Source organism: Melospiza melodia, chromosome 2, assembly GCF_035770615.1.
Source record: "Melospiza melodia melodia isolate bMelMel2 chromosome 2, bMelMel2.pri, whole genome shotgun sequence".
Classification (NCBI taxonomy): domain Eukaryota; kingdom Metazoa; phylum Chordata; class Aves; order Passeriformes; family Passerellidae; genus Melospiza; species Melospiza melodia.
Genome location: NC_086195.1, coordinates 110,867,303 through 111,155,660, shown reverse-complemented (window position 1 = coordinate 111,155,660; position 288,358 = coordinate 110,867,303). Strand labels below are relative to the sequence as shown.

General features: G+C 40.3%; 3 protein-coding genes across 10 annotated transcripts in view; 2 read left to right on the top strand and 1 right to left on the bottom strand.

Moving 5' to 3' along the window:
• DZIP1 (DAZ interacting zinc finger protein 1) overlaps positions 1-32,021 on the top strand; it is a 40,998-nt gene extending 8,977 nt beyond the window's left edge. For 2 of the 6 annotated variants that reach the window (XM_063149544.1, XM_063149545.1), the window contains 16 exons: positions 1,104-1,228; positions 3,364-3,525; positions 4,204-4,341; positions 5,349-5,411; positions 6,653-6,793; positions 9,106-9,154; positions 10,444-10,503; positions 16,341-16,400; positions 19,403-19,548; positions 19,836-20,031; positions 22,511-22,640; positions 22,819-22,869; positions 23,672-23,874; positions 24,216-24,346; positions 28,054-28,225; positions 28,968-30,717. In XM_063149544.1, coding sequence (XP_063005614.1) covers positions 1,104-1,228; positions 3,364-3,525; positions 4,204-4,341; positions 5,349-5,411; positions 6,653-6,793; positions 9,106-9,154; positions 10,444-10,503; positions 16,341-16,400; positions 19,403-19,548; positions 19,836-20,031; positions 22,511-22,640; positions 22,819-22,869; positions 23,672-23,874; positions 24,216-24,346; positions 28,054-28,225; positions 28,968-29,050 — 1,910 coding nt within the window. In that variant the 3' untranslated portion in view covers positions 29,051-30,717. Of the gene's footprint in view, positions 1-1,103; positions 1,229-3,363; positions 3,526-4,203; positions 4,342-5,348; positions 5,412-6,652; positions 6,794-9,105; positions 9,155-10,443; positions 10,504-16,340; positions 16,401-19,402; positions 19,549-19,835; positions 20,032-22,510; positions 22,641-22,818; positions 22,870-23,671; positions 23,875-24,215; positions 24,347-28,053; positions 28,226-28,967; positions 30,718-31,888 lie in introns of those variants that run through there. The other 4 variants (XR_010026809.1, XM_063149547.1, XM_063149548.1 and 1 more) reach the window with 4 other exon arrangements.
• CLDN10 (claudin 10) lies at positions 30,782-87,996 on the bottom strand. Of its 2 annotated transcripts, none has more exons than XM_063149551.1 (5): positions 87,712-87,996; positions 36,725-36,886; positions 36,479-36,560; positions 31,882-31,989; positions 30,782-31,154 (listed from the first exon to the last, which is right to left on the bottom strand). In XM_063149551.1, the coding sequence occupies exons 1-5, from the start codon at positions 87,923-87,925 to the stop codon at positions 31,040-31,042; spliced, it is 681 nt and encodes a 226-aa protein (XP_063005621.1). In that variant the 5' UTR covers positions 87,926-87,996; the 3' UTR covers positions 30,782-31,039. The 2 variants fall into 2 exon arrangements, with proteins under 2 accessions (XP_063005621.1, XP_063005620.1); XM_063149550.1 differs by lacking the exon at positions 87,712-87,996 and adding an exon at positions 43,575-43,827.
• Positions 87,997-118,936: 30,940 nt separating this feature from the next.
• ABCC4 (ATP binding cassette subfamily C member 4 (PEL blood group)) lies at positions 118,937-262,380 on the top strand. Of its 2 annotated transcripts, XM_063149543.1 has the most exons (31): positions 118,937-119,028; positions 132,577-132,687; positions 134,864-134,984; positions 135,638-135,874; positions 139,784-139,873; positions 140,206-140,369; positions 144,414-144,539; positions 147,316-147,565; positions 149,707-149,811; positions 154,005-154,094; positions 154,451-154,642; positions 156,151-156,245; positions 156,352-156,438; positions 163,744-163,840; positions 164,960-165,178; positions 167,083-167,223; positions 168,586-168,623; positions 168,935-169,032; positions 171,991-172,137; positions 197,063-197,142; positions 214,942-215,092; positions 215,740-215,859; positions 219,199-219,309; positions 220,816-220,916; positions 223,058-223,249; positions 227,357-227,512; positions 231,528-231,617; positions 232,095-232,267; positions 238,479-238,584; positions 253,022-253,156; positions 257,956-262,380. In XM_063149543.1, exons 1-31 carry the CDS (start codon positions 118,943-118,945, stop codon positions 258,061-258,063), a joined length of 4,017 nt encoding a protein of 1,338 aa, XP_063005613.1. In that variant the 5' UTR covers positions 118,937-118,942; the 3' UTR covers positions 258,064-262,380. The 2 variants fall into 2 exon arrangements, with proteins under 2 accessions (XP_063005613.1, XP_063005612.1); XM_063149542.1 differs by lacking the exon at positions 257,956-262,380 and having other exon boundaries at positions 253,022-253,552.
• The last annotated feature ends 25,978 nt before the right edge of the window (positions 262,381-288,358 follow it).

Sequence of the window (288,358 nt, the reverse complement as noted above, 5' to 3'; positions counted from 1 at the left end):
GATCAAGGTCTCCTGAGCTAAAGTGACTGTAAAATGTAGTGAGAAAGAGAAACTGTTCAGAACAGTCTGCCTTCATCTATCTATGATACTTAAGGTTGCTTTACCACTAACTTGAATACTTTTTTTCTCTCTTCGCTAAAAGATGTTCAGTTTGAAAAACAATGATGTCAAAGTTTCTTTCATTCATATCTAATTTATCTTCTTCCTGGTAGGCTGCATGCTTATGATTTATTGCTAAGGACAAACAAGTATTGGCAAGTAACAGTGGTTAGAATAAGAACAAGTTAGGAAAAAAGGAACATTTGGGAGGAGAAAAAGTGGGAAGAATCTAATGAGGTCTGAGGTGTAGCTTGTCAGGCAAATGAAACAGCAGCAAGAGTGAGAGGGGTGTGATTAAGCAGCTGAGGAAGTTTGAATATATTTTAAAAAGAAAGAAGCTCTTGTGCACCTTGCACTTGATAAAAATGGTAGTGTAAGATGCTGCAGAAACAGTTGAAATAATTGTTCTATAAAAGCCTGAAATGGCTCTCTGGGAAAACTATCCCATTCAGTTATTTCTGAAATAATATTCAGATTCCCAGATGATGGGCAAGTAAATACTTGGTAAATTGATGAAATGTTTCACAGTTGAAGATTGCTGTGATTTTTGTGCATTTTAACGTATTTTGTTTGATATTCCCCCAATTCTTTCCATGTAAATAATTCGTTGTATTCCAACTGTACTCCTTACAAAAGTTATTTAGAATAAACTTAACCTAAGAGATTGAATAACTGAGGTTCACTTTGTCCTTTGTACATCCTTTTTATGAGCCTGTGTTGCTTAGATTCCTATAAAATTAGGTTATAGAATGCTTTTTCATGTAAATATTTCATAAACTATTTCTCATGTCAGTGGTAGAAGTATTTGAGGGTAAGTTAGCAGTCCAGAGAACATATGTATTTGAAAGCATCTGTGGAGAATCGTGGTAGTGGGAAGGGAAATGGTCTAAGAAAGTCACACTCTGTGAATATGTTACTGAAACACTAGAAATGTATTAACAGTAAGTATTGCAGTTCCAGAAATTGCAACAAACCTTCTTAAAATCTGTGTTTCTTTCAAACAGAACAGAAGAAGAAAGGAAATATAGAAAAATTGCAGGATGAGATTGAAAAACTGAAGGAGCAGTTGCAGCTCACCAAGTCCCAGTTAGAGTTTGAGCAGCAGGCTAACTTGGCCAGGTTGTCTAAGGTAATACTTACTAAGTAATGTGAATGTCTCAAAAGAATTAGCACTTTGAACTGTGTTCACTCAAGCCACAGAAGTACTGGATTTCCCAAAGTTGAACACTTTCAAGATTCAGCTGGCCAGGGTCCTGGGCCGCCTTGTCTAGTTTGTGCTGTTGTCAAGGTCTGGACCAGATTATCCTGGAGGATAATCCAATCTGATCCTTCCAACCTGATAGTCTGTGATGGATAATTATTTTTTCCTTGTTTTCAGAGGAAACCCTGATCTTCTGTAAAACATGCAGTGTTGTTTTCCATTAACTCAGCTTCAGACTTCTCTTTCTTCAGTCCTTTTGTTCCCCCTGTCTTGGAAGTGTTCAGCTTCCATTTTCAAAAGTCCTGAATGACTAAATCAAAAGCTGCTAGAGTTTCACTTAGGAGTGCAGGCACTGTCAGAATAATGGGTCTTGGCCCTATGTGGACATGTGGAAGGTATTCTACTCATTCATTCTGTGCCTAGCTTTTGAGAAGTACATCTCTAACATATTTCTCCTGCCCCCCAAAGCATCGTTTTGCTTATGAGGTGGAACTTGGAGTATTCATAACACATTCATTCAGAACAATGTACATTTTTTGGTGCCTTAGGGGCCGCTTTTGAAGTCACTTGTCTTAACTGAGACTCCTAACTGCAAGGGGACTACCTGAAATGTCCTGAAGCTACAGTCTGCAGTGTTACACAACAAGAAACTTTCAAAACTTCTCTGTCTTTCTGGGATGTCAGGGAAGATAGAAATGTGTGGTGTGACTGGTTACAGTTTATCTGCTATGACTGACATCCACTGTCGATTCAGGTGGCACAATGTTGCTCTCTTTTGATTGAAAGAGCTGAAGATCTTATCCTTGCTTGAAGGATACAGATGATCCCATTCTTCCTAGTTGTACAATGATTGCATATTATAGAGAACAAATTCAGAGTGAATGCTGTGATGGAAAAATATTGGTGTTTCCTAAAAGATACATATGTCCTGGGCAGTGAAATGCAGGACTTTAAACAATTTGAGAACTATATAAAAATTCCTCACTGTGTAGTGGAATGGTTGAAGTAATCTAATAGATGAAGTGGGGTAAAGGCATATAGGGAAAAAATAGTTCTAATTTCATTTATGAAACAATGGGTTCTGAGCTGAGTGCTGTTACTGAAGGGCAAGATCTTAAGCTTGTGATACATAGCCCTGGGGAAATGTTAGTAGTAGCTAGCAAAGAAGATCAAATAGTACCAATTATTCTGAAAAATCTCTGTGCACAGTCTAAATGTGTTGTGTGAGTCTAGTCCATCTCAAAAAGGAGAGGATAGAGCTATAAAAGTTACGGAGATGGGCTACAAAGATGATCAGTCAGTATTTAGAATGACTGAGCATGCTGAGAGTTGTCACTCTGAAAAAGAAACAAACACTTGATGAAGATGGAGGGTGAGATAATGATGCCTATGAAGTCATGAGTAGCACAGAGTGAATAGTGATTCTCTCTGTTCTCCAGTTCCGGGCTCAGAATCCATCAAATGTACCTAGCAGGAGCCAGATTCAAACAACAAAAACAAGAAAAGTGCTTGGCTCTTTATGCAGCTTGTGGAGCTCATTGGCAAAAGGTGTTGCAGTTGCTAAAGCTTATGCAGCCACAGGAGATAACTGCAAAGTGTATGAGGAGAAATGTATTGAAGTTTATGCAGTTAATGAAGTTCACAGGAGTGTATCAGGCTCCAGAAGTCCTCTGAGCTGAAAACAGCTGGCAGCTTAGAGACTGAAGGAGAACATGCATGTTTGCTTGCCCCAATATTAGCCTTTCTTACTTACACGCTTAAGGACTTTGTGAGAACAGGATACTGAAGTAAGTGAATCTTTGATATGACTAAGGTCATTTGTGTGTTTTTCAGTGAAAAATAATAAACTGCCTGAACTGTTTTGAAGCATACTTGTTTAGCTTGTTCAGCAAAATGGGTAGTTTGCTACCCTAGAATTCTTAAAAAAATCTGGTGTTATGTTTTTTGATGTCACAATATTTGCCAAAAGTTGAAAGTGACTGCATTCCACATGTTGTTTGGGAGCTTGAATTTGTATTAAACATGATGAAAAATCACCAATAATTTTTTTTTTTTTATTTCAGGAATGCGAGCAGCAAAAATCAAAAGAGGAAGAGTTTCTACAATCATTTCATAGATGGAAAGACGAGGAAAGAGAGAAATTTGCTGATCAAATAGAAAAAGTGAAAGATATGTTTACAAAAGAGCTTAAGGACTTACATTCAAGAAATTCAACCTTAGAAAATGTAAGCAATTTGAATTTTCAAACATTTTAAAACATGAATCCCAGATGGCAGTCAATTTCACATATTTGAAATGTGATATAGTCATTGTAAACCTCTTCCTACAGAACTCTTAAAAACAATGATTGAATGGTAGCTATAGTTGTATCTTTGTATACAGGTATTTTATTAAAATAATTTCACGTTGCAGGTCTTTTTATTTAAAGGATTGCTTTGTATGAATGAATGATCCCTTCATCAGTTATGTCAGTTTTTTTCTGTACTCCTCAGCCTTTGAATGCCTGTTTATAGGTTAATAGATATTGTTGTGGTTGCTGCATGTTAAGTATCCTTATGTTAATATTTTCATAAGTGGTGTGGAGGACACTAACCTCTGCATTACAGTCCTGACAGAGTTAATTTGTTTTCAGCACATGCTTTGGAAATGCTCACTAGCAAGAGAATCATGAAAGTATGTCTGGGTCAGAAATCAAATCTGCATGGCATTTCCAGAGCAGCTTACATTTTGCAGCTGCTAGGTCCTGTGTACTTTTACAAGTCATATTTATTTTAGATGTAGATATTATTCATGACGTGAAATTTGATAAATGCTGACCTCACATGAAATGGGAGAAATATCTGATGCAATCTCTGCATAACTGTGTTTAAAGAAAATTTTGTATTCCTCCTCCCTCCTATTAGCAACTGTTAGAATTACAAAAGTCCAATATGCAACAAAAATCCAATTTAGGAACACTGAAAGACAGCCATGAGTTTACAGAGGAGAAACCTCATCATCTTCGGGATCATCCATATGTGGTTAAACTTCTGGAAAAACAGGTAACACTGTAATTTAATGTATTGCTTTTGACAGATTACTTGCTTTCTTTTTATTTCTCTTCATCTCTGAGTAGGATATGACATCCCTAAGTAAAATTTTAATTATTTTTAATGCCAAAAATAGCTAGTTTTAAAGATTTAATACTATTTAATACAATCCATATAATGGCAAACAAGGATTTATTTTCTTTATCTATTATAAATTAAGTAATTGATGCTTATTTATTCATATTCTCTTATTCTTTATGATTAAGTATATCTGTCTTTGCCAAGGGTGGTGGCAATTCAATTCCAGAAGGCTCTATTAAAGCATTTATGTTTACCCATCCGTGAGGCCACTTACAAAAAAATTGGAATATTCCATTTCCCAAAATGAAAAAGAAAATTAGGAAGCTTTCTGACAGGATTTTCCAACCTGTGCCTTTTGTTTTCTTTCATGGTTTTTGAGATGTGAAGACCTTTGTTTACTGCTGGTGTTATACAGAAGTTTGATCACTTCTGTGCAAAGATGTGCAAAATTTAGTTTTGCTTTATGTTATTTATTTATTTCATCAAAGAAAATTGGCTTCACTCTAAAACTCATATGTTAATTCTGGGGTTTTGTCATTATTATGCAAAATACATTGTTAATGAGTGCTCAAAATTACATTCTTTAGAGTGAAAACCCCTTACACTTACTACTCTTTTTGTTAATACACAGAGATGTATCAAAATGCTTGTGTATTTCTCACTCACAGTGTCTGCATATACAAATCAAAGAGAAAATACAGTTTCTAGAGTGATTGGTAAGAAAACTACACTCAGATATATAAATCAACTGTTCTAGGCATTAAATACTGGGTTACTCAAATTTCATCAAATCTGTCATCTTTTTGGTATTTATGCTTTATTTAGAAAAATAAAGCTGCATATATCAAACAAAATGCTCATGTTCTATTAACAAGAAACAAAGCTGCATATATCAAACTAAATGTTTGCAAGAATTAACATGGATTTCCTCTATGCAGGAAAAAAAGTGGGTGTCTTGTATGCAAGCCAAGTGTCATGATCATGAGACAGAAACGTCCCTGGTAAGTGGCACAGCAAACCACTTACACCAAAAGGAGACTTTTTTTCTTTTAATTTTCACTTTCAGTAGTTCTTGATATGCTCTAGTACATGTGCCAGATATCAAGATTTTATAAGAGTATGTTCTCTTAGCTGTATTTATCATCTCCGTGTTTCTGTTGTGGTAGGATCTTGGTGTTTCAGTTAAGGCCAGGGTTGAAAATTAATTTAGCATTTCAGAATCTGACAGAAAACTGAAACTGTATCTGTATTTTGAAAAGCTTACAGCTTACAGCTGTTTCTGTGAGCACTGTATTATACAGTATATTCTATGTTATGTAGCTGAATAGTTGAGATCTGACTTGCCAGCATGTAGCTTTCATCCACCCTGTACCTGCTGCCACCATGGACCTATGGCATATGTCTCAGTCATTTTTTTTTCTCCTTCTTATCACTTCTCTATTGCTTTTTCTGTTGTAGCTTTCTAAAGCAGAATCTGTTCAACTTTTCCAGGAGAAAACACCATGGGATTTTATTTTGCATCAGTTTATATATTTTACTATACAAAGCTTTATTCCTCAGATTTCTTTTTACATCTGCATTTCTTTTTAATCTCTTTGCTGCTTTGTTTCTCTTGCTTCTTTTCCTTTCATTTTCCTTTCATCTGCGTGACCATGTAAGAACTGAGCAGATCATAGTGGTCTGACCAATGCTTCTCCTCCTCTGGCAAGAAAACATTGGGGATGAACCATGGAACAGTCCCCAAAAAGGATGTAGTTAAAGATACACCCACATACAGTGCAAGAATAGAATAAGGGAGAAGTAATGTAAGTATTACTTTTGGGATGGTACACCTAAATAATGTTCCCTTTCTTCCACCTTTGGAGGTAATATACTAGGTTTATTATACAAATTCACATATCACCTCCATAAAGTATCATTGTTGGACACTATTTACAATTAAAACATTTTTATAGATCTACACAATTTTTCCTGTAATCTCATTTTTAGGCAATCTCAGCAATGTGTGTGTATGTCCTTTTCTTTATATTGAGATTTAAGTAGTCTTCCTTGTGTAATTCAAAAGTGATCCAGACAACTGTTCTATGATATATACAAGTCCTAGTGAAGTCACAGAAAACATCAGGTTTTTCTGAGAAAAAAATGTTAGAAGTATGTAAGCATGACACTTGCTTGTTTAGACTTTGTAAAATATTTTTTATAGTGTTAACATGATGTTACTTTTCTTCTGATTGCTTTCTAGCTACGGTCAGAGGTGGAGAGCACCAAAACAGCAGCGAGGGAAGACCTGAACAGAAATAACATCTTTTACAGGAAGAGGATAGAAGAATTGGAGAAGAGGCTTCAGGAGCAGAATGATCTGATTATTAGTCAGAGGAAGCAGGTCTGTTTTGTGAAACACTCTGTTTTAGAGAGCACAGGACACAGAGAAACACTATACTAGCACTTGGGTTTTATATTTCCCTGATATTCTAATATTTGCAATTTGTAATAGTATTGCTGGAGTGCTTTGGTTAGGCTTTGGAAATTATGTTGATAAATAAGAATAGATCTGGAAAAGAGACACAGGAATGTACCAGGAATTAAAACACATTTGTTAAAGAAAGGCTTAATAAACCAAAATTTTTTGATAGTGAAAAGGATGTAATCATAATGGGATCTAGTGTTTGAAATCTGAAAATACGTTACTTCTCACACTAAAAATAAAGTATCATATTCATAACTGTGAGAATAATTCTTTGAAATATTGTCATGGGAAATGTAACAAGACCAAGTGGCAGATTCTCCACCTGAGATGGAGTAACCTTGCTTATATCCATGTATTGGGGAGCAAGAGGCTGGAGAGAAGTCCTGCAGAAATGAGATCTGGGGGTTTGAGGTGATGTCAAGTTGAATGTGAGTCAGCAGTGCCCTGGCAGCCACAAGGGCCAGCCCTGTCCTGGGGTGCATCAGGCACAGCATCTCCAGCTGATTGAGGTGGGGGATTGTCCCACTCTGCTTTGTGCTGGTGCTGCCTCACCTTGACTGCTGTGTGCAGTTTGGGCGCCTCAGTGTAAGAAGGGCACCAGACTTTTTCAGCACATCCAGAGGAGGGCAAACAAGGTGAACAAAGGTCTTGAGGGCATTTTAGGGATAGCAACTGTTGTTACTTGGCTTGTTCAGCTTGGAGAAGAGAAGGCTGGGAGGTGATCTCATCACAGCCTCAAGGGAGGCAGTGGAGGAGGAGGTTCTGATCTCTCTGGTGATCAGTGATAGGACACAAGGAAATGGAATGAAGCAGGGGAGATTCAGATTGGACATTAGGAAAGGGTTCTTTACCCTGAGGGTGGTTGGGCACTGGAACAGGCTCCCCAGGAAACTGATTGTGGCACTAAGCCTGTCACAGCTCTTGGCACGTCTGGGCAATGCTCTTAGGTTTAAGTTTTAGGTAGTCCAATGAGGGAATTGGACCTGATCCTTGTAGGTCCCATTCAGTGTGAGATAGCCTGTGATTCTATGTTTGGAAATTAATTGTTTTTGCCTAAAATAAGGTTTTGTTGAAACATAACTATAGAATTTTAGAAATGATTGGTGGGGGAAGATCTGAGTAGTCTGGAGTTTAGACTATGGCATGATTGTGGCCTATTTCTCTATAAGATGGTGCATTCTTTGTAAATCTAATTTTACACATTTTGCTTGAGATTAATGTTAAACTTATACTTAAGTTATGGAAAGAAACTTATAAAATATATAAACTTATACTTAAAGAAGGGAAAGACAAATAATAGCTTTTACATCTCCACCTTCACAAATTTTATAGCTGGAGAAATGGAGGACAATCATAGATGAATTTCCTTCAATCAAGTGACCTTTGGAAAGATAACAGTATGACCACAGATGTATAATAGGTTCAGAGGAGTCCAAGTTTGGTGTTTGTGAAATACAGTTGTGCAGATCTACATTCTCAATCCCTGCAAAATAGAAGGGCTTGAGAAATAGCCAACACTTTTGCAGATTTCATACTTAATGGACAATGAATAGAGGCACTACTGGCTATAACCAAACTAATAAATAAAAGAGGATCAGGGTCCAATATCTTGTGCCAGCTCCATCTGACAGTGGCTATGTATTTGAATGAATTGTGTTCTTCTCTTTGGGGAATTGGAGTGCAGAACATTGTTTTAGTGATATAGGATTCACAAGTTTCCTGTTTTCTTTAGATCACATTACAGACAGTGTGTTTCCTTTACTCTGTTAGTTCAGTGCTTGTCAATTACTCTTGTTAGTTCAGTTCAGGGGTGTCAAATAGGTAAACCTGTAAAGCAGAGAGGAGAACTGTTCATGCATTTAAAATTAATGTGCAATTAAACACTCCAGTGTTTCCCTGTACTGGAAGCCAGGCTTGCAAAATGGGGTATGAATTGCTGAGGAGGAAAGTATTGAAACTCTTAAGTGCTGAAGTGGCCCCTGTGTCTGCTCTCATTTGACTTAATAACAAGAAGTACAAAGAGTGGTGATTAAGACAACACAAAAACATTTATTAAGCATGAACAAAATATATATTGGACACAGAAGTAGTATTTTTCTCCCCAAATCCTAACCCATAATTTCTCTTATGGAATAGTACTGAAACTAGGTATTTCATGCTAAATGCTCATTCTAGATATTGATCATTTACATTTGTATCTATTAATGTATCTGTGTTTTCTCCATTAGATAAGAGAATTGTCTGTGAAACCACCTCCAAGTGTTAAAACATATGATGGTGAGTACAAACTGTAAGAAAAAACAGACTTAGTTTCTGATTTCTGCAGCCCAGCTGAAACAAGTATAGATATCAACTTGACTAACAAAATACTGAAATAAAATCAGTACTGGAAATGTATTTGTTTTTCACAGGGTACCTATCTGTTTCGATGCCACAATTTACAAAGAGCATGCTTGGTAGCTGTAAAGACTTCTAATGTACAAAGTTGATTGCTTGAGTAGTGAAGAGATGTAAAATAGAACAACTTTATTTTGTATTATGTAAAAAACTTCCAGATTTGCTTTATGAAGTATAATTTTAATTGATTTTCTTTTCATACTTGACTGTCCTTAGGCTGCAGAACTCACAAAAGGGAAAATACTGAAAGAATAGACAAAACTGATTAACTTGTCAATTAAGACACAGATGTTCAAAGAATGTTAAGAACTCTTATATTTTTGTCTGTGCAATACTTTAACATCTGAAGTCTATTACAAATAGCTAAACCTGATAATAGTGTTTCAGGATATTGTCCTGCACTGCAAACACCCATATGGGTTAATGCTGCATTTGCACTTACTTGAAGTAAGTTTTTTGCAATAGGTGATGACCGCTGAATTAATTCTGATCCCAGTTTGGAAACCATTTTTCTGTATTAACAAGACACTGGCTTGAACTGAGTCAAAGAGCAGGGAGTAGGTTCAGATTGAGGAAGGCTATGGCTTTTCAGCTCTAGCTGGTCATATTCATTCACACTGAAGCACAGACAAGTAAAAGTCCATGGCACATTTGCTCCTAGCCCCAAGCTGATCTGAGCAATGTAGGATTGAAGCTTAATTCACTCCGAGGCTACACCCTATAGGCAATCTATAGATGTATGAGTGTTTGCACTCATTGATGTCACTTGTGGATGCTGCAGATCCTCTCTGGGGAATACAAGCCCTGGGCAGGCTGGTCTTGACTAAGTAGCTTTGGACCAAGACTTCTTCCCTGTGACAAAAAGGCAGCATGCACTCATGACCAAAAAAATGATCATATTCTAGTCCAGTGATGATTTAGTTAGAAAAGTAGTTTCTTTTCCTGATTCTGGAAGTGTTAAAAATGCTAAGCATACATAGAGATGTACTTTTATGTTGTGAAGGAACAGTTTTTACTTTGTAAATGTTTTGTTTATTTTTTGCCCATTAATGTAAAAAAATAACTGATTTATAAATATGATTAAATATTGCTGTATTTAAGAATCTGTATTTGTCTGCTATTGTTTACAATAATACAATTTTTTTTTTTTTACTATTATGTTATTTTAGTGAACACTCCTGTAGAGCGTCTTCAAGAACCTAAACCAACTCCATCAATTCCTCCTCCTGGTAAGTTTTTTTGATAGGACCTTACTTTCCAATCTAGCCCTTGCTTTTCTCAGATCATAGGTTTGTCAAATCATTTGTCAAATGGTTTCTCAGATGATTTGCTTTTGTCAAATCATAGATCTAAGAGTAGTTGTATAGAAAGAACCTAATTTCTATGTCAGAGTTGAGAATTTCTATGAAAAAATTATAAGGATATACTACTGAGAAGAATAAATGAAAAACAAATTAAAATAATCTCAGAATATTTCCTAGAATAGTTATATTATTGAAACAGTTAGATGAAATATATTGAGGAAGAAATTTGTGTTTTCTAATGGAAGATATGCTTATACTGGATAGGTACATTATATGCATATACTGGATAGGTACATGCATCTACTGGGGTTTTTATAGGGAAACATGTGGAGATATTTGTTTGCAAGTCTTGAAATACTGTATTTTCCATGTGACTTCAAATGGCAAGGAGTAAAAATACAGAAGAAATAATCAAAGTAGGCACTTATCCCGTCCGAGTTCTTCCACAGTATACCTGAGGTTACATATAGATCATTATTTAGGTATTTTAACTTGTGGCACTTTAGAAGGGGAGGGGGGGCAAGGGAGCTATATTTACATTGTTTTGTGCCTTGTTTTGTGAAAATAGTTTTGTTTTTTAATCAGTTTGCAAATTAATGGAGAGTTTTGTTACTATACCAATATTCTGTGATCAACTAATTCTTTATTTTCCTTTTCAGTAATGAAAAACAAGCAAGCAAAATGTTTAAAAACAGTTTACTGATTTGAATTGTAGTTGAATTTTTTTTTTCTAATTATTTCTCTTAGTTTTTAAGCCTGTCACAGGGAGACTAAATGGAATTTGTCTGTGAAAAATGTAGATAATTTTTCTTTTTCACCAAATACAAAAAGTTTTGAAAATGTCTCTGTGGAGAAAGGGCATTATGTACCAAGCTTTCAATGACTTGATGAGGAATGAAAAACTCATGTAGTGCTCCTTTTCAACTATGTGTTATGACAAGAATTAGTTTAAAAGGGAAAAGTGATTGTTTTATTGCTAATTATTCTATGGCAACATTATTTGAAAAATACAGAGTTTTTTTCTAAACTATGCAAGGTTTAGTAGTTCATTGCTTGTAGCTTCCTAAGTTCAACTATATGGATGAATATTTGTAGACAAAAGTAATAGTGTATGAAGTATAGAGAATTAGGGATAGCATTTTGAACAATTAATTCTTTTTCATTTAAGCCAGCCTCATTACACCAGAACAGCAGTTCTGGTTCTGGCTAAGAAGTCTCACAGCACATATTTTAGCAATTGCCCTGAATTTAAGATTTAATTTTTATGAAGATTATTGCTGCTAAAGACTTACCCACCAAGCTCGTCAAGCATTAGTTCCTTTGTGCATTTGCTTTCATTTGTACTGAGCACAGTTCCTGAGGAACAGTCCTGTGAACATTAGTATTTTTTGTACTCTGACAATTTAATGATTTAGCTCATTCAGATCTTTCATAGTTTCTTGCTGCTTCAAATATGAATTTTGTGACATCTTGTGAAACTTCTCAAGATAGAAAAGGCTATTCCTGCCATTGATACACAAAAGATTCACCATCAGTTTATTATGAAACCTCAAAGAAGGTGTTCCCTTCAGATTCCTTTGCTGATTACTATTTTATTTATCTCTGCAGGTCTCTCTGTCTGTCCCCTTTCTTCCCTTCTGGATTGTTTTTTAAACTTGCCTTACCTAATTTTCTGGAGGTTAGCAGAAGTTATGGTGTCTTTCCCGAAGTTTTCAGGACTCCTCAAGGGATTGACTTTCTGAATTAAGACATCATGACTGCATCTCATGCCCTTATGAAAAGGAAAGCACTTCCTGGTAACTTCTGTAGACAAATTTATTTAGCACAGATCATCTTATAATTGCCTGCATATAAAATATCTTCTTTTTTTTTTTTTTTTAATTAATTCTAGAAAAGGCTCTCTAAGGTGAACTTAAGTACACTTTTCAAAGCCACTCAGATGCTTTTGCATCCTAGTATTCATTCTGCACATCTTAAATCTGTGTTATGAAAAGATACCCAAGTTGCAAATGTGAGTTATCCTAGGTGTAAAGTAGGAGAATGACTATGTTAGTCTGATGTTTTTGTGTTAATATTCCTGACTTCTTGTGAGAGCTAGTAGAGCTCCTTGAATGCCATTCTGGCTCAACATTCTTCTGTCCATTTCTGAGCTACCTGTAGGGTTTTGTGCAGATATAACTTAGGTCTTGCTTTCAGATATTACTTCAGTCTCACAAAAAGGCAACAGATTAATTACAATTTATTTTTAAGCAATATTTTAAAATTAGGCTTTGGCTTCTCTATTACTCTTGAAATGTTGATACTTGTTCAATATTTAGTCTTTGTTAGGTCAATAATATTAGGTGGAATTGAAGACAGTAGTTAAAAGGCAAAGCTACCAATTAGATTGTTCATTAAAACCTGTGTCTCGGTCTGCAGACATGGTGTGGACACCAAGGCTCAGCTATCACTAGGGACATAGCTGAAGCATCTGAGGAAAATTAGGTTAAAGTACTTACTCTTTCTAGACAGTAAACAGAGAAAAGGGGCACCTTCAGAGTTTGGTTCAGCTGAACTAAGATCTGAATGCTCTTTGAAGTTGCCTGTGTCCCTTCGATGACAGTAGGAGGAGTCTGAGGTGACTGTGTTCCTAACTTAGGGGCCTCAGGTAAGTGTCAAAAAAATCACACTTAGGAATACTGGTTTAAAATTAATATTTCTGCTGCTTATGTACAGTATGTGGCTTTCTATTGATCAGTTAGGAGAAAAAATATATTAAGTGCATTAATTGAAAAACAATTACAGGTGTCACAGATTAGGTCTGGCAGCTCTTTGTATGTGTAATTTGAGTATAAATTTAAGGAGCATGAAATAAGTGTAGCCATGGCCTACATTTTACATTTTTTCCTAGGTTGTTACATTGCAAGTGCAAAGTGCTTACTGTAGATGACACTACACCATAGATAATTTTATTGCTTCTGTTCAGGCTAAAAGTTTTTTAGCATTTCATATTTCAACATAAATAGATCAGATTTCATCTTTAAATGTTGGCCAGAAGACTTCTTTTCCAATAGTACTGTCAGAATATTTTTAACTTGTACATAAGAAGAGACAAAAATACATTATATGCATGAAACATACACAGCCTGAATCCTTCATTATTGTTGAATATATTTTCCTGTTCCACCTGTGTAGAAGTTGTCTTCAAATACTCTTTAAAACAGGTATTTAATTATTCCTTAAAGTATGCTGGGCACATAATTTTTCAGTTATCCACTGAAAAATTAAGGTAACCTGTACTTTTGATACATGTCATCTGTGTCTCCACACATATTAGCTGTCAGAAGAGATACTCTGGAAGATATGGGATGATAGACACACCTCTGCTGGCCTTAATGATGGCTAGAATATTTGCTGATATTTAGTATGTAATGATAGATGGCCAGAAGAAGCACATCTCTGATAAACATAAGGAGAGGACTCCTTAAGGGGAGTCATCTCCACACCTGTCTGTAAACCAGAGTAATGGCTTTTCTTAAATGTGATTCCATTGTGATGTTTAATAGGTATCTCTTAGAATATGTGTACAGTGAAGAGAAAGAAAAGGCTTGTTTACATAAGGGAAGTTAATGTTTCCAGGTGTTGCACTCCCTCCTGCCTTAGCATTTGATCTCTTCTGTTACCACATTATTTCACATGACAGTAATGCATCTTAGGTCTGCTCATGCAACTGTTCTTAGTAATTCCTGGTTTTTCATTTCCTCTATTTCTGGTACACTGTGGAAGAGAAGCATGTACCTTTATGCCTGATCAGCAGACCATTTTCAGGTCTGAGTTCTGGGGACTGAGATTTTCCTGTTACATTAAATCACTTGGCAAGGGCTTGTGCAGAGATGAGTCAGCCCCTTTAAGCAGAGAGCATTTGAGTAAAGTACAGGTAAAACAAGCATAGATTAAATCCAACTACACAACAACTGCCTTACTGATTGAAAAGTCCAGCCAAGAAACTCAGAAGCCTCAGTGCCCATGCAGCTTAATTAAATCTTCCTAGAACATTTAATCTGTGCTTTAGGCTCTGTCCTTCTAAACAGACACATTTCAGGCTTTTGGGAATGATTCCAAACTGTGTCTGAACACTGTTTTGGAGGATCTTAATTGGTGAAGGGCAGCAGTGTGCCAGGAGCAGTAGTGTGGAGGGTCATGTTCCAGTGCCCAGGAATGCTCTGGCCATGGTAAATTTTACAGCCTTAGAGATTAAAAGACCAGAAGCCCATTTGTCTCTCAGAGTTTTGCTTTTAAATAAGTTGTCCTAAGATACTTGATATTTGCATCTTGTTAATGATTTGTGATGGTATAAGAAGCAATTTTTTAAAACTTCTTATTTAGTGCAAGTTCTGTGGGAGCAAATATTAAGTCTGCTAATTGGCTTGGCAAAGCAGGTGAGAAGCTGAATATCACCACAGGCATGGAAAGCATGGAGAGACCAGCTCTCATACCCAAGCATTTATGCCACCAGATTTAATCCCCTTAACTTGGGGAATACTGGAGATGTGGCAGTGTCACTTAGCCCCAAATGCTCGTTTCACTGTGATTACCTGTCACAGACATCCATGTTTGTACCTGGTGTACAAGAAATGCCAAAGAACATCTTCATGCAGCATCACTCCTCCCCTTCTACCCATAGAGCATAACAACCATTTATAGTGCAAGAGGTTTTTTTTGTGAAGGATGGGGAAAATGCACGTAGGCCCAAAATACTGACCCATAAATTGTTTTCTCTTATAATGCCTGTAGTTGGATGCTGAAAGTACAGTTTGCATACCTGTTTTTATTGTAAACCCTACAGGACACTCAAGTTCTAGTTTTCATTGATAGCAATTAATGTGTAGAAGGTGAATATTAACATTTTAAAAACCTGAATTGGTCTACGTATAATCATTTTCAAGCATGTCTTATAAGTTATTAAAGTAAATAAACTGTAGTCTGACTTCATTTTTTGTGAAGCAAATTGTACCTGACAGCCTATAAAATGATAAATTCATTGTGTTTAGGAAGCTGTTTGCAGCACAGACATTTCCAGAATTCTTAAAAACACATGATAATACTGACTCTACTCCCTTAGAGTGATTGAAGATTTTTGAAATTGGTTTATTGGGAATTATCTCATATATATATATATATATATATATATATATGTTAAATCACTTGCATGTATGGACTCAGTACTTAACTCTCTGGAATAGTGAGTTAATATCTTTTTCTATATATTTTTGAGGTTAACTTTGTCCATTTCACTTGTCTTTTTTAAACTTATAGTATAAAATTGGACATAAACAGTATTTTTAAATGCATCTTTAAAAAATTATTCTTATGAGAAATGAACATCAGTATTGATTTATGTAATCCTGGGTGGCCCTGTCATTGTAGATATCTAAAACTACCCTACCTGGCCTACCTGGTGCCATTCCAGAAGTTGTGTGATGTATCAGTCAGCCTTGCACTGACAGCTTAAAACTCTGATGTATCTGGGATGACACCATACACCTGTGTTTGGACAGCAGAATCACTCCTGAAGTGACTATTGTATTAGGGTCTCCTCTACAAAAATGTACCCCTGAGGCACTGAAGGGTCGTGTTGCAGTGGGTTTGTGATGGTTAAGCAGGTTGTCAGCAATCAAGAAAGTTGACATCGGTGTGGTGGGTTTTTTTTCTGACTTTCCCTCTCTGGACCTTGACCTTTTTCTGTCCTTTTTTCTGGTGTTCCTCTTCTTCCTCATTATTAGAGCAGGCACCCTTGGTGCATATGCTGGAGCCCATAGAGGAGCTTTCAGAAGAGGAAAAAGGTAATGACTGATTCAGCTCAAAATATGCTGGCATGTGTTTCTTGAAAACAAAAAATATTATTTGATACCTACAGTATTTTTCATTGTATTTCATTATATTTGTGTGATTTGGCTGGGAATATTGTTTGTGTCAGTCTCCTGTTTGCTATTGCTTATAAATATTATGATTTTCTTATCCAAGTTCAATGTTTTTATGAAAATCTGGCTAATTTCTTTAAAGCAGTCACATGTCCAAAGGGATTTGAACTAGGCAGAGCAAAAATGATGGGGAAAAGCCCCTGACTAGGAAATTTTTGGTGCTGACACTATTGCAATATGAGCTCACTCCCTTTTTAAACTCTGCATAAGAGGATAAAGAGTTCAAGTGGAAGGAAGTTGATGGTGGAGGTTGGAGCTGCCAGCTTTCATGAATGCATCACAGATACTTTTACAAGCAATCTGACTTGCACCTACCCATAAGGAGCCACAGCTCCAGCCAGGGCTGTGCAATTCAGAATAAAGTTACATAGCCCAGCATTGGCAGCTGTTGTGCCTCTTCTGAGGAGACCTTGGAGAAGGCCACATTTACGCTGACAGAACAGAAAGCACTGGCTCATCCTGCATTTTGTTCTCCTGAAGGCAGCTAATAGTGAAACACCAAATAAAAATCTCTTCTGTGTGTGAAAATCAAAATCAGTCTTGAACCCTACAGCCAGTGGGTTTAAATTTCAAAGGAATGATGCTGTTTTGAAAACAAAATCATTGTTTGAATATGTCTGTGTGTTGGGAGGTTTCCCCAGGGAAAATCCAGTGCCTCTGAACAATCTGAAATAAAGACTGTTTGCATTTTTGCCGTTCCTTCTGCTGTTTCTCTTGCTTGCCATCTTCTCTCTTGATGGATTGTCTTTGTTTCTTCTGCTGTGCCTAAAGGCATTGCCTGAAGTGCATAAGAGAAAAGAAAGAATGCAGTCTGAAAAGATAGACCAAGATTTTTTTTGTTTTGATGACAGTCGTTTGTAAGGGAGAGTGTGAAAATTCTTGACTCAGAACATCATTTTCTAGGATTATGTAGGAGCTGAGACAGTGGACCAGATGTAAAGTCCCTTGTCTCAAAAGTTGAATCTAGTATTTGGGGATGAATAAGAAAACAGTTCCTTAAATAATTGCTCTGGCAAAGAGGATTTGGCTTGAGTTAATTAGCAAGAATTAATATTGTCATTAATTAGGATAATGCTGGGTAGTCTTGTTACCCTTGTTAGTATTTAGTAATTAGGAATTTAAAAATGAGTTTAAATGTATCTATTTTTTTGTAAGGATTAACCTTGGAAAGATATAGGATTTTCAGAAGGCTCCTGGGAGCCTTCCCCTTTAAAATGTCTAATTTGTGGGGTTTTGGGAAGATTTGGTACTGCATAACGCCATCTTGTCCTGAATGGGGATAGTCAGATAGCTCTGTGTTTCCTCAAGACCAATTGTTTGACTCTTCTAGGACTCAGTTCCCCAGATAAATCAGTTTTAATGTCATCTCTGTCAGGGACTGAGTTGTCCACACAGTTCCTGAACTAGATGAGATTTCAGCCTGATTATATCCTCTTCAACACAGATCTAATAGTATGGCAGATGGACTCTCAGTTTTCATTGCCTATAGTTCTTTCCAGGACCCCATGGGAAGCCAGTTTCTCAAAACTGCCTAATATGTCATTTGTGCATCTTGAGACTTTTTTGTCTCCTCTTTAGGGTGCTTGTCTTTCCCTTAAAGAAAAACGAAAAGCAAATGGAACTGCTTTTTATTAAGCTGACATTGTTTCCAAATAAAAAAGAGGCACATTTTTTAAAAAAATATAATATTTGAAAGTTACAATATGGAATTATGCTTTCATTCCTGTCCTTGTCTCTTGGGTGGCAGATGACTTTGCTGCCCTGTAAGCCATTATGGGAAGAGACAAACTCCTGCCCAGGATTTTCCTGTTATTTCAGGGGAGTTGGGATGTGTGGTTTACAGCTTTCCTGGGATGTTTTATACCCTTAGCCAGCTCTGCTGACCACTGCCAGACAGAAGCAGCCATCATGGTTCCACAGATTATTGCTTCATTTACTTTAAGTGACATTCAGTAAAATTTTGTCTTGCCAGTGACAGTTTACAGACAGGTTCTAAATGAGTGTGTTTTGCTTCTTTACTTTCCTTTATGACCCAATAATACTTTGGCCTAACTTAAATGTCAGTCTTCATTTTAGATGGAAGAATCTGTCTAGGTGATTCTTTATTGCTTGCATAAGAGTTTTTTATTGACATAAGTGTCATTGTTGACAATGCAAGGGAAAGAGATAGGAACTTCTTGGTCTCCTTTTAAGTATGTATGATGTCACAGACTTGCATAGAAGAAAACACAACACTGAACTTTGTCCTTGAAAGATTTTTGAAGATGGCTGTTATCCATCATGTACTTTCTGTGAAACAGTCTGCCCCAGACAAAGTTTTGTCTTTACTAAGACTTTTGAAAGTCAACCTTATTGAAATTAAACCTTTACAACTTTGTAAAGGTTTAATTTCAGTAGATTTAATTTCAGAGAACATTGTATTGTTCAAAGCTTTTCTAAAGAAAAAGTTTGTAGTATTCTTGTTCTGATTCCTGCTGGAATTCAGCTTTTCTTTGAAATACCAGATTTAGAGAACTTAAGTATCAGAAGATAGTCTCTCTTTATCAGAAGTTTTCGAGTACAATGCTAAAAGTAAAGATCTTTGTTCCCAAATATTCAGTGCTGTATCTTTACAGTGATTCTGTAATGAGCAATAAGATACTTGTGATGGTGAGTATAATGTGCAGAGGTACAAATTCCAAGTGAGCTGGCTTTTGTAAGCTAGCCCAATATTTTGAAAATTACACAATTCCAGGTAGATAAAAATGGCACATATAGGTCTATGCTGGTTCTAAAGAATGCATGCTTAAGTGCAGTTTTTAATTGTCTCATGTAATGTGGATTTAAAAAATGTCTCTTAACAGCATTTTTCCTTCTTATTTCAGAAATTGAGAAAATTGATCTAAAACCAGACAGAAGTAAGCACTATTTAATAAATGCTCTGAAGTCTGATCCTTCTTTAACTAAAGAATTGCGAGTTGTTTTGGAGCAAGCTCTGGAGGAGAAGCTGGAATCCTTGGGAATTAAAGCAGTAAGATATTGAGTTATTTAAAAGGAGGGTAATCTTTGTACCATTTTTCTTCTGTTCTCTTTCACTTGTGTACTACAGTTCTCAACCTATAAAATCCAAAGCTTAATTTCCATGTTTTAAATAACTGTTATTCCTTAACCAGGAACCTGAGGGGATGGCCATCAAATTACAGCTGTGGAGGATATGGCTACACTTGTGGGCAATGTTACCGACTTCTGTGATTTTTCTGCAAGCTTTCTGATATCTGAAGTCTAAAAGAGTGTTTACAATACAGTTTGTTTCCTTAGGGTGTTCGTGGAATATCAAGTGATCGCTTAAATAAAATTTTGCGAGCTATTGAATATGCCAGAGAACGCAAAGGGAGGCATGAGCCTGCCATTCAAGGAATTCGAGAGCGCCTTGAACGTCAAGTTGGCCTTCGGATTGAAGAGAGATCATTATCTTCTAGCAGATCTGATGCCTGTGTTCATCTTCCTGGTGAAGGTTACAGTGCATTTTGGGCCTTATTTCATTGTCTTACATTTTATAACTGCTGTTTAAAGTTTTATTTGACAACATTTCTGTATAGCTGCTTTCCTGCTTTTCCATATCAACATTCTATGCAGTTATGGACAACTAAACTGTTTTCTTTAAAGAGTTCTTGACATGGTGTTTAACAGCAAATTTCTTAACTCCGGCAAGATACATAGTGTTGTCTTGGGAGTGTGGCACTTTGGCAGCAAATAAACCCCCTTGCTTCCCAACTGGTCCTCACAGATCTGAAGGGCTGAATATGGCTGTGCTTAATTTCTGATTTTAACCAATTCAGCATTTGAAGTCTCATCATGTTCCCAGGTGCACCAGGAATGTGGGTCACAGTCTGAGTCTGGTCTTGTTTTGTGAACCCAGATTCACCAACAGTGACGCCTTAGCCTCAATCCCTCTTTCCTGGCTGACTGCAGTGATGAGGGTCATCCAGCCTTTGCCTGATAACCTACCACCCCCTCAGCATGCCATCATGGCCACATAATCCCTTAGCTACACATCTCTTGGCATATCTCATGGAAGTCCCTTCATCATATATCTCATTGCTGTAGGCCTCGTTCCTACATTATCCACCCCGTGACTACAGAAACACCTTCAATTTGGTGCCCCTATCACACCTGTTTAATGGATTTTTGGAGGGTCTCTGTAGAACAATTGCTCATACCTCTTCCCCACACCTTTCATTATACCACACCCAGACTGTATATGTTTCTGACAGATCATTATCCACATTTTTATGTGCATGTCTATGATAAAACATATTAGAGTCAGGATTAACATAGCAACAATAGGATGAAGTAGTTTATTGAAAATTCTTCTAGCTATGAGTGACCACCTGAAGAGGGAGTCCGACCATTGATGCTGTCCATCGTCCTTCTTACTGTATTCTTAATGAAGTCCTAAGTCAAATTGATTAGATGCTACCAGGACAGAAATTCTCTGTCAAATTCAGTGGCATTGAGGTTGCATTTCTAATTTCAGTGGGCAAAGTGCCCTCATCTCCTTCCCCTATATTTGCTACCACAGTAAATTTCCCAAGTGAGAAGTGTGGAAGAATTAATGTTGCACTCTAGTTATTGTAGTTATTAGCTTCCATAGATAGAAGTGAGGGCCTCCACCCTGCAGGTCAAGCTTGTTGATGTGTGAACCTAATTTGGTTCATGATGGCAATAGTTGCTTCCACAACAAGGGTAAGGAGTCCTCAGATTATTAACTTGATCTTCAGTGAAGAGGTGCTGGCATCATTCTCAGTATCATTACTGGAAAAAGAAAGCAATACAGCTTTCATTGGGGTTTGTCCAGACAGGTTATCCCTTAGTGGCTCAACTTCTTTAATGGCTTGGACTAATGATTAAAGTCCCTTTTCCAGCTCAGAATATCTCTGTTCTGTCTCTTTCAGTGAGTTGGGCTGAATCTCTCTGGTCCATCAGGGCCAGTGTGAAACAAGCTGCAGTGCCATGTTCTCAGCAGAATCCCATTCTGCTGTAATAGGGTCCCTGGGGGGGTTGTGGGACCAAGCTCCAGAACTGCTTCATGTGTTGCTCAGTCCACTGCCATGACTTTCCCTTTTGGAGCAAACTGTACAAGGGATGGGCAATAATAGAGAAACCAGGGATGTTTGCACCAATATCCTAAATTTCCCATTAACTGTTGCAATTCTTCTAATCTAGACAGATTCTACCTATGCTCTATTTTTCCAAGGTATCAGAAGCAGCTTCATTAATCTATCGGGCTCTGAGAAACTTAACCTCCTTTGTGCCCTTGACACTTGGATATAGGAATGTCTAAACCTAAGGCTGTTAACCCATTCTTCCCCTTTTCTGCTGCACACACAACCTCCATGGGGCCTTCTCCACCGGGCACTGTATCCCTGTGTTGCAAAAGTGTAACTACAGCTCCCACACCGGGTGCATGAAGAGTCTGTTAACCCTAGGTCTGGTCGCATTCCAAAGAGCCAGTCTATCAAAATATGTGGTTTTTTGGATTGCCAGAAGTATATATACACACATATTACACATACATATGTGTATACATACACACATGTATATATACATATATCTGTACATATATATATATATATATTTGTATATATGTTTATAAACATTAACTTTTGGTAATTGTTTATAGCACTAACAATACTATTGCAATCACAAGCTTAATTTCCTGGATCAAAATGTTTGGCGTAGCCAAGGATTAAATTCTGAAATGTGTCTGATCTCTGAGGACCTGCTGTAAAGCAAGGGGGTTTATTTTTTTTCCAAATTGCTGCACTTTTAAACCCAAATCATGGTAACTCTGAACTGCTTGGAAGAAAATAATTGCATTTTTTCTTCTTTTTTGGTGAAACTATAATCTGCAGCATCTTTAGTTGTAGAAATTAAATGTGAAAGATGTTAAATGTTGATTGTACGAATGACATAGATAACTTTTCTTGTAGAAAAACACAGGTGCCACCCATTGGGAATTTCCTCGCTTGCCACACCTCCAAAACCATCCAAGTGGTCTCCATCAGCTGCCCGCCCACCTGGACAAAGACCAATCATCCCTGACTATAGTTCTACACCAAAGTAAGAGATGCCATTCTAAAAACACTCATCCCTCACATAACAGTACCATGGGTTTGGGGTTTTGTGGCTGATGTGAACATTTCCTCAATTGTAAGAATTGAGGAAAGAATTCACAAAACTTCTATATAAGCTTTATGCTTTCTATCAGTCTTGAAATAGCTTCTCTCATTATTTTTAGCCCCAAGAAAATTCTTGGAAGTGGAGCTTCCAGAAAGACATCTAGCATCACGTATGTTTTGTTTCCTTGCCTTTTTGAAGACAACATTTTTGTTGACATGTTTGCCACACAAAAACTATTATTAAGCTAAATTCATAAATATTGTCTGGGCTGCATACAATCATTTTTTGTTTTAAAGTGTTACTCTATTTGAGTGTGTTATTATAATCCCTGAATGATAGCATGTTGTTCTTTTGGCATATGTATTCTTTGTTGTGGTTCAGAAAAAGATATTCAATAAGATCAATAACTTCGTTTAGTTTTTCTCTTAGATGCTTTTTCTGACTGTGTTAATAGCATTTAGAGACTTTGGGGACCTAATTTTTTTTTATATTTTCATAGTGCAGCCAAAATGAAATACAATATTCCATGTTCCATTCACAACAGGTGCATTGCTTTGACACTTCCTGCACTGAAAAATTCCCACATCTAACTGTTGTCACAAGAGACTTTCTGTGGCACAGATTCCTTGACCCTGAAATTTGCTGTACCTGCTGATCCATGAAAGCCCATCTGTGTTTGCCTGGCAAGACTTGTTTTATATTGGTCTCTTGTTTTGTTAAGATGGTTGCGTAAATGGAAAGAGCCGTGTGTGTAAGAGAGCATTTGGGATAACTTTCTGAATTTAATTAGCAGCGTGATTTCTTTTATTTTTTTCTTTTAAATAGTTAAAATTTAGGGGAGATTCTGTCATTTTGCACTAGGAAAAATGCACATTATTGGAAAGGAAAATGCAAGGAAGCTTAAACATGTATGCATTGATGCATGCACTGAAAACCCAGTAAGTGCTCATGTTGCATGTGGTTTTCCTTAGAACACCACCATTCAGTTCAGAGGAAGAAGCTGATGAAGATGATATGAAACAGTCTTATGTAGCACCAGAGGCATTGCAAAAGCAGTCAAAACCATCAAGCAGCATCGTCCATGCTTTTCAGAAGCCTTTTGGCAAAAGCAATGGGGGTGGAAGGGAGGAAAATGGACCTCAAGAAACTGGAACACCTACCAAAACTTCTAAAGGTTTTTCACTGCATTTGTATATGGGTATTGTAACAGCTGTGCATGATTTTGTATATCATGGTAATATTTTTGTGTTAGAAAACATAGTGAAGGCAGACTACCTAGTCTTGAGTGTATATATCTATAGGTAAACATCATGTTTTTGCTAGTGTATTTCTGTTAATGTATTACTTAAAGATGTGTATCATGCTCTTCTGTATAAATGCAGGAAGAGACACAATCTTTGTCTCAGAGAGACATCTTTTATTTATTTTTACTTTGTGGAAAATTTCTAGAGGGTTTACAGTAAAGTCCCTCCTTGCGAATGGAAACTGTCAATTTAATTTTTTTCTGAATTTTAGCAACAGTTATTCAAAAACTGACTAAACAAGTTGGAGAGAGTCTTTCTAACCATGGAAGTAAGAACAAACCAGCTGGAGGAATTAATGTTGCACAGGCATTTACTAAGAAAGAAGGAGTGAAAGAACAAAAGGTATCACTTTTAATATGCAGCATTATTACATTCAGTAATTGAACTATATGTATGTTGAATTTTTTTTCACGCTGAAATCATCTTGATGCAACAAAGAACTTAATTTTCCAAGATAGCTTTTGAATAACAGCTAAGTAGTCTTTTTGGGTACACCTGCACTGGTGTATAGAAAAGTGCTAGCAAGGGACCAGTGGCAAGTTATTTCATCCACAGTGCTTTTTTACCTTATACCTTGATTGGTTTGGATTAGTACAGCTCAAAGTTTGGGCATGGCATCATTCTTGTCTTCTATTCCAGCAGCATAGAGAGTCCTCCTTCACTTGTTTTCCTAGTGTCTTGTTTTGATGGAGGAAAAAAGGAATTTGCTTATCTAATATTTAAAAACATTATGTCTAGAGCTTTATCTAATATGGGTTTCTTAAATACATTTTAATGAGAGGACAAATGCCATTGGTCTTTGTTCTGCATCAATCCACAATCACTAACTGCTTTCAGACTGCGTCAGATCTGTTGCTGCCCATTGAGCATAGCCTGTGTTCACCAGCAGAACACTAACAATGGATTTTTTACCCCTCAGGCTCCTAACATCCTGGTCTTCTCCTCAGTTTAGAGTTCTATAATTGGTAAACCATTCTGCTGCAATTTGGGGTCTTTGTCTGAACAGTTTTTAAAAGGAACAAAAGTTACTCCAAATGAGAAGTCAACAGCAGATAGTGATTTTATTTCAGTTTGAGTAGTTGTTACTAGATTGAAGTAGACAGGGAGGTACTAGTTCTAGCACTCAGTACAATATTTTTTCACTGAATTAGCAAATAATAATTACTGAGAATCCTGTTATCCATGAAAAAACTGATACCCTAGGGCTTCCTGATTGTGAGTTAAGTCTGAAACTCATCACTTCCCCAGAAACGGTGACACTTCTATTTCATTTTCCAGAAAGGAGTGATTGTCCTAATCAACTTTGGCCATGAGGATGGCATAATCACATTTAGCCTGTGCCCTTGTAATTGCCATTGATGACACCTAAGTTGTCCATTGACTGTGTGGGTGCTGCAAATTGCACCAGACTCAAGATTATCAACGCAGACATGACTATTACAGTGCAATTTTTTATCTAGCATTATTTCCAAATTCTTTGTAGTGTCAGATTTTTCAAGAACACAAAGTGCTCACAGTTAAACTGGCAGGATGATTTTGTAGGGATCTTTAGATGGTGAGCCATTGTGTTCAGGAATCTAGGCTTCAAGGGCAAAGACCTGTAGCAAAATAAATCTCAAAACCTATCTTTTAAAAATGCCATGGTTTTCATTGATAATCTCCCTTCCCACATCTCTCAAGCCCCTGAACCTTAAGGCAAGTATTGAGGGAATGAAATCCCTCCTATTGTGGTAGAAGGTTGAGTTTGAGACCCCCAGAGTAGCCTGAACTTATATAAATCCATGGGACCCAGTGAGATTCTTCCCAGGGTCCTGAGGAAATTGGTTGTTATAGTTGCCAAGCCATTCTTCCATAATAATTGAAAAGTCATCGCAGCTGAGTGTAGTCTCTGATTGAAAAGAGGAAAATAAATCCATTTAAAAAAAAAAAAGTAAGAAGAAGAACCGTGGAATTACCTACTGGCCTGTTAATCTTACTTTTGTGCCCAGAGAGATCATGGAACAGACAGAAAATTAGACTATAATGAGAAGCCAGTAGGTTTTGATTAGATATTGGGAATAAACTCATTACTGTGAGGGTGGGTAGGCACTTGTTGGCATTTATAAAGTTAGAGGGTTTTTAGGAAATGGTTAAAAAAGTATAGGCCTCAGACTGAAGTTTTGTTAGCATTGTAAATACAGCAGAAAAGTTTCCCAAGCAGTAGAGCATACGTGACAAATAACAATAGGCCTCTGTAGAATTGGCTTATGGATGGCAACAAGGTTGCTCAAAACCCTCTCCAACCTGACCTTGAACACTTCCAGGGATGGGGCATCCACAGTTTCTTTGGGTAACCTGTGTTCAAGGTCAGGTTGGAGGGGGTGTTGAGCAACCTGGTCTAGTGGAAGGTTTTCCTGGCTATCATGGGGGAGTTCAACTGCATGATCTTTGAAATCTCTTCCAACCCACATCTTTCCATCACTTTATGAAAAATATTGTTGCTATGATTTATTTAGAATACATTGTGTCCCTGATGTATCCTGTATGGACACCATGAGTTCAGAATACCATACTTATGAAACCAGGGCAGGCAGTGCTGCTTTTTTTCTGCAGTCTTTACAGAAGAACCATCTTGTATACTTTGGTAATTATATGCATATATTTATGCCCATATTTATATATTTAATGTAGATGTCTTTATATAAGTCTTTGAGTTAATAAAACTGTTCAGCAGTTTTGATTGGTGCCATGTATTTACACTTGATCAAAACTGAATTCTGTTGGAAGTTGACATGTTTATCTCCATTTTTTACTTTAACAATCGTTTGGGACTTCTTGAATGTTCGAGGAAACTCTTCCTCCAGCATTTCTCAATATTTGTGACTGACTTTCCCATTACCACACCCTCCAAATGCAGATCATTTGAAACAGCGCAATAGTGAATTCTGGTATGTTAATAATACATCACACTGAGCAGATCTGTCAGTTTTTGAAAAACAGTTTGCAAAGTTGAACTGGAGTTATGTTGCAAGATAAGCAGTACTGGAGTCTCTTACCCACTGTTGAGACACACGACATGTTCATATTTGTTGATTTTTCTCTAGCATATACATACCTTACATTGCTTTCTAATAGCATCTGAACCTTCCTTCTGTGCAATGGAAGCACCATCTAGATCCTTACTGTCATACTGGAGACTCCAGTGAAATAAGGTTTTAGCTTTGGGAGAAAACATTGTTTGTTTTCCACAGTTAAGCTCTAAAAACAGCTCAAATCCATCGAACCACATTTGACTGAAAAATAGGGAAATTCTGTATCTCTTCTCGCTAAAGCTGAATGAAAACACTCAGTTTTCAGGCAGATGAGGTAAGGGGGACCATGGACTCATTGCCTTCAGGTTCATCTGTCTGAATTGACTCTCATTTTTGTATACTAAGTTCTTAGTATACAAATCCACCACTTAATTATAATATGCTTGTACATGCTGACACTGAGCCTTGAGGGGAATGTGTATTTAAAGTTTGAGCACCATGCAGTTTTTAAAATGTTCATTATTTAATTTTATCTTTAAATAAATTAGGTTTAAATTGAAAAGGCCTTTACTGCAATATTTTTTCCCTAGTTTGACTGTAGAATGCTTGTAAACTGCCACCTTGCATGCCATGTCTTTGTTTTCATGTAAGTAGTCTACATTCTAATGCTTAAATGACTTTCATCTCACTGGAATATCCCAGAAAAAAATAATCCTATTTTAAGGCTGGCATATAATACCTGAAAACAGAGGTTTATGCCAAATACAGAACTGGCAGAACTTAAAATGTTTGCAGTTTCTGACTTAAAAAAAAACCCGAAACACCCAAGCCTCTTTTAGTTTCAGAATGATAACAGTGAATTAATATCATTTAGGTAATTGAATTAATGTAGATTTTAAAACTCTGATGATAGATTTCATAAAGGCCACATGCCAGTGCATTCTCCTTGAGCAGTTTCACATTGTTGAGTTTAGGAAAGAACTCAGCACAGCTTGAACAGACAAAGGAAAAATGCCTGTTTTTTCTTGTCCCTGTTAGCTCGCAGAAGCTGATGAAGATGATTGGGATATTTCATCAGTAGAAGAAGACATTTTATTGATGAAAGAGAACAGAGCTCAGAAGGCAATGACAGTTCAGAAAAACGAGCCCAGTGCTGCATCTGTGGTTCATGCATGGGGCCTTCCCAAGAAGAGTGCACCAAAGGAGGAAGGTAAGGTGTTCATAAGGGACTGACCCACCTAGAGGAGGATTGAGTACAGTGTATGACACATTGTAATTCAATAGATGGTGTTTTGTAAGAAAAGAACAAGAGAACCTTTGTGTTTGGTTTCTTGCTATATAATGTTTTTATGATACTTAGTGGTACATAAACCACACACACACATAAATACACAGAAATACCAACTTAAATTTGAGATTTTAAACCATAATATTATCAGACTTCAACGTCATCTTAAAAATTAATCATCTGTGGTTTTTTTTCTTCCCAAATTTAAGAGAGAAGGGAACTCACTTTGTCTTGAGAATAATAACATTTCAAGTTTGTTCAAACCATCTAACTGACTAACCAGGCTGAGATAAATATTTGAACTAGTGCTAAAGCAAAAGCCTCAATCTTATATATAATTTATATAGTAATTTTTAACCCTTACATTTCAATGTATGTAAAGGTTAAAGCTGTGTCAGTTACATAAGGATACTTCTGGTTATTTTTGAAGGGAAGGTAAGGTTGGCACTGACTGCTTGTACGGTGCCTTGTCTTCTGTGAGAGAAACAATCTACATATTATCAACTCTTGTCATTTGCTTACTGGTTGCAATTTGGGGCTTCCTGAAGCCCAAAGGTATTTGCTCACCTAGCATGTCATTTTATTTTATAGACAAATGCAAAGTAAAAATATCCCCAAAAGAGTATTAATAACTATTAATTGTTCTGTCTGTTTGTTTTAAAAGGCCTTCATGAAGCTGATAATACAAGCACGCTAAAAAGCAGCTTAGTCACTGTAACAGACTGGAGTGATTCTTCAGACATATAATTGTTCCATTCCTGATTGATTGGAGGTCCTGCTTTTGGGTTCTGCTGGGGTTCAAAATGCAGGTGAAAACATCAAATGTTTCCCAGTAACTTCTCTAATTGGTCCTGTAATAACAAGGAATACTGTTTACAGAGCTCTTGTGTCTTTCAGTCTGACTCTGAAAAAGAATGTTGAAATATGCATTAGTGGCCATGTCTATTTGGAAACAAAGTAATTCTTTCTTTTTGTGGCAGTTTAACGCCAGCCAAGCCCCACGCAGCCACTCACTCACTCCCTCACCTGTGGAACTGGGGAGAGACTTGAAAGTAAAAGTGAGAAAACTCGTGGGTTGAGATCAAGGCAGTTTGATAGGAGAAGCAAAAGCCACACACACAAGCAAAGCAAAACAAGGAATTAATTCACTGCTCCCATGGGCAGACAGGTGTTCAGCCATCCCAGGAGAACAGGGCCCCATCAAATGTAATGGTGGCTTGGGAAGACAAAAGACAATACAAATTCTTCCTCTTCCTCCTTTTCCCCCCACTGTATATACTGTGCATGATGTCACATGGTCTGGAATATCCCTTTGGTCAGTTCGAGTCACCTGTCCCACCTGTGTCCCCTCCAAACCTCCTGTGCACCCCCAGTCCTCACTGATGTGGTGGTATGAAAAACAGAAAAGGCTCTGTGCAAGCCCTGCTCAGCAATACCAAAAACATCTCTGTTACCAACTCTGTGTCCAGCACAAATCCAAGACACAGCCCCATACCAGCCACGGTGAAGAAAATTACCTCTACCCCAGCCAAAACCAGCACACTCATGAGTTCAGTGGTGAAAGTCTCTTACATTTCTCTGAGGTGAAGATTTTGCCTCTAATGTTTACATTAAAGATTGAAACTGGTCTTGCAAGAAACCAATGAACAGAATATACTGCAGAGTATTTCTTTATACAATCTTTAATGCATATTTTTTATATTTTATCATGAACTTTATATAAAATTGTCAACATTTTAAAGAAAATATGTCCATGTATTAAACTATTACGTTTCTACCATGGTTTACAATAAACACTAAATGAAAAGAAAAAAGCCTCAGCTCTAAAACTAATCATCATTAAATGCCTCCTATATGGGGAAGTTGGTTTGTTGTGGGTTTTTTTTGTATTGGAATTCAGTCTTTGTTAGCATGAAAGGACGACAACTGGAAAAAAAATCACAATGTCAAGCCACAGTAATGAAAGCACTAACCTGCCATGGCAGAAGTACTTGACATTTCTGCTTTGTCCATATTAGCTGCCTTCTTTAAAAAAACACAGTAGTGTTTCTACTTAAATGAAGTACAAAAATAACATAAAACAAAAAGAACCTTGACTTTGTAGTTTGAATGTAATTTAGATAATATCAGATACAAAACTTTTTCTATACTGTGCCATTATTAAATAGGACTGTTCATTTTTTATATTTACACTGTTGTCCCAAAATAACCAACTTTTATTGAAATTCCACCGGTCCATCAGTTTAAACTTCACAAAAAACCTGAGTTTGTGTCTGATTTTAGGGACTCAATCTAGAAAGCATTTTGTGATCATTTGTAATCTCTGTTCTCATTTATTGACTTGTACAAATACTCCCTCAAAAGTCATCACATTCCATGACAGACAAAGAAAAAACACTAGCTGTATTTTTGAACCGCAGTATGCCAATACAGTGTGTATGATGCCATTCCCATAAGCAGCTGACATGACAAACTGAATTAGTAAATACCTCGTTTATTTTTTTTCAAGAATGCAACATCAGCTCATGATTTCCAGGTATAAACTTTACAATACCAACATCAATCTTCAAATATTATATAATAAAATTTACATCAGTATGTAAAAAGCTGCAAGTTAATATTTTTAAAAGTCATTGTCTTAGTGGTAAGTACATAGGGCTTGGGGTAGGGGGAATCACTCTGAATGAAACGTACAAAATCACATTTAAAAACGCTTTGAGTCTTCCAACAGTGCAACTAAACATAGGCGTTCTTGTCAAAGTGCTTGGGTGGGCTTTTGTCAGGGACGCTGTTGTGCACCTTTGTACGAGAAGACATCACAGATGTGGCTCCATTATAGGCATACCCCCTCCTGAAGAGAAAAAAAAACAACCATTTACAGCGCTTCCCACAGACAGGTGGCATCTCTGCATCCAGGCATTCTAGTAATAAAGCCAGAAGAAATGTATTTGTAGGCAATGTACCTACAAATTTCAGGGAAGGTGGCACATTCCTACTCTGTGTGGTCCCATTCTAGTTAAACATTGCACTCCAGCTATCTCTTTGCCTCTGTCTTTACACTTTCCTGTAACACATATCTCTCCTTCACAGCTAAGTAAATTAGGGCCTAATGATGAAATAATTTAAATTGTGGCAGACCCTAGGTGAATAGTTATTATCTACAGCTGTTCCTCTTTGTTATCACCCCTCTTCAGCTGCTGGAGGTCCCATTGCCACCACCACTAGCTCTGATGATTTGACATCAAAGAAACTTGTCTATTCATGCCTGTAAAGCCACCTGACCACTTTTCCTACATCAGTGAATGTACTGTTTTGCAGCTGTAGTAAATTAATGAAACATATATATATATATATATATATATATATATATGTATCACAAGTATTTGTTCTGAGCCAATAGCTTTTCTTTAATGGTGGACAAAGCATTAGCCTTACATCCCCTTACTTTCTTTTATCCACACAATCTTTATCAGAATCTCATTACAAAGTGTTTTGAAACAGTAATCAAACTGCATACATATAGCAGGTAAAAATGCAGAGGTATTGATTTCTTTCACTAAGTAAAGTTTGTGTTTTACCTTGCAGCATTACTGTTTTCAGCTATTGAGAAGCAGAATATAATGCCACCAATTATGCAGAGTGATGCTCCAGCCCATCCAATGAACAAAGCTGCTCCTAATTCATACCTACAAGAAGCCAATAAATGTATTTAACAAAAGAGAGCATGGGTTTAAGAGGGTTATTTCCAGAATAAAATAACTAAATACTGTATTTTTCTTGAATAACTGTCCATTGACACATAAATTATTCACCACAAAATCAGCAGCTCTGCCATTCACCAACGTTCTTTTCATTATTTCCTTCTGACTCAGAAGGCAAACTCTCTCCCTGTAGTACAGCTGGGCAGTGCTTCTCTCCCTGCTCAACTGGGGTTAAGGTTAGGGTTAGGTCTGGCCTTTGTGCATCTCCTGGATTGCTTTGCTCTGGGGTTATGTCATTCTGTGGCCTGTTTACAGCTCCATCTCCTCCATTTCAGTTTTGTTCCTGTTGGCTCCCAAACCAACCTGGACTGGGGCTTTTGCTGGGCCAGAGACTACAAATTCTGCCTACAACTCTCCTTAAGTTTCCCCTCTGGCTCTCAGGATCTGTCTGCCTCCATCCCTCATCATCCACACACGAGCCTGCTTAAAACATGAGGGTTTGTACATATGCATAATATACATATGGAAACACATGCAATGTAAATGTATGCAACATATGCATATACATACACAGGTGTGTCTGGTGTAAGCACTTGCACACACAGGTGCATGTTCCAGCATCTTTCTCCTTCTCTAGTCCCTGTGGCTGGATTCTATCTGGAAGGAACTGCTCCCAGCACCTCCATGGGCAGAGTTCTCAGTCACCAGCAATGGTTCCCTCTGCTGCCTCAGCCAGCTGCAAACTGTTTGCTGCCAGGAACTGCTCCCTTTGTCTCTGAGAGGAGACAGGGGTGCTTCAGGAGCATTTTCCCACTAAGTCCACATTTCTAAATCAACAGTAGTAAATGAAGGGAAGGAAGGGCATTGGGAAGAGATTCTTTTCTTTCCCCTCAGTGCTGAAGCTTCAAGACAAGCAGCAAAACCATGGATGCTCCTTGTCTGCTCCACACCCCAGCTCTCTGCCTGAGTACCACTCTTAAAGCATGTTAAGGATGGCCTGCATTAGGTTGCAGGCCAACAGTCTCCAGAGTCTCCTATTCCTCACCTTTAGAAAACACTTGTGTGTCTCTTGCTCTTTCTCTGCTGCAGTTTCTCCTTAAGGAGACATTTATCTTCTCCAGACTTCTGGGATCCTGCACGGAAACACAGGCCCTGCTCCAGCCACAGTTACCAACCAGGAGTCTGCGCGTTCAAGCCGATGCTACTAAATTGATTTGTTGTAAACTGTGGTGAGGCAGCCAAATAAAAGCCCCTGCTTGACAGCCTGCCTGTGCAACTGCAACACTGTGTAGCTGCACTTCTCAGCTAGTTGTGAACATTTCCATGTGCACAGGCCCTAATTCCACATTACCAAAATACCTAACTGAAAATACTTGTCAGCTGTTCTGAAAAACTTGTATCTTTACAAAAGGGCACTGGAGAAACACACAAAAACAATCCAGTAAGGTGTTAGAAGATTCCAGACCATAAATCATCACCGGACCAGGAGGCACATGCAAGATCCGTGAAGAGCCCATGAGGATCAGATCCCCTCAGACTGTGAGGGGATAAAGACCCAGGGATTTCTTTGTTCAGGCTCCCTCTCTGGAGACACCAAGCTCAAGCTGAAATAAACTGACTCTGCCTCAGAACCATTCCTCAACACCAGCATGGAGCTTACAGACCTAACCCGCAATTTAAACTGCTGGGAACCATAGCTCCTTCCACCCTGGAAAACTCCTGTTTCACTTAAATATCTGTCAAACCTGTAAAGTTTTAATTCTACTTATGCTCACATTTCCAACAACCTTGCTAGAGTTTTCACATGACTCAAGGAGATTTGTGTCTCTCCGAGGATGGGGGTTTCTCTGATTAGAAACAGAGATCTACATCGGAGCTCATCACCTAAGATCCCATTATATTCAACATGCAAGAAATACACACAAAGTGCACCTGTAAAACACTCTTAAGGCATTTCATTGACCTGTAAAAGCAGATCAGAGGGACTAGCTCAGATGTGAGGTAAGGCCCCCTCATGGGGACCCCTCCATCCCTCCAGGACTGCCAGAGCACACCTAAGGTACAAGGACCAGGACTAGGCTCCCCACAGAAGTTGATGCAGATCACCACACTGCTGGAGAACAGAGCTGGACCAAGATCCAGGATGGCTGTTGCAGTAACAACTTATTTGCCAAGACCATTTGCCCAGAAAGTGGGAAACACAAGCTTCCATGTTTTTATCTAACCACACAAAATTGTTGACCAGAGGCTGAGGGATTTAAGGAGACCAGGCACTATCTTCCCTTCCTGAAACTCTTCAATTCTACAGAAAAGAAATCCTGACTATATTTGATATAACTGGGTAGAAAAGGGGTACCCGAGTGTTACCTACTAGCTGGGACAGAAGACATGGCCTTTGTAGTTGGCATTATTTGACCTTTTGAAGCAACACTTGTTACTATACCATGATTAAACAGTATGGCCCTGCTTGGGGGACTGCCACACTGCCAGGTTAATGAGTTGCAGAGCTGTCCTGATAGGTCTTTCTTCCACATCTTCAAACAGAGAGAACAACCTTTCTGATTTATATTAGTACTTAGGAGGAAAACTCAAGATTTTCAATTGCATATCAATGCCTATATGAGAAGTTAGATAATTTAAATTAAAGATAGTAAAGAAGGCTGGAGGGAAATCCTGATGGTTGTCACAAGGTGCTGAATATCTTGTGCCATTTGTTTCCCACTAACAGTATCTCAAGCCTGTCTTTGGCACTGCCAGAATAACTTCAGGAGGGAAATGTGTAGTAAAAGGTTGGAACCCTCTCTCAGTGAAGAGACAATTCCAAATTTCCACAATATACTAGCAAACATTTTAAATGTTTTTATGCCTGCAATGCATAAAAAAGTAAGGGTTCGAAGATGGCAACAAAATGGAAATTTTGCATCAATTGAGAGAGGAAGGAGCTGAATGCCACCATTAGCTCAGTCTGATGCAAGGTCAATGCATGAGCTACGTGCATTGTGCACAACTCAAATTAAAATGTCAGTATTTCCTCCCTGTCTTTATCTTTGCAATCATGATTATGTCTGCCTGCAGCTGAGCTATGCTGGTTGTCCCACAAAAAAAAGGTAATTTCTGGAGAGGATATTTTACTACTGTTATTTCAATATTTAAACTGGATTTCTCATTCCTTCACAGTAAAATTCCACCCTATGGTCTGCCTGCTCTTTTGTAGCAGACAAGGGTAGGAATACAGTGTAGGAAAAGGACTTCTGGCAGCAATCATGGTATTTTTCACTAAGAACAGTAAGCCTGATGTCTATATAGCCAGGCTCCATTTTCTTCCAAGAACCTCACATCCTCCTTTCTTTTGGTGGCCTTTCAAGCCTGTCTTCTCTACATCAAATAAACAGAAACTATAGGGGAATTATGGAGAAAACTAATACAAGACTACTAATACAAAACTAATACTGTTTCAGGAAAAGCAGTGTCAACCCTACTTCAAATGTAGATTCCCTTTAATGTTATTTATTCAGACTATTTTCTTTCTGTCAAAGTGAAACATAAAGGGTCAGGGCTCCTTACTGATCCCTTACTGATCCTTACTGATACTGGGTCCCAGGGAAATGTACACCCAATGTTTGGCATATTCTGGAATCACTGCCAAGAAAACTTTAAAATCCTTGTCTTTGAAAAAAGAGTTTACATCATGTATTAAGGCAAAACATGAAAGTCTCTGATGGTATAGTTTACAGCCAACATTTTCAGACCTGGTAGTTAAGAATGTCATTTCAAAATCCAAGCGTTGGTTTGTGGATTGTTGCTTTTGCAGATCCTGAGAATTTGCACAGCTTTAAAGGAAGTCTTCAGGGATGCTCATTATCTCTGGTGTGGATCCCAAAATTCTATAAATACTCACTCTCTTAAATTTAATTACAGGTATAGGCAAAGTATTTATGTTAATGCTTAAAAGATCGTGGGTTTTGATGAGGTTCATGATCCAAATTTCAGTCACCTGGATTTGAAAATCTTCCAGCAAAATTCCACCAAGCCTGCAGAAACCTCTCCTCAAGAGGAATCAGGATTGCGTGGTGCTCAACACATTTATCAAAGCCACCTTCTGTCGAAGGCTCCAGGAAATACTTTCCTCCTTTCCCTATCAAATGATGCACCTAATGAGCCCCTGTGTCTTGTGCAATCCTTTTGCTGCACCTCTGGCATCCAGGCAGGCTCCCTTCCCAATTAACCCCAGCAGCCCTGCCAGCTGTGGGCACGCGGATTGCAGAGCCATCTCTGTGCAGCAAAGTGTTCGTTCATTGAATTTCAGCACCTGGTTGCTCCAGTTAGAAATTGTGGTTAAATAAAACTGCAACCCACTGTCCTCCTCTGCCCACTGGGAGAAGCAGCTGCTCTCTGTCTAAACAGGCTGTGGTGAGCAGTAGGAAACCTAAGGAATACTTGTTTGAAAGATTTATGGGTATAGGAAAGTACTTACTTTTGTGCAACAAAAGAAGGGTCAAAGAACTCAGACGTAATCCTGTTTGCATACAGGGAACAACTAGTCATAGAGCACAACCCTGAAAAGCATAAGACAAACCATTCAGTGGAGCTGGCAGCAGAGCTTTGGGCCTGGCCCTGAAGTCAACGAAGTCATGCAGGATTGTGCACGGGTTTCTGCGGAAAAGAAGCGGCTCTGGTATGACTTCAAATATGCAAACTGATAAAAATAAAGTATATTTACCAGAGAGTATGAAAATCAGTCCAGCTAGACAAGCTATTTTTGCTTTAGTCTGATCAGAGCCTCCGACTTTTGTACATTTCATCCCAACCAGTCCAAAAACGGCACCGAAGAAGCCCAGACAGACAGCGGAGATCATCAATCCTCTGCAGGCCTGGATGTAACCTGTGAGAGAAAGAGCAAGGCTAATATGAGAACTGGGACCATGACAGGTTTTGCTGCACCTTCCCTCCCTCTGTGCAGCATCAGGCACTCACTATTGCAAGTGGACTCAGGCTTTGGCTGGAACAGTATCACTTTACCACTGAGTGGGTTCCTCCAGATGATGTGTGCCCTTCACAAGGCATCATCACCTGTGCCCAGCTCATAAGAGTCATACTATGGCACTCAGGGCTCCAAAACATTATCCCATGGCACTGAGTATAGCATCTGCAGAGGTTATACCCACGAGGTTTAGAAGAGCAACTCCACGTGGTCTGATCAGGTCATAAGTTGCAGAGCCACCCTTTAAGTGCAGTGCACTCAAAGCAAGTCTTACATCAGTGCAGTTGTGTCTCAGGTGCAATATGGCTGGCAGTGAGGCTGGCAGCAGAGACCCTGGCTGGGGTCCTGAGCCTTCCTAGACCTGTCTGGATGTGCCACTGATTTGATTTGGATCTGCCCAGCAGGGCCTCATTCTGCAAGGAAGTCAGCCACGCACTCAGCTCCATGGACAGCAGTAGTCCCTTGGCATAAAGCAAATCACTGACATAAACCTGGACAAAACAGCTTGCACCTGGCTTCAGCCACAAACAATTTGGCTGAGACTGCTCCCAGAGGGACATCCCAGGGCAGGACCCTTCAAGGGGACAATGGGCTGCTTGGCCTCTTCTCCCTTCCGAGAATATCTTGTAATTGAAGGACTGTGATAATCTCATATCGCTGCTTACGGGGTGGAACGCTGCAATCTTACACAGCTGAATAACCATCACAAGATGTTTTTCTTCATAACCTGTTGTTACATCTCATTTAAAATGAAAATGAACTCCCACTATTAGGGCATTCATTCTTTTTGCTTTGATCTCCAGTGGGTGGAAATGTTGAGAGCTAAACCACATTGTCATTGCCTATTACACCAAATTTTATGTAATAATAAATAAACAAAAAACCCCCACCAAACCCTGCATAAAAGTTTTAATATGTAAGAAAACAATATACTAAAGCAGGAACTAGAGGGCATCTGATGAAAACAGAAGACAGCAGATTCAAAACAAAAGGTATGCTTGTTTGTAAAATGAAGCGGTGGAATTCCTTTCTACAGGATGTGTGGACACTAAGGGTTTTCTGAGACTCAGAGACTGGATACGTTCCTGATGGAGAAGTCTGTGTCTGGCTGGCAGGGCTTTGGATGCAGATGGCTACCACAGACACCTGGCCTGCTACCCTTAGTGCCGCCTCTTTTAGCCACTGCCGAAGGTACATCAGCTCTAGGACGACCGCCCCCTGCTTGAACAATGTTTTAAATCCTGCACTGATTCACAGCTTTGAGCAACAAAGAACTTTGTAGCACATAACACCCCGTTTTAGCAGGCCTGCTGATCTGGGATCTGTGAACACAACCTACTGGTATTTATCGACCTCTGCTGGCACCACGGACAGACTTCTTTCATTTACAGCTGTAAGGCTTCTGTAGCCCACCTGCTCAAGAAAGACACAGTCAGTGACATAAGTGTGACTGTCACACGGCTCACATGTTGGAATGTGAGAGAGAATGATTTGTGCAAGACTTGGGTTTGAAGACAGCAGCCTTGCTTTGTTAATTTTTGCTATAGGCATGGAAAACTTGGCTTATTCTGCTTTAGGTGGTGTGTAATGTATTTCTTGTAGCAGACAGGTACAGCACGAGATGAAGAGTGGAAAGGAAGCTATTATTTCTGACAGGTCCAATTTATTGACAGTGTTAGTTAGCTAATTGACACATTAAAGTGCTGAACCATGAACATGTTTACCCGGAGGTCCTCTAAACTTTTATTTATGTCTGAACCTCCTAGGAAAACCAGTAAATATTCACCCCAACTAAAATATCCAACATTTGCTAGTAACCACAGGGCTGAAATTCAGTTTTTCCTGAAGGTCAATACACAGTTTTAAAATAGGTAGAGGGTAGTGAGACAGCAAGAAATAATTAACTCACTCACTCAGAAATCATTTTCAATTATAAACAGCATGAGCTGGAGGACTGCTCAGTTCTGCTGAATGAATAACCTTTCTCACTAAATAATTCACCAAATTGGGCAGGCCAGCTATAGTAGGACTTGTTTCAGTTCACCAGAGCAGTCAGCCAACTGGCACACATTTTTAAACCAAAATACAGGGGAAAAAAAAAAAAACAATTTACACCAGTACTGTGGAAAAGCAGAAGTCTAGTAGTCCCACGAGGTTGACTGGAGCATTAGGAAGCATGAAGGGTTGAAATCAATCTTTTCACCAAATCAAACCTCCTAGTGCTTAGATCCTAGATTCAAACTCTGTATAACATTTGGCTGTAAGAGGAACTAAACCTCTTTTTTGCTTTCAAGAAAGCAAGATTATATTGGGCACCAAGACTTATAGGGCTTGTTCTGCTCGAAGAAGAAAAGGATCTGGGGAGACCTTACAGCAGCCTTCCAGAACCTAAGGACTTTTTACAAGAGTATGTAGTGACAGGACAAGGGAAAATGCCTTTAAACTGAAAAAGGGCAGATTTAGTTTAGATATTAGGAAGATATTAGGAAGAAATTCTTTACTGTGAGGGTGCTGAGACACTGGAACAGGTTACCCAGAGAAGCTGTGGATGCCCCCTCCCTGGAAGTGCTGAAGTTTGAATGCAGCTTTGGATCATCTTTGAGCAACCTTTACTAGCAGGAGGTGTCCCTACCCATGGTAGGTAGGTTGGAACTAGATGGTCTCTAATGTCCCTTCTAACCCAAAACATTCTGTGATTCTATAATGATGAAGAGGCATGAAAAAGGGAGCTGTCTATTTTTTCACAGTCCTTCACTCAAGACTAAGACCTGTCCTTTTCTAAATATTTATTGTCTATATTTGCACCAGCTCCTGCAGGAAAGTTGTCATGTACATACCAACCACCCCAATGAAGCTCCCAAGCAGCAAAAAGCCATGTGTTTTAAACAGACAAACATGCATTGCTCATAAAGTCATGTTTAGCAGCATTCCAAGAGAAACCTATTTCAAGGTGGGTTGTTTTTTTTGTTTGGGTTTGGTTTTTTTTTTTTCGTTTCAAACAAATGTGTTTTGTCTTGCATTGAAATTAATCTTGTTAGAGCTTTATCTTTCTTGCCTCACTGCTCTCACACTTGCTTCATGCTTACAAAGACTTAGAAGGCATTCATGTACTCATATCATATGACACTATGGAAAAAAATTATATATGCAGAGTTCTGGGGATTGCCACTTTCACAATAAATGCCTCTGGTGGCATTTTGCAGTCTACATCACGTGAAGAGGTAGCCTTACAGATACAGCACAGATTCCTTCCAAAAGTACACACCCATTGCTTTTGTATGTCTTTCTAAGCTCTAATACCCTCTTTTAGCTCATAATTGAATTTTTGTTCAGCTCTGTTCTTGCAAAAGGTCATCAGATCCACTGTAGGAAACATGGAAACTGATATGTCCTCTTTTGGGGGAGGTGGTTTCATCAGTAAATTTCCACCTATGACCAATGGCACAAAAAGTAAACCCAAAATGACTTTAAGCCCCACAGACAGGAAGAGCATTTTTGCTTGTGTAAAGAATGTAGGGCTCAGCACTTAATGAGGGCTGGCCAAATTGGCTTCTTCTATAGGAATGCATAAAGGTGGAAGGGGACCACAAGCAATTTTCTCTGGAAGCCACTCGTGTGGAGTGATGGCCTAAAAGCCATGATAGTCTGCTGTGCCATCCCACAGCAAGCTGGGCAGGACAGTCAGGCCCACTCCATGACAGAAACCAAAACAAGGGTGAAGAGGAACAACCTCCTGAGCACCCCTGACCTGAACTATGACACTGCTTCTGAAGAAGGAAGGACTTCTCCTGCACTCCACAGGAGAACTCCAGCCTTTGGCATAGAATCACAGAGTCATCGAGGTTTGGGTAGGGAGGGAGCTCAGAGGTGATGTGGTTCCTACCCCCTGCCATGGGCAGGGACACCTCACATAGACCAGGTTCCTCAAAGCACGGTCACACTGATTTCTCTCCCCCTCACTTTGCCTCTGATCCCCTGGAAACCTGAGCAGTCTCTCAAGATAAGAAGTCCAGCTTACTTAGAGGTTTCCAATTTGACCAAAAAAAATATTTCTGTAGAAGAGGAACTGCTCTGAGAGGCAGATGCTCTCCATCTCTGTGAGGAAGGAGTGGAGCTGAGCCATATTTCCCTAGGACAGCAGAAATATTTTTAGGAATTTTCCAGTCATGCTCGACCATTTTGAGGAGACCAACATATTGTCACTACATATATCTTTACAGGGTTATTGTTTCAGCTCACAAACACGTCCCTGAGAACAGCAATGAGATCTGCCCTGTTTGTGTACTCTGAGTCCCCCGCCTGAGGATGGAGTGAGGAAGTTCCCATATTCCCAGTCACAGGGAATGGGATCCACCTTGGGCATGTAAGTCTGGGCAAAGGGGAAGAGGAGGGAAGGAAGAGGCTAGACAAGGGCTGAGGCAGACTTGTCTACTTGTTGAGACACAAATTCTTTAAGCCACAAGTGACACACCGCAGCCCTGAATGCACTCCCCTCGGGGGAAGGGTTAGGGTGAAGAGGGGACATACCCACAGTCAGCTGCTGACAGGCTCCCTGCAGAGCCTGAAACCACAAGGAAGGGAGTCTGAGCAACACTAGCTCCTGAGAGCACCCCTGACTGCAGTGGCTGCCCCTCTGACCCCACCCAGCTTGCCTGGTCTGTGCTGGGGCAGGGAGGGCGGTGGTACATCACTCTCCCTCCAGCCTGCCTTTCATTCACGTTGTGCCTGGGTACCAGAATCTGCCCCCACAGCATTTAAAGATGCTGTTGAGAAACACTGAAGCCAAGAACTTTCTACTACTGAAAAACAACCTGACCAGAAGGACTGGGACAGGACCCTTCCAGACGTGCATTTCAGATTCACTTCTGTCTGAAATGAGCTGGTGGCTCCCTCACTATGCACAATGCACCTCAGAAACTCATTCTTTGGCCAAGTGGAACACTCTACCCAACACACAAAGTTTCAGTGCACAAGCATTTGGGGGAAAGGAGGGAAAGGATCTTGCTGTCAAGTGTTGTATTCTTTTTGAAAATTTCAATGTTCCAAATTCTTCATACTTTGTAACTATGCTTTTCTTACTTTAAAATCAGATTCGCCCAGACCTAAAAGAATGGCTAAACAATAGGTTCAAGAGATCCAAAAGGTTTCGCACCACCGATCACTCCGTGCCTGCCTGCAGAGACCCCTGCTCCTTGCCCAGTCCTGGAAATTACACAGGCCACAGAGTGACTCATGTCAGTGGAGGCCAGCCAGCTCTCCTGTCCCTTCAGAGGAACTGGCAAATTCCTCTGCTGCCACAGGGCTGGGTCAAAATAAAGTCTGGGAACGGCCCTTCTGCCCCCGAGGGAAGCATCCTGCAGTGGTGGTGCTTGAGGGCTGCCTGTGTTACTCCTTTTGGTATCTCGGCCTCTTTCAGCCTTTTCTACGTACAGAGGTTAAAGGGTTTCTGATATTGGTACTAACGTCATGTTCATATTAATCCCTGTTACAATTAGTATCAATCTCTGTCAGTGATTAGATTAACAGACCTTCCTTTCCTCTTAAACAGAGCTTTTACACCAAAATACCTGCTCAGACTCCAGTGCAAAGGGAATGTCTTGCCAGACTGTGGACAATAGGCATGATCTTTTGTCACTATCAAAGCCACTGAAACACTGCATTTTGCATCCATTTATAACTATAAAAACTTAGGAAAGGTGCCATATTTTTGGAAGCCTTTCCTGCCTTTCTTTACAGCCACTTCTGAAACCACAAACTGATGTCAGACACACTTCTCCTGTTTCTACCAGCCACGGTCAGTGTGGATTTATCAACTAAAAGTTTAGTTCTGAAGATTTCCTGTAGTGAACCAGTTTCCCAGTACAGCTTCCTGAAAGGGCAAAAATGTTTCCCCTTAATGAGGGAAGAAATGCAACACCAACTCAATCTTTGGTTTCAAGCCCTATAGCAAAACTCTTAGCTTTGCTTCAAAATAGCACTGCCCTAAAGCTGAGCAAAGCTATGCATCCCTTCTGCATACCTTTGCATCCCTGACTGCCCCGAGCTTTCACACTGTCATTTATCAATGAAGCAATTACACCTGAGTTAATAACCACTTAGCAAAACCAGCAGAGGAACATTAATTAAAACAAAACGACGCCAAGGCTTGTTCTTCTCCACCGACCGTTGCACGGCTGGCAAAACCATAAAAAAGAGGAATGTCACGACAGTCGGGAAATAAATCGGCAAGAAAAATCTGCCTGCATTCTTGTGTCAAATCCACACACACACTTTTCTGATGGGGAAAAAAGGCAGGTAGTGACAGTACGAGAGGCCAAACCGGACACTCGGGCACCAAATATAATCTCAGCTAATGGGTTTTTGGGGCAAAAAACCCCACTTGCACAGGTGTGCACAGGCAGCCCGCTGCCACCTGCCTGGGGACACGGGGGCACCTGCCCACGAACCGCGGGGGAGCCGCCTGGTCCGGGTCCCCGCCGCCCCCGCCCGCCCGCCCCGCCGAGCCCGGCCCCGGAGCGGCCCCGGAGCTCCGGCCGAGGGTACAGGGACACCGGAGGTGGCATCGGGGTGGGGGCAGCGGGAGCCTGACCGTCCAGCGCCAGCATGGATGGAAAGTCCTTGCAGTTGGAGACGCCGGTGGAGTCGGTCACGCAGGTCTTCCAGAGGTTGGCCCAAAAGGTGGCGGTGGTGATGACCGTGCCATCGATGGTGGACACCTTCCAGTAGTCGGTGGGCAGCGTGGAGGACACCAGCACCCATCCCGAGATGGTCAGCAGGAAGGCGATGATCTCCGCCGACGTGCTCGCCATGGGCCCGGCAGCAGCGGCGGGAGCCGCGGCGGATCCCGGCGGCGGCGGGCGGAGCGGAGCCGAGCCGAGCCGGGCCGGGCCGAGCCGGGCGGGGCGGGGCGGGGGCGGCCGCGCAGCCCAATGAGCACCGGCGGCTCCCGGCATCGCCCCGGACCGGCCCCGCCCCGCCCGGGCCCGGCGTCGCCCCGGGGTGCGCGGAACGGAGCCCGCACGGCCGGCGGGGCGCTCCCCGGGCTGGCCCAGTGAGCCAGACCCGAAAGCAAACAGCGGGTCTGTAATGCGGGGTTGGATCCCCCTTCCTCCGCAGGTGCCCGTGCGGGGTCGCGAGGGGATGGCAGCAGCGGGACAGGGGCGTCCTCAGCATCTCCTTCACAGCTGCGGGTTTGCGCCTCTCTCCCTGTGACCCCGCGCCATCCTCCCCACAAAGCGCCTCGCCAGAAAGGTGGCTTCGAGGAATACTTGGACAATCCGGGTGTGCCGACCGTGAGCACTCCATATTCCTACGGGGCAAAAGCTTTTGAAACGCATAATAGGGTTTTTTAATCCTCTGAATTTCAGCTGGCCCCTGATATTATCCAGCCACAGGTGATACAGCGTTTGATACGTGTAATAGCAATGTGAGGGGATGAACTTGGGATTTTCTACCTCCGTTTTCATGCAGTGGCATTCGAGCCTGCGGCTCACAGGTGGAGCATTATCCTCAGTGGTTTCTCCTCGTTTGAAGCTGTTTACTTTCCACATCAGTAGTGTATTTGCCATTGATGTGGAAAGTACACTGCCGGTCTTTACTTTCCTCCTATTTATGTCAAAACTATTGTTACATTTTCTAAACCTTTTTGCCAGATGGGCAATCACTGGAGGATAAGAAGCCATATTTGCATCATTATTCTTCTGATGAATGCTCTTTGGTTTTGCCGTGTGGACACAAACCCGGATGTAATCACCTTACAGACATATATTAAAAAAAAAAAAAAAAAAGGAAAAGGAGAAAAATCTCATAGTTGGGTGTACCTTTGGATGTGTGTCAGAGCTCAGTGGGAACAGGGTGTTTGTTGATCTGTCAATGCTCCAGCAGGATAAAAGGGGGTCCACAGACGCATTTAGTGACGCAGTAGCTCTCTGCCTGCTCTCTGCCTCCTTGGTACCCTCTGACTTTCAGGTGACTCACTTCCCTCCATTGGCAGGGAAGAAGGACTGGGAAAAGCAGGCAGGAGGCTTGTTTGCACAGCAGCATTGGGCATGGGGCATGCTGCAGCTCCATTCACCCTCTGTGCCAAGATGCCTTCCTCTCTCCCCGGGAGGGAAAAGAAACAGGGTCCTGAAGAAGGCCTGAAGAAGCCTTCTCTGTGATGTCAGGCTGTAGCCAGAGCTCACTTTGGAACACTGAGATGACTGCAGATCCAAGTCCCATCTCCATGATATTATGATCTAGTTATTGTAGGGCATGGCAGCAGAAAGGAAAAAGGAAAAAAAGATTTTTTCAATATTTCCCCCAGTATTAGTGCTTTGAGATCTTGCAGTCTGGAATTATGTTGGTCCTGGTAACGTAGATCAATCCAAGCAATCAACTAGGATCTAATCAAGTCTGAGGTAGGAGACTCGAGTCCAAACTTGGGTCACTGTGTTTCTTGACATGGGAAGCTCACCTATAGTTTTGTTGATAACACTGCTTTGCTTGGTGAATCCAGGGAGCAACATTTGGGCAAATTTTGGCCAGGGCACATCAGAATTTTTGGGTGTGCTGTCATGCAATAACCAGAAGGCTGGAGTGAGTATTGAAGGACAGGACATGAACACAGCCAGAACAGCTCTAGGCCTAAGTCTGAGCTGCCGAGTCTGGGAAGGAGAGGAGGAGGGTTTTCCTGAAGAGCAGAGGCACTGCTCCCCAGAGGGCCAGCAGGAGTGGAGGCTGGTGAGTGTCCCTGCTGAGGGTGGGCAGTCCTGCTGAAGCTGCCGTGGCCTCTGGCTGTGATGTCCAACAACCATCTGTGCTGTCCCAGACCACGCTGCTTTCAACAGAGCCAGACTTGGCTGCCATGTGCAGCGTGGATCCACATCTCCCTGAGGGCCACCTGCCTGCTGCCAGGGACTTCAGGCTGAGCCCATGCAGGTGGCTTAGGACAAATGAAAATATTTCAGCTTCAAACCCACTCTCTGCCTGCCCATAAGGACCCTTCAAGCAGGGCTAATTTATACGTTCATTCCCTTGTAAGCCCCGTTTTATCCAGAATGTTGTAAAGTGGCCTGAGTGTACAGGAGAACCAAACTTGTTTTGGCTTCAAGGAAAGGCTCCTCCTTTCATCTCCTGATACTGTTGCTTCTGAGGATGTTTTATGTTACTAGTCCGGTTGTTACCATCTTTCTCATCTAAAATCAGAGCAAGACGTTGCACTTCTGATCTCAGCTTTGGTGATATAAACCCAAAATGACATAGTGCACAGCTGAGGGTTCCCCAGGCTGAAGAGTGAGGGAAGTTGCAAGAAGTTACTCTTCCATGGTGACATTTTCTTCATGCTGGCTGGAATCTGTAAGGATAAGACATTGGAAAACATTCATCTGGGAGGCTGTCTTTCTCCCCTTTTTCTTCAGCTTCGTTCTCTTGTGCAACTGCAAGTCCCTTTACCGTCAGCTTAACTCATGCATCTTCCAGTTTTCCAGGATACTGTGGCCTGTTGATGTGGTAGGAGCTTTAACATCCATATGAAGACATTTCTGTATCTCTCTTCTACCTCTGTCTTCCTGCTACCATAACTCTGGCATTGGATTTGCTTACTTGGCTTTCTTAGCTATTTATACTTTATGTAGTAGAGAAAAGACTTGGCCTTTGTTTTGGTTTTTCTTTTGTTGGATTGCTTTTTTGAGTTTTTTTTTTTTTTTTGTTCCTGTGTTTTGGGACAAGTTATGACTTGGGAAGTTTTTGAAAATTCCTCAGGCTGCTGTGGGACTGATTTCTGTTTTCTTCTCTTCATAAGCTGATCATGTCAATACAACAGCACATTTTTTTGCTGGGTCATTTGAGGAGTATGGGGTTTATTCCCTTGGACTGGGGACTGGGTTTACTCCCCTGGACTTAAGAAAGGTGCTCATGTCTTCTTTTAAGAAAAACAACCCTTGTGGTTCATTTTTTGTGGCAAGTTTCTTTGACTCTTGGGTGTAAAAGTGGCATTTAGGGGGAAAATAGTAGTGTTTAGAATAGGCTATTTCATTTGGAAGGGACCTGTGATGATCATCTAGTCCAGCTGCCTGACACTTCAGAACTGACCCAAAGTTAAAGCGTGTTACTAAAGGTTTGTCCAAATACCTCGTAAACACTGACAGGTTTGGGGCATCAACCACCTCTCTAGGGAGCCTCTTCCAGGGTTTGACCATGCTCTCAGTAAAGAAATGTTTTTCCTAATGTCCAGTCTGAACCTTCCATGGCACAGCTTTGAACCATTCCTACGCATCCTATTGCTGGATTCCAGAGAAGAGATCATCTTCAACTTCCCCCCCTCAGGAAGCTGCAAAGAGCAATGAGATCACCCCTCAGCCTCCTTTTCTCCAAAGAAGACAAGCCCAGAGCACTCAGCCACTCCTCACAGGACATGATTTCCAGCCTCTCACCAGCTGCTGTCCTCCTATTGATGCATTCAAAGATCTCAACATCCATCTTAAGTTGTGGACCTAGCACTGCACACAGCACTCAGGGTGAAGCTGCACCAGTGTTGAAGAGGAAGGGATGATCCCCTCCCTTGACAGGCTGGTGATGCTCTGTTTTATGCACCCCAGGAAGGGGTTTGCCCTCCTGGCTGCCAGGACACTTGGCTGACTCACACTGATCCTGCTGCTGACCAGCACCCCCAGATCCCTCTCCAGCTGCTCCTCTCCCAGTTTATACTTATTCCCACCCTGTCCTAGGTACAGAAACCAGCATATGGACTTGTTACATTTAACCCCATCAATCATTGCCCAATGCTCCAATGTATTGAGATCACTCTGCAAAACCTTTTGTCCCCCAAGAGTGTCAACAGCACCTCCTGGGCTGGTGTCATCAGCTAATGGTGTGTTCAAGTCCTGCATCCAGATTGCTGATATTGGACAGATCTGGCCCCCAGGAATGAGGTGTGAGCAACACCACTGGTGACCATTGACCATCCAGATGTAACCCCACTACAACCCTTTGGACTTTGTTCTTCAGCCAGCACACCATGAATCCATTCATCCCACAGCTGGACAACTTGTACAGAAGGATGCTGTAAGGGACAGTATGAAATCCCTGACTTAAATCCAGAAAAACTCCATGCCCCATCTTCCCTTCATCCACCAGGTGGGTGACCTTATAATAGAAGGATATGAAATTGGTTAAACAGGATTTTCCCTTTGTGAGCCTGTGTTGACTGTGCCTGGGGGTTGCATTGTTCTTTAAATGCCTTCTGACAGTACCCAGTGTGATCTTCTCTGCAACTTTTCCAGGAACTGAAGTTAGACTAACAGGTCTGTAGTTCCCTGGGCCTTCCCTCACATCCTTCTTGTAGATTGGAATAACATTGGCTGAGTTCCAGTCAGCAGAGACCAACCCCAGGCTACTGAGGTTTTTGAACTACATACATTTTACAAATCAGGCTGGGATATAAGGAAATAGTTGAATTTTCATAATGTACAAACTTTTTATTATATTGCCATCTACAGAAAAACCCTTCAGAGACAGTTGTGCTCTCAAGTCTGAAATACAGGATATTATTTTAGCTCTTGCAGGCTCAAAATTACAAGCAATCATTATTGCCTCATAAGTTAAACACTGGACGACAACAGCATTTGTTCTGCAGCCAGGATAAGCAGGCTAGGGTCGTCATGCCTTTGTCCCAGAGTAATTTTTCTTGTAATTTTACCATGCATAGGTTGGGCAATTTGAGACTCTTTCCTGGCTTTGCCATGTTATGATTTCCAGGGTGCCTAGAGCACTTGTGCAAAAGCAAAAAGTCCCAACTTTATTTTCTTCAGCTGAAGGACAGCTTCCTTGTCTGCTAGGGTTTTCCTGAGAGTCTAAATATTGAAAAAGTAAGGCAGACATGAGAATAAGAGTGTCATCACCTGGGTCTGTTGACAGTGCTAGATCTGGGGAGAGCACCCCAAACTGCCATGTACATTAGAGGAGATTAACACAACAGTAAGTGAGGAGCTTGCATGGTGCTCTGTATTGTGCAGCACAAAGTGCTGCCTAAAAAATGAGCAGCCAGATCCTTTTCCTCAGAAGAGAGCAAACAAAAGAATGTTTGCAAAAAAAAAAAAAAAATCCATCAGATTGGGAACATCAGTTAATAATCTCCAGTCCTCACTGGGGGTGCTATCGTTGTTTTTCTTAAGTGGTGGAAAAAGGAATTAAATTAAATTACTGCATGTCTTTTGTAAACTGCCAGAACAAGAATGATTTTTAGCTATGCAGTTCATATATTACATAACAAAAAGTAAAAAATTAATAGGAACTGACAATCCAGAGCATTTTAAAGGAGTGAAAAATTGCATTCCGCAAGCCATAAACTTTCCCCTCTCTGTTCAGTGCCTTCGGACATTACTAACTTTGTTTCTTGACACTGTGATTAAGGCTTTGTTTCTTTCTTTCTTTCTTTCTTTTTTTTTCAGCTTGCCTTAATTTTCTTGAGAAAAGCCTGTGCTGTTCCCTGAAAGTTTGTAATACAATCTTTTAAAAATAGATATAACCTGTTTAACAAACTCAGCAGGAAATGTGAAGAAGTGCATCTCCTACTTTCCTGGAGGTGCATTCCTCCTGGCCAACAGCACAGGTGCAGCTCTTGTCTGTCAGAAGTGGCCGCCACATCAAATTAAGTTTTGCTAAGCACAGGCAGGTTGCTGTAGAAAGGCAGGAAACCTCCAGATAGATTTTAAGAACATGCGGCCCTATGTAATGCAATTTAGAAAGTTTGCAAAATTTTAGAAAGTTTTTAAAACAAAAGAATATTGTAACTAATGGAATTTAAAAGGATTTAACTGAGATGGCAGGCAGAGAGGCAAATGGTTTTCCAGAGCAGTTGGGGTTCAGAAGTGATCCTTGCCAGTGAGCCATAAAGACCAAGAAGTTGAATCCTGACCGTGTCTGAGCATCAGGACAGTGTTTGGATATCAGTGTCCCTGCAGTGGGAACACAGGACACTGAGCATGTGCTCTGCCCTCGTGTGCCACAGCTGGTTTCTGCTGTTTCCTGAGCACCTGGTAGTTCTGGGCATGAGGAGTTTGTAATTTTTTACAGGCACCAGGATAGCTCCCAGCCAGAGGACCTGCAGAAGCAGGAGCTGACCTTCTGTGGGGAGCACAGCAACAGGACAAGGGGCACAAGTTGGAAGGTGGGAAATACCCTTTAGGTATTAGGAATAAATCAGTTTCCAGGAGGATGGTCAAGCACTGTGAGTGGGCTGCCCAGAGGGCCATCTCCCTCCTTGGAGGTGCTCAAGACTTAACTGGTCATGGCCCTGAACAAGCCCATCTGATCAGATGTGTTTTGGACTAGATGACCCCTGCAGGTCCCTCCTAACCTGACTTTATTACCCTGTGATTTTGTTACCTTGCTGGAGCAGATGGAGGAGCACTGGGCTGCATTTGAATTATTATAGCTGTAAGTGGCACCCAGGTGCACTAATGATCACAGATTATATGTTATGCCCAGAACATGATTCCATGGGGTTCCTGCTACCCTGTTATTTAGCACACATGCTGGAATCTTCTTTTCACAGATAGGTGCATTTCAGTTCATAACAGCAGTGCATTTAACTACTTTTTCAGCTGTTTACACATAGGGAAATTTTCCATGGTCATCCTCTTTTTTATTTATTTTTGTAGGATGCCTCAGGACATGCTAGAGAAAACCCCAAGAGAAACATGTGACACAGAGACCTTTAGCTCTGGCAGTGTAATACCCTTCCTGAGACAGCAGAGCAGGGATGAAAAGAAGAGATGAGCTCATGGAAAAGGGGGGCTCATTTCCCACGTGGATGCAGGAGCAAAGATGTTCAGTGTGTGCTTCAGCTGACAGGGGGTGGCAGCAACTGGAGAGAGTGGTTGAGGAGATGTGAGGTGACTGGCAAGGGCCCTGGAGGAGCAGAAATAAGCTGCAGCAGAGCATGAGCGAGGTGATAACTTACACTGAGCACTTACAGGCTAACCCTGCTTATGTGTAGCCTGGCCCTCACCATGCATTTGTCCCAGTTTCCAATTTGAAGGAAGGGGAGAGAGGAGAAGGTGAGTTTCTGCCTTAAACCTCCCCACCAGCATCCCTCTCTCCAAGGAAGGTCTTTCACATGCCTTCCTCTGGTTCATCACCTCAGCTCCCACAGGGGCTCCTTTTTTACTCAGGGAATGGTTGTGCCATGAAGAGGGTGGGTGCTGTGGTTTGCTGTCCCTGGCCCCACTGTTTGCCAAGCACCAATTGTCCCAGCTTGTGGCATAGAAAGATTTAATTTAACTGAGAACCTGAAAACCACAACCTGGAGCAAAGCAGCTTCTGCAGTGTAATTAATTTCAGAGCAAACGGACTGGGATCAAAAAAGGTCACGGTGACAAAACAGAGTTAAAAGCTGTCTTAGATCAACATGCTCAAGCAATTCAGAAACAAAGGGAATAAGGAAATAATATGTGATAGATTCAAAAATCAATAAACCGGTTGTGATTAGTGTGCATTTGATCCATCACCAATACTGCTCCTTTTGATCCTTCTGGATTGATTTGGTTTCTGACGTGGTGTGTGCATTTCAAAGAGAAGTGGGTAAAACCCTCCAGTGAAAGGTGGGGGTTGCCTCCAGGTGTAGAGGCTCTTGAATAAAGAGGACAGATTTAAAATCTAATCTAAATTTTCTGAGCTTAAGAAATCACAAATAAAAGTGGCAGTAATGAGATATGAGGAGAAAAAAAAGATCTTAAAACACAGGTGTCAATGTCAATGTGTTTGTGCTGGGGGACATGATCAAGTTCCCTCATCTTCCCATCTACTGAAAGCACTGCCTACTCAAAAATTGGCTGGATCAAATGAAATTGGAAGTTTTTTAGTGTACCAAGCAACACTTCAGCTCATTTTTGTGTGCAATCTGTGTGCAGCACCATGTTTTTCCCATTTCTTCAGTGCAGCGTTTGGCCAGCCTCCATGCTGACTCTTGAGGAAACAGTCCACTACTGCTTGTAGTAAATGAAGCAGTATATTACCTAGGAGAAAATTCATTTGGACTGCTTATTTTTGCTGGGTCACAGTCCAGAGTAGCCAGCAAGACATTTGCCAAGGGCAGGACATAATGTGCTTTGCCTGTTATGTTAATGCTTTCATGGTCCCATACGGAAAGTATTTTTCTTCCATTACATGGCAGTAGCTCTACCTTGCCATTGCCCTTGCAAAGAAATAAAGCCTCTTCCACTGGTAATAGAGATCCAGGTATGCACTGTGAGTTTTTCTTCTGTTTTCCTCTTTGTTTTCCTCTTTGTTCAAGTGTCTTTTCTCAGATGATTGTTTATTTCAGTGACTCATTAATGTCCTCATTGCAGCTTTTTAATTCACTTTAGCTGCAAGCCAGGTGAAGTAGGGCAGAATCACTTTTGAACACTCATTATTAAAACTATGTCAAATGTCTTTTTTTCATATCAGAAATGCATTTTGTCTTTTAGAAAAGGAGAAATTCTTAAACAGTTTTGACTAAAGTTGCAGTTTTAAGGTGGGAAACTGACCATGTTTCTGATTTTGGTGGTATTATATGGATTTAAATATTGCACGGCACTTTTTATTTTCGAAAAAGTTGTATAGTGGGAGACAATGGGATAATGCAGAAATCTCTTTACTTGGTTCTAGCTCTGGCAAAGTTCAGTTTCCTTTTCTCGTGTTTGCTGTAGTTATTTTATGTGGACAGGAATCAGAAAATCTTTCAACAGCAAATTCATGTTTCAGAAGTCTCCGGATGACAAAACAGTGGATTTTGATTGTAAATTGCTTGACAAATAACAGCAAAATCAAAATGCCAGTGGATGCCAAACATTGAGATTGGAGACACCGGTGTGTTTGATTTTCTTTAATGACTGCTCTTTGTTTTTCTACTGGATTGCGCACTATTGACAAAAATTACTTTCAGTGATGTCTGAGGATTAAGGATTTATTTGGAAAGATGGCCCAGAGCATTTTGTTCATGTGGTATTCTGGGAACTGTTAACTTTTCTAAATACATACAAGAAAAACCTGATTTTGTAAGAGAGAGTTAGGACATGGCATGCAAAAGCTACAGGCTTACTGCATCCACTAGAGAACTGGACACAAACATTATAATTTAGCTGGAGGAAGTGTTTGTGCAATCTCTGAATATACTGCTAGTGTGAAGTTCTGTGCTTTAGAATGAGATGCAAACATAAAAATGCATGAAATTCTATTGCCAGCCAGAAATCCCACCCTATCCCCTCCAGTCCCATTAAATCCAGGACATCTCTGGAAAGTGTGAGGTTTTATGTGAGGAATTTTCCTGCCTGTAAAGGAAATTTGGGGGCACGGGCTGTAGGCAGCAGCTCACAGATGCCTGTGTGCAGGCTGCTCGGTGACTGGAGCCGTGTGGAGCTGCAGCTCTGTGCCAGCCATTGTCCTCACCAGGCACCTTCCAGTGACACGTCACATGCCCTGAGCTGTGAAAATATTGATTTTGGGATCACATGCCTGAACAATTCTCAATTTTCCTCCCATCCCAAACAGGATCTAAGCTCAGGCTGGGATCCTCGTTGAGCAGGTGTATGCCCTGGAGGTTGCTCCCAGCCCTTTGCCTGCTCATTCTTTGCAGAAGGTTTTACCCACCTCCGAAACAACTGTTCTCCAGCTCTGGCAGCACAAGCCCCAGTGCTGCACATTTCTGCAGACTGAGGATGGCTTAAGCATGACCAAAAGCACAAGTGCCTTTCTTCTGCCTGCAGGCTCCCTCCATGTCAATCCACCACTTCTGTGGGAATGACGGCTGCAGGTTACCAGCCTAAGGCACGGGTAACTCCCCTGCTCTGTGCAGGGTGACCAGAGAAATGGAAGACATGATGGGTTTTGAGGACTGAGTTTAAGGTACAGAAATGACAAAACACATTAAAATCAAAGGGAAAGCAATCCTCCCCTGTGTTCAACAGAAGTTAATTCTTGTGTTTTTCCAGCAAATCTCATGCCTAGAGAGCTGACTGAGCAGCCTCTGCTCACCCACTCCAGCAGCCCAATATTGTCCTGGGTTCTTCAAGGCCTTCCACCTAACTTGTGCACATTGGCTGTCTGTTCTCATCCCAGTGAATCACAGCATGAGTGCCTCAGCAGATAGGCGTCTTCCCTCATCTCTCTGCCCCTCTCACATCTCCAGCAGTGGCTCCCACAGTGAGTGTCTTGTGCAGGCAGAAGCTGCCCAGTTGTCCCAAGAACCTCACAAGTGCCAATGTGTTTCCTGGCTTTTGGCAGGGAGCAGCAGCATCCTTGGATGCATGCCTGTCAGCTGAGAGGCTCCTTGCCCAGCTGCATTTCAGTGATTAACCTGCTGCCTCTGTGTGTCAGCTTAGAGGTTTCCATGCCACACAAGAAAAGACAGGAAGGTTAGATTTGCTTGAACTCCCTGGGACTGGTGTGGTGTCCCAAGGGTGGGCATCCTTCTGGATATTCAGATCAGTATCTACCATGTGGTTGGAGGATGCAGAGCACTGTAAATAAGGCATGTAACAGCTTGTGTTGCAGGCTTGCTCTCCAAACAAGGCTTAGAGAAGACAAGGGGGTCAGTTGTTCCAAGGCAGGACCGTAATAGCCAGTCTCCTGTCGGTGCTGCCCCTGAACTCAGCCTCTCTTCTGTGAGACATTTCTCGGCACGCTGGTGGTCTGTTGGCTTGTGGGAATGGCTCCTGCCAAGTTCTTCAGGCGTGGAATAGGTCATTCCCTTCTCATTTGGAAAGTGTTAGGTTAATTTCTAATCAGAAGTGCCTTTGAACTTCTGAACTTTGAACTCAGTGAAAGAAGCCTTCTCTTGAGTACATCAAAGCTTGTCACTGTGCCTAGGGGAATGATTTATGCCACAAACTCATCATGCCAAGAAATTATCGCAAGTCTTTTATGTGGCACAGGCATCATTGAATATATTAATATGGACAAGTAAATAAAATAAAGCCATTAGTCTAGGATGCACACCCCTGGGAGCAGAATTTGCTCTGCAGGTTTTCAAGAAGGCTGAAATACCAACCACTGATCTTTCACAAAGAAGCTCTCTCTCTCTATGAGTGTTAGAACACTCATATACATATTTATTAATTTATATTGAAAGGATGTGATACAAATAATTTTATATATCCCTGCCTTATACTATGTCTCAGTAGAGATCAGGGTCTTATCAAAACAATTATTTCCTAGATATTGGAGAAAAATTATTTGGCAACAACCCCACCAACCACATGTTTTCTTAATGACATTAAACACATACACATCTCCATAAGTAAGCATTACCATTACAAACTGATGAAACCAATTCATAAAACAATAAGAGAGAACTAATGGTTTAGGATAAATAGAGGAGACTGAAACAACCCAGCACACATACCATCCCTCCCCTTAGCAGATGAAAATGTTCTTCTCCCTTTCCTTACAGAAATCTATTATAGGGCACTACAAATGGTGTCTATGTCAGGGCCTCTCTTTACCCACAGAATTTCTTCTGCAATTGATATTCTTACATACTACTGCACACTACCCATGTATCCCTAGGATAATTCATTACTAGAAGTGGGATGGGCATGTAATAATTACAGCTGTTCATTAGCCTTATCAGGAATTATCTAGATTTAGTTACAAAACAGAGGGGTACTTCCTTTGTAATTCCTTTGTAGCTTTGCTTTGCAGGACTAAAAATGCCCACCAGGACAATAGTTTCCTTAGGATTTTGCTTTTCATTCCTTTTTCTTTTTCTTTTATACTGTCTGGGTTTAGAACTTGCTTTAGTGTATAATCCATGACAGAAGAGTTCCCAAATGAGCTGGTTGTGAATCTCAGGTCACTATTGTTCCTCAGCTCCATTCAAACAGCAGTTTACAACAAAGGATGACATTCTGTGATTGTTTGCTTGTGCAACTGCTGAGCTTTTTTGCAATAGGGAAGTAAAGTACTTGAGTCATGTCCATTTGTTTTTGACAGAGCAGCAGTAACACTGAACTGAGAGGTGTTTCTGAGGTTTTTTCCCTGATAACTTCCAGCATTTGATGCTGATTTCAGTTTTTTTCTTGTATGGCTGCAGTCATGCCTGGTGAGATAAGCCATCTTAAGCTGTTCCCGATCCTCAGATGAGCACTGAGAATACTGTTTGGCACTTCTGTGGGCATGCTCTGTACTGTTGCAACACAATACTTTTCACTTTAGTGTTCCACCACCTTCAGTGACTTGGGTCTATTGTCCCAAAATGTTTGCAAGCTTGGGAATACCCAGAGTTATGATGGTGGCCCTGTATAATCACCGTCTCATGCAATTAATTTTGGAGTAATTTGCACTCATCAGTAGAGCTTGCCAGATTTTCTATTAGAAGGATGAAATTGCCAGGTCATGTCAATGAGCTCTGCCTTGTGTCTCCCTTCAGAACAGCCAGGCATTGGTTCACACCATTATTTCCACACTGCGCATCCAGAGACTTGCAGTCTTATTTAAATTATGTCTGCTCATGACCAGCTCCCTAAATGGTTCACATAAAAAACTAACTGCCAGTAGTACTTTCTTCACAAGGGGAAGTGGAGGGGCAGGTAATGATCTCTTCTCTCTCATGACCAGAGACAGGACCCAAGGGAATGGCATGAAGCAGAGTCAGGGGAGGTTGAGGCTGGATATCAGGAAATGTTCTTCACCCAGAGGGTGTTTGGGCACTGGAACAGGCTCCCCAGGGCAGTGGTCTCAGCACCAGCCTGATAGAGCTCAAGAAGTATTTGGACAATGCTCTCAGGCACAAGTGTGACTCTTGGGGATGGTGCTGTGCAGGGTCAGGAGTTGGAATTGATGATCCTGATGGGTCCCTTCCAACTCAGAATAGTCTCTGATTCTTTGATTCTATGATTATGAGCTCATCCTGGCAGTTTTTATTACTATTATTATTATTATTATTATTATTGCTGTTGTTGTTATAGCAGTGAAGGATCAACACGACAAGAGGTAAATCAGAGAGGGATTTACTTCCTTAATATTGGAGTATTTTATTGAAGGTGTGAAGCATCTGTGAGTGCTGTTTCTCCAGCTCCTAAACCACTTTCTGATGCCCATGTCAGAAAGGATCTGTAAATGGTGGTGGTAAGGGTTGACCTTGCCTTTTGTATTAGTATGCTAATGCATTTTTTTAGACCCTTGTTGCTTCTTAAATTAAGACAATATTACTACAGTAGCTATCCCTGCCTGCTCGGAGTGAGGGTGAGATGCCTTTGTGTCTAGGAAGCAATTTTCAGACCAGAGACTGCAGAGAAATGCAAAATTTTGCCCACTTTTGTCTTCTGAGACCACAGGGGGCACACTGTGTTCCCTCCCCATTTGCCTGAACTATGCCTAGAAATGTGACGATGGCTTTGCACCCGAGCATGCAGAGACACCTTAACTGAAGAGTTTTTGTGTCATGACTGTTTCATGTATGCTTAAGGGTCAGGGTTATGTCTTTGAGCTTCTTTGAAAGAAACTCCTTGGGAGTGCAGAAATCACAGAAGAACTATGTTTGAAGATTGTATCATATCCAGTGGAGGTGATACAATCTCCACAGCATTCGTATCTTTGAAATGAGTCATTATTTGGAATAATGATCCATGCTTGCTCATTTTCATGTGAACAGTGATGAGGAAAACTTAGCATGAAGGATTTACTTCAGGCTTTCAAACCCTTCCTCAAGATCCACTGGTCTGTGAAGTTTAAAGATCACTGGCTAAGGCCATGTGAAGTGGTAACAGGGATTGATGACACTTGAATAAAGAGAGTTATTGATCTGTGTGACAGCTGCCATCATTAACAATGTGGTCTAACCACAGTGACAACTCTCTTCCTCTCCCTTTCCTTGCCAGCCAAGACTCTCTGCAAATGAGCCTTCATTCTGCTCTGTATTGCAGCACTGATGGTAGCCCCACAAAGTAACCAGAGGTTTCCACAAGTTCATTTACATTTGAAGTGAATATGAGGCAATATGACAAGTGGTGTTTGGCAATAAACACGTTATAAGTAGCCTTGTTCCACGCTGTCATTGTAGAGCATTTCCTGGCAAATGCAAGAGGTGGGATTCTGTTTAACTCAGATGGCCAAAGCACAGATGTCCACATCTGGGCTAGTGACCAGAACTCCATGCACCATAGTCAAAGGAGTCTGCCGAGCTACTCAGATGATAAATATAGGGTGAAATGGGAGAACTGTGTCCCTGAGTGCCTAATACATTTTATTAACTGTAAAAGGAAGCAAAATGTGCAGATTCTTATGGAGTCATCTATATTCCAAATGTCATGGGATGAGATTTTTTACTGTCAGATACTTTAATATCAAATCCCATATTTACAAATGGAGATATTTACAGCCTGAAAAGGTTTTGTCATTCACAAATACAGGCTGGCAGGAACGTAGTGCTTTTGTATTGCTGGAGATTAATTTTGCACCCTCTACTGGAAGATATGTTTGGTGCATATAAAACATAGAAATGGGACATAGTTACAGTGAAGTTCTCTCCTCATTGTCCTACAATAGAGTTGTAATATGCTGACTAATCCTTAATTTCTGATCACTTACAAGTACTGGCACACATGGCTCTTGGTTTGTGAATTTACCTGCTGCCAAAGTTAATAAATCAGACTGTGGCCTCTTCTGAAATATAATTTCCAAGTGAATACACTAAAGCTCAAGGGAAATAAAGTTTTTTATTATTTTTAAAATTTCCATTGGGATGTATTCACCTGGAAAATCCAGAGTACGAAACATGGAAAGCCTGAATATAAGCTCCACCATGGCAGTTTTGTGGTGACATTGCTCGATTAATGTTAAGATCTATGCAGCTCTGAGTTCACAATCAGATCCTCTACCCAGTCACAGGAAAGCAAACAGCAATTATTATTTCACTTGTGAGAAGAAAAAGCTCTTTTCAGGGTTACATCAAATGCCTTATCTCTCTGAACAAGCAAATGTGACAGGTGGATAATGCAAGTGAAAGAAATGGTTGGTCCTAGAGAGTCTGACTTTGGAAGAAGGGTAATTTTGGCTATCAAAAAAGAAAGAGCTGATAGTTTATCCTCTAAATGAGAAATAAACTTCTGAAATTTGAATTGTGTGAAAATAGGCATGAAAGGAGTGTGGACAGCTTTCCAGGTGGGATGTGGACATTCCTGTCTCTGAGTTGTCTCACCAATTCATCTAAATGACACTTCTTCCAATCTTCAGATTTAAGCAGGATATAGTAAAATGGAGCATGTAGTTACCAGAGTCTGATATAATGAGTCTGTACACTCTCAGCAGAAGTGTTTGCAGGGAATCTGCTTTCCACTGATCTGACATGGTCACACACTGGAGATGTGTGGTCACTTAAAATCTCACTGGATCCTCGCTGGGTATCAGTAAGCACACAGCAAATAAAGCACATCATCAGATGGATTTACTGTGTTAAATTTGCAAATATCACAAACTATTCTTTGCACTGCTGACAGACCCTGGTCACAACATCTTTGGCAGTCTTAGCCATGGGTGTGAAAAGGATCAGCAAAATAATCAGTTCCCTCCAGGCATTCTGAAAAAGAAAAGGCGCTTTGCCAGGAATAAGAAATGAGATCTGTTTTGTGAAATGAGCTGTTCTTCAGGCCAGTTCTTCTCCCCAGCTTGGATAAGGCAGGATCAAGTCAGCCATGGTACTGACAGCCAGCCTTGCTCTGCTGAGCTGTCAGGTATTACCTTTGATTACTGTCCTTGAAAAGAGAGGAGCAATGGGGCAGCACATAGATACGAAAAGATGTAGACCCACTTCTTCTGGGGAAAAGAACTAACACTGGAACATATAGAAACATTTAGTGTCCAAGCCCTTTGCCATTCCACAAAAAGCAGGCTGGGTCTCAGTGGCTCTTACCCTCCAGTACACAAAAATGGCTATAGATATGCCCAAAGTTTTTGCATCAGTAAAAACCTGGGTCCTATATGCAGCTCCTGCTCTGTATTGGGTAGTACAGCAACAACTAGCATTCCATGTGTGATGGACTGAGTCCAGTACAGAGCTCCAGTAGCCCCCAACTATCCCCAGAAGCATCATTTGTTCCCCTGAAATGGAGAGCTTGCAGATCTGGCCATGCTCCACACCCAGGGAGCCTTGACTGCTCCCCACTCCCAGCCATGCCTGTGTGAATTAGTGGTGGGTCCCATCTCCTGCCAGCTTGAAAGGCAGCGTGGCTTCCTGCACTACAGCTGATCTTGGAACTGAGCACATTTTGTTACCAGGATCTCACAGCAGCAGAGCCCATAGGCTTTCTAAGGAAAAAAAATCTGTTCTTTGGCGACTGAATTTCCCATGAGCTCCCAAACCCTGCAGAGTGACAGAGGAATAGTTCTGTTGACACTTTGATACTCCATGGAAGCAACAGGAAAGCATGGGGATGCACAGCCTGCAACAGAAGTGGACAGTGAAAAAAGTGAGAAAGGAGAAGAGAGAAATAAACCTGCCTCGGACAAACCTGGAGGAATTAAATCTGTCTCCTGTGGACCTGAGAGACATGGAAATGTCTGGCACTTCAGAATATGCTGCCTGTGGGCAGGGAAAACAGGTGTGAGGAGAAGTAGCAAGCCCTGAGGAAGAGCCTCTCAGCTCTTAGGAGTGTTCTGGCATGAAGGTAGGAAGGCACAGCAAAATAAGAGATATGGTCATTTTATAAGAAAGACTTACTCTTCAATAACACAAGTATGGATAGGGAGGAATCCGTGAGGAATTTGTATTGCAAACGTGGATCTCACCTATGAACCACAAGCCTGAGCCATTTACTGATTTTCAATGGGATCTGTCTGTCTTAACACAGTTGTCTCAAGTTTAGGATTTAGCGTAAGCCTAAGCCACTGACTCTAAACTCCATGTCTGGTAGATGGACACTTCCAGTGGGTGATCCTGTTCATTGACCTCATACATGTTTCTCTGAGGATTCCTGTGTCCTTTCACTTACTGCAGAAGAGCTTTGAGATGATTACCTTAGACAACCTCCTTAGACTGCTAAAATTAGTGATGTGAGCCCAACCTTCTAAACATTGCTCAACACAAGAGGTAGTGCTGTTGAATTGAGTGACTGGCTGTGCACCTCTGGAAAAGCAACTTTCTGGACCAGTGATGAACTGCACACAGTACCCACAATTTGCTAAATGTCTGTGTCATTTCCTGTCTGTGAACAGCCCCAGTGGTCACACTTGGGAAGGATTTCTCTCTTCTTAGATGATGCCTGTTTTATCCATGGATGGTTGAACCTGATTGTTGATAAATAAGGTACAGACACAAACAAAAAATTCTGCGTTTGTCATACCGAGTGGGTTGGCTTTCATGCACGTGGGAGGGTATGGCCTCAAATTGTGGTGAAATCAAGTTATCACACTGTGGACAGCTAGAACACAGTGAAAAGGTCACATCAGGAAAGAGGAAGACATACAACTTTGTTCATTGTCTTCCCAGGTATTTATGTACTATGTGTGCCCTGAGAGCCAGAGTGCAAGGCTTTGAAGCATCCTTCCTAACCCCAGAGGCAGGAGGTGGGATGAGTGGATAACGTTGTCATCCTTGCTGCAAGAATCCATCTGATCTGCCTTTCAGGGCTAAGGAGCAGCAGTGATACATTTCCTTCATGTCTGCTCTTCAGGGAAAAGGTTGTGTCTTACCAGTACCTTGGGAAATGCAACATTCACATTTACTGTGTTATTTATGATGGGGTGAAATTTCACACGATGTTGCAAGTCACCTGGAATGTGTTTGCCTTGGCATGTCCTCTTACTGCCCTCAACTGAATTACAGGCATCTCTTCAAGTATCTATTCAGGCAGATCTTGTTCACTGAATCATTTACTACCCCTGGGAGGGAGAGCTGTTGGGATGCTGCTGCTCTGCTCGGTGCTACTGGGCACCTTGTATTTAAAGGACCAGTGTTTTCTTCTTTGTGGATTCACATGTCTCCACTGTCCCACAATTACAAATTACTGCAGGAAATTTTTGGATGTGGAGATCCATTCCTACTTTGACAAGAGGGAGGGACACAGGAGCAAATGTGCTGGCAACAGGATAAATGGCCATCTGCTTCCCTCTCACAATGTCCCATAAAGCTGTCCTTCCTCGGGCAAGTTCCATTCCCAGTGACATTCAGTAGAGCATTTTCTCCCGGGCAGGAGCTACATCTTCACTTTGCAGGTAAGAGGCCTGAGTATGTGGGAGATGTCCTCCCACTTTTCCCCTGCCTTTATTAAAAAAGAATGAACCAACATGGTATTGATTTGTTACACAAGCTCAGTTTTCCCTGTAGATTTGCCCAATCCCCTCAATGGGACACTACAACCTCCTCTGGTATAATTTGGAACTGCAGAATGAGTTTATTTGACTTTCCAAGCTTCAGTTCTCCAGATACTATTAAATTTTCAGCCTTTCAGGAGAACTAAATGTGAATCACAGTAAGTGACCGGGTTGGTAGTGCTTTTGAGTACATGAAAGCATTTGTTTTCCACATACCATTTCATTTTGTTTTTCACACCTGAGCCTTGCAATGGCAACTGCATAAGCTTTATAGTTTGGGGCTGACCTTGGAAAGAGTGAGGAGTGTGGCAGTACTCTTGTTTACAGCAGGCACTGAGCAGAATATTGCAGGACAGGCTGCATTGTTACATAACAGAGAGGTGAGCAGTCTTAAGAAACACTAAAACTGTATTTAGGATCAGGCTGAAGATTAAAAGAAAGTGCTGTCTATTGACAAAGCTGATATGTGGAGCACAGAAACACATGCCACTTTATGTTTTGGTCAACAGAATTAATTGCCACCAAAATAAGTGCTGTAAGTGAAATAAATTACATAGAGTAGACAATGATGGTGGGGATGATGAAGGGCCTGGTGAAGACCCAGTCAGTGTGGGCAAATGCACCTGGAGCCTTCAGTATCTAAAAACCAACCCCAGGTATCTGGGAGCCACCTGGATTCATTTTACACCTGGAGGGGTCTAAAACATTAATTAAACATTGCAACTTTATATCTTGATATCAGAGCAGGATGATAAAGATACATCTTTATATCAGAACAGGATGCAGCTTAGCCAGCTTTAGCTAAAAGATTTGCCTCAAATTTGTTGTGCAGAGTCTTATAGTTTGCAGAGAGAAGAGGCAGTCCCAAAGGACAATTTCTTCTCTGGTTAGGACACTTAGAGTAGACTAAAAAAAGAGCTAAGGAACAACTCAAGTACATAACCATATAAGGCTAATGCCATTTTAAGTGTCCTAAAGCACCTTCCTGTAGGGGGATACAACATAAGAAAATAAAGGCAGTATGGAAAGTAATCTTACCCCTTAAGGAGTTGCAGCTGGGCTAATTATTAGAGATTGGGAACAGGCCTGACTTTAACAGGCCACAGCTGTAACCAGTAAGAAGAGTGTCATAAAAGAGTGGATTGGTTGGTTAAGGGGAGCTGGAGTCAATTGGCTGCTGTGAGGATAAGGAAGAGTCAGTACATAGAGGAGCTGCCTATGAGACACGTGAGGGAGGTATGAAACTCTACCAATATGGGACCTTTGCAATATAATGACAGTAGAACCCTTGCAATATAATAACAACACCTTCCAGTGCCCTAACTGGGGGATGTGTGTCTTCTTTGCCATATTTTCTAGGCCTGCAGAAAGCTTCAGGTATTTTAAGGACTTTTAGGACGTCCTGTGTTTCCATATCTCAATTATTCCCTTCTAAGTTGTATGAACCTTCCTTTCAGGCCCTGATTAATTCAATTTAATTCAGGAGTGTAACTTCCTGTGCTCCTCCTACAGAGAGGTCTGCAGAGATGTACCCCATTTACCTAAAACTTGATCCCCTCCCCTCCAGAGATGCCTATACAGTGCTGAAGCTGTGCAAAAATGCTGGTTGACAATGATTATTACTCAGATGATTAGTATACTTTGGGATTATCCTATTTCCCACTGCCTGCCCAAATAACAAAGAGGTATCCTTTAAATGTCTCTTTTTTTTTTTTTCCTTAACCAAGCAGGCAAAGTGACCAATTTCTTATCATGCCACTCCAGCTTGTGATTCTCTTTATCCACTGAGTTCAATGAAAGTCCAACACCTCAATTAAAGGTCTCAGTTTCATGGCACATCTGAGCATCTCAGCTTAAGGAGCAATTCACCTTTTGGTATAAGAAGCAGTCTGCCCAAGCCCTACAGCACCACATAACTCCTTACCTGGGATCACATGCAACTGCAGCAATACTGCAGCTATGCCTGAGAGGTGAAATGCCTCAGCCCATCTGGAAAGAACCTCTTACTCCTCTGAGCATGGGATGGGGAGAAAGGATGATCCCAATTTCTTCTTGGGACAAACCAGTTCACTTTTCTGGCTCACTTTTCTATGCGATAAGGAACTACAAAAGCATGTATGCTTGACACTCATTTTTAGATAGAATTCTATCGTGAAAACCTCTGCTTGCTGATACAAATCTCTGCCTTTACTGCTACATTATTTCTTTTAAGATGTCTTACAACAAGAAATAACCCTGAAAGCATTTATTTCTCTCCTTCATCGAGCTCAAACACCTCTCCAGATAAGGAATACATCTGAGAATTGATTTCACGTTAAGACTTGATTGACATTCAGGACAATGCAATAATTCACTGAATGGCCTTTAGAGGGAAGCAGATCCAAAGAATCCATGGCAAGATCAAGAGCAAGTTTTTTGCAAAAACAGGCTGCCAGATCTTGTTAAGCAAAACCTGAAGCTGAGACACTTGGCTCATTCTCTGTCTCTGTGTAGTATTGGGTGAGATCTGAACACCCCTCACGTTATTCCAGTCTGAAACCTCTCATACAGTGAAGGACATTAGGGCTATTTTGTCTTAATCTGCACATGTCAGGAGACCTTGCTGCTTTGTTTCCTGGGCATTCTTCCTTTAGCTTTCAAAAGCTACCTTGAAAGTTGAAGATGGGCATAGAGAACCACAGGAGCATCTGGGACACTATGCAAGGGGTACTCAGCAAGTCTGGAAAGAGATACCTTCCTGTCTGATCTTATAAGCTATGAGTTGAAGTAAATATGTGACCTGATGCTTCCTGACTTCTGTCTGCTCTCTTGTTGAGGGATCAGACAAAAATGTTGACTGAGAAAAGCCTACATATGGGCACAGAGCCAAAGTCTCAGAGGGTGATTTCTAAACACTACATATTTGAAGGGCTGTGGTATGTGTGACCTTGTAATTCCACCTGTTTGAAGCTTTTTTTCTTTTATGCTAAAGAGTGTTTTAACGGCAGAAAAGTATTTTGAAGATCTTTGCAGATCAGAAATGACAGCAAATTCTCAATGGGTAAAGTTCTCCGTCCTTGCCATGTTCTCTTTATATCTTGGGGATATGCTGAAGGGGCAGGAATTACTCGGTGGGCAACTTGCCAAGGCAGCTGGCCTGTGTGCTGCACTTCTGGCTGTTGTTTTATGAGGACAAGGCAGATGTGCTATATATAGCCTGGAATGAGATAATGAGTCTGAAGCAGCCTGAAAGAATTTAATGCAATTTTCAGTGCGTGCATACTTCTCTTTACAGAAGCTCAGAAACTCAGACATTGGACCTTGGTTGCCAGTTGTAAAATTTCATGATCAGTTGGAGACCTCAGTTTGCTCTCCACAGCAAATATCTGCTCTGGAGTGTGCAATGAGTCTGCTCTGAGCAATCCTGATCACCAGCCTGCCCTGCTCTGTTTTGTGCCACAGATGGAGCTTCCATAGATTTGTGGAGGATTTTGAAATGATAGAAGCCTAGAAGAGACAAACAAGGCCAAACTTTTAAAAATACCCCCAAACCAGCAAGCATCAATTATTCATTAATTATTGGACTTTCTTTTAACAGGTAGTGAAATTAACTACTTGTAAGTACCTTTAAAGAAATGAAGAGACATGTAACAGTACAGATTAGCTATATCAAATCAATCTAATGTCTTTCCTAAAAGGTTAGAAGCACAGTTAGGTAGAAAGGTATACTTTAATGTTGTATAACTTGAGTTTTCACACAATACAAGCAATATGAGGTTTACTGAAAACATTCTAAGGCAGGATGCCAAATACTCACTGAATCACCAGTACCTTCCTGGCCATGATGCCCTCAGAGGGGTCTGCAGGGATGTGCTGAACCTGCTGCTTTTCATCCTGCCTTAGCACAGCAAGCAAATGGGAACCCTGTTACTGCTGGCAGAGCTACAGCACATGATATTGAAAGAATGTACATGTAAATTAAACTATTCCCAATTCTGTCACATTATTTGAAAGATGATTTTTAGAGTTTTACCTAGCTCCCTGGCAGCCCCTGCATGCCCCTTCTGAGAGCAGGTGCTGCCCCAGACATGAGGGGTCACAGTGCTCCAAGGAAGGCTCCTCTGGACTTCCCAGGCCTATAAAAGGAGGTGCATCCCCCCCTTTAAATGAGATGTTGTACTCCAAACTTACATAAACAGGTTAATTCTATCAGGTTTGGTGCATACCTTTTCACTGATACTGCTGAAGGAAGCTCTAAGCAGATTAATGAGTTCTGGGTGTAAGTTTAAACTTTAATCACATACATTCTTAGCATCCAAGGGTTGTGCAAGAGAGCACTTAAAATGAAACATGTAAAGAAACGTTCATAATGTTTTACACATTGTGGAAACCTTAATAGGTCTGTATACTCTTACATGTCTTAGTCATAATTGGACAGAATATCCTAACAATATGATTTTAGGCTTTTACCAGTGAACTTTTGAATCTGTAGAAATAGGAATAAATCCATAGGAAAAAAACCCCACAGATAAACAACAAGATTCTTATGCTTTTCAAGGACAAAAAGGATTATCCACTGTAAAACCTCTCCTCTTTCCAAATTAAGTCCAATTGATCATGCCAGCATAAACAGCAAGGAGAACAGGAGAAAGAAGAAACACCGGTGCCTGAGTAAAGCGACACTTCCCTCTCCTTTTTCCTTGTATTGTCCTGGGTGGGAAAAGTTTTATTTTCTGTGGACAGTACTTTGTGGATCCCCAAATCAAATTTTTCAGGAATGTTTACCCTAGAGGGCCACATCAAACTTATTACTCCTGCCAGCAGGCCAATTCTTGATGTATTTATATAAAAGTTCTCCCCCTAACAGTTTTTTCTTGAACCTTAGTTTCTGCTGTAACTGGCTATATAGAGCTTCTGTCATATATGTGTAATGGATGATGGTAGAAGTTGAAGATTGCATTTGATGATCATGGAGTACTTTTCCAATCCAAATAATTCTATGACTCTATAAATTAATTATCAGTAAAAAGGCAACATACAAACTCAGAGAAATAATCTGCTTTTTCCTAGGTATATCACAGAAGCTTGGATAAATGGTGAACTCATCTCATTACTAGTCAGATCATTAGGACCAGACTTGTGTCTACATCAAAACATGCTTTCCAAAAGAGAGAAGAACAGTGTGAGATGAATGAACTATACCAAAGGGGAAAATCCATATTGGTTTATGGTATAGAGGTCTTGAAATATGCAATTAAGAGCACATTATTGATGAGGATGACTATCTTTATTACTTCCTCAGTTGTATCAACTGACAACCTCCTGAAATATTTTAGAATGGACAGCATGAGGAATCTCCTCCACTGGGACTTTTTGCCTTTGTGGTGGTTACTGAGAATCTGTATGATCAAGACAGTTTTTATACAGTTACAAAAATATTCCCTACACAAATTCTTCTCAACCTTAGATTTGTTGTTTGACTAGAATAAAATGTAAAGACATCTTTCTCCTAGAAAATCTCTGTTGCCTAATGTCCTTTCCTCAAGAAACTCCCAGTAAAGAATTTCTTCTTTAGATCTGTCTAAACCTGCCCTCCATCAGCTTAAAGCCATTCCTCTTCTTACTATCACTGCATGCTCTTGTGAAAAGTCCCTCTCCAGCTTTCCTGTAAGCCTCCTTGAGGTACTGGAAAGCTCCGCTAAGGCCTCCCTGGAGCCTTCCCTTCTCCAGGCTGAACAACTCCAGCTGTTTCATCCAGTCTTCATAGAAGTGTTTCAGCCTTCTGACCGACTTAGTCTCCCTGCTCTGGACTCATTCCAGTAGGTCCACAATTCCCATTGGGCACTGGAGAGAAGTGGCTTCACCAGGCCCCCATCTTCTGCTATCAGATGTGGTTTCCTATTCTGTGGTCCAGCTGTGACAAAGGGTTCTGGCTTCTGCCTCATCTCTGAGTGCAGTCTGACTGGACATTTTTCATCCTTTTCTTCAAGATGACAAAGAGATATAAGCTATAAAGCATTTCAAGTAGAGAGGAGGCGTGCTGTACCTTCTTGATTTTGACAGAAATTATGCCAAGCTAAGAAATGCAGTGGTGACTGGTGGAGTAACTCCCAGTGCCCTGGAGGAACAGACTTGCCAAGAACCTGCAAACCCCACCAATCCAAAAGAATTTTTTTTCTTTTTTTTTTTTTTTCTTTTTCTTTTTTTTTTTTTTTTTGTTAAGTAGGGTGATCTAGCAAGCTTGGCTGTCTTCTACCTCCTCCTCCATTTTGCCATAAACCTACACACTCCTTTTGAAGTTTTCTCCCTAGATTATAAATACTGTGGGACAGAGCTGCTTTGTGTTTGCACAGTGGCAATTACAGACTAGAAGCCAATAATAGGCAATCAGCTTTTGTTCAGGTTTCACCGGTTCCTGATAAGTGCAAATAGAGCACAATGCCTCTGGTTGGTTCCTTTTGTGGAGCACTGAATAAGAGAGATGTATTGCCCCAAATATGTGAATATAGATGGCAGCTGAGCTGTAAAAATATCTCAGGAAGCAGAATCAGATTCATAAATGTCCTAAGCACTCTACAGAGCTATACTTTTGTTCCAGTCCTTGTCATTTCTAAAATCTCTGTCGTTTATAGTAAAAATGAAAGTGGCAGAGATTTTCCAATTTTATCCTTCAAGAGAAAGAATGTAACTTTATTGCTGGAATTAAAACCTAGATATGAAATTCAATACTATATGAACTACTCTAAAAAAGAAGCCAAACTTCAAAACATTGCCAGATTTCAGTGCAGATATCTGAAGCCCATGAGAATTGAATCCTCTATGCAACAAGGCCACTTAATCTGCTTACTTATCTGACATTAAGCGCACCCAAAGTGTAGGATTTTAGGCTGAAATAGCAGCTATTGGGAAACAAACAATAAGTAGATAAGAAAAGCTTTCTCACAACATTTTTAACTTCCTCAATCCAATTAAAAGCAGTGCTTCTCCTCTCCCACTATCTGCTGCCCAGTTGCACTGCTTGTTTTTCACATGCTCTGCTTCTTCCCTTCCAGGACTCATGTTCTTTGCCAGACAGACAGACATTCAGAGGAGTGGTGTAAGGTAAAAGAAGTAGCTTTAAAAAAATATTTCATATTACAATAATGATTAATATATGAGCTAATCACAAGGATAAGTGGACCAATAAGAACATCACTGTTATTATTTTGTCTGTATTTTAGGACAAGAAAAATTTAAAAGAGTTCAGACTGTTTGTGTATTTTAGGCTAGTAAGGAAGATTACTTAAGGCAGCATGTTTGGGATAAAGCACTTGTGTTACCTTATCCCATATGTTGCACATCCCCCAAATTTTGTTCTTGAACCAGTAGAATGTAATTTCCATAAACTTTTTCTGACATTTTCTTTTTCAAGTATTTGACAATCTGTTTCTAAAAGGAGGAAGTTCTGTTGGCCTCATGAAGTCTGAGTCTGATGTAATTCCACCAAATCTGTGGAGTTTCCCTGGCATTGAAACTACAGTAATTTAGGAATTACTCAGGCTTTGCATTTCTTGGATTTTGCCAGTAGGAACTTGGAACTAGCAACTCAAAAATTACTTTTAATTGCATCCGGAGATCCCCATTTACTTTCAAAGATACAATCTTCATCGTCACACACTCTGGATCAGCACACTTGCATTCATGTTTAGAAGCTTAATTATGCATCAATTACATGGGGGAATTTCAAGTAAGATTTGCTGTTCCTTTTGTTTTGTGGATTTGACTAAAACATTCTGTTTATTTTGGTGTCACTCTCATAGCTGGCATGACTGATTTATCTGATGACTAATTTATTTGACTCCAGCCAGCCATGTACTGCCAACATCTCAACAAAGGGCTCCTTTGGAAAGGGTTTCTAGAGTTTCAGTTCACTCTAACTATTAAGCACCTTATGAAAATGTCCATTGATTCCTAAGAGCTGCCTGGTAATGACATAGCCTTCAAAACTGAGCTTAACCAGCCCTTCCTCTTGATTAGCCTTTTTGGCCATTGTAATTACTTCTCTACCAGTCTGGGATTCTTGGACGAACTTTCAAGAAGTGAAGCATCTCTATTCATTTCTTCCATCTTTAACAAGAGAAGCAAGGGACAACTTGAATTTGTGTGCACACAGGAGCACAAGGAGTATGTTTTATGTAAAATCTTGCTCAGAGGAGTACATGGCAGGCTGGTTTTGAAACAGCTGGCACTACCTCTTGCATGGCTCTCAGCAAATGCCTATCAGGGACTTGTTTTCCATACTCACACTCATCAACACATCATAGCTAAAGAAGAACATGGATTTCAGTGGGGCACCTGGGCTGTGTGGAAAGAGGGGATGACAAGGCTTTTCACATCAGGGTCTTCAGTCTGAGTCCTGTGAGATAAAGGTCTACTCAGTGAAGACTGAATGACGTGGGGTAAAGAGGGGCTCCTTGATCTGAGGTGACAAATTAAAGACTGCAGTGCTTTGCCCCTGCAGCAGCTTTTGGTAAAAGTGTTGCTCCCTTCAGGCAAAGACTAGGAGAGAGGAGATATGTGAAATATGGGAAAATCAGCTGCAGAAGGAAATTGCTTTCCCTGTGCTCTCATGTTTGGATTGAAATTTCTAGGAATCAATTACATCCAATGGTTCTGAGGTATGGGTATCCACCTGTAGGTATCTTCTGAGTCAGGATAGGATTGAGTTGAATCCTGCACAGTATGCCCATACCTTCACTAATCATCCATCTGCTTTACTGACTAAACTGCTCCTCTGACCTGCTGTAGGCATGTCCCAGGGATAAGACAGAAGCTGTCCCAGAAGGTTCCCTTTTCCTGTTGTCTATAAAGTGATCACAGGGTGATTAGCTAACTCACATTTTATAGCTCTGATGTCTAAAGTGGTCTGGGATAAATCCTAAACCTCTGCTTAAGATCTAGTGCTGTAATTTTAGCACCTCATCTATATCCAGCTTCGGGTACCTGATGAACCAGGATACATCTCCCAGGCAGGAAAAAATGAGAACTGTAGGACCCACACCATCAAGATTCTTACATGTGATAGAGGAAGGATAATATATAGGTTGAGTACTTCAAGGAGTTTGACCTATATTGTCTTTCCCTGCTCCCTGGGCCCCCCTTCTGTTTTGGACTCTTTCAGATATGTTAGGAGAATAGAATAAAATGTTTGGCAGTAAAAATAGCATGGAGAAGTGAAAAAGAATGAATGTGAGTTTGCTGCCTTTGTTTAGGACTTTGTTTAGGATCTCTCAGAAACATCTAGGCCAAATCATGGGCATCAAATGTGTTGCACAGAGCTCAGTGCTCTGTAATCACAGAGCAAAATGCCCTCTTCAAATTCAGAAAAAAAGTAGGAAATACTTCTAAAAAAAGTGCAAGAAGATTTAATACCATCTTGCCTTTTCAGATCAAAAATTCACTAAAAGATCTTTGTGGGCCAAAGGCTACTGGCAAGCGGACACTAGCTGCTATATAAATTATATTTTCTGAATTATGGCTTTCCACCTTAACAGGCTGCAAGGGGGAGTACCACAGAGAGAAGAGGACATCAAGAGGCACATTTCACTTCTGCCAGCTGGAACTGAACATGGGGTATGAGGCTGAGCTGATTCAGGTATTTTAGATATCATAGATATCACAGATATTGGAGGTTATCACAGAGTGAAACAACTGCAGAGTAACAAAAGTAAGCTAAAGGTTAGAGGCAGGCTGTCCATAAAAACGGGCAGTTGCCTTTAGGCTGGAATGATAAAACTGCTAATTTTTAATTCTGTGTAGTAATCCACTCTCACCATTTCCTGTGGTATTACCACTGGACATCGGGAACTGATTATACTCTCTTCCTGTTTTCAGCCACTTATTATGTACTTGAAGACTATCTCTGTGCCTACAGCTAGTCTCCTCTTAGACTAAACAGTCTCAACTCCCCCAGTATTTCCCCACAGAGCGCGTTTCATAAACTTGAGGAATTCTAGTTGCTTTTATCTCTGTGCCCTTTCCAAGTCTTCCACATCCTGCTTCAAGTGTAGTACCCAAAGTGGACACACAACAGCAGCAGAGGCTTTGTTTGGGCCAAACAGAAGCCATCTCACATCTTACAGACAAACGAATTTTTAAAAGGCTCATTGTTTGTTTTTTCTTTTGCAAAACAGTGCAATCTATATGCATTAACTGATTTCAACTGAGAGGATCCTGGATATTGGATTGATCCCTGCTTGTCCATCTACAAAGCCCCCACTGCTTTGACCAGAAGCTTGAGGGAATTCTTGTTCTGCTGAGTTTCCAGTAAGTTATTTAAAAAGGAGAAGGTAGATGTTTTGAGGCAAAGGAGAGGACAGATTATAAAAATTTAAGATTACCAGGTCAGACATATCACTGACCTAATTTATGGTCCTGTCTCTGCTAGCAGCATGAGGGAGACAGTAAGGCTGCAGGGATGTTGAGAGAAAAGGAAAATAAAAAGAAATAAATCAATTTCAAAAATATTGCTGTTGGTAGAAATGAGTGAAAGCAGATATAACCCAGTGAACTTCAGATCCTGAAGTAATGTTATTTCTTTCACTTAGTGAGAAAAGTGAGCAAGCCAGCAAAAAAAAGTCTCTGGCTTCAAATCCACTTTGAATGACTCATGCATAATAGAAATAAATCTTGGTTGGGAACAGACTTTTCCTCATCATTCTTTTTTCTTTTAAAAATCTTCTCAGGAGTCTTGTAGGTCTCAAATACATTTCTTTGCTTCCTAGTTCCTGTCCCTTATTCAGCATTAAGTCCTTCAGTATTAAGGACTATAACCATGTGCTGTGAGTGTGTATGAGCAAGGGGATATAACATGGATTTCTGTTGCTAGATACAGATTAATGATATTATCCAAGGTTCAAAACTGTAAAGAACAGGCAGCTGAAAGCACTCAGAGTCTTTAGATAAGAGCTCTCACTCATTGTGTTGCTTAAAATTCTAGAAATTTTTGGAAATCATTGAATTTCTCCCAGTTGAGTGTGTAGATTTTGCTGAAATGGAGAACTTGGGTCCAGTCCCCCTTGTGCTAAAAGTGATGGCTAAATTGTCACTATTAAGTCAAGGCAGAGCCTGACATCTTCCAAGCTCACTTTCTGCTTTCCTAATGATCTGATGTGTTTTGGATGGCTGTATTTTTTCAGGAGTTCTCTTCCTGCCCCATGACCCAGCTGTTCTACACCAGACTCGCTTTCCCTGTCTGCAGGTGTTTTATCTCCTTGCAAACTGTTCCCAGGAGAAAGCCATTCCTATCTCCCAGACTCTCCTTTCACCAGGTTGTGTCTGAGTCCTGCACACACAGACCTTGCTGATAGGTGAAAATCTTATCAGCTGGTCCTGACAACCTGAGGTGTCCTAGGCTGCCTTGGGCTTGCCCTCAGGCTCTGCAGTAACCAGAGCAATCACCTCACTGCAGCACAAGCAATGGGTGACCTTAGGAAGCACTCAAACATTTGCATATTATTGCATACATAAAAATAATAATAAATGTTGGTGGGATGTGGAGTGGTGCAGAGTACCTCTTATCATCAGGCTCCACAAAAGCTCCTTCATTTGTTTATAAGGAACTGCAGACCAGAGATGCCTGAACTTGCAGACAGGAAGGGTGAGGGGGGAAAACACCTCCACTTGTTTTCTGCTTTGAACAACAACATTTCTCTTAACCTTAACCATAGAAGGTAGTGAAGCCACTTGGCACAGAGACTAAGTACCTTGGCTGGAAATGTTGGCTTGTTTCTGTTAGCACACAGAGAGTTCTGTTCCATGCATGCCGAGGGGGGAAGGACTCCCCACACTGCAGCCCTCTGCACCCCTCAGACACAAGTTTGGGGAACAGCTTGCCTGCAGACACACACTGCTGGCTTCAGCTGCCATCTCTCCTCCTGCCTCCCTCCCTGGTGTCCCAAGCGTATCCCCTCAAGAGGGGCCACCACCAGCAGTCAGGGCAGGGGAGCTTTACTGCTCTGAAGGATTAGCTGAGCCCTGGGCTGGGGGTGCTGCATCCTCAGTGAAACCCAGACTAAGGTATGGCTATGGCAGTGCAGGATGTCATGGCCCTGGAGAGAATTGGAGCCCTTGAGGCACAAGAGGCACTGACAGCTGAAAATGCTGCATTTCTGCAAAGAACTGAGTTTCTAGGGACAACATTAAAAAAGCACAATATTGGAGGTTTTGTAATAGCCACTGAGTAAAACAAAATTATGTGTGGTTTGAGGATGTTGAAAGGTGGTGTAGATTAAAGTTGTCCATTGCATTAATTTTGCTGGAATATAGTTTATCATCTGCTTTATTAGGTGGAGCATTTCCATAAAAAATGTGCTATGGAAAAGCCAGATGCCATTAATGATTAGTTAATTAGTTAATTAAATTACCTCTTTTCCCCACTTTGTGAGATAACTATTTCTGTTATTACCAAAAGGTGACTGACTCAGAGCCCAGTATGTGGTGTGATGTTTGCTGGGATGAGATGGCAGCCTGGGGCAGCAGCTTGGGCATGTGGTGAGCTTGCAATGGAGAAGTTGTTTATATATCCCAAGAGTCCTGTTTTCCTGGTGGCCCAATAAATACCACACAGAGATATGGACAAGGAGTCACTTTCACTGTTTCTTACTGGCTGCAGTTTGGTTTCTGCTTTTGCTGCTTACAGGATGAAGTATCAATAGAAACGCTTTTATGTGACATTCTGTGTTATTGTTTAGAAATTCATTAGTGAAGAAGGAAAAGGCAGTCTCCAAAAAAAACATAAGATTTTGGCAGATTTCCATCTACAGAGGAAATTTAGAACTTCAGAGCTCTGGTTTCCTTTGGAAATATGATTCAGTGAGCGTTTCCCTGAATATGAGCCCTAGACACATCTTTGTTTCTGACTGATATCTGCAGAAGAGTAGCCTCACATCTTAGCTGGACACAAAAGTAATAACATCTATATAAATTGTTAGAGTGGACCTAGTAGAAAACCAGTATATATTATTCTGAAAGCACAGGAATGAGAAACTTCAAGTATTTAGTTTTGCTTCTCATTTTGACTGTCAGGTTATGCAATTATACTCTTTCAAACACCAGTAGAGTCTGTATGATTAACTTCTGGTGGGGGCTAGAAGTAAAAATTTGGAGTCTAACCTAAAATAATCTTATAAAATAATATTAATGACACATCCAGTTGATGGTGTACAGTTTAAAAATCTACATGGAAGCCTTGATTATGGAAACCTGTTCAATAGTACAACATAGCTCAGGATGTGCAGTTTAAAACTCTGCCTTTACACAGATTAATCCTCAGGAGGTGTTTTACTAGAGCTTGGTCAATTGCCTCCAGATTAACACACATTTTCTTTAGAAAAGTTAACAATAAAAAAGAAACGTAACTTGAATGTTCAAATAAATGTGTCAGTGGACTTGGGCATGGTCCTCAGAAGGGTTTGGTACCTCTGCTTTTTTAACTGTTTCAGGTAATTTTTTAGAAAAGTAAGTGGCAAATGTCTGGGTGACCAGCACAAGCTATTTAAGGAGAGATATGGATGAAACGTTCTCAGGGGACTTTGCATGTACCTGAATTTCAGCATGTGCTTTGCCAAATTGAAAATATAAATGTTTTCCATTCAGCAATTGAGAAGTGCTCTTACACTTAAGAATGTCCTACATTAAAGCACAGAAATCTGAGGTGATGTGCTCTCTCCTGTTTTAGGAAATCCATCCCCGAAGAGGAAGGTCATACAGAACACCCAGGCTTCAATGTCATCTGTGAAGAGAAGATTTGGGTGGTGTCCTAGGTTGACTATATGATGCTTTTATCCCCAGTCATCTTGTTTTGTTTATGCTGAATAATAAGTTTTGCACCTTTAAGACTTGTTCCAGAGAGTGAAGGGGGGAGAAGAGAAGCACGCAGTTTGTTTTCAGACACTGCACTCACTCCTCCACATTCCTGCTCCTGGACTGTGTTGTCCAGGATGGACAGACAGCGGGACAGAGTTCTCCTTTTGTTTTAGTTACTTTTAGCTAGCTGAGGCAAAGTAGTTCCCTGACTGTGGGGTTATTTTTTCCCCTTTACTTTGGACCTGTTCAAACCTGCTCTGGACTGAACACCAGTAGAGCACCGGCAGCTGCACCTGTGGCCCACCAGGCCAGGCCTGGCCTGTGACATTTCCAGCACCGGAGGGACTGATCAGAGACTGAGTGAGCTGAGCTGCAACCCATGAAAAGGACTTTCTGTGTGTGGCTCAAGAAAGTGGAAAAAACTTTTATTGATGCATGTTGGTTGTGCTTGCTGTGTAGTGGGTTAAAGCATTCAGTAGCCATGTTGCTTGAAATCGTAATGTCTCTTGGAGTGGAGGCCTTCATGTGGTTCTGGTCTCTAGACTTTTTTGAGGTTTCAATACCTTTCTGGTCTCTAGGATTATTGTCCCTAACACACAGCTTTTACAGTAGAGGGGCACAGATTGGAATAGCTACTGTGCTGAGCTTGGTGATAATGATTTATAAAGTGTTTACAAAGACACGGGAGTCTGTTTACGATATGTATGGTTTATGGTTTCTTCATCCTACCCTGCATCCCAGTTCCAGTAGTATGTTTTGGGAATTTATTAGTAATTGCACCCAGTTTGTTAGAGGAGGAGCAGGGAATGAGGCTTTCCAGCCTTTCCTTTCCTTCTTCTCCTTTGAATCTGCTATGTCACTTTTTGAGAGTATTCAGTTTCCCCTAGATGTTAAAGAGACCATCTTTCTGGTATTTAATCTCGTAAGCTTCCTCTATATGGTCTGCAGCTTCTCTAGAATGAGGGCTGAGATGTCCAGAAGAGCTGATGAAACTCCTGACCTAGAAATAGACCCAGGCATGGAAAATCCTGAGTGGTGTGGAGAATGGGAAAATATAGGCCAAACCCTGAATGAATTTTCTGATCCTGTAGACTGGGATTTTCCACATGAACAAATTCAGAACCCAGCTGAGGTGGGGAAATACCTGAAAGAGAAGTGCCATGATGACTCTGAAGAGAAAAGCCTCACTGCAATGAGCTGGGCCCTGGCCTGTGCTTATCGCACTCTGTTAGATACTGTCAGGCAGCAGACAGGGACAGGGGGGCAGGGAGAATAATCAGCAGCTACCACAGTCACTCAGGCTGCAGCCAACACCCCAGCTACTCAGGCTGGAGCTAAACCAGATAGTGAGCCTAAGCCACTGCCAGTTGCTGCAGGAAAGAAGCACACAAGCAAAACCAATCGGCCAGGGACTGATGATGATGATCCTGGGGAAGGACCCTCAACGCCAATTACTGATACAAAAGCCAAAGTTAATGCAACTGACACAGCATCAGAAGCCACTATTGAGTCCTTTTCCCTGAAGGACCTTGTTGGCCTAAGAAAGGATTATACCCGACGACCTGATGAATCCATAATTAGTTGGTTAGTCCGTCTCTGGGATGCTGCAGACGGAGCTACAGTTTTGGACGGTAGTGAAGAGAGGCATTTGGGATCCCTGTCACATGATCCTGTCATTGACCAAGGTATGATGAGGGGGATAACCCTCACAGCCTCTGGGCACGGGTCCTGGGAAGTACAGCACAAAGATACCTGTGTGCAGATGATCTCTATATGCAGCAAACCCAGTGGAAAGACATTGCTACCAGGGTAGGGAGGCTACCTGTGAAAGTCCGCCATGTAGATGCCCATGTACCCAAGAGTAGAGCCAATGAGGAGCACCAAAACAATGAGCAGGTAGACCAGGCTGCAAAGATAGAGGTGTCAAAGACAGACTTAGATTGGCAACACAAGAGAGAGTTATTCCTAGCTCGATGGGCCCATGATGCCTCAGGCCATCAGGGTAGAGATGCCACCTATAAGGAGGCACGAGACCAAGGGGTGGATCTAACCATGGACAGTATTTCTCAGGTCATCCATGACTGTGAGACGTGTGCTGCCATCAAGCAGGCCGAAGCCCCTGTGGTACGGTGGTCGGTGGTCCAAGTACAAGTATGGGGAGGCCTGGCAGATTGACTACATCACACTGCCCCAGACACGCCAGGGCAAGTGCTACGTGCTGACCATGGTGGAAGCCACCATTGGATGGTTGGAAACCTACCCTGTGTCTCATGCTACAGCCCGGAACACCATCCTGGGCCTTGAAAAGCAAGTTCTGTGGAGACATGGCACCCCTGAGAGGATTGAGTCAGACAATGGGACTCATTTCAAGGACAACCTTATCAACACCTGGGCTCGGGAACATGGCATTGAGTGGGTGTACCATATCTCCTACCATGCACCAGCTACAGGCAAAGTGAAGAGGTACAATGGAGTGTTAAAAACCACCTTGAAAGCATTAGGTGGGAGGTCCTTCAAAAATTGGGAGAAGCATCTGGCAAAAGCCACCTGGTTAGTTAACACCCAAGGCTCTACTAAGCGAGTGGGCCGGCACAATCTGAACCTTTGCTCAGAGTAGATGGAGACAAAGTCCCAGTGGTATGTGTCAGATGTTTGTTAGGGAAGACAGTTTGGATCAATTCTGCCTCGAGTACAAACAAACCCATTAGTGGGGTTGTTTTTGCTCAGGGACCAGGTTGCACGTGGTGGATAATACAAAAACATGGAAGAACACAATGTGTACCTCAGATCTGATTGTTGAGTGAAAACTATGTGTAAATATCACTGTTTGCTGAATGTCCTACTACTGTCTGTGCATAGCTGTATATTGGATGTATAACATATGTGTTTGTAGAGTTAGAATATATATTAGTTTTAGTAGTAAGCTGACGATACGGGGATAAGAGGTGGAATGTCCTGGGTTGACTATATGGTGCTTTTATCCCCAATTATCTTGTTCTGTTTATGCTGAATAAGTTTTGCACCTTTAAGACTTGTTCCAGAGAGTGAAGGGGGGAGAGAAGAAGCAGTAGTTTGTTTTCAGACCCTGCACTCACTCCTCCACATTCCTGCTCCTGGACTGGGTTGTCTGCGGGTGGACAGACAACGGGACAGAGTTCTCCTTTTGTTTTAGTTACTTTTAGCTAGCTGAGGCAAAGTAGCTCCCTGACTGTGGTTTTTTCCTTTTTCTTTGGACCTGTTTAAACCTGCTCTGGACTGAACACCAGTAGAGCACCGGCAGCTGCACCTGTGGCCCACCAGGCCAGACCTGGCCTGTGACATTTCCAGCACCAGAGGGACTGATCAGAGACTGAGTGAGCTGAACTGCAACCTGGAGAGGGGACTTTCTGAGTTTGTCATCTCTTTTGGAGCAGCAAGGAGTTTTATTGATTAGTATTGTTTAGGTTTTATTGTTTAATAACAGGTTTTTTCCACCTTTCTCTAAGGAGGTATTTTCTCCCGGACTGGTTGGGGGTCAATTCAATCTGCTTTTCTAGAGGAGCCTCTTTGGAGATTCTCTCCCAAATTTGCCCTGAACCAGGACAGGTGGATTATGGGAATCCTGGGCACAGCCAGAGGTCCCTCAAGTACCGGCACCAGTACCTAGTCAAGTACTCTGAAAAAGTGGGATTCTGAAGCCTTGAGTTGCCCCTGACAACACCTCAGCTCCAAGTATTTGATTTAATTGGAGTCAATGAAAAACCGAAGGGAATACATTGACCAGCCTCTAAACCAGCAGAGTGTCCCATGGCACCCACTCCAGGAAAAGCTCATAAGGATAACTGGACACTATAGGACTTGGTGCATGTGGGATATGGGGAGGAATCCCATGTGCAGATCTCTAATAAAATGGCTGTGCTCATCTGGTATTTTGCTTTGCATTGCAAAACTACGTGGAAATACTGTGAGAGATAGGGTAACACATGCATTAGGGGATTTAATATCCCTACTGACTGTGGAGGGATTTATTTTCTCTACCAATGCGACTCTTACTTGACTAGCCAACTCCATGTAATAACTGTAAGAGAGATTTTTATGTACATATATTTCCCCCTACATTTCCCCATATTCATTCTCAAGGTATTTGCTTAGCTTCTCTCCTCTACCTTGCACTACTCCATGATGGAAAAATAAATATTCAAGAGCTTAAATCTCAGCAGTGAGAATTTTAAAATCATCAGCTTTAATGATTTACAAATTCAGCACTTCAGTCTCCTTCTCTTACCCTCTGCCTATCACAGCTGGTTTTGCCAGGCCTCCTTTTCTCTCCTGCTGCAGGGACTTGTGAAAATGAAATGGATTGTATCTCTGAACTTTGAATGAAGCTCTGGTTGTAGCATGACTGCTAAAAAGATAAGAAGAGGTACATTGGCCTTCAGCTCCTCAACATATGCCAGAGGGAAGCTCCCCTCAACCACCTTAGTGCTCACAAGGCAGACCAAGGTACAAAACCTGTTTGAACAGAGATATTTTAAGACATTGGCTGCATACCAATTACTGCTGAGTCCTATTCATTTTGCAGTATGCTCTCTGCTGCTATGCAGCAGTAATCAAAGAAAGCTAAAAGCAAAGTGGAGATAACAATCTATCCTGATGTGAGTATTAGAAGATGAAAGAGCTTTGTTATTAATGTCCCAATAACAAGCTTTGCATTCCTGTCCTTGCACCAGCTGCACCACACTAACAAATAGCAGCACTTTCTACTTTTCATGTTTCCTGAATGATTTTCTTCAAACGAGGACCACTCTGAGTGGCAAAAATCTGTAAAATTGAGTGAAGAGAAGAAAAAGCAACATTACTCTTGTCTAGGTAGCAGATTTAGACAAAAGTGAAAAAAAATCTCAGCACTGTAACCTCTGTCCTTGTCCAGTGAGAAGACAGAAGGAAGACTCAGAGCACAAAAAAGACAATTGCAGAGGTGCTGTCAAATTGCCAGGTGTAAATGAGCTAAAAAGGAGGACTGGTCTGCCAAGTCTTATATTTTCCTGTAACTCTGAAGATTTTAAAGCAATGTCAGAACCTGTCTTTTGTAACCTGCCACCACCTTCCCCAAAACTGGCAGCAGTCTCTGAAGGCTCCATCCTCAGTGTTTTCCATCTGGCTCCATGCAGTCTAGTCCTGCAGTTCTTGGACTCCCTTTCTATATCTTCCTGGCTGCAGATTCCCCAGTAGGCACATCTCTTTCCAGTCTGCCTACAACTCTGGACTACTCTAGTACAAGTAATTGGCCAGAGCCAGACAGCCTGCATAGCAAACAGCAGTAAATAGTGATTCATTGCAGTTTAGATTCATGGATTTTCAGAGCATGTAGATTAAAACCGTGGAATCAAAGAGCTCAAACAGAAGACAATATTCAGCAGCAGGAATCCTTGAAAACCACTTCAAAATCTTTCACCTATATGTCATCTCTGAGATCCACAAATCCAGGTTTCACAGGGTTGTTCTGCCTCTGGGGGGTTTCCTCTGGAACATACTATCCTATTGAAAACCCTGGATTTTGCTCTGTATCTGCTGCAAAGCTGCTGCTGGAGCTCCCTGTGGGAAAAATGTCTTGGATTCATGGGAGCTAGCCACCTCCTTCAGTTCATATCTGTTCTGCCAGAGGCTACTTCATGAATGGCTCTGCTGCATATGATTCAATTCATTTTCTAACTTGAAACCAGCCTAATAATAAGGCATGGCATGGCTCTGACTAACTGCTACCTGGGCTGAACTGTTTAATTTATTTTATTCATTATTTTTTGGTGTGGGGGCAATGATAAGCAATATAAGAGATGCCAAAAGTATTTGCTGTATAGAGTAATGATGTTTCATGACCTCTAGTGCATTACCAGACTTCTCTAGAAACCAAATGTGTTTCGGGCTATATTGTTTGAGTGGAGAGCAGACTCAGTCATCTAATGTCAGAAGAGAGGCCATAAGCTTGGAAATAACCTTGCTACAATGGAGATGCAAACTGTGAGAGCATAGAACCTTTGATTATCAAGATTTGACATCCTATTCCTATGCATATACAAAAGACCCCATGCTGAAATCAGCATTTCAGTCAGTCCAAATGGTGATCCTTCTGCCTGCAGAAAAATTGACAGTACTTTAAGAAACTAAGCCACAGGAATTAAGCCGTTAATAAAAGTCTGAGAGGAATTCTGTCTGTGTTTCATGACCATCTTTCCCAAATTTGAGCTTTGATCCTACTGTATATTTCCTTCCATATTGACACAACTTTGCCAATGCTGTTTTGACTTGGGTTTTCTAAGTCACCAAATGGATGCTGTACTCATTGAACAGAAAAGCTCAACAGAGGGGTGGCTCAGCCTAATGAACATGGATCAATCATACCTCCCTTCAATTTGCACTTTTCCTAGAAGGATTTGCTTGCTATAGGGAAGTTCTTTGGCACAGTTATCCTCTAACCTTAATATTGGATCCTGTGTTCTGTTTCTAGCTGTGGTAGAGTTACTTATTTCCCCCTAGTAGCTGGTACTGTGCTGTGTTCTGTATTCAGAATGAAAATAATGTTGATAACCCCCTGATGTTCTAGTTTGTGGCTAAGTAGTGCTTATCAAGGACTTTTCTGTTTCCCATGCTTAGCCAGTGAGGAAGTGCACACGAAGCCGGGAGAAAACAGAGATGAACGAAAATAGCCAAAGGGACATTCCATACCACAGACATGTTCAGCATATAAACTGGGAGGGACATTGTCTGTGAGGGGCTGATTGCTGCTTGGAGATGAGCTGGGCAGTGGTCAGTGGGTAACGAGTATTTATACTGTCCATCACTTCTTTGTCTTGGGTTTTACTCTTCTCTCTTTTTACTATTGCTATTATTGTTACTGCTATTGTTATTGTTTTGCTATGTTACTATTGTTTGCTATTGTTACTGCTATGTTTTGTTTTATTTCAATTATTAAATTGTTCCTACCTCAGCCTATGGGTATTACCTTTTCCTGATTTTCCTCCCCATCCCACCGAGCGTGTTTGGAGAGTGAGTGACCAGCTGCATGCTTACCAGCTGGGGTTAATCAGGACCCTGGTGACTCTGTCCCTTTGACTACCAGGAGGATCCTCCAGCCGAGTCCCCTGTGGCTGACCATCGGCCAGAAGAAAGCCGTGCCGGTGGATTTCTCCCGTTCTGATGATAGCTGAAGCCAATCACCCCGGGCTGACAGCCCGGCCCCTTCCCTTGCGATGCCCCAAAAGCGCACACAGCTGCTGCTCGCCCGGGCTCTGGGCACAGTTCAACCTCTCCTCTCCCGTGGCTGCTCCCCCGGGGGCAGCCGGGGCGAGGCTCGCCGTCTTTCCAGGGAGCCGGGCAGGAGACACCACCCCGGGCACGGCCGGCGCTTCCCCGGGGCCGCTCCTGCAGCACCATGGAGAGAGGAGGGCGCCCGCCTCCCCCGGCCCCGCGGGACGGCAGCGGGCACGGCGGGGCTGGGCAGGGCTGGGCAGGGCACGGGAGGACACGGGGATCTGCCAAGCAGCAGGGAGCAGGAGGGCAGTCTCCATCCTCAACACTCATGCAGCCTGACCCCCTGCAAACCCACTCAGGATGGGAGTAAAGCCGTGGTGTTGGCTCCTGGGGGGTTTAGCACTAAGTGCCCTCCTCTGAGGCTGAGGAGAAGCCTGGCCTTGGCTGCCGTGCGTATATCTGGCTGGCTTGTTGACTCGCACCAAACATGCATAGCGTGCTTTCCCTGGCAGTAAGTTTCTGTCAAGTAAGGGACACTCATGTCAGTCCTTTCCAGCTCTAGAGGCTGGATTCTCTGGCAAAATTGCTAATGTCACCCTGAAGCCCAGCTAGAATTGCCCCCCACACCCTGATGAACCCAAGCGGTGTTTGACCATGCAAGGCTGCTCTGGGTACAGGTGCTGCAATAGCAGTTTTCTTGTATCAACTTCCTTCTGCTGCTTATCTGCATTGCAGTGGCGGTATCATGAAAAGGCAGGCCTGATGTGACCCAGAACAGCTGGGCATTGCCTGCTCCATATTGGCTACCATCAGGATAGCACTATTTGCCTCATCAGGCGCTGACAAGATGCCAGCAGGAGATCTGAGGCTCAAAGAAGCAAAGGTTCAAGGAAGCAGATTTCTCCTAGTTTCTTGCACACCTCCCTGAACTCATGGTATGGAAAACCAGAATATATAGGAGTCATTAAGCAGTGCCATAAGCAAGGCATGCAAAATGCCAAACTAATTGTTTGAAGAAGCCTAGTATAGCTGTTCTGACAGACTGAGGAAGGGTCATAGAAAATGGATGTAGACACAGCTCAGTTGGTTAGTTATAATTCTTTACTTTATGTGAATGAAACAGCTCTGTGTAACATTACCCAAGTCAAAATACCTAAATAAAGTGTCTAAGCCATGCTTGATAGCTAAAATATGGTTCTTGTCAAATCTGGGTAATTCTGTCATTGTAAGAATTCTGAATTATATACATGAGAAGAATGACAAAAGAGGTTGACTATGACTTGAGGAGCACTGGGGAGTTAGCAGGAGGCAGGCTGGATCCTAACTCTGCCATAAAAATCAGTACCTTTCTGGAATTCATGACTCCAGAGTTTCGATTCTCCAGCTCATGCTTTGAAGGCTCTTTGTATATCTTTCTTGCTGATAAGGACTGAGTGGTTAATCAAAGGTTACTCTTTTTGAAAAAATGTTGTCTCACTGCTAGTTTTAATTTCTGGCATTTATTGGCTGTATGAGTTTATGCTTGTGAGTAATGGTCTCTTGATCTTAGTCGTACCATTTCCATGGGTGTATCTGACACTCTGATAATCATAATCAAGTTAACTGAAGAGACAATGTTCCCAGATAATATTTAGCTTGAAGCTTGTTGTATTTGTGTCAGATCTGATGAATGACTTTGTTGCATACTTCTCCCAAAGCAGCTGATTTAATAAAAGATATTGCTTCTTTCCACAAACATTGCCTTAAATGACTGTAGCTACAATGCTATTACTATTCAGGATCTCCTTTTAAGATCTTTCATATGAATGTTTCAGTCACTGCAGCAGAGCACATCGTGGCTGGACATGTGAATGCACATGTACATTTGGCAACAGCCCAGCTAGCTTTGGGTACTGCTAGCAGTGTGGCCCTGCTAAACCAGACTTCCAGAAATGTGAACCCCTCAACATCTGTACCTGGGGAGGGTTGCAGAAGCAGAGCTCTCACTGCCTTTCCTATGCTCCTATCAGCACAACTAGTCCTCAAGCTGAAAGTCAGTTCTGGTAAATATCTGCATGCTGCCTACAACTGCAGAGTAATCCTGCTCAGACCAAGGCCCCTGGAATATGTTTGTTTCATTTTTTTTTCTGTGAAAAACAGAAAAAAAACCCCTTAAAAATTCATAGACCCCCTTTAGAAGCCTCCCCTGCAAAATCCTCACAAAAAATGCAATTAAACATGCAACAATCAAATGAATCTGCTTTGGAGTAGGAGTGACTTACTACACTAACATAATACTGTTGCTGCTGCTGTTGCTGTTACTGCTAATACTTCTGTAGGGTAACCTGAAAATGGCAGGATAGGAATGGAATGAGGAACTTGTGCAATTTGTCTATGGCTATAGGAAAATTTCCAAATTGGTTCCATAAAAAGATGAACGTGCAGAAGGAAAGGTATACTGCCAGCCTTCCATGGCCTTAGTATGTAAATTATAACAATATCTTGAAGCTCTGAGGGCACAGAGCTCATTACTTTAATCTGAGCATATTATTGTTTTACAATCCATGATAGAGTGACAGTGCAAAGCCCTTTCCCTGCTGAACTCTTGTTTTCCTTGGATTATCAGGAGTTTATGTTTAGCAGGTTTTCCAAACTGAATACCTTGCTCTTTCCCAGTAGTGTTTGTGCTACGTGTAACATTATCTTTTGCTGGTGCATGCACTGGCAAGTTAAAATTAGACTTCCTAAATGTCATTACATCAGCTTGTTACTCTCTTACTTGAACAAGACTGTGCTACTTTCATTAATGAATTTATACTCTATATTCCTCTAAAAAACAAACCAGCAAAATTTTACTCAGACACTTAAGTATGTATTTATACAATGCATGCATAACATGCATTTTCTGTTTATTCAAATTTCAATCTGCCAGTGATGAAAATAATAGTAACAATACAAAGTCGCAAATAGATTACATCTGATTATCCTGAAAGCAGATTTTGTGCTACTAACACTAGCAGTAATGGTACTTTCTAGTTACTTTACATTGCTTTAAACAATGCCTGAGAAAAAGAGCTGATTTTCTTCCTTTAAATCTTGGCAAAAATAATGCATAAATGGTTATCTACAAAATATAATATTCACTTTTCAAAAATATGTGTGAGTTTCTGTGCCTTTTAAGTAATTTTTGATGAACTGCATTCTTTAAAAGAAATAAAACACTTCTTATCCATTCACATTTCTCATGGGTGGTGTGTGATGATTTGAAACAGGGCATCACAAAATATGTAGAGAAATTATGTTGAGTTTTATCTCAAAATCATCTGTATGTGTAAGAGTTTATCTGAATGTCACAGCATGTAGTCTGATGTGTCAGGGGCATGAAAGGCAAAAAAAGGCAAGGATCTGGAACATCCCCAAGCTTCCATGCTTCCACATATGTGTGAGTCTACTCTATCTGAGTAATATACCGTATGGTAACAACCATGCAATGTTACATTTTCTATTTCATTCAGCCACTGGCTGTTATTATCTCAACATTCTCCTACTGTAGTCTGACTCCATTTTGTTTGTGTGCTGTTCACCCCAGGGAGTGCAATCCTTCTGCCAAGGCCCTCATGAGTGCTTACACACAGCTTCACTGAAAACACTATTTGGCCTACTATCACAAGGCTTAACAGCAAACAAAACCAAACCTCTTCATTTACTGCTTTACACATAGGGAGAAACACAAAACACATTGCACGGTACACTTACAGCCAGCCCCTATCTCTGAGAAAAGCTGTTTCTGACATAAGGCAAGAAGTCTTCATTTGTTTCTACGTTCTGATATATGGCTTACAAATCTAGCACTTTCCATTAAAATGGACATTCTGACACAGCACACCTTTTATCTTTAAAGTTAAAATGTTAGCCTGTTATACAAGCAAGTATATACACCAGCACTTAATTCCTGCTATATGAGTATTTGCACAGGATGCACATATTCATGCATGTGGTTATTTGCTCTCTGATTTTTTCAGATACTAAAAAGACCACTGACAACTGTCACAGACCTGGCTATCTTTCCCCCTCCCACCATCCAGCAAGAACACAGCTCATTTTGCCACGGAAATTAGAGCTGTAAGACAATTTGGTCCATTTCTCTGCTCACAGTGGTTTGATACTGACAGTTTATTGCTGGCACTATGTCCAGTATACTTATCACATATTACCAACCACAGAGTAGAGCTTACTGTCTTTCTTGGAATACATGTCATTCCTACAAAGTTGTTTCTGTTATTTTGCCTACAAAACCATTTACCTATATTCATCACAATGCTTTAAACAAAATCTCTTGCACAAGCCAAAATAATCTCTTACTCCTCATGCTCACATCTTGCAATACATGGTTTTCCATAAGTTCCAGTTAAATTATGCTTCCTTACCTTCTACTTTGAAGATGGTAAGGTGAGGTCTGCAGTGAAAAGCCCCCAGGGCGTTGCCAGCACAGTTCATCCAAAGACCCTGGAAGACCCAGGTTGCAGTGATAACAGATGATGCTCGACTAGTGACCTTCCACTCATTTGATGCAGTAGCAGCAATAGCAGCTCCCAGCCCACAGAAACAAAATATGAAAGCTATAATCTGTATTGCCAGCATGTTTCTCTGTAAACCAGGGACTTACTAATGCCAGTGTGTGGAGAGAAAAGCACTTCAGTCACGTGTGTAAGCAAAAAGGCATAACATAAGCAAAATATACTTGAACAAGTTCAGTACCACTTGCTACAGAAAGTTAATGTGGCTGAAAGAAATTTTCATGGTTGAGTGATTTAAGAAAGGCCCTAGGCATTACAAATATTTAGAAAGAAAGTCAAGGTAGAACTTTATAGGAAATAATTACTAGTATTTACTTACTAATTTCTAATTGCAAAAATTAATTGTTTTCATTTTTTTCCCAATAAAGTATTCCAGTTAATGCTTAATTTTTAGTTAATTGGAAACTTACAACCATTCCATCTAGCAAAATAGGTTCAGAGTCCAAATTGTACAGCGCTATTTAACGGATTACCACAACATTTTAGGAGGATCACACAACACTTGAAAAATAACTCATTGAAAGGCTGTGAAATGAATTCAGGCATAACCAGCCACCATGCAAGCAGCTCTAAAACTGGAGGAGGTAGTGTCTGCAGGTATATTTATAGAATAGCAGATCTAGAACAACAAGAGAAAGAGCGAGTGGTCCCTGAGCAGTAATGCAGCTGCGGCAGTCAGCAGAACGAGCCTCATGCAGCCCCACTGAGACTTTTCACTTGGTCATTGTAGAAAAGGTACTGCTTCTAACTCTCTGCATGAAATATGCAGTGCAGGAACATCTGTCCTACCACTGACTGAGCTCCTGCAACCTCATGCCGTGAAGAAACCTCAAGTATGCAACTGACTTGACAAAAGCCGCGGGTACTGACAGCACCACGCAGCAACAGTATTCCTGAGTATACAATCATTACTGGTGTGGGACATACACACAATTTTGCAGACATGTGCGGCCTTCACTCTTTTAAAATTCCAACTTCCAGATGTATTTATACCTTTCCTGGTACTTTTGGCCTCCTCCCTAAAGAAGGAGAAAACTCTTTCTCTTTGGTGCTAGTGTTTGCCAATTGGTGACATGAAATTACCCTGAATATTGTAAATACTTTTGACAATAAAAAAGGTCCATATTTTTCCCTTTGGATACTTCTTGTGTTGATTGTCCCAGTTACTTCTGTGGTAAAATCCCACACTGAACATTGGCACTGGAATTTTTCTGTAGAATTTTCACAGGTCATAGAAGGGTTAAACAAGGGTGCTAAAACATCACTAACATTCCATGTAAAGAGCAAGAGGAGTTTCACTGAGACTTCCTCTTGAACCACCATCTGGTACTCTCACTTTAACCAGCCTTTGACTCAGCACTGAGAAGGAGGACCCAAAAGGTGAATTGTACAGACCTGAAAATTACACCACAAGAAGGAATTTCTTTTCAGACTAATTAGTAGGCTCACATCCCACACATCTAGAGTGAACTGAAATTTTTTTGTAAACATAGACAAATTGAAAGACATGAAAAGTGGGTTTGCTACGGAGCATCATTATAATATAGCAGGTTGTTTTAATGTTGAGGACAATATCACACAGGAAGGAAGCAATTTTGCATTGCTGTTAAATAATATAGTAACATTTTTATTATTTTAGGTGTCAAACTTCATGTAAACTTTCATATATATTTTCATTAAATTTGAAAGGGCATAGAGGAGAAATGGGTCCAGCTTTGAAGCAGATTCCTGAGAGATGAGATAATTTTTTGTTCTATATCTACCATACAAAAAGTTGGTTTTGGGTTTGCTCTTTTGTTTGTCAAAGACTATGTAAATTCACACAGAATACTGAGAAGACATTTCATTAGGTATCTTTTTTCTTTTTTAAACCCTCTGAGTGACACTAATGCTGGCTGAGCACTCACAGTAGCTCAAAGACATGTTTTACATCTGATGCTATATTTAAGCCTAGTTTTGGACTTTCTCTGAGTGTTGTCACTGACAGAAAAACCTCCAAAATCAAAAAATCTAGCCAACCAAACAGAACAACTGAAAAGCCCCCCAAACTCAGAAGCTGCTCATTTGGACTGGAAAAGCAAGGATGGCTGCATCTCTCATTCCTCCCCACTCCTCTTTTTTGCTATTCACAGCAGTGTGCATTATCAATACAGCCTGTGAGGAGCTACCCACGCTCAGGCTCAGCAGGACAGGGTCTGTTTCTAAGTGACCTGGATCTAAGGCAGAGGTACCTTCTCAGTAAGACCTTGGTCTTTTAAACCAATGTCATGCTATTGTTATAAAAAGGGTTTTCACATTTCTCTTTCTAGATAAACTGCAATACATACTCCTAAGTCTCTTCCCCTTCTCACTCTTAGATCATTTTCTACCAACATCCCATCCAATACAAACTCATTATCTTATGCTGGTGCCTGTCTACAGGCACTTTCCACTAAAGGCTGCTTACTTTAGTGGAAAGTGCCTGTAGACACCACTTGAACTGTAGACTACTCTTTCATGGCTTGAGGAGGACTTAGTGGTTTCTTGGCCTTTATCTTCCTTGTTTTCTAGTGCATGACTGTGGAATTCATGGTCACAAGCACTTCACCCTGCATTGCTTCTAGAGAGTTAGTGTGTGAGTGATGAATAAATTAAACAGATACTTAAGTGATAAGAAAGAAGTAAGCAGTCCTGTTTACAACCCTCATTTCTTCTATAAACTGTAAGAAGTAAGTTAATCAGTCATTTAAGAAGTTCAAGGCGAAGTTGAAAGTTAACCTGTTAGTGTTGTTTTCCATTATATCAAAACATTTTTCTCTGTTACTGAACAGACAAAAAGTTGGAAAACAGCCACGAGTTTAAGGACTGTTTAAATATGAAGTTGGAAAGGGAAAACATTTTGCTATGGGCCTTGGTTGAAGCATTTTCCCCAAACTCCACAGACACAGTAATTGATTATGTGACATATTGCTGTCTCTGTTAAACTGGACACTGTGCCAGTAACACACAATATTTCTTTTACTACTGATATTATCTTTTTAAATGTCCAGTGCCAGTTCTTAAATGCAGGTGACGCCTCTGCAGCAAGACAAGAATGTTTACACAGGTAAGCTGTAGCTTTCAGTCTGTGAATTCTACTTAAGCCTATGTCAATTGTTGTAAACTTTTAATTGGATGAGTTCCCAATACTGATACAGATCTGGCTGCTGACAACATATATTTTGCTCATGAAGACAAACACAGCTAGAGCAAACACTTTGCTAACTGAATCAGTTGTGGAGAAAATTATGGTAAAAAAAAAGAACCAAGTGCAAATCAATCCTGATGTTATCTAGATGAGAGAAAGAGAGCTCTACAAAGGCGGTACCTAAGGTAACATGGACACAAAAACGTATGAGATAAATAATTATGCCAAAGAAATTCTGTGCAGAGTGGGTGGACCATGCAAATTATCGTGAGCACTGCCAGGAAGTTATGGGACGCCTAAATAACCAGGAGAATTGGACAAGCAATAAAACTAGAAGTTACAAAGACAGAATCTGTGACTCAGGACTTCTGCAGAAGTCAAAGAAGTGAAAACAGTGCGTAAAGAAATCAAATGCTTGGAGACATCTCTACTAAATTCAGTCAGGCACCAGCTGTATGGTAATATGACTGGTCCTATTACACAAACAAAAAAATTCCTGAGAACTGGCAGTGAAGTATGAGATGGTGTTGAAAGAAGAAAAAATACATTCCAGATGAGCACCAAGTTCTGCTGTCTCTGCCAGATGCATGCAACTTAGAAATCAAGCAAGAAGGGTAGCAGGCTGAAAGTGTACCACCTAGAGAGGAATTTCAAGGAGCAATGAAATCGCTGGAAGTGGGAAAGTTGAGGAAAAATACAGTTTCATAGTTTACTATAACAGAAAGAGAACATTACATTTCAACATTATAGTGGTATGCAGCAATTGCAGTTTGAGATGTTTGCTGTTCAACTTGTTAATCACGAAGTGCTGGGTGACATAAACAGAGAAGGAAAACTCAGTTCAATGTTCATCCCAAATGTATTGCTTTTTATTGAGCAGTCACAATACTGTAGTCACAATACTAATATGATTATATTATGTATTATGTATTATAGTATAATCCCATTATTAATAGTACAATTTTTATATTCCCTTTCCTGTAAATATTTCAGGTCAGAGTCAATCGGGTTCTTAGTGTTCTGCTCTAAGTGAATATGTCCCAGCTCATTGCAGAGAATTTGGACTTAGGTAGTCTTTAAAAGGACCCTTCAAAGTCAAACTATTGCATGATTCTATAATATTGCTGTGGAAGAGAAAGAAAAACTTCATATCCTTATCACTAGGAGAATTGCTTTGCAAATATATGGATACAGCAGGTAACCCAATTCAGGGTTTACACTAAATTTATACAATCTAGGTATACACGTGTTTAGGAAAATACATAACTATATATGTAGTCATGTAGGTACAAGCTATGCTTGTACCAACATAATGTAGTATGTTACATGTAGTACTATGTAGTAGTTGTAGTACTATGTAGTAGTATATGTAGTACATGTATGTAGTACTATGTTATGTACTTATGTAGGTACAAGATATGCTTTATTACATTTTAAAGCATTTTGTTAGTTGTTTAAAGGGCAAACTGCTCACTTGTGCATTATTAAAATAAGTACTTCTTGAATATTTGTCTAAGAATGTGTGGGATTTTGAACAACTGATTCAAATCAGTGTTTGGTATGAAGATTATTTCCTCATCGTGTTCCTTAATTGGGCATTAAAGACAAGAGATGAATTTGAAAATTTAGGATGACAGAGCATTATGTTCCTTATTTTATGCTGTTGACACTAGGCACTAGCAAACTTATTTGGATAAAAGACATTTGCTGTCACTAAGTGCATTGTTGCTGCTGGCACTCAACCTAGACTTTCAGTAAGTGGAAAAAAGCCAAAATGGCTTTGTCTACATAAAAATATGAAATGTGAAGAGCTAAAATGCAGTGAAGTTAGAATGATAGGAGAAATCATGTGTTTGATCAGTGCTGAAAGCTGGGGTGAAGTTCAAAGTTATCGTGCTTTGCTGAGAGCTTCCAAATGGTTATAGATGAAGTGATAGGCTGAATGAAGAGATCATGGTTTTTATACAATGAACTGATCAAACCCAGCCTGTATTAAAATAAGCCTGTGCTACAGTATACTGACAGCATTACTGGAAGCTGCAATGCTAGACGTGAACAAGCTCCAGGGTGGATAGAAAAGTTCAGTAGATAGAACAGTTCAGTGCTTTGAATGATGATAGATGCCAAGTGAAAGATTGTAACACAGATAAAGAAGCAAGGAGGCTGGGAAAGAGGGAAGTAACAGAAATATTGTGATATAAGTGCTACAGACACATGCAAACACTGAGGAAAAACAACACAATGCTGAAAAAATCACTGGTTTGTCATACAAGTGAACTCAGCCCTGTGTAAGTGCCCTGAGTGCATCCACATCCACCCTTCCCAGAGGTTTGGCTGCCAGGGCTTAAGGCAAGCTTACTAAGGGTGCATCTGATGGTGCGCATCTCCCATCCTGCTGGAGATGTGGGAAGAGACTCCCAGCCAGCATGGCGCTGGGGAAAAGTCATGGCAGGTGTCCCTCTCTGCCCTGTGGGATCTGCTTTTAAGCTTGGTCCTTGATGGAGCTACAGTGCCTGGTGCCTGGCAGCCCAGGCTGTCCTGGGCCATGGGTCACTGATCCAGAGCTGGACCCTGTCCCTGACCTGCAGTCGTGACTTGCCAGCTTGACCTTGGACCCTAGCAATCACTGGGCTGTGTCCGATACTGGGCTTTGTCACTCCTGGGGCTGTCCCATTCCCTGGACAAGGGCCCACCCTGCCACCCCCGTGGGGAGCCCCCTCTGCTCTGTGGCCAGCTCAGGGCACCATGAGCTCCAGTGCTGTGGGGCCTGGGCCCTGCTGACCCTTCCTGTCTGAGCGCAGCACACCTGCCCCGAGGCTCTCCACAGTGTTTGCTCTCTGCACAGCCCTGAGTTCCAGCTCAGCCCCAGGTCTTGACTTCCTCAGGGGCATCTGAACACCTCCACCCAGCCCAGACACTAACCTGGGGCAGCTCCAGCTCCTCCCACGCCCCTGGAGCTCTTTAGGGATGGTCTGATGCCCTTGCCCCACTGCCGTATATTGACACTCCAGCAATATCATTCCAGGCTCGCTGGCCACTGGGGATGGATATGTATCACCCACCCCACTCCAAGCCAGGGAGATGCATGGACCCTGGAAGTAGTTCCATGGGGACCCCCAGCATGGCCTGACCCATCGGACATTGCCCAGGATCCCCTACCCTAGCCTTATGGCCAAGGCACCTCACACCCAGTGTGTATGACCTCAGGTCTGTGCAAAGTCTGTGAGAACACTTTTGAGCCAGCAGTGAGCCCAGGTGGCCAAGAAGGCCAAAATAATACTGGCTTGCATCAAAACTAGTGTGGCCAGCAGGACTAGGGAAGTGATCATCCCTCTGTACTCAGCACTGGTGAGTCCCCACCTCAGATTCTGGGCTCCTCAACTGAGGTGCTGGAGCAGGCCCAGAGAAGGGCAATGAAGCTGGTGAAGGCTCTAGAAAGTCATAAGAAGAGCATCTGAGGAACCTGGGGTCGTTTAGCCTGAAGAAAAGAGGTGACCTTACACTCTCTATAGCTACCTGAAAGGAGATTGTAGCCAGGTGGGGATTGGCTTCTTCTTCCAGGCCGCTAGGGGCAACATGAGAGGAAATGGGCCAGGGAAGGTCCAGGCTGGACATCAGAAAGAACTTATCTGAAAAGGTAGTCAACATGGGCTGTCCAGGAAGATGACTGAGTCACTATCCCTGCAGCTGTTCAAGAAATACCTGGACATGGCTCTGAGTGTCATGATCTAGTTGACAAACATGGCAGTCAGTCAAGCCTTGACTTGATGATCTTGGAGGTCTTTTCCAACCTTACTGATTCTATGAGTCTACAGCATCCCTGATTGAGGAGTCCATAGCCAGGGCTCATCCCTTCCCATGGGAGCTGCTCTGAAGACAAATCTTTAGTGCTGTATCTCTAGAAGAGTCACAGATTCCACCGTGGTGCAGCCCAGCCTGCACCTGCCTGTGGGCCCTACTGACCCTGACACAGATCTGCACCCATGGGCCAATGCCCGAGCCCAGCCACAGCCTGTCCCCATCCCTAGGGAGATGACCAATGCCCAGAAATGGAGCTGTCCTGGTGACCCTGGCTCTCCTGGTGACCCTGGCTGCCCTGCTCCTAGACAGGGTGGTTGGATGGGCCCTGGAAGCTAGGTCCCACCCTGACACAAGGGAGCCATGCCCTGGGGAGCCTTTACCCAAATGTCAGGGCATTAAGGACAGAAACCATGGTAGAACCCAGGAATAACAAATCCTGTCTGTACATAGGATTGTTATCTGATTGTATTAGTAGTTTTGAATGAGTGTATTTAAAACAACATGCAAATAACCTTTCTGTGTACTGTGCCATGTTATTGAGTACAGACAAGAGAAAACAGCTTGAAGAAAAGACCTGAAAGGATGTTATAAATTTTGAGGATAAGGTCCAGCTGTGACAAAGTAACCCAAATTGCCTAGAATATTGTGATATAAAGTAATAATATTATGAAAATTAATAATTAAAAGGAGCTGCTGAATTGCTTTCCTAATGCTATGCTTTGCATGCCAGAAAAGGTTTGGTACCTTCCCAGTATTTCATCTGATAATACAGCTCTTTAAAATTGCAACATACAATCACATTGCAAAACTCTTTACCTGTCAGAAGGACTGTGGGAGATGCAGCTCTCTTTGCCTCTACCAGCCTACCATGGTACCAGCCTTCTGGGAGGTTATCACTTCACGTGAGATCTGGGCAAGAAGGAAAAATGTTGTTGCCCTCCTGCAGCAGATTCATCTCCCCTCCTGCTTCAAGAAGGTGCTCCCATCCATGTCCCATACTGGTGTGGTGGGGAAGAGACCCCTCTGCTTAATTACTACAATTTTTTGGGTATCTGCCAGTGTGCAGTTCTCATGACTTTTGCTATGCTGCTAGTCATTCTTTCCATAAAGGCAGCAGAAATGCATCTGCTTGTAAACACACATATGTACACCTCCTTCTGTCTTAAACAACTGAGGTACTGAACATACTGTGCAAGTTCCTGTGAGCACTGCCAACCTGTCCTGCTCACATAGGCACTTCAGGACCAACAAAGACTGGGTGATATCCCTTAAAGCTGATGCACAAAATACAGAACTATGCCTATGCGTCCACGCAGCAATTCCTGTGACCTCCTCATATTTTGAAAATGGAATTTAGTAGAGTTCAGCAGTTTCATGTCACAGAAAAATTATCTTCAATAAGGCCATTAACACATTTGCTTGTCACCAGTGACATCCCAAATCCATGACATGTCAGACATACCTCTTCCAAGGCCTAACACTAGGATTGGTATGGGTTCTTCCTGGAAGTTCTTAGTATTGCTTCGGGGAGCAGTGCAAAGTGCTTCATTCTTGCTCTAGCTGTGTTTGCCTCAGACCACTTCCTCTAGAGCAGAAAAGGATTCTCTCTTATTTTTCCTTCTTGACTCCTAACAATTCTGCTTACCCTGTCAGAAAGCCCAAACCTGGTGTTCCCTACAGCACAAATGGATTAGCTTTCAGATCTGGCAGGTCTCAGCCTTCCCTTCAATGGGAAACTTCCTGAAATATTCAAGAAATCCTTTACCTCTTCTGTTTTCAGGTAGGAATGCGTGTTAGATTAAGGTGGGATTGAGTGCAGATTACACTGTTCTCAGTGTTGTGTCAAACTGAAAGACAGCCCAAGTTTGCAAAACTGGAGAAGGACAGTGTTGTTCTGACAGTGTTTCTGAATGTTTCAGCCAATTAAGACAACACCATCATGTTTTTCAAAAGCAATGAGGTGATTACAGAAATCTGTCTCACACTTCCAAGGTGTGAAGCACATGTGAGGAGCTAAAGGTGGGGCACAGCTCTGTTTGCTAGTGTTTTCCTAGCTTACCACCCAGCTAGACTTAGGCCCAGCAGCTACAGCCCTTTCTTAAATCCAACCCTTACTGCTAATTAAAAGCACGTCCAGGCAATCCATTAGCCATGACACACACCTGACTGAGAATTGCTAACCACCTTAATGTCATCCAGAGTTATCAGGAGCTGATAAAGCATGATTACAGCCTGCCACAGGCTAAGGCCAGTTTCATCTGTCTTGTAAAAGCCAGCAGATGAAGGCAGCTCCAGGGTAGGCAGGAAGCTGTTCAGTAGCATCTAAGCCCTTCTCAGCTCTCTGTTCATGGCAGGGCAAGCACTGAAGAGGAGGGGGATGAATCACAAGGCTGCATCTTGCTCATCACTTACTATCTGCCTCTCATATAGATCACTAGCTCTTGATATTGCAGTGCCTTAAGGGAAGAAGGAACCTTTAACACATTTCCATCTTTCTGTATGTCACAACATGGGTTAGATTTCAACAATTTCACCTTTTTAGTGTGACTAAAGTCTATCTTTGGAGAAGGCATTTGCTTCTGATTTAATGGATGAAGATGAAGCCAGAAATGTGTTTCTGAGTTTGCTCCAAGGGCAAAATTTGCTCAATATCTTATATGTGTCCTCTTCTTTTGTTTTATTAAACAATCTTTTAATAATGGCTACTCTGGAAATGAACCAGGTTGGATGAGATGATCTTTTGAGATCCCTTCCACCCTGGGGTGTTACACAAAATAATTTTATACTGGGGTCAGTGTATGACTTCGATTATGGTTTTCATAATCTAAATGCATTAAGTTCTTTCAGTCTCTTGCATTAAATATTTTCATGAAATATTTTCTTGAACTTTCAGATACTTTCTGGGGCTTTTTTTTCAGCATGTTTCAACATTCTTGTCAAATTATGGGGATCAAAAAGGATAGTAATAGTCTGGTATTGCCTGTTCCAAATTTTTATTTAAAATAATCTATTAATTTTATTTTCCAGAGTAAATTGGAAAGCAATGTGTTTCACAGTGCTTTGGAAACTCATATGCAGTTAAGACTCTTGAGAACTTTCTGAAAGCATTATTTTCCAGAACTGGGAATCGAGTAATCTCCATATGTTACTTTTTTACAGTTTAATCTATCAAAAGAAAGTAACATTTTATGCCCCCTATGTCAAAGTAAGGCTTGCTCATTTACTGTCTTCAATGAAAAATAATAAAATATTTAAAAACAATACAGAAGTCTTGATAAAAAAGATTTCTTGGAAATTAAGAAATGAAGTAATTTTATACAAATAGCTCTTTCACATGAACAACTGCTTTGGCAGAGTAAAATTAGTCCATCTGGAAAACAAGTAGTTCAATGACCTTCCAACATATTCTTCCTAAAGATTTGAAATCCTGGCATTATGCCAGAGATACTTTTTTTGATTTACTGACCAACCTTTCCCATTTACTGCTCTGCTTAATTCCACACAAGCAGCCAAATGTCTTGCACGGTGCTTGAAAAGCAAACCATTGGTTTGTTCTTAGAGATTATGATTGAGAATACACAATTGACCTACTTAATTTGGTGGTGCTATCTACTTTGGCAACCAGGGCAAAATAAGTGCTCTCTTGTAAACAGTGGCTTTCATGCTTCTCTATCTCTACTTAATCATGTCCCAGCAATGTTTGCATATTTGCCTGAGAAGTTCTCAGGCTGAAAAGCCAAACTCCAGAATACTTGAAGACAATTTCATTGCAGAAGTGGTGATGTCTGAGGAAAAACTTTGTTGTTTCTTATAGCAGTGTGGGTTCTGCAGGTTCAGAGAGTAAAAGAATTTCATTAGCAGGGTGATGGTATTTACACGTGATTACACATTGTGCTAAAGTTTGTAATTTGTTGTTATTATTTCATTTGGCTTGGGAACGGAAGGATGGGAGTAGGAGTGGAAAAAAAACATCACTGGGAAGATTTAGCTGGTGTAGTTGAGTACTGATAGTTATATTGCTCAGAGGCTGGATTTTGGCAGGAATGAACATTGTACTCCCGTGTGAAGCTGGCTTCTCAGGGGCCCACAAGCAGAGTGCGATTGAGGAGGTTGTGCCTTCTCCCATTTGGTCCTTGGCCCTGAGCTGAGGGAATTCTCTTTTTCCTCTCCCTCTCCCCAGCTCTTTCCTCCTGAAACACAAGCTGATGGCAGGACAAGAAAGGGAAGGGAGGGAAGGAGAAGGGAAGACAGGAAAACGATTATTACAATCAGTCATGGTTAGTGGATAGCATCAATCCATTTCTCAATATGGATGTGCTCAGTGGGACAAAGTTTAGGGCTGAAACCTATGCTAAACACAGAGTAGGAATAACAGCTTCTCATGTTCCAAAAGCATATTACCTGATTTTGCTGTTCCTGGACATCCTGAAATAAGCCTTGAACCTCACCCTGGGTGACTGAGCTGACCAGTGCTACAGTTGTGAGTCTGATGGAGCAGCATCATGGGGAAGAGTTTTGTAAGCATTCACATTGTCTGAGTCAACATCACCTCCTTGTCTGAACCACCTTTGATTCATCCTGCATGCATAAATTGTCTTTTGTCTCTGTTTAATACTGAGTTCCTTATTCACAGCCAAGTGATAATTCAATCTGGAAGCTTTTTCATTTTTCAGGAAGTACTATTAAACAGTATCTAAAAGCAATTATATACAGATGTAAGGCAAAATAAGACTGTTGACATCACTTCAGTGAGCACAGAAAAAATACATTTTTCATTTGGTCTGCCAACTACAATCTTTCTGAAAGCTCTGTATCTCTTTGGCCCTGCCAAACTTATTGGCTATCACTTACTTTTTGGAATTTGGAAGGGACTGTGGGGCCCTCTGCAGCAGGTATTTTACAGCTCTCTGAATGATGTTGTATCAAAGCCTCTGCCATGTCACACATATATTGAAGATGTTTCAGTGTTTAACCCTGTGGTTTTCAACAGATTTGCATTGGGCTCAGAAAGTAGGGGAATTTGTTTAGACAACCAGATATTAGTAAAATCTCCTGTTTCCTATAAATAGCATGTACAGTGCAGTAGTGGTGAATAACATCACCTTTGAAAAAAAATATTTGAATTACCATTCTGTCCTGGTATTCTTTCTTGTTGCAGTCTGAAAGAATCCATCAAGCTGATTCTTACAAGAAAATATATTTCTTGACAGGTATATACCCATTGTCTGACTCCTGGCTGATGATTTATAATCTCCTTAAATCAGTGGTTTATTTGGGATTTGATGGAAGCAAGGGTGTTATGTTTACTGAGAAGGGCAGTCACGAGAGGAGAATAACTACTGAAATGCCACCTCCTCACTTGTGGAAACTTACAGAATCTCATTCAGAGAAGAGAGAAAAAAACCACATCTTGAAGTGCCAAATTCTTTGTCTACCCACCATTAACAGCTGCACATACTTCACAAATCTCCACCCCAAAGCCCAGCTCCAAGAGCAAAGCCTCATTTGGCCAGAGCTGCACTGAGGCGTGTGGAATTGCCCCTGGTGTTAACCCCTTACACAAAGCTGATGTTACTCACCTGCTTTATTTCCCTTTCATATTTTCTACCCACTTCAGGTGATTGAATACTATCACTGCTTCCCAAACACAGGAAAACTGAAAGTCATGCTTAAAAATATATATCTTTTATCTCTTTTAAATGAAAGCATGGAATTTGCATCTTTGCCATTGAGTAGTTCTCTGTGATGAAGTTAAGGTAAGGATGTGACTGGACATACAAGCAATGAAACAGAAAGTAAAAGGGAAAAATTTATTTAAGGGGATATATACTGCTCTAGAAAAAGGAAATATGAAAGTAGTTCCTATCACTAATATGATAATCATATCATTACTGTGATTCATGTACCATTAATGTGATTATCATATCACTAATATGATAAGATTTTAAGAAATGAGGAAGGAAAACGTGCCTAGACAAGAAATCATCTAGGTCTAAGTGCCTCAAAAGATGACCTGCTTGGGTTACATGGGTAAACACCACCTAACTTGATTTTGCAGAGGAACAAAAAGCTTGGCAATTGTATTTAAATAGAAATAGTTCTCATAATTTGGAATCACTTTGGAATCCAAAAAGAACATGATTATTTGGCAACAAATTCCTTTGTCGTTCCTGACTGGTCTTGAAGAGCCTCCTTTCTTCCCTCTCTCTCTTCTTTGTTGATCATGTTGTGCCAGCTGTTCCTGTTTCTTGATCACTCCTTTACTACATGTCCATTCTGTAATATAAAACCTTGGCAGACATACATGGCTGTAATTGCAAAATGTTAGATACCTGAGCTGCTTTACTTCTTCTTTTGCTTATAAACTTTCCAGATATATATTGAAAACTTCCTTCTTCTGTTTCCTTAGTTGTAATAGAGCATATAATTGCTGACTGTGAGAGATGACAGGCTCTTCTCCAAACAGTAATTTAAGCATCAGGAACTAATGTCATTTTAAACTTGGTTTTGAAATGTTTGCTTTATGGTACTCTTGTTCTGGAGTAAAACTTCAAAATAAGTGGTCACATGATTATTCAATTTAATAGAGAGGGACAAATTCAGGTAGTTTTGAAACTAAGCTCCCTGATTTTTAAAGAAGTGGTTATAAATTCATAGCACTTATCCATAACTGCATAAAATTCAAGAACTTGAATGCAGAAGAAGTCTGTAACCTGCAGATATACAACATGGAAGAAACAGCTGCAAACCTACCACATGAATAGGAAAAGGTGAGTAACACAGACTATTTTAGCCTGCTAAACCACTTCTCTGTAGTTCAGAACACAGTGGGACAACATTAGGAATGCCTGAATTCAAAATTACCCAAAGGTCACAGAGGACTTCAAAGTAAACGATAAAAGGCATTGAGATGGACAAAGAGAGGACAGAGAAAGAAAGTGTGGATCCACTTGTATGGAAAGAAGGAGGTACATGCAAAATGCTAGGCTGGTATGAACCTACAATGAGGGGTTGGATGCAATAAAGGACATGGGTTGTGCAAGAGCCAGCAGCCAGTCAGGAATGCCCCTGCAGTTGTTTGTTATGCATTGACTGAGGAGATACAAGCACTCCAATTGGGATGTGTAAGCACTGGAAGAGTTAAGGCATCTCTGAGACTTAACAGAGAGTACCAAAGGATGGTCTCAAATGCTGTTTTTTTCTGGGTTTAAGCACTCTGTTAAGGGCTACAGGAAGTGCCCCTGTGAGACTTGGGTCCATTCTGTGCTTTGTACATACATCACATACTGGGATGCAGATGACAGACTCGTGGCTTCCTTAGTAAAGAAATGGAGGAGGAATACCTGGAAAAAGGCAACAATCAGTTCAAAAAAATTGCATGTTAACTAAAACAGTTGACAAAGAAGTAGAAGACATATTCCTCAATTTATGTAAATCCAAACCTCCAGCTGCTAGGCAAATCCTGCAGACTGTGTGATCAGTGGATTTTGGAGCAAGTGGAATGAAGAAACAACTCAGCCTCTGCCTTAGACAGCCACAGGGCTGCTAATGCAAAATTCATGATTTCCGGAAAGACATCAGACCTGACCCCGGGGCCCAGTAAGTAAAGGACACAGATGGACTTAACATCATCTCATCTTTCAGTTCTTGTGTATTTTATGCTATCCGCTGTAACAGGATAAAAAAGCTGAAATCATTTTGGTGTCAGGAAACATCTAAATACAGGCTAATAGAGAGATTCTGCGCTTGTATTATCTTTATCCCTCAAAATCAGTAAAGCAGATAAGCTTCCATCTGGTTTCTTCTTCCCTCATTATTGATATCAGCACTTGCTAGGACACTCCTTCTGCAGTTTGCAAAGTCTTTTGAGATTCTTCAGGGCAATATTAAAGCAAAGATGACACAACATCTTTATAATTTCCACATGAGTGAGGAAATTAATACCTCCTGCTATACACTTCAGAAGCAATCTGTGCAGGGTACATTTTCTGGATGCAGATTTGGGCTCTTTCTCTTCTGGCAATGCTTCAGTTCCTCTGTAACCTTCAGCTTCCAAAAGGTGCCTGCAGTGTGACCATGATGCTTGAACAACTTCTTTCTACCAAGGTCTTGAGGGACTCATTGTCACTGGGCCAGTTTTACAAATTAAAAATTCCTGCATTTCTAATGACTGGTTCATCTGCAAAATCTTTTAATCTAATTTACAAATGTTCAAAGTAACAGAAGTCCCATTCTTTGAGGCAAAAATAGGAACAGAAGGTCTACCAGCCATCTGTTTCCTGGATAGTTTGAATGGGAGCAGAGCATTTACCTTCCTCAGTCTTGAATCTTTTCACTACCTCAGGATTCAGATGGAGAAAACCCAACACCTTTTCTAAGACATCTGACTTGTCATGTCTTTATAAATTCAGGCTTGGGGTTCAAGAACATGACATCTACTTAAAAATCTCCATCTCCTGCTTTCCACGCAGCTTCAAATTGATGGACTACTTTAAACTGATGGGCAGTAGTGCCACTTCCTATTGAAAAAGCAAACAAAATAATGTATTTTAAAAGCCCAATTATTCTTTAAAACTATGTAATGATGATTTTGTTGAAAAATCTCTAATGGACTCAGTTCAGATATGCCACAGATTGAGCCCATGGAGGATAGCATAATAGTACTTAAGATGTTTATTGCATCTCACAAAATGTCCTGCTGTCACTCATGAGGATACACACTAAGATGCCAATCCTAAAATCCAAACTGATTTTTTTGGCAATAATTTTTGCTGTGATATCAAGTGGCTTGGCTTAATGTGCAAGTAACATCACTCAGCAGTCATTGCTCATGTTTTCAAAGCCCACAGACTTAGTCATGCAGACATTTATATTATATCATCTAAATTAATGTAGGGCCTAGGCACCTACATATCCTTGCCAAATCCTCAAATGCGGGGGTCACTGTGCTATTACAGCACTTCTGGCAATGCCTTCAAGCCCAAGGCTCCATAGAAACAAATACAACAGGAAGAATTGACCTTATTATAAACATATTAATGTCACAAGCTTTAGCAGACAAAATGAAACACAAAATTATGGAGCTCATGAAGCAGAGCTGAGCAATGACATGCAGCTCACCAGCTTGTTGGTATGTGTTAGCTGCTGCTGGTCGGCTGATGTCATTTCTAATGCAACAACTAAAACCACATTCCTGGGTATGTGTTTGCTTAGACATTGTCCCTCTTCCCCTATTTCTTATACAGCAGCAGGAGGCTCAGCACAGGCAGCACAGTAAGCACCAGAACTGTCTAAGGCTGTTACACAGGAACACATGAGAGAGAAAAGCCAAAATTATCCATCCTTCATGGGTCTTTCTCTCTCTTCCCACTCACCCCATCACCCAGCCTGCAGCTCAGAGGTCTCAAAGCTTGGCTCTGCACTCATCTGCTCCAAAACCTGCAGTGATAACAGGCTTCAGAGGGACAAGGTGGCATAATATGGCACATTTGCTAGCTGTCTTCCTCCTATGTAGTTTCTGGCTAGACTAGACACATGAGAAGGAAACACCATTCAGCGTATTCTGTGTCACCAAGTGTAGGGGAATAGAATATAGGTAAATAAAGGTAGTAGAGAAAGTAATCTTATCCCCTAAAGAGTTGCAGCTGAGCCAATTATTAAAGCTTAGGAGCAGGCCTGATGTTAACAAGCTGCAGCTGTAGCCAATCAGAAGAGTGTTATAAAAGAGGAGATTGGTTGATTGAGGGGGCTGGCATCAGTTGGCTGCTGTGAGGACAAAGGAGAGTCGGTGTCTAGGGGAGCTGCTTACAAGAAACATCAAGGAGGTATGAAACTCCAGCAGTGTAGAACCTTTGCAATGTACTGATAATAGAGCTTCTGCACTATGATGACAACAACTAAGAGATCCTCAAATTGTGTCCCTGTCACTGCTTAGCTTGCTAGTAAAGAAGTGGTGTTGTCCTATTACAGACATCCCCAGAAGAACAGCATTAGCAAACAAAACTTTCAGTGTTGGCTGGATATCCTGCTTCTCCTCTGCAGAGATGCAGCCACCTCCACAGTCCTGCCTGCTTGCTCTGGAGGAGGGAAAAATACTTTCCATGATACTTAGAAATGCATGCAGCCTGCCAGAGCTGGCGATGCGGAACAGCACCATCTCTGACCGAAAACAAAACTTGCTCTCCTATGTCTGAGAAAAAAGTCTTCATGGGTTTCCCCTGGAAGAATACCAGAGGATGGTTTTGGCAGGGAGCTGTGCCTGCAAACAGATTGTGAGCTCCTTCTGCAGTGAGGGTGAAAACCAGAAACAGGCCTTGAGGTGCTGCAGGGAGCCTAGAGAGCTTGTTCTGTCCTTAGGGCTTTCTCATCAGATAGCTGTGAGTTGTTCCAACCACATTAACTGGCTGAGCTGCCTGGACTGAATGGCTAAAAGGCAAGATACACATTTATTTCGGGAGTTTTCTGAGAAAAGTACACCCAGGAAAGTTTCATCTGATGTTGTGAAACTTTTCAGACCTGTGGCAGTCAAGGCCAACCATCCAATCCCAAATTTCTGAGTTTTCTATGGTGGTCTGAGAGCAGCAGTCCCAATGTTAAGCTGCTTAGGGAAGACTACAGGGAGTGCAGAATTGACATTCTTTGGGTGCTGGTTGCAAGGGTCTGAATTTGCTCAAGGTCTTTGTGAGGAAAATGAATATTATTTGTCCTGGGTATGAGCAATGGTAGCTGCTCATGGCTTTTGTTGGGTAGCAAACATGTTGTTTCAGATTGGTTGTACTGCCCAAAGTATTCCCTTCTCCTGACTTCACATATGTCAGCCAAAGAGATGCACCCTATATTCTCCTACAGCTCTTCTGAATCTGGAGCAACCAAAAAGAGGAGGGCATGCAGGCATTCTGACAAAAGCCAGAGACTGAGGGAAGCACATGGCTCACTGTGAGATGAGGTGGGATGGAAGAAAGGTCCTATCCCATGGCATGTTTGCATGGATGTGGTGGTACCCATTAAAATTGGGCAGTCGGTAATAAAGTTCTGCATAAAAAGAGGTAATAAAAAGGGCAGGAATAAGTTGTTTATTATTTCTTTGCAATTTTCAAAAAATACATTCACATTGAAATATTTTAGGGCTTTTGTGGCATTTTTTTGTTTTTTCCTGTGATATTTCATATGTCAGATCTATTTCTGGGCAGGAGAAGAGCCCAACTGCATGGAAACAGTTCTATGTGTCTTTAGGAAAGTGTCTGTCTGTGTAAGAATATGACCAATGCATGCTTTTGATTGCATTCTGTGGCTAACATAGAAATGCATCTTTGTAATCAGAAAAATCTGCTTATAATAAAAATGAAAAGGTTAATTATTCTAGTGCCTGTGCAGATGTTATTGATAATGCCTTTTATGTGAAAGAACATGAACAAAGCAGACCTCTGACCTTCAAAGAGACAAAAGAAAGGAAAAAGCCTAATGCTGTGCCAAATTTTAAAAGGAGAAATGCTTCAGGGAAAGAAAAGTAAAAAGTTTGAGAATGCAAAGTAAAAAAAGCAAATATTAAAAACTATGAAAGCAGTCTTGTCATTACCACATTCATTAGAAAAAAAGTATATTCTGAGTATCCTTTGCAAAATATCAAATCTTCAAACCCCAGCAAAAACCAGGGCACTTAAATTACATCAGGAGGGTTGACTTAGATTATATATTGCTTCAGTTAAGTGTTCAGATACTTGCATCCTCAGCCTATAGACACAGGGACTCTAGGAGACAATGCTCTTTTACAGGATCAGAGGAGTAGAAACATTTAAACCAGACTGCAGCAAAACCCAGTAATAAATACCCTGGGTTTGAAAAGTTATTATCCTGTTTGACATTTTACCTTCTGATCCCTCCATGGTTATTCTGGTTTGCTTGTGGCGCTGCTTGGGGCAGCAACTTGAAGAAAGTTTTGTGTGAGGAGTGAAGAAGGAAGGAAGGCATATTGTTTTTTTCTTGACATATGAGGCAAAATGTTCAGAAATCTTTTGTGGAAAAAAAGAATTCTGGCAAGACAATTCATTCTAGGTTCACAGAATTCTATAAAAAAAATCCAAATTGAGAATAACAGCAAAATTCAAGAAAAATGTTAAATTTTACTGTAAAAAAAAAAGTTTTGATTCTTCAATTTGAAATCACTTGTTCAGTCTAGAATTTCTTTTAAGTTTAAAAATGTAAAGTGTTCAGATTTACAGGACTAATATAAAGCTTTCTTCAACCTGAAGTTACCTCTTCTATGAAATTACCACCAAATAATAATAAAAAAAGTATCATTCACATAGCTTCATCCATCCAGCTGCCAAAAGATCATCCTTTTTTCCACTTCCCTTACTGCTTTGACTCTCTATCATCTGATATTTATTATTATTTAATTGTGCTGCCATTCATCCAAGCCAGGGCTGAACTGTGCTAGTTGCTGCATGATTAGGTAGCAAAACCTTTAAATTAAGAGTTTCACTAAAGAAACCTTTTAGATTAGAGACATAAATAAAAAGGTTTTAATCGAATATTTATCCAGTGCAGTCAACCAGAAATAAATGGTTGCCATGGCAGCCAGAATTTCCCTGTATAAATGTTAGGAGCTGTGATAATTCACTGGTCAAACAACAAAGTTAGGAACCCCTGCTTCTTCCTTGGCTGTAAAAATGTATCATCGGCCTCTCACTCTGACTTCTTTATTTGATCAGCTGCCAACAAATTTAGGTGTGAGTTTTTTAATGTAGCTAAAGTCTGCTATGGAATATAAACTTTTTGTCCCTCTGTACGGATCCCTTGTTGTCATTCATACAAATTATATCCACCCTAAATGTATTTTTCACATGATGCTTTTAGCATCATGTCCCATTAGGGAGCTGAGGATGTGCTTAGCCTAAACATTTTGCTTTCTGGCTGTCATAGGTCTCAGCTAGAAGTAAAACTTTAAGCTTCTCTACTGGTTACTATAAGGAAACAGAGACCAAAATGCAGATTTGTCTCACTTTGGCATTTGACTGTTTTATATCACCACTGCATTACTGTGTGATTATTTTTCCCTTGTGGCAAAGACAATGAGAATTACAGTTCCATGTTTCTTTTGTAAGGTTGCCACACCTTTGGAGAGAAGTGTGTTATCTCAAATGGTGCCTAATTCACATAGGATGTCACCTATTTCACACAGAAGGGACAACATCACTTTATATCTCTGGACTCCCAGCAGCTTAGATATTTCTGAATAATTAAGGGCTGCAGGGATTTATCTCATATCTGGACTTACCTGAGGGGTTGTACAATGAATGGGAACAGGCTCTGGAGCCCACTTGGGGGTCAGTAGGATGCTAGATGCATTTTGATTTCCAAAAGTCCTATTTACTCCTATTTAAGTGTTTGGATGCTGTCAGTCTAATTTATGTGCAGATATGTCCAAGGAAATAGCCAGGTTTACTGAGTCACTCCTGCTGAACAGAAACTCTGCAGGAGGACGTGCAGAGCACTTACCCAGTTCACCTACACACAAATGCTCCAAAGCAGAACTTACTAAGGCCATGGCTGTCTTACACTGGGTGGGCCTTCTTCCTTCAAATAATGACGTTCCTATAAGGAAATATCATTCTTACAAAACTACTTAAGGAAAATATTTTTAAAATTTGGCAGGCTAAATGACTCATTCAAAAAGGTCATTATTTAAAGCATAGAACAAAAGCTGGCAAAATTACTCTTATTCTTTTTCTGTGATAATGTAACTCCTGGGAATACAGGTCCTGAAGCACAAGCTCTATGCCAGTACTGGACAATTAAAGAATGAAAGTGATTGTCAATCCACAAAGGAGTTCAGTTCTAATATATGAAAACAGTGGTTCATCCAATCCTCTCAAAACTCTGTATTATAAAGGTTACCAGGTAGGAAAATGACAGAGTTCACTGAGGTTTCTTTACTCTCCATTTTCCTCTGTTGAGAAGAGCAGGCAGGAAAAGCCATCAGCACAGGTGACATTGTTAGCAGCATGGCAGGATTGGGGAAAACTGGTTCTCATTGTGAAAGGATAATCATGGTGCTGCCTGCACTTAGGAGGTGAAAAGCTTTTGAACATCCAGAGAGAGGGATGATGCTTTTATGCAACCCTTGCATGGCTGGTCATCACCCTTGAAGATGATCTGGAGAAGAAAGGAGCACAAACAGTGGCACCAACGTTCTCTGGCAGGAGGGATGATGGTGTAATTTTGTTGCTGTGAAGGGTATTTTGAAGGGTAAGAAATGCATTTACTTACAGAAACAGAATTACAGCTATGATTTCTGATACATCCCAAAGCCATTCTGTGCATAGAGATATCAGTTCATATACACACAAATTTGTTCCACCTATTCCTACCTGCCTCTGGTCACAACTGAGGAGATTTGTAAAGAAGTTTTCTCTCACTTTGGTCTGTTGTCAGGTGTGATGAATACATTTGGCTCGTTGGACAAAGCAGCCATTCCACCATTATCCATATGCTGGTCATTTTAGTACTTGGCACAATCATCCTTCCTTCCTGTCCCCCTTTCATGGTTAACTTCACCTCTGTCTTTTTTCTATTATGCTCAGTTTTCCATCCTTCTACCTAATTTTCCTTCCTTCTTGCTTTGGCCCCGTTTTGGATCCACCTTCTCCCCAAGCCTTGGATAATACCTCCCTCAAGCCCTTCTTCTCAATCTCTGTGGTTCATGTAGCAGTCCTTACTGCCACAGCACTTGTTCTTACACTGACTTTTCTAACTTCGTGGTTGTTTCTCCTCCTTGCGCTATTGTCTGGAACCACCCTCTTCTGAAAACCTCTGCAGCCTTTTTATAACTCTCTGACACAGAGTGTAAAGGTTGAAAGGCCATCAGAGTGAATTTGCAGGCCAAAGATTCGATCAGGAAGCAGGTAGATGCTAACAAAGAAAAAGATTAAAATGAAACAAATGCAAATATGGCCACAGGATTTCCAGGAATGCTTAGCAGCTTCAAAGCAAGAGGAAGAAGTGGGTATGTATAGGTTTACATCTGTCCAGTTCAAGTCATGGCATAGGAGTGCTCCTGAATTTTTCACCAATGCTCAAAGTCTTTCGTATTTTGTGCAAATGTAAGTAGCTCTCTTATCTCCCACAGAACAGGCAACTGTGTCTGAAGCCACGATATTCTTCTTTCTTTTTTACACTTACACACCTGCCTGTTCCCTCAGGACTACACACACTCTTTGCACTTGGACATGAAGCCTTCAGCCCACAGGAAGTACAATGAGGTGCAGAATACAGAATGCACATCCCTGAGGTAACATGGAATACTGTAAACACATCTGGTTTTTATTCTCTTCCATGTCTTCCATAAACTATTGTTGAATGCAAGATCTCGGTTCTTGCCCTCCAAGTGCACTGTTGCTTCTTCTCAGAGATCTAAATAAATGCCACAGCAACCAAGGTAAACATCTTCCCACGACAGAGGAAGTAGAATGTCCCCTCTGTAAGAGTAAGCCTCCCTCTGTGAGAGACAATTTTCAACCTTGGTTTGTCTGAGGCTGGGAAACAAATAGTCATGGAATGGGAGCACTAAGACTTCACTGCCTCCTCCCCCAACAGCAATATACATTACACCAACCTTTTTTCTCTAACATAAACACAGCTGTGAGCATATTAGCTTGAAGCCGCACAAACCGAAACAGATCAAGAGCAAGAATAAACATGACATTTAACCTGTTGCTAGAAGATACCTAGATGCAACAGTGATTAAGGTGGCGTAAGACTCTGCACGCAGGAAAACATATACTTGGTGCCTGTGAGTCAGTATTTACAAGCATTTGAGTCACAGAAGCTTTGAATCATTTAGGTTGGCAAAGACAATTAGGATCACTGAGTCCAGCTATTACCTAAGGCTGCCAAGGCCACCACCAAACCATGTCCCCAAGTGCCACGTCTACATGTCTTTTAAATACCTCCAGGCATGATGATTCAACCACTCCCCTGGGCAGCCTCTTCCAGTGTTTGACAATTCTTTCAGTAAAGAAATTTTTCTTAATATCCAAAATAAACCTCTCCTGGTGCAACCTGGGGTCATTTCCTCTTGTCCTATCACCTGGGAGGAGAGACTGACCTCCACCTCACTGCAGCCTTCTGTCAGGTAGTTATGGAGAGCTATAAGGTCTCCTCTAAGCTTTTTCTTCAGAGAAAACACTTCATAGTGTTTGGGCTTAAATGTACCATTTTAAAGTAAACCAGATAAAGGAAGATTTTAGCACCAATTATTATATTAGAAATCTCGTAAAACTCTGACTCACAAAATGCATTTCTGGTATCTAGCCCACCTGTGCTTGAAATACCAGAGAAGTGTCAGGCTGCCAAGAAATAATTAAGGAATAAGGGCCACGCCCAGTGGTGTGGGGATAGGATTGAGGAGGCCAAGGATATGTAGACAAAAAAAATTGCCTTTTGGGAGTTCTGTGTTGGCAGGTAATTGGTGTTCTGCTGACAGCTGTGCCCAAAAGTGTCAGAGCAACTTTTGTTACTTCTCAAACTGTGGGTGCCCCAGGAAAAGTGGAACTCTGAGTGACCCAGCCAAAAAGTCAGGCCTTGGACCTACATGTGCTAGACCCTGGTGAAACAGCCAAGAGCTAAGGAAGTGATAACAGTGTTGACAGACTGTGTTGGTCAGAGCTGAGTGTAACTATGTTTGCAGTCATTTTACATGCTTTGTGCTCTGATTTGACGGTCTATAGTTGCTGGTAAGCACCTCACACACCAGGTCATCATGTGTGTCCCCTCACACACATGGTCAGATGTGACTTGACATACATTGAAGATGTCTCTGCTGGCCTTAGATTTTTTCTTTTAGAACAGAATTGCCTTTTCCTCTTTCCATGTGTCACTAGCTTTCCAGGAAAGTATTGAAAATTGAGTAAACTATCCTCTCCTTTCTCAGCAGAAAAAGAAATAACTGCAAATTTTTGAAATTATAATTAGAATTTTTTTCCTTTTGTTTTTTTTTTTTTTTTTTTTACTTTTATGTCCTTAGCATCTTGATAGAATGTCTGGTCACTTTCTATGCCTTCTGTTTCCAAAGCTAATGATGTACACACATACAGACTTGCATTTCACTTTGCCTTGTAAGGTTCCTATTAAAGCTAGAAATCAAGTGTGTAGTGTGTTTCATTTCCTATTGAAACTGATATGATTTTATGATCTCTAAATATTATTCACTTAGCAGTATTCTAGCTTTTTTCCATCTTCATCTAGAACACTGGATGACATCAGGCTTTCGCTTAGTCCATTGGTGGCAGCAAATACTCCCAAGGCATCTCAGAAAAGGTGAAAAAACAGTTATATCTTTTAGATTCATTCATATTTGAAGAAAGTGTATAGACTGAGGATCTCTACTGACAACATATGCAGTTTCTATTGTGAGGTCAGAAGTCTTGCCTTACAACAAGAGAAGTTAGTTTAATCATGCCCAAAATCCCATTATAGTTGGTAACCCCCAATAGGGAAAAATCCACTCAATTTAATAAGGAAAATTGCCACTCAATAGGGAAAATTGCCATTCAATTTAAGTAAGGTTTTCTGTGACTCTGTGTTACAGAAAGAAAAAAAATCTATGTAGTAATTTATGATGCTTTTCTGTGTTGTCTTCTGTCCCCTTGCTATTGCCAAAAATAATTTTATTAAACTTCAGTCTGGCAGTGACAAATGAAATACAATCAGGATCCAGATGATCTTGACAGTGATGTTTCATTCTGAAAAGTGACTTACATGTCTCTCCCTCTGGAGCTTGTTGCTTACTCATGCTATTGCTAGGAGGGGAAAGAATTATTCTGTAAAGACACTTTTCTTTTGTTTTGTTTGACCATCTGTATAATGTCTTTTTTCTGATTTTAGCATGTAAGTAGTGTGGCTTCAAGAAAAACCAGAAATATCTGGACTGTAATGGTGGAGCTGCAGACTGATTTGCTCTGTGGCTTATAAATTTGTGAGTGCTCACCATTTGCCTTTTCCTTCTTAAGATAAAGGAGAATGCCCATGCTTCCACTTCTGACATCTCTCCTTTCTCTTTTGCCCATTCAGGTTAACAACAAATAAAAGAGAACATGCAGTGGAAAATGCATTTGTATAAATAAACACGGAAAATGCAAAACAATGCTGTAATCAAGAAAAGCTTTGAAAGAAGGACAAACGTTACTCACTCAAGTCAAAGAATGTTCTTTGCTGGTAGTTTGTTACATGTCTTCATAGTCACTTTTGAAAACAGAGCTTTCTTATCAAAGCCATTTGAATTCTATGTTTTACAAGTGTTCTGTGTCCCAAATTTTGCTTAGAAAATCAAGACAAAACTCTTAGGCATAAGATCCTCACCCATATCGCAAGAGCACAGTATTTGCTGGAATCAGACCTACATGAACTGAAATGAACCATTCACCTCCAGGCTGAGATGAGGTTTTAAAAAGGACTTTTCCCCTCCATTTTCTGGACATCATGGTAACACCCTGGCAATCTTGCCCAGTCAAGTGAGTCCACAGACACTGGCATTCACAGGAAGCACAGAAGTCAGAAGGTCAGCCAATCCACTCCCTACCTCAGACCAGGTTGCCTATGCTGAGCAAACATCATGACAGAGATTACAGAATCATTGAATCATAGAATATCTCAAGCTGGAAGGAACCCACAAGATAACTGAGTACAACTCCCTGCTCCTTGCAGGAGCAATCTCATTTTTAAAAGTCAGGGATGGAAGTCTTCATTTCCCTAGGCCATGAGTCACAGTCTGCACAATAACTGCAGTAGGTTGGGTTTTGTTTGCTGGCTCACCTTTGCCCTGGAACTGCTTGAATTTAATTTTTTTGTTACTGTAATTCACTGTTGCTTGGGGATTATCCCTGGCTGTGTGCTTTAGTATTAACCGAGAGATCAGAATAGGAAGGAGGCAAATAAAGGGCAAGATTTGCTGTAACATGTAATGTTATAAACAATGTAAAGAAAGACTTTGGTCTTCAGAAACTGTATTATCAATATTATAAATGTGGTTCAAAAATAGAAGACTTGAAAATGTAATGAATAGAAGCAGGAAGATTCATGTCTGTTACCTGGTGAGAGTAGAACAGTGAAATGAGCTCTTAGATGCTAATGGAGAAGAGGGGACTATGTAGCTCAGGACAGCAATATTGTAAATATGCAAGTCTGTGTTTTCACTAATAGCACAGGGAGCTGCTGCTGAAGGCCTGCTGCAACCACATCCAAATTATCCTACAAAAATATCAGTCTCTAAGTGCATGAAGTGCAAGAGATGAAATTGTTAGGGGCAACTGAACAGCTGGTAGGTGAGTGAAGTCTAACTTTAGTACAACCTTTTCTGATACTTTTCTGCTACATCACATGTTCAAATTAATAGAAAGTAACTGGTTTGAATCTTAGCAGATAATCAATAGAAACTATTTGCTATAGAGAAATTATTTCAACTCAGTTTTGTGTAAAGCAAATAAGGATATCTGTGACTACAGTAATCTATAAGGCATCAGAGACATCACCATGGGATTGGCAGGTAAGGACCATTAAAGGAAGCTGAAATCTTGTGGAGTTATCTTGTGGAGTAACTTGTGGCTGCATGGAATATCCTACCGTGTCTAAAATGTAAATGGGCACCTGTGTGTAGGCACCCGATTTGCACCACAATTTAAGGAGAATTAATTAGCACAATTAGCACAAATAAGAAACTATGGCATGTAGAAGATTGATATGGGGATGTAGAAGAAGACATAGGGAAAATAGAAATGGCTAGTGGGTAACAAGAAGAAACAAGAAAGGCATCCAAGGAAGACTGCTGACATTACATGCTGATGATCAGGCTGAAATAGCAGAATTGCAGCCTTGTTCTGCAGCACTGCCATTTCCACTCTGCAGCTGGAAGAGAACGGGCCAATGTCTGTACTGCAGAAGCGCAAGCACCATTCCCCAGTGGATACATCAGCCAGATAATGAGTCAGGCCACTGGGTAGTGACAAGCTGGGCTGCCAGCCAGTGGGACAGGCTGCTCTCCTGCCAGCAGCGTGGTGGGACACAGCACTGCCTGTTTGGGCTGTCAGGCAGGCATATGGTCTGCCCTGGTGCCTGGCTTCAGTCAAAAACATTAAACTCAAACAATGCACCGCTGCAAAGCCCTCTCATTCTGCTATCATAGCTTGCCTTTGGAACACTAATCCCTCCAACATCTTTCAAACAGCTTTGAATTTGATTCTGTCCCTAATACTGACTCAGAAATATCACGTAGTGCTCAGCAAATCTTTTATACAGACTTCAAACACACTCATCCACAACTTCTTGGTTTTCTAGGTGCTCATCTCAAGGCCCTGGGGTAGGATAAGGAAAAACTCTTCAGTCCTGAAATCAATGGCTGCTTGCTTGAAAGAGAAAGGTTATAGTGCTACATCCTCCAAAAGACTAAGCTTTAGGCTCCTTTTGCATAACAGGCATGAGTGCCTACATTCCACCTCAAGATCCACGTTTTACTTGTCATCTGGATATCAGTGGAAACTGCCCATAATCTTCTAAGGGTTTTGAGAGAAGTGGATGTCTATGAACTCCCTAATGATAAGTGCCCTAAAAATGTAGATACTTACTAGTCTGACTGTATTCAAAGTGAAAAGAAAGTAAAGAAGGCATAAGGCCAAATGCTTACTTAGTGACTAGTGTCTTTCTTGTGCACTGAATAAGTGAATCTCATGTGTTTTCACATTTGTGACATCCCCTGTGACCTGAATTTATTTCCCCAGAACAATGTATATACATAACAAGTTTAACTAAGTTGTCACTGCCTTAATTTGGCTATTGCTCTATTTGAATAGTTGGCTTTGCTAGATCATTATCCATATTACTATGATAATTTAAATTTACTAAGTCACACTTTGATTAGTTTGTTACATATCTTGTTCTCTCCATGTGAAAATAGTGTTGCCATAGCAAAATGTTCAATGCATAAATTGGTAGTTGCTTTTCCTGACTCCTAAAATAGAAAGAGGATCATTAAATGCAATACCTTCCCTTTCCTCTCCATGGGCAGTCTCAAGTTTTTGTAAGCACTTCTTTGCCCAATGATTTCACACTCTTTTATTACTGCATTAGCTTCTAATTGCACACTCAGCAGATAGAATTACAGGTTAATCTGGCTTCCAGGATTTATTTTATTAAATGTTATTTTCCCTTTCCATTTCAGTTTTTTCTTCTCCAAAACTTTTTGCAAGGGTTTTGTTTTAGATTTAGGAGCAAACACTAATATGTATTTCAAAATTAAGTGGTGTCAGCATTCATCAATTATAATGATGGCAACTGAAAAATTTATTTCTTGACTATTGCTTTTTGTCCTTTTCCCATCATCAATATTAATCAAAATATTAAAAAAGTTATTTTAATATTTTGCTTTAATACTTTTACCTGCATTTTGAAAATTAATTACTTGTTCATGAATAATCTACTACTTCCTTCTCCAAACTAAGAAATGTTTGGGTAATCTTTCATTGCATAACTACTTCACAAAGCTGAAGTCAGCCTTAAGATTTATATTTTCCTTTCTCCCTCTCCATGACCCAATCTTTTTGACATTTGGGGGCTTGCACTATGCTTTCATATCTTTTAATTCACTCATGAGTATCTAGTTAGACAAATTTGTCTCACAGAAATCTAAACCTGTCAAATTTTGCTAATGGGCAGAGCTTTTCTTCACAAATTTTGGGAGGTTCTTCAAATTTATTATTCAGATTCTGGAATATATAGGGACTATTTTGTTAAAGTCTGCCCTTTCAAACCACTGCATCATTTCCACAAGTTTTTTTCCCTTGTTTTTATCTGGGAGGATCTAGAGAAAGCTGTTGACAGGTGTACTACTTACTGTTCATGAAATTCTGTGGCACACCATCTATGCATGAGCAGCACAGGCTGTTTCCAGCCCCATCAGCGCCCATTGACAGCAAGCTCAAGCTGGATTTGTCTGACATATGGTTATGACATTCCTTCAAGCACGGACTGATGCTATTTATTCAATAATGTAGTGTAGCCCCAACCCTCTTTCACCTCAACAACACGTTAACTCTGATGTGTGTAATTGAAGTCAGATGCCACCCCTGTCAATAGTTTCACTGTCAGTATGTTTAAGCAGGAAGAGATAGGGCTGGTTGCTCCTGGGGACATGAAATGAATACACAGAACAGAAGAAAGGTGTTTGTTTTGTGGCTGGCTCACAGTTGGAAGGAGTCTAGGAGATCAGGGTTGTGATTAGTTGCTCAAAATCTAGTTGGAAGTCAGTAACTAGTGGTGTACATCAGGTGTTAACATTAGGTCCAAAACTATCTGACACCTTCATAAGTGATCTGTAGGAAACAGAGGACTGCCTCAGCAAGTTTACTGATGATCACAGAATCACAGATCTATAAAGCTGGAAAAGACCTCCAAGATCATCGAGTCCAACCTATGGCCTAACACTACTTTGTCAACCAGGAGTGGCATCAAGTGCCACATCCAGTCTTTCCTTAAAGACCACCAGGGATGGTGACACACAACTGGGAGGTGTGGCTAATCAGTGACTGATAACACTCCACAGACTTGTGCTGCCATCCAGAGGGACCTCAACAGGCTGGAGAAATGGGCTTGACAGGAGCCTCATGAAGTTCAAAAAGGGGAAGAACAAAGTCCTGCACCCAGGGAGAAACAATCCCAGGCATCAGTATGGGCTGGGGACCACCAGCTTGGGGTCCAGGTGGACACCAAGTTGAACATAAGCCAACAATGTGTCCTTGTGGCAAAGAAGGCTAATGATATGCTAGGCTGCATTAGAATGAGTATTTACCAGCAGGTTTAGGGAGGCGATCTTTCCTCTCTACTCAGAAGTGAGGCCACCCCTGGAGTCCTGCATTTAGTTCTGGGCCCCCCAGTCCAAGAGGAACATGGGGAACATGGACATACTGGAGAGACTGCAGTGAAAGGTCACAAGCATGATGAAGGAACTCTAGTTACCATTCCTGTGAGGAAAGGCTGAGAGAGCTGCTCAGGCTGAGAGGGACTGGAGAAGACCAGGCTGTTCAGCCTGGAGAAGAGAAGGCTCAGAGGGGTCTTATTAGTGTGTACACTGATGAAAAGAGGACAGAGCCAGGTTCTGCTCTGTAGTGTGCAGCGACAGGACCAGAAGCAATGGGCACAGGCTGAAACATAGCAACTTCCACCTGAACACCAGGAAACACTTCTTCATTGTGGGGGTGACTGAGCATTAGCAGAGGTTGCCCAGAGAGGCTGTGGAGTCTCCATCCTTGGAGATACTCTGAGGCTGCCTGGCATGGCACTTAAGCAGCAGGGGTTGGACCAGCTGACCTCCAGAGGTCTCTTGCAACCTCTGCTATCCTGGATTTTAGAGACTGCAGAGAAATAACAGCATGGCAGGGAATCATTCTGCCATAGAGATTAGCAGTTCTTTGATTACTTCAGGTACATGTGCCATATTTTCTGTTTTCCTTGCAGTTTTCACTACTCCTTCTCATCACGGTCCCTTTAGCAGGCCACGACTGGAGGGGAGTTTGCTGATCACTTGCTGAACCTTTGAGAACTGCCAATTTCAGCGATGCACCACGCCCTGAAATTAATTAGCTCCTTTATAATGTATCGCCAACCTCTCCTAAACTTTGTTCTTTTTGTTTGGTTTTCGATTTCTAATAGAAGAATATGCAACATCTGGGAAGGAGCGCTGACAGCGTTTCTGACGGCGTTTGGTCCCGATAAGCCTGACTTGGCCCTGACTCGCGGCGGATTTTTCTGTCCAAAAAAGCCGGGTGGGCACCTCGCTTGGCGCTGCGTGCACCGAGGAGATGCTTTCCATCAGCACGGGGCACACACAGGCGCGAAACAGGGCGAGCGGAGCAGAGCCCCCCGGCGCTGCCCGGCACCTCTCGGGCTCCGCGGGGAGGCCGGGCCGGCAGAAGGAGGAGGAGGAGGAAGAGGAGGAGGAGGAGGGCCGAGGCGGGGGTGCCGGTTCTCCCGGAAACAGCGCCGGCCGGCGGCGGAGCGGCGGTGTCTGCCAGCCGCGGGAGTCGCTCGTGGTCCTGCGCCCTCGCCGCACGCCGGGCGGGTCGGGGCGGCATGGCGGGCGGCATGGAGCCGGTGCCCCGCGAGGAGAAGCCTAACCCGCTGCAGGATGCCAACCTCTGCTCCCGGCTCTTTTTCTGGTGAGCGGCCGGGCGAGGGCAGGGGGAAGGGCAGCGCCGGAGGCGCGGCGCCGGCTGCCCGCCGCCGGGGAAGGCGCCGGGCACAGCGCCGCGGGCTTCACCTCTGCCGGCCGCTCAGCAGTGTCGAGCCCCGGCTCAAGGTGCCCGGCTCGCACTCGAGCGCGGCTCCCGGAGCGTCCGGGCGCGCCGGCGGCGGGCGGGAGGCAGGAGCGGCGAAGGGAAGCGGCGGCCGGCGCTGCCCCGCTGCGCCGTCGGCTGCCGGCAGTGACTGTGCAGGCGCGACCTGCCGCCCGCCCCCGCGGGCCCGGCTGTCAGCGCTGCCGGCCGGGGCGGCCCCGGCTCGCAGGTGGGCTGGGGTCTCCTGGGGTGAACCCGGCGGCCGCGATAATCCCCGCCCGTCTCGGGCGCGGCAGCGCTCAGCCGGGCCCCTCGCTCCCCCGAGCACGTGTTGGGTTCCCTCGGTAGCTGCGGGGAGGACGCAGCGTGTTCTGCTTCCTGGCCGGGTAGCCCTGCTGCCGGTGCAGGGCTGCTCCCAGGCTTTGTTCTGTTTCCCCGTTTGAATAACGGGTCGCGGGCAGGGATTGCTCATCCCGCCGAGGCGTGAGGCTGTGCCCTGCAGCAGCGAGGCGCTTTCTGCCCCGCATGGCTGCCTAAGGGATGGCTGGGCAGCATCCTGGCTGCTCTCCCCGCACATCTGCTCCGCAGGGGCTTGGGGGCTCACGGAGCGAAGGCTGGCCGTGTTGCCGCAAACTTTACGGCTACCAGCCCCGAGTAGAGCTTGATCTTTTACTAGGGGACCTCGGCGTGGGTGTATAGCTGTAGTCAAAGAAGTGAGGAATTGCAGCTCAACATTGTAGTTGCTTTGAACTGTAGTAGGAAAACATGTGCGAAGTAAAACGGGAGAGCACCAAGCTTGTTTGTCCTAGCAGATCCCGTTTGGAAGAGCACTTCCAGAGAAAGCTCTTATCCTGCTTCACCTGCTGCAGCCTGAACCAGAGTGCACATGTGTGGTGGAGGAGTGGGAAGGAAGGGAGGGCACGGCAGGTGAAACTCTTTTTTTGGAAGCCTCTGAAACACAAATAAAAACTCTTTGATTCTATAAGCAACTCTGAGCAGGTGCAGAAGTCCTCTTTTTAAGGTAGGGGGATTTTAAAAACCGTGATAAATTTTAACGAAACGTGTTTTTTAGTCAAGGCTATGTCCTCAGAGGCACTATGGGCAAAAAGAAAGAAATTAAATAAGTAATAATGAAAAAGCAGCTTTTACGCTTGTGTGAACTCCCTGTGTTCAGCATTTTGACTTTTACTTTAATGCCGGGGATGCCTGTGTTGGAAACATCTTTGTTGTGAAATCCAAGCAGAATGGGATGAACCTAAGTTGGCCATGTAGCATTCCTGGACTGCTTTTGGTCTGTTCCCTTTCCCTTGCTGGAATCTTGTGGTGTTACTGGTAGTTCTGCCAAAACCAACCCAGCTAGATGTGAAAAAGGATCATGCAGTGCTCAGAGCCAGCTTTCTGACTGCTTGTACCATTCTTTTTTTTAGGCCTTCTGCATCACTCTGCATGTATTGCAGAGAAGTGTTCAACAGCAACATTGAAGTACCTTAAATTTCCCTAGTTTTAGACAAGCACTTGGAAGGCTGCTTTTACCCCAGAGGTGTTTTTAGGTTCTTCCTTTGCAAAGGGAAAAAGGTGGAAGACTGTGTTTGGGGGATGACAGGTCTGCTCAGAGTCCAGAGATCGACTGGGACTTGAGACTTCACAGTCAGATGCTGGTGTACAGCCACAGGGCTTCTGCTTTGGAAAAGGGTTGGAAAAGGGTTTAGTGGAGCATGTAAAGCTTTACAATATGCCCAATGTGCTGTTTCTCAGGCTTTTATAGCAGTGTAATTCACAGCAGTGAAAATAGCCTTCTAAAGTGTCTTCTCTTACCTGTGGTGCATGTGATCACATCTAACATCGGTATATTAGTCAACAAGCATTAGTGTTTTCTGGGTGTAAATTTCAGCTGAAATGATACCTTCACTGTTCTCCACTGTTCAGCCTGCAGAAGACAAGTGGGTGAAATTGAATAAGCAGGAGCTGTCAGTTTTCTGCAAGTTAATACAGTTTTGCATAAAATCCAGGAAATGTTAAAACACCCTCTCATTTAGCTATAAAACTAACTTTAAGGGTAACTCTAAGAATTACTCACCCTTTCTACAATGAGTGTAGCATCTCTTATCTGTGTGAGTACTGCTTCATTTTAGCTGATGTCTCACACAGGACATTGTGAGATTTTTTCACCTGGAGAACACTGCCTCGGAGGGCCATCCTGTGAGTAGTAGCAGCCCCCACCCTGTGGTTGTGTGCCTGCTCTGCTCTCCACTCTCCAGGTATTGGCTGCTTGTTGTCAATGAGGGTAAAAAACAGCATTGCAAGGAGCTGGGCAAAGGTCCTTCTTATTTTTATTTTGTTTATATTTTTCTCCAAAAGTGCAGTTTTGCCATTGTGAGGAACCACCCTCCCATTTGTTGCCAGTGGTACAAAATAAAAGCTTATATTATTGCCTGGTGCAAACAGGATCAAACTCATGGGAGAAAAAAAAAAGTCATGTTTTCATTGAGTTATAAATCTCAGGTAATGAGTGTGTAGGCTGCAGAAACATTCTTCTTCCATTGTTTGAAGCTTGTCTTCTTGATTTTGGGTTGTGACTTTAACAAGTATGAGCTTGATGAACATTAAATGCTCCAGCAGTACATTCATGGGAAAGAGGAGCATCTGGAGTCTGTGCTAATATTGTTACTTTTCTAATGCGTCCCTTGTGCAATGTTACAAGAATGAAAACTATTCATGACAGAAGTGTGAAGATCAGGGAAGTTGCAAAATATTCTTGTTTTCTGTGTCTTTCACTGTATTAGCTATATTATCAGAGGTTTATCAAAGCCCACATTGGCATTCTGGATGTTTCAGGTATTATTGTAACTCCTGACTTTCAAGAATCACAATTTCCATGCCTACCAAACTTTTTTTAAGCCCTGGCTGGTATTTAATTTATAGCTTGGAGTGCTTGTATTTCTGATTTACTTCATTTATGTTGTTAGGTTGTTGGTTTTTTTCTTGCTGCCTTGGTTTGTTGGTGAGAGTGAGGACTCTGAAGGATGGATATGAGGGTTTGCTTTCTTTTTAAGGTTTGCCCAAGGAAGAGAGAATTCAGCTGTGTTTTTCATGTTTAAACAACTATTCAGTTGTAGAAAGCTAAGGAATTGAAAAAGCCTTATTGACCCCCATGCAGTTGAGAATAGCACTTTTTGCATCTTTTTTTCTGATGTGGGTGGTGGGGATTATTAAATTAATAACTTAAGAGAGTAAGAATATTTCTCCTTTCTGGGTGTTAAGTCATCTTTGATCTTGCATGTTCATGAAGTAGGAAGTATATCTTTATTTGCTCAGAGCACTTGTTCCCTTGAGTTACTAAATATGTTTTTTCTATACAGCAGTTGAATTTTTATGCATTCTGCTGTTTGGACATCAAGTCCACTTCAGTGGAAAGTTGCTAAACATAGGGTATGATTAAATTTTTGAAAGACTCAATAACCTTTGTGCTGTCAACAATATGAGAAGGAAGGCAAGCTGGAACACCCTGGAGAGAGTATCTAGCATTTTTTGTGCAGAGAAATAAAAGAAGTTAAAATTCTTCTAGATTTCATACAAATTTTTAACTTCATTTTAATAATAACAGTAATTACTTATCTGTCACGGACTCACCGTGACTGTGAGAAGTCTTTGGGTGTTTTGGAGCACTGAGCACTGTCATCATCCTCAGGCTAGATGCCTTTTCACATCATGACTTGACATGTGGCAATTGCCATTACAATAAGAGCATTAAAATGTAATCTGAAAGCTTACAGCAAGGCATCTACAGAGTTGTTACTCCGAGGAATAAGTCAGTGACTGGTTTTAGACCTGTTAGTGTCTGGCAGCATTGTTTTTACTTACTACATGTTTACTTTGGGGAGAATGACAAAACCTCTAAGTCTTCTTCATGGATCTGATGTGAAGTGCAGTGGGAGAGAAGAGTAAAAAGCAATCTTAATTTTTTGGTTTTAAGTGTGAATTGAATGGGGTAAGACATGTAAGTCCCAGGATTTTGAGTGAGGACTCTGCAGTATGTAGCTGCTTGCCTGACCAAATGTACTCATGTCATAGATTTCTCTTGTAGAAGTGTAAATAGCAACACACCTTATTTAACTTCCTCCTCCTCTCTCACCCTGTGGTTTAGAATTGGAAAAGCCACTGACTGATTTCACTAGATTTCTCAGGCAGTCTAAGTATTGCCTACTTATCTGTCTTCAAGTGTTTCTTGCCTTGCATTGAAAGAAGTTATGGAAAGAATTCATCATTGTTCTTGGATATTTCAACTGGACTCCAGCAGTGCCACCAATAAAATTGGTTTGTGTTCTTTACTGTGTCAGTGAACAGTGTGAGGATTTTACATTTACTTACCATGAAAATATCAGACTTTGTGACTTGCCTGGGATCTTTCCTGATATTTGGTGAATTCCCATGGTCAATGCCTGAAATTGTGTGGTAATGCTACTTTATAAAGAACTTTGAGGTAGCTAAGTTCATTTATTCACCTGCTGGTGCAGGACAGTTGTGGTACTGTAAGAAACTCTGAAGAAATATGTAAGCAGTTTCAGTATAGATAAACAGAAAACACATTTTCTGTACCCTGAGATGGAAATCACGCTTGCTTCTCTTTTTCTCCTGGATGAAGAAAGACTGAGGGTCATACATACAATTTTTTTGAAAGATAATGTCTTGTTTGTTCATTTATGAGTTAATGTTCTGCTGTCAAATTTGAATCATTTGTTCTCCTGAACTGCTGCATTAATTTTTAAGTTTTGCCTGTTTATTTGCGAGATGTCTGTATTATGCAAAAGAAAATACTTGAAAATTATTGTTTATGAGCTAGTAAAGTTAAAATATGTGGATAAAGAGTGCTAAATAGATTATATGGATTACAACAAGTGTGTATAAACTGTTGAAGTGTTAGCATTTGCTATCTCCTGTAAATATCTGTGCTTAGATATGCTGTTAGATGAACTGTTAAGAGTATAATGAAACAGGGACTATTGCCTTTGGAATGCTTATGTAAGGCCTGCTGTATAATTTATGAGAGAAAATGTCTTCTAATTCCTGCAAAACTTCAAAATTAAGATTATGTCATGGTGCTGTTTTTGCCTTCTTTTGCAAAAATAATTTCCCTATCCTGCTTCTAGAAAACTAGGCCATATATAGAGTGGAGGAGGGAGATAACCCAGTTACATTTTGGGAGTGGAAGGTTTTCCACTCCCAAAAAAAGGCCAGTCATCTATTTTATGTTATTTGTATCCCTGGCACTGTACCACTTGTAATAACAGTGGGAAGTCACAGGGCATTTTAATTCTCCCTATTTCCCTTGCTTGTCAGAAAGGATTTTAATACAGAAATTCCCACCATTAGGTCCTTCTTTAATGAGTAACTACTGAAGTTTATTTTTATAAGTCACAATCTTCAGACCTTTACATAAAATCTTTGGTACTTTGGTATTTTTCCTGGCCTGTGGTTGCTGGGTTTGGAACTGATATTTTAATGATAGTCTTTGAAATGCTCAGGTACAGGTGATGCCACTCCTCTCTTCCCTGCTTCTAGGCCTGCAGAAAATGTTAGTTTGCAATTTTGCTCCCCCCTTCTTCTTGCCATGTCTGTTCTTCTTCTTGCTGTCTGAAATACTGGGAAGTATGCTAGATTAATAAGGTAATTCTGTACCTGGCTGATAAACAGTATGAAAACAGCCTGCAATAAATGTAGTCAAATACCAGTTGTGTTACTGTCAGCATCAGAAAGTGGATGTTCAGCAGCTTAGCTGCTCCCACTGTGCTGTGGAAAAAGCAGCAGCTTGGAAGATGAGATGGAGCTGGGTATCAAAGGTTAATACAGTTGGTATTGAAACTGGAAGCCTGAAGGGCTTTTTTGAGTTAATATGACTTTGAAGTAATTTCATTGTATTCCTATTTTTTCCTTCTGTAAGCAATGAGAAAAGCTGCTCTTTAATCCACATTAACCTGGGGAGGGAAGTTGCAACCAAAACAGAGTTGAAAAGCATCTGAAGAAATACCAGACTTACTCTGTTTACTTTATTACTTGTGGACAGCTGCCTTCATAAGGGGAGGTGGGAGAACGCAGCTTACTAATGAGAATGGATGAACATATGGAATGGAGAGGTTAAAAACAATAAAAATCACATGATGGCTACAAACTGTTGCTAGGGTATCTATGAATTCTTTCAGAATAACTCTGGGGACTCTCAGTGTCTGTGTGTCCTTTCTGTACATCCAGAAAGCCAGCAGAGATGCTCTGGACTGAGAGCAAGCACAGAGCAGTGCTGAATTGCACTGCTGGTGTAGTGTCAGATCACAAATGTGGGTAATGAACAGGACCATGAGGAGGGAGACTCCTGGGGTGAGCCAGGGAGAATAAGCAATGTGCATTATTATCCAAATGGCCTGTGGGAAAACTCCATTTATTTTATCAGAAAAGCCATCTCCAAAGTAGGTGATTAAAGAGAAAAAAAATGTGTTACTTTGCAGCTTAGTTGTTGAAGTAGTGCTTCCAAGCTGCTCAAGGGAGACAAAATCCCAGTGTTATGGAAGAATTTGAGTAAACAAAGACTCTCCTGTGCAACTGTTGAAAAATAACTGGACATTGAGTGTAAACAGGTGATGCTTGTAATGTAATGCACAAATAAGCTTAAGAGGAATGGGGAAAATGCAGTTTGTAAACCACCTCTTTAAGGAATTAGTTGATGAGAGCATACTGGATGTGGCTTTGACTGGGTGCTGTAAAATTATCCAGAAATTAAACTTCTTCTTATTATTACAAATAAAATATTTTCCTAATCAGGCAAGCAGTTTGTGTAGTCTGATTTTTCTCACTTGTCCTGTGGTGTAAAGCAGGAGCTCTTGTGAAACTGCTGAGAGAAATGTTGCACTTGTGCAGAGGAAGGTTCTGTACTATGCAGGTGACTGTGGGGTGATTGCTGTGGGGCTGGTCAAGGCAATTGAGGCTTGTGGGTTCACCCAGGGCCCTTACAGACACATCTTTTGATCTTGGGACATTTTTTATTTGTCTCAGCTTTGTAATGTAATTGCAAATGCTTCTTGGCTGATGTTTTTTTGACAGACTTTATCAGTTAATGAAGAACTTTTAATGTATGCTTGGGTTTCTAAAAAGCTCTGCAAGCCTGCTCTGCAGTGTGAGAATGGTACTTTTTTGAGTATTTACAAGCAGGACATGATACAAACCCAGAGGTACAGCAGGTCCCATCCCTGCGTTAATGAACCATTTGAGCTGAACACTGCTATTAGTTTCATATACCTGTCTGTAATGTATTTCTTCCTTGCCTGAGAGGAAATTATTTTGGGATGATAAGAAATCTACTTTACAAGCTTTCTTTTTTAGGAAATTTTATTTCATGTATGAAGCAGAATAGCATGACTAGCCTTAATGATGCTGCCTTTTGGATAGCAGGGCCTGTTTCTCTTTCATGCTGTCTTTGAAGAAGGGAATGACTTCTCTTAAGAGGGTAAGCAAACACTGTCTTAGCTTTTTCTGCAGTCTTAGAGGCTTTCCAATGTCTCTTTCTCGGCTGTTTTTATGGTCTGGAAAGGCTCGGGATGGCCTTGGGCAGCCTGCGCTCCAAAGGACGAAGAGTCTTCAGGTTTTTTCTTGGTCTTCAGTGTTTATTAGTTTTTTATCTACAATATTTTCTCCCGGCCCGACAGAGGTCTGCACAGCAAGCCAGCCATGAGCACACTGAGAGCCCCCAGGGCAGTCACTTATCTTTATACCCAAAACTGCGTATAAGATATTTACCTATTTTCCCCAATACCTTTCACCCTTATTGACCTGTGCACTTTTAGTGAGAACCAATCCCAAAGTGCCACCACCACCACAGAAGATGGAGGCCAAGAAGAAGAAGAAGGAGTACAGGACACGCCCCAATTCCTCCATCTTACTTCTCTAGACCCCCCCTGTACCGAAATTCTAAAACCTGTGTTTCACACTCTAATTAACCTATCCCTTCACCATTTACCCAGTGAAATCCTCCCATCCTCATACAGGTGTCGTCTCCTGTGCAGGATCAAAGTCCAGCCACCAGACACTTCTGGCAGCATTCCAGGACCTCCGAGCCCCCCAAGGGTGCTGGTCTCGGTGACTCGGCACATCAGTCCTGAGGTGCTGAGATCCCACATTCCAATATCTTGGTGGAGTTGCTCTCTTAACAATTGCTAAAAATTGGACTTTTCCCAAGCAACGAAGTAAATTGTGACTGGTTGACTGTGTTGTAATCTTAAAGGGTGTGTAATGTCAGGGCCCAGGAGTAGGGAAATGCAGGAAGTGAATGTTTATATTGTGGTCTTTGTGTATCTGCTGGTTCAGAAATGAATCACTTTCTTTTTTTATCAGTGCCCAAGATACTGCTGCAGAGGTGAAAAGCCTTTTGGGGTCAGAACAGTGATTTACTCTTTCGCAGCTGGCTGTCTCTGGGTTTGCACCAGGTTATCGAGTGCTTTTTAATTTATTCTTTTTTAATCTTTATTCCAAGTGACATCAGTATTCTGGCAGTACCAGGGACTCATTCTGGGCATGTTTCCAGACTGATGTCTTTGATCAGCTAATCGTTTTGATAGAACAGAGGCATTCCCAGCAGAACACAAGGTACTCAGGATTCTTACAGATTCTCACATTTTTTTGTGTAGGTCATGCTAGGAAGAATTTGGGCTAAGCTCTTTGAAAGGCATCATGTGAACCCTGTGTTCTGAAAGAGTAACTAAAATGAAGGAATGTGTAGGAAAAAAAAATAAATTCAAAATTCCTAGCGAACAGGAGGGTACCTGGGAAAAGTAAAGACAGTTACTGAGGAGTCCTGGTTTTATTTAAGTTGAACAGCTTCTTCAGAAAGAAATACAGAAAGGCAGTGTGAGTCTCACCTCCCCAGCGTGTTGTTCTTCTTCTTCTTCCAATAAAACAGATTGGTATTGAGCCCATTATTGGGCTGAGAGGAGGGGTTTGCATGACTGTCTATATATTTACTCAATTTCTTTAATTTAGATTATTATTTTAGCTTTCTTATTAAAGAATAATGCAATTTGCACAGGTTCTGTTTTCATAACAAATGCTGGTTTTTTTTGTAAGCTGGTTTTAATACTCTTTGAAGAGATCTGTGTTAGCTGATCTCTGTTCTGACAAAAGACATACCAGTCTATTGAGTAGTCTTCCTTTATGGCTATGTTGGGGTTTCAGGGACGTTCTTTATGTAGGCCTTTGCTTTATTTGTCAGCCTCCTCTAGCTGTCCTCTGACACCACTCTAATTTAACTGAGCCTTCAGGAAAGAGAAGGGCTTGGTTGGTTTTTGTGGGTTACAAAGGTGTGACTTGAGTAACAGCGGGCTGTGTGAAACAGGTTGGTCTCAGTTCTGCTGTGATTGCAGAGAATTCCACAGGGCATAATCTGCATGTGGCATTCAGGTGGAAACTTTTACATTAATGACTAAATAGGAGCATGTGCTAAGCCTTCTGTCTGGAAGTAAACCTTCCAGCATAAAGTTCAGGATGCATCAGTGAAATGGTGATGCTCAAACTCTTCTTGCTGTACTTAGAGTTTGCAGAAGAGCTCATGCTTGGGATAAAAGCCCTTCAAGGACTAACCATCATTGAAAAGAAAAATGTTTAACCTTCTTCTAAAGGTCTTAAACTATATTCTGTTAATGCAGCATACTGTTAAAAGCTTTTTTACTCCTGAGATCTTCATAGCAGTAGCTCTTGAAGATGGGTGTTTTGGGGAACACTAGTTAGAAAGGTCAACAATGGGTAATTTTTAAATTGTTGGAGTTTTTTGTACATTTTTTTCCCTAACCTTACAGGAATGTGGGCTTGTGCTCTTTACCATGTTGTCCATTATAACAAATGAGTCACAAAATGAATTACTACAGTTTTCTGCTTACTCTGGGTTGGTTTTCCTTGCATTCTTTCACGTTAACATAGGTTGTAGTGCAATATATTACTCTTTTCAGTGTTATGGTTTTAACTGATGGAAAAAGGGAGAAGCCCTGAAGTTGCATTAGGTCTCACTAGAACTAATAGCCTTGAGACTTCTGGCAGTTTTTACACTTCACTGTCATCTCTCTGCTCCTTAAATCTTTTTCAAATTCACTCACACTGGAGGTACAGTGTGGAGATGGGATAAGGGATTTACTGCAAGCTGTAAGAACTCCTCAGTGGACATGGGCATATCATCAGTGAGTTGTTTTGGGTGTTTAAGGACGAAGGATAAACTGGATGGCTCTTGCAGTCCTGTGCACTTGAGAGTGTTGTCTTCCAGCGCATTACTTTGCAGTGGACTGCACATCTGTGGTCAGCACGTGCTGCTCTTGGCTGTAGTATGGAATCAAATGCTATCAGGATCGAGCAATTGCCTTCAGCAGAAGGCATTATTCTTCCTGTTGCCTGCCTGTGGTTTTTTGAACAGTGTAAGAAGAGGAATGGTGTTCTACTGAGTAAAATTAAAAGCATTGTTTTTATTTTTTAAGACAGTATATTTAAGTCTGTTTCTAAAGTGTCTTTTGTTTCCCTCTATGTGCTCTGCTGCCTGCAGAAAGTACCTGTCTTCAGCCCTGCTGAGGCCACAGCTGGGGCCCTGAATCCAGTTCTGGGGTCCCCAGTACAAGAGAGACATGGACACACTGGAAAGAGCACAGCAAAGGGTCACAGCAATGATTAAGGGTTTGGAACATCTCTTCTGGGAGGAAGGCTGAGGGAGCTGGAAGTGTTCATCCTGGAGAGGAGAAGATATGGGGGGGTATCATCAGTGTAGATAAATACTTGAGGGGAGGGTAGAAGGTGGGCAGAGCCAAGCTCTTCTCAGTGGTGTCCAGGAGTGGGATCAGAGGCGGTGGGGCCACAAACTGAGTGCCAGAGGTTCCCTCTGAACATCAGGAAACACTTTGCTGTGAGGGTGATTGAGCACTGTTGTAGGCTGCTTGGAGAGGTTACGAAGTCTTCCTGGAGATCTTCAAAAGCTGTCAGGGCATTGTCCTGGACAACCAGCTCTAGGTGGCCCTGCTTGAGCAGAAGGGTTTGGACCATCTGACCTCCAGATGTCCCTTCTGACACAACCCCAGCCTTTCTGTGATTCTGTAATAAATATCCTATTTGTGTTCCGTGTTAAATGTCAGAACCAGTTTTCTTTTCACCGCCTTGGCAGCGGTAGCTGGTGAAATCTCACAACCTTCTCCCGTAGGTGGGAGAAGGATTTAGCCTTTGTATTTTCCTGAAAGGCCTGCCTCATCCTGATTCTTGTGCTAGGAGGAAGATAACTTTAGCCTGTGTCTGAAACGAGACCTGTGACTTGTTTATGGATGCATTCTAGGCTAATACTGATGTTTCAAGAGGAGGAACACTGGGTATTGACCTCAGCTGAAGTCTGCAGTTCTTTCCCTGCTTGTCCTGGAGCAAACAGAGGCTATCTCATCCAGCAGGCAGCAATTATTTGAATGGCTTTGAGGTTATTTGCCTCATAGCTGCTTTTCACCTGTGGTCTGCAAGAACTGAGCCCAAAGAAGACATGTTTCAATGGAGCAGATTCCTTGTGTCAAACCAGGCAGAAGTTCTGCCCCTGGTTGGAGCAGCTGGTATTTGAGACCTTTTGTCAGGACCTTTTGTGGGGATGCTGTGGTAGTGATTTGGGCCCTGATGCTATTTAACCATAAAGTCCCAGCAACAGACTTGTCTGACAAGTCCTTTCTGTTTCTAGTTGTACCTGTAAGATGCATTTAGGAGTTAACAGCTCACATAAACAAATCTTCAGTACTTGCTCCAAGAGTTTAAAAAGGGCTGTTAGGCATCAAAGGGGCTACTCTAAGGATAGAGACTTAATTTTTAGAATGAGTCATGAAAGCACTGTGCTAACATGCTAAGTAGTGAAGGAACAACACTACATAATCCCATTTGTTACTTGCAGTTGTGCCATGGAACCTGGGAAAAAGGTTTTTACAACAGTGCTATCTTTGAAGAAACTCTCTGAGCCTCCTCTCTAGGGTTTTGCCTGCCCATCCACCATCTCTAAAACTAGCCAACAACCTTCTTGTAAGCCAGTGTATACAAAGTTTAGTTAGAACATGCCTGAGCAAGAAATGTAGAGCAAGTTGATGAGTATTCATAACCACTGTTGTGGTATGAATAAATAAATACCTTCACTGTAAACCACCCCAGTTTTGAAATCTCACATGTAGGTCTTACAGAAAATAACATGCTTCACCCAGCACATCACACTTCTTTTAAGAGCTGTGTTGGTGAAGTTGGGGAGTAAATAAGTATCAGAAACTGAGATCAGACAGACAGCTTGCCTTGAGTGCAAGAGTATTTTTTCCAAAACAGATCCCTGACTTCTTGATTTTGATGGTGTTAACCAGTTGAGAAAGTACTTGTAGGAAAAGCCTTAGAGCCAAAATCCATGTCTCCTGGAAACAAAATATCACCAATTCAGCAGAGAGACAAACTAAGTGGAAAACTGCAAGTTCCCTAACTCCATTGTTCCTGCTAAGCCATTCCTGTTTTGCACGTCACTCCTTTTCTCTCTATCTCATGGACAACTTGGTCACTTTTGTGCTTTATGCCATACAACCCTTGCTCTGTGGGGCACAACTGAAACTGTTTGGAGTTCCCTGATGTATTTCAGGCTGAAGGATCCAGGTGCATAAAAATCTACTCTTGCTGTTCCCTGACAGTTGACCTATTTGATCTAACAAAATACAGTGTTTTTCAGCAAATCTACAGTACTGCTATTATAATTTATCTTCAGTGTTCTCGTAAAATACTGAGCTTTTAAGAATCTTTCCACTGAGGAAACTGAGCTGTTAAGCATTATTTTTTTTTTCTTGAATCTACACACTGTGTCAGTGTGCTTCTGTTTATGTTTCCAAACATGAGTAAGGTACGATAATAACCCATTGTTTTCCCATTTTTACATTTCAGTGATTGTCTTTAAATTACTGACCTTTAATACTTGTCAAGATGTCAGTTGAATTGCAGCTACTTTTCTCCTCAAGTAAATGTTACAAAAAAATGTCTTTTAGTGTGCATTACAATTTAATTTACAGCTTTCAGTATTTTAATAGTTGGGTTAAGTTAGTTTTTTCCCCTTCATATTTAAAGGAATGCTATTTTTCCATGAGTGTAAGGAAACACTGTGAGAAAACAATTCCCTTAGGGCCAAGAGGGGTTGTGCTGGCTGTCTGGATGCCTGGGAGTAAGGTGTTATGGGCATAAAGAGATTTAGGAAGTGGGAAGTACTTTCCCATTTGTAAGATAGGAGTTGACTTAATTCTTAGATAAAAGTGCAGTGAAATGTGTGGATGTTGAATGATTCAGGAGGGGAAAAGAAAGGGATAAAAGAATTATTATGTAAAGAAGTTACTCCTTTTGGTCTGCTGGTCAGTTTACTAATAATTTGTATTTAACTAGGTGGTTGAATCCCTTATTTATTACTGGCCATAAACGGAAGCTTGAAGAAGATGACATGTATAAAGTGATGCCAGAAGATTCCTCAGAGAAGCTTGGAGAGGAGTTGCAGTGGTAAGGAGAAAAATTGTAGAACACTTTGGGTTGGAATGCATAATTGTTCTCTTTTATTGTATTAATGCTGGAGGAGGTAAAAATTTTATTTCTATTCTAAAATTAAAAGGTGTTATTGTAAAGTTTAACAAGGTTAAAAATGCTGACAAATTTAGAGCAACAAGAACTAAGAAAACTTGTTTATCATAGAGGGTTTTTATATTTTTTCAAGTTATACATAATGGAACTGCATTAGAGTAATTCCATTATGTCATTTATAATTAATTTGACACTTTGCAGAATGCTTGCAAAAGACAACTTTTCATCAACTCTAATGGTAGTAATCCTTAATAAATGTGTGAGTCTTCTGTCCTGTGGTAAAACAGCTGTGGAAACTTCAAATTGCTCTGTATAAAAGTGGAGAAAAAAGTTGTCTCTTTTATTTCTTTTTGTTTGTTTGTTTCTTTGTTTGTTTAGAGTGCAAACTGAATTAAGTGACCCTTTAAATATATGTGTATCTATAAATATATGTATGTTGAAAATCTGCCGCTCAGTGGTAGAGTGGGCAAGATGCCTTGGACAGCTAAAAACATGTATCTAGGAAGTGTTTTTATTTGGGTTTATATACTTTTTCATGGACTTTTTGCTGGTGTGTAGTGCTACGGACTCAGGGGATCTATATTTTAGCAGGAAAATATCTTCAGATAATTACTATTTATATAAATTGTCATGAACCTTCCAGCAGAGAGGATTTTTGTCTTCAAATAATCTTCTGCTAAATGTAGTTAGGGGAGAAGATGCCTCCTAGTGAAAGGTGGCTTCTGTATTAAGAAGGTGTGGCCTTGCTGTTTCTTGGTGTTACACCGAAGGCAGAGCAGATGGACTTTCCTGTAGTTTGCTTGGGATGAGAGACTCCTCAAGAAGCAAAAAGAATCCAGAAACTAAAGGTTGTGGCCAGGTCTGACATCATCCTGCTCTGGATAAGTTAACTTAGGAAAGAGGGCTGGTGATAAGCTCATAGGAGTTGCTGCTTTTAATGTCTTTATAGCTGGAGAGGTTTATCAGATTCCATGGCTGTGTCTTCAAGCAGTTCAGGGACTTGGCTGTAGGGAAGATGGATTTTTTCCAATGATTTTTTATAGTAAAAGACCATACTTGCATGAGTCAGGAAATGGTGGAAGAAAAAAAAAAGAGTGGTTTTTAATTCTTCAGTGTACTTGACCAAGAAGCAGAGAATATAATTCATGACTAGCTGCCTACGGAAGTCGTCTTTTCTCTTGAGCCAAGAAACCCCACAGAACCTACATAGTTTCTGTTTTCAAAGCATGCAGACAATAACTCTGTAATTCTTGTAACAAAAAAGAGGGTAAAAATAAAAAAAAAATGTGTTCTTATCTGAATGCTTTGAACTTTTGTGCTTTGTTGCAAAATAATTGCCTTGCATGCCTTAGACTTATTTCACCCCTCAAACTATCAAGGTCAGAGGTATGGCAGAAAACATTTAGCCTTCAGAAGAAAGGGGGAGGTTTCTCTGTGACAGCAGTGTGTTTTAAGAAGTCTGCAGAAGTTGTGATGCTTTCTTGTTAAAACTGTGCTTGTTATTGCTGTCTTTGGTTTTTATGTGAACAGATTGTGTCCTGCTCAGTGGTGATGGAAAGGTCTTTGCCACTCTGCTGATGAATCCTTGCCTTCAGAGAGATGTGTGAAGTGCTGGGTGACAAAATCCTCAGCAAAGCATGTGGTAGAAAAAAGACAGGGCCAGACATGAGAAAGGGTTGGACATCACAACCCCTCTGGGCAAGCACAGGGCATATGGATAGATAAAGACACTGTGCTGCCTCAGTTTAGTCCATGGTCAGGACATCGTAGGATAGGATGCTCCTAATTAGGTGAGTGGTGACTGTCTGAACTGAGAGGAGAAGAGATACAGGAGGAGTTCCTCATCAGCAAATACAATGGTATGGTGATAATAGTCAACAGTGGTGAATTGTTTGTGATTAACCAAGAGCAAATAGGCCTGTAATATTAAGTACCAATGTTTATATGACTGAGAAGACATGATTAATTCCTTTTGTTTGATTTGATTTTATTAAGGTGATCAGGGCAATCTAGCTGTTAGTCTGAAAGTGTTTTATTCTAGGTAACTGCCTTGTGATTTTATTTCTGTCCCCCAACATATTTGCACTTTGTTTGTCAGGTACTGGGATAAAGAGGTGCAAAAAGCAAAAAAGAGAGGAAAAACACCACATTTAACAAAAGCCATTATTCTGTGTTACTGGAAATCCTACTTAGTTTTTGGAATTTTCACAATGATTGAGGTAAGTGGTGTAAAATGTCACAGGACCTCCTTCTTGGCTAACAGCAGTGTGAAGCTTGTCCACTTAGACTGCGTGACATGTACTGGTGACTTCATCCTGGACTGCTCAGAGAGCCTGGTAATGTTCTCAGAAGGGTGAAACAGAGCTATAGCCCTGCAGAGACTGAAAAATGGAGTCATGACTGCAGGATTACGGAAGTGGAACAGAGAGCTCATTTCAGTGCATTATTTTTGAGACATTGCAAACCTCTGACTTGCTTTGTAAGGCTTATCTGTATTTTATGTATCTGAGTGGGGTGCCTAATAGAAAGAGGATTTTTTGCTCTTTGTAAGTGGCTCTAAAGGACACATGGCATTTAAAAAAATGAAAGTGTAATACATACTCATGCAATTTTTATAACATCAAAGCGGTTTTTTTTTGGTAATTGAGAGAGTTCTCCTTGAAGTTCCTGCTAAATTTTAATGTGGAACATGTTTCTTTTGGATTATGTGTTGATAAAAATTGGCTTGACATTTTAGAGCACAATAAAGACAAAATAATAAGGGATATGGCTTGCAGCAGTACTTGGCTCTTGTTTGCCTGTGTTGTACAGACTTGGTTAGCACAGGGTGATAGGAAATGACTAATACTTTCCCCCCTTCTTTCTCTTTCAGGAAACCCTCAAAATAATTCAACCAATTTTTTTGGGGAAAATTATTAATTATTTTGAAAACTACGATGCCTCAGATGAGGCATCATCTTTTCAGAGGAGGAATTCTGCATATTGGTACGCAGGTGCTCTGTCTGTGTGCACGCTTATTCTGGCTATCATGCACCACTTGTACTTCTACCACGTGCAGAGGGCTGGCATGAAGCTCAGGGTGGCCATGTGTCACATGATTTATCGGAAGGTAAGCAGACCTGTTCACTGCTGTGTTTTGTATTTGACTGCTGTTCTCTCAGGGTAGTTTAAAAATGCAGCATGGAGGGGCTTGACAGCTGGCCTGCAAGCAAAGCTGAGTTAATAGAAGAAATAACAGTTGATGATTTTTGAGTGCATAGCAAAGAGGCCATCAGCATGGAAACAGATTAGGAAAGATACATTAAAATTTTTGTAAGCTAGACTATGTGCGTAAGTAGGTGTGTATATGTACCTTATTAAGTTTCTGTAAAACTTTTGCAAATTATATTAATATTGCTTATTATATTGCTTTGCACCGATGAATATAATAAGGTATTGTGATGTAGTTAATGACTTAAGATCATGCTTTATTAAGAGTATATAAGCTAGAAAACATGCAAAATAAAACCTTTTTTCTTCTTAGACCCTAATCGCGTGTATGTGTCACGTCCAGCCTAACAGAGACAATGCAGTTATTTGTTATGCCCATGATTGCAATTCCATTGAAGTTACTCATTAATAGAGACCTAATGCATGTGGAATGTGTCAGGCCTTAGATGTGTGCATGTGGCTTTGCTTTCTCTTTGGTGCTGAGGTGTCTGAATGACAGCTTCAGGCCTGCTTAGTGAAGGTGGTGAGTTAAATAGCCCTAAAGAGCTAGGAAGCTCTTGGAAGAGCTCCTTTTATTGCCTCCTGCTGGTGTTGGAGAGGAGGCCCCCCTGAATAGAGCAGGAGAGGTCCAGGGAATGCTGGCAGCTGCTCAGCCCTGCAGCTTTACCCCAGGGGGAGGATGTGGTGCTTGGATGTCACCATCTGCTGCAGCACTCTCAGTCTCCTGGGAATTGCTTTGCTGCCTAGATTTCCCCCCACCCCTGTTGTAGTTAATGGTGGGATTTATTAATATTTTATCCCATCGGTGGTGTATAACTAGTAGGTTGTCTTCTTTGCAGATCAGAGGCTGATCCCCTCCCTTGGGGCATCCATCAGGTTCCCTTGGGGAGTGGCAGCAGTTCTTTGGAACTGCTCCTTCCCCCTCCAGGCAGGCAGGGATGCTTGGCATCTTCACCTTTATCCCTCCTATATGAGGAGGAAGAGAGAGAGGAGCAGGCGGAGGAGACACAGTTCAGAATCAAGTGGAATCCTAAAGGCAGGGAGTTCGTTTTTTATTACCATTTGCTGGTTTTATTGTGGGAGTACTGCAGCCCTCCACTGAAACCAGTGAAATGTGAGAAGGGATGTTCAGGGAGCTGTGGTTTCTTTGCTGTCTCTGCGTCCTGATCAAGAAATAGCTGTCCTGAACTACAGATGGAGTTGAAGCTGCTGTCAGAGGGAAAGTGGAGCAAGAGAATTTGAGTTTTACCTATGGGAAGGAGCTGAGCACCATTCAGGATGAAATGTTCTCCTTGATGTGCTCTGGGCAGCAAGCAGCTCAGTTGTAAATAATTGGTTCACTCTTCTGAAGCTGTTGGCAATACCCAAACTGTGAGCCTGTCTTCTTCCAAGCAGGAAATCTCTGCTGAGAATGCTGGAAGGGAAAATGCCCCATCTTTCTATTTTCAGTGCTGCTGGAATAGTGACCTACAATTTCAGACCTCAGCAAAGAAGTTTAATTGAAGAATCAGGATTGCACAGTTGCTTTGGAATGTAAAAAAATCCACATTATTTTAACCATTAAACATGGGTACCATCAATTTAACAGGAACATTCAGACTACTGGTGTAGGTCATGTGAAGTTTTTGGACAAAGCAGTAAAGTGAGGAGAGTAAAAATGTCCCCATTTTAAGTAGTGGTTACTTTTCATACACACATTTGTTCTCTTTTGATACCTTGAAAAGGATCCTCTGGGAACGTGCCTCTAGCATGGCACAATGCTTTCTTGTACATAAACATCTCTCTAAGGTATTAATTTACCAAACTGATTATCAAAACAGAATTAATGGAAAATGGATATAGTCAATGGTGTTTGTTGCTGAGTTGATACTGGCTTAGAAGCTTGGAAAAGAACTGTTTCTAATATGCACCCTTGTTTCAAGAGATGTGATTAAATGGAAAATTAATCAGCCATCATTTTTACTTCTGAGGGTGAGGGTTGAGGTAACAGCAGAACACTGACAAACCTTTCTAATAATTTGTCTTCATTATGTGCTGCTTATTTTCTCTTTAGCCTCATATAGGCTTTTGAAAGAAACTTGGGTGTTTATTTACCAGCACTTTAGCAGAGTTTGTTAATTGCTGTAGAAAATAAAATCTTGGATTTGTAAGGATAAATAGATTGGATGAGAGAGAGCATTCTTAATAGAGAACTTCAAATGTTTATAATTCTTAAGTTTTAGACTCTTTTTCATTTCCTGGAAAGTTCAGATCTAATTTGCAAAATCCCTGTATTCAAACACTTAAGAAGTTTTGTACCAGTAAGAAGTATTAGTGATGCACATAGAAAACTCCTAACAAAAATGAAAGTGAAATCTGGCACATGATGACTCAGAATCTTACGTTTTGAAATCAAAGGCTACTTTTGGGAAACTGGTTTTTGTTGGTTTTATTTTATTAAGACTTAGCTTTTAGAAGTTCTTTGAGGTCAGTGTACTGACTTTAGCTGGGTTGGAATTAGTTTTCCTCAGCTCATATGGGGCTATGTATCAGATGTAGTAAAAAAGAGGAAGGTACCAAAAAGGACTTTTTGGTAAAAAATTGGTTATGGAAGTAAAACTGCTACTTTGCAGTCAAGACAGATCCATTCTGTCAGGAAAATGCAAAGCTTATTTCCCTTAAAAAAAAAAAAGAAAATAATCAAAACCAAGAGGGAATCAAGGAAATACTAAAACTGCATTGCCACTGGTGATGGGAATGGCTGCCTCTTCCCTGAGAAGACAAATCATGAAATGTAAGGAGCCTTGTTTGAAATTATGCCTTGAATAGTACTTTGATGGCTGATGTTCTTCTACTTGTTTCAAAAGACTGGAACAGTATTTTTGAAACAATCAGCCCTTTTCAGGTTTGATTATTGGCCAAAAAGCAACTCTAGCAATGTTTGGAGAGGGAGAAGTAGATATGAACTGCCTAAAAATGTGAAGTGTTTTTGAGGAGTGAGCTATTTCTGTACAGAAAAACATGTAATGTGCTTTGTATATTTTTTTAAACTTGTGCTGCAAACTTGTGTTTTCTCTTTAGCAGGTGTAGGAGGAAGCAGGGTGTGTTATTGGTGTTTTTGAGCAATTTCAGTTTGGACCTTTGCAGTAAGGTTCAGACTGCATATTTCCAGATGGGACCTTTTGGAATGGGGGGGTATTTTATAAACACATTTTATTTTCTATTGACCAACTTTTTTACTATTGTGCAAAAATACTTGATATTTACTCCTGTTGATTTTCATAGCGTGTGCTAAACTTCATTTTACATAATTCAGGAAAATTACAATTTTTCTAGAGTTAGTGATTTGTAAAGGGACACTCTGATTTGCAGAGATAGTCTGAAATTAATAACATGTTCAAAACAAATTGTTTCAATTGGCCAAACACTGTTTGATTTTAATCTGGCCTTCAGGTGGAGTTTTCTGTTCCTGTTTTGTACAGACGCTCATAGTGAGGGGGAGAACAATGCACAGGGAAAGTTACAGTTCTTTTGCTTAGTGGCTTGCTGTGTTGGTATTTTCCTATTTTTAATCACTTCAGACATGAAGATAGGGCATTTTTATTCTCACAGTCCTTCCCTTGACCTTTTTTTTAATATACTTTTTTCTTTGGGACTTAATTTAGGATATTTAGTCTAATTTTAATTTTATTTAAGGCTCCAGTGCTTTCAGGCAAAAGGTGATACGTGGCTTCAGCTTTAGCCCTGGTACTGTATTTGTGTATCTTGTGTGTATAGGTGTGCTGTGGTCTATAAGCTGTGATAATTTGAACTGTTCTGACTTTTTTAGGCACTTCGTCTCAGTAATGTGGCTATGGCGAAAACTACCACTGGTCAGATAGTAAACCTGCTGTCAAATGATGTCAACAAATTTGATCAAGTAAGGAGTGTTTTACAGGTCTTTCCAAGGGGCTGAAGAAATTGTGGGGGTGGAGTTAAGAAAATTTTGTTTAAAATTGGTGATTAAATGTTTCTAATGAACATTTCTTCTGGTTGTTTCTTAAACATGGAATGTTTTGTGTGGAAGGGACCTTAAAGATTGTCTTGCTCCAGCTCCCTGCCATGGGCAGGGGCACTTTCCACTAGCAACTTGTTCATAGCCCCATCCAACCTGGCCTTGCCACAGGCAGAGGTACTTCCTAAATGTTACTAGGGGTTTAATTTGTTAGCTAAGATTAAAAGTTAATTTTTGATTCTTAACTATTTGTTTAGGTAACAATTTTCTTGCACTTCTTGTGGGCTGGACCACTTCAAGCTATAGCAGTAACAGTACTTCTCTGGATGGAAATAGGCCCATCATGTCTTGCAGGAATGGCAGTTCTGATTATTCTTCTTCCTGTGCAGACCTGCATTGGGAGGCTTTTCTCTTCCCTCAGGTAAGGCTGCATGTTTTGGGTTGTAGCCATTTTCTGTGCTGGGTTTTAAAATGTGCATATTGGGTGGAGGCAGAGTATCAGCATGTGTCTGGTGATATTTTTTGCAGTGTCTCTTATCTTTGCCCATGTTTTTTAGAGCTGCTAATGTGAGACATCTGAATTCCAGATTATGGACTTGAAGTGGTCTGTCATCCAAACATGTTGAAAATATCTGCTATTTATTATCAAGTGCATTAAAAGAGACTGGCTATTTCTGTAGCTGCCTTGCTGTAGGTCATGGCATAGAATTGTGGAACCTGAGCTTTGCCTTCGTGCAGGAATTCTTGGGGAGTTACTCCACGGGGGATGTAGTCAGCCCTTCTCTGTGTGACTTACTGGGGTGACACAGGTGTTGCAGCAGAAGGCTCTGAAAGTTTCTTGTTCAAAGATCTTGCTCTCTCTCCTCCGTGACAAAGATGCAGAGAGAAAAAAAGAGGAAGGAACTGAGAGAGAAGGGAAGAAAAATTTATCATGGTGGTTTTGATGCCAGCTATGAGGTTTCCAGCTGCAAGGTTCTAGGCTGTGGAGATAAGAGTTTGAAGTAATTTTCCACTGTCAGGCAAATTTAATTTCTTTTTCTGTAACTTTATCCTAAAAAGCCCAGCAAGATTTGCCTCTGTTGAGATTGTTGAGGCAAGTTCTTGCATCCAGGTTTTGTGTTTCTTGTGTAATTAGTCATGCTTGACTTACATTATGACTTTATAAAAGGCTTTTGCACCTAATTGGAAATATTTTTGTGTTCTTTAATCTGTACACATATGCTTAGGAGTGTCAGGCATCTTTCTTTGCATCTTTTTGTTGAATGGGTTCCTTTTAGTTCTTTGGGTAAGTAAAATGTCTGTGAGTGAGTTACTGTTTTTTTTTTTTTTTAAAGTTGTATTTCAAGACAAATTTTCTAGATATACTGAGCCTGGCATTGCCATTGCATGCCAGGTATGACGAGAGAGATGAGAATTAAAAAATGAATACAACTTGTACACCTCTTCATTTATAACCAGTGTGGTAGTCTTCAGTTGTTGCATTCATGTGCTGTTTCTCAAATAATGCTCAAGGGCTATTTCTCAAATAATGATCCATTCAGAGTTCTCTGTCAAATTCTAAGGGCTTTTCTTTTTATGATAAAGCCTGGTTGTAGAACACTTACAATATGTTCTTAGGTGTGTATTTTCACTGCATGTGCAATATGCGTGCAGAAGCATCAAACTGCTTCATTGCTGTTTTTCATTAGTTCTAAGTTTTTGAGGTTTCAGTCAATAATTAAAATACTTAGTGCTTAGCTAGTGCTTTATCTGTGGTGGCAGGCTTTAGTAACCCCATTTTACAGATGGAAAACTGAGGCACAAAGTGATTAATGGATTTTTCCAGGGTCAGACAATAGGGTGACAAAAATCTCTTTCCTGAAGGGATGTCTTTTAAAAATTAATCAGTGGCAGTGTAACAGTGTTTGGGGTTTTTTACCCATTCAGTAACAACCACTTGTTTGGATGCAGTGCAAAGGAAATAATTTGTTAACCAGAAAAGCTTCTGCTTGTCTCCATGTGCACAGATCTTTTTCTTTGTGAACAGAAATGTGCAATTAACAGAAGGAGTTAATGGTAAAACTGGAATAGATTTTAGCTCAGAGTGAGCTGATGAGTGTGTTCACATGCCATTTGCTGGGAATCTGCATGGATTTAAGGAAGGCAGCCTATGAAGAAGTAATTTAAGGATTAAAGCTTTTGCTAAAATCCGAGCATGCTTGGTGTGGCAGTTAATTTGTGCTGTTATTCAGCATTGTTCTGTGACTCAGTCGTGTCAACATGCATGAACACCAGTTCATGGTGCAGCCTCTGGCCTCAGTGCTCTGGGAGTTTGCAGACATGGATTTGGTATCCTGTGGAATGGTATTCCCTGCACTCTGCAGGATTGCTTTTACTTGCACAAGTATGAGAAGTTGTGCAAAACACACATGACCCAATGTATTATTTGAGAAGCAATTCGGTTATTGGACTGAAGACCATTTTATGCGTATTTTATTCACAAGAGCTGGATGCTTTTATTGCTTAGTCATGCAACTGTAGTATTTTTATTTAAAGTCCTTTTTCTTGAAGATAGAAACTGTGTCTAACTGCTGTGTCAGACATAATTAAAACACGCCAAATATGCCTTGTGAAAGCAAAAAGGAATTTTGTAGCTAGATTAATTTAGAATGGTTTTTAGTATCATAGAGGGGTCTTCTCAGACAAAAATTTTCAGGTCCTTTCTTACTGCACTTTCTTATTGACATGCTATGTGAGCATGTATTGGACTGATCTGTTTGTACTCTGAACTAAATATTTTTGGAGCCAGGGACATGTCTTTCTCTGCAGTAATTTACCATCAATGCACTGGATGTCTCTATACTTCAAGCCATTATACAACATCACTAAGCCTGTGGCTTCTAGTATGTATGTACAAAATATGCTTATTGCAAAGTAGGGGAGTGGAACTTGAAAAAAATTTTAAGAAGACCACTCCCCCAACCTCCTGAGCATTTTAAAGCAATTTGAAACAGGATGGTTACTGTGATGACATTTCAGCAGGAAAACTGAAAAATTGGTTTAAAGAAACCTCTGTTTACTTTATTATTTAATCTATCTTCTTCAACTTTCTATTATGTGGAGACAAAGCCTGGAAGTTAGGTGACTTTTCAGGATTGTAGGTGAGAGTTGTTTGCTGCTGCAGAGCCATGAGCAACACATGCTAATTTTGTCTTTTCCAGTGGTGGTGTGTGTATGGGGAAGAAATAATGAGCTATTACATTATTGAAGCAATTGTTTTTCTGTGACTAAGGGGAAGGATGAAATAGCAAAGATAAACTCATTCCATGTTGATGTGATTGTTTTAGTCTAGGTTATTTTCCTCAGTGTTATTAAGAATCCATGATTACACTAGGGCTAAGTTTCTAAATGCCTTTTTTTAGTTCCCTTGTATAAATATTTTTTAATACCCTGCTTCAGCCATCCTAACATTTATGGAATGCTGGTGCTGAGAAGTTTTTTGAAATGACAAGTAGGTGCTTGAAATTCTTTCAACTTACGTTCTTTAATTATGGTGATTCCTTCCAGTGTATCAGAGAGATCTTCCAGGGGACAGGTTAAACTGAGAAAGCCTTCTAAAAATTCATGTCTTCTAAAAAGATTTGAATTTTTTTAATGATCTCTGAATCTTAACTTTCATTGTTATATGCAAAAATAAGTAATTTAGAAGGTCAAGGTATGTTTTATCAAAATAAGATCTACCATAGTTCTCCATGTGCAAAGTGTTTGTCTACATGAATGAATTCAGAATTTTAATGGGGTCTAATAGCATGATTTATGCATTTATTATGTGGCTTCTAACTTTCAATGCTTTTTTCCTAATTAAAACGGTGACTTTATTATTTAATTATATATATTTTTCAATTTTTTCCATCAGTACAAACATAGTGTGGGACTAAAATAGATATATTTAAATTAGTGTTAGTTACAATTAATGATTAAATAATTTTTTTTTAAAGAAACCATATCTAGATTATCTAATGAATTATTGCTCATGAACTAAGTAATCTCTGCTTCAACTATAGTTAATCCTAAAAAGTCAGAAATGAGGTCAATTTCTTTACCAACATCAGGAGAACTTTATAACAAGTGTGGTTGTTTAGGTATTTTGAAATCTTTATAAAGTAATTTTCTGATTTTTGTTTTGTTCTAAATGCAACAAACAGCGGATATGTTGTTTGAGGAATACTGCATGTTTGCACAAACTGACATATAGTCCTGAACATTGAATCAGCTCTCAGTTCCCTGAGAAGCAGGAATCAAACATACCAAGTGTGTCTGCTGTGTGGCAGCTTTAGGATACTGGTCTTCAGAAAAACCCTTTAATGCAATTACAGTTTGGTGAATAGTCTTTAGAAATAAAAGCAAAAACTTCATACATATGTTATGTGTTCATAAATAGTCTTCTTTAGGGAATCTGAGGATTTTTCCTTTGTCCTATTTTCAGAAGCAAGACAGCTGCCTTAACAGATGTCAGGATTAGGACCATGAATGAAGTGATAAGCGGTATGAAGATAATAAAGATGTACGCTTGGGAAAAATCATTTGCGGAACTTGTGAATGGTTTAAGAAGGTAATCCTGGAAAGATACAGCTTGATGTATGATCAGTGTCATTTTCCATTCTATGCATGTGAATAAGTGCTTTATTTTGTGCTTTAAAATGCAGTTTGCATGCAGTTTTTGAACTTTTAAAAAAAATTTTTATATAGCAACAGTGGAGGAATGAAGATACATTCTAAGGGAATAAAAAATTTTAAAATCCCCAAAACTTCAATAATTCAGGCTTTTTTTGTGGTTCTTTTAACAGTTGTGTTCAAAATGAGCAACTAATAAGCTGTAGCAGTTGTAATGCAGCAATTTTACCCTCCTTTTATGCATTTTATTACTCAAGCCACCTGGGAAAGGAAGAAGGAGGAAAGACAGCAGATCAGAAATTCAATTGTTATTCAACTGGCAAGGCCAGCTGAGTTTGGTATCCTAAGACATTTAATTTCAGAGGTTCTTTGACATCAGATTAAAACATCCTAATACGTTTGATTTTCAGTCAGTATTTGCCCTTTTACTTAACACTGTAACAGCATTCAGTACTAAAGGTTAACTGTAGGAGTTTGGGTGCATATTTCTTATAAACTGATTTTCATGTCATGTACCCCTCCAGCATATGAATAGAAGGTTGGTATCCTGCTGCAGATTATCTGACTTTTTTCATTTTAAATGTTTAATTTTGGAAATCCTTGTCTTGAAAGGAATTTTTTCCCTTTACATCCATGTGCAGGCTTGCAAACTTGCAAATGTTCCCTGAGATGTTCCTTCCCATGCACATAATTGCTTTCCTCTGTTGGATTGTAGGATCCTGTGCTGATTGAATGTTCATGACTGATGGGAAGCTTTTGTGTCTTGGATGGAGCCAGAAAGAATATTTCTTTATTGAAAGCTTCCTCAGTGGGTTGTATTCACACCAAATTTTAGATTTCCAAGTTCAACACCTCATTAGGATTAGAGGCTTCCTTTTTAGTGTTGGAAAGAAATGAGATCTTCTAGAACACACCTTGAGCCGCCTTTCCTTTCTTGAGCTGTGTTGTGGAAAACTATAATTAAAACTCTTAAATTTAACCAGATGCTTTATTGTCCAGTATTTCCACATTGACCCTTGAGAGTGGCTGAAATGCCATCTGAACTCCTCTATTTCTCTTTTTTTCTTGTGTCTGTCTGCATCAGTTTCCTTTTATGCAAGTTTGTGCTTCAAGACAGTGTAAAATTTATTATATGCAGCCTGCAGGTAGGCTGTAATTTATCTGGTATTTATGGAGAGTAGTGCAAAAAACTTGTTGATTATCCACAGATAATGAGAGGATTATTAAGGATTATTAAAGGGTGGGAAAAGAGTTTCATCCAGGGTTGTAGAAGTAATTGAATTAGATCCAATTCAAATAGTTTACATACAAATGTTCCTTCTCTGTACTCGGAAGGAGATTAGAGATGGTGAACCCTTAAGCTGAAAAAAGAAGTCTTTGAAACTCTTTAAAAGTCTGTCAGTTCAGCCAATTTGGCAAATACAGTGGGAAAGTTGCTTAACTAGTTTTCCAGTAGTGCATCTTGCATCCTTTTCTTCTTTAAGTGGTTACTTAATTTACTTCAAATTGTATAATCACAACTTGAGTTTCTAATCTTAATGTATAGTTCCAGGTGGAAGGTGATCAAAATTATTAAAAACTTCCCAAAGAATTGCCAGAATATGTGGAAAGAGAAATTAGGAATTCCTTTGGAATTTTATATTTGATAGTACTAAGTAGACAAAAAGTAGAATACATGGGGAAGGAGTAAGTTGTTTTGGCTGTCTTGATAAAGAAAAATGATTATATTAATAAGGAGGTAAGCCTGCTAGCATCCACATTGTAGTGGATGAGAGTGCAGTAACATTTTGAGCATTGGACTTGTTGAGTCATTTAGAAGTGGAAACTGCAATTAAATGAAATGGAAATTGAGAACAAATGCATGAGCAGCTTTTGGGTTGCTGGAGGGAGACTTTTGTGTCTGTGCAATACTTCAGTCACTATTTAGCTTGGGCAATGACTGGCAGAACAGTTGGCCTCACAGATAAGTGTTTTCCTAATTTATGAACCAGAATTCCTAGAGCAAAAGAAGGCAGGAGCAGGGTCCAAACTGGGAAGGATTTAGACTGAGATGAAAGGAAATACTCTAATTCCTGTGGTATGGCTTGAGGAGCAGCAGCTGAATAATGGCAGATACTTGGGCCATGGGCAAACTCTTGATCTTCTGGAGATCACCCTGGTTTTTTTGACTGCAGAGTATGTGTTGGTCTTGTCATGAGTTCTGTGACTGAACTCCAGTGGATTTTGATATTGGAAGGATAAGGAGTTTGTGGGTGCTTGGCCTTTATACAGATTTTTGTTTTCCTCTTTGCTGTTGCATGCAGGCCAAAAATATTTGCAGCAGATTATAATCTGAATTAAAATACTAGTTTGACTAGGGAAGAAAAACATAGTACGTTAGTTTTCTGACTCTGAAAAATAATTGTTTTCTATAGCTATTAAGATATTAAATATATAATGAATTTCTCCTTTGAATTTCCAAGCCTCTTAAATTCTGATTGATTTTTGGGTTTTTGTGGGTTTTTTTAGGTTTGTTTGTTTGGTTTTGGTTTTGTTTTGTTATTTACCATATAACATGTTTTCTTCACTGTTGTTTGCATAGGAGTTGGGGTGGTGCAAGGGGAGGAGGAAGGATGTGAAAGTAGAATCCTGATGGGGGGTTTCCCTCATCCTGTTGTTGAGGGTGGCAGTAATGGGAGAGATTAATGTGATTTGTTTATGTTCTGCATTTTTAGGAAGGAGATTGCCATGGTTATGAAAAGCTCTTACCTTCGAGGACTGAACTTAGCCTCGTTCTTTGTGGCAAGCAAAATTACAGTGTTCATGACTTTCATGGCATATGTCCTACTTGGGAATGTCATCTCTGCGAGCAGGGTGTTTGTGGCAGTGTCCCTGTACGGAGCAGTGAGACTCACAGTGACCCTGTTCTTCCCTTCGGCCGTGGAGAGAGTGTCTGAGTCGGTGATCAGCATCCGGCGGATCAAGGTAGGCTTACTGGCTGGGAGGGGTCTGCATTCCTTCTCTTACTCTACCTTGTTCCTTCTCTTACTCTGCCTTTGTCTCTTACTCTACATTTGTCACTGACAAATGCAGCCTTATTATGGTTTTGCAGTATGGGATCTGTAATGAAATAACCTGTTTGGAAAATGGAAGGTCTCTGCATAGGAAGGACATTGAGATGCTTGAGTGTGTCCAGAGGAGGCCAGTTAGGTTGGTGAGGGGCTTGGAACACAAGTCCTGTGAGGAATGGCTGAGGGAGCTGGGTGTATTCAGCCTGGAGAAAAGGATACTCAGAGGTGACCTTATCACTGTCTACAACTCCCTGAAAGGTGATTGTAATCAGCTGGGGTTGGTCTCTGTCACCAGGCAGCAGCTGACAGAACCAGAGGACACAGTCTCAGGCTGCATCAAGGGAAATATAGGTTGGATATTAGGAAAAAGTTTTTTACAGAAATGGTGATAAAGTTCTGGAATGATCTGCCAGGGGAGGTGGTGGAGTCACCATCCCTGGATGTGTTTAAAAAAAGACTGGATGTGGCACTCAGTGCCATGGTTTAGTTGAGGTGTTGGGGCGTGGGTTGGACTCGATGATCTTGAAGGTCTCTTCCAACCTAGTGATTCTGTGAATTCTGCTTGCAGGTACAAAAAATGTGACATGTGCTGTAGGGTGAGCCGAGATGTAGGAGCAAAGTGTGCATGGCAAAGAGGTGTTGTAGGCATTTCTGAAGTGAGAGGAACGTGTGTACAGATATGCAGGGATTGGGGTTTGAAGAACAAAGCAGGCCGACGGGAACTCTAGGATTCATGTTTCACACTGCAGTACCCTGTCATCTGTGGAGGACAGGTGTGAGCCCCAGCTTCTCTCTTGTGGCTGCTTTCAGTGCTGGAGTGAAGACTCAAATTCAGTAAGAACGAGCATTGGTAGTGCTGAGGCTGGTCTAACAGAACCAGCACCATGTTCTGATGCTCTTTGGTGTTAACAGGAGTGTGTTGTACACCATGGACTGCTGTGTTAAAATGCTTGGCTTCTCACTGCACTCCATAGCAATGCCCACCAGCCGGAGTCTGAGCAGTACCTCTGTGCCTGGAAAGCCTAGCAGTAATCTCCCTGCCCTCCCATGGCTCCTGACATCCTCCTCCTGCTCCCTCTTAGTTACTGCTTTCTGTGAGTCTTCAGCAGCTGTCTCACGTCAGCAAACTCTTAGCTGAGCACTTGTTAACTACTCTTGGCTTCTACAATCAAGACGTTCCTCCTCTTCCCAAAAAACTGTGTGCTGCTGCCTATTTAAGGTCCTTAGACTCCATGAGTCAAAGGATAAAAGAAATTTTTTTTTTGGTTTTGTCATAAAACTGTGGCGCTGTTAACCTTAAAAGTTTTCTGTGGAAATAGCGCCTTTCCTTTCTAAATGTGTTTGGGCTATTGAAAATCCAACATCAGGCAAGGTGTGGCAGAAGTGTGGCTGTGGTACAAAGTGCATGCTTATGCAAATTGAAGGAAGAGTTTGCTGACTGGGATGTAATGTAGAATAGGAGTGCAGTAGTGAAAGTGAAGTGAGCCAGCTTTGCAGATGTAAGCAAGTTTCTTTTTTTGTTCATGTCCTGGACTTTAAAATGAGGAAGTGTTCAGAGAGTGTTCTGTCTCCTACTGGCCACTTGAAGAATGCTTAACAGAGACAATGGACAGCTGCTTACTGCATCCTCATTATTCTTCCAATGAAATAACAGAAGCCTTTGCCAGCAGTGGAATGAGAAGGTGTTGCAGTGAGGGTTTCACCTCTTCTGCATGGAAAGAAGGACTTAAACAATTTAAAAAGTCGTTAGTGATTCAAGGAAAAGACAGGACTGGTTCTTAAGATCTGTTTCTTTCTGGAATTCATTATTGAGCAGGCGGTTGTTAGAGTCCTCTCAAGTCTGCACTTCTGGAGGTTTTTAGGGAGGGAGAGCTGTCTAGTTACACGTCCACTGTTGAAGTTGTGCATTGCCTTGGAAATGCAATTTTTTGATCAGTTTGTGGTTGTTTTTTCCAGCCCATAATTAATGTTGTGTATGCTGCCTTCAAAAAATGTGTTCCTTTCCCATTCTCAGTCTCACTTTAGGCAATATCCTCTTCTTTTCTTTTATTGCAGAACTTTCTGATGCTTGATGAGGTCTCACACTTCAAGCCACAACTGCATGGCAGTAATGAAAATATCATTCTTGATGTTCAGGATTTGACTTGCTCTTGGGATAAGGTAAATTTACTTGCATATTAAGTATATTGGTGCTGTCAGCATTTGAAATCTAAAATGCAGTGTATGTATGTATGGTGTGCTGATAGTTTGTATTCCATCATTTGTGTTTGAGAATCCTTTCATTATGTTGAGCTAACTGTTGAATAGTACTGAAGACGCTATCAAGTGCATCTTAAAAGCAGCTATTTCTCAATACTATACTAAATGAAAAACTTGGTGTTTCTCAGGGAAAATACCTCTTTTTATTAAGCAGCACTGCATTGTGGCTGAGGTACTTAAATTGGAATTAAGGACAGACAGCACAGCAAGGTCAGCCTTATTGTGTGGGGGTTTTTTCTGTAACTGAATGCTTGATCAGTCCATTAGTCTAGAACCAGTACAATATTATACTTATCACAACAGGTTTGAAAGCTTTAGAGACGAGTCAGCACGTATTTGTTGCTCTGTACTTTGAGACTGTTCAGCTGCACATTTTTTCTACTTAAAATGCACCAAACTCACCAAAATGGCTAGAAAAAGGGACAATAAATGTGATAAATTTATTGTATATCTCTTTTATGTAATAAAGGCAAGGGTTGACTGTTTCTGTTTTAAAACTTTAGTTGCTATGGTAAGCAGCAATTTGTGAGGAGCTGTTGGTGCTATTGCAGCCTGGCAGTAGCCTCACACAGGAGAGACTTCAGTCTTCATGACAAGTGCTGGAAGCTCTAAAAATTATGAATGGATCAGGATACTGGCATTACTTTTGCATATAAGTGTAATGCAAATAAGACATCACATATTTCACTTTCTAAGCCCTGTTCCCCAACCTGTGCTGTGTCCCAAGGAAGATCAGGTGTGAAAACATATGAGATAAGGATCTATGTACTTGTAGCTACGTAGCTGCCAAAGAAAACTGCTATTTTATTCTGCTTTACTTTCTCAGACTTCTCTGTGTCATCAATATTTCTGAGGCATTGACCAAGCTTTTAAATTTTAATAGATATGAAAGAGTTGATTGTGAATACGTTATAATGCAAAATGCAGTGTATTGCTTAATCTTTGTTTTCTTCTCAAACTGACTTTGGTACCACCATTAACAATTTACAGGAAATGGTTGCATAAAGTTCCCATAAAATACTTTTTTTTTTTTTTATTAGTTGTTTATATTGCATAAAGCAGGGTAGCATGACTGGAATTACTGGTTTCCTTTCAGTTAAAACCAAAACCCAAACCAAGCCATTCACAAAACTGTTAATGTAACTTCCATTTTGATATTGAATTGCAGTGTGCATGGGAGAAGAGCATTTCTCTCAGAACTGTTAGGATCTGCTTAGAAAGTTTCTACTATATACTCTTAAAATGATGCAAAATAATTTTATAGACTTGCTCACTGAAAAAAGTGGTAAGTTCTGATAGACACAAGTTATGAAAGGAGTAATATAAATATGTGTCCTTTGTCAAGCAGTAGGCTTAGCTTGCTACCCTGACTGGGTTTCTCAAGACATTTGGATGTCTGTACAGACACTCTACAACAGGATGATAATTTTTTTTTATTTTTTAGTGATTGTGTGCCAAAAGCGATACTAAAACCACCACAAGAAGCAACCTATGAATCCAAAATCACTTTATGTGAAAAAGGAATTATTAGCTACACTTTTAGGAAAACAGGCTGACATGGTGTATTACAGTTTCTCAAAAGATAAATAAAACCGATTGTTTTCCTGGTCACACTCTTGCTTTACTTAGGCATGTATTATCTGAGTACCACAGGCTAGTCTGATACCAGCATGGAACTAGGGATTCTTCAGTACAGCTTTTTATTGATGTTCCTTGAATTTACAGAACAGTCTGTCTGCTCAACTGAGCAACTTGAGATTTAAAACCTCAGCATTTGAGCAGAGGCCAAATTTATCCTTTGTGATTTTAGTCCTTACATGAGAAGCCTAAGTAGTATAGTACTTTCATGCAATATATGATCTCTGTGTCCCTTAGGTGGGCAGAACTGTTTCATTTTCTTGTGTGTAGGATGTGTAAGGTCTGCCCAAGCTCAGCTAAGGAGTTGCTCCCCTGCAAGGATCATTCTTGTGTCCTCTTGTCCTTGCATTCTCTGTCTGTTGCCTCCCTTGTGCTGGTTGTTAATGCTGGTTTGTATGACCTTGTGGTGAAGCAGCTTGGAGGGATAAAGCAATAGAAAATGAATCACTTGTAATGAGATCAGTTTTCTGATAGCTGAGTCCCATAAACAACACATGCAAGGTTAGGCAGAAGGAGGGAAGTTGGAGACACAGCAAGCTGACAGGGCACAGGGAGCTGCCAGGTGTACTTAGCTGCAATGTTAGTCTGTGCTCTCATTTAAGTGCCTCAGTTTAGTGCCTAAAAATGGGTGTGGTGAATTCAGGACAAATTGTCTTTAATTATAAGGAATGCTATTTTGGAAAAATATCATGTTTCTTAGGTGTGTGTGGCTGTGCTGTTTGCTTGAATTACTACTTTTGTGTAGGCTCTATGATAAATTCCAACTGCTATAATGTATAGTATGGCAGTAATAGTTTAAAAACTTTAAGAAAATCTTTCTGTAATGTTTTTTGGCTCTTAGGTTATATTTTTTCAAGTTTTTGATGTGGGTGGAAATGTCTTTGCACTTCTGTGAATACAGAAGCACATCCTCAAGATGCCTGAAGAAGGGCCTGTGTGTCTGAAAGCTTATTTTTTTCTATATAGACATTGATTTAGGAAGAGATATGTTCTCTTACTGCAAACACTGTGTTAAAAAAATAAAATCTTTGGCAGTCAAAATCTGTAGAGTTCTCCTGACCTTAGCACTTAGGTGAGCACCTGAGCTGTGCTCTCTGGGCAGAGGAATCAGCTTCGAGGTCAGGTGCTGCTGCTTGGGTGGGTGGTGGGGTTGTGCAGAGGAAAGGAAAAAAATCCCGTTGGTGCCACCTTGTGGAAATCCATAATGGCAGCAGAAGTGGTTCAGCAGAGCTGCACAAGGAGCCCAGTTCGGCTTCTGGCAGGATCTCCTGAGGATCTCCTGAGAGCCCTGCAGTGCATCCCAGAGCTCTGGCAGCGGGGCTGCCTGCCAGGGATTTCTTCTGGCATGAGTGAGCACAAGTGTGCCATCCCAGCTATCACAGATGGGGATGGATACTGGATTTCTCTTTCTTCCTAAGTAATTGGAAATGAATTGCAGGCTTCCTCCTTTGCAGTCCCTGAACGTTTTTGGCTTGTGTCATCTTTTATGTGGAGTTATGGTGGTGGCCTTTTCAGCCTCTTGAACTGCAAAAGGTGGCTGGAGATTTTAAGGTATTCTTAACCTTGCTCTTCTGTTTTTGGAGCTTAAGGCTGGGTTTTTGTTTAGTCCTTTAATCAAAGTACTTTTGTTTTTTTTTTTTTTTTTTTAATGCATATATTTTACTGTTTGTATTTTAGTGTCAGTCATGCTTAGTGTGGGTAAAGATGCAAGTGCAGGCAGATTGTGTTACAAAGGTGTTTTGCTTTAATGAGAGGGAGCTGCACCAGGTCCTTAGAAATTGCTGTTTAGCATAGCTGTTAAAGACCTGAGCATCCTTTCTTTCCACAAGCAGGCATTTTTGGAACCTTGAAAGGAGAGGTGCAACATATGTTGGGACATAAGCTCTTCCATAACGTGAAGAATAGGCATACCAAAAAGGAATATTAAGCTGACACTCCTAGGGTAGTACAAATGAATATCCAGTATACAAGATGGAGTTGTGTAAAATCAAATGGCATTTTTATGGTTTTACTTTGGGTAGAGCCTTGACTAGGGCAAACACAGCCCTGGCTTTCCTGAGGCTCTGATATTCTCAGCTCTCCATTTGTCTGTGTGCTCAGAGTGGCTGAGTGTGTTGTGCTGGGAATGCTGGTGTGGTGGCCAGCACAGAGCTCATGTTCCTGAGGCTGCCACCCAGATATGTGGGCTCTGAGGAAGCCCTGCTTCTGCTGCCTTTGGCCTCCTTCTTCCTTGAATGCTCTTTTAGCTGTGTTGCCTGTTCATGGGGAAGGATGAGGGTCTTTCAAAAGTATTCGTGAATTACTGAAGAGACAAAAATCATATGCCTAAAAATATGGTGGGCATATGGACTGGTAGTTTATAGTGATGCATGCACATTGTTTTCTGTTTCTAAATACTCATTTTGATGGTTTATATTTCATTGCTGAGAAATCCTGACTTTTTCTCAAATTTCCAGACTTTAGAAACCCCAACACTTCAACATATTTCATTTACTGTCAGACGAGGGGAGTTACTGGCTGTGATTGGTCCTGTAGGAGCTGGAAAAGTAAGTCTTAATATTTATACCATTCCACGAGGCTTTTGACTCTATTAAATGTGAAAACTAGTAACCTGAAAATATACAGTTCCTTTATGTGCATAGTCACACACTCTGCATCAGAGTACTGGCGTTCAGGATAGGCCCATGTCCTTTTGGATGGCGAGGAGGTGATGTGGAGCTCAGCAGTATTTTGTGTGTTGCTTCATGACTGCATGAAGACTAGTGCCTTCCTACTGTTTAGCAGTAGTTTGAGACACAAGGTGAAATAAGCCATTGTGGTAGTAAAAACTGCCCAGTCTCTGATGTCTTTAGTGCAACCAAACTTTTTAATTTTTACTTTATTTTTTTAAAATCTTTTCCAGTCTTCTCTCTTAAGTGCCATACTTGGTGAGCTGCCGAAAGACAAGGGTTCAATAAATGTTACTGGAAGAATTGCCTATGTTTCACAGCAGCCTTGGGTGTTTTCTGGCACTGTAAGAAGTAATATACTGTTTGACAAGGAATATGAGAAAGAAAAGTACGAAAATGTTTTAAAAGTCTGTGCTCTTAAAAAGGTAAGGCTTTCTCCTTGTGTATTTTCTTTCCATTGTAATTTTTATTTTAGTATTCTTTCAGGCCTGTGGTACAGGCTGCAATGTACAATATATGGAATTGTTGTAAGTAGCATGTGAAGTAACTCCTGTTGCTCATCAGAAATGTGCAATTATTTTTGCTATCCTTGTGTAAGGCATCCCCTTCTAATTCCCAAAGCTTACACTAGGGGGAGGTATAGCACGTATGAAGCACGGCCGAATTTGGGAAAAGCTGTTCCCTATTATTCTGTTTCATAATTACATTTTAGCCATTTTTAACATGTGTTATGGTAGGGGTGTGTGCAAATGCAGTAAGAGGCAGAAAACAAATGATTAAGCTAGCACTCTTTGTGGCTTTAGTTTCATAAATATCCTGTATGCTTTCCTTTGAAATAAATGTTGTGTTTGCTGTATATTATGCATTGCAAACAGCTATCAAAAGAACCTTAGGCCTGTGTACTGGAGAACTTGCTGAACCCAAGTAGTTTTATGAAAAAATATATTTGAAAGGTTTGTGTGCAAAGGAGTTTGTGACATGAGATATAGAAGAGGATTAAGCCAGATTTGTCAAGAAACAGACATTTTGCTTGGCAGCTAAAAAGGTTTTGTGCAGCATGTTATGATATTTCTGTCAGCAGCGACACAGGTGAAAAGCAGATGGTTACTGTAGTGAGCGTTTTTTGCAAGATTTTTACACTTGGCAGATAGAGTTTTAGTGTCTCCTGCTGATATTCAGTCATGCTGTTGTCTAAACTTAAGGCTTTAATGACTTTAAAAGACAGCAAACAGCATTTTAAAAATCCCCACTTCATATTGATGGTAGATTTGCTTTCATAGTTTTCTTGCAAATTTATGTGTCTTATAAAAGCTGTGAATAAGCTTTCAGAATATGTTTTGTAGCTTAATGTAAAACTTCTGTATTTCCTGAATAGGAAATATGATAACATGACATACAACACTGTGTAATTTTGTTGTTTTATCCACAATACTGAAGTCCCAAATCTGTGTGATGAATGTTGTAATTATTTTTCCTGAATACATTTCAGTAAGAATAAAAACAATCTGTTTTTTAGGGATATTGGCAAGATAATTTACCGATAATAATTAGTGCAGTTTTTATTTTTTGTGACAGCTAATTTTGTTCAAATAAAAGCTTAATAACTTTACTGTTAGGTATTTTATTTGATTTTCTGAATCGCCAATAAATATTCCTTGCCAGACTAAGGATAGTAGTGCACTTTACTTTGGCACAGCTGTAGAAAAAGTGAACTTTGGGATCTCATCTATTTTTTCTGCTTTCTCAATTACCCTTTGCTGAAAGTACAGAGTCATAAAGCAACTGCAGATATTACATTTAGTATGAAACCTTATATTTTAATGTGTTACATTAGTACTTTTCAAATAAGAAATGTAACATTGAAACAGCTTTGTCAGTGTTTGAAGTTAAAATGATTTTAAAAATATTTTTATCTGTTCTTTCACATTCACAGGACTTGGAATTAATGGCAAATGGTGACCTAACAGTAATAGGAGATCGTGGAGCTACTCTGAGTGGGGGACAGAAGGCCCGTGTAAATCTGGCCAGGCTAGTGGTTTTTGCTATTTCTAAAATTTATAAATTGTCAGATTCCAGTGACTAAAGTGAACTAATGTAAGACTTTGTTATACTGACATTTCTTTAAACCTTTCAGAGCCGTGTATCAAGACGCAGACATCTATCTTTTGGATGACCCACTGAGTGCAGTAGATGCTGAAGTTGGAAGACATTTGTTTGAAAAGTAGGTTACTGCTTTATTTTAATATAAAATGCAACTGTTTTATTGTAATTCCTTATCAAAAAACTTGGGACAGCATTTCTGAGGACATGGATTTCTTCACAAAACTTTGTACATTCGCTTTCTGATTTGTTTTTCCCCTATTTTATGTAATTGGAAGATACAGGGTTTTTTACTTCCCTTCTATGTTTTGTTGACTTTGTTCTTTATTTTTAAAAGCCCTGTAAAAATCTGTTTTGGAGATACTATAAATAGAAATATTCTTAAGCGAATATCTGCCATTTTCTTAAGGAAAATATTGAGTTTCATACATGAATATTGGGGTTTATGAATAATGGGGTTTACGAATATTAGTCGTGAGTGAAGAATAAAATGGGGTGGGATTTTAAATCTCTTTTTAGTTTGCTACAACTTTACTAGCTAGTAATAAGCACTTAATTCAACTGGCTAAAGGAGAGGAGAGAACTGTCTTAGACTGTTGAATAATTTTTAATTTTGATTCTTGAAGTTTCTCCTGGGTAGGTGAAACAGGGCATGTGGCCTGCAGAGCAGACAGCAGAGAGCAGAAGTAGAGGGAAAGAGAATGTATAAACTTACTATGTAAGAGGGGGATGCTGGACCTTTCCCCACTTCCAAAGAAACAGGGGAGAGTTCATTAAAAGTCAGGTTTCCTTTTCAGTGAGTTTCTTCTTCTCCATCCTTCTGACACTGTCTAATCTAAGGCACATAGGTGAGTTGCAGAATAATTTGGTTAGTCCCAGCCAGTGTTTTGTCCTTACTTCTTCACAGCTTGCAGCTCTCTATGTTAAAAGGTATAATCTAGAATTTACTAGAAGAAGCTTCTGTTGGTGAAATTCAGTGGTCTTTGGTTCAGGCCTTCAGCAAATGTGTTTTGTTTAGCATACTTGCATCCTTTGAATTCCATGCTCCAAATACATGAATTAATTTGATTTTACTATTGTTCTCTCCTGTCCTCCCCTAGATAATCATAAAAACTTGCAGAAATCTTGCAGAAATGGTCACAGAAATTGCACTGAGTAGCAGTGGCATGAATGTTCTTTTTTTCCCCATACAGGGAAGCTTTTAGTGTTTAAATTTGAAAGTTGTACATCCTGTTGATGTTGGCAGTTTCAAATCTGGACCCTCTGAAATCCCTTTAACATGTTGCTTTATTTTACTGATGTTTTCAAAAGGCTATTGTTTGTTTCTGTCTGCTGGTGTGGAGTAAGAGTTTTATGCTGCATGGGCTTTACGTTCATTTTTCAGCTGCCACGACTGATAGATGGAGTTCATCACCTCTGTAGTTCACGTGCACTATCAAATTCCTTTAATGCCCGTTGAAGCTTTCTAGGCTTCATCTGCTGCTTTTCTGTTTCTGCACAAGATCTCTCTGCAACTCCAGCATCTGACTGTATCAGTGCCTGAGTTCTGAAAGTGCACCCACCTGAGCTGTTAACCTGTCTCTCCCTGAAGCCTTAAGGTCTCTTCTTGAAGAGGGAGATGAGAAAGTGCCCTGGTGCCTTGTGGAGGAGGGCAGGCTGCCTCTTCAGCTTGCTCTACTTTTCATGTGAGCTGTGACACTGGCAGCATCTACATTCTACTGCAAACCTGCAAATGTGGATTTTTTGCATGTGCAAAACTATAGAGGAGATAGAAGCCATTGCACTGTGTTTTGCTGATAAGCGTGTGAAGATGAGGAGGAATAAAGAGGTTATCTCAGAGAATTTGAAACTCAGACAAGTAGCTGGGGTTGTTTCTGTACTTTCATTTTTTCTCCACAACTCCAGATCAGATTGAAAAAAACACAAAGAAGTAGAATGAAAGCATTTTTAAGAAAATGGGCTGGGTGTAGTAGTACTGGGAAGGAAAACCAAGCAACGCCTCCCTACACAAGACTTTAGGGGGAGTTTATTACAAACAGAAGTTGTCTTCTGAGGCCTCCATGGAATCTGTAAAGGTACTGGGGGTAATGGGGAGAGCATTATGTTAAGTAAGTTGCTTTGAGAAACAAGGCAAGGCATGTACTTTAGTGCTTCCTGAATAGTGCTAGAAATGTGGAGAAGACAGAGAGCACTTGGGCAAGAATGATTTCTTAGAACATGGTGCTGAGGAATGTCCAAAACACCACTTCATGCAGGCTGCTCCCCCAGGAGTCCAAACCACGAGGCTTAAAACAATGGATGAGATGGAAGAAGCAGGGGATTTTTTAATGAGAATCTGAAGTGGATATTGTTCAGTTCACTCACTCTTTTTTTTTCTTGCAATTTTATGTTAAAGTTTATTTTTTTTACAAGTGTCTAGTGTATGTGTTTACAAAGATAGGTATGTTCCTAGTAATTCCCCAAAGCTATGGCATGTGGGTGGCTGGTTCATTACATTTGCTGCTTTTCTGTATTCTATTCAGCTACTGCAGTAAGTAGTTTAAAATATATAAATAGTTTTCAAATGAGAAAGAATGCAAGTAGCACAGCTCCAGTGGGAAAAGAGACCATGATATTATTAATAAAGGACTTCAGCTCTTAAGAATTTCTTCGTGATTCAGACAAGTCATTCTGTGGATGATGGAGTAGATAAAGGCAGTTTTTCAATTAATTCCTCTTTCCTGGTCAGATTCCTTGGAAGGTATAAAGTGAAGAGTTCCTATTTTTGTGTTATTTGTTGTCCTTTTTTCCTGTGGGTTCTTGATAGTTAATAGTAGGCATGCTTCAGCCTTTTGCCGGGGGGGGTTGCCAGTATAGTTATATGTTTTTTTACGTATTTGGATATGAAAAGATGCCTTTGTTTTATATTTATTTAAATAAAAATAGCTTTTAATTCACTTTTAAGAAATCCAATAGTTTGAGAACTCTAGTTTCAAAATGAGGGACAGCCATCACAGATCCAGGAGCACATTTCTTTGTATGGTGAAGTTTGGAGCAGATGGAGATTTCTAAGAAAATCGTTCAATTGCACTTGGATCTCAAGGAATTTCCTACTTTCCCTTTTTATCTATATATTGCTATAGATCATATTGTTTCAGATCACTTTTAGATAGAGATAAAATTGTGTCCCACCAGCAGTATTGACTCAAAAGTCATGTTTTTAAGAGTGGGATTTATATTTCATCAGTCTATTGGGGCATGCCTTTCTCTAGGTATTGTTACTTCCTGTGTATGATTATCAGCTTGATCTTTCTTTCTTTCTCTTTCTTTCTTTCTTTCTTTCTTTCTTTCTTTCTTTCTTTCTTTCTTTCTTTCTTTCTTTCTTTCTTTCTTTCTTTCTTTCTTTCTTTCTTTCTTTCTTTCTTTCTTTCTTTCTTTCTTTCTTTCTTTCTTTCTTTCTTTCTTTCTTTCTTTCTTTCTTTCTTCCTTCCTTCCTTCCTTCCTTCCTTCCTTCCTTCCTTCCTTCCTTCCTTCCTTCCTTCCTTCCTTCCTTCCTTCCTTCCTTCCTTCCTTCCTTCCTTCCTTCCTTCCTTCCTTCCTTCCTTCCTTCCTTCCTTCCTTCCTTCCTTCCTTCCTTCCTTCCTTCCTTCCTTCCTTCCTTCCTTCCTTCCTTCCTTCCTTCCTTCCTTCCTTCCTTCCTTCCTTCCTTCCTTCCTTCCTTCCTTCCTTCCTTCCTTCCTTCCTTCCTTCCTTCCTTCCTTCCTTCCTTCCTTCCTTCCTTCCTTCCTTCCTTCCTTCCTTCCTTCCTTCCGACACTTCCTTCCTTCCGACACTTCCTTCCTTCCGACACTTCCTTCCTTCCGACACTTCCTTCCTTCCGACACTTCCTTCCTTCCGACACTTCCTTCCTTCCGACACTTCCTTCCTTCCGACACTTCCTTCCTTCCTTCCGACACTTCCTTCCTTCCGACACTTCCTTCCTTCCGACACTTCCTTCCTTCCGACACTTCCTTCCGACACTTCCTTCCGACACTTCCTTCCGACACTTCCTTCCGACACTTCCTTCCGACACTTCCTTCCGACACTTCCTTCCGACACTTCCTTCCGACACTTCCTTCCGACACTTCCTTCCGACACTTCCTTCCTTCCTTCCTTCCTTCCTTCCTTCCTTCCTTCCTTCCTTCCTTCCTTCCTTCCTTCCTTCCTTCCTTCCTTCCTTCCTTCCTTCCTTCCTTCCTTCCTTCCTTCCTTCCTTCCTTCCTTCCTTCCTTCCTTCCTTCCTTCCTTCCTTCCTTCCTTCCTTCCTTCCTTCCTTCCTTCCTTCCTTCCTTCCTTCCTTCCTTCCTTCCTTCCTTCCTTCCTTCCTTCCTTCCTTCCTTCCTTCCTTCCTTCCTTCCTTCCTTCCTCCCTCCCTCCCTCCCTCCCTCCCTCCCTCCCTCCCTCCCTCCCTCCCTCCCTCCCTCCCTCCCTCCCTCCCTCCCTCCCTCCCTCCCTCCCTCCCTCCCTCCCTCCCTCCCTTCCCTCCCTTCCCTCCCTTCCCTCCCTTCCCTCCCTTCCCTCCCTTCCCTCCCTTCCCTCCCTGTGCTTGTGAGAGTAGACAGAGCTGCAGGACAGTTTAGAAATCTTTTAAAATAAGGCCTAAAAGACCTAAAGTTGTATGCACATCATTCGTAGTATCAGACAAAATTCACATAGAAAAAGTTCTGAAACACCACGATCTCTGGCTGAGAAAGTTCCTAATATATGGACTCTGGAGGCTGGAAATGGATGCCAGAGGAAGAATCTCCCTGTGTACTTTCTCCAGCCATCCAGTGCTACCTGATGCCTGGAATAGGTAAATGGATTTTGTGGACCAGTCGTATTTATGTGTGACTGGGACTTGTCATGAGATGGAGATAAATCATTATCAAGGTAGGCATAGAAGCAGAAGCAGCAGAGTAGAAAAAGAGACAGCAGAGTAGAATGTGTAGGGTATGGGTTTTTTTTGTCTCTAGCAAGCATAGTACCTTTTTTTAAAATTTTGTATATTTTGAAATGTGCAAAATTAACTGGGGGGTTGTTCTCCCTAAACTGCTTAAATTTAAAATGGAAGGGAGAGGAAAACAAATATAGGAAATAAATTAATGTAACAAAGGGTTTATGCCTGTGAGCACTTATGCATGTGCTTTAATTTCATTTCAGTGGTTATTTTCATTGAAATGAATACAAGTATTAACTAGAGTAAAGTTAAAATTGCGTGCAAACTTCCAAAAAGGAGAGGGAGAAAGAATGGTAAGGAAGAAAGTAGAATCATTAAAGAAGAGACATTTTGCAGAGGTGAAAGAAAGCTGGTTCTTGGAGATAAAAACTTAAAAAAGATTGAAGAAAAACTTGTCTCAAAGAAAAGCAGAACTGATAGGGAAGGAAGAACAAATGAGGATTTGTATGCACAAAGTGCAAAGACTCTGCCTGTGCATAGGGGAGCACTGTGTTGTTGTGGGCCCCTTTCTCAGTGTCTCCTGCTTCATGCTCTGCACTATCAAAGCTCAAGCTAATTATTTTTTAATTCTGTAGCAGTTTGCTGTCAAAGTGCAGTGGGTTTTTCAAATGAGTTATATCATCCTGTTACTTAAGTTTGTTAACTTAAAATACTCTTCGCTTATTTTTGTTGAATCGGAAGAGTGTAGTTTCTAGAGAGGTCTGTCCTGATTCTGGTATTTCTGATGATGTTTTGGCTGTGGGATGTGAATTAGTAGGTGCGTGCAGCAGGGTGAAGTGCTACATGTTGAGTCCATGAAGGTACAAGGAGCAGGGAGCAGTAGTGTGGAAAAGGAGGTGTAGAGTGTTGTAGATGGCAAACCCAGCATGACTCAGCAATGTCATGCTCTTGTTAAGGAAATGGGACCTTGGTATTTATGACTAGTGCTGTATGTGGCAGTACAACTAAAATAATACTCCTGTTATGCTTTGTAGATGTAAGGTCTCAGTTGAAATAATGTTTCAATTTTGTGCCCTTCAAAAAATGTATAGACCAGCTTCATACTCCAGTATAGGTAGTCAGGAACATTCAGGTCCAGGGCAGGGAGACAAAATAGAAAGCTATCTGCAACTTAAAAGAAAAGTCTATTTGGGAGACTTCTTTATTACTTTTATTTGTTTTTCTTTCATGTCTGGAGGACTTCAAGTATGAAGGGACCTTGTACACAGGAATGAACTGGTCTAGGGGCCCTTGGGGATGTAATGGACTGAAATTGCATCAAAGGACTTAAACTTGAGCTTCAGAGAAAAAAATTATGGCGGCAAGGGTAGCTTGTCCCTGGAATACATTTTCAAGGGTGTTGCGATTTCTGTTTAGCTTAAACATGGAGAAGAACCCATTTAACTTCTGCCAGGAACATTTTTACGTTTAAATTGATTCTTAGTTGGGGAAGAGGATGCAACTTTCACAGTCCCTTCATCTCGCTTTTTCTTGTACTCCAGAGAGGCTGGAGTGTTGTTGCGGTGTTCTCTGTCTGGATCTGGTGTGACTGTGTGCATAGTTGTGTGCGTGCTTGTGCATGTAATAAATGTGACAGTGGAGTTGGTGCAGCAGTTTGTCCTGTTGTCATGCATGAAGTGTGCTCACAGTCTAACCAAGTGTGCTTCTGAAAAGTGGTGGACAGTCCCAGGGAAGGTGAACCATCTGGGTTTTAAAAGACAGATAAATATGTTGTGGCAGTGCTGGGCTGGCTCCAGCAGATGTCTGAACTCTTGGGCCAGTCACATCCCCTGCTGAGAAGGCTTTCAGTGGGTTCTCTGTCTCATCAGTGAGAAAGGGACGCACCTCAGATCGTCATTCACGTAGAATTGGGCTTTTCACCTGGTTGTTGTTCTTCAGTCATACAGAACAATATTTCTAAAAGTAGATGGATGATGAAACTAAGTCTTAGTGAGCCTGTTGGAAAAATAAACACTTATGGACTATTTTGGAATGTTTTGAGTTTTTTTTTTTTCTTAAATCAGTAGTACTGTGTAATTCTCCAGAAGAGTCTCTGTGGCTCAGTGTTACAACTCGTCTGAAAGCTTCTCTCAAAGAAGACATACTTTTACTGGCTCTATTTCTCCATAATTTTCCACAGTATCTTGCCCTTCTTTCTCTTTCCTTTAGAATAATTTTTAAAAATTTGCAATTCAGCTTATGACATGTACATTTGTTGCAAGAATGTTTAAGACAACTTTAATGAAATGTCTTATTGCCTCCTCTTTTTTTGCAGATCAGAAATAATTATATATCTTTTCCATAGCTTGAAAACTTTAAAATTAAATGAGGAACATGTTTTGTTAAGGTTTTATATAGTTTTCGTAAATCTAGTAAGCACGGTCATCTTCTTATTTTAAAAACTGAGAAATTGAATAGAATAGGTTTTCCAGAAATAAATAAAGTCTTCTAGGACATTTAATTTTCATTAATCTTTCCATCTCTTTGCAGATGTATTTGTCAAGCCTTACGTCAGAAGATTTCTGTTTTGGTCACTCACCAGTTGCAATATCTCCATGCTGCAAATCAGATTCTAATTTTAAAGGATGTAAGTGATTTTAATATCTATACTTATATTTTTTCATTATCCTTTTTAATCTAAGAAAGGAAAAAAAAGGTTTTAATTTTTAGTTTGTAAGTGTATTTTCTGTCTACTTATGACTACATATCAAGTTTTACAATTATTAATAAGTTTATTTTTCTTGGAATACCTTCCCTGAAAAATCTGTTGCTGAATTTTGTCATGCATGTAAATAATCTTGCATTAGTAATACTTATTTCTTCAAACACTTTGTCTGGTTTTGAAATAAAAGTTTTAGCCTTCCCTTCCTTCAAATTTAATATACTCTGAGACTGTGTTAATGTTTTGCCTTTGTTCTTGTTCCTTACACTTCTGCGTGAATTAAGAACTGTGTTAATTTTGCAACAAATCAATTTTTAAATTAAGACTGAGACATAGTCTCAGATGCTTTTGAGAATGAGCATGCCTTCAGTACAGCTGGCTCCTTCCCATCTTTATTGTACCAGATACTGAGCGACAGAGGGGAAATGCAAGGACTGCAGTTGGGGCTTTTTTTCCTGTTTTTTTTTTAAGGCTGGGTAGTGAAATATTTGAAATTACTTCTGACGCATCACAATGGTGCAAAAGGGCACTGTTCCTCTTTTACTTTCAGATTGCTTGAAAAATTTCAGTAGCTCTTGAGAAATGAGTTTGTGGTAGAGCTGAAAGAAATGTGGACATGGCCAGTGTTGCTCCTTGTAAGGTTCTGTGAGGATCAGAAAATGGAGATGGTGTTTTCCCCTGGGATGGAGCAATATAAAAAGACTGATGGTTGTGTGTGTGGTTTAATAGGTTGTCCTGAAGCTGCAGGGCTTGGCACGTCCCACAGCTTCTCCAGGGAAGTTATTCTCCCCTGGCTGTAACTGAGGTTGTTCTCATCCTGTTTGTTTGGTGGCCCTGTTAGCTGCTACAAGGTTTCTGGTCAGAGCTTAAAGAGCTTGTTTCTGCTCCTCTTAGTGAGGAACTCATAGAGGCTTCAGCTCAGTTACTGCAGTGGCATGTGTGCCCAGCAACTGCAGAACCCCAGAGGTAGCAAGGACTGGTAAGAAAAATTGTCCTTTATGCAAAGTATATAATGAAGGTACTAAAACTTTGTATTGATTGTAGGGTAAAATGGTGGGGAAAGGTACCTATGCAGAGTTCCAGAAATCTGGCATCGACTTTGCTTCCCTTTTGAAAAAAGATGAGGAGGTGGTAGAGCAGCTGTCAGTTCCAGGAACCCCCAACCTGAAGTCTGCCCGGAACCGAACCTTCTCAGAGTCCTCTGTCTTGTCCCAGGATTCGTCCGTCCCCTCGCAGAAAGATGGAGCTGTGGAACAACCACCTGTGAGTGCTCAGAGGAGAGAGGTGTCTTGATTCTTGTCTGGCTGGTTTTTAACTTAAATTTTGATATGGGCTTTCCCTGCAGCATTGGGATTTCAGGGATTACTGAATTGCATTATCAGGTGAGAGCTCGCCTGTGGAGAACGTGCCCGGCTGTGCTTGGCTGGCAGCTCACAGCTGAGCGTGGTGCTGTTCAAACCCAGCAGAGTCAGCCTGTGCAGTTCAGCATCAGCTCTGCTGAGTGCTGGGAGCATTCCTTGTGTGAGTCCAGAGCCACCACACTGTGCTTCTTTCAGCCTGCCCTCTGACAGCAGTGCTGTAAAGGACCAGTCCCACTGTATTGGGTGTGTTTGTGCAGTGTTGAACTGAAATGAACACTTTCCCTGAAGTCCTGAGCTCTGGGAAGTGCATGTAGAAGCTGTGGCTTTATGCAAAGTCTGTGTTTGCATGGCTGGCATCAACATGCCCATAAACATACCCACATGATCTTGAGCTGGCCTGCGGGGGTGATCCTGGGACGCTGCTGCCTTGCTCTCTGCAGCCCTTTTGGTGGTGGAAACAGAAGGCTTTGTAGGGTGCCAGTGTGACTTCCAGGTGCCTCCTTATCTCTTGGCCTGCCCAATGCAAAAGCAACCCTGAAGTTTCTGTACCAGAGGTTGCCTTCTGCTGGTGTGTTTGCATTCCCATCAATCAATGCAGGCTCCCTGTAACCCTGCTAGGCTTGTGCTAGCACTGCATCCATGGAACAAGCATTCCCTGTATGTCCCTGATGCTTGTCACCCCTATACTGTAGGTCTATATTATCTCTATTTCTTCTCTATGGTGAAAAGCAGTGAGATTAAAAAAAAAAAAAAAAAAAAAAGCTATGGACTTTTTAATGCCTTTTTGAGGAATGGTTTTATGCTCCAAAGCAGTGAACTTACATAATTAATGCCCCAGTGGCAATTCCAGTCATAAATTCTCTTAAATTTATGGAGGTGTACCAAGCTTCTTAGCAGCATCAATACTGTTGAATGGGGATGGGGAGAGGTGGGAAGGTGTGGTGGCTGGAGAAACAAAAAGAAATATAGGCTTCTCACCTTCTATGGATTTGTAGCTTGCATTTCTCTTTTTATGTCTATCAGGTCTCTTGATTCCACTGCTTTTGTACAGCCATGCCTTGTAGCAACAAAATCAACTGTTACATGTCCACTAATTGCCACTAGTTTTTATATTGCATATACTGTAAAAATTTTAAAAGATTCCTGATTTTATTAATTTGTATAGTTCTTTTACCTTCTTTATGCCTGTATCATTTTTTCCTTCTCTGTTTTTTAGCATCCCCCATCCATTGTTTGCTTACTATGACTTCCCATTTGTCATTTGAGTTATTTTCCCTATTAATAGATGCTTTGTTCTTATTTACAAGGAGATGATTAGAACTTTGTTGATAATTTGTAAGTCTCAAGTATAGATTGGTTGATTATGGTACGTACTTGTAGAAGAGTATTTACCTTAAATGCTTTTCAGGGAAGGAAAGGTTGCCCACATTTGCTTTCTGAAAACAGAATCTTCCCTGAGTGAAGGCCTTAATTTGTGGAGCTGTTATGCACGAATGTGCTATATAAGAAAAAAAGAACCCACATAGTGGTCAGAGTAAATATTTCTGGCTATATATGAAGTTGTGGTATATTTGGTGAGCCAATGCCAAATAAAATCCTTGAAGTGTTGCTTCGCAGAGTAGATTTTTCAGTATTGGGGCACTGAGACTAATTTTTTTGTCATAGCTATAGTTCAATATTTAAAGTTTTTATATGCATAATCACTTTATCTCCTTGTTTAATTGTTGGCTAATTTTGAACCTAGTGGCTTAGTCTGAATCTGTAACTACAAGATTGATGGGGTTTATTCTATGGACTTTCTTTCAGGGTGAAAATGCACTGGCTGCAGTGCCAGAGGAGAGTCGACATGAGGGAAAAATAAGCTTTAAAGTTTACAGAAAATACTTCTCTGCAGGAGCAAACTACTTTGTGATTTTTATACTCTTATTATTTAATATTTTGGCACAGGTAAGTTGTTGGAAGCCACAAATAGTATTGAATGTATTTTGGGTTTGTGAGATCTTTTTCCCCTTTATTTATTTTTTTTTTTTTTTAATACGGTGCATACTTGGTGCTGTAATGTTTAGTCTAAAATGTTTGGGTGTTCTTTAATAATTTTGTAGCATACCCAAGTGTCAGCATGGAATTTTTGGTACAGCATTGAGAGGTCTTATACTGATCCTTATTCCAACAATTTTAATACCTCACTAAAATAATTATTTTGGTGACAACATGGCATGAAAATTATAAGCCAGTGTACTTTGTTTAGAAAGAGAAGAAAATAATAAGGTGTATAAAAGTGGTGTTAAAAAACAGAGTGTTTCCATTTGAGGAGGGTAAAGAGATGTACTGGGTGTGGGAGGACAAGAGCCTGACAGAAGTGTTCAAAGAGCAGGTCACCTGTTGGTAAGTGCAGATCATGTGAAAAGTTTAGGTGGAGGGTCACTGTTTAGCAGAATGAGAAAGGAAGGAAGAGCATAGGCAAATATTTTGTGTGATGCAGACTGTAGTAGGTATGTAGATGAGTTTTTAAACAAAGTTATTTACAAACTTACTGAAAGCAATGGTGGGCTGAGAAAGCTGAGTGAGGATAGCTTTCGTGAACCTTTTTCTCTGTTTTTTGCTGAGAAGGCTCAAATTCATTTCATGGAAATTATTTTTCTTGGCTGTAAAAAAAATAGTCTATATATTTTAACATCTTACTTCTTGCTCGTCCTTGAATTGAGTCTGTTGGAAAGTTAGCTAAGCAAGATCAGATCTCTGTAGTAGACTGCCCACAACTTCAGATTCACATGAACAGAAGTGTATTTTGAGATAATAACCCTGTTACATGTTTGTAGTCACCTTTTGTCACAGAAGGAAGGTGGCAGAAGGAGTTTTTCCCTCCCTCTCCTCTCTCATCTTCCTTCAACCCTGTTTCTGGTAATTATCTCCTGTAAACACAAATTTCTGGACTGGTAACATCAGAAAGTTTGTTAATCAAAAAGCATTTTGGAATATCTCTTGTAGCAAATTTAGGAACTGAGAAAATGAGTTCTTTAAAGTTCAATTAACATACATTAGGTAGAGCTACTATATTTTGTTTGCTAAAGTGTATTGCTTTCCTTTAGCTTGCTAACATGTAAGGTAATTTAAGGTAACTTCTTTCTTTGTAGAGCACCTTCTAATGTGCTTGGCAAATTGCTGCTGGTCTTGAAAGACTGGATGGCATACTTTTCTGCATATGTGATGTTTTCCCAGAGAGCTTGAAAGAATAGCAAGGAAATTTAATTTTCTAATTTTTTTTTTAATTTTGTGAGATGATTCTTGTATTTGCTTCTTTTGCTCAAGGTGGCCTATGTGCTCCAGGACTGGTGGCTTTCATATTGGTAAGTTGGTGATAAAAAGTGGCTGGTTGTTTCTGCCTTTTCAGTCAATTGCTGTTTGTTTAGTTGAAGAGGAATGGAACCTGCTCTAGAATATTTCAGATCTTCCTCTGATTTCCACTTCTTTGTTTGGGGGGAAAAAATTAACACTTTATGCTATGTGTAGCCTGTAATTGCATCTATTCATGTTGTGATGCATGACAGCATCAATACATGAGATCTTTTGAACTAAAGATTTCAACTAAAGAATTTATTCTAGAAACAGCTAAATGCACGTATTTTATGATGGTTATCTTCTGTGTGCATTTCCACAGGGCAAATCATCAAGAAAAGTTGAATCTCACAACAAATGGAAATAATGGAACAAAAGTGCCTGATCTAGACCTTAACTTTTATTTGGGAATTTATGCAGGTAATTGCAGAGGCATGTGTGTGTGTATGTTTGTGTCTTAAGAACTATTTATTATCTGATAGAGATTATTGAGAGGTGCAAAGCAATGCGTGGGGGAATGTGATTTCTAGCAGTAACTGAGCAATGTCTTAACAGATTAAAAGCCTGACTCTTGTTTTCTGATTAAATAGATTGCAATAAATAAAATAAATCTGACAGAAGAAATAGGTTGAATGCAGAGTCTTTAATTGCTTTGGCTGGATTTTGGAAAGTAAATCAGGAATTGAGTATCTGAAAAGTCAGTCACATTAAGGTTGGGGTTATTGTCTATATATTAGTAAGTAATTGAGCTAAATCTTCAGTCATTATATGGATGGCAAGAGGGATTAGAAATGGATCTTTGTTTTGTGCTGTTCTAAAACTTGGCATGGCTACATTTCTTCTGAAGTGCCATAGAAAAAGAACAGGCTTTTAAAAGGCATCCTAGATGGGTATGCAAAGCAGGTTGTTAAAAAACATTTCAATATATTTCAATAGGTAGCATTATGCTTCTGAATATTCAGAAAAGGGCGTTGATCCTTGCATTCAGGCATCCAAACATCTTGAAAAACTGCTCTGAGATGTAGTAAAAATTGCCACAGAAGAATCATGTGCATGCTCTCAGATTCTGCTGTTTAACACTCTTAGTGATGCATGGTTTTATATGGCATGGTAATTTCTTCATGGAGATGTAAATGGTTGGTGTGAGAAAACAGGTGGAATGCCAGAGGAATATGCATTGAATGTATTCAGAAACATCTCCATGGGTGAGAGAATAGGTGCAGGATTTTTTGTTTAGTTTGTTTTCTGGAATCCACGTGATCTGAGTGGCTGACAGAAAACATTGTGTTTGGCCTGGGAAGCAACAATTTAGGAGCCAGATGAACTTGGCTCTTATTTTCTCTGTGTATGTAATGTCTTATTTCCTGAACTGTTCCAGTGGACTGCGCAGTGTGATTGAATGTGGCAAATTTCACTTTCTCTAACCAGGTAGCCTAAACCACATTAGTGAAAATTTTATTCTTAAAGGAATATTTTGCTCTAGATAGCAGAACAACAAAAGCTACCTTTATATTGAAACTTTTAGATGAGAGTTGACTCTGTTCAATATTTGCAATTGTTGAACAGACAGCATTGACTTATCTACACAAAATTGTAAGTGGAGTTGACAAAGTTATAAAAAGGTAGTGCATTTTACAGGAAATACATACTAATCCAACTTACCTTTTTTTATAATCTAAAGAGTAAAACAATTTAACATTTTTATTTCTGATTGTCAATGTTTGAAAAAACAAGCCCACTGTAGTAGTTCATTCTTAATCCTTGTTGCTTCTGTGAAACAAAGATTTTGAAGAGTAAAATTGCTCTTCAAAGAGTAATAGGGAGCACTGCTGGCCAGAAGTGGGGTGCCAATTCCACACCTCTTCTATAAGGCAAACATGCAAAGAGCCCTTGTCTCTCTCATACTGAGGTTCTGAGCTCATGAACAGGGAAAGCAGAGACAGACCAAGTGAAGGACTTGGAAGCATGTCTTGTTTCCCTTCTCCCCAGCCATTAGGTCTGTTCTGGGGGGGTAGTACCAACAGCTTCCAGCAGCTTCCAGGCCTGAGTAGAGCTGTACAGACATGTGGGGTTTCCAGGATGTGATCCCTCTCCTCGTGTTGCTCCCAGAGACTGCTGTTAGGAATGGGCTGTGCCACAGCCTCCTGCTTCATGCCTCTCCTGCTCCCTTTTTGCATGACCCAGCTTTCCTGTTTGGGTATGTGCAGTTATTCTTGGAAAAATTGTCTTCTCCTGGCCTGGGATACAGCAGCTGGGACAAGGCAAAAAAACTCTCATCCCAGCCACCAGAATGTAAGCAATAAACTGCAAGAAGACAAATGAAATAGTGATGATACCTTTATTTACTCCCTGGGAGGATACAGAAGGAAGCATATGGGATAGCTTAACCATTTCACATAATTTAAAACCTCCCTCTTTCCCACTGTTACTATAGCTGTTCCTGAATTGTGTAGGATTTTAACCTGCCCTGAGAATAGGCAAGGTTTTCTGCTGGTAGGTGGGGTCTAACTTCAGCGTGTCCTCAAGACCTGAGGTAGCTGTGCTGCTTTCTGAAGCAGAACACGTAGAGCCTGAAAGCTCTGCTAAATCTGAGGTTTAGACCTTCACTGTTCACTGTCATTGACAGGGAATTTGAGTGGCCACATTGGAGATTATGCACAGCAAACAGAGCAACAGCAATCTCATTATTTATTTCAGTTTTTTGCCCTATAGCACCCTTGTCTTGTAAGCAGAGACATGCCCAGAAGAGAAGCAAAAGAGTCTGCACACCAGTTCCCTAGAACTGTTTCTTCTCATGGCATAAGGAATGCATCTTACATAGTGTGAAAGATGCATAATTTATGTGATTTGGTGTGTTTTAAAAGGGGAAGAATGGCATGAGTGGTTTGGACTGATGGGGAGTAACTCAAGGTTGTGTCTAAATAGCCATGTATATATTACTTGTTTAATACCTGCTGGCAAGTGTTGAATCTTCACAGTGACCTGTGCCAGCCACAATTATACGTGGCACTGCAAAATGAATTTTTTAGTAATGCTGTTATGCAGAAAGTTTCAATATGCATTTATCTCATGGGTTAACAGACATTTCCTACATTTCTATGAAGTACCAGTTCTTTCAAACAGAAAAAAGAGAAATGGATTAAATTGATTCTGTGATAGTAACTGAAGCTAGTGACAAGTGTATCTGCGTTCTGCACTCAGTCTGAGTCCCCCTAGGCTTAAGTTTGGATTCTTGCTATATGCAGAAGTCCAGAGAATTTGGTTTTAGTGCAATCTTATTTTTAACTTTTTTTCTCCTGAAATATCCATATCTTTTTGGACTCTCTATTCATGTTCTGTTGTTGTTTTTTGTTTTGTTTTTTTTTTTTTTTATTTCAGGTTTAACAGTGGCTACAATACTATTTGGCATAATAAGAAGTCTTCTGGTGTTTCAAGTTCTTGTCAATTCTGGTCAGAATTTGCACAACAAAATGTTTCAATCCATTTTGAAAGCCCCTGTCTTGTTTTTTGACAGAAATCCTATAGGTAAGTTTATTGTAAAAAAAAAAAAACAAAAAACAAAAAAACCAAACCTCAATATTTAATGTATCTCCTTGATTGCACAAATTGTACCATTTCTGGACAATTACAGTTTGATGGTATTTTTGCACTTCTGTTGGGTTCTTTTGCTTCTTTTACTTAGACTTTCTAAATCTAAATTTTTATTTAAACACCTCAAATTTTACAATGTAGTCCTTTTCAATTTCAAACTCTGCCTGCTTATTGACGGTTCACCTTACTGTGTTTAAGTGCAGCTTACAGAACAATGAATTAGCTGTAGCTTTGGTGTTGTACATGGACCTGTATTTGCACTGCTGTTCTGATGCAGTTTCACAGGGAGTCTCCCATATGCTGAGTGTGTGTGAATGCATTTTGTGAAACTGTGATCCAGATCCTTATGTTCTTCAAAAAAAAAGGAGAGAGAAGCTGGAGCAGAGTGAAGAGAGTGGGAAGGTGGGTGGTACTGATTGCCCAGCCAAAGGTTTGTCTTTTACATGAGAATCAGAAACCTGATGGTCTCCACTCCCTTGGAAAAAAATGGACTTGTTCTCGTAGCACCAGGAGGCATTTAATTGTAAGGAAATAAAGGGGTGGCTTTATTGTTTCAGAGAAAACAATAATATTTTCAGGAAGTTGATATTTATGTGGAGAAAAGGTTCATGCCCATGATATGATGGGTGAAATGTGTACAATTTAATCTTAAAGAGCACCCCTATAACTGGAGACAGGGCTGTGTTACATGGCCTGTTTGTACTGTGAGTGTGTGGAAATGTAAATTCAAGGCCACTGCAGAGGTTTAGAAGGGAAGCTCAGGAAATGGGAGCTAGTGAGAGCACATGCATGAGAAGAAATCCTAGTGCTGATGTGTCAGTTTTCCTCTTCTCTCTTGCGTATGTGTGCACAGCAAATGCAGTAACTTCATTTTTGAGGGAATACAGAGTGATCTTCTAAGAATGCCCATAAATCTGGTTCATAATAACAAACCAAGAACTAGAGAGAAAGTATCAGCAACAATGTAGAGTAACACCAGTTTGCTTTGTAACACTATGAAGCTCTAATTAGCAGTGCGTTGTAAAATTGGCATTCTTTAAATCTGCCTGTCGCTGGTATTCACACAATGTTGTGACTTAGATGTGTGTTTCTGTTAATCAACAGATATTTTGTAATAGAGGATTAACTTCAGGATGCATGTATTTCTTTCCCTTCATCTTTCTTTTGGTCAGGATGGCACGCAAAAGTACTTCTGTTCTGATCTCTGCATTATTTGAAAAAAGGAAAAAAGAGAAGAAAAAAGATGACACATGAGACAATGTTCTCCTTCAGAATTGCAGCATTTAGCAGTTCTGAAATCTGTTTGTAATATCTGTATTTCATTGTCTGATTTACATGGGTTTTTTACTGTTTATTTTCTTTTAGAACTTCACATGCTATTTCTTGCATTGAGGCGGGATTTTTTTCCCCATCTTTTTTTTAAATATGCCCATGAAAGACATACTAAAAAGAAATTGAAGTTTTTAAATGTGCTTTTTTCTAGCTTTTGATTGTAATAGCTAGACCAAACTATTAGTTATCGTATCCCATATTAGCAAAGCTAATATTGCAATGTCAGATCTGTCATTTAAGCATCCAGCATGTTCTCAGTGTTAGTGTGAGGTCTCTAAGACCTCAGCAGAAGCAGTTGCTGAACTGAATTTTGCTGTTTCATTTATCAAAAGAGAATCAGTAATTAAAAAATACCACGGCTAGTATTTTTAACACGCGGTGATCTGTGTTCCAGAGTTGAGTAGGTAACTTAAATAAACAAACATCCCAAGCTCTTGGTAGTGCTTATTGGGGAAGCAGAGTAACGAGGAGCATCGGGGAGTCGACATTAGGAAATGGAAATGCGTGGTGAATCATGACATGTCTGTCAGCTCCCAACAGTGTAGATCCAATCAGTCTTGGTGAATAAATGAGATGACTTATTTCTAAAAAAATTGTGCTTTGTGAATCAGTTTAGGCATAAGCCCAAGATCTCTCTTTACAGATTGCATTAGCAATATATGGGGAGGGGTAGGTTGTAAAGGGAATAGTAACTAGCATTTTATCCAGATGATAGAAGAAAGTAAATGTATTTTTGGAACCTGGATTAGATAGCAGAGAGAGAAAAGGAATCAAAGGACCCCTCTCTTGTCTCCCTTCCTAGCCAAAAATATTTGTATGTACACAGATTTCACCTTTAAATTCAGCATGGGTCTAAAAAGAATTAAACTTTACTGTATATTTTGCACTAAAAGAACCTTATTAGTAAATGACTGTCTTTCTCTTTCCTTTTTAAGTGTTTAGTTTAACCCTACTGAGCTGATAATCCTAAGTGACCAAAGTACATTGTCTTACCCAGCATGCAGAAAAAATTGCCATTTATTTATGACTGAAATTCTAATTTATCAGCAGGTATCTCTACTGCATCACTTACACAGCTGTTGTGAAAGCTGGATGGGTAGTTGAACTGTTAGTATTTTGGGTTTTATTACATCTGACTATGCATTTGTTCACAGAAGTTATTTTTTTGTGTAGAATTTGGCTCTCTGGAAACTTCCTTTGCTCTTCTACCCATATCCCAGTAAGGGAATGACATGAATGTCAAAGCATCTGTAAAGTAGGGAGATGTGGACGTTTTCTGTTTCGTAGTGAATGCTTCATATATTGCTCTTCACATGTCGCGTGCGGGAATAAAAAGGGGTTGATTCCTGTGCATGTCTAGCACAAGAGGGCAGCATGATCTGTTTTATCCCAGTTGAGCATTACAGAGGCTTCTTAGAAGGATAACAAAATTCATCTGTTGTGTTTTTAGAGATGATATTTGAGGAGTAAATTTTCAACCTCTCCGCTGAGCAATAGTACTGTGGTTCCATTCAGTTGTCTTAATTGTCTGCAAGAATAGTATTTTCTCCTGATCTTTTACACAATGAGCTTTTCAGCTTCATGTAGTGCTGAGTTCAGGAACGTTTTTGCTTTTGGAAATAGTGGCCAAAAAGTCAGATAACCCTCTAGAGTCAGAGGACTCCCACCAGGGAGACCTTCTTCAGCCATTATTCCTTTTAATTTCTTTTCCAAGATGTTTGTAACACTTCAAAACAGATTTGTTATAAAGCTATGTGAAAGGGACCCAGACTTCAGCAGCAAAGACTTGATTGGGGACTTGCCTCTTCTGAAATGAGTTTCTTACTGAATTGTTCAGATGATCCTACTTTTGACAAGCTTCAGGACTTGATTCGAGATTACTTTCTTAGTTTGTAAATGAATTGTTCTTTTCTGGGATTTAGGGACAGAGATTAGAGAAGTGATGCTAATGTGTAACTGCATAATTTTCAGTTATGGTGGTTGTAGTGTAAATTCTGTGTAATTTTGAATTGCATTGAATTTAGGAAGCTGAAACCTGCTGCTGCTTTGCTGATGGGTGCTGTAAGAAGGAATGGATGATATGCATTAATTTGTTCAGATAAAATAGAAATCTCTTCCCCTTCTAGAGAATCTGCCTGAAATTTAAATTGAACCAGAATCACTACAGAAGTGCAGCTTTTTTTTTCCCAAATTGTATCTCCTCAAACTATTGGTTTTGACAGTTACAGGAGGAAAAGAAGTATTTTGGCAGACTTTGCAGCATTTCTGGCCTTCTTAGAAATGGGAAGCACTGAATTGTATGATGTTTGTCCTTGACCTGTTAAATTAACAGATTTTTTTTTTCCCCTCACAAATGCATTGTGGAAGCATTAAATAAACATTGATCCCTTTGGGTACTTACCTAGACTTTGAGATTTGACCAGGTTAGAGAGAGAAATACTTTTTTTTTTGTTTTGGCACCCAGAAATGGCACGCTGAACTGATAGCTAATAGCAGCACATGAAAGCAAACTCCAAATATAAAAAGATTAAAATGTGAAAGAAAGCTGTTGTTATAATGAAGTTTGTTTTTCTTTAAGGCATAAGGATTTTAATTATAGTGTTCATAAGTCAACTGCTGAAACGCTTATAATTTGACAGAGAAAGTTTTTTTATAGGATTAAAAGCATGTTCATCAATGCACAAATGACTATCTGCATTTTATCTGACAGAAGTGTCAAATGGGCAATGTTGTTACAGTGTTTCAACCATATAATATTTGCAACGAATATGGTATTTCAGCAGTCTGAAAATTACAATGCTGATAATGAGGTTGTTAAATTATACTTTATCAGATGGATAGTGAAACTGCTCTAGTTAGTGTACATTAATGTATGCTTGTTCACACAAGTGATTCTGCTGAACAAGTAGCATGTTTAAACAAGAAATACTGGTCTTAAACTGGGTGATTTACAGTAGGTGGTGTTTTGGCATATCATGCAGTTAACAAGGCAAAGCTTCATGTTAAGATATTTCGTTTGTAGTCTCATTCGTCAGTGATATAAATATTCAGTAGCAATGCCAGGAAATGTATTGTATTCCTATTTGACTCAATGACTCAATTGCTTTCTTTCTTTATTTCTTTTTTTTTTTTTTTGGAAACAAGATCTGTCCTATCTTTCCGATGCAGTTTTCAGATATATCCTTGTGGTCAAGATGAATTCTGCAGGGTTGTGAAAAACTGTACCAGCTCTTTTGACAGCTTTCATGTTCTCTTAAGCTAATACAAAAAAATGCATTGTCCTTAAAGCAGCAGAGGCTTTGTTTTTGACTCTCTGTGCCAAGCTCTAAAGGGCATTCACATGTGCACAGGTTTGTTAGTTTATGTTGAAAAAGAAGTCCCTATAGGACAGCCTTTTGTTATAAAATAAAAACACAGATTCTCTCTTCCGTGTTGGTAATCACTTGCATTTATTGTTATTAAGATGGCAACACAATGGGTTCCATCAATCATCAAGATCCTTAACAACCACACAACGTTGTAAATATTATGTTTGGGTGTTTGAGTGGAACAGCTCGTCACTGAAGTAGGTGTGGTAATTAAAACCTGTTAGGTTGCTACATGTGTTAAAGAAAAAACCCTTTAATGTTTTTTTCATGTAACAATGGCGATATGTACTTTAAATCTTATCAGGGCGTGATTATTAAATGATATTTTATGGGAGTTGCTCATTTACTGTTAGTATTATCATGGCTTTGTTAAGAGTTTGAATAGTCTTATGCTTCCATGTGTTTTATCACCATTATGATTCTGTCAAGAGCTGTACGAAGGTGATTGCTATAGGAGTAGTCTTTAAAGTCAGTAAATGGCACTCTGGAGTTATGTTTACATTTATTATCTTTTAGCGTAACTCGATTCAACTCTATCCTGTTCTTTTCTGCAATAGTAATTGAATGAAACTTGGCCATAAAGCGATGAGACAAGCCCATTACATTTTCAGTTCACCGAGTCAGAGCTCACCCCATTTATGCCTACTATGGGAGATAAAATTAAAAGCTTTAAGGGAAAGCTGTTTGTAGGAGGGGATGAGCCATTATTTGACAGGGAAATAGCGTGAAGCTTGCACTGACAGCCGCTTCCAAGTGCAGCCTCTTGCTTCCCTGGCACAAGATTCCGCGTCCCTTCGTAGGGATTTTCGATCTTCTTCACATTAAGATCGCCTGGTGGGGAAAACAGCCTGCTGTGAAACTCATTTCTGACCATATGCTGACCTGCCCAGATACTGCAAAATCTAGTGTTTTCATTTACTGAAGCAGCTACAGAGAGAGCTGCTCTCGCCCCACCTCAGCCGAGCAAAAAGGAGGCATGGAATGTCGGGCAAGACAGGGAAGCCTAATTAAAAATACTGGCTTGAGAAGACTGCACAGAAGCTGTTCAGGGGCATCTCTTTCCTGCAAGTGTAGCTGGAAAATAAAAATGAAATTTTGTTTTAGTCTTGCATAGCTGGCATGCTGTTTTGGGGAGATTTGTGGCAATGGGGAACTACATGTTGGTTGGAGACACTTGAAAACAGAGGGAGAGACTGCTGCAATACTGATAGAAAACTGCAAGGGGCTTAAAAAGAGGGCCAAACTGAGGTGATGCAGGCACAAATAAGCTTTTAGAGATAATCCAAAATGGAGACTTTTTTTTACTTTTCTTTTTGTTTTGATAATAACTAGTTTAAATATGTAACCTTTTTTTGCTATTTTTAATATGTTTATAAATTGTGGAATGCTGCTACGACTGCTGTGGATAGTGGGGACTGGAGGTGCCACTTGGATAGAATGTCCTCTCTAGCTGTTCATGGATGCCTGTTTTGGATGGGAATTGAACATCTCTGAGAAATGAGGAAAAACTTATCAAAACTCACTTCATTCAGCCTTGGAACAAGGCATAAGCATTTCCAAAACTAAATTACTTTGGAGAAGAGCTAGGCAGGGATGATGAATAGCCAGGTGGTGAGACCACCTCTAGGAAATGTGGGAAAGGCAGTGCAGCTCTTCTCCCCCTCTGGTTCAGTGTGAGCTTTGAACATGTGGATCCCCACCCCAGGTGACAGCCATGCACATCAGGCCCTTGTCTGTGCCAAGCCTTCCACTGCTGTCCTTTATGGACACACAGAACACAGTTGAGTGTTTCTGCAAACACTCTGGTGTTTGCAGAAAAACTAGCCCACTTTGATGGGGTGTTTTGGGGTTTTTTTGCTTAATCTGAGTAGCTGGAAATTAAAATGAAACAAACACTCTCACAGTGCAGACTCATTTCATTAGCACTGTTCTGCTTTATGCTGCGCAGAATTCTTTCTCCCAGACGGTCCTAGGTAATCTGCACTGCAGCATCTGGGTGAATTAATTAGTTGAGGTTTCTTTCTTTTTTTTTTTCTTTTTTTCAGATTGCCAGCATCTTGCAGATTATGCAACAAGTGAAGATTAGTTTGTGCCTGTGGTGATCTTGTAGAGTGTTTGGAAACAAAAGGCACTTCTCGATCCAAAATTAAAATTTTAGTGTAGAAAAGAATGGCTGTTGTATATGAATCTGCCTGTTTTGGCAATCCAGACTAAAGCCTGAAGAATAGAAATAACAGCAGAAGCAGAGGTATTGAATCGAACTTGACTTCAATGTGTTGTTCGGTTTAAAAAATACAAACTTAAAAGTTATTTGCAAATAGTACAATACAGTAAAAATAGTACAGTTTACAAATAGTACAATAATTGCTTGACAGATCTTCCACTCGGTCTTCCCCAGATAATTTTTTTTTCCTTCATCAAAACCATTAGGGACTTTGTCTGGGGCTTTTTGTTATGTATTCAGGTGAACACATATGCAGAGCTTCCTTCAGGTTTTGATTTTTTATGTCATTTTATGGAAGATAATGTTACATTTGGAGAGGGCAACATTATTCCAAGCTGTATATGTTTGATGGCTACCAGCCTTAAGAGAGCTTTTCAAAGTGTTTTAAAATAGCATCAAGCATATGAAGAACATTTGTTTGTTTGTTTGTTTTATTAGGTAGTGGACAATAGTCCTGTAATTAGAGTGGTAGTATGTAATGGACATTAATTATTGCTTGTGGCTATACCGACTCTGAGGCAGGTGTCTTGAAACTGGAAACTGCACGTTCATTTTTGTTTGGGGTTTGTTTTAATGTTCATTTAAATTTGAGCTCTTGTTCAACATTTTCCAGGGTGATTCTTATTTGCATACTTAGTTGCCATAGTTTTTGATTCTGACTTGAGCGGAATATTTAGTTGTGGTTGTCCCAAAGTGAGGTTGTAGAGTGAGGAGGTTTCTGAAAAGTCAGCATAGGCTGGGGCTGCCTTAACGATGACTCACCTAATGCTGGGTAGGAGGTTGTATTCACAGAGCCAGCAGGCAAAGCAAGCTGCTGCATGGCAGAAAGGTGGCAGAGTCTTTTGGCAGCTGTTTGATTCAGGGTAGAGTGCCTTTTGTACTCAGGAGATGGTTTTGGTCTTAGTTTGTCTTTGCTCTGTTGTAAAAGACCTAAAAATGACTTCTGACCTGTTTGTCTTCTAGTTGTAGGATCCCCTCATCCTTCCTCATTTACCAGTTAAAAAAGAGCATAAAGGTCACTAATATTTCTGAAATTTGAGCTTTTATCTTGTGCTGCTTGTGCAATATTTATGACATTTGAAAATTCAGAGGAAATTTAGAGTTCAGCTTTTCATAAGGTCGTGGTTTCTGTGTCCACTGACATGGTTCTGGTCAGTTTTCATCCACTGTGTACCAAATTCACCCTCTGTTTTGTCCAGAAATGCTACTTTTCCTGCTCTCTTTCAAGCATAAGTCTTCACTAGCTTGATTTAATATTGAGTCAGAGGGTGCAGAATAATCTGAAGGTGTTTGGAAATCTGAGAAGGTGAAGATTTGGAACTTGGACATCCTTGCTAGCAATTACAAGGAATAATAGATGGAAGAGAGATGGTCTAACTCTTCCTCAGTTCTTTTTATCAGATGTGATGAGATTTCTCTGTGTGTGTGGTAAACCTCTTTTTTCTCAATGAAGTTGCTGTCTGTTTAATAAGTAAATGATGCAATGCAGAATATTACTAATTCATGTGTAGGCAGGAAAAAACACTCTGCTTTGTGGTAAACTTCCCTTCAGTGGGAATACATGCTTCTTTGTCCCTGTGTGTATTCATTTCTCAGCATAATTTCATGTTCATGAGTTTGAATGTTCACAACCCAAAATAAAGAGTTTAGTTTGCTAAAACTAATTTTAGGCAAAATTCCTACATCTGTTCTTAAGATGTCATAATTAACTTCTCATACAGAAATACTGTCCCTGCCCCATCCTTTCTAGGACATGCCAGGAGGACAGTAAGTGATTGGATGCCAGGGGCATTTGCTCATTGTAGGGTTTTTCCCCACTCTCTTCTTTTCAATGTGAATATTTAAAGCTGTAAACTTTACATTATTTTGTTCCTATCTTCTTCTAGAGCACTTATTTTATTTTCTTTTTGGAATCTGTAATGGTTATCTTTAGAGCAGAGGTGGTGTCTGTCTTAACTTAAAGTCCCTGTGCTTAAAGGATGGGTATCTAGGATTTGGAAAGTGCCACTTAAAAATTTACCCTATTTTTAAGATTTATTAAAAAAAAAGTTTATGTAAAGGCTCATATGCTTTCCTTGAGTTTGGTACAATACTCCTTTCCTTTCTCCCTTCATTGCTTAATTCCCCAGTTTCCTTTTAGAAGAACAGTTCTCTTCTCTCCTGTCTGAACAACCAGCCAAAAGTAAACAGTTACAGTTAGCTTTCCAGAATATTTCTGGTATTCCCTGACTAAAAAATGTTGAAATGGTTTAAGGAAGAGTTGGTAATTCTTACCTTCAGTCAGCTAACATTTCCTTACCATTGGAGAAGAAAACCCCAATTGTTTGATGCTCCTTTGAGACAAAAGATACCTGCAGAAACCTCTGCAAATTTAAAGCCTCAGGTCTGTGAAATATAGATGGTTTTAGCTTTAGAAGGGTCATCTTTTTTTCCATTAAACTAACAATATAGAGAGAAATTTTTTTCATCAGGATTTTCGACAGAAAACTAGTTATTCTAGACTTAGTCTAATATTAAGAAATCTTATCTAAGGAGCACTTTCAAAATAAAGCCAAATTTGAGAGAAAGAAGTGCCTTGAGGTTTTTATAAAGCTGACAAGTTCTAATATTCCAAATATACAGTGACAATGATCTTCTTTTATAATTAAGCTACAAGTATGATTTAATATTGAATTCAAAGCCATTCACTGAATGCTGCTTATATTTAAACCTCCAAAAATCCCCAAGAGAAAAAATGGAAAAAACAATCCCAGCATATTATTTTTAAATTCAGATAAGAAAAAATAAACTCTACTGCACCTCTGTTTAATAACCAGTGTTGCTCAGCTACTACCGAAGGCTTAAGGACAGTGTTTAGAAGTGATTGTTCAAAAATAAGTGTTTCTCTAAGATTATGAGGGCTTATACAGATGATTTTGTTCACCTGCTGAGTGTTCAAAAGTGGAAATGTCCAATCTGACGCTTTCCAGAAGTGTTTGTTTGCTTAAAAAAATAGAAACATTCCTGTGGAAAAATAGGATTTAATTAATTTTTGTCCCTTCTTAGCCATGTACTAAAGCAATATTATTATGTACTTTTGATAGAGACACAAATGTTTAGTGAAATGCAAAATCCCAGGTTTCTGAAATGGTATGAGGTGGTTTTAGCATAAAATGTAGTGCTGTGAGCACTGCTTAATTTGTTAATACCTTCCTGCTCGTCCTCTGTTGTTGTTGTGCTTCTCATGAGATGCAAGATGTTAAAATGCTTGTTGAGTACTTGTTATTAATTTTTAAAAGGGCATAGAAGTGTTTTGAATAGAAATTTTACTTATTGTTCAATTAAATGGGCAGAAGGAGAACAAGTTAGTACAACTGAAAGACAGTACATTTATATTAGATATTATGAAAAAATTCTTTGCTGTGAGGGTAGTGAGGCACTGGCACAGGTTTTCCAGACAAGCTTGTCCATGCTTATCCTTGGAAGTGTTCAAGCCATGTTGGATGGGGCTCTGAGCAGCCTGGTCTTGTGGCAGGTGTCACTGCCCACTGAAGAGGGGTTTGAAATAGGTGGTCTTTAAGGTCCCTTCCAACCCAGGCCCCATTTTGTGTTTCTTAGATTTTACAGGTTTTGGAAAAACAGAAGGTTACATTCATTCTTTGACTCCCTGAGAAGGAGGTGCAAAAATACTTTTCCAGCTAGTGACCTGCAGCACTTTGGTAGCTTTGGGTTGTATCTAAATTACTACAAAGTAAAGGTGATGGAAAAAAACTTTCAGCATGGAAGAAGAGGCTTTAAAGACCTTTCATACCTCTCAGATTTGGTGCAAAGCAGAGATTTATACTTTAACTTTCATCTCATCTTTAAAGGGGCTGTGGTTCTTCATAGTGGAACTTGATTAGCAGGATGGATGGAGAATGCTGTTGGTGTAAGAGGAAGTGTGACAGGTGTAACATTTGCTCCTTAGACCAGTTTTTCCTCTTGTATGCCTTTCTGCTGTGACACCAAAGCAATTCAGAGAGGAACCAGAGCAACAAAGCCAGTGACTTTAATTAGTGAATTTTATCCTCAAAGGCTTTTCGATCTAATTTGGTCTTCTGATTTTCTGTTGATTCTTCCAAATGCTTCAGACTTAGTCAGACAAAAGCCTTTTTCTTCACAATTGTCAAATTTCATTGAATCTTGAGTCTTGGTGATAGAGCTTAATTGTCAGCAAAATAAGTCTTGGTTTCTCTAAATTGTTTGATCCTCAATTGGTTTAGAAGTGACAATATACTTTCATTTACAGGGTTTAGATACTGTTTTCATGTGGCGTGTGGAGCAAAGTTGGACCAACGAAAAACATTATTTTAGTTGTTTTCTGCCAGGGAGGCTTAGACAAAGAGCTTAGTCTCAGATCCTTTAAAGTTCAAGCATCTGCCACTAGGGGCAAAAATTATTTTCCTGTAGGCATTCATCTTTTATTGCAGATTTACTGTGCTGCTTCACTTGGTTGATAATCTAATTTAAACCTCAGAGATGATTCATACCTCCTCAAGGGGGATTCACAGCTAGCTTAAATTGTGTGATGTCAGAACTTTTCAGTTCTTCTAGGATCTCTTTTTTGAACATAATGGTCCTTTGGGTGTTTGAATGCATTGAGGAGTAAAGAATGTAACCCATGCAAATGGTGACACTTGAGAGATACCATTTCACAACATACCTTGGATTATTTTTCAAATTTATTTGGATTTCTGGTTCAGGTAACTTGTGATTCTTAATTTGGGTCCTAATCATGCCAAGTGGTCTATTGTGGACAAACTTCTGCTGGTGTGAGTGTGGTACCTGTTGAAGAAAGGAACTTTCTGGAAGGTAGAATAGATCATGTGCTGTGCTAAAGACTTCTGTTTCATAAGCCCAGCATTTTCGCATTTTGTATACCTGTAATATGACAGTTTTCCAGAAAAACACCAGATTATGGAAGGTTACAAAACCTTGATGTTAACAGGCATTTTCAATTTCCATTCTCAGAAAACCAGAAGCAACAAAGAAACAAACCCCCAATTGTCCAGAAGGTCCTAAGAGGTTTTAGATTCATCCAAAGACTTAAATTTGTTCATGACCCCTTCCTGAGGGCATGACCACTAGAAAGGTTAGGAATTGAATGTTCATATTAGTTTCATATTATATTCATACGTGAACTGTTATTTGAGGAGTTCTTCTGTAGAGTCAGGCAAAGAAAAACAGACAGAAAATTAAGAGGTGTTGTAAATGCCGTTCAGTTGTGATGAAAGGTTTATTGAATGCTTTTCATATACATTCTAAAGCTAAGCTACATTTTGAAAACTATCAGAGCCAACATTAGTTCTCCAAATATTCTAATTAAATAAACTACCATGCTAAGTTGTTACTAATAATACTCTGTATTTTTAATAGTGGTTGGTTTATTAACACAATTTGGCTTTTGTGGTTTTTTTGCTTGGAGGTGTAGTTTTGTTTCCTATTTTTAATGATGTATCCACAGATTTATCCTGAATCAAGTTCTGTGCTCATGCTGTTTTGCAAAGAAGGAAACAAAAACACAAGATATTTTTCTGTCATCTGCTTTCATTATTATATGTGTATTTTTCCATTTTATTCATGCCTTATCTGAAATTTGATGTCTTTTTCAATGCAGAATAATGGCAAAGCTGTTGTTTTGAAAGAACCTTTCCCAAACTGTCTGGGGTCAGATTATGATCAGGTATTATTTGCAAAAATTTTAATGCATATTACAAAATAGAACTTGTGCTTCAGGTCCATTAGGGGATTTAATAGTGATTATATGTTGGATACTTGAGTGATAGGTATTTTTGTCATAGTCTTTACATGGCTCCTCTAGTTGTCTTGTTTGTTACAGTCCTGGAACTTGTTTCATCCTAATGTGTCTAATGTATTTTCAGCAGAAAAGCTGCTGGTTTAAAAGAATGGCAAAAACCAAACTGTGATGAAAATGGATATCAGGAAAACAAAATCAGTGTGTAAATAAGAGAACTGTTAAAGTCCAATGACAGACATATTTTGAAGAAAGAAAGAAAACTCTTACTGATAATTCCTTTACCTGAAAATCTTAATTGGCCTTGTGAAGTTTTAAGACCCTCTGTGAATGAAATTAAGCAAACTAATCAGAGTATACTCTAAAGACTAATGAGACTCAGCCATCTGTTTCCCTTGCAGTTCTATAGTTAGCAGAGTGAAATATGCTCCTTTAAGAGCAGTTTAAAGGAAGAACTGAAATCCCCTGAATTGTTTTCTAGAGACATCTCTTTCAATAGGTGTAAGTCTTCCCTCGTCTGTCAGAGTATGGCCTTGTGAATAGTCTGTATGTGTGCAGTGCCTGTGGTTGTGCAGTATGTCCTGGATGGGCTTTGCCTTCTTCCTTCAGCTGACACTGGCTTTTTGACTTCCACAGTTCTAGTTTGGGAACTGCTTCAGAACCTGATTTCTCCCTTGCTGTATTTCCCCTGTTTTTCAGTGTAAAACGCCCTTTCTGATGGCTTTATGGCTTATGGGCTATTCCTGTATCTGACTATTTTTGTCTCTTTGCATTTCCAAAACTTCAGTTCAGGCACTTTTCTGGTTTAAAGTGTTGCAATCACCTTGTGTTCACCTTCTGTTCTCAGTTGCTGTGTCCCCAACTCTTCCACACTTTCTAGCCTGTGTCTTGCTGTGTTGGGCTTTGTGCCTTGGTCATGTTTGGGATTGACATTTGTACCTAGAGCTTATGCCATGCCGTGGTGAAGGAGAATGGGAGAGCCAATGCTGAAGGAAGAGAGAGAAGAGGAAATAGGGAGTGGGTGTTCAGTGTATGAAGCTGAGGGTGAAGCAGAGGACACATGCAAACAGGGCAAAAATGCAAGTCAGTGTGTACACAAAACTCTCTCAATATCCAAACACCCCAGGTTTGGTGAGGTCTGGGACTGGAACTGCTAGCTTGTCTCTTGACAATTCCGTCTTGCAGCTGCTCCCCAGGGCCAGATGGAAGGAAATCTTTTCTTAATCTTACAGCCCCAATATACTGTGAAGGAGTCTAACAGGAATTGTTAAGAGGAGTATGACTTGGTTTGCACATTAGCCTTCCCCCCATGCAAGGCTTTTACTATTTCTGCACCTGGTAAATTGAGCTGTTGGCACATTCCAGTGTTTTTAATTCCCTCCCTCATAATTCTGCTTGTTTCTCTTTCATGCTCACATCTTTGTAACTTCCTGCTCACTGTGCACTAAAGTTCATCTACAAGCTGGCACTTTTTCATCTTAAAATCATCTCTCAGGATGCACCAGTGGCGTTGTAACCGCAGTACACTGACAGCAGTTAAACATATGGGTGGGGAAAACTCATTAATTCCATGACCCCTTTGTGTTCCTGTACTTTAAAACACAATCTTGTCCTGCAACTTTCTGTTCCAGCTCACTGCTCCATCTTCCCCTAGCTCCTTATTCCTTCTGTAGTCAATTTTGCTGCTTTCTCTTAACGGGCACAACAAACTCTTCAGGGCAGGGCAAGCTGCTGGCTACGTGCTAGTCCAGCCTGCATCCCAGTGAGGCTCTGCCTCCTGCCTCAGGTCCATTAATCCTCTTCTGGCTGTTTCTGACACGCAAACAACAAATGGCAAAGTTCTCAGGAGTCCCTTGTTGCGAGCAGCACTCCTCTGTTTTAGCCTGTTTATTTATTTAGGAATTCGTACTGCTGGACAGCTGTAAATCAGGGCTTCACAGTGTCTCTGATCTTAGCAAAACCAAAAGGGTTTGTAAATTGTATTCACTTCTGCTTGAATGATGGTTCAGTCAAGTAATTTTTTTCCTCCTTGATGTGTGTGAATTTTTTTCTGTGTTCATAGAGAAGTGAAAAAATGTTGCTGTTAACATATTTGTCTTTTTGAGTTTCTTAGAGTTAAGAAATTTTAAGTTTCTTATTTAAAAGCCATGAAAAAGAGGAAATTGTAGGATTTTTTTTCTTTAAGCAACACATATGTAAGGTGTAATAAATATGTAATATTTAAGGTATATTTATACATAAACATTAAAGGTTCTTTGGTTTTGATCTATGCACAACTAATGTTTTAGTGTGGTCAGCAGCTATTTCCCATTTAGCTGCTTATTTCTAGTATATTTTTCTTTTTTGTTTCTGAGATGAAGCTTTCTAATAGTTGCCCAGTAGAGGAGTACAGTAGAGTCAAAGGCAGTGCAGTATTTTTAAAATGCTTATCATTTAACAATGTAATTATTAAAATGTCTTTCTTTTAATATAATCAATGAGATATACAGTAGAGCAGAGATCATATTTGGGTTTTTTTTCTCTTTTTTTTCCTCATTCTCACTGATTTCATTTATGTTAATTATAGTTTAGTCTGTAAAGAAGTTTACTTTATAGTGGTATTTTCTTCCCCAAGAAGCCAGTGGCCCAAGGAAATGCATTGTCAGACTATATGTATATTCTCTTGGACATCACTTCTGGAATAAACCTCTTGGATTGTGATTGCCTTCAGTTTTCCTGAGACAAAAGATTTTTGTTTGTTTCTCAGGCAAGATTTGCAAGTGGAATTTGGTGCCAGCCACAAAACAGAAGAGTAGGTGAAGTCCCAAATTGAAGCAAAATATTTATTTTCATGGGGCACGAGGGTGTGGGGTGTGTCTTCTTTAACACAGAGCAAATATTCCAAGGGAATGCTTTGATTATTTGCACAGCAGACTAAGTGAGCTTTCTGACAGCTATACCAGAATATCTCTTGAGTTCTGTAGTAATGACCTTCCATGTGAGGCAGGAAAAAATCCATTGAAAATTAGTGTCATCCATTGAGCGTTCTGGATAGCCAAACCCATGTGGTTTTTTTTTAATATTTTTTTTTATTCCCAGTGGCTTTTTTTTATAGTAGGAACGGTTACAAAGGAAAATGTGTTTTAGGAATCGTTACACGGGCATATAACGAATGAACTTTAGAGAGAATCCCTCCTTTCCAAACAATCGCATATTCCAGAAGAAGAGAGAAAGAAAAATAAAGTGAAGCTGAAGAAAAAGGAATGATCAAGCTGAAGGAACATGCCAAGCAACAGTGAGCAGTTTACAGTCAGATGGAGATGTGAAATGCCTCTGCTGTTTGGCCTGTCCAGAGGCTTTATCCTCAGAATGGGTGGGCTAGGTAGAGGCCAGAAGTCTTGGCTGTCCCAAGACAGCCTCTATAGAATTCAGTCCCTATAGACTTCTAAACAGAAGAAACAGTACTATGGAATTTTCTTTCATGGTTCCAGAAAAAGGAAGAAGATGAATTGGGATCTGAATATATAAGATTGGTAAAAAATGGTATATTATTTGTTTTTTGAGTGATAACCATATAGCAGTGATAACCAGATAGCAGTTTCAGCTAAGATTTCAGGAGTCAAATGCTTTATGTTCAGTAATGTACTATTTCTCCATTGTTATTTTAGACTGGATTGATGATTGAGCCCCTCTAGCTTCAGCACCAATTAAAAAAAGAGAGGGGGAAGAGAAAAGCATTGGAACATTAGAAATTAAGGTGCTTATTATGAGAATTATCTTTAGGAGATAGAATGGGAAGAGCAACGAATATGAGCAGATTTGCAAGAGCTATGTGAGATCCACCTCAATATTTTCTGAAATGCAGTATTTAAAGCCTATTCTGAATCATGTCTTAATAGTACAAATAACATAGGAAAACTCCTTTTGTTGTTATCAGGAAGGTGACATATTGCCATTTTTATTTTAATTCTTGCAGTGATGTATATTTTTATATATATAGCTCCCAAATATAAAAATAACTCTAATAGCATAAGGTCCTCTGAGTATTTGAATGCACTGAGGAGGAAAGAATGAGGAAAGGAAAGAATGTAACCTCCTCTCATGTAAGTATTCCAGTAACAAAATACTCTTCAGATACTTCAGTCCATCCTGTTTGTAGTATTCTGTTTAAATGTTCTAAGTCCCTTTTCCAGCAAAAGAGCACTGGGGACATATTTTCAGCCCAAATTGGATTTGTAGGCTACACAAGTGCTCTTTTATAAGTGGGTGCATTTGTGGTTAAATATTTTAGCCAAGAATTAAATTCATAATTATGCTAGTAGAAAGTCATTATAAGACTACATTTTGTAAGTAATGTTTTGTGTTTCTGTTATACAGATGCTTTGCATTGTGGTGAGAAGTTGAAGTAGGTAACTTAATATATGAAAAAGAAGGTGAAGAAAAATCAATGGAGAACTTACTCAGTAGTGTGTAACTCGGCATCTTTTTAAAGGCCAGTTGATTAGAATTTGCAAATGGTTACTTTGTTTGTTTGTTTTTTTGTGGTTTGTTTTTTGTTCAGTTGGAGTTTGTCCCTTAAAAATGGGACTTTTAAGTCATGCTCCTTATGTTGAAGCATACAGCAGAAATTAAGTTCTGCTGTATTTTGGCAGTTCATTAGATTCGGTGGTGTCATTTTAGGTTGTGAATTTTTTTGTTTCAGTATGTTTAAATGTAGAATTTTTTTTGTTAAGCTGAGGATAACTTAAAGTAGCTTCAGTGGAGGAGTTTAAAATTAAACAGAGAAGATATCCAGAGATGAACTTCTAGAATGGTTAGAACTTTGTTCTGGCAATCTTCATCACAGGATTACATATAAGAAGTTTGATATTACTCCAGGGACTGGGGGGGTTGCAGGTGTCTGCTTCCATTGTCATTCTAATTATGAAGCAGAGATGTGGTTTTGTACTCAGATTCTAGCATAAAACTTTTATATATTGGCAGAAGTTTGTACTCTTAGATGATTTTGAATCTTCCTTTCACAATCAATTACAGAGTATGATTAGAGGGATCAATAGTTAGAAAATTGCTGATGAATGTATTATCCCAGCACTAGCACACTTTTTTAAACGGGATCACTTTGTTAGCAAGTGTAATACAGCACCAAAGTTAAATTCTCTTATTTATAAGTGCTGTTATATCTGGAATTGTAACCAACTTAGTTAATGGGTAATGAGATACAATCAGGAAGGCATTTAGGATGCAGAAGGCATTTTGAGATTTGCCAAGAAAGCAATTTCAGAAAGAAGGAAAGTTACACTTCCTCCACACAGTCAAGGTTTTTCCTTTGTGTGCTTCTGTTTTTAGTGGAGACTTTAGATGTAATTTCTGCATTGTATCTTATGTGAAATTTCTGCATTGTATCTTATGTGAGGAGGCTTTGGCTGGTGATAACAGATATTAATACACATACTCTTCTGACTAAAACCAGGAAAAAGGACAAATCAGCTGTACCACATAAATTTTCAAAGAGAGAAAAAAAATTGCATAGAGCATTGACCTATTTTGGTTTGCCACAGGAGGGTAATTCCAATCAATGGTATGTATGGACTAGGAAGCTCCAGAAACAACTATACAGTTAGGATCAGTGTATTCATACTAGGTAATGTAGATGTCTCCATCAGTAAAAATAAAAATTCATTTCCAAAGAAGCCTGTTTTGCATTCTTATCTGTATCATAGTTATTCTTCTTCCTTTAAATCCTACACTTAAAAATAAGATCAAACACAGTGTTTGTGTTTTCTTCTCATTTCCTAACTGTTTTCTTGTTTGACAGCATTTGTGTAAAAAGTCCTTTTCAAGTAGTAAATTAATTTGGATAGAAGGCTTCCCACCTGAATTCATTACATGCTGGCAGTTTAGATAAATGGATATTATGGTCTCAGCATATTTCGGCCCAGCACCACTGTGCCTATTTGCAAATGTCTAAGAAAGTGATAATATTCCTATCAGTTTCAGACTGCTAAAGAAAAAAAAATGGGGTAGAATTTCTTATTTATATTTATAGGATGCCTGTGGGGAAGACAGCAATGCTGTATATGGCAGTTTGTGTGGACATGTGGTGCTAAACATACATTCAAAAAAGATAACAGACCTTTTGACGTTTCTTTGTAGAAATAAGGAAGAAAAGCCAGAGTAGATCAATAATTGACCGTTATGCAGGAGATGCATTTCCAGATTTCTTTCTGAAGAAATATTTCACAAACTTACAATTCCTTTCAAAGTCAGTAATCCATCTTTAATTATTTTGTTGATTTCATAGTTGTATTTTACAAGGTTGATGTAATGTCTGCTTCCTGCCAACATTTGATACGGACAATCCACTTTGTCATTGCTTTGATGAAACGGCAGGCTGCTTGTAGTTGCAGTACTTTTTTTTTTTTTTTTTCCGGGTGTGTGTGTTTGTGTGTGTGAACTGAGCATGGGTAAAGGCTTATCATTTGCTGAATGCCACAGCTTAACAGCAAGATCTGTGGGGAGCTGCCAGTTTGTACCACGGACAGAATGAGAAGCGTGTTCAGTGCAGTTCAGTGGACGGGTGTTTACATGTACCCAGTTCTGTACAGCTGTTTCTTATATTTGTACTTTTTGAGCGTGCCTTTATTGCCACACATACACTTAAGAGCATTGTTTTGCTACCAGGTGTCCATTTAAAAGGGCTTTGGTGTTCCAGGCTGTAACTGGGACTGCTGGAGTGCACGATTCCTCTCTTTGGGATCAGGAAGCCCACGCTGCGCCGTGGATGTTGCAGTGGTGGCACCCAGCCACCCTAGTGTCAGAGGGGTGGGCGACACAAGGGGCTTCTGCTCACCCAGCAAAGTCAGTGGCTGCACAGAATGTGCATTGGGATTGTCTGACGTGGATCCATCCAAAGGTTATCTCCTTTGCAAGCATCTCCTTGGCATGACATAACTTCAAGCAAGTGTGCAATCCTAGCTGGGTTGTTTAGGTTTAGTTACACATAAATGACTAAGTAGCTTCTTGAATCTGTTAGCACTGCAGGTTGCCTTTAGACAGGTTCCTGTGAGTTAACAGCAAGGAGAGGAAGAGAGTGTAACTTTATCTCCATGGAAGCTGGGCAGTGAGGGTGTTCTGGTTTCAGAGTAGCTTAAGCGATTTTAAATATTTTTTCCCCCTGGTGAATGCAGCACATGGATAGGGATATTTAGGCCAATTGCAATGAAGGAGTTTAGGTTACTATGCAAAGCAGTATTTATTAATAACATTTGCATATTGAAATAAAAAGTGTGATGCAATTAATATTGCCTGCACTGAGGATTAGCCTGATCTCTGAGGGGAAAAACATTCCAAGACTGCACACCCGTGCACACACACACACACACACACACACACATACAAGTGGCAAAATCTTTCTATCTGTAGAGAGCCCTTTTCTTAAACCCTTCTTCTTTTCCCAAGAGGCGAGTCAGTGAAGCAGAGAAGTAGTGACAAAGTATTTCTGCAATGTGTGATGAAGCAAGTGGGTATAAAGGTTTTGTAAACTCATTGCAAGGTATAGAAAATCAATGTGCCTACTCTATTGTATTACACAGAGGTATTTCAGTGAATGCCCTGGCCAACAAAGTACACTAGAAGTGCCAAATACATTTAGAAATAATGTACTCTTGCTCTTAGGGTCGTTGGAATTCAGGTTGCACAACATTGAATACTGTGGATGCATTTGGCTATTCCAGTGGAGGATCCTAGTTTCTTGTTTAAAAAAAAAAATCCTTTTCTGGTGTTTACATCTTGAGTGTTGATTCAGTTTGGATTATATTTCTTTCATGATGAAGTATGTATAAACATTTTAAAAAGGTGTGGCACAGTCAAGTGTTTTCATTATTTGTGTGATAGGTTTGAACATCTATTCCAAAGTATCAGTAGGCACCTGCAGAAGCAAAAGTGGGTTTGTAGCACCTGAACACATTCCGATTCGTGCAATTAAAGCAGTTTACAGAGCAAGGAAGAAAAGAATATCACATACTGAGGTTTCATGTCTTTTTCACAGAGCACAAAAGAGTTTTGATTCTTTCACTTCAAGTTTTGCCTAACTATTGTGTAGGGGAGGAGGTTTAATGAGTCATTGTTTAACTTTGATACTGCCAAGTATTTGACCATTAAATAGTCTGAAATGTGTACATAGCACTTTGGTGACAGACCCTTATTTAACAGTGATTAATTGGCATTGAATAGTTATTTAATTACTTCGGAAGAAATCTCACAACAGTGTGTGTTCTGATTAAGTTATTTGATGTAAAAACAAACATAAGACAGCTGAAGAGAGCACGTCCCCTTTTGCAGCTTGCTACTCACACTACACACTGTATGGAAGCCTGAGTGATTGAAGTAGCAGATACTGTTCACCAGTGTGGATGCTGTTGTAACATTGGCATATTTAATCCTTGATTTCTTAAAAGACTTTTTTTGTTTGTGGTTTGGTGAAATTTGACTTAAAAGTTTTAGATGTAGTATTTTCTTTTTGCTTTTGTAGCCCCTTGCTGGGATAAGTAAAGGATGTAGGTATTAAAGGAGCTTAAATTTTTTTGTGAATTGGATATACTAGACTGATCTAAGAATTATTGTTTCTTGGCATGTACACGTATCTCAGAGATGCTTACTTAAGGAGTTTGGGGTTTTTGGAAATATGAACTATGGTGGCAAGGTTGATAGTCTGTAAGTTTAGGAAAGAAGAATTTATAGGTTTTGGAGAGAAAATATAATTTTCAGGGTGTGGGGGCAGGTAAGTTGTGCAGCTCCTGCCCTTCTTGAACAGCAGGTGCAGCAGTTTCCATAGTCTGAAGAAGCATTCTCAAAAGTTAGGTTTGCACATTCTGGAAGAATCTGTAGTCATAAATGTAAGCATTTTGAGTCCTGACTCCAAATAGGTACTTTAACTTTTAAATCTGGAATGTTTTCTCTTGCATGCTTAATTCTGCATAAGCAAGTCACTGGTTTACTTTGCTTCCAGTAAGTGGAAATAGTTGTTTCTTCATACCTTGTGAAATAGACCTCTTGTACTTGTAGACATCCTTATAAATGAAGCAATTGCTTTGAATGCAATACTGTAATGGCTGTGGGGCATCTTGTGGATAATTCCAAAGCATAACACTTCTGCTTGAAGGTGCATTGCTGTCCCTGCCACATGGTGAAGGAACTTGCTTTAGTGAGTTACTGTACCTTCCTTCTGTGTAGGACATGCTGTATAAAGTGCTGGTTTAGTTACATCCATGTGAACAGGATCTGAAATGCATCTCCAGACTTGTATTTTCTCTTCTACTGTCTCTGAGGTAGTAGAATTGCAAACAGCAGTGACAAAAATAAAGCTAAGGCTTGTGGGTTTGTTACTTTCCTTTAGCTGTAGAAAAGCATTAATGGTCACCAGATAAACAGGACAGGGGGGAGATACAGACCTCTTAGCAATAAGCAAAACATTTTCCTGGTCTTAATGACTTCAGCTGTCATTTTCCAGAATTTCTATGTGCAAACACTAAATAGACTAATTTTTCAGTAATTTGAGAACTCAAAAACAGTGAAGCTCTGCTGTCAGAGATTCACTTTAATGTTTATTTGGGAAGCAACTGATTCATATTGCCACTGTTTAATTGTATTAGGTGGACTGTGAAAGGTTCCAGTTTTCAAGGTTTGTCTTTTTCCTATACCATTTCTTTTGCTCACTCAAATTTTAGTCAGTGTCATTTTACAGAATTGCTGTATTTACATTTTAAAGAGGATTAGGCAGATTAAAAGATGTTTTCATGTTTTGTTGATAACATCAGATTAATTTCCACTTTCCTAGTGGCAGCTCACAGAACTGTCAAAACAGAGGCTGTAGAAACATTGTTATACTTAACAATTCCATAAGGCAGATGCAAAAAAATGCAGTTTTGGCAATTAGCAGCATGATTACCTCTGGGAACTGGAGGGGTTGGTGGTAACATGGAAGAGACAGTGAAACCAAGGATTGCTGGGGACAGCCTGGCTGGGCTGAGTTTTCTGTCATGCCCACCTTGCTCAGAGAACTTCCCAGGAAGAGGAGGAGAGCCACAGCCACTCTGAATGTGCAGGCATTGCTCCGTGGCTGGAGGTGCCAGCCTGGGGCTGACCCTGCTGTGGCCATGGAAGAGGAGCCAGCCTGAGTGACCCTGCTGCCTCCTGGCAGTGGCACATGGGGTGGCCTTTGTGCAATGGCTTCTTACGTAAGTCTGAAACCACTACAAGTAAAACTTACTTGGGGTTAAAAGGCAAAAAGGTGATTCTTAGGCTGAATTAAGGTGGGGTTTGCTCTCTGTGGGAACAATCCTTTGCCCTTGTGTGCAGCTCCTCATTGGTGGGTCTTACAACTTTTCATGGAGGGTCTTAGCATTGTCACCTCTCCTTGCTGTGCTCCTTGCTCTGTAAAATAAAGTGAAGTTACTCAGAAGACAAGTGACAAAGCTGTGAACAGATTTCTAAAACCCTGAACCCAATCTGTTATTCCACCTGGTTTTCCTTATCTGCCCTTCCTGGACATGCAGCTAAGGAAACCTCTGTCAACAGGAAGCATTTAACTTCTTCAAATGATTTTCTTTTTGCCAGTGAAGACTTGGTTTATTTGCAAATAGCCTAGAATGTGATGTTTAAGGATATTAAGAAGCCTTAGTGTCAGCATGCATGCAGCATCTGCTTGATCACTCTTCTGTGACCAGTCTCCATCAAAGAAAATCATGGCAAAAAGAGAGGTTTTTTTTTTTTTTAATTGCCTTGGATTTTCTTCTGATGTATCTACCATGATACAAATAAAAGGGAACATCCCCACATGCTATTCCTAGTAGAAAAAGATGAATGAGATTTTTCTGAGTCTTGTGCTGCTGTACACTCTTTCTCTCTGTGTGCAAAACCTAAAAACAGGATGAATTCAGCTGTTGGCTGCCTGAAGTAAACTGCCTTGGGTAGAGAAGTACTGCAGAACAAGCTCTTTGCCACCAGTGTCTCTCTTCAGAGTCATGTCCCAGACCTGAGGAGAGGATGTTTTCTGTGTTGTTTGGTGTGGAACAGAAATTCCCTTAAAAAAAAAAAAAATGAATGAAAAAGAGCTGTGAGCAGAGAACTAGCATGATGGTTGCTACAAAAGTTCCTTCAGTATCTCTTATCTCTAAATTACGTCGCCAGGGCACTGTGTGGAAACTTTAAACTTGCTTTCAGTTTAATGAGCTCCTTTGAAAGGAAGAAAAAAAAAGTCTTTTGTTGCCAGTGCAGTGAATATGTTTGTACCAGTTAAAATATAATTGAATCAAGATATATGCAGATAACAAAGCAATGTGAATGCATGTATGGGCATCACACACCTTAGAAATAGCCAGATTCCCACCCCTGGTTTCGTTTCTTTCCTGGTGAGTAGAGATACTGATTAATAGAGAAAGATACTAATCCACTTATGGGTGGCAGCTCTGTGACTTTAATTATGAAAGAAGTCTTGATATAACTGATTTTTTTCAGTCAAGTAGAACTTGGGAAAATAGAGAAATGTAAATGCTTCACTGACAGCAGATTAAAAATCGTTTTATTAGCTTTAATAAAGATCAGTATTGTCAAGGTTTTCAATAAGTATAAATGTAAGGCTGCATGAATGCAAATCTATCTCAGATTTTATTTTAGAAACGCCTGCAATTTGAATCCATGTATAATGCTGAGGGGTGAGAACAGAAATGCTAAAAAAGATCAGTTAGATCAGCTATGATCTATCTGAGACATGCATGCACTAGTGAGTTTCAGTCAAGGATAGGAGCAGATTCCAGCTGATGTTGCTTGATGAAACTTGCATTAAGTTGTCTGACCTGTAAACCTTTACCTGCCCATGTTAAGCATATAAAGCATGTGTGTTTCACCTGTTAAAATATGTTGAAATATTATCTTCAAAGCCCATTGAAATTTTTTTTTCTAGCTGTTGATGTGAAGGTTTTATATTTGGGTAGAGGGCATTTGTAAAAAAATTCTTCTTCAAAATATATTGCAGGAGACTCCCTTCATGGTGGTTTCCAAAAATGTCTTTTTATTTTTAAAGTCCCGCTGTTTCCTTTTAATTGTTTTTGAAGTGATAAAACATGAATCTGTTCAGGAATTATATTTACTTCCCCTTTGTTTTTCTTCTCGACCCTGTTTCTATAGGAAGAATCTTAAATCGTTTCTCCAAAGATATTGGCCACTTGGATGACTTGCTTCCATTGACCTTCTTGGACTTTGTGCAGGTAATTCAGTCAGAGACTTCTGCACTGCATTTTGCATTTAGATTCCTGTGTGCTTTGCTGAAGATCAGCTGTTTGTCACAGATGTAGCTGAGTCAAAGGAAAGTACTTGTTTGTGAAAGAAAGGTGTGGTTGAAATTTAACGTGTCAGTAAAAAGCTGACATGAGTAATAACTGCTAGGTAGGAGTGGCTTATACTCAGCTTGCTATTATGTCAAGATTTCAGCTCATAGCAGCTACATGCTTGGTAAATTGCTCCAGATTTGCCTCCAAGCAATCTGGCAAGCTTATTGCTGTTATAAGAAATATGTCCATAGTAAAGAAACAATCAGCTCACATGAAAAGATAGCACAGATTAACCTAATTACATGTCTACTTCCACAAAGAATCAAATGCTTACCACACCATTTCGGATTAAAATAGGTGTGGCTATTTACAAAGAAAAGATTAGTAGTAATAGGGTGAATATAATAGCCTTAATAGGAACAAGTGAAATAAGTTGTTGCAGAAAAGAAAGATGGACAAAGCATTGAGATTTTGATAATGATGAAATGATAAAGGATTATACATGACATCAAGGTAATTTTTTCTGTTGCAGTTGCTATTAATCTTTCTCGTAAAAAATTGCAGGAGGATAAATCTGAACAAGAATGATCGCACTGTATGAAAATAATATGAATCACAGAATACAGAGAATTGTGGAGGCTAGATAAAAAAAGACTTAGTGGATTATCTGGATCCACTTAGTGGATCACACCTGTCATGCTGAGGTCAGGAATGTTTCTTAAGGTGCTATTGCTAGCTTTGCTTTGTCTCTTAAAGATAAATTATTCAGGATCCAGACCCTGTTTTGACTTATTTAAAAATTACCAAATACATTTCAGGTTGAACAGTTTAATCATATTGTTCTTGCTGAACTCTTGAGAACAGGAAAAAAATTATTCCAAGGGGTAGAAACACCTACGACGTTAAAGTGGTTTTTGTAGTTTAGTGACGTAGCTGAAATTGAGGTGTATGTTTTGTTTTTCAGATTTTTACAGTGCCACTTTAAAGTGTCATTTTTGGGAAGAAAGGAACATAGTGTATTTTACCTATCAATTACAGTAATGGGGGGTTTTTTGTGAGTTAGGGAGTTGCTTACAGTGAATATTAGGATTTTTAATTCACGGTCACTTAATTTAATTTTAATTAATTTGAATTCTTCTTGAAAGCGCAATATGTTTTTTCTATAAAAACAATTAATTTTTTGCTGTTTGTACAGATTCTAAGTCTTCTTCATTCTCGTTAACTGTCTTATTAGACAGAATGTCTTTATTTCATCTGGCTTGAAATTATTCATATGTGCCTTTCTTTTGGACTGGAAGTTCAGTTTGTCCTGCAGTCCTTATCCTCTTCTCTTAGCATAAGGTTTGCATCCACAAAGTCACACCCATCTGTCCTGCCCAGTGTGCTGCTTGTCCATTGGGCCAGAGGGGTTTACATGTGCATCAGTGTGTCCCCTTTTCAGCAGACTGCACTGTGTGTGTGTGTTCACACTGTGTACTGCTCATGGCCAGAGCATCCTCTGGGTCCTGTGATCCTGAGATAAAATGATTAACCATTTTCTTTAGTTCTGTGCATTTACAATAATAATGTGAGGGTTGTGTTGCAAGACAACATGGTGGTTTTATAGCAAGAAGCCGAGTGGGTGTTTTGCACGCCCTGGCATGTGGTTTAAAGGCATGTGGGGTTGTCTGAGGATGCAGAATTTGCTGGGAAAATGTTACAGAAGTCTGCAAAAGCAGAGGGAGCCACAATTGGTGTGATCTTGTCCATACTTCCTTTTGGGAGCAGACCCCGAAGCAAACTGTCTTGAGAATTGCAGTGTCTTACTTTTGACAGAACAAACTGATCTGCTTCAAAAGAAGGCTGAGAGAGCATCTACCCTGTGAGCATGGCACATGGTACAGAGTGTACAGAGAGAAACATCTACCAGCACATTGGAAAACCTAGTCAGTGACCAGTGTATAGATCCTTCAGGCAGTGTGTGCTTTCCAAAACTGAACTGGTCTGGAATGAAACAGTGAAGGCTGCTTCTCTAGATGTGATTGTTTTCTTCTTTCAGGCTCCTACTGTAAACCACATTTGGTAAACATTTTCCTTCATCTTGATTAATTTATGTGGGGTTTTTTTAATTGGCTATTGAATTATTTTTCAAATTCTGGAGTTTGTTTTTTAAGTGAAAAGTTTCTGCTTTCCAAAAAACAAAGTAGATTTTACAAGTCCAGTAGAGTACTAAAAAGACACTGTGGTTCAAAGCTTGCCTTCTCTATTTGGCATCAGAAAAGAAAATTTAGGATCTTAGGGTTGATTAATAATGCACTGCTATCCATAAGAAAAAACCACTTTCTTCTTGGCAGGTTTTCTAAAATTTACTCTTCTTGATCGGCAGGCTTCTTGCTTAGTGGTTGCTTTTGAAATTCAAGAGCAAATATGTATTTATTTCTGGTGAAGCAGAGATTTTTACAAAGGATAAATGCTATCAATAATGATAGAGATCTTTTGTCACTTGTTTTGTTTGCAGGTGTCTTTTATAACACTTCTTATAATCCCTTCAGGAAGAAATATTTTCTCCTTTCTAAAAACAGTATTAGCTGGATATAAAAGCCCTGATCCCTGCCATTATTGTTGATTCTTTGAGAGACATTTCCCAACATTCATTGTTTAAATGGTTGTCAGGAGGAATCAAGTGAAACTTAATAAACAATGCAGTAACTGGTTCATCTTACTTTGTGTGTAGAAGCTTTTCTTGAGCGGATTTGCATTGGAGAAGTGGTCGTTTTTCAGAGTTATTGCTGGGATCATTGTGGAGCATTCCAGCCTTTTACTGTATTGGCAAGTGAGTGTGTAATTTCAGCACAAATAAATACAATTTATTTTGTGATTGGACACACAATCACAATTTACAGTGATTGGACACTCAAAAGCTACAGTATGAGCCAATTAAATACCGATAAATAAATAATTAACTGCCCCCTTCTAGTTTCAAGAATTTTGTCATTACACAAAATACAGATGTTTAAGCAGTGTTAAAAATTGATAATATTCTTTTTGGAGTAGGTAATAAGATTTATACACTGCACTACAGCCATAATGAGCATAACTAGTCTAGACAGTTAAACTGGATGAAAATTAATTCTTTGAACAGGAGGAGTTTAATTTTTACATTTTCCATTGAGTTAAGGTAAAAAAAGACTCTCTTCCAGACAGTGGATAGTCTCTGTACACTTTGTGGTTAATGCAAAGTTGAAAATTATGTGGCAAGCACAAAATGCATCATGAATCTTGTGTTTTCTTTTGAAAATCTGGTTAGATTTTATAAAAATGGCTTTGCAATGTCTCCCAAAGTGGCTACTCACATTGCATTTAAATTTTTCTGCCTTCTTTTCATTCTTTGGTTTGCCGTGCACCAAAATATAGCATACCTGTCTTGAGAGATTGAAGGTAAGAGAAGCAGTCCTCACTGGAAGGCAGTAATTTTTTTCTTGTTATGAATTTTAACAGCATATGAGGCATCTCATGTTAGTGCAGCTGACTGTGTTTTGTGGAAATTACTGCTGTATTCACAAGGTTTATGAATTAAAAATAAGTCTCTTATGAGAACATGTTTATGGCTATGTTTCACTACATGGCTGGAACAGAACACTGTGGGTAGATGTGAATTATAAAAATTGAGAAGAAACCAAAAGTTAAGTTAGGTGTTTCAGCTGAAATATCTTTAATGGTATGTTTAGAGTCCAGGTTGAAGCTCATTTAAGTAAAAAAATCCTTCAAAATCTGCAGTCTAATCCTGAGTCTTTCTTCTGTAATGAATTCTGGCTGATCATAAGGTTCTGTACCAATTCTCCTGAAAAAGTAAACTGGAAAGCATTTCTATGTTGAGCATGGCAGTTGTTATTTTTACTAAATATGGCATCAAGTTTGTTTGTAAAATCAAGTAGTAATCAATGTTGTAGGTTGACTAAGATAGTCAAAAAGCTGAATTAACTTGTTTGGTGAAGATGATGGGATTTTGGCTTTTTTTTTTTGTGAGCTTACATATTTTTAATTATTGTTATCCTCTTTAGCCTCTGTCTGTCTGTATATCGTTCTCTTTTTCTTAACTGGAGCTACATGGTTTTGGCAGCTCCTCTCCAGCTAAGTTGTCTCATCAGGTAAAGGACAACTTGTGTGAAGGTCATTACAGTGCTTTAAAACTTTCTAAGAGGATCTAAACACCTACTTTATTTAGATATAAATGTCCTGCCTTAAGCTCTGTGGGAGTATGAGGTTCTGTGGATGTGGACTTCACTGTTAGGTGCAGGGTCTGTAGTGTAAAATCACAGGCTCACAGAATGCTTTGGGTTGGAGAGGAGCTCAAAGACCATCCAGTTCCAAACCCCCTGCCAGGGACAGGGACAGGGACAGGGGCAGGGACACCTTTTACTAGACCAGGCTGCTCAAAGCCCCATCCAACCTGGCCTTGAACACTTTCAAGGATGGGGCATCCACAGCTTCTCTGGGCAATGTTTAGCTCAATGCAGCGCTAATAAAACACAATGCACTAATTGGAGAAAAGGTCAGCCAAGAAATAGAAGAAAATTTTGAGGGGGTATTAGGAATTGAAATTAATGAGAGGGTATTAGGAGTTAAGTATCCTATATATTTAATAGTGGTTTATGCACATTAGCCCAGATATTGCTAAGTGGCCAGTATTTTGAATGCTGTCATTTTGAGACCTCATCAAAGGCTGAATCATATTCTGACATAAGATAGATCTGCAGAGGCTTAACATATTTAAACTCTGATCTCAGACTTTGCCAGATGAGTACCCAAACTGATAAACTACTGCTTGGAAATTATGTCTGTAAACTGATTGAGTACATAGGACAGTGAAATATATTTTGGGCTTCGTGTTGGTTTTGTAAATTATTGTGGTAAATTTTAAAGGGATGATTTTCTCTGTAGTTTCTTGCCCTTGTAATTTTTCAGTGATCTTATTACTTGTTAACAGAGTTGATTTTCTGCTTTAGTTTCAAGTGAATTTGAGTAATTAATGTGATGGCCCCTTCATTTTGATTTCTTACCCTATGTTAGATTGAGGGGAGGGGTAAAAAAATCATGATCTGTTTTGTTTCTGGAGAACACTGTGAACATGTGAACTATCTGCAGCTGCCCTTGAAAAAGGGCAGTGATTTATTGAGGAAAACTGAATTGCAAAACCTTTTTCCTCCCCAAAATCAACAGCTTGACTGAGTTTAAATAACTGACTTTTCATATCCTTTCATCACACACAAAGACCTAATCCTGAGACTACTTGAGCCACCAATGTAGGCTGTGGCTGAGACCACCACTGAATGTGCCATTCCCTTCTCACTACACACAAAACACATTGACTGCAGCTTTATGGAGTGAAAATAGTGAAGAAAAGGAAAATGTGAAGGAGGTGTCCACAGTCATTTCTTAAAAAAAAAAAGAGAAAGGGAAGAAGAAAAAGCTGCTGCATCTGGATATTAGGAACAAAAAGTGCCTCAGACTGGAATAATAGCTTGGGTCACTTGCTTTCGTATGTGCACAAGAGTGGAACTGCCGTTCCTTGTTTCAGTACCACTGACCCCTGCATTTTATTGTGTGAGGATGTCAGGGAAAGTGTGTAGAAGGAATTTGAGGATCTTTTAGTTTAACAATGACGTTGTTATTTTGTGCTCTCTGTGCAAGGTGGGATTCCTGAGGAGTTTGTTGCGTTGTTTTTTCCAGTTTTGCTGAGTTTAGTCTGTATGCATGTGTGAGTTTTGAGAGGCATTTTTATTCATTAAAGAATAATTCTTTCTGTGTGTTTGCATGTGTGTATTCAAAATATGGTCAGCAGTGTGTTGTCCCCTCAGCAGTGGGATCTGTGTTAAATGTCAGTGTACTCTGCTGAGCCTGGTGCAATGTGCAGACCTGTGACTACCTTGGATACTTTTAGCTTCCCTTCTCCTGAATCATGGTAGTTTTGCTGTGCTGAGGTTTAGATGAAAAATAAATAAAGAAACACAAACAGTTGCCTGGTAACACTTGACAACTGAAACCTTACAAGACTTTTTCTTGCTGTACCTTCCCAAGATGCATATTAAGGGCATCTGGTTACTGCACAATGAAAGACCAGTTAAAACCTAAGAAAAAAGTAATAGGGGTATATATTTTTTCATTGGTAGCTTTTGAGCTGTAGTTTCAGAAAAGGTTAAAATTATCATTGCAATAAGATCCTATTATTTTTTTTTAATTAGCCCCACTGTCTTGTTAAAGACAAGCAAGCAAACAAATAAAAGGGATGGGAAGTAGTGCAGGAAGAGGAGGCTTGGGTTGCATTTGTGTCCCCAAGACCAACATGCAGAAGCTGTGAGTTTAGCACAGACACTTGTCTAAATAATGCAGTTTTTTATTGACCTTTTCTTCTCTGTCCTTGAATGTCTTGATTGTTAAATCTCAGTAGCCAATTAGTCTTGTTGATGGTGACCAGCAGTGGGAGATAATCTATGCCAAAGCTATTGCTGTTCTTTATTTTGTACCTGTCATCACATTCCTTGGAATGGAAGGGTGAGTATCTTGCATCCTACAGACTGAATATTTATTCAGATTGGTGGTGTGTGTACAGAATAAATTATGTGAAATCTGGAGTCACTGCTAGTGGGTGAATTCCTGTTTATATATGGACCTCAGTTTTCCAGGGAAAGCTATGGTCTGTTCTCACTATAGTGGCTATGTATCCCCAGCCTATGCCTTTGCCTCACCCCTTCCTTTTTTTTTTTTTTTAATTTTTTTCTCCTACTTATGTTCATTTGTAGAATTTTTTTAATAATAGATATGCATTCAGTTGTCACCACATTAGTGTCAAAGCAGCAGAGATCACTACTGTAACAAAACTAATTTGTGTAGGAACATAATGTAAATGCTTTAATATTTTATGGTGTTTATTTACATGGTATTAATAAAATTTGAAAGTGCAACACTTTATCTGACACGAGAAGGAAGGTAAAATAATACTGAACTTGTAGTGTCATTACCTTCTTGTCCTCTCGCCTCCTTTACTGCTTTTCTTGTTTTTTTTTAACTCATTTCCTTTTGGGTTTTGCACTTCTGCATTTATGTGGTAAAAATAGGTCAAAGTTTTGTACTGGGCTCCTTTCATTTTCTCATTTTTGGAATACAAGTGGTTTGAATATAGTGCTCTGAAAAATAGTTTTCAATTAGTGGAATTCTGTCTTTTTCTAGAGCATTGCGAGGTGCAGTCTTTATCCTAATTTCTCTAACATTTGAGCAGATTGAGGTTTAGTGTTACTTGTTCTTGCAGTATTTTGATAGTTAGAACCTGTAAATACAAAATTACAGTCAGGTTTAAATAATCCCTTCTCCAAATGGGCTTCTGTGTTTTCTTTATCAGATTGCTTTCTATATATTTTCAGATAATAGAAAACAGGATAGTTGTGTGGCAGTTCAGTGATGTTCCCGCTTTCTCTGTGGTTTGGAAATTTCCCCACTTTGGTTAAGGTGGAATTTGTAAAAGTTGCAGAAAGAGATTCTGTTCATTTGGGGATGTTCATATCTATTGGAAGGTATTTTCTCATTTGCTTTTCTTTTAATGAAAGAACGCAAAGAAATTTTCTCTAAGTGTATTTATGTATGCAAGTGAAATTATTTTCTGTAGTTTTCTCCTTTTCTTTTTTGTCTTTCTTTGTGTATATACTACTGATGTTTTTAGAGCTAGAGTGGGAATTCTTATTATTATTTTATAGGTATTTTATAGGTTATAGGTTTTTACAGGTTTATTAGTATTTCCCTGACTTTGTAAGCATTATCACAACCTATCATTTCTGTGTCTCAGACTGGTGATTAGTTTTAAGACTTCTGAAAATCATTAACATTTCTAACACTTTACAGTAGCCAGAAATATTTTAATTCTGCTGTCAGTCACAGAGTGTAACAATCCTGTTCCAAATGGTGATAAGTACAAATCTTCTAGATTGCCTTTAACTACTGATATACTATAGATAGGACAATGTCTGCTTACAAACAAATTAGGATTTCACTGTTCGGCAGAAGGATTGGAGATTTCACTTTTGATTCAAGAAGGAAGGAGAAACTTGGAGGTAATTTGAATTACTGAGCCATGTTGCTGACACTTGTGTGTGTGTGTGTGTGTGTGTTAAATCATTGTGCATATTTATGCCCAAAACAAACATGTAGGACAAGGAATTATCTTTAGCAAAAATAAAGCCTTCATCTCACAGAAATGTTCTGCCAGGATGATGTGTGCATCTGCACAATATAAGAACTTTTTTCTTGCTGGAACTGATACTGTGGCTACTTGGTGAACTGTGCAGCTGATTTGAAAATTCCAGATGAGTTTGTTTGTCAAAAGGTGGAGGAGACTGCAGTGTGGGCAGTTCTAAAGGACAAAAGATGAGAGTTCAGGTGGTAACTGAATGTCATATGTCTTTTTATTACATCTTTTTATTACATTTACATTAAAGGACATTTTTGTACTGTTTAAAATAAATTGATTCATTTGGATTGTACTTGTGAAATACAAAAGTCTGTGTATTTAGGCTCTTTCAAGGGCTTAATAATGTCTATTCCTGCACAGTAGAAGAATAGGATGCTGAGCTATTTCATTTTCTTTCACAATCACATCCCTAAATAATTTTCTTAATGGTTTTTAAAATCAGTCTAATGTTTAAATAACAGAGCTCTCTTGCTATGAACGTCACTAATAAGCTAAAATAAAGGGCCTAGGTCTTCTTGTAAAACTGCTGGATTTGGTAGTTGGTTCAAATGTCCACCCTTCTGTCAATCTCAACATAATACTGTCAAAAAACAATTTTTCAATTTTCACACTAACAGTGTGGATTTTGGGATCCGATCAAACTTAACTGTCAGTTACTTTCATAAGTGTGCCCTTGTTGATGGTTTGTGATAAATAAACCTTCTGAAAAACCTTCCTGATGGTTTGCTGCGTATTTGTAACACATAAAGAATGAGCACACACTTATGACTGTAAATGATGTTTATTCTCTGCCAAGGAATTTCTCTTTACTCACTGGTTTCTGGACATGCACAGAGCAGCTGGACTGGGTGAAACCTGCTGGTGGTGGAGTGAGGCTGGTGCTGATTTGTTTAAATCTGCTGAAAACATCAGACCACTGTTAAACTTTTTGGAGATGGGTGATCACTAGATATCGTGTAGTACTGAAAAATTATGAGTCAGGAGTTCGTTTTGAACAGGAAAGTAGTATTTTATAGCCCTATCAAAGTGGCAAAGCTCTGGGGAAGTTAAGTGGAAAAATGTCAGGGACGGGTTAGAAAGCATTTTTTGCATATCTCCTGTGAAAGAGTGTGTGATCTGAGGGAAAAAGAAGGTAGTTTTATTTCTTAGGATAGCTGATGCTGTAGTCCTTAAGATTTTTCATAGTTTTCATTTAACTGTGGCAGAAAGGCTGTTGTGGTGTTTATGGAATTATGAGTAGTTTTTCATTCCACCTAAAAATAAATACATGAATAGTGTATTTCTAAATAGCAAGAACAACAATAAAATGCTTAAAAGCTTGTAGTTGCTGTAAGGTAGAAGAGCTGTGTTCCTGAGGAATTGATACTCTCTTTAACAGAAGAGCCCACAGTTTGAAAGTAGCGCAAAGCTTTTAAAGTTGTTGAAAGACCCAGAATTAACTTCTGGTGGAAGTTAGACTTGGCTGAGCAGAAAAGGTCATGCAGTTGAAAATGAGGTATTCTTGGGGGGGGTGCACAGCTGCTCTGGCATTATGGCCATGAGGAATAAGAGGGCTGAGGCAGGAAAGTACAGGGCTCATAAACAAAGCTTGCAAAACTGTGACATGTGGGGTGGCAGTGTCTGTGATAAGCAGAATTTTGCTAAACATTTTAAAGAACTGGGAAAAAAAAAAGTGCATTACATGGGTGAAAAGGTGCTGACATCATTGTTAGCTCAGAGGGATTCATCACGCAGGAAGAGGGGGCAGTATTTCAGCAAGTCAATGAATGGACTAGACCATAAGAGCATGAACTAATGCCATCAGTGGTCTGTCTAATACACTGGTCTAACACAGTGGTTTTTCTCCAGCAGCAGCAATAGGAGATGCTGTTTGTGGAGGGCATGAGCTGCTTTTTGTTATCCTTTCCCTGTTTAGTACCCCAGCACTCACAGTTTTGTGCTCATGATGTCAAACAGCCTAACTTTTCCCAGCCTAACTTTTCCCGGTCCTTCTACTATGCATGTTTTGCATTATTTTGTGTTGGCCTGTAAGATCTGCCTCCTGCATCCTAATAGCCTGAAAACAGTGAGATTTTTGGGGGGTTTTCTTGTTTTCATTCTATGTATATGTTCTCCGTAATTTTCACTGAAATAACATCTGCTTTCAAAAGGGTTTTTTGAGTGGGATAAAACTAAGACAAAAATCAGTGAATCAGCCTCTGCTGGTAAAGTGCTAAACATGTGAATAAAGGACAAAATGGAAAATACACCACTTGTAGCAGTACTAAGGAGTAAAATACCCTTTGTTGAATCAGATGTTTTGATTTCATAAGGCTCTGTGCTCATTAGGGCTGTCTTGGGCTTTTGTAGCTGGGGAAACATCAAGGAAATTACTCCTAAGAGGTAGGAGGGGAGCAAAAGTCATCAAACCATTCTTCATTTTCCTTTAAAAATGTCAGTTACTCAACAGCAAGGACTGACAGAGGAGATGCAAAAATGCATTTTTCTGGGAATCTTAAAAGCAAATGCAACAGCCAGTGAAGCGACCACACTTGGCAATGGGGGTGGATATTGGAGGCACAATGCCTCTAAATTAATATGATTGAAAATGGATGCTTTCTGCTACCTGAGGAGTAACTCTGGGAATGTTGGGTGATACCAGACGTTTTTCTGTAGTGTTTCAGGCAGGTTCTGGCAAGAGCTGTCGAGGAAGCAAAGCATGTATGTGTGCATGTGCTACACTCACTGATTAATGCTGTTTCCTCAAGCTACCATGTAAAGTTGTGCTTGGCATCTGAGGTGTTTCACAGGAAGAAAAATTGTATTTTTCATGGTATGAAGACCCCTGTAGTTTATGTGAATAGTTCTTATGTGTACACTTTTTGTCCCCTGGGAAAAGAGCAATATAAGAATATAGCCAAGGCCTATTCACAGGAGAAGTGACAAACAGCAAAAGCATATTAACTCTTTATATTATTCATATGAGGAAATCACAGTAAAGTTTTAACTAACTCCTTGACTTCAGGAAAACCTCTCACTTTTCCATAGATCCTCATTGCAAAGTTGTGACTTGCTGCCCAAATCACTGAGAACACTTCTGTGCAGGTGTGCTTGGGGGGCACAAGGGGCAGTAAACAAGGAGCACTTCAGAATATCAAAGATCCTGTTCAAGATTCTGCTGCTTATAAATACAGAAATATATTGTCCACAGCCATTTACAAGAATGGCTATTGGCACTGTCTTTTGGTGTATGATAGTATTGGTTTCCCTGTGCAGTGGGTATGAGCTGGAGCTGCATGCTCTGATAAAAGCCAAAGCTACAGCCATGGAAAACCTGTATTAGCTGGAAGTAACTTACTACCATGGCCTAAGATCCCTGGCAAAAAAACTTCTTTCATGATAGAAGATAGTTCATTTTTAGAAAGAAGATAACCTCTATATGTTGTAGGAATATAGTGCAGAGTTTTAAGGGATGAGTGTTTCAAGTGTCTGTCAGAATCACAAGTTCAGAGCTTGGTTGTGTGTCTGTTTCTAAAGTATGGTATCTGGAAGTCTCAGACCATGTACACACCGTGATTTCTGAAAACTGCTGTTACAGTCAAGTTCTGCATGAGACACTTAAGCCTCTTGGCCCAGGGTGCCCAGAGAATCTATTTCTATCCCTTCTTGTAGGGTAAGAGTTTTCTGATGATAGGATACTGTTTGAATATGACAGTGGTGGTGGTGGTGCCAATGTATTAAAGAAAACACCCTTTTTATTATAAGGTCACTTGTTAAAGAACAATTGCACACAGTTTGCTGTGACCTCAAACAAATATTAAGGCTTCTCACTTAATGACAAAATGCATGCCAACTCAAATGAATGAGCATGTTGGTGGCACAGAAAACATTTGCCCTGAGGAGCTCAGTATATGCTTGTTCATTTGGAAAAACAGTGATCCAGAAGGACTGTCTTGTAGAGATGAGAACAAATAGGAGGTGCTAGCATTAAGGATATGATTGGAAATTTTGTATACATTTCTGGCAGATGTATTCAGCCTATTTGCAGTGACATACTGATTTAGTTCAGTAACCTCTTGCTGACTAGTTGCAAATAGCAGGATTGAGAAGAGATGAGAACATCTCGCAGGACATAAGATGAACTTGCTCTTTTTGGAGCTTTTAGAGCTGGCAGTATTTAGTTCTTATGTTCTTCATTCAATTTATCTGAAATTATAATTTTCCTTTCTTATCCAGCTGTGTCTTTTTTCCCTCTTTCAGTGCATTGGTTGTCATGGTCTTTAAATTCCATATTTTCTTGAGGATGCACATTTTCCTAAAGCTGAATTAACACTGGTCGAGAGCTGTCATTCCTGTCAAAGACTGGTGTCCTTGGTTGCTTCAGAAAAGGACATTGTCAGAGATGCCACCTAAATATTGTATATCCCATGTGTTCTCCTGTACTTCATTGCATTTTTGCTGAAGACGAATGTGTTCCTGACAGTTTGATGCAAGTAATAGTATAAACAACCATATATACTTATTTTTAACCTGTTCCAAAAGAAAAGCCATAAATTTTATTTAAAAAGTAATTTGAAGACAAACTCGCCTCAACTCAGCTGTTTTAAGTGAGTAAAATGAAGTAGAATTGTTTAGGTGCTAGTTTTTCTTTGGATGTTTCCTGTGGCTTTTTGTAATAAAGGGGAAAAATGCAGAAAATCTACACTGTGGTTCTGGGTGGAACAGGCTTGAGTAGAGTGTTTATCACTCTGATCTCATTGCAATGTCGTCTTCCCAGGGAAACTTGTCTTCTGGTGTCCCAGTGTAACCAGCCACCTGTGCAGTTTTTCTTTAACAGAGATGCAGGTCAGTCAGTCCTGACAGTCTGGTTTGAAAAAGTATGTTTGGAGGGGAAAAAAAAAGCATTCAAGGATAAAGAAAATGTCAGAATTGGATTAAGGATTGATTGTACATGCAGTTATTTGGCAGAGTCAACAAGGAAATAATTTCTGTTAGGGGTAGGGGAGAAGGAGGAGGAAGGGTAATGCCAAGCAAGTACGAACAGAGTGGGGTTTTGTAGTTTCTTGACGTGGCTTTACTTCAGACAGCACAGCCTGACTGAGAGTGCCTAAAGTTAATGCAGTGAAGGTTCAAACTGAAGTTGAGGATATGTGCCTTTGCTATTATTAAATTAGTATGGCTTTGTGGCAGTTCCATGGGCTAATATAATCCTTGGGAGTGTATATTGAGGCCCAGGGAGTAGCATTTCGGAATTGGGGCTGAGTAGGTGTTCTTGGCTTCTGCTTAAATATTGGTAAAACCAGTCCTGGAGTGCTGCAGTTCTTGCGTGGGATTTGACTGTAGATTCGATCATCAAAATTGAGCTTTGATGGTCTTTAGATGTTTACTTTGCTGTAGTCAGAGGGCATCAAGTAAATACAGTTAGTGGATTGTAGCAAAATACTAAACCACAGGGTCTTTAGGTATGCACCTAAAGGTTAGAGGAAGTTACTACCATCCTTGGACATGTTCCAAAGATGCACAGACCATGCTTAAGGACATGGTGTAGTAGGGGACTTGGTAGTGCTGCATTAAGGATTGGACTCTATGATCTTAGTGTCTTTTCCAGTCTAAACAATTTTACTATTCTGTTCATCACTTCTAAACTGTTAAACTAGGACAGAAGTTTCGCTATGTAAGCCAAATCTGGACTCCCACAATGAGGTTTCCAAGTCTCAAATCCCATCCCCTGGGCTCCTCTCATTGATGGGTGATCCTGCCAGATCAACAACTGCACGTCCAGAATAATGTGGTTCCTGTGGTAGTAGGTCCTATACCATGTTTTTCTGCTCTGTAGTTGTGGTACAGAAATACCTGCTGCTCCTAGATCAAGACCTGTTTGAGATAGAAACTCCAGAATACCACTCTCAGCACCTGTAAGAATAATGGAGAAGTAGGTCATCAGATGGTGAAGGGAAAGCATGTTTCACAAGTGAACGTGCTGATCAGAGCATTCATTTCCCCAGAGGGTTATAGTTGGGTATGCCTGCTGCAGTAAAAGAGGAGATTTTTAAGCAAAAAAAAGCCACAATAAATGGAGTGACTGACCAAATCATGAGGGAAATCTCTCAGGACTCTTGTAAGCAAGAGGATAACTCCCAACAGAAACAACATGTGCTTTTCTGTACTCTAGGTATAGACTGTGTGCTGGCTGTGTGTGGGAGATTCATCTTTCTTCAGGGAAATGGAAGCAAATTTGAAAGTGGACATTGGTCACCATGTCTCCATTTGGAAGTGACGGTCTTTTCCTGAAACTATCCAGGTCTTTTCTTTGTCTTGGTAGCCAGTGCGTCTGTTCCTTTTGTGCAAGGTGGCCTTGTTTCAAATACTGTGCAGATAGCTGTAAAATGTAATTCATCGGCTCCTGTGTTTTTGTTTTGGTTGCTTTTCTTCTTTTTTCAGTTTAACTATTACTTTCTACACAGTCATTACATTTTGAAAGTTAAAATTAGGAAATACATTAAAAGGTGCTGGGTTTGTAGACCATATTTCTTTTATGTAGGACAATCTTGGACTTTTGATGCAACTTTCCATTGTAAGCTGATTCTTCCATGAGAAGTCTAGATACCCAGTCCTGAGTGTTTCTTGCTGTTTGTCTCCAGAGAGGAGACACCAGACACTCATGTCACCATTATTGTCACCCTGCTGATTATCTTGGGTCCTGCAGCCTGCACACAGTGAAGCTGGTAGAAGCTGGGGCGGTCTCCAGCTGCAAAGGTTGGTTGTCTCTTGTGAAATTCAGGAGCTAGAACCTTTGCCTTACCTCACGCAGTGACTACATGATTACAGTCTGCAAATGGTTGTGTCTGGCTTTCAGACTACTTCATTAGGAGTTAATTTATATGCAAGTTTGGTTTCCAAAAAAAAGAACACACATGACTGATCCACCCTATCATAAATTTTTATAATGATAAGGTGGTGCAGGCTCATCTAAAATTCCTTCCAAAGGCGGTGTCAGAGTTTTACTTTAGTCATCCTAACCATCTTTTCCTTCCCTGTATTTCTGCCATAGCAAGGCTTTGTTTACACGAGCTGGATCTTAATAGTTCTACTCCCACTCCCACCCCCACTGGCACTTTGCAACATATTGTAGATTATCATCACTAAACTTCAGTTTGGCATCTTTGTTTTTTATTAAGAGGCATTTGTTTTCCTCAGAATCCTTTTCCTTGAAGCAGCTCTCCTCAACATTTGACTTCATATTTGCGGCTGATGTTACGAACAGACTGTGTACTTCAGAAACAGCTTTTTTGTGACTGTCTAGGAAGGGATGGAGAGAGAAGGCAGCAGATGTATTGAGCAGTTTCAGGAGTGAGTTTGGAACAGGAAGGAAGAAATGGACTTCAGTCTTTGCTGATAAGGATGGAGGTGAGGGAACCTTTAAAAACTTGCCAGTGTGTGGATGGCTGGCAGACTTGGTAGAGATAATGAGCATTACTGAGAAAAACTGAGATCTAGAACAGGAGAAGATTTGTAGGAGGTCAGGAATCTTTATGTCCTTTCTCCTTACCCTACAATAAAAAGGAAATATGTTTACAGGGCTCTAAAGAATGCCAGAAAAGTAGAAGGTAGAGAAGGGCTGATGGCAGTGCTGGTGAGGAGCCCAGGGTACTTTGTTGTGCTTTGTGCTGACGCAGCCATGTGCATAATTGATCCAGGTGAAACAACGTGCACTCTCATTGCCACCTTGCCTCCTCCTGATGAAATCTAGGTAAAATGTTTGTCATCTGCTGTGTGTATCTAGAAGGTCAAACAACATGATGCTATCAACACCTTAACCTACAGATGAGCAGTGTAGTGGTAATGCAACTTCCTCCAGAGCTCCTTTCCCATGCCTACCTTTTAGAATTTTCCTTAATAGGGTTATGAGGCCCTAAAATATGCTTTCAGGATCTATGAGATGGGGGGCTGTAACACTGATGAATCTTCTTTCATGAGCTAAGACCTCTAAGCCTAGAGCTGACTCATGCAGTTGTAATGTGTAAGGTGTGTGGGTTTGCTCTTTGGTCAGGTCAAATTAGGGTAAAGGCAGAGAAGCCTAAAGGAAAAAAAAAGCAAATTTATGGGTAAAGGTTGTACTTATTTTTGGCCTTGGTGTGCTACCAGAAGTGCAGTAGGAAGGAGGAAATGCAGTGTGTCATAGACACTTCCACTGAAAGTGTTTGAAAACCCAGGTAGATCTCTAGTACCTGCCTTTGCTGATGTGTTGCTTATATGAGCACTGAGTTGGAAAAGTTGAAGGGATGGAAGCATTTTTACTCCAAGACAAGCATTGCTAGTACCCAGTGGTCACTAATGCATTTTTGAAACCTAAAAATCAGGCAGTCACAAAATTTAGCTGGAATCCATTCTGTGTTGTATGAGGTGATGAAGAAGGTGGCTGCTGTGCAGTCCATAAAATGAAAAATCTTTGGAAAATATTGTCGTTGCTAAGGAATATGTTAATGAGAACAATACAGGAATTTAATCTTGAGGTAGGATTTCAGTTGTCTGGTTTTGGTACTGTATGGGTTTTTTGTATGTACATATTTTTGTATGGGTTGGGTTTTTTTCCCCCTTTTTGAAGAACAAGTGGGCACATCCTAATTATAGTATACTGGGACTCCTACCATACATTCATTCATGTACATCTGGGTTCTGCAAGAAGTTTGTGTGCAGATGATGGTTTTGACTGTGTATTCAAACTGATAGTTTGATGGAAGATGTGAAGGGGTCTGAAGGAAATGGAGGATTTAATTCAGAAAGTTGGGCGAGGATCCTCTGTCCTAAGCAACAGAGTTTTCCTCATTATATCTAGTTTTCTAAGAGTAAAGTCGGGTTTCCTCACCTGTTACATTACACTCTAGTAAACCTGGTGAAACAAGCGTTTTATGACACTTTTTGCAGTGTGTAACATTTTCTTCTTATTTGTAGCATTTCACATTGCAATCCTTTGAGAAAAGAAAGCCCACTTTCTCCTGTCCTGAGTTTTCTTTCTAAATGGGACAATGCTGTGTTCAGGAAAACATTGCAAGCCTATGTAGAAAGTCTCTCTTCCGAGTGTCAAGTCTTTCAACTCAGGTTGAAAGCCAGTTTTTCACCAGTTTCTTCTTAGCAGGAGTGAAAAAACATGTCCTTGATTCACCAAATAACTAGGATCCATTAAAGATTAGTTGTCTGTTACATTGATCATTTATTACTTTATTACAGCAGTCACAAAATAGTCTACCAAGAAAGACACTAATTTTCAGTCAACCAGCTTTGTAAAGACTTACTTTAAAGAACAAATAATGTGTAAGAAAGCCATAAACTGGAAAAATAGTCAATTTAGATATTACTGTAAATTTTCCAAGTTGCTTAAAAATAGATGTTGCTCATATGTTATACAATGCATCCGCTCTTAAATGTGGTAGTTATGTTTAAATATTTAAATGTTTCAATAGTGTTAAATAGTTTTATACTTGTTCTCAATTAAATTCTTCTGGCAAAGAGTTTTTTATTTTGTTTCTATTGTGCTCCAGACTCTCCTACAGATTTGTGGTGTGGTGGCTGTGGCTGTGGCAGTGATTCCTTGGATGCTCATCCCCTTAATTCCACTATTTATTCTTTTCATTTTTCTTCGACGATATTTCTTAGACACTTCAAGAGATATTAAACGTCTAGAATCCACAAGTATGTAGCTTGGTGGGACTTAATGTTAGTTTGAACCCTACTTATTATTATGTGAAATGCTAGTATTTTATAGACAGTCCATCAAAGAATTTTCTTTTCTTTTGCTATGCAAAAAACTTCCTTATTGCCTTGGTTCTCAACTAGTGAATTACATGCTTAACTCCTGTTTTGCATAATGATAAACCTAGGGTATGTCAGTTAACTATCTGTAAATAAAGCCAGTTAAGAACATGCTAAGCTGCTGGTCTTTGGGACCTTGCATGCATATATTAATGGTATTTCTGACCTTATCTGACTCCTGTGCCTGACTTTAGCTTGACTATGATATGGAATATTTAACATTATGAATAACAAACATGGGTGCCTAATGTCATTAATAAAACCCAAAGAATTTCTACAGTGACAGCTATTGTTAAAAATGTAAGACATTTTTGTATAAATTAATCTGCCTGGCTGTCTGACTGATTCTAATTGAGTAAGAGAACATCAGTTAAAGATACTGCATATTTATTCTCAAAAGATGCAGTAGAGTAGTTTGTATGCTTAAATATAAAGTGGTAGGATTAAAGATTAGTGTGGTACAAAAAGAATTAAATGTTGTCCTTCATCTATTGTGAAGTTAACTCAACTCTCATTTCCCTTTGTAGCTCGAAGTCCAGTGTTCTCCCACTTGTCATCATCCCTCCAGGGGCTTTGGACTATTCGGGCTTTGAAAGCTGAGGAAAGATTTCAAAAGTTATTTGATGCACACCAAGACCTCCACTCAGGTTTGTGATGAGTTGATGTGAAAAATCAAATACTTTGCACGGTAGGAGGGAAATATCTTATGCCCTCAGCGACATGTATATAATGTGCATTAAAATCAGTAGGAGCTGTGCATTTGTCTCTTTAGGGTAAAATTCCTGTATTAGAACAAAAACATTATCTGTCTAGATTTAGAGAGTTTACTTTGGGCTGTAATATAATTTAGAATACCCATGCATATATTTTAACAATGTATAAGATAAACATTTGAAAGTATGCCTGATAAGAATACTTAAAGAGTAATTTTTAACATTTTCCTGAATTCCATCTTTAAGAAAAGGAATGGTAGGGGGAGGATGGAGAGAGATGTGGAGGAAACAAACTATATTATGAAGCATTTGATACTAAGTAGTGTGCTTGGAATGGTATAAATAATCTTGGGAAATTTTCATAAATGTAACTTATTTTTTACTTTGAGCAGTTTTCAGGGCTTAAATCTAAACTATGGAATTAACATAATTGGAAGGTGTGAAATATTCGTTTTCTGCAAGCATAAGTAATATAATTCAGGTTTGGACTGTCATTCTTTGACTTCTGTTATTTAAATGTTCTCTATTGCAATGTTCTTCAAGATATAGCAGAATGCAAGTTTTCAGTTTTGTGTTTGTTAGGTAACATTGTGATTTTCCTCCGCTGTAAGGCATACAAGTATATTTGATTGCTGTTTTGTAATTTATAGATTTATGAGGTTTCAGACAAGACCAGCTGATCCTTTCTGAAGTACAGCTTATCACAGGTTGTAGCATCATACACACTGACCATGTTGAGCCCAGTGACTTGTGACTGGTGTAGTGCATCTTCCAGGGAGGAACCTCTAGCCTTGAATTTCCCATTTTTAATATTTTATACTTGCTAGTTATGTGACCAAATCAGTGTTACAATACCTGATAGCGAGGGAAGACAAAGTTGTGGTTTAGTTTTCTATAAAAGACATCTTTAGGCAATAAACTGCATATAGAAGTTTCACTGTACAAAGAGGACCATGACATTTAAGAGAAATATTTTTCTGTATTTTGAGGTCAGATCCAGGGAACATAAAAACACTTCCATTTTTCAGTCAGTTTTGTGCATCTCCCGAACAAAACTGTCAATAATACCCCTCATGGGCAGATCATGAACCTGTTTTTGAGGTCAAGCTTCAATGCTTATAGTCACACTCTTCTGTATACCTACACTCTTCATCTTGGTGACTTTCCCCCCAAGCCTTTGGGGCACACCAGCTGGCTTAAAGTGTCTGTGGTTTTTGGTCCTCACAGGGAGTGTGTGCCTGGACAGCAAAGGAGGCCAGCACCCTCTGGGCTGTGCTAACAGGAGCATAGCCAGGGGAAGGAGGGAAGTGGTTGTCTCCCTCCAGACTTGTTAGCCACACGGGGAGTACTGCATGCACTTGTGGACTGCCAGCTCTGGGAGACGTTCTGACAAACTGGAGTGAGCTCCCTGGAGGGGCCACGAAGATAGTTAGGGTATTAACAGGAGAGGTTTCCTTGTGGGGAGGGTACTGGGCTTGTTCAGTTCACAGAATACAGAGGATTTAATAGCTGCCTTCCAGTGCCTGCAAGGATGCCATAAACACAGGTTTCTCACCATGGTACGTAGTGGTAGGAGCACCGACTTGGGTGTAAGTTGTAACAAGCGATTTTTAACCTGAATTCAAGGAAAACCTATTTCACTGTGAGCACAGTCAAGCAGAGGCAAGGATTGCCCAGAGGTGCAGGCTTCATCTGTGTGGATTTCAAGACTCAAACTGCACAAAGCATGGAGCAACATGGTATGACATCTGACCTGACTGTGCATGAGCAGGAGGCTGAACTAGAGATTTCCTGAAGTTGTTTTCACACTGGATAGTTCTTCAATAGTAAATGTGAGCAAGCAGTAGCTGATGTGAGAGAATACGTTTCATAGCAGCTCACAAAGTTGGAGTCCTGGGTTTTTAGTCTCCTAAAGAGTTTTAAATTCTTTCCTGCATTGCAGAAGACTCTCCCAGCCAGTGATGGTTTTGTTTAGCACTTTTGGCTGGAGTAGTGTCTTCCTCTCTATTTAGGCCTGAGCCTAGGACTCAGGACATTTGCTTTGAACCCCTTTGAAGGATGCCTATGAATGGAGTATTAAATAAATTTTAGATAAAAAACATCTAAAAGGCATGCTGACATTTGACCAAAACCAAGTTACCTTCCTGCCAGTGCCCATCTCTATAAGCAAGCCCATGAGTCATCAGACCACGATGAGTCTTTATTAGTTCCTGTGACTGCCAGATTCCTTTCGTTATGCACAGTGACCCTTGTTGCATAGAGAGGTTGCAAAATGACCCATCTCAAGCTGGCAGTATAACACACCTCCCTGGACAGTTAGGATCAATGGAGCAAAAGCTCCATAATCTGGCTGTTGATGATCAGGCTTAAAACCACACTTAGCTCCTTTCAGTCTCCCAGAAGGGAGACTTTTTTTAGTCTGAATTGTTCCCAGCACTAGGCTAAAGAGCATTGAAGAGTTGAAACTGCAGTGATCTTTAGCAGGGAGTAATGGCAAGCAAGGCAGAAGGGGTTGGAATGGTAAGCTTCTGCTGTGACTTGGTAGCAGCTGGAACAATTCCTCTGAGTGTAATTCCTCTGAGTAGTCCTCATGGTTACTTTGCTTCTGGTTTTGGCCTTGGATTCACTTTGCCCTCTGTATTGCAGTGTCTTTTTTTGCTGTCTCTTGTACCTTGTACTGTAGCATATCTACCTGGGATGGAACTTAGTACCAAATTGTCAACACCTGAGTGAGTGCAAAGTGGAGATGTCCACCTGCGAGCTTTCCCAAATGTAAAAATGTGCATCTAACAACCTGAATACCTCTGTATAGCTGCACTGCCTGTATTGAGTAGCTCCTACAGGAGCTTAACCAGCTGCAGCTGCCTTCTAAGAACTTGGCTCTGACAGTTGTGTTGTGATATGTTCTAGCTAAAAGCCTGTAGACTCTAGTCCAGCTACAATAAATGCAGTTGTACTTCTGCTTTTTGTATAAGACTGTTGAGTCCACTAGAGTTGGGAAGAGGCTTCCATTTTGAATAAGTGGACCATGCTGCGAGCTTTGACTGTTTTTCTTTCTCTTCCTATTGTGGTTGCTACTGGTGTGAAAACTAAATTAGACAATTTCAGGAAAACTGGTCAGTAGCCTGATGTCCATGCAGACAGCACTTGAAGATGGCGACGTTGGGGTTTTTTGACAATTTGTATTATTAACATGAATAAATTTAGTCATAATTATGCAGCTTAGTTTTCTAATAATCCACTGGTTTTATGTCTTTGTAAAATACACTTTAGAGGCCTGGTTTCTCTTCTTGACAACCTCAAGGTGGTTTGCTGTGCGTCTGGATGCCATCTGTGCCATTTTTGTTATAGTGGTTGCTTTTGGTTCCCTGCTTCTCGCCAACAGTAAGTACAGATGTTAGAAAAAGTTCACCCAGTAATTACCATGTATAGTAATGCCTAATTCTTTTTCATATGTTGCTGTCTCTAGTTGTTTAAAGGCTGTAATTAAGTTAAATATTTCTTTCTAGATCATGATCTCTTCCTTAGTCTAGGGCATTGGGGCTGTATCTGCTTTCCTGCAAATCCTGGAGGCATTTCAGACATCTTCCGGGCTGAGGCATACATCTGTCATCATCCCCAAGTGTGCAAACAAACGTGCTCTTCTATACTCCTCACTTTTGAGATTCTGGCTTTCAGAGCAATAACAAGAAATAAATCTTCTTCTTTTTCCCTACCTTTGTCTTTCTCTTTTGGGCCTACAGGGCTTTGCTTTTTATATTGAAACACCCACAGAGCTGCTTCTTAACAATGTTTTTCCTTTCTGCACGTGGCAGAGTAGGTCAAAAGGCAAGCTAAAGTTCCTAGGGATACTCTTCTCGTATCTTGGATCAGTGGGATAGGCCAGTTCCAGAAAGAAAATTGCCTCATAATAATACATTTTATGTTCACTGTCACTCATGAACTGTCATTAGTGTATGCATCATCCAGGATGTAATTGGGTTAGATGTGCTAGAATGAGATAGTCATCTAAAACATGAAGGAAGAAGTAATTATCTTGGACATGAAAATTAGTGCTAATTTGCTGGTTTTGTTTCTTTTCTTTTTTCTTTGGATAAGTTTTATATGTGCATGAGTATTTTAAAATTTGAACACTCTGTGCTGCACAACTCCACAAATTTTGAGCTAGGTTTGATGTTACTAGCATGCAAAAAGACAAGTCAAAACAATGGTCCTGAATCTTCCCTTGCTTCTGGATAAAGAGTAGTTCTCTCAAAGTCAATAGTAGTTCTCTCAAATAGTCAAAGTCAATAACAAAGCACTATGTTAGGATAAAGTTCAAGTAAGTCAGAGGACAATCGTGCTTAATATTGGCGCAGGCAGAATACATTTATTTTGTGAGAGTAGGCCCACTGAACACAGTAAGCGCTTTTATAAACAGGGGAAGAAATATTCTCTCCTTTTACTTTATCTGATTGTTTATAAGAGTACAAAGTTGAGGTAAATTTCATAACTAATTTTGAAATAATTTTACACAGAGTTTTTGCTGAGGTTGAGGGCCTTAACTCATTTGCATAGAAAAAAAGTGAAGAGTTAACTAATGCTCAGCCAGACAGGGATGACCCTAAAAATCTATATAAGTTTCGTCTTGAGACTGAACCTCAGTTTTTAGATGAACACCAGGCCAAGGAGAATTTGGTTTATCTTGTCGAAATGTGTCCAAAATGTACCCCAGAAATGCTGCTAGCAGCTGTTCTGCCTGGAGCTACTCATTGCACAGATAGCAAGCAGGGCATAACCAAATAAAATTCTGGCTTCCATCATGTAAGTAACCTCATGAAAGAGAACTTAACTGAGATTTTGTGTAATTACAATGCACCTATTTAAGCCTCATTTTCCTTTCTTGTGCAGCTCTGAATGCGGGGCAGGTTGGTTTGGCGCTCTCCTATGCCATCACCCTCATGGGAACGTTCCAGTGGGGTGTTAGACAGAGTGCTGAAGTTGAAAACCTGGTAATGTTTATTTCTTCCTTTTCCCCTCTTGTTTCCTTTCATGCTTGTGACATGAAGCTTTAAGGATGAGATTCTTCTTAAATAACACAGAGTATTAATACCTTTGCAAGCGATTGAGGCACCACTCTGCAGTCATAAAGAAAAATTACTTCTTTTAGGTTATGATTTGTCTGACTGATTCTGAATGTTTGTTAAGATGAACTGTGTCTGGGGATTGTCCTGCTTTCATAATAAGGGAGGTTTACAATCTCCCTTTACAGCAGAAAGGAGACTGTTTAGTTACAGTGTAGACAATTGCATTGCAACTTGCTAAAGTTGCAATAAATTAATCCCTGTCTATAAGGAAGATTTAAAATTATGTTTTTATATTTGGTATTTATAATTTATTGTTATTTATTACTGCATTTTAAAATTTTATTTATATCCCTCATGGCATTTTTAGAGTTCTATTATTCCATAGCAAAGGCTTATAACTTTTAAATTTATTCTAAGTTAACACAAATGTGAAAGTATTTGTTTATATTCAGCTGACAAGGTTGTGTGTTTTCCAAAATATATCATATAAAACGCCTTTGACCAATTCACAGTATTTACTAGCATGTTCTAATTGGCCTGTCTACTTTCTTAAGATAATACATAAGAAAAACAGATTGTAGGAAAAACATGCTAAACATAAACCTGGGATTTTTTTTGTTGTGTTGACAGCTGAAGTTACTTGTAATTATAGTTTGCTGCACTTAGTCTAGGAAATATGTGTAGCCCTTTCGTAGAAGTTACAAAGCCATGCTTAATTATATTATAATGATAGTAGCAATCACGATAATAACAAAGTTGGAATTTTTTTTTTTGCTACCACATTGGTTTTTCAGTGCATTTTTCACACACCAGTAAACGGTTGGTGACAGATTTTCTGAGAAATGGGAAGAAAACTTTCAGGTTTTTTCATACCATTGGGGATGTTTTGGAAGTGTCTGTGGGAGTGTCACATGTACTGTGTAGCTTTCTTGGAGGCTGTGACTCAGAAATACCTTGGAAGAGAAAGGTCATTCATTAACCTGGCTTTGGTGTGAAATGCTGATAATTTTATGGATCTATGATTAGCATTAACTTCTTCGATGGGTGGACATCCACCAAAAATCCCTTGTTGTTAAAGGGTGACTATACCTGTGAGAGGCAGGAACATTTCACTCCATTCTGTCGCTAGCTGGTCAAGGGCAGTGAGTGTCACACTCTGTTCAGTGGTGGTGCAGCCTTGTTTTCAGTCCTGTGTGCAGTTTTGGGCAGCACAATACAAAATGAAGCTGTTGGAGCACATCCAAAGGAGGGTCATGAGGATGGTGAAGGATCTGGAGGGAAAGCCCATATGAGGAGTGGCTGAGGTCACTTGGGCTGTTCAGCCTGGATAAGAGGAGACTGAAGGGAGTTGTGGTCTACAGCTTCTTTGTGAGGGAAAGAAGAGGGGCAGGCACTGATCTCTTCTCTGTGGTGACAAGTGACAGGACTTAGGGAATGGCCTGGAGTTGTGGGGGGAGGTTTAGGCTGAATTTTAGAAAAAGATTCTTCACCCAGAGGGTGGTTGGGCACTGGAAAAGGCTCCACAGGGAAGTGGACATGGCGTCAGGTCTGCCAGAGTTCAAGAAGCATTTGGAGAATGCTCTTAGGCACATGGTGTGATTTTTTTTTTTTTTGGGTTGTCCTGTGCAGAGCAAGGAGTCAAACTCATTCATGTGTCTGCCTGTAGTTAATCTGGCAGTTTCATTTCTAGCTTTATCTTTCTAACACACAATGGATTGGTGTCATCTTAGTCAAGACTGACAGACAACTCTCATAGCTTAATTTTCTTAAAGCTTTTGCAGTATTTAAGTTTGTAATTAATCCTACTGATAAGAAATGCTTATGAATGGCTTTATGTATCATGATAGATCTGGATCTGTAGTAGGACATGAGATGCATTCTCTCCACTTTTTTAGCTGCATAAAGAAAGCCTAGAATGGCACCAAATACTCTTACCTGTGTTAAAAAAAAAACACAGAGTAATTTGCATTGAATCTCCATGGTAAAAATTTTTATATGCAGGCAGTATTTGCAGAGTATGCCATAGGATGAAGCTCATGTATCTATGTCTTCTTTCCTCCTCTCAGATGATCTCAGTAGAAAGAGTGATGGAGTACACAGAACTTGAAAAAGAAGCTCCTTGGGAGACCAACAAACATCCACCACCAGAATGGCCTAACCAAGGAATGATAGCATTTGAGAATGTTAACTTCACTTACAGTCTAGATGGACCATTGGTTTTAAGACATTTGTCTGCTGTAATTAAACCAAAAGAAAAGGTATGTATGTGGCTGTCTTTGGATATTCATAGAAATTAAGCCAAGATGATGAGTTGGCAAGAAGCTGCATGCTAGAAATGATTTCTAAAATACATGGATGTTAGGAAAATAGTAAATGTTCTTTTAAAAATAAGCCTTAGTTATATTTAATACCAGAAGTAATAGCCTAATTATTTCATGTAAGTGTAGCATGAATTTGTCTGGGAACATGATATTTCAGTCTATCAAAACAAAGGATTAAACATACCTGATAATTTCCTTAAAAAGAATCTGAGATTCTTCAGAAAGTGGCAGACATGGAAAATACCAGCCAAGGCAAGAATGTTTGTTCAAATCCAAAGAAAGTGGAGCTGCATTAGAAAATTGGGGTTTCAACAGAGGGAACATAATTGGAATTGAGTATGTCAAGAGACAAGGTGAGCAAAACCAATAGAAATTAAAGAATGTACATGCCCTTGCACTGAGTCCAAAACGGAAGATAGAAGAAAGAAATACAAATCAGTTGCATAACTTCAGAATTTGGGATTTTATTTCAGTTCCTTTTGGCAACCAATGCAATTAACTGTTGTCGTTAATTAGATTGGTAGCCAAAAGAAACATAGAAATACAACTCTTGCTCCTCTGCAAATTTGACTCCTCCTCCCCAATTTTGACACTATCCCTGTTGAAAGAGTGCTGCAGGGAAGGTCTCCCCCACAGACAAAATTAAATTAGAGCCCTGAAGTGTTAATTTGTGCTTTGCTACATTTCAAATGCAGGTGTACTTTTTTGATTAGGAGGTCTTCCCTAGGAGAGTGGTTCAACTCTACAATCCTTGCCTGTGCCTTCTTTTTAACATGTTTTTCCATTCAATTCCAAACCGTTCATGTCCTCAAGTGGACCTTTATAATGTGCATGTTACAAAAATTCAACCAGACTTTGCTACATTGAGGTGATTTCCTGGAATTAGCTGTGAATGAGTAAAAAATGGTCTCTTGAGAAGAAGAGCCATGTGGACTGTCTCCTTAGCTGTTACAAGTCTCTTCAATACAGACAAGAAATCCTAGATTTCTCAGTGAGAGACAGGAATAAAATTAAAAACGGAAGCAAGAGATAGTAGCAGTGCATGACTCACACCTTGGTAGGGGCAGGAGACAGAGGGATGACTGGGGGTATTTATTTTTGCTGAGCAGTTATGCTGTGATTTCATCATCTTGAATTTGCCCAGCTTGAAACTATTGCCAAGAACTTTGTGTTTGCTTTCTATGATGTTTTGCACAATACTGCAGTAGGCTGCCACTGTGTAAAATAAATCTCCCAAGCATCTCTCCTCCTCACATTGGTTTTAATTATGGAGAAGCATCTCCTTCAGAACCAGGTTTCTAGATCTGTTGGGGATTCTGCCCATACTGCTGTCATTGGAAGTTCTTATGCCTGTTTAGGCCCCTGGCTTTTAGAGACTTCTGGTGGCTGCAGTGCCACTGGCAGCAGGAATGAGTTTAAGCTTCTGCTGTGCTTGTATTTTTTCTTGTAGCAACCCCAGGGCCCAGTTAGGGAAGCTGTGGGTATGGTAAGAATGAGGGAGGTGATTGCTAGCAGATCACTCACTCAAGGTCTCTTTTAATCTGTTTTTCTCAGCATTCAGTATTTCCCTACAGTCAAAGCAGGCCAGGAAGGACCCTGTGTTTTAAACATCTTTGCTGAAGTAGTGTGGTCTAGCAGAAACAAATCAGGCAGACACAAACTGCTGTCTAACCTCCTCTGCAGCAGGGGAAGGCTAGCATGTGTAGTATTGGGTTTTACACATAGTCTTTGTTTCAGGGAGCTCATGAATGCTTATTGGCTAACATATTGTTGAATGCGCCTTTTCCTGACAGCTCCTGGGTCTGCAGGCTACAGGGAAAAGTCAGGAAGGTGCACATGTAGATTTATGGCGTGGCAGCTGTGCTCCCACGACGAAAGGGAGGCTGCCTGAGGGATAACAAAGACATGGGCAGTTTCAGTGGAGTGGCTGACATGCTGTAAATCTCACATTTTTTGTGCAGCTCTGCTGTGAAGTACAAGTGACACTTGAGTAATGATGAGCCCAGCGTAGCAGGTGTACTCCTGTGTGTGCACTGGGCTTGTATCAGGCAGCACAGTCCTGGCCCTGTGATTCCTGATAGGTGCCACTGCCATTCGCAGGCTGCTCCTGTATTTGCACTAGCTGTGAGTGTGGGCTTGTGAAGAATAAAATGTATTCAAAAATGGATAATGTGTATACTGAGAGCTCTTTCAAATTCCTGTCAGTTTTCAGCAGCCTGTAGTCAATTGGACCAAAGATGCAAATAGATTCTTCTAAATGTTGAAGAGCATAGTCCTTTCATTTGATGCCAAACCAAAAGTGGGATTTTGACAATATGCAGAGCAGCTGCATTTTTATTTTAAGTATCAATGTATTTTGTATGGCTTTTTTTTATATCTTTGATACAATACTTTATATTGACATTTGCAGAGGAACAACTGAACTTTCATTTTCACAACTCTGATTGTCTGTGTTCTCTATTCAGCTCTTTCTTTCTGAGCTGCAGTTTATCTATTCAGAACTATTTTTCCATTGTTTCACGGATACAATTTAGAGTACTAAAACATTTGATCATTTATTGTAGCAGATTTGCTTAAATTAGTCTGTTTAATAAAAAGCATTGTAGAAATGTTAATTAGTTTATAGCACAGTAGTACAATAATGAATTGTTGGATGAAATTGTTAAATCAGAATGTAGAAGGAGAAAATATCTTTTAGATTATGCAGCATAAGTTGCTCCTTGAAGTGTACTTTTTTAGTGTGTTGTGTATTTTTTGTCAAATGTGGGCACTGCTGTTTTGTCTGAACTTAGTGTCTCTAATTGAAAGTTTCTCCTTGCACTTTGGTGCAGTTTCCTGTGCTGAATTTCATTTCAGCAGGCATTGCTGCATACATGTGAGTCTGAGGCAGTAGGTAATTGCCCTCTGGTGTCTGTATGTACACTCATGAAGGTTTTCATCTTTATTCCTCTTTTCTGAACCCCAATCACTTCAGCAAGCCATATTATACATGTTTAATTCTCATAAATCCTTCCCCATCAAATCAGAATCTCCAGCCCATATTAATTTTGTGTTGCACTGCTCTGAACTTTTTCAGTGTGCTGATTTTTTTTTTTTTTTTTTTTTTGGGGGTGGGGAGGGAATGTAGGGATTAGAACAGAATGCAGGAAATAACAAATTCTGCCAGATCAGATCTGTGTAGAAGGTTGCACCCATTATCTTCTCTGATACAGTTGATTACTGTACACTGTTTTTCTCTAAGAATCCTTTATCCGACTATAACATTTTAAAAAATTAAAATAGAAGAAATATTTCTCGATCTTAGCCCCTTGTCATTAAAATTATCAATCCTGTATTTTTCATTGTCTCTTTTTTCTGAAAGTTTTATTTTTTTTTTTTCACACCGTGTATGTCTTCCAGTTTTTCTTTGGGAGAAAAAAGAACCCTGAATCTCTGTGATTTTATTATTTGCTGTTTCTTCTGTTTGAAAAGGAATTTCAGCTTGATGTCATGGCCTTGTAGTTTCAATGCTTGCTGAAGATGTCTGAAGTATGGATACAGTTTATAATCATGCTACTTTAAAGTACTTCACCTTAACCATAACTAACCAAAATCAGTCTCAGTTTTTTAAATCGGGAGTACGTTGTTCCCAGAGTACTTCATGGGAGTCCCTTTTGGGGTTGAGTAGTTGATGCATGCATGAAATGATTTACCTAACATCACCCAGCAAACCAGGTTCAGTATAAAAATTAGCAGCCTTGAATCACATTACTGTATGCATTGAGCCAGTTTAAATTGTTTACACAACAAGACACCACACTTTACGGGGAAATCATTCACCTTTAAATATGATCCAAGAAATTGTCATGTATACAAATGTCACCTGAATCCAGACCGATTTAAGGGGAGAGGATTTTTCCTCTTGGAAGAATGTTAATTACAAACAAGTTTTATTTAGTGCATGTTCTACTGCAAATCGTATGGTGCTGTAAAAATGTTGCTTGACATACTAATTTCTCCTGAAAAGCTCACAGTTTAATGGTACAGGCTTGGCTTGCTCCCTAGGTTGGAATAGTGGGAAGAACCGGAGCTGGGAAAAGCTCTCTGATAGCAGCCCTCTTTCGCTTGGCAGAACCTGAAGGAAGGATTTGGATTGATATGTACTTGACATCAGAGCTGGGACTCCATGACTTGCGGAAGAAAATCTCAATTATACCTCAAGTAAGAGAGCAACTTGGTTTGCCATGGGTGTTTTGAATAAAATACTGTTTAATGTGCTGTTTAATATAATAATGTTTAAACTGTTTAATGTAATAATGTTTATACTGTTTAATATAATAATGTTTAAAGTGCTTTGCTGGGATGTGTTCCCCCTGCACCTCTGAATGCAGTAGATACAGGAACTGTAGCTAGGTGTTATTCTTACTTGAGGAAGGTCTTGATTATTTTAAGATAAACAGAATCAGTTTTGGGAACTGGAGCATTTTTCCCCAGTTTTGTGCCCTGTCTGTTCCTTTGGAATATCTGTGTGTTAGCTGTATGCTGTCCTCCCATAGTCTGTGGAGAAGCAGAGAAAATCTGGTAAGTGTATACCAATCCATAGCAGTCCTCTGAAGTCACTTGATCCTTTGGCAGCAATTCCTGCCTGATGCTTCCTTAGTAAGGGACTTTGCAAGACCACTTTCACCTCTCCAGTCATCCCTGTACAAACTGACTGGTCCTAGATTTAGAAGGAGCAAATGTGCTGCCTAGAAGTGAGCTATCAGCTTTTGCTTTATTTGGAGAAGGTTTGACAGGAGTAGACGAGAGGAACAGATTAAAGAGTAGGTCATGATAACCCATGATAAATAAAGCTTGATGAATTTTAGAAGCTGAATGTGAGAAAGGCCACAGTACAGGAAAAAAAACCCCAATATGGCAGTGTTGGAAATAGCCTCATCTCTCGTGCTGGGGTAGAAGAAAGGCTGTTCAAAGAAATCCAGTAGGTCACAGGTCTTCTCAGAGTCCTAATTTCATGAGACCTTGTATCAGAGAAGCATGATGTGTAACCTTAAAACTTAGGAGTCAAAGTCTGTGCCTGTTACAGTATCATGAGAGCTCTGGTCTCTTCCCTGGGCATTTGCTCTCCAGTGAAGGAGGGAGGAAGAGTGAGAAGCTCACATGCTGCAAATGTGAAGTCATATTTTGGAAAGTAGTTCATCTGCGCTGTTCTGGCAGGTAGAGTGAAGGGTAGACTGTAAACCAGAGGAATTTTTTTGCCATGTTTTGCATTATTTCTCAGATCTCTCTATGTTATAACAGAATCTGTGTTTAGAATTATGTCTGAATGTGTGCTAGTCTGTTTGCAGGGTGGCAGTCAGAGTGTATTAATTTCTTTAAGTTGAGAATCTAATGCAAATGGTAATGAGGTTTTTTTTTCCTCAAATAGTAGGAGTCAAAAAGAAACAGGTATGCTATTGAAAAAAAAATTAAAAATAGGTACTTCCCCAGCAATTGGATCATTGCCTAATGCAGGATGTCTTTTGTTTCTGCATGCTGCAGGCTTTGTTATTGCAGTACTCACTGGAACTAGTCCTCTTTTGTATGTAAAGAGAAGTTTATATGGATTTAAATTCCATTTCTTTGTTTGTGTGTAGCGTTCCTTTCTCGTGAAACAGATGATCATCAGTTCATTCAAGGTCTACGGCTTTTTGAAAGCCTTGCCCATAGCTGTTGTGGGTGATATTTTCATTTTGAGGAATTCAGCCCAGTTGGACAGAATAGGATACTGAGAGAGGAAAACTGCAGTCAGATAGAGTTTCTACATCTGAATGACACAGATGCTCAAAGTTCACCACTTTCATTTAGCACATTCAATTATACATGTGAGGTTTTTTTCATACACAGGTCTATTCACATAGTTTTAAAACTGTTTTAATCCAGTGGAACTCTGTGATTTTTGTCAAATTTATATAAGGTTTATATAAGGCATCATAGTCACAAAAGTTTTGAGTGCCCAAAGGCTAGCAGGTAGCTTTTTTTCTTTTTTTTTTTTTTTTTTTTTTTTTGTGTATGTGTGTAAGGGAAGGCTGTTTCTACTAACAATATGCAAAACTATCAAGTGGTGGTACAAAGAAGAAGAGGAAGGAATCAGGTTTCTGCTATGGTAAACTGTATGATAGGCATTGTCTGGTGCTGTGCTAATAGTAGTGTCAATAATAGCAATGTAACATCAGGTAGTTATTTTGCAGCAAATATCTTCATAATTATGTGGGCAGCTGAAAAACCAGAGAGAGAGATGCTTATTAGAATTGCAACATAAAACATGCTAAACAGAACCATTCCTAGAGAGTGATGAGGCAAGACTGAAGTTTTCTTGTCTGTGAGTTTAAATACCTACCTGGAGAAATAAAAATGTGCTTAGACTTCTAATTGCTTGCTTGGATGGAGCTGTGTAAAGGTTGTGTTTGTAAATCTTTTCTATGCAAATGTTGTCTGCCTCTCTGACTGCAAGCATTTTTACAACAATTATTTACAGGTTAGTCTTATTGCTTTCCTCTCATAAACCAGACTGTTTTAAATAATAATCTGTGTCAGAAATGGTAATTAAAAAATATCCTTATCTTCTGTTGCAGTGCATGTCTGTTGTTAGGACTTTTATAATAGTTGTGAACACTTTATAGGTTCAGCCTCCTCTTTGCCAACCTATAAAAATGGTTTGAAAAGGAAAATAAATGCAACAATACCTTCAAAATATGCCAAATGGTGTACTAAAATGTGTGTTGTTAAACAAATTAGTTTCTAGGTGTTTCTGAAGAAAATTGTTTTTTGACTTGGAAATGTTTTGTGTTAAACCCTTTTGCTCATTCAGCAAGTTTTTAATGACATTGCTATTGCAGCAGATACTTTGAAATAATTGGCATGTTATATCAGGAAATGTATATCTTCTTTTATATTGCTTATGGCGTGTTCTGTCTTTTTAAATTCTTTTATAGCACTCAGATGGTTTAGAATTCAAAGACAATAAAAGGGTTAAGGTCTGAATTCTCTTCTGGTTTGCTGCAGCCCTTTGGAGCTGGGCATCACTAGGGTTAGATGGGGAGAAAGTCATGACAGGTTAATCTCAGAGTAAGCTGAAGCTACCCAGTGTACATTATATTTTATTTCCCAGGGGAGAAAGAAAAAAAAAGAATGGATTCTGCCTAAAATTTTTCCAGTTTAAAGAGAACTGACAACATGATGAATGGTCTCCATTTATGATTAGCACTGTTACAGCTTTTGACTTGTTTTTGTCTTTATGTGTGGTATTAAGATGAGTTTAGCCCTAAAGTCGTGTCAGTGCATGACTCTCAGGTCTGGCAACTCACATTACTGAGTACTGATCTTCTGCTTAAGGAGTTCTGAACCAAAAGTCCTCTTCCCAATTCTTAAATACTACATATTTCAGTGTGATTTGATTTGTGCCAGTTTGATGAATTACCTGTTATTGCTCTGACTTGGAACTGAAGTAGAACAAAACTTGATTCGACCACATTCTTACTTCATTGATACCTGAAAGGGAGAAGGTACTGATTTGACTCCCTGGTGTGTTTTGAGTGAGATCTTTGCCCAGCTGTGCTCCAGTTCTAAGTTTGCTTTGGTGCTGTGGCAGTATAGATGTGTTTAGGTTCTATATGGTGAAAACTGTTCCTGCTTAGCCCTGATGGTGCAACAGAACGACTTTTATGGCATGGAATGAAAAAAAAAACCAAACCCACAGCCAAACACAGAAGGAAAACCAGAAAGGCATTGTAAGCTCTTTGATTCCTCTCTGGTTTATGTACTTCAAAAACAGGTTTTCAAAACTGCCCAAAAGTAATTTAGGAGTGTGAGCTCATTGACAGGGCTAGTTGTTGGTTTTCATTAACAATACCACGAGGATAGCAACGATTTCATGGAAGTATATATATAGCTTGTGGCATCAGAACAGTGGCATGTAAATGCCCGTTGAAGTACCGACATAACTGTGTACAGCAATTTGCAAACAGACCTGTCCTGTTTGGTAAATTATCTTCATACAGAGTAGTTGAACACTTGCCTCCCCCCCCATCCCTCTTAAGCATGCAGTTGTAATGTACACCTTTGCATTTCAAAAATGATAGCTTGTTGGATATTTCTGTGCTATTGTTGATATAGGTTAGCTGTGATTATCATTAAATTACCTATTGCAATATAAAACCTGTATTTATAGTGGAATGCTGATTTTACTGGGTTTCAGGAGCCTGTTTTGTTCACTGGAACTATGAGGAAAAACTTAGATCCTTTCAATGAATACACTGATGAAGAGCTGTGGAACGCCTTGGAAGAGGTGACTTACTAAATCTAATAATGTACATCTGGTATTTAAAATCCATGTAACTATAATATTACAGTGCTTGTGTGTGTTAGGTTTTGGATGTTTTCATCATATTTTATAAAGGTATAGCTGTTGATAGAAAAAAGTACAGTATCATATGTGCGTTTGTGTATGTGTGTGTCCATGTGTGTGCAGGCATGTATAGTGTTATATAAGTCTTTTGTGAAAAAATTATCCTTTGGGATGATGCCTTGGTTATAGTTTGATTCATATCTTGGTTTTAATGAACATTAATAGATTCTTAACAACGTGCTTTAATGTTTTTAGAATTCTAATAACTGACACACACTGTAATCCAACTTGGCACTTACTCATTTTGTGTCAGAATATAAAAGGCAAACCTTGCATACTTATTGTTGTGTCATCAGACACACAATAGCTGATTTAAAAGAGAGTTACTCATCCTACAATATGTTGACATGTCAACAGGTGCAACTGAAGGAGGTTGTGGAAGATCTACCCAACAAAATGGAGACACAGCTGGCAGAATCTGGATCTAATTTTAGTGTTGGTCAGAGACAGCTGGTGTGTCTTGCCAGAGCAGTTCTAAAAAAAAATCGTATTCTTATCATTGATGAAGCAACAGCAAATGTGGACCCAAGGTAAAAACAAAATCTGTCATATGAAAATGAGCTGGTTTCTCTTCTAATACGTTCGTCTCTGCTGTAGAGATGAACTTAAATGCTTTATATTTCACGTGCTTTGTATTGCTGTTTTATGTTTTTGATGATACCATCATTTTTGTCTATTCAAAACAGGATGATTGAGCTTTGGCTATGGAGCAGATGATATAAACTAAGCACTCAAAAGATCCCTAATTTCAGTGCATTCCATAGAGTAGGGAAATTAATATTCAAAGTTTATTTGTCCTGCAGCCATAGATTAGAAGACAAGAACGTTCTTGAAAATAAATCTCTGTAATATCAGAATAGCCAGGAAACAAGTTGAGTTCTGTTGACTTCTGGAAGAAAAGTTTGTTGGAAATAAATAAATACAAAAGATGTTATTCATCTCACTCTCAAAACCCCCTAAAACTAGAAAGGTGAAAAATGGCTGTAAGCAAAACCGGATACTTCGGGTTGTGAATTGCTGTCCTTTCAGATGGCTCAGATGCTGGTGTTGGAAGTTAGAGGTAAAGTAGGGGCAGAAGGTAAGCTGTCCCAAACACCACAGGAATTGCAGAACTGATTTGGAAATGTTGAAGTCTACAGGATGGACTCACTAGTTCATTATTCTGTCTTGAATAATTCAGGCCAGCAGAATTTCCTGAATTCATTTCTTTTTGAACTAGAGTGTACTTCTGGAAGAGCATCCAAGCTCAATAGCAAAAAAAATATCAATGACAACTGCTGTTAAATTGTTCCAATAGCTAAGTACCCCCACTGTTAATTTTTGAAACATTTGAAGCGCTGGTGGAAATACTTGGGAAACAATACTGCAAACGTACTGCATCAATTAGTCTGAGCTGAATATATAGTTCCAACAAACTATGGCTTGAGGGAGAACTCAAAGTCCAAAGAGGACAATAACACAGCAAGTCCCTCAAACAGATGCATTAAGGATTTTGTATGTCATCTGGGCGTTACTCATTTTTCTAACATCTTCTCAGGGGAGAAGTGGTGCCCTACTGGTGTAGCTTTACAGTTCAGCTGACTGTATTTCTAAAACCTGTAGAGAAGTGCAGTCCCTTTCCAGGGATTCTCTTTTTTCTTTTCTTTTTTTCTTTTCTTTTTTTTTTTACTCTTAGTTTATTTTTGGCTGAGCTTTGATAGATTAACTTTGATTAATCATAGGTGTAGAAATTTAATACTATCTTACTCATCCTCCCTATTTTGGCATCTCACATGTGTGTTCTCAACTTGCACTATCCATTTAATTGATCTTGATTAATGTGTGCTGCAATATATATTATAATAAGGTAAATGTTTGTTTGTATCAACTCTAGGCATAACAATACAAATAATAACTTGGAAATTCTTCTTTGAATTCAGTTTGCATTACAGTCATTATTATCTTTTCCTTAATGTGTTGGTATAACTAGAGCCAAGTATTTTTTAGCTCTGCAATCTGATAGGATGATCATCAGGAAATGCTGATGTGGGTTGCTTAACTGAGCAGTTAGGGAGGCATTTTTGGTGTGTAAGGAAAACCTCCTCCTCTTCTGATGCACAACCCCCATACCTGGCGCCCTTGTCTCTCACCTGGTGGCAAACACACATCATATCGAGCACCTGAGATGGGAGACCATGGCGAGCTGCCTCCGCCTCTGGAGATACTTCTCTTTCTTTTTTTTGTTTTTCTGGCTCTTGATCTCTCTCCCTCGTGAGGTGGCAGCCTCAACTGCTGCTGCCACCCTGTCCCTTCTGCTGTTCACCCTGGCAGCAGGTGTGAGAAGGCAGGAGTTAGGGAAGGAAGGGTGAGGTGACGTGAGGCAGTGGTGGCACTGTGGCCCACTGTGTGGTGGGCACTGTACCTTCCCCAGGGGACTGAGCCCGAGGGGCTCCCCACCACATTTCAGCTCATCTAGGCCGTTCCTGTCTGCTACTGAGAGCGAAGGGAAGGAATTTGAAGTTCATCTTCTCCCTCCTCATATGTTCTGGCTTGCATGTGTACCCACATTTTCTCCCTTGCTCCTCAGAGATGCCACCTGCTCTGCATGTGGCAGAGGTGTGAGTGCTTTTTGGGGGAAGGAGGAGCTTGCCATAAAGAAGGTTGCCCTAAGTCAGACTACCTTCATGATTTATGTGATGACTGATAGACATTTAATTTGATTTTATCTTCTTGGTCCATTCTTACCCTGAAGAATAGATTCTGGTTTTAAAGCAGTTGAAGTGTTCTGGAAAATTGTGTGAAATCTGGAGCAGAAGAGCTGAAAATCTTCATGTAGTTGCTTTGATGATACACAGAAACAAAACCATTAGTAACTGAGACTTTTTAGAAATACTGAATTTGTTTTAATTGTGTTAACTCATATTTTTGCTTATAGAGAACAAAACTTTTGGCGAGCAACCCACTGACATCTTTTTACATTGGTTGTTCATTGAGTGTAGTAAAACCAGCTATTGCACATAGTTCAGTTCATTAGCCATCTTAAACTTGTCAGATTTAACCTTTTATTACATCTAACTGCTAGCTGTAACTCTTCTGGAGGAATTTTCTAAGCCTCTCTGGAATTGTGTAGTGTGAGATACGCTTTCAGGACAATCCCAGGGGGACATTAGACAGAAGATAATGACTTACCCAGTTTTCCTTTCAGCAGCTTGGTTGCTTCGCATTCAGATCATATTTATTCTTCCTCTTCAGATAGTTTTCTTTTTACACAGTCAGCTAATTCAGGTTACACCAGATCTTGGGTTGCTGGGAAACTTGGTGTTAGATCCTCAGCCTGTGGTGCCTGTGGGACAGTTATACCACCATTTTGTGCTTTCTTATTGTATTGTTCCTTGCAGTAGGGAGTATTGTGGTTCCCATTTTTATATAATCAGATTAGGATTGGGTTTTTGTCATCCAGCAGCCCTGCTTTTAGTATTCAGGTTTCATCTTTGGTTTTTAATGTGCCTGAAAGATGATGGGGTTTGATCTACTGAGGTGGGTGATGAAATCACTTGGTACTTGCCAAGACACTTGCTCAATGTGGATAGACATCACTAAGAGTCCATTTATGCCCTGAAAAAGGGACAGAAATTATGCTTCTTTTGCTACTTTTCTACCTCTAACTGGTATGTGATCCAGTCTCTACGCTCTGTCAGCACATAATTCTGCACACAGATGCTTTTCTTGGTCTTTTGAGATTCTCCTGGAGGTTACTGATAGTGCTTCTGCCTGCTGTCCCAAAAACTATGCTCCAAGATCTGCCATGAACCTTGGAGAGGATCTAGCCAAGTGTCAGTCAGCAGACACGTTTGCATGAGATCTTGTACTGTGATATTTGAAGATGGAGCTATTAAGTCTGTTCCTGATTACTCTGAAGTCTCATTTTAGAACATTTGTCACACCCACAATATGGACAGCAGTTTCTTGTTAGTGATAAGCTTGTGTTCAAGAAATACCTGTTTCAGATAATAGTTTGATAGTATCTCTCTAAGAATGAGTGGCTTTTTTCTTTTAAATGTAGGAAGAGGTAGTTCTATAAAGAGGACATGCAATAAAAGAAGATAATATAAATTAATGCAGAGGACAGGGGTATTCAAGGCTGAGGCATTCTTAGAAAACAGTAGGAATAACTTGAGTTAGAAATAATTTTAAGCCCTTTGGAAAGTTGTTTCCAAAGTTCCTGAGCCAGCTACGATTCTCATGTTCTGTAGTAGCTTCGCAGAAAACTTCACCTTGAGCTTGACAATAAAGAAAGAAAAAGGCTTTCTTTACCCAATTCTAGGGAGTATTGAATATTGAATATTTAATTTGTTTTGCCATTTCAACCATTGCAGAGAACATACCCTGCTGTGTCTATAAGACTGTTCCATAGTGAATGTTTTCATGGATGTCCCTGCTTTGCTTTTTGTTTTGGAGGTAAGAGTAGCCACGTTATTGAGGCGTTGGTGAGAAGAGAGCAAACAAATATACATTCATTAACACTGGGGTGAAAGGACTGGTATAGCTCTGATGTGGAACATGATGAACAACTTCCTCTTCTTAAGGAGATAACACAGAACTAAAGAGCCTGCCCCTGTCCTGACTCCTCTTCCTGTCTCTTCCCCCGTTTGCTTACTGGCCTTTGTTCAAAAAGAGTTGAAGAACACCTGCTTCCCACTTTGTTGTTGAGCTTCTTTTAGGAAGTAGGAGCAGAAGGACCAAGCCTATCAGACCGTGGTTCAGAACTCAGTTATCTTAAGCTCATGAGAGAGCTTAAATGTTTCTGCCACCAGATGAAGGTAACAGTTAGAAGGCATGGAATTCTTACTTAACTGTTTATGTCTTCCTTCTCTCTGATGATTCTTCCTGTCATCAGCAAGGATCTGTCTTCTCCTTTGTCATGCTGATTGCTTCAGCTTAGCTTGTAGCAGATGCTGTGTTCGTCCTTCAGAGCATGAACTCATACTTTCTACTCTACTTTATGGAAACATGATAGTTACCTCATTCCTTTAAGTCATCCTGTTCTTCCAAAGTTGTCTGTCCACTTCTTATTGCTGGTGCCTCCTGGCATGATGGCCTCAGAACAATTCTCTTTGCATAATTCATGAAGTGATACCAGATACTCATCATGTGCAAACAGATTCAGTGTGGAGTACTACTTCTGTCTCAAAAAATACTACTTAATCAGAGGAAGACATGTTTTATGTATTTTTATGTATTTTATTTTATTTTCCCATTACTTCTAAAAATTTGAAGAATTAGGACTTTGCAAGCAACTGATTGCAGCCAACATGTCTGCCTAAATATTCTAGTTTATTCAGATATCTCCTTTGTCTTTTTTTAACCCAATCTGCACATTTTATTATTCTCCAGTCATCATATATGCAGAATAACAAATTCATGGTTTAATAGAAATCCTGGAAATGAGGCTCCTGCCTTCAAGTGCCTGACTTCTTGGCTGGAGCTTCCTTGGTTCAACTAACACCAGTATATTTTGAATTCTTTATGTCATCCTTCTATCTTGGATGAGAATTTTGGTTTCTGTTCCTTTTTCTCCATTGTCTTTTGGGGTTTTTTTGAACGCTTGTGGGTAATATGTGAGCATTCACAAGGCCTGGCTGGTGGGACCCGAGGCTACCTGTGCAGTGCGGGCTGTCAGGTGCCTCTAGAGGGCATTCATCACTGGGTGGTGCCTAATCCAGGTCCTTGGATTCACCTTCCAGCCATGCCTCTTCCCTTTCAAGCACTTAAGAGGCGACTGTAGAGATCTCCACGTATAGGCCTGACTGGTGTGCTCTAAGTTAGGTGGTGTCAGTGCTTCTCTTGTACAGTTAGTTACTTCAATAAGCTCCAGTTCCATGAGCATTGCCCATCTTTTGCCTTGCTGCTCATTTACGCGGCTAAAGAGCATTCTAGTGTCTTAACTACCTATCAGTGTAATTTTATATTTCCTTTTCACAGTTCTTACCTTTATTTGTGACAGTTTTTACTTCAGCCCTGTACTTCGGTGACTGTGCTCTAGCTTAGTTTTCATTCTTTACAAGTCTTATATTTCTTCTGCTGTCCTTTTCTTAGGTGGTGGTTAATTCACACGGTAGGCTCACCCTTAACTTGAAATCTTCTATCTCTTTCTTTGAGTTGTGCGTTCCAGTTAATGCTTTTGATTTACAGGGTATGCCAAGTTTTGGGTTTTTTCAGTATTCGAGTTCTTGAGCTATTCCAGTTCTATTTTAGTTTACCAACCATCTTCTCTAATTAATCTTCTTTTGCATTTGAAATCAAGAACCTTAGTTCTATGCTGCCTTGTGTTTGTTCTTCAGATGATTTTCAATGAGGGATATGTACTTTGACCAGCTTTTCTTCACTGCTTGCATGAACTAAATCTTGAAAGAGAGCAACAATGGTTTTTGGTGTAGAAATCAGTAGAACTATCTGAATCTACAGAGTTTTCCCTTTTCTTTAATCGAAGTCTGAGAAACTAGTCTCCTGAAATGAAGCCTTTTGCTCTACTTAAAACAAGAAACCCTTTCCTCATGAGGTATGAAAGGATAAATTTTGGAGTATGTTCCATGATACGCCTCCAAGTCATCTGGTATAACAAGAGGAAGAAGCGCTGTGATAACTTTAGAAGCATATTTCCTTCTATCCACTCATGTTTGATGAAGTCATAAAACCTGCCTGCCATTCGGTTATCCATGCAAACATCTTATTTTTGTCTGCATTGCTCTTGCTGTGTTTCAGAACAGATGAGTTCATTCAAAAGACGATCCGTGAGACCTTTGCTCACTGCACAGTGCTGACCATTGCACACCGCTTGAACACCATTATTGACAGTGATAGGATTATGGTAAGACAGTTAACTGCTTCACTGTTGGTTTTTTTTTTTTTAATTTCCTGAAGAATAATGTTATTGACCCTTCTTCATTTTGATCCAAAAGTGGGTAGGAGTGTAACTCATATGTTAGGCTTGTCCAAGTGAACCTTATTGTCCTAGCTACTGTAACTTACAGCTCATGATACTGTAGATGTAATGACCTGGAAAGAATTCTTGCTTTCTCTGGCTTTGTGCTTTCCATCCCACAAAGCACAAACCCACTGCAGGTGAAGTGCAGCCAGGAGACCTGAGCAAATCAGCTCTGCCAGTACTGGGAGCCTGTGAAGTCACACCTGTGGGGTTCTGGACAGTCAGCTGGGTTCAGCCAGGTCTACGAATGCAGTCTCAGTGGGAGGCAGCTGGTGTGGGGTGTGTGAGGAGGAGGAGGTGGCGGAGGTTCTGGGGCAGGAGGATGGAGGTAAGGAGACAGCAGCTGCCCTGGGGCAAAGGTAGTGATGGACTGGTGAGGTAATGAACATGGTCAGCTTTCCAAGGCAAGGTTCAAACAGAGAAGATGGAGCTCTACCAACACATCAGCCTCTGCGGTCTTTGCTCCCAACAGAGGAATTGTTACACCATATCTGCCACCCTGTCTGCCCCACAGTGCGCTGTACATGCATGGAAATTAGGAAACACTCGCTGATTATTTTCATAAAGGCAGTGGTGTTCCCTGGGCTCTCAGGAAATCCACCTGGTTTGTGTCCTTGACATAGTGTGCAGCCTGCAGTTCTACAATTTCCTGCAATAAGAACACAAGCCCTTTGCAAGCATCTTCTTCACAGCTGGTTAATGAAACAATTGGCATAGAGGGCAAACTGTGTTCATAGGTAAAACTCAAATTTTAACTGGACTTCAAGCAGAAATTAACCTTCACCTCTTGGTGGTAACCTTAAAAAATACCTCTCAACTTCTGTCTTATGAAAGTGAAACATAATTGTTTCCTTTTTTTTTTAACTGGATTCTCAAAACATTTTGAAATCTTTGAGTTACAGTGGTTGCCTGAACTACACAAAATTAAACAATTCCATCTGCTGAGGTGAGTGGTGTTCTGAGGAATAGAATAGATTGTGAGCTCAGTGATTATAGTTTACTTACAAAGAGAGAAACCAGCAGAACTGCCATAAGTAGTCATGTAATTGCAAGCATTTAACGTATAATAAATAAATATTTTCTTCTCTGGTGAATACCTCCCCACAGGTCTAATGGATATGTTGGTGTTTTCTACAACTGAAATGAACAAAAGATTTGTGAGGAAACAACTGTGACCTAATTAATAGCTGTGTGTGTTTGTTAGCTGTCCAAAGGGATTTCTGTGGGTTTTGGTTCATTAACTACCATTAACATGTTAGGCACAGAATGCTCTCTCCACAAAGATGTTTTTCTAGCTTACCTTTAATGTCATGAAGTTGCAGTGAAAATGAAATGTTTTATTTACTTTTTATGCCAGAAATTGTTGGAGCAAAGCATAGAAATCACCCTTTCCCCCAAACTACTCAGGATAATTGCAACTACATAGCTACTCTATTGCACTTTAAGTGTCCAAACATTATTCTTATCGTTCTGTTGTTTCAGTTTAGTCACTATTAAGATTTCTAGTTTCCTAATTGTCTAATAGTCTTTAATGCTTTTGGCTTCTTTAGAGTATTAAGAAAGAGATTTGCAAGATGTGTCTTTGAGTCTGCATTCAGTAGTAACTTCTAAATATTTTTACATCTTTTTGCCTTGCTCCATTTTAATCTTACAGATTTCTGTAAACTGGGAGAGGGAGGAGGGTGGGAAGCCTGATAACAAAAAGAAGAAACTGACATGTAGCTTCATATCAATCCTGTTTTCTTGACATCCTTACTCAGTTATTGATTCTGTTTAGGGGCAAATCAGAATTATCATCTCATACTTAGAATGATCAGAGCTATGGCAGGTGTGCTTCTGTTACACTTAATTACTTGGTTTACTTGGGCATGTAACTCCTAGTAGGAGCAAAGCAGAATTTTGGAAGAAAAGCATGTTAAAAATGCCAAGAATAAGAATATTCCTCTAGAAAACTAAGTATTCGTTAATAAGGGCTATTAATAAAATCAGCATTCATGGAAAATTAGTTATTTACTTCAATATCACAAAAATTGAGAAGACTTAGCTAAAGAAAGCTTTTAGTGTGTTCTGTAATTTGCTTAGTCAGTGGTATATTTTAGTCATTCACAAATTTAACTTGATGTACATTCTTTTTCAAGAGGCAGAAATGCACAAAGAAAGTACCTCGTATTATTAAAAGTTCTGGTTTTGTTTCTCTTTTAATTGAAACCTCTAGATGCAATAATGCCTTATTTATAAGCCATCCCAAATCTCTGTTGTTTGCTATCGTGGTAAGTTTTTTAGAAAGTGAAGGAAGAAGAACAAAGATAGAACCTGGCAGTCAAAATATTAACATTTGTCTTTTGACAAATAATGAGTAATTTATTTTTCAAACAAATTTTGGGCGCACTTGTTCAGTTCTCTTAAATCAATTGTGAATGTTGGAGCCCACTCCTGAACAAGTGGACATCACCTAGGGCTTTCCTCCCTTCCCATTGAGTCATATTGAAAGGAACCTCCTGCTCTAGGCAGGGTCAGCACTAATTTCACATCAAGTTGCTCAGGAATTTTTCCATTTGAGTCTTGAAAACTTTGAGAAATGGAAATTCCACAGTCTCTGGGCTACCTCCTCCAGTGCTTAATTATCTTCATTGTTAAATCTTTTTTCTCCTTATATTCCAGTGAGAGTCTTTCTTCCTTTTATGGCAATTGTTTCTTGTTTTCCCACTGTGTATCTCACTAAAGAGCCTTCTGTCTTCTCATAACTTCTTTGTAGATATGGGAAGGTTGCTGTTAAGTCCCCTGGAGCCATCATTTCTCCAGGGTGAACATGCCCTGCTCCATCAGCCTCTCCTCATAGGTGTTCCAGTTCACTGACCACCCTGGTAACCCTATTTCAAGCTTGCTCAAATTTACCTTGCTTTTTCTTGTACTGGGGGGTCAAAACTGGTCATCATGTCTTCAGTGTGTTGGCTGCAGTCTCCAGCTTGGCATTGTCCATGAGTTTTTGATTTAATTCCGTTTGATTACTGGTTAAAGCAGAACTTTCCAAAAAGAAACTGTTCACCTTTAGGGTTAATCCAGACATTAAAAAAAAATTAGAAGAGAAAATAATTTTGAGAAAGTCATGAGAAAATGTCAAGTTGGATGAGTATGGAAATAGGAACTGAACGTGAACTGTTGCATGTCTGCTCACACCCGTTGTAATAACCGGTTTTATTTTAGAGGAGAAGAAAAGCCTACTCAGGGAGGGAAAAAAGGAAGAACAGAATATATTTTATACAACTGTAGACAAATCTGGCCTCAGGAGTTGTTTTAATTCTCGTTTGTTCCATTCCCAAAACCATACCTCTGCTTTCATAATCCAGGTCACGCCTTAAGAGTATTTCCATTATATCTGTCTTGGTGATAAACACATTTTATCAGAACTTCAAACGCTTGAGATCATTGAGGGAAGAGCTGTATTGTGTAACGTGATACTCTCTAACCCAATCGCCTCAATGAGTAATACTACATTGCACTTGCATAGGACCTTTCATCTGGAAATTGTAACGCTCTTTATAAACATTAATTAATTAAACTTCAAACGCCTGGGTGAGATAGGGAAGTATCCACACAATCTTTGGAACCAAAGTTGGAAAGACTTGTTAAGTCAGCCCGTCAAATAATACTACCATAAAATTATAATCCAGCGGTTTTCAAGCTCCTTTTTTTTCTTCCCTCTGTACTGCTCCAGCACCTAATAGGGCACTTTCTCATTCCTTTTCCTTCATTACTTTGAGAAGCCAAGTTGTAACTCTTCCCATCAGGTGCTAGAAGTACCCGTTTTAGCTCTCTGGCACAGGTAGGCACTGTGCTGCCTGGCAGAAGGGGAGGGCAGGATGAAAGCTGCAGTTACCCTTTCTGTAATGGCTAATGCTGGCAGAAGCTCAGCTCAGGCTTGCCTCACTGGTCCCTCACTCCCTGCAGCTTCCCCATCACCTCAACAGCTGATTCCCTGTCCCGTCCTCACCATAGAGGGCAAAGGTCTTTTATGTAAACTGCATCTAAAGCTTGTGGCAGCCAGTGGGCACCACTCCCAAGACTTCCAGGGGGATCTTATATAATCCCTGTCACCCATTCCTCCCCCTCCTCTCTGCTTCCTTCTCCAGGTTGAGAAGTGCTTTTTAGAAACTCTGTTTTTACAGAGAGGAAAACAGAAGCATACAGAAATTGAGGCTCACCCAGGGACGTAGTGGTTCAGTAGCAAATAAAGTATATGCATATAAAGTTCTGGCAAGAACCTGATGGAGTTGTTTGCTGTATATACTATGCTGTGGCCTCTCCAGAGGAAAGCCACAGAGTCAAAACTTGTGCATTTTTCAATGACAAGGATGTTTCTCCAGAGAGTTTTCATATCAGTGCAATACCTCTTTGAAATGGAAACTCTTTATGCAAGCAGAACTTGATCTAGTAATTAAAAACTGTCATTCAAATAGGAAGTTTTTGATGAGAGAATCATGGGAAGAGATTTGATTTATTTATGGGAAAACCTGTGGTGGTTACATTCTGAAATGACTAATATGCAGGGTAACAATACAATGCACTTCACAGCCAGACCTGAGTTGTTTTTTCTGGTCAATAGAAAATGACTTCCCACGTCTTTCCGGTGCGCCTCCCTCATTCGGTTATTCTCATTTTTCTGATGTTGTGTTTGCCATGGTGGAACATCTGGGCCTCCTAAATCAGGAACTGTGTTTCCTGTGCTGTAGATGTCTAACTTCAGCAGAGCAATCAGTCCACCAAGAGTAAGTATAAACATCTTGGCATCAAAGAAAGAGAGGGAGATCTGGGCGGTGTGGTGTGTGGTAAAAGGCCGTCACCTACAGCTATGTAGAAAATGCTGAGCAGCAGACAAGGTCTGAGCCCTTGTCTCTCTCTGGAGTTCTGATACCTGACCCAGTAGTGCAAATTATTATCCTTCATCCATCCAAGTGGAGATGAGACAGGGGTGATAGACATCTAAGTGAATATGGTGGTGATGGTCATACTGCCCTTCCTTCCTTACCATGGGGATGACAGCATTCTTCCAGAAAGTGCAAAAATCTGTGCTCTGTCTCAAGAGGTCTGGTTGCAATGGTCCCCATTCCCCAAAAAATGTCGTGTGCTCCGTGTACCCAGGGCAGCCAGGTTAAGCCCTTCCTTTGCTCCTCCTTGCATTTCCTTGCCAGAAGAGCAAGAGTCATCAGAGGATAGCAAAAGGGAGCCTGAATGTGCAGCCCAGTGAGAGGCAGAGCTCTTGTAGCAGTGGTGAGGCCCCATCTGTCCTGCTGATACCTTCATGTGGGCTTTCACTGCAGTGGCTCAGCTTCAGATGGAGATATGGAGAACACAGGAAAGTAGTGGTGGTACACTTAAATTAGTAATACTGAGTTAGTCGGAAAAGCTATGGTCTGTTGACTCTTCTTTAGGTGGCTTTCTTTTCCACTTATTTAAATATCACTGCTGGAAAATGAATGTGTTTCACAGCAAATCTCAACGTTCTGCTTAGGGGGTATTATCTTAAGTCACTAGACACAGAACATGCAATCCTGGCTGTAGAACAGTTCTTTTTGAAAGCTGTGTCCCACCATTGGTGTTGACTCTCTGGCTTCAGTGTGTCTTGTGTCAGAGTGTTTCCTTGCTGGAGAGCTGCCCCGCTGTCAGACACTGGCCCTCAAGTGCTTGGGATGTCTAAGAAAGGTCAATTGATGAGACAATAAATATTGCTGGAGCCTGGGATGATAGAATGTGAAAATTTATGAAAATAAGAATTTTATGACTTCCTTCAAAATTCCAAAGCAGGACAACTGGATGGGTATAAAATTGGGTTTTTTTTTTTCATTCTGTAACAGAAAGGTGGAAGTGGATTTGACCTTCTGTGAGCCCAGTATCTGGAGTGTGGTGAAATATTATTGCATATTATGCTTGTGCTATTGAAGTCTGTTCTGTTAAAGAATGTAAAAGGAGCTTAATGGATTATAGTAGCTAGAATAGATGCCAGAATTTTGCAACTAAGCATCTAATTCTTCATAAAAACTTTAAAGTACCTTGTAGGTCTGAATCTAGTAATCTGCAGTAAAATTGCTACATTCATACTGGTGCACCTGCTGTCATTATTCAGAAGGAACAAACACTAATAAAGCTCCTTTTTTGACTCAACCTCTTTCTTGAAAATATGGACTAAAGAATATTAGAACTAAATTAGTTCTTGTTTTTATTCAACCTAAGAAAGATTCCCACTGAGTTCTGGGACCAAAGTCTCTTGAGTAAGGAAATGTGAAGACAATAATATGAAGGGTGCTCATAGAAGGGGACCTGCATGGAGAGCAGAGGGCCTGGAAACCATTAGGTTTCTCCTTTCTTTTGTTAACTCAAGACTTCCAGAGTTTCTGTAAGAGCTACAAATTTAGCAAATAATTTTTCAGAAATGGTCAGTTTTGATTCTGAACAAAGGCAGGTTCCAGTGCTCCGAGGTCTTCTGAAACTGGGTTGATGTTTACCAAACCAGAAGAGAAAGCAAAATCCTCCCTTTTTCTTTCTTGGAAGTTATTGAATTCCACAAATAGGAGCAGTGAAGATGTTGCTTTCAAAGCTGAGTAATATATGCATCTTTACCATTAAAAGAACATTCTATATTGGTGTTTAGGCCAGGTTTTGCATGAGATACTGAGCTATGTGCCGTGGTCCTGTATCAGAGCGGGTCTTGTCAGCTGGAGTGTCTGTGACAGTTGTTAATGTCACACCTGGCCTATCTGCCTCTAAAATCAGTCAAAATCCCAAAGACCTTGAAAATACACTAGAATTCTTGATTCTCTCTGCCAGTTTTAAGCCACACTTCTCTAAAACATTGGCATCTTTAGTTCTTAAAAGCTGCTCCCATTTCAAAAGGGCTGCCCAACAAGATTCTTCTTTTGCCTAAATGAAACAAGTAATTATTGAGGCAGTACTTCACATTCAAGCAAAGAATTTGAATTTTAATTTCTGCAGGAAGTGAAGCCAATGTTTGATGAACTTTGATCTCTCAGTCTGTCAGGCATTTGTGTGTGAATGTGTTTCCATCAGTGTAAGAACAGGATGGTCATATCATGTTTCTTTAAAGACAATGATATGGAATCTAGACTGTACTAGAAATACTAGCACATCTTTAGAGAATGATTTTTGCTTGCTGAGAAATACTGTATTACTGTTTAAAAGCAAATTAGCACAGGTCATGCTGGTGGCTGGTGCCCTGAGCAGAGTGTTTCTGATAAGGTGAAACTCTGTGCATGGCAGCTGAGCCACAAGTTCATTGTCATCAGAAACTGATAAAACCAGGAGACATGCTCAGTCATCTGCAACAATATTCCTTAACCTCTTGAAAAGTATAATATCCTTGTAGCTTATCTCCCCTTCTAAGACCCTCAAAAGCCTTATTGAAGAGTGGGATTTTTTAAACTGAAGTATATCATATATCACTTCAGGGCCACATTTGAGCCATTCTGCAATCCCAGTTGAGAAATGTGGCTTTGCACAGTGGTGGAAGCAGTCATTACTGATTGACCAAGGGGGAGGTTTGTCAGGATGCAGGTGCTTTTGTCAGCTGCTGGTAAGCACTGGCACGAGGCATCTTCAACCCTCTGAAGCAAGGGTTGGACTTACACTGGTATATCAGATGTTTGCAGGTGAGGAAATTCTGCCATACAAGAGACGTCTGCAGTGTGTGGTTAACAGAGTTCTTCAGTGAGACACAGAAGGAGTTCATATTGAGGGATCATCACTAGAATAAGTCTCATTACTACTACATATGTCATTGGTATTTTTCCCCATGACATTCCATCCAGCTTGCAGTGGCACGCCATCGGTTGGAGGAAAATAAGGTAGATTTTTTAAAAATTTAAAAATTTAGATTTTTTCAATTGCAAAGAACCTAAAGAGAACCTGTGTGAACCAATTTACCAGGCAGTGCTGCATGCTCAATTTCCCCTAAGTTGCAGCCAAAGAATAATTTCAGTTTAGAGAAACCCACTTTTTCTGATTACAGAACAAGATGTCTAAAGTTGCCTTTTCTGTGAAGCAGGGGATAGAGGGGGTACGTGTCAAATCCTAATGACCAGTGGCAATTCTGGCATTGTTACAGCAAAGTTAAACTCTGCTGAGGTGAGTTATTTGGAAAATCTGAAAATAATAATTCAGATTATAAGAAGGTGAATTCCCAGGTCTACTCTGTTCTGTTAATGTACATGATGCATGAAAAATACATTATTTGACACCAAATTTGTGTGGAGTTACTGGTAGAATAATCTGTATAGGAGCCCTGAAGGAGGATGGGGAACGCTTTGAATAAACCTGAAGGCTTAAGAAAAATCAAAACAAAAAGCCCAAAAAAATAACCAACCAAAGCTCCACCACCAAAAAAAAAAAAAAAAAAAAAAAAGGAAAGGAAAGGAAAGGAAAGGAAAGGAAAGGAAAGGAAAGGAAAGGAAAGGAAAGGAAAGGAAAGGAAAGGAAAGGAAAGGAAAGGAAAGGAAAGGAAAGGAAAGGAAAGGAAAGGAAAGGAAAGGAAAGGAAAGGAAAGGAAAGGAAAGGAAAGGAAAGGAAAGGAAAGGAAAGGAAAGGGAAAAGAGAAAAGAGAAAAGAACCATTTAAAATGGTTTCTGAGTTATATTTGCAGCCTTCTGAATGTGCTTCGATGTTCACAAACATGTTTAGATAGGTTGATATTTATAAATGATTCCTCAGAGAAGTATGTGCATGTTTCTGATCTGTTTTGACAAACCATGATGAGACAGAAAAGACAGAACATGCTTGCATCTGAACTTAATGCCAACTGGAGTACAGGCTGTTGACTCTTTCCCACAAAGCTATGTATTGTCTTGAGTGAATATATTTCTTATATGATGTAACCAGAAGCATCTCCTGAATATTCTCCTCTTCCCAGGACTTTATTGAAGATCATCTTGATGTATGCTCTCTGAGGAAAACATTGTTCAAAGTTGTACTCCTAGCAGAGTTTTGAACTTTAATAATGATTTTTTTGTTTAGTGATGTCTTCTCCAAGTCTAAATTAAATCAGATGTATTCCCAAGGAGATAATTTCCCTGAATTATTTTCCTTTTGAATAGGAAATAAAAACATTTATGATCAACTCTTAAATGTCCCATTTCCCCTCTAGCTTAATGGTGAATATGAACGTGAATAAGAATACTAGTCATTCCTCAATAATAATTGAAATAAATTCCCATGCCCCCCTCCTCTGTTGCTGAACACTTCCAACCTTGGATTGTTTTTTTCCTCAGAACGTTTTATAACTATTGTTCTCTTGGTTTGTCTGCTTTTGTTGCTGAAAGTTAGAAAACACAGGATTTAGAACTTTGTTTTTTGTGTCTATGGAGAGCTGTAAGTACAGGGTGGTTGTTACAGTGTTTTAGAAGACTCTTGTTCTTTCTCTCTCTGTGGCCAATGACACTTTCACATATATTAATCTACAAAGAAGATTGTAAAATTCACTTACAGAATGAGTGTTGGCTTCTGCAAGGTCATGTGCAACAGAACAATATGGATTATTTGAGGAGTCATCAAGGAGAAAAGGTATTCTGCTGGCTCGCTGCCTAGGTGTCTGCTGGAAACTCAACTGTCTTGACGTAGTATCCTCATTGTTTATTGTTTTGTTTTTCTCTTTTCACGGTGAAATGGATTTCCTGACTCCTTTTTCACCATTTTATGTTTTACTTTTTGTCTTCCTTCCCCTGCTTTTTTGTCCTGGTTGGTACATTAAATTACAAAATTGTGGGATGGAAATACTGCTAAGCTTGGGGGTTTAGGGAGGGACCTAGGCAAAGTGAGGGTAGATCCCCTGGTAGGTTACAGCTGAGGCAAAATGTAGTGCTCAAATCTTACCCAAATTTAGTTCAGCAACATTTTTGTGGCATAGGCAAATACTCCTGTGCTAGTTAGAGTTAACATAAACACATTTAAATAGCTAATAATCTTCTCATGTTTGATATTGCAGGTCAAGATCAAACACTTCTTTTCTGTTTCTCTGTCCTTCCCTGTCATATTTAGTCATCCCCTTTCTGTGTTATTCTGTGCCCTGAAATTCAAACAAAGTGCTGTTCCAAACTATGTTGTCTTCCACCAATATGGTTCTTAATGTTCTGGAAAGATCACAACTCAGATGAGCAGTCACTGCCCCAGACTATTTAACCAGGATGGAACATTAGGTGAAATAGAATTAGATTGCATGTGAGGATTTTACTCAAGAGTAATACATCATCTGAGCCCTGTTTGAACTTAAATGTCTCTGTATTGCTGCTTGAGTAATGCTAATTTGGATAGCTATACGTGAAGATGTTTTCACCATTCTCAGGGAGATGAGCAAATTCCATTGAACAGCAATTTTCCTGCATGTTTTCTTTTGTATGATTGCCAGCAGCCAATTTTGTAAATTCTGTACTGTTGGAATTACTCTTTCATATGAGAAAATCCTGTTGAAGCCATAAAGGTGGTACTACAAAGGCAAGAACAGTGCAGGCAAGGTAAAAGAAGCTGCCGGTGCAAGAGGGTGGAGAATTTGGCCCTGGTTTACATGTGACCACTTTGGGTTTATGTAACTCTTTTGTGTTTGTTTTTATTTCACTCTGGGCTGTCTAAGTATTTCACAGGCAGTTAGCTCCCACAGAATGATCAAGTCTTTATTTCATGTATTTTACAAAGATTCATGGTGAGGAGCTGAAAAGTTGAGTGATTTGCACAAAACCCCTCTCTCAGTATCTGCACTGCAGTCTGTGATGAAATTCAAGTCTGATTCAGAGTCAAGTGCTCCTGTGTGTGTCCTCCACAATCTCCCTGTGATCTGATTTCGCCAGCTACAAGCTTCTCTGGTTCTCCTGTATCGAGTTCCACTGGTACAACTGCCTTGGGATGCATCTGGGTTCGATTCTCTTGTATTGTGCAGTGATAAGCGTTGCGAGTTGATCGGAAAATATGTGGCTGGTAAACACCAGATTCCACCTTTCCTGAATGATTAGCCGGCTTTTTGAAGTCCTAATGATTTTAATTTGGCTTGGAGTCAGTGAGTAAGAGTATGCAAAGCCTTAGCCAAAGTACCTATTTATTTATGTAAATCTTATCAGCACACATTTCTTCAAAGAAGAGTACCTATCTCTTTGTCTAAGTTATTTATAATATATATATATATATGTATGTATAACTACCAAGTAAACCAACCTAAATTTTCTCCATTGTCTCATGGATGACAGCACTTAGTAGAAAGTGGTTTTCCGTGGTAAACAGGGTTTATAGTGTTCCTGACTTGTAGGAATGATATTGTCTGTTTGGTTTCATTCTTCATTTTTCATTTCAGATTTTTTTTTAAAGTAACACAGCTTATTTTTCTATGGCTGTTCTGTTTATCTTTATAACCAAGTTTGAGTTCTGTTCCCAAAGAAAGGCTATGAGTAGGTTAATGATTTGTTTAAAATGTGGATGGAGTTTCTCTGGACAGAAATCGCTCACTCTCTCTGTTCATCTTCTGGACTTGACTGTTTAAAACTTGGCAAGAAAGAATAATTTTTTCCCTTTTCCCCAGGTTCTCTGGAGGGGAAAGATTGTCTGTGCTTGTGGTTGTTTCAGGTATTTGCAAAACGAATGTTAAAATTGCAATACTACAGTAATATAATTTTTTTAAACCCTCTACTTGTCTATTGCAGTTCTTTACTAGTAAGAGACGCATGTAATGAAGATGCTTTTTGTTTCCTTTCTTAAGGAGTGCTTGCATAATCTAGTGCTATGCTGAGAAAAGCTTTACTTAAAGGCGACAGAGATGCACAGTGCTGTGGCACCCTGATTTAAATGTTGAATTGTATACGATAATTTATTGCATTTTTAAGGAAGCTGTCCCTAACTGTGACTTAAAACTGTGGCTTAAAAATGGTTGTGATAAAAATTATATTTATAATTAATCATTAAATGTTTAGAGTAAATTGGATAGGATTAAGTACACTGAAAAGTCAGCATGTGTGCAATTATAGTAGGTGAAATACTCCATGTATTAAATGACTGTATGTTGTGCTGTGCAATATTACTAGTATTTAAGATTTTTCTGTAAGCACTTTCTTCAGCTGCAATTCCAAACCATACTGGGAATAACTTGCAAAGAAAATTCATAATATAGGCTGAGTTCTCTAAGTTAAGAGCTTTTGAAAATAGCAAATATCTTCTTGTAGGTTTCTGTGCATACAGTTTATAAAATTAGATGTAATTATGCGGCTGTTTGTTGTCTGAGTTATTTTCCATTCAAATGCTCTGCACTTAATTGAACCGGAAGGGAAGGGAAGGAGTGGGTCCTTTTTCCTTAGTGCTGGGTCTCTGGTGTCAAACAAGTTGACAGTGATCTTGGCACTGCAGGATTTTCACACTGGTGCAGGCAAAGGAGTCAGCTCAGCTGTGCCCCTTCCCTGTGGACTTTGTCATTTACTGGGGTCCAGGCTGCCTGGAGATCTGCCAGGCCCTTGGCCATGAGGATGTTTGGTTCTCTGGAGCTGCACAGGCAAAGGACATGTTTGAAATTTTCCTCAAAGGACTCTGAATTTATCTGCAGGCTTGTTGGAGGTTCTTCTTTCAAACAGAAGTTTGCACGCTATTTTTGTTACTTTGGAAGTTGTCCTCACAATACCTTTTATTAATTTCTTTTCTGAAATCAACAGCTCCATTTCTTTAGATCTTTCTTTTTTTTCTCACAAGTATGTACACCACAATTATGGCTTGAGTTGTGAGTCCTTGAAGTCCTTTTGTTGTGGCAATATCTTTGTCAATTGCACGCCTGTGCATTCAGTTTTTTTATTTATATAAGAGCAAAAATATTTTCTGAATTGTTTTCTCACATGAATTCTTTCCCTTTTTTTTAAAGCTCCATTACTCCTATTCATGGTGTAAAGTACTGAACTTGTAGACTAAAACCCAAATATCTTTCTTGAGTCAATACCATTAATTTATAGGCCAGTTAAGTATTTGAGTGCATTGCATTTGTCAATATTGGCTTTTCCCTGCTATTGTGTTTCTCATTCTCTTAGGTTAGTTAGGTATATCTGAACCCCTGATCTATTCTTATCTGCACATTTTTGTGTCATTTACAGGTTTGTCACTTCTCTGACACCTCCTTTTTCTGATGATTAACATAAGTAGCTACCACCTATGGCAGAACAATATGCTTCCCGCCAGTTCCTACCTGTTCAGTTTTCTACAAAGAAAGCTGCACTGTTCAATTCAAATCTCTTGTTTTCTGTCCAGGTTTTTGAAAAGCTTTGTTCTTTGTAGCATGGTTATTTAGTTACACCAGGTGTCTTTCTGGAAATCCACATAAACCATTTTTCCTTTAGTTTTCTTCTGGTACATTAAAAATTGTATCAGATTTGTGATTACTAAAACTGTGGAGAATTAATTCTACCTGTGCTCTATATGTCTTCTTTTGTTTTAATGACTGTTTCAATTAATTTGGTGTCTTACATCAAAATATATATGCTAGTCTAAAATTTCCTTGAATTAATCCTGTAAAGGCTTTTTAAAATGTAAATTCAATGTTTGCTGCCATGCAGTCCTTAAATGAAGTCACTAGTCTGAGAACAGTTTCATAGAGGTTCAATCAGCATATTTTTAATATTTTCCTATATTTTTGACTGTGTATATTCTCTGTGGATTATTGACTTCATGCTTATTTAATTTCTCTGTTGTTCTTTCTTTCTTCCTTCCTCTCTTTTTGAGTACATGTGTCCATGGTGGTATCTGATCTTTTCTTTACGTGGAAAGAATAGGGTCAGGTTTAAATATCTTTCTAATCCATAGTTGGCAAAAACTGATGCAAGAAACTGTTTATCTTTTCAGCAACACCCTCATTTTCTTTAATTACACCTTCACCTCTAATTCAAAAGACCTACTTATTCTCCCTTAACCGTCTTGGTGGTTATTGCGTGGTTTTTACCCACAGCTGTTTACTTCAGAGCCCATTTTGGACCTCTTTGTTTCCTTCTTACACAATGAATCTTATAATCTGCTTTGTTGGCTGCACAAACATTGTATTTCCATATTCTGCATAACTTCATGTTGGATTCCTATAGGTGGAATGGCTGTAGGGCACTCTAAAATTGTACAACAAATCTGTAAACTGAGAAAGTGCTATACTAGTTTGAAGAGGACAGAATTCATTTTCAGGGTACAAAATTCATCTTAGCACTAAAAATGCATACATTTCCCCCTTGCCTGTAGTCGCCTACATTTGGTTTCTAGTCTCTAACATTTAGTTTTTAATTTTTTTATGTTAATACATTGGTTTCTGCTGATTTAACAGGTTTTAGATGCGGGAAGACTGAAAGAATACGGTGAGCCTTACATTTTGCTGCAAGAACAAGACAGCTTGTTTTACAAAATGGTGCAACAAGTGGGCAAGACTGAAGCGGCTGCTCTGATGGAAACAGCAAAACGGGTAATTTTAGAAGAAGAGATAATTAAGTTTGTCTCTGCAGTTTGTTTATCTCAAGTTAGCATATTCAGTGTTGCAGTAAGCCTTCCACTAAAGGATCTGTCAGTTTTGCAAGGCAAAGCCATAATTTTCAGTGGGATATATACAGACTTCCAAATGATACATGTATTTATATACCCCAAGTTGAAAGACTGGATTTCTTGCTTCCTTTTGTGTGTACACAAAACAGTAAGTGTAAATAATATAGGACATACTCACTTGTGCTGGACATGGATCTTAACTCGCTGTGAAAAACACGTTAGGGCTGCAGAATCAAACATTTATATGTTATGTCTCTATTTTTAAAGGGTGCATCAGATTTTAGTTGGGGCTCAGTGCCTGTGACCATGCTGTGGTCCCTGAGGGTTTGATAACATTCCTTCTGTTGTGCCTTCCCTTACTTCTTTCTGGTACCCTGGCTCTCTGTTCTGCACCAAAAATGAGCAGGGCTCAGCTAAGAAACAGCTATTGAATGTTTTGTCACCTCCTTGCTCCTGCAAGGCTCTGTGCCTGATTTCAAACTGTTCAAATCCTACTCAGAGTGCAGAATTATTAATGTAATTGTGAGCATTCCTCTGGCAATCAAAGTGTTTAAGAGACATCAATGGATTTGTTTTCACAATATGCCTGTGAGGCAAGCCTATATCATCTCCAGTTCTCAGATGGAAAGCTGAAGCAGAGATAAGAAGATAATAAAGAATGACCTGTGATTGAGGATCTCTTTGACTAGCTTTGGCTTGCTTTCTTTTTTCTTCATAATTTACCGCACAGGACGTCCAGGGCAAGACTTAATTCCCTCAGTGCCAGCAAAGTTTCAGCCTTGCTCCAGCTGAGACTGGCAGTGCTCAGTTTGGCAGCAGCTTGCTTGGATCCCATGTAACTGTGCTTTCAGCATGTGAGTAAGGCACTGGTAACCTAAGAGAGCCTTTTACAGGAGACAGGCAAAGCTCTTTATCCTTTATGCTTTCCTTTCCTCAAGTTGTTGGATGTGTGGAGCAGAGCTAGAGGAACACAAAGTCTAAATTGTTACCTGGGGAAACAAAAGACCAGTAGACAGGGAACAACACACAAAGACAGGAAACAAAATGGCAGGTGTTTGACTATTTTCCAGTAAAAAATAGATGCATTTCCAGCAAGTTGAAAAAAAAAAATGAAAAGTAGTGCAGTCATGGAGGCTGTATGCTCATGTCTGGATGCTATATTACTGGACTTCTTGAAGATCAGGGAAGAGATTTCTGTGTCTGTTCATATTCTCAGATTTTATTTTTTAAAGGGTTTTTCAAGTAAAGCACTGTAGCTAAGAGCATACACCATAAATTCTTGTGTGGTACAAATTGCAAAACTGAGGAAAGAACTTTTGTCTTGAACTAAGCTGTGCTACAAGTTCTGCTGTCCTCTTCCATTGCTGCAGTGTAGCTTCATTTATTTTCTTATTAGAAGGGAATGGGTTAGCCATGTTTTCTGCGGTATGTGCATGACAATCTGGAGGTTATATAAATGATATTTAAACGGATAGCTTCAAATTCGTGTTACCATTGTTTGTCTGTACAGTGAAGGCCAGCTTCCTAAGGCTTGTTCCTTGGAAAGACAAGAGGTGAGGCTGTCCAGCTGTCATCTGTAGAAATTTAGTTATGTCATGCTGTCATTCCTTCCTTCCCTGGAGCCCTCCCCAATTGCACAATTGCATTCAAAGATGATTCAAAATGTATAAAAATAATTGCCTGATGTTACTTGCCCATATAGTCATCTGCAGTTACCACATCAATGTTATGTGATTTTGTACAGGAAGGGAAGAGATCCAGGAACCAGTCTCTGCTGAAATGTGGTTTGATGAAAAAGTTTGCTAACTCCCAGGCTAGAAGGCAGATACAAGCTTTAGCATCTGCCAAGAATGCAAAGCATGGTGCTTATCCACACTCGGACCAAAAATATGGGAATCAAGAGACTGTATCTCCAGTCAGCAGCTACCCAGAAGCAGAGTTACAGCTCCTTCTGTTTGAAGGACTTGGACAATTCAGGGGTTTTGTTATTGCTGTCCCTTGTGCTTCATGCATACTTGCAGAGAAGTCGCTTAGTCAGAAGAGCTGATTCCAATGGCTTTTCTTTTTACACTACTGAGCCTGCTGCATGTATTGCTGTTGGTTTCCCACATTCCTACTGTGGTTACTAAGAACATTTTTTTTGTTTTTATGAAGAACAGCTTTCTTTCTGTTTTTGGAAAACAGCATGCTGCACATGAAAAGAAATGGTAATATGACATACATACATACTTTTCAAAAAGCATTGCAGTGGGTTGCTAAGAAAAATGGTTTGGAATGTGGGTATGCTTTGGTAATGATTATTTGATTTATTGGATTTTGGACCTGAATCTTGATTCATTTCAGTTTGGACCTGTACAATACGAACTTGTACCAAGATGATCTTTCAGTAACCTGAAACTTCAAATGCATTTTTTTGAAAAGTACTGCTTTTGCATATATGCTTTAAGTGCAAATTAAGAGGTAGTACACATCTTAAATTGGGAAGACTAACTTGGACATATTTAAGAAACATAATTTTTAAAAAAAAATCTCATGGGCCTCTTAGTGAAGCATTGCAAGACTGAGCTATTGCTGGAATCTTAGCTCAGGTTTCCAGATTGATCCAGTTGCTATTGTATGGCTCACTTGGTATCCCCATTTTTTGTCCAAATGTCAAAGAGAACAACACAATCACAACTCAAATTGGATACTGCTGAGTGTGCATTAAACAGCCCATGAGCCTGATAGTAACTGAGTTACGCTTGACATCGTGAGACTGTTTTTATCTTTTCTCAGTTTACAAGAAGCTGCTAGGAGAAAATCCTGTGGGAAAGAGAAATAATCGTCAAGCGGTGAAAAAAGGAAAAAAATAAAAGTGCTCAATTATTCAGATAAACAGAAGTTGGTGTGTTCTCCCTGCTCTTGGCAGTGTTGAGAGAGGCTTTTCTGCAAGCTTTGGTGGCATCAGGATAGGGATGGGTTTCTGTCAGTCAGGTTTCAGTACTCTGAGGGAAAAATAAGAGTTGTTTTATTTTACTTTAAAGCTATGACAGATGTGTAAATATTAAAATACTAGGTGTTATCTCACCTCAGTGATTACTTTTAAAAAGGTTGCAGCTCTGTTGGCACTGGAAGAAACTTGTATAAAGACTTGGGCATTTAATATCTTGAGGGATTGGGCTCAGGGGAAGAATTGCAATGAGACAGTTGAAAAGCAGCTGCCATTTCATTACATCTCTAGTAATGTGCCAAGGTTTTCTGTTAGCTTTCCATTAAAAAAAAATCACATTCAAAAGCTGCATTAAAAGTATGCCAAAGTTTTGTGTTTTAAAGCAGGAACGGGGTGGGAATACTGAGGCTGCCGTCTGCAGCCCGTGTGCAGTCAGCAGCCTCATTAACTTCCCTCTGTTGCATCCGATTGTGACTGGTTACTGAGGAATGTCTCTTAACAGGACTCCCAATTCTTCTGTTGATTCAAATCAGACTTTAATATTCTTTGAAACTTGTGAAAATGCATATTAGTGCACAAGAGTGAGTGCACAAAAGATGACAGGGACATTTTTGTAGAATGACTATTTCTTTTTTATCCCATGTGTCTTATACGTATATTCATGTATATGAAAAGGACGTTATTATCAAACAAACTGAACTTTGTTGACAAGACTCTTAAATATAAATTGCAGAAATGTTTCATAAGCTGTACTCAAAGCAGTCTGACTATGAGACCTAACTCGTGACACGTGTCAGCTTCAGAAAGATAGTGTATTTTCTGTTTTTAAAGACTCAAACAAAACTTTTCACATTCTTCTTTGAAAAAAAAATTGCATTTGAAGTCCTTTTTCACCCAACACATTTTTAGATAAGAGCACACAAGTCTTGACATTATTTCATTTTGTTATGCGCATCTGTCAAGGAACAGAGATATGATACAGCTGCTAAAAACTGATGATTGTGGAACAGTGAAACTTGACAGCATTTCATTTCCTTTATGTTCTGATTATACATTTATCAGGAAACCTGTATCTCTTCTAGTTGAGCTAGAAATTGGTAGAATTCAGGAACTCAAAGGCTTGGCAAAGAACTGTCCTATTATTTGGTATCATCTTACGTTTTAGAGAAGTTGCTTGGTTGAGTCATTGTTAAAGCTTTTGCTTCTTCTTTCATTATTGTGGTTCACTATCCAGAGATCACATTTCTATAGGCCCTATAACTGCTCTGCAGCACAAATTAAAGGCTGGGATATTTCATACATATACTTCGAAGTTTCAATGGTTGTCAATCACAGTTTGTAAAATATAGGGATTACAACCTGATTTTAACATCCAAATCCATTGTGTTCATTTTATGTGTGAAAATGAGAAACCCTTGTGCAGACGCAAGATTTCACAGCTTCTTTGTCATCCTGTTTTTAATTTATCTCCATGTTTTGAGCTAGTGAAATGATTTTACTTATCAGTTTAATGTAAAGTGATAAAACATATCTATTCATCTGAATTAACAAAAATTTGAGGGATCGACAGGTTGTGTGAGATTTCTCACACATTTTGTTTTAGTGTAAGTTCATATAGTAATTTTACTAATTTTTCAGTGACATACATTAACTGAATGCCACTAACCTGAAGTTCCTGTTGTGGTTCCTTGAGGATATGTATTTATCTCTACTATATTTATCTCCAGAAATATTGTTTGAAGCTAAATGGACTTTGGTACATAATTACTCATAGAATCTAATATTTTTCCTAGGTATACTTCAGTAAGAATTACCCAGAAGTTGTTCAGAATGGTCAGCTTGCCACAGACTCCTCCTTGGATCCTTCCTCAGGATTATGCATAACTGAAACTGCACTGTGATTCCTCATTGCCTTAACTGTTCTCTGCAGAATGTAAACCTGAGATCATCTAAACTTGGTGTCAACGGGAGAGGAAAGGGAGGGGGGCAATTCTTCGCACTGGACATCCTTCCTATTTAATACTGAGAAGAAAATTTGTATTGTCCCTGTTTCTTTCATTTCAGTGCAATATGTTTTTCTTTCCAGCTAATTATGTTTGTATTGCTAAGGAAATTAGGCAGATTCAGTTTTTATTTGAAAGTTATGTGGTAGAGATCTCTTTTATTTAAACAGGTGCAGGACACCTAACAGGTCTAGTGTGCATATTTGGAGCTTAGTAAAATAATGGGAATGTGTCCTTCTTTTTTCTTCTAGAATTATTTTGAGAGCAAGCAAAACCAAATTTTTCTCAGTGTCTCTTTAGCATGACAGCTCTGTCTGAACAGCAGATTTGGTAGTGTGCAACTCACTTGTCTAGAGAAACTGTCTTTCTACCTGTCACAAGTACCTATGCAGGCTGGTAGGAAAAAACTTGAAGAAGCCAAAAACACTTTTTCATTTTGATAGAAAAGTACTATATACTTTTTTTTTAATAAACAGTTCAAATAATGCTGTTCAAGATGAATGTAAATATTAGTTTTATTTTGCTAAAATCCAAATGCTGAAAAATCAGTCTCAGTCTTCTGTGCTTCAGAAGAAAATTACCACATTTGCACTGAAGAAATATTTAAATAATTTAACATACATTCCTCTTTTTACCCAGGTTATCAAAGAAAAAAAGGTATTAAAATAACTTGAGGAAATGTTTGAATGACATGTCATTATACCTAAATACTGTGTAGTACAAAGTTATCTTCAACACAACACATTGAAATGTATACATTATTTGCATTTATTGTGCCTTAATATTTGTGCCTTCAAGCCAAAGCTGTAACTGCAGGGTACACAACAAATTCATTAGATATATGTTAAAAATACGTAACTTTAGTTTTGCATCAGGGGTTCTGTTGAACTTCAACTATATGAAGTTACCATCCTGCCAGAATAAGTAGGAAAATACAACCTGTAGTTTCAAATGGCAGTTGCTGATAGAGAGGAATGCAGTGAGAAAGGGGTTCAATATTCATAAGTTATGTCCTGATTCGGCAAAGCACTTCAACACAAAGGCACTATTCCCATGCTTGAAAAATAAATGAAGCAAGTGCTGTGCTGCTTTAGGTCTTTTCAAATCTGAAAAAATTTGAGCTATTCTTTGAGGTCCAGTAGAAAATACATCTATTCATCTTGTTGTTTAAAGGCCACAGGAGAGACTAAAAGGCAACAGATTTCTTCAGGAAATGGAAAATACTGTGCTTTTTTAAAAATACTGAAGATGCTTGCTATTACCTTTGTAATGCCAAACAAGTGTTATTTACCCAGTATTCATCCAGTGGTCTAAAAGTAAGGCAAACACGAGTGTTTCTCATTTCAAGCAGTTCTACTAGCATGCAATTTAGTCAGATACAAAGTTACTTCTTACTGAGGAGTAAATTGAGGCCAAAGCCTGTGCCTCAGCACAACCACTCCTTTTGCACATCTTCCTGCTCGGACCCAGCCCGATGGTGAGAGGCAGAGTCCCTGTTCCCCTGTTACAGCGTGCTCCCTGCACTGGGGCTTGCCGTCCTGCTGTGAGACCCCATGAGACAGGGGGTTGTGTCTGCAGTGCCACCAGCCAGCTTTCTGAGGGACAGGGGCTTTTGGGGCTTGTGGAGCAAACATCAGGCATCAGTGTGTGCTGGTAAGATCCTCTCAACATGCTTAAAAATCATTAGGGGGAGTCACAAAATGAGATGTTTTTGCCCCTAGCCTTTTTTGTCAAGTCCTAACACTTCTCCTGCAGTGTGTAGCACCTTACACTGGAACAAGTTCCACTGAGATCGATGGAACTGAACTTCACACAGTGATGTGCAACAGGAGGCTAGTGCTACATCTGATGATAAAATACCAGCCAGCCAGGGGCAGCTACCAGCCACTGAGCCACGTGGCACAAATGTGCTCATGTGTGCAGTGCTTATGGCAGATCCTTCTGAGAGCACACCAGCCACATCCACTTTCTGTGTGGCTTGGCCTTTCTCTGAGCTGCTGCAGTCCACCTGCACAGCGTCCTAGCACACAGTAATCCTGTGTGTTCCGTGGCTGTTTTCTTTTTCATTAAAGTTGTCTGAAATAAGGATAGGGCTGTTCTGCAGCTGAGTGAGAGTAGTGGTTGCATTGCACAGGTATGTGAAGATGTAAAGTTTAAAGGTGTAAAGTCATGTTAGATAATTCTAGGGGATTGTGTAGTGTAAAGAAAGTTCAACCTCATGGCCTTGTCCACAACTGCCTTTTTGACGAGGATCTGTGGATCCATGTCCAAACTCTGCTCAAGCTTTGCCATGGAAAACCTCATTTGAATGGTGCAAAACACAGCTACGGTGAGCTGATCAGGAAGGCAGTGCACTTCATCGAGTTGGGAGTTTGAGCTCCTTTGTTTATCTTCTTTTTTGAGAAGTGTGAATATATTCAGAATCTCTGTTCTACGATATGGAATTCTTATTATTGTTAAACACTTAGTTCTTATAGAAGAAGAAATGTGATGTATAATACAGAGTCTTTTAAATACTATAAGAGAATAGTAAGTTCTCCTGGCCATACATACCTTAGTTTATATTTTTTAACAGACCCAAGGAGATCTGCACACGTAAACCGAGGGTATAATTACAGTTTTAGTTCATTTCAGCTCTGAAATGAATCTATGGTGAGTTATATTTCAGAGCAGAACTCCAAAACGCTGGCTGCTGCAGACTCACTCGTATGAGACCCTGACTGATTTGGCTATCAGTCTGTAAGCTAGAATTAATTTGATCCTGTAGCCTTTTGAATGTGCACAAAAATGTTAGGTATCTCTGAAAATGCTGATTCTGCTTCTCTACGTGTTTTGGCAGGACACAACTTGCTGTAGGTATCAAATGTCAATATAAGACAAAACAAATTTCTTACAAAATCACACTCGAAACCCATAAATTGCTGAGTAGAACAACTGATAGCAAGTCATTCATGTCTGTCATTGGCATTATTTCATCTTTTTGGCTTAAAGCAATAAAAATATTTTATTCAGGAAACTGGTTTTGCTGGTGTTGTTGATAGCTGTTTTGTTCAGATGTTGATTAAGACCGACTGACCTATTTCATTTTAAATGTGTAAAAAAGGTGCAGTGGACCTGAATGGCAGAACTCAAATCAGGGAAAGAAAAAGGCCTTCGTGTGGTGAAAGCCTTGGTCTGTTAAATGAATGCATTATCATTATCTTTCCAACAAGGTGTTTTATGTTTCCTTACAAAGAAAAATTTAAATAGTTTTAAGCTTCCATTTTGAAAAATGTTGTGCTTTATTTGAACATAGCAAAGCAGGTTACTCTAAGTTGCATACCCTACTGGGGATATTGGAAAAAGAACTCAGTCTCCCGAGTTATTCAAGCCTTTAAAATATTTCTTCGCCATGAGGTGCCTTAAAGTATTCCAGAGTCTTATTTCTAATAAATATAATTTTATACAGTTATTCTGAAAATCATCAGTTACAAAACTCATGTTTCTTAGATGTAAAAATCTAGGAACAGTGTCTACTTCTGATCCAGAGAATTGTTTTTCTTACATTTGTTTTGGTCTGTCTTTGCTCCACCCTTTCTCCAAAGACCACTGTGAGCCGACAGACCATGTTGGCATTTCCAAAGCCACAGTTTGCCAGGATAGACTATTTAATGTTTTAGTTATTTGCTTGTTTTAAGGACAAAAATTCTCTTTAGTAAACTGCACCATGTGCCAGATGAGTGTAATCTTCTGTGATACCATTTGTACTGCCCTTAGGAAGAGGGAGGACTTTCTGGCCAGCCTCAATAATGCTGTTTTCTTAAGTAATGTTGATGGCTTTTTTAGCCTTCCCAATACACATGTGAAATAAGATTGCAGAAAGAATCATCAGAAATGCTGCTCTTTTTTTTGTTGTTTAGCTGACCCTTTGAAATATCTCAAAATATTCAAAATTTGCCTCTTTTTTTTTGTTTTGGAGGGGGGAAGAAAGAATTGAAATCACTTCTTCCTTGTGATGGTGATGAGCATGATAGTTTTGCAGCAGATGTGGCTTTCTGTGTATGTTTTACACTGTGTAACAGCGTGCTGCTTTTTCATCATTTTAACTCTGGTTTTGTTTTGGTTTGGTTTTTGCCTCTGTTGTAATAATTTGATTTTGGCATTACTATGGAATGGTTTCTTTTGTGGACGTTCATGTGACAACTGCTGTCATACAATAAAAGCCATTTCTCAGAAGCCTGTCTTAAGTCTGTTGTCATTGCAAATATGTGGCTGAAGGCAGAAGTTATGGGCTGAGCTAAATCAGGACATGTCTGACATCTCAAAACACCTCTCGGTGCCATCAGAAGCCCCAAGAGCTGAAAATGTACTTGGAGCTACAAAACACAGTAGTACATGCCAGCTTGGTTTTACCAGTTTTCTCCAGTCTGAGATCTCTCAGATCACATTACCAAGATTTTAGCTTTAATTGCTGAAAAGTATTGCAAATACATTTTAAAAAACTGTGATGGAAGAACCACTGAGGTTGCACCAGTGCAGACTGGGTATGGTCTCTGCCCAAAGCAGCTGGCAAGCTCAGTGGGCTGGACAGTGGAAATTTAGTAGGTCAGTGGGCAGAAGTGAGGTGGTTTAACAGCATAACTCCAAAATCTGGTGTTACCTCTCAGTCCTGTGCTTCTGTCTGATGAGCTTGTTGCTTAATTTAGCAAGACACTTGGAAATTGCTTTTTCTGAAAACCATGCAGAACTCTTCCCTACGTCTTCCAACTGTCTCAAGTACTTCACTGCTATTTTGATGCAGAAATTTTAGTATTGGATGAATTGTGCATTTGTCAATAATCCCTCATTGCAGCAAGTTGCAGGACCTGGTACAATATGAATTGTCATCTCTTCTACCATGGAATATGCATTAAGAATTTCTCATATTTCTACCAAACACAACCACCATGCAGCTTAGTTGCCTCTAAGTGAATTTGGCTTGGGTTGTCACAGCACAAGTCGCCTGTGGGATGTGCAATATCCATCTGGAGCTATATCCTCCCAGAGCAAGCACTTGCCAAATGTGTGTGCTGCTGTGTTAATACAGAAGTTCTCTTTTAGAAGTGGAAGAGGGAGATTTGTTCCCTTGCCTGAAAGAGAGCTGCTGATAAGTAACAAAGCCAAAGATGATTTTTAGGAATCTGCTCACAAACAAGCATGAATTTCATAAACTCCATGTTTAAAGCTGGTTCATAAATTTGTAGCAGTATTAATGTACAGAGAATCAGGGCCATACTCTGATGTATGAAACCAGGTTTCCACTGTCTGCACCTTGGCACCATTTAACTCCCAAACTGGCCTGGAATCAATAGCTTCATCTGTTTTGAGATACAAAATTCCCTATGGATCTTAGCCACGGATCCAGCACATGCTGGAAAGTACGATAACTTTGAGGAGAAACTGGAGGTACTCCCACTGCCATTCAGGAGCCAGGGCACATCTGGCTTTTAAGTTGCTGTGCTCAGCATGGATACTGGGATCATACTTGCTTTCTTCAAACACATGAGTTAAAAGCTGCACCAGAGCTCTTGTCCCTCTCCTGCATGGGATACCCTGGTTTTTTAGAACATACTTTTGGATGCTGTAGGTTTTCCTTAGGCTGAGTTTTTTGGATCTTCCCATCTAGTGCACAACCATAACTTAATATTGAGGATCTTTTTGATGGGAATGTTCACCGTGAATGAATGACACGGGGCATTGTTTACACCAGGACAAAGGAGAAGCCTAGATTCAAGTCCAAGTTCCAGGGAGGATTTATGGATTTTATTTGATTGTCTGTAGAAACACCAGGAGGAGCTGGGGCTCCTACTCCATTCTGTGAACATTTCTGGGATGTTGTTGGGCAGCAGGATCCATTTGCTCATGTTCACTCCTGCTCTCTGGCCCCAGTGGGGCGGTGGCGGCCTGGCTGCAGCTGCCACCACGCAGGTCTGACAGGTCTGCCCTTTGCAGTCAGGGCTCCAGCTGCTGGGCAGCTCTGCCAAGGCAAACTCTCCTGCCTCCCCAAGGACGCTGCTGCCCTGAGCACCATTGCTGCCATGTGGAGCTCTGCTCCAAGATGGGATGCTCTCTGTGCCCAGCTGTTCCTGCTGCAGATGCTGCTCCTGCTGCTCCTCCAGTATACGGGCAGTGAAGTCTCCCTATAGACCAAGCTGTTCCTAGAAGCAATAAAGCTCCTAACAGACAGGCTCTGGAATACTAGCTGAAGTTTCTGCATCCACTATACCCAGAGAAAGAGCTCCCAGTTTATGCAGCGTAAATCACTGTGCTGCATCCAAGGGAATGTGTGTCTTCTGCTCACAGTAACATCTGAATGTGGTGCCTCAAGTATGGCTGATGGACTGTGGTTGTGCCTGTCAGGCACATGAGACTTGCAAAGAGCTGTGGTGCTTTTTTCTTTTTTTCCCCTCTCTTTCTGCCTTTCTATTTTTCAGTTCTGGATATGCTATGAGGAATTAAAGTGAGTGAAACAGTGAAACAGTGAAAAAGTGAAACAGTGAAAAATAGTTCCTTTGTTTAATTCTAGTAAGCTTTGTACCTCACAGTTCAAGCACAGATAGCAAATAAAGGAAGGAGTTATTAATTCTGTGTATTCTGAAGAAAGTCAATCTTGCTAGTGTTCATGCTAGCTGACCTTCTTTATAGAGCTCTCTGTTTTCCAGGAAAGGACCATAATTATCTTATGGCATTAAATTGAGTTGGGTGGGAAGTGCAGCCTCAGATTTATTAGTCAAAGTTTCACTGTCAACAAGAGCTTGTTCTTGAATATTACAGGCCTGGATTTTCTTTTCAATATAAGCGCCAAGCATGAATAAGACAAGTGAGAGCTGTTGAACTGTCTCTTGAAAACATTGCCAGGATAGCAAAAGAGAGGATTTCTCCCCCTCTCAGCCCAGCTGAGAGGATTTTTCCTCATTCTGTACCAGCAGGAAGGCAGCATTGTACCAAGAATATGGACCGCTCTGTGTTTTGGTTGATTTAACATGTATGCACTTTTGCAGAGTAGTGATTTCCTTGAGTGGAGTTATGCAAGTAATTCACCGTGAGTCATTCATGCAGTGAATTAAGTGCCTCTTCCCACAACCAGGTTGTCTTCTGACAATCTTTTTTTTTTTTTTTCTGGAATTACTCAACAAATCCTTTTGCAATTACTTTTAAGCATTCCGTGTAGATCACGCGTTTATGTATGTGGTTAATGTTTGTTGATTTTTTTGAGTCATATTCATAATACATCAGAGAAAATACTGAGTGTTTTCTCTGTATCGGTATAAATGTCCCTCCTGCAAATAAAAATTTCGTTTTCATCTGGTTTCAGGAGAGCATGTGCCTGTTCATTTCTGTGTATATTCCTCTCAAAAATACTAGATTTACTTGAATGGTGTGTCACATTATGCATACATGTCAACACAGAAGGGAAGGGAATCTGCATTTTTCAAATAGTTTTATGGAAAAGTCTCTGCTGCTTTTTCTAGCAGCAAGTGATAGAGAACATCACAGGCTTGGGGGAACAGGAAGATGCCTCTGCACACACCAAAAAGAATGTAGAGAACAGCAAGATGCCTGCAGTCTGCTGGGATGGAGCTGGGCTAGAAGGAGTCTCCCTGCGCAGGTTTTACCTGCCTAGGTTCTTTGTGTGTTTCTGTGCGTGTGAGAAGTTGCAACAGACTGTGCAGAACCAGTTCAAGTTGCTGAAAGCAGAAAGTGAAAGGCCAAGTGCTGCTGGTAAGCAAGAGCAGGTGCTTGTCCTGTGCCAGGCATGGCCAAAGCCTGTTCCTCGCAGGTGTCCCTACAAGTGCACTGGCTGACTGTGCCCATGGGAGTAATTTGACATGTTTTGGAGGGGAAGGAGCCCTCCAGAAAGGAGGAATGTTTAGGAAGATCTTCCTAGAACATGAAGGAAGCAACAGTGAGGTTTCCCTCAAAAGTCTCCATCTCACAGGGAAAAAACTGTTCTTTTCCGATTGCAAGGCTGATGGATGCTCTGCAAGGAAGGTGTAACCTTTCCCAATGCTCCCACAGTGCTTAGGAGGACCTCTTAATGGTCTGGTTTAATGGCTAATGGGGATGCCTTTGCTGCAGCCAAATGGATTACTTACTAGAGACATGTAGATCTTTGGGAGGTGACTGGGCTGCCAAAAGGAACGGGCAACAAACCAGTTGGAGCTGCTGATGCTGTTGTCACAGATTTACCAGAAAATCTGCTTTTCCTTCCAGCTGCTTTTTTTTTTTTTTTTTCTTTTGGTGAAGTGATTATCAGTTCAACCTTTCCCTGGAACTGATGCTGAGGCAAACTTCTATCAGATATTGCTAACTGTAATGTGCCTTTTCATGACTTCTTGGCTCACGATGGCTGCCAAGCTCACAGGATATTTTGGCCCTGTTACTGAAACCGTGGCTACTGTTGTTCATAGCTCTTCAGGACTTCTATTTGCCCATCCTGAGAGAAGTGTAAGAAAAACTGATCCCTGCTGTTAAACTGTTTGCATAATTCATTTTTCCTTTTCTTTTTTTTTTTTTCCTAATTTTTTAACTGGGAAAGTTGATCTTAGACTGGAAGAAGTATCAGCAATGCTAGAGTTTTAACATTAAATCATCATATCTGAGTGATTCAAGATGAGTGTGTCCCTCTTCTCTCATCCATTGCCTTGAAGTTGAGGAAAGTGCTTGATTTCCCACTTTGATTTCTCTGGACGACTCTTAATCCCAAATTTTAGTGAGGAACTGATTTATTGTCTAGCATCAGGGAGGGGACATTAATTCTGTCTGCCACCCAGTGTGCCTGCTTGGAAAGAAAGAAACCTCCTCTGCTGTAGGTAAGATCAAAACCAAAGGGTATAAACTGGGTTGAAATCCATGTGTTCAGGCAGCTTGTCTGGAAAACACGAATCTGCTGCTACTTAACCCTGTAGCTGCCTGGAAACCCTTGAAACACCCGACTCTTTACCTTGAAACTCCCCCAGGTGCCCAGAACAACCCTCCTTGGGGTCTCCAGAGTGGCCAAAGCTTGCAGCTTGGAGAAAACAAGGCGTGGAGAAAACAAGGATTTTACTTGTACAGGTGCTCAGTGGGCCCTGGTAGCTGTGCCTGGCACATCCCCATGGAGTGCCATGGCAGCTCCAGCTCCAAACAACTGCTCCAACAGATGTGAGAGAACCCTTGGAGCAAGTGGGAGAGGGGCAAAGGAGGCCCCGGCCTGCTGCCTCCCAGGGAGCCGAGCTCAGGGGCAAGGCTGCAGTGCCCCTTGCTAAAAACCTTTCCTAGAGTCACCATGCCAAGGAGAGAGGAGGAATTTGGATGCCAGAACCTGCAGTCAGCGTGTAAAGCTCCCAGGAAAGGAGCTGCCAGGGCAGTGAGGAGGCAGCCTGGGGCTCCCCCCTCCCTGGTGACGGCCTCGGAGCGAGCTGTCGGCGTTAGGCACACGCTCCCTCCTTGCTCTCCCTCACAGCCCCCTCTGCCCTCCCGAGTCAGAAATTCCTGGCTGCAGAGTGTGGCAGTTTCAAAGCAGGGGTGGAGGAGACTCCTCCGCCCGAGGTAGCCTCCAGCCTGGTTGTTGGGGCACTCTCATGGGATGTGGGAGATGTGGGTTTGGGCCCCTCGGGCTGGGGCGGGAGAGGAACCCGGGCCTCCCACTTCCTCAGCATATACTTTGAATACCAAGGCATTATATAATAAAAGCTATCACCACCTTTTCTTCTTCCTGCTTTGTTTTTAAAAGACTGATCTGTGTGGAGTCTTTTGAAATAAAGGGCGTAGGTACCAATCTCCAGGAGAAGATTCCAGACAATGGATCCCAGGCAGACAGGGTTGCCTCACTCCAGCCTCAAGGGGCTTTTAGTGCAAGAGAGAATTGCAGATACACCCTTGTCCTCCACTTTTCCTGTTGCTTCAATGTCAGCAGCTGCATGCTCCCTTCAAGAAGGTCCCACTGTATCCTGCCAGCTCTGTTGTGTTCAAGTCTTGAAGCACCCAAATTCCACCATCAAGCACACAGGGATTCTGAGTGTAGGTCATGAAATGCTGGAGGACAGATCATCTAAAAGTCAGTGCCCAAACCTCTCCTGAATTTAACCTTAAATTCTCTGCTTAAATTAGGTTGTCCATTCCAGATTAAATTATTTGCCTCTTTGAAAAAATACTGGAGATAGAGGCCAGATCAAGAAGGACATCTTTATATAATCGCATAAACAGGTAAAAATATTTTGCTGCTTTGAAAATGTTAGAGGAGTTTAGACTAGAAATAAATGTCCACAAGTAGTCTTAATCATTGCACTCTGTGAATACTTGTTTGAAATAGTCTTGGCAATCAATTCTGATGTAGTTCTTTGGCTGGAAAAGCCCAGACAGTCCCAGATGTCTCTTTGATGCAGGATCACACAAAGATTCAAGTTTCCATTGCTCTGATGAAGCAAGATGTCCCTTGCCCTGACTGAGGGGGAAGAAGTCCTTGTGTCCCAAAATATAAATGTGTTGCACATGGTTCCTATTAATCAATGGAGCCAAGTCTGGAGCAACATCAGCTCTTATAACTTGCACTCGGTTGGCATGATTGTACAAACCGATGCATCTCATCATATATCCATATATCTTCCCATGATATTTGAAAAATTATGGTAGCTAGTGAAGTCCCTGGGGACTGGAAGTAGGAAAATACTGCACTCATTTTTTAAAGGTGTGGAAAGGAACAGCCTGGGAAGTACCAACCTCTCAGCCTCTGTGCCTGGGAAAGTAATGTAGCAGATCCTTCTAGCTGTGCTGAGGCACATAGAGGGCAGGGAGATGATTTGAGACTGCAACCCTCAAAATAAATACAGTCTGGAAGACAAAGAGATAGAGAGCAGGCCTGCCAAGAAGGACTTGGGGGTGCAGGTGGGTGAGAGGCTGGACATGTCCTGGCAATGTGTGCTTACAGTCATGAAGGTCAACTGTATCCTGGGCTGTATCCAAAGGAGCATGGACAGCAGGGTGAGGAAGGAGATTCTCTCCTTCTACCCCTCTTTGAGACCCCTCCCGGAATACTGCATCCAACTCTGAGGTCTCCAATATAAGAAGGTCATGGACCTGCTGAAGTCAGTCCAGAGGAAGGCCACAAAGATGATTAGTGGTCTGGAGCACTTCTATGAAGAAGTTAGGGTTATTCTACTTGGAGAAGAGAAGGCCCCAGGGAGAACTTGCTGTGATTTTTGATACTGCAGTGAGGTTTATAAGGAAGATGGGGACAAACATTTTGGTAGGGTATGTTGCAATGGGACAAGATGTAATGGTTTTAAACTGAAACAGGGTAGATTTACACTAGACAGAAGGGAGAAATATTTTACAATGAGAGTGGTGAAACACTGGAACAGATTTCCCAGAGAGGGCAGTGGTTTCCATCCTTGGAAACATTCAAGGCCAGGTTGGATGGGGTTCTGAGTAACCCGATCTGGTTAAAGATATCTGTACGTCTTGCAGGGATGTTGAACTAGATGGGCTTTAACGGTCACTTACAATTCAAATTGTTCTATGATTGTGTGTAACCTGGTTTTGAAACATTCCATCAATGGAACTCTTGTTATCTGCCCTCTTTTTCTTGGCAGAAATCTCACTTCAGAGAGACAAAGGCCAGTTTATCAGTGGGCCTTTCTGAAAGATGAAAATCTTTGGTTGTTTGTGGTAGGTATTACAAATTAAAGGAGATCAGCAACCAAAATGAAGAAAGGATGCCGCTAGCCTTGCCACACTTTTATCAAGAGAATTCCTGAAAGGATGGCAAGGGCTCCCTGCAGACCCTTCATTCAGACCTTCATTATCATAAATTGCCAGTGGAACAACCATTGCAAGGGACACCAGCTCTGGCAGAGAGAGTCTTTGAGACAGTCAAGAAAGCTGAAAGGCATGAAATAGAAACCTTCCCCAGGATGTCCTGAAAGTCTAAGTGTACATTTGAGGAAGTCCAACCACAGGAGAAATGGTTGGTTACCCTGGGCCTGGACTGACTGGCCAGGTATGATGCTTCATGGACCCTCAGGTAGTTTTCGCCAGGTGCTCTGATGAAATGCTGCTCTGATACCATCAGGAGATGCTCATGGCAGAGAAATAAAAGACAGAAGGTACTATAGAGGATCATTTCAATACCTGACACTCTTACACTTGGCTAATTGTATTTGTTCATTAAGATAACTATCAGCATTCAGCTTCTTCTACATTTAGGTCAGCCTTCCAGTACATTTGCACTTGCAAGAGAGAGCTGCTTTAATGAGGCATAATGAAACTTGCTACGCATTGCATCATAACTTCTGTGTTAATATCATTTACACATGATAAAATGCAAATAGTATTGACCGTCAATGCACAATCATGCTTAATCCTCTAAGCCCACACACACACACACACACATACACGCATGTGCTAAAGCTAATATCCTTAACAGTAAACAAAATATGCATCTGTGGCTTTCTCTGTCCTCCTGAGAACTTCTGTTTTTCCTAAACTACAAGGTGCATCAGCTCTACCCACACAGTCAAACAAACAGACTGCCACTGGCTGCTGTAAGTACCTTTACTCCTTGTTTGCACTTCACAAAACTGTGACCATGCAGGGAAATCTCACTGCAAACAACCCTGCCTTAAACAGACCCACACTCTGCATTACAGGCATTCAAAGGGCATTTCTAATGCATAGCTCTAGTTGACTCTCCCAATCCATTGAGGGTGTCCAAGACCTGCTTGTCCATCTTCTGTAGGCACCCCGAATTCTGAAACAGGCTAAATGATAGGTCATAGAGATGCTCAAACTCTTTTTCATTTGGGATTTGTGCTGGTAGAAGGGTACCAGCATACTCTTTTACATCTGGGTTTTGTAGTTAGAGGTTAGCACAAAAGGCAAGGTATTAAGCTGAAGTGGGATCAGTTAGTGACTACCCATCTTCAGTGAATAAATGTTCCCTGAAGGTTAAATGGGTCCACATGAACTTCAAGAAATGCAGATTAAGCACAGAGTGAAAGGTAAATGTATTTAACTATAATTCTATTGTGGGAAGTTCAGCTTCTTTTTCTTTGGAAACTTCTCACCCACCTTATGAAACGCAGCATTGCAGCAACTGCTTGCTGTTTCTATTTCTCAGTGCTATTGGCATAGTGCTGCCTTGGGTTTTAATGATGCAGAAAAATGCAACAGACAGCAGTTGTCTGGGGAAACCATACATTTGTGCAGGACATGATCCTTGGGGAGGCATCCTGCTGGTAAGGAAACTCTGAGGAGCAACTGAACAAGCTCAGTGCCTTTGAAAGGCACTCTGCTCCTTTGATTGCACAGGCTCTTAATTCAAGAGGGCTGCTTCATGAAGCTAGTAAAATTTAGCCTCACTATGCCTACTGGCCAAGTCTCACCATGAACAAAGACGGAGTAAATGAGGTTTGCTTTCCAGAGAAGGGAAGTGTCCCAACTTTTGTCACCAGCTGAGTCTGATGTTCACAGAGCTGGTCAGAGTCCTCAGTGTTGAATACAGATATGCCCTTTAGACACTTCTTGGCCCATTCAAAGCTCTGCATTATATTTTTGTGCCTACCTGAAATCGCATTGTACCCTTCAGCAGCCATAAAGTGAAAACTTTTTTTTATTTAATACCAATGAAGCAGAAATTATTCCACATTTACTATGCTTTCAGTGCCTGAGCAGCTGGAAAGACAAATGTGTTAGAAAACACAGCCTGTACATCCAAGCCACAAAATAGTGCAGGTGCAGGAACAGCATCTCCTCCAAGCAGAGCAGGCAGCCCATGGACCCTGTCAGAGGACCTTGAGACACAAGCTCCTCAGAGCAGCTGAGTGCAGGCTCCTCTGAGCTGGATATGCGCTCAGTTTGAGGATTATGTGTGTTAGATCCTGGCTTTGATACCTCCACTTACGCAAAGCCTTGGCTCTATCAGTTCCAGCATAGTCAAACTTGGGTGAATCAGCCTCCCTCAAACCATGCAGCCTGATTCACGCGCTAGGAATCCAGCCTCTCCTTGCTGCAGAGCAATCAGTGGCAGCTCCAGCAGTGGAGCTGCATTTAGTATCAGCTCTGTGAGCATTTCTGTACGCAAACCTCAGGGGTTTTCTCGAGCCCTGGCTGTTGTGCGTGTTCCTAGATTGTTCCAGATAACAGGATTTCTAGAAGTAGGGCTGTGTGCATGGAGGGTGAGCTCTGTGCTCCTAAGGAAAAGAAGTGGAGGTCTTGTCTATAACCTGTAAGTTAGAGGGTGTGAGCTCTGTGCTGCAACCAGCCACAGTTTTTGGTGTGTTTTCCCCAGCATTGCTTTAGCCCATGAGGCCTAACATCCTCCTAGGTACTGCAGGGTGTAGCACACATCAGACTGATCTTCATGGAGCACGTGGATGAGGCCAAGTGTTTTGGATGGGAAAGTATGTTTACTCATGCATCTGCACGTTGTGTATGACATAAAAAGGGTTTGCCATCTGGGTACTAGAGACTTCTTTCACTGCTGGCAGTGTGCATGCAAACATACATTCGACTGTGAGGTAAGGGCATGTGAGGCATATGTGCATGTATATACAGAGATATATGTATTTATATACATGTACACACATGCACTGCACTTTTATGCAATAACCAAGTTTAATGTTGTAACTACCTGTACTGCAGACTAAGAATCATGTTCTCGTGTTCTGTTTCTTTTTTTTGGAGAAGGTCAAACCGTGCTAATTTTAACTGGTCTCCCTTTCTGAGCATCAGTGGGCTTCAATGCCCCCAACACAACACTGTGGTGAGCTGGTTTTTGTCCCTGAAAGGTGATGGAACTGGGTTAAATAATCACAGTGCTTCAGCCCCTCTGCATTTCCTGCCCCAAGTGATGTTGCTGAAGTCCAGCTCCAGCTTCCCTCCCATCATTGTACCATTATGTCTGAGGTGCTTGATTTTGTTACCTGCCTTTTGTGTGATTCTCTGGACTCCTCTATAGCCTAGACTCACTTGCAGGCAAAGAATGCTAACATACTATTTGCCGAAATTCTCATGGATGAGAAAATTATCACCCCCCCTTCCTTTTTGTTGTTGCCATGGTCACAGGAAAGGAATTAAAGCATCAAAGCTTTCCATTTCCCGATGATGGATTAAGGAAATTATTAATTTGTCTTATAGAAAGGCAGGTTGTGTCTCTGCAATTAATGTTAGAAGGCTCTTCATGAGGGGAATTTCAGCCTCCTGGGCGGAGAAAGCTAAAGCATCTGCTTATTCACTGGCTTAGATAGATGGGACGACTATGGGGGTCTGTGCCATAATTCCTGCCTTTATTAGTCACTCCAGATAGTATTGGGCTGTCTAGGCAGTGGTTTCCTTGGGGCACAGTATTAAAAATTCAAGCCCACCTACAAATTAAGTCCTCTCCTTTATCCATTTTTTTATGCTCCATCCATGATCTCAGGTTTTTTTTCTATTGTAGGGTGAGGAAGAGAAAACCCAGGGAAAAAACCTACTCGCATGTAATTGTCTTTGATATGCTCCTACTCATCTCTTGCCCTGCTTTCCTGGCTCCCTGGTGCCTAGCATCGACCTACTGGTGAGGCAGCTGTTTATATGGGAACACTTCACAAAGATTAGCTTCACAGTGGGATGTGTTCTCCCAGGGAGCTGCAGGCTTGGCCATGGCCACTATAATTGACCCAGCATGGGGCATAAAGACACAGTCCCATAAAGACTTTCTGATGGATGTGGGCCTCTTTTACCAGCTACATCTTGCAATGTTTCTTGGTGACCTGTTCCGGCTGGAGCTGCCTGGGCTTGCAGGGGAGGAAAATATCTTATCCTGTCTGCTTCTGGTGTCAAAAATTCTTCCTTTTGCTTCACTTTTTCTTCTCCATTTCTATCTTTTATTCTAAACAATTGCAGAAAATACAGTTTTTAATTGTGGCATTTGTCTTCAAAATTAGGAGACAAAAAATGCCAACACCAAAACATGGTGATTTTGATCTTGATACTCATGAAAATTCTCTTGTATCCACAGAGAGTCACATTGTCCCAGACTTGATTTCAGCAACTTCTCGGTGCTTAAAGGTGCTGCTTTGGCCTCCCACTGCCAGCAGCAGTGCTGTCTGATGACAGACCACAGCACGCCACGGAGACTCTTTTAAATTCATCCCCTCATATTTCTTGGTGCGTTCAGGTAATTTGGCCTCTTTATTTACTTGATCCCTTTTTCTTCTTCCTGAAAGAGAGTATCTTAGTTCTTCCCATTGAGAGCCATGGAGGTAAGTGGTTGGAAGATAATACCTGGTAAGCAAGCGCCGCTGGGGCCGAGGTGGCTGAGCAGCTTGTGACACAGAGCGGTGCCGCATGCGAACCTCGTGGCTCGTCCCTTTGATATAGGGCTGTGCTTTGCCTACCTTGCCGTGGGAAAGGAGGCACTTTTTCCTGTGCTGACGGGGCACGAAGAAGGAAAGGATCTTTCCTCTGAGTGCTAAGCTCCTATTTCCCTTTGATCTGCTTTATGGGAGTACCTTTGCTCTATGAATGAGAAAAATGCCCAAACTACTTCGTGGAAAAGCTGAATGCAATTTGGAAACTCAACAAGAGTTTGCATACCTGCCATATTTCTATGAATAATACAGTGCTGCTCTCCCAGAGACCACGCTCAGCTCAGATATCTTTCTTGAAGACACTGCAGCAGTCAGGAAGACTCCTTCAGCTGATTGAAAGATATGAAACCCTTGTTCCTGGGTCGGACGGGTCTGTAATTAAGACCTTTAAAACCAATGTTGTAACACCATGAGGGACATTTCTTTGGTATTAAATGTGTCAAATGACCTACTGTTCTCAGATGCTGAGCTGTAACCTTTAAGGTCTCAGTTGTTGGGGACAAAATCCATATTAACATCTCCATTTGTGTGATAGTCATGGGGCTGCTGATATTAGTGTCACAATAACACTTCAACATGCAAATAGATGGATTTGCAAATACAACATAAACCTGCAATGTCAAAAAAATAAAATGTTTTGCCAGGTGTACCCTTGGATGTATTTATATATTAGTTAAGCTCACTTTGAACTGTTCCACAGTATACCAACACCATTTATTTTTCCTCTGATCAACAATGGATATGCAATATGCAGGGTTTAAAGTAGGTGCCAAATGAGTTTACCTTCTCCACAGATAGCCTTTGAGGACTCAAAAACACAGATGCCATCTTTTCTGCTATGCCTTTTCTCTCCAGCTGAGCTGAGTAATTGAGCTGGTAGCCCAGGTGGCACCTCAACACCTCCACAGCCCTTGATACTGATCTTCCTTTGGCCAGCCTGCAGCAAGTACGCATTGTGCTCTCCTGTTGATCCTTATTTTCTCTGTATTCAATACCAGCAGGCCATAATGCCACCATAATCTCTCCTTATGCTGATGTGAGTGTCCAAATGCCAGTGGCCACATGCAGATATATCTTGGTGTTCAACATCAGGGGTATGGGGAGAGGAAGATTTATCTACCTAAAGAGAGGGAAGGAGGAGATGCTGACATCATGCAAAAACCCTTTACTCACACCACAGTTTATGTTCTGTTGTGAGAAGGAATTAAATTTACATGTAACTACCTTTAAACTGAAACATCCACTGTCTAATTCAAAAAAAAAAATTATAAATCTCATCTGTCTTCCTTTTTCCATCCTTCCAGACTCTACAGAGACCCACCACAAGTCCACAGGGCCATTTGGAAATGTCTTCTGCTCTATGGCAGTCCTACTGCTGGCAACACATGCTTTTTAGGGAATGTGGAGGATGCTATGTGCCAGATAAACTTTTCTTTCTTTCTTTTACTTTCTCTCCTGAACTCCAATGTGAAGATTTCCAGGTCAGGCTATGACAGCCTGCTCCACAAGACAAGTGAAGCTGAGAGCAGACGCTTCAGTCATGGAGTGAGTCCAGCTGTCTTTGACTCCTTAGCTGATGCTGATGGAAGCACACAAACATGCCAGTGTGCCTGGACAGACCTGGTAATCCATTTCCAGAGGGATATGCATAATCTTTTGTAAACATGTGGAAACCAGAAGGAGAGTTTTGTTGCTAAACTTAGGCTGTGGAAAACTCAGTAAGATGAGTTTCTTCCTCAAATGCTATGAAATGAATTACTCAGGATAGAAATCATGACAAGACAGCCTTATTTCCAGGTAGCCAAAGGAGAAGAAGTGCATGCTCTTTGCTTTGGAGCTTGAAGACCAGCTCACTTGGAAAGGTGAGAAGGAAGGAAGGAAGGAAGGAAGGAAGGAAGGAAGGAAGGAAGGAAGGAAGGAAGGAAGGAAGGAAGGAAGGAAGGAAGGAAGGAAGGAAGGAAGGAAGGAAGGAAGGAAGGAAGGAAGGAAGGAAGGAAGGAAGGAAGGAAGGAAGGAAGGAAGGAAGGAAGGAAGGAAGGAAGGAAGGAAGGAAGGAAGGAAGGAAGGAAGGAAGGTTTAGATACATGACTTTTCAATATAAATACTAGAAATTGGTTGGTTAGATCAAGAGAAAGATGGATTACATGGCAAAAAACAGCTAGTATATTGAGAAAGGATGATTTATTTATTTATTTATTTTATAGACACAACAGCTAGAATATTTTTTTAAAGACCACAAAAATACCCAAAAAAGTGTTACAGCCTGATTAAATGGGTTAAATATATTAGAGGGGGAAAAGATGCAATTTCCTGCTCAATTTGCTCCTAAGAGGCTGGCTGGCAAAATAGTGGCAAAAACTATAAAACTGCAGAAAACTCTCTGTGGCACATGGGATGTCACTACTGAGGCACACTAGGTTTTCAGCACAGGAGGGTGAAACTGGTTCCTCTCCTGCACCGTGGCTACATGCAGGACATTATCAGAAAGCTGCTGGTTTTGTGATGGCTTGAGCAGGACAGGATAGAGGCATAGCTCATGTTTCATCAAACCCCTGATGCTGCTGTTCCTGTGAAAAGGCAATGGGCCTGGTGGGAGGGTTTTTTTCTCCATGCTTAGGCAGAAGGTGTGTGCATAAAATAATTGTGGCACCAAGAGGTGCACAAAAGAGTTGTAAGCAGGCACCAACTGAGGGGAGGTCCCCCTTGTCCACCTGCACATAGATTTAAAGGCCAATATTTGAGAAGGTGTAGTAGGAAAGAATACCTTCAGAGACGTTGCTGCTTAGGGAGGAGGGTAAAGAAAAGTCACTCCTGAAGGATGGGAGACTAAATAAAAATATTCATGCTGTGGACACAGATAGTGCTGAAGACTGTAAGACTGGGATAGCCAGTTTAGAAATATTCATCTTGCGCAAGATGGATGGAAATATAATCTGGTTAACACCCTGGGTAGTGGGGAGAGACTGAAGATGAGGCTACATGTAGGATCATAACACAGTGGCTGTCATCCTGCTTTGGCAGTATTAAAAAATCCTTCCACGGCATTGCACTAATGCTGACACTGGTGTTGCCAAAGATTTAAAACTACAAACAGATTGGAAAAGCTAGGACAGGGGCTGGGAATCTGTATAGTACCAGGAGGAAGATATCAAGCACTGCAAGAGCAGAAACAGCCAGTGAGATTTAACTAGGTTGAAGCAGGAGGAGCACTTCCCTGCCTCTGCCCAGCACCTGAGTGTCTGGCCCAGTTCAGGTCAGGTGCATTCCTATACTAGGACACTTCTTGAAGGAGATTTTCCACCCCAGGTGCCTTTGGTGGGGAGAGAGCCAGGCACCTCCTGTTAGGCAGGTTGACTAGGGATTCAGCTATGTAAAATATTCAAGGAGAGGATCTCTGGATCCCAAGGAACGTGAGTCACCCTTTCATATTTGGCACTCCAGGTCCCACCACAAGAGCATGCTTCAGCACATAGCAGAGAAACTTTCATGTCTCGGGATGTGGCAGGGTGTTGCAAAAGACTGTCATGGATATTATCTCAATAGTGATTTCTGGCCACACCAAAGTGGTTGGTTTTTTAAAAATGGTTATGATAATAGTTTACCAGGTTACTAATTAGCCTATTAATTTTGAAATGGTTCAGAACAAGGTTGAAAAATGATGATTCATATATATTGTTTATCAAGAATGATTTCAGAGAGGACAAGTACTTATTACAAGTATATCGCTTTATGAAATTAATAGAAGTAGAAAAAATAGAAAGCCCTCAGAAAGTAATAAAAACCCTGAAGAACACCATTCATCTACTAGGATAAGACAAAACAGATCCCACTATATGCTCAGAAAATAAATATGAATAATATGAAAATAAACTACAGACACAGCATTCACTAAGTGTGGTAAGAAGAAATAATCTTATGCCTCTCATCTTCTGCTCTTACCATTCTGCTCTTATGTTTCTTTTGTCTCCCAGTGCAAGAGTATACAAAATTGTCCTTAAAAAAGGCAACCCTGATTTTTTAGCCTCTAATCCTAGTCCTGTGTTCAGATGTAATCTGACTCAGTCAGATTTCTCAGTCAATACAATCCCTCCCCAGAGATTGTTCATTGACAAACTCCAGGAATTAGGGCAATGGGAAGACTTCCACTTTGGTCCCAGTAGGCTGTAGGAGTATTGCTGCTGGAAAGCTGAACTTGAGGTTCTTTTTACAGCACTGATTTTATGACAGAATCACAGGGTCAGGTTGGAAAGGACCAGAGTGGAATCATCTGGTCCAACCTCCCTGCTTAAACAGGGTATTCTTAAAATGCGCTGCATAGGATGGCATCAAGGAAAGGTCCTTCCTACTGCCCTGTTGCTGGAAAATGCCCACTTTGCTTTGCTTGCCATGTGGAGCAACAAGGGTGGACGCCCTCCCCGGCTGGAGAACCTGACTCCCAGCCCAGGTTTCCCTGCCTGGTAAGTACACTCTAATTTACATTCCTCCTGAGTTAGTAAGCTCGAGCTTAGCCTTGAATCCTTCTTGAAAATCCTGGACTGATTCATTTTCCCCCTGAAGAAGCTCCTCATAAACTCTGGCTCACCCCACACACATACATTTCATTTTAATTAAAAAATACCTTGCTGGCATGACAAGCTATACAAGTTTCACTAAAATATTAAATAATAAAAAAAAAACCCTCTGAACCCTCAGGTCTCTGTCACAGGGAGATACAATACATCAAACATCTGTCCAGAACAGAACTGAGGATAGTCATAGCATTTTGGAGGTTTAACTTCTTTCCATTTATCATTGTGACGTGTTTCGGATTTGGAGGTAAGTTCCTTTGCAGCATGATCATAGGTCACTTTTTCTTTTCCCCCACAGCTGTATGAAAGTTTTCCTCAATTTTTCTTTTAATGGAAAGTCTTTTACTACTTTAAAATATTATTTTCTTAAAAAAAGAAAAACTCCTCCTCACATTTCCACCTGTTTTGGGCACAGAAATAGGATGCTTTTCTCCATTTCAATTCCCCTCCTATCACATTAGTTGTGCAGTGATTTCTTTTTAGTTCTGCACTGTGCTTTGCCTCTTCCAATTTCAACTCCTCGTTTACAGTCATTGATTCTTCATATGCTGAGGATCTCCTCCAGGCTGGCACATTTCAGTCTGTGAAGCTATCCATTAGTGTCAAAGCACTATTTAAAACTCTTCAGCAACTCCATCTTCGAGGCTTTAATACATCTGTGACAGTGACCTGTATATAGTTTTGTGGTAGGGTTAGGTCTGAGGGTGGAGACATGCTCCTGCTCCACTTTCTCCAAAGTCTCAAGCTCCCTGTCCCAGTGCTAGGGGAGGAAATATAATCCACAGGAAGTTGTGCTATGCACTGAGAGCTGTGTAAGCAAGTCCATGGCAATAGAAAGCAATGAGGTGGAGTGTAGGTACCACCTCTGGTATGTGGGCAGGCACATCCAGCTGCTGGGGTTCTCAGCCAGCAGCTTTTTGGGTGTTGGGAGAGAGCAACTGAGAGCAGGCAGCCAGGGAAAGGCACACTGTAATGTAAACCAGTGCAGGGACACTGCTGAGTGAGTGTTACCGAGGCTGTTGAGATGTTGCTCCAGCTGGACAATTGGCCTGCTGTTATGAGCCCTCTTTGAAGAGGTTACTGGGGCATCTTGGCATTGTGCTGTGTGAGCACTTCAGCTGCAGTCCACAGTCTGAGAGTTCAGCCAGCCAGCAGAGCCATAAGGGAGCTGGGTGAATTCCTAGGCAGCTATTTCTGCTGCCTAGAAAATACTTAATTGCAAGGTGCTGGGTGCACCTGGGACTGGAGCACCTTCCTGCCTTCTTGGGTGAGAGAAGCTGCCCAGTTATGTGAGACCAGGGAGGTGCTGGAAGTGCTAAAGGCAGAATATGCAGTGTGAAAGCCATTGGTTTTGTCAGGTGTTGGAGTGCTGCTTTAGTTATGTGTGGATCCTCAGTTGTGATGGTTTACCTCTGCTGGGCCAGGGCTTGGCTTGGCTGCACCATGTGTTGCAGCTGCTGGTGTGCAGGATATCCAGGGCTGGAACCAGGGGCAGCACAGTGAAATCAGTGCAAAGCTGTGTCTCAGTGCCTCAGCTGCCCCTCTCAGCCCAGCCTTGCTGACAGAGCTGTGCCACTCTGAGCTCCACTACTACTTTATGTTCTGCTTACATAAAGATCTTCCCAGTGTACTTCATTCAGTTCAAAGCATTCCTAGAAGTGTCCTCAGAGAATTTATCTTTGTACCAGGGTACATGTTGATATAATTTCTTATCATCCAAACTAATGTTTTCATCTGTTTTTGAATGTCTCTTTCAGTGACAGTCCTCTGGAGTGCATTTCTTGGCCATATAAATTCCTCTCCTGTTCATCCATGCACTTAATTTCAAGGGCAAGCCACCTTCATGGCAGAGGCGTTCCACCTGAGAACCATTTTGCTGAGGTTTCTAAAAGTGTGGTCTTGTAGATTTAATATTTATTGTTATTTGTAGGGCATTTAATACTTTTTTATAGCCTGTATAGTAACAGACATATTTGAGGCTTCCGGTAGCTCAAGAAAACAACATCCAGCCAGATAGCATTAACAGACTGCATACAAGAAGAGGAGGAGGAGGAAAAGCAGCAAAGAAATGTCATAAAACTGACCTTTCTAACATATTTTTGTAGTGGAAGAATATACAGAAAGAGCAACAACAGGTAGTCTTACCCAGTTTCTGAAGTCCTAAGCAGCACTGTATATGATGAAGTAGGCAAGAAATTGCATTGTGGAGAATTGCAGTGTTTATTGCTAAGGGAAATTTGCCATTGTTGAGTTAGAAAAATGGTATGGGCTGTATGTGACTGGAAGTGGGGCCATGACCTTCTTGGTTTCTCCCCTCTGCACCAAGACCTCAGTTCAGCATCCTGTGCTCCCTCAGCCCCCTTCAATGACCTTGACCATAAAGTGCTCATCTGGAGACTTTTGGGTGCCTAGAAAGGAACTGAGTGGGCAGGTTCTGACAAAGCTGATGCATTAGAGCAGAGCAGACAGATGCCAAGCAGCCATCTAAAGGCATGAATCCATGGGGATGGGCTTGATCCATGCCTCTGTAGAGATCCTCCACACCAGCCAGCCTTGCTGGGGTGTTGCTTGCTGTTTGAGGCAGCAGCCCTGAGTCCTCCTCACAGGCTTCTGCAACCACAGGACATGGACATAATGTCAAATAAATTTTTAGAAAGTTTCTTTGTGCAACTAGTCTCCTTGTGTTGGCATGTATCCTGAGTCTTATTCCAGCTAATGTGTCACAATTCTCAATATCCATATAAACACTGGTCCATTTTAAAACTCTCTTTTTCTAACCTCAATAGTATCTGTGGCTTAAGGTGCCACACTTTAATTAGATGTTGTGTAATAAAGCATTTCCTTAGCAGCTCCTTAATTTATACAGTAGAAAATATCTACTAGGTAGCATTTCATCTACCTTGCCTATGTTTGCTGTTATTAATTTACTCTCAAAACTGGCATCCCAATTTTCCTGTCAAGCATTTCTCTCTGTCGAGTGCTCTCCCTTATCCATTTTGAAGTCAGAGAACATTCCTCAGCACAACATCCCTTTCAGTGGGTGCTTTACCTCATAGTTGCAACATTATTTCCTGAATAGTTTTAAGACAAGTTAACCTTGAGTTGCTTCAGAGTTTCCTGGGCTCCTGGTGCTCCTGCTCCCTGTCCCTCCCAGGTCTGCCAAGGACCTTCCTCTCCCTGTCCCTCAGGGGTATCCTATACCCAATACTGTGCAGAAAGTCTTGCATTTTTGTCTTCTGAGGCTGCTCCAATTTCTTCAAAAAATGACGATTCTCTTTGATACCCGTAGTCTTGCCCATTTTTGGAGAAACTGACAGGAAAATAAGAGATTTCTCTGGGAAAGGGATGAAGAAAGATTTGAAGGGGTTTATTGAGCAGTGGTTTCATCCCACTTTCCAAGCACTGGAGTTTATGTAATGATGGAGAGTTTCAAAACTTCTGTTTCATTTCATTATTAGAAAAACTTTTCAAAGACAGTGATAAACACATGCTTGTCACTTTTTTCCTGGGGAAGGTGCAGGGAATTTGCCCCATTTCCCACCCTGCACTCCTGTTCAGAGACAGAAAACTTTACACTATGATCAATGAAGTGGTAAGCAATGAGTGGTACTGACAAATATTTTAGGCTCAGAAGAGTTTCTGTGCTGCACTCATGGTAACATTCTCCTCCACGTTGCATGGGCTTGGCTGACAACGTGGCACACCCAGGAATTCAGCTACCTATATAAACCCTTGCAAAAAATTACAGTCTGATGATGATTTCTTCTGTGGTACGATTTTCATTCTTTTGCCTTCAAATTTCTGTAAGCGTTTCCAAATAAATCAGTTTTGCCGAGAGTTAAGGTAGCCATAAAAATGTGCTAAGTGTGCAGGTATTGAAGCTGTGAGGTTCTGATCCAGATGGAATTTTTAAAAGTGAAATTTTGCTCAACTTTCAGTGCAGGATTTTTTTTCTACTTTTTCTTCATATTGAGAAGTTAGAGTCTGTGATTCTCGGTGTGTCTCTGTGTGTGTTTGTGTGCATGTACACGTGCATATGTGGTCTCTGCTATTTCAAAAACTATAATACTGAGAAACTGTAACCTTTTTATAGACCAAAGTTCACACAGAGTTTTTTTCTTTATCTCCCTTTATCAATTTTATTTATATGTATGATTTTAATAGCTTCGCCCCTAGCTGTAAATAAATAGATACATAAACAAGCAAATGCTGGGGTTTAGCATAGTGGGAGGCGTGGACTGAAACTGGATTTGTGTGGCTGAGGATCTATGTACTGAGCTGAACGTAATTGCCTCTAGTTCCTGTGCACAACATCTAATTTGTGGATTTAAAAGTCCATAAGTGCTCATTGCCATGATGGATCATAACAGCTTTTGAGGCAGTTTTTCAGCACCAACGTGGCAAAAGATATTAATTTAAAATTACTCTGCATACATGCATTTTTCTGCATCTGTGACAGACCATCAGTACTGACCGCTGTAATGAAGGGGGTCCATTATGGACTCTCCTGTGTTCCCAGAGGAGAAATCATGAAGGACAAATAAAGGGAACTGTGTGCACACACAAACAAATTTTCCTATTGTGCTGATAGGCTTGAGCTGAAATAAGACAGGAATAAGGTAACCTGGTTCCTCTTTCAGGCTAAGAGGTTAAAGTGTGGGAGCTTTAGCCCAAACCAGTGCTGTATGCCATCTCCATCAGGCCTGTTTAGGCAGTGGGAGGCAGGGATGCAGAGGGGTTTTGTGAGCCTGCCCTTATTCACCACATCTGTGCCTAGGTACTGCAGATAGTAGAAACTTCCATCAGGGGTCTCTGGCTAGCAGATGATCTTTACACATCACACCAGCAATACATGGAAATTCAGAGAAATCTGAGGAAGGGGTTGAAGTTTTCTCACTCTACTTCTATAAAGGGAAAACCTGCCAGATGGGGACAGAGTCCTTTGGCCACAGTGCAAATGTGCCAGCACAGCGAGCCCTTGCATGGGATATCCCAACAACCCCGTAGTGCTGAGCTCCATGGAATTATCCTGCATGTGTGTGTGAAGTGTAAAAGAACCACTTAAAAACAAAAAAACCCCATCATAATCTGGTGTCTGGGGCTACACTTTCAGCCAAGCTGCTGAAAGTCATGGCTGCTGGATGCTGTGAAAATTACAGGATCCTGTCTGGAAGACACACGGAGGGGTGGCAGGTAGTGCCCTTCCCTGTGTCTGTTTCCATGGCAAGTGTGTGTGTAGGATCGAGAGGGCGACTGTGGGTTGGTGGGTGTGGGAATGGGAGACCAAAACAGCACATGCAAAACTGCAGGCTGCTGCTGCTGGTGGTGGTGGTAAGAGCTCCCAGTTTGAAAGGGGCTTTGCCCAGAGGATCTCAGCTGCTTCTTGACTAGATAAGCTTTGGTGTGTCAGATGAGGAGCAGATACACCTGAAAAGCACAAATCTAATACCTTGAGTTTGTTTTTCAGATTATGAAATGTGGAGGCGGGAGAGGTGAGAAAAGGGGTCCTGAGGAGGCACAAAATCCAAGTGACAAAACACCAAGCTCTGCTTCAAGAAGGATCTGTCTTCTGCTGTGCACAAGGACAAAGAATCATGAAGAGATATGGTAGCTTGAGGGGACAGTTGAGCAGCATTCTTCTTTCTGCCAGAAATCAGGTCCTCTCCTCAGCTGGCAAGGACTGCAGACAGCCCTCCCCTTGTCTGCATGGGGATCCTTTCTGTATTACATGAAATGAGGGGGAGGGAGAACATCATTTTCCCTTCACAGCAATTATTTCAGCTTTCAATAAATATCCAGGGTATGTGTACAAAACATGCTCAATGTATGTAGCAGCTGTTCAATGTATAGTCAGAAGTTACTGTGACACCCGTGAGAGAAAACAGGCACATACAACATATTTGTAGTATGTGTTGCACAGTTTAATGTGCCTCTCCCATGGATACATACAGCATATTATCTGTACATTTACCATGTGCATGCAAGCTTACATAATTGCATATTTATATCTTTCGGTAGAAAGAAGACCAATTTTTAAAATTCTACAACATGGGAAAATTATACAATAAGTGCAGGTTAGATGACTGTTTTCATAATTTTATCATTTTGGGGATTAAATTAGAAAAATGTAAATTGCCCAGAGCTTGAGGAGCCTAAGTCTCATATTCAGAAGTAATTTAGGAAGAAAGTCTCCATCACATAAATGAACTTTGCACTGGCTTTTCTGAACTGAACTTGACTTTATATATAAGTATGTAAATATTGCAAAATGCTTATGCATGTTCTCTATATGTCTGAATGTAATGATTGGAATTTTTGAGACACACAGATAACAGCTCTAATGGGACCTCAGAAAAATTAGAAAAAAATAGATATTAGAAAAAATGTTAGAAAATTTTTTTTGAAAGACATTTTTGGCAACTGCAGTACTAAACTGCTCAGAAGTCAGCTTAAATCTTAAGTGTCACATGCCTAAGATTTTGTGGCAGTGTTTGTGATGGAACAAAAAGGCTCTTCAAGGCCTGGGTGCTGTCAGCAAACCTGCAGTGTGCACAGGCTTCCAGTATGGCTGTGTTTCCATGAAATACTTTCTGTGTGGTATCATTTTTTTCAATCCTGCTTTGGGTCATAAGACATGGGGTAATGCATCCTTTCCCAAACAAGTGCCAGCAAAACCTTTATACTCTGCCCCAACACGGACTATTCTGTAAATGCTACCTTTTATTAAAGAAATATTTTGGAACAATCGCAGAGGGTTTTTAATAACATTATTGGCACTCCAGCCTCCTGCCTGTAAAGCCAGATGACTTGGGGCTCTGTAAACACAGGCAACACTTTCTTCATGTCAGTAGCCTTAATGATTTCAACTCTGTACAGTACCTGTAGCAAAACCAGGAGTGCACTTCAACCACATGAATAGGGCTTTTTTCCCCCTTTAAAACTTTTCGCCATACATCATTGTTGCCATAATTTTATGTTATAGGAAAGCTCAGGAATTTCCAGGATGATGAGCAAGCATCCCACAGGAAAGGAAAAATTCCCCCCCTCACTTGGTGGAAACCTCTGCAGTCTCAGTTTACCTCACAGGATATCTTCAAGGTGGTCCCAAGCAAGCCCTACATTGAGCCTTGGCTATTGTGGTCCTACAGAAGTCAGTAGGACAAACACAAGGATGAGCAAGTTTCAGTGAAGTTTCAGTAGCTTTCTGTATAGGATTCCCAATCTAAGGCCTGCTGCAGTCAGGTGGTGAATGTTGGCTGGTGGCAGGACACGTGGTGATGGTGCTGATAGTGGTTGCCTCTTGGGCTAGCTGAGGCCCTGAAGTACTGCAGGCCTATAACCACCTGCAGAATTAGGGAATTTGTGGGAAAAGAGGGAATTTTTACCCAGAGGTTGGAATTAAAAAAGAAAAATAAATAAATGGGACCTGGTTTCAGCTGTTTTGTGTTTGGGAATAAGGACAGCAAAGCCAACAGAAGGGTATGAGAGGGGACAGAAAATGCAGGTGACTATGTCTGGAAGGCATGAAAAGGTAATTTAACCACCTTTGTGATTTATCACATACCGATCCCCTGCCTGTGTTGTGATGAGCATGTGCGAAGGCGGGGATGCTGGGGGCGTGTGAATACACGAACCCCTGAGCCCAGCAGGGCCACCACCAACTGGGTACCTGCTGTGCTACCCTGAGTGCCGCCACTGCCACCACCCCCACCACCCTCTCCTTGGGGCAGGAGGCAGCCAGATGTTCTGGGAGCTTTTACACCAGCCCAGTGGCAGGAGCAGTGCATTTTCCTATGTGCCTGTCAGCCGGCTTTGCTCTCTTGAGCAGAATAGCACAGTGGGTGTTGGCTTTTCCCTTGTGGGGAACAAGCCACCCCCAGAACCTACCTCACTGCATCCAGCTCCCTCTGTGCAGCACTGAGCAGGAAGAGCCTGTCTTCCCCTTACTCAGTGTGCTGCTGCTGCTGCTGTAGAGAAAAGAGATGTTGCCAATCCCTCTGACCTGGCAGGGTTCCTTTGGCATCTCTGCAGCTCCATCTGAAAGCAGTGGGACCATGTGGATTTGGGGGCATCTGTAGGGGGATGGCAGGGCAAACCGGCACCTTCTGGCTGGTGACATGCAAAAAGCCCTTAGTCCCCACATGTTTTAGCCAAATCTAGTTTGCAGAGCAAGAGCCAAGAGCAGGACTGAAAGTGGGGGCTGCCTTCAAGCTTGTTGTTATGGCTGTCCACACAACTGTGTTAGTGGGAAATGCATTTTGGATTGTGCTGCTTTGCCCCTCCCCTGGATGCACTGTGAGGGAGACAGCATCCTGCACCCCACATCCTGTACCCCACTCCCCATATCCTGTATCACATCCCTCATCTGGTGTCCTATCATCTCACACCCACACCCTGCATCCCTCATCCCATGTGGGACTTGGGGGAGAGAGGACTGGGACCACTGCCTGCTAGCACTGGGTGCACTCTCTTGGTGCCAGGAAAATTACAGAGGTCCCAAGGTGCTTTAATATCAGGCTGCTCTGCACAATCAGCAAAGTCACAACAAAAGGCATGGCCACCAGTGTCAAGGGAAGGACTCTGTGGTGGCACTGCCTGCAGCTGAGCTCCCAGGTTTGTGCCAGCTCTGGGGAAAAGCCCTGAGTGGGTGGAGGGGGCAGCATCCATGAAGTGCAGCCTGCCTGGCCCAACGAGCCCAGGGCCGGGCTGTAAACGAGCACCTGAGTGTGTGTCTGGCCTGAGTCAGCCCCTGGCTTCCCTCACTGCCGCCAAGGCTGCAGGAAATTTGGGCAGCAAGTCCCTCCCATGACTGCCAGTCTCTTTGTCGGGAGCTGGGAAGAAAACCCGTCAAAGTTGAGGAGGAGGAAAGGTGTGCCAAAAACTGAATTGCAAAGCAGGAAGGCAATTTCGACTTAGCCAAAGAGTCTTGAATTTCTTAGTCGGGAAATAAAAAGCCGAGTGTGAATCTGCAGCTTAAGAGCCTTCCTAAAAGTGTCAATAATTTCCATATACAAAGAATTTATTTTAGCCTTGGATTTCAATGTAAAGTGATTCAACTACGGAAAGTAGGACCACTTTATTGCTGTTCACAAATTCACATGCATTTATTCTGCTGAAAATTTGATATAGGGCATTTTTTGTATTCCCATTTATCGCTTGCCAAGAAATAATTAAGAATAGGAGCTAGAAGATTAATTTTAAATAAAAAATCTTCTCAAATGAAAATGTCAGGTCATAAAAATTCCTTTTAAATCATAACAGCATATAAATCTTTGA

What these genes read in the sequence shown, in the direction of transcription:
- CLDN10 (XM_063149550.1), bottom strand. Translation starts at nt 43,794, where the DNA reads ATGGCGAGCACGTCGGCGGAGATCATCGCCTTCCTGCTGACCATCTCG. An exon ending in ATCCATGCTGGCGCTGGACG is followed by an intron (nt 36,887 to 43,574) that starts GTCAGGCTCCCG and finishes TTTCTCTCACAG; the next exon opens with GTTACATCCAGGCCTGCAGA. An exon ending in GAAAACAGTAATGCTGCAAG is followed by an intron (nt 31,155 to 31,881) that starts GTAAAACACAAA and finishes TTTTCTCTTCAG; the next exon opens with GAGGGGGTATGCCTATAATG.
- ABCC4 (XM_063149542.1), top strand. Translation starts at nt 118,943, where the DNA reads ATGGCGGGCGGCATGGAGCCGGTGCCCCGCGAGGAGAAGCCTAACCCG. An exon ending in TTCCCTGCTTCTCGCCAACA is followed by an intron (nt 219,310 to 220,815) that starts GTAAGTACAGAT and finishes TTTCTTGTGCAG; the next exon opens with CTCTGAATGCGGGGCAGGTT. An exon ending in ACAGCAAATGTGGACCCAAG is followed by an intron (nt 232,268 to 238,478) that starts GTAAAAACAAAA and finishes GCTGTGTTTCAG; the next exon opens with AACAGATGAGTTCATTCAAA.